This window comes from Heptranchias perlo, chromosome 12, assembly GCF_035084215.1.
Source record: "Heptranchias perlo isolate sHepPer1 chromosome 12, sHepPer1.hap1, whole genome shotgun sequence".
In the NCBI taxonomy this organism is placed as follows: domain Eukaryota; kingdom Metazoa; phylum Chordata; class Chondrichthyes; order Hexanchiformes; family Hexanchidae; genus Heptranchias; species Heptranchias perlo.
The window spans coordinates 60867236-61155593 of NC_090336.1; the positions used below are offsets into that span (position 1 = coordinate 60867236).

Here is a 288358-nt window from a genome sequence, read left to right on the forward strand (position 1 = left end):
AGAGGAGGAGTAAGAGGGGTGAAGGTATGGGGGGAGAGGAGGGGAGGGGGGAGGTGTGGGGGGAGAGGAGGGGAGGGGGGAGGTGTGGGGGGAGAGGAGGGGAGGGGGGAGGTGTGGGGGGAGAGGAGGGGACGGGGGTGGTGCGGGGGGGGAGGGGGGGATGGTGCGGGGGGGGAGGGGGGGATGGTGCGGGGGGGGAGGGGGGGATGGTGCGGGGGGGGAGGGGGGGATGGTGCGGGGGGGGAGGGGGGGAGGGGGAAGGTGCGGGGGGAGAGGGGGGGAGGGGGAAGGTGCGGGGGGAGAGGGGGGGAGGGGGGAGAGGGGGGGAGGGGGAAGGTGCGGGGGGAGAGGGGGGGAGGGGGAAGGTGCGGGGGGAGAGGGGGGGAGGGGGAAGGTGCGGGGGGAGAGGAGGGGAGGGGGAAGGTGCGGGGGGAGAGGAGGGGGAAGGTGTGGGAGGGGGGAGGGGGAAGGGGGGAGGGGGAAGGTGTGGGGGGAGAGGAGGGGGAAGGGGGGAGGGGGAAGGTGTGGGGGGAGAGGAGGGGGAAGGTGTGGGAGGGGGGAGGGGGAAGGGGGGAGGGGGAAGGTGTGGGGAGAGAGAGGGGAGGGGGAAGGGGGAAGGGGGAAGGGGGAAGGTGTGGGGAGAGAGAGGGGAGGGGGAAGGGGGAAGGTGTGGGGGGGAGAGGGGAGGGGGGGGGGAGGGGGGAGGGGGGAGGGGGAAGGTGTGGGGGAGAGAGGGGAGGGGGGAGGGGGAAGGTGTGGGGGAGAGAGGGGAGGGGGGAGGGGGAAGGTGTGGGGGAGAGAGGGGAGGGGGGAGGGGGAAGGTGTGGGGGAGAGAGGGGAGGAGGGAGGGGGAAGGTGTGGGGGAGAGAGGGGAGGGGGAAGGTGGGGGGGAGAGAGGGGAGGGGGGAGGGGGAAGGTGTGGGGGAGAGAGGGGAGGGGGAGGGGTGAGGGGGAAGGTTGGGGAGGGGGAAGGTTGGGGAGGGGGAAGGTTGGGGAGGGGGGAGGGGGAAGGTGGGGAGTGGGGAGGGGGAAGGTGGGGAGTGGGGAGGGGGAAGGTTGGGGAGGGGGAAGGTTGGGGAGGGGGAAGGTGGGGAGGGGGAAGGTGGGGAGTGGGGAGGGGGAGGGGGAAGGTGGGGAGTGGGGAGGGGGAGAGGGGAGGGGAGGGGGTGAGGGGAGGGGAGGGGGTGAGGGGGAAGGTGTGGGAGGGGAGGGGGGGAGGGGGAAGGTGTGGGGGGAGAGAGGGGAGGGGGAAGGTGTGGGGGGAGAGAGGGGAGGGGGAAGGTGTGGGGGGAGAGAGGGGAGGGGGAAGGTGTGGGGGGAGAGAGGGGAGGGGGAAGGTGTGGGATTGGGGGGAGGGGGAAGGTGTGGGGAGAGAGAGGAGGGGAGGGGGAAGGTGTGGGATTGGGGGGAGGGGGAAGGTGTGGGGGGAGAGAGGAGGGGAGGGGGAAGGTGTGGGCGAGAGTGGAGGGGGAAGGTGTGGGGGGAGAGGGGTGGTGGAGGGGGAAGGTGTGGGGGGGAGAGGAGGGGAGGGGAAGGTGTGGGGGGAGAGAGGAGGGGAACGGTGTGGGGGGAGAGAGGAGGGGAGGGGAGGGGGAAGGTGTGGGGGGAGAGAGGAGGGGAGGGGGATGGGGAAGGTGTGGGGGAGAGAGGAGGGGGGAAGAAGAGAAGAGGGGGTGGGAGATAGAGGGAGGAGATGAGGAGAAAAGGAAGATGCAGGAAAGGAGATGAGTTGGGGAGAGGGAAGAGGAAGAAAATAGGGAGAAGAGGTGGGATGTGGTAGAGGAGGAAACAGTGTTGGGAATGAGGGAGCAATGACTGAGAAACTTTCCGGGTGGTCCATTCTCTCTCCTCAGCAGTGGTGGAGAATCCAGTATGTTTTATCAGACCTGAATCTTCCTCTGAGGGACAGGTTGCCAGGCAGAGGGCCCAGTTTTCTGCTCTGTTTGTAGAGTTGCTAACCCTCTTGGTTTGTCTGGGATCCTCCTGGAATCAAAGACGAATCTCCCTGGCACTGCTGCGAGCAACTAGGGAGAAAATGCAGAAGTAGGTTTGCACCTTCGTGGGTTAAAGCCCTTTGTCCAGTGACTTGCACCTGTATCATTAATTACTCGATCCAGTTTAACAGATTGGGGAGGACCAGGGGACGTGAGTTTAAATTATGCTGGAGTAGGAATAGACTGGTGTTGGGCATTTCTTCTTTTCTCAGAGAGTAGTGAGTCTCTGGAATACATTGCCGGCTGGTGTGGTGGGTGCTGACTCTCTGCCTTCAAGAGGGAGCTGGACTGGTTCCTGACTGGGGCAGAGATTGCATCATATAGAATGTAAGTGTCTTTATAGATAACACTCGGTCCGTGCAATCTCCTGGACTGCTTTCAATCAGCAGAGGAGGTTGGAGAGGAATTTTCCAGAGTATTTTTTCCCTTATTGGCCCTGGGTTTATCTCTGTTTTTTTTTGCCTCTCCTCGGAGATTACATGCCTGGGGGGGAGGGAGGGAGGAAGTATCTAGTTGTGATGCTTCAGGTATGGGGCAGGCTTGATGGACCAGCTGCTCTTTTCCTGCCCATCAATTTTGTATGTTCGTATATTGATTTCCCGTTGTCCAGCAATTGGTTGACAAAAATGTTTTCAAAAACTAACCAACAAGACAGAAAAAACCAAACTCTCCCCGCACTTTTTCCTCAAAGACAATAACGTTTTTGCTGGTGGATTATGATTGGTTACAACGGCTTGGCAATGGCAGCAAGTTTGTATTTTAATTGGCTCTTTTTTTCCCTTCCTGTGAAAGGTGGATTTCCACAGTCAGACATAAGAGTGGGCGGGTCCCAGACTGCCTGCAGCTACTTACTGACTGTACCGTATCACTGAATATTGAGAAGTTAGATCGATGAGAAGCTAGAGCTTGAAGGTTGATTTATTATTGTATTTAAGGATTGTTTAAAGAGGACTCTGGACATAAGAGTAACTTTCAAAAGGGAATTGGGTAAATGCTTGAAGGGGAAAAATTTGCAGGGCTATGGGGAAAGGGCAGGGGAGTGGGACTAATTGGATAGCTCTTTCAAAGAGCCGGCACAGGCATGATGGGCTGAATGGCCTCCTTCTGTGCTGTATGATTCTATGCTACAATATGTGTGGCTAGAACATAAACTGCTAACTCAATATTTGCTATAGAGGTTCAGGTGAAGGGTGCTGGTGCTTCAGGGCTGTTCTGCGAGCACAGCACTTCTCTGTCCAGTTTGTAGTTTCTCTCCTCCACAGCTCAAGACAAGGCGCTATCAGGGGTCAGGCCGAAGCGTCCTAACCCTTTATTGGTATGCATGTGTTCTGAAAGATTTGTGAACCAGGACAACAGCCTCAGAACCCTGGAGAAGGAACGATGTCCAATCAAGCTGCTCGATGAGCAGAGCGATATGGGCAGTAACAACAGGCTACTCTGCACAATAACATTTGCAAACGTCACGTGATCAAGTGTAGCGTGATCAACATAACATGATCAAAGTGTCGTGATCAAACATCGCATGATCAATGTCACATGATCAAACGTCATGTGATCAAACGTCATGTGATCAAACGTCACGTGATCAACATCACATAATCCAGTGTCATGATCAAACGTCGCATGATCGAATGTCGTGTGATCAGCAACACATGATCAAATGTCACATGATCAAACCTCCAGGAATATGTCCAACCAGAGTTTGCAACCTTATCTGTTGTGAGGGTTGGAGGGGAAGGAAGGAACTGTTTTTACACTTAGTTTGGGGAGAGTTGAGGTCGCATTTGTCTGTTCATTGCTGTGCGAGGGCCTGTTTTCCATTTCAGTTGGGGGGGAGGAACTCTTCTCCAGCTTGGGTGGGGGTGGGGTGAGAAGCAAGCAGGCCATTTTCCAGATCACATCTATAGACACAACCACAGTAACTCAGAACACAGCAGTAGCAACATCTCTCATGAATGCTCACGTTTTGCTATTGATGCTTTGTGCTCAAAGTACAAGGAGCAGTCACTTGGAGAACTTTTGGACAATCATCAGGGAGGCTTTCAAAGGCTTGAGAGAGAACCATTTTGTTCTACACAGACAATTCATTGGCCCTTGAGAGGAGGTGGCTTCCAGCATCAGCATGCACAGAGAAGCACAGAAATAGCCAACTGACATTAATGTCCATCAGTCTTCGGTACCATCAGGTAACCCTGTACAAGTAGCTGCAGGTAATACCACCACATCAGCTGTGGCTCAGTGGTAGCACTCTTGCCTCTGAGTCAGAGGATGTGGGTTTAAGCCCCACTCTAGAAACTTCAGCACATAATCCAGACACTGTCGGAGGTGCTGTCTTTTGGATGAGACATCAAACTGAGCTCCCGTCTGCCCTCTCAGGTCAATATAAAAGATCCCAAGCCCTATTTCGAAGAGCAGTGATGTTCTCCTTGGTGCCCTGGCAAATATTTACCACTCAACCAACATTACTAAAAGTAGATTGTCTGGTTGTTATCACATTGCTGTTTGCGGGACCTTGCTGTGCCCAAATTAGCTGCTGCATTTCCTATATTGCAACAGTGACTTCACTTCAAAAGTACTTCATTGGCTGTAAAGCGCTTTGGGACGCCCTGAGGTCATGAAAAGTGCTATATAAATGCATCTTCTGTCTTTACAAAGGATAGTCATGGCTTTAGAATCATAGAATCTTACAGCAAAGAATGAGGCCTGTCGTACCTGTGCTGGACCTTTAAAAGACATCCAATTAGTCCCACACCCCAGCTTTTTCCCCATGACCCTGTAAATTAGTCCACTTCATGTACATGTCCAATTGCCTTTTGAAAGTTCCTATGGAATCTGTTTCCACCACCCTTTCAGGTAGAGCGTTCCAGATCTTAACAACCCTCTGTGTGAAAAAAATTCTCCTCATTTCCCCTCTAGTTCTTTTGCCAATTATTTTAAATCTATGACCTCTGGTTACCGACCCACTTACCAGAGGAAACAGTTTCTCCCTACTTGCTCGATCAAAACCCCTCATAATTTTGAACACCTCTATTAAATATCCCCTTAACCTTCTCAGCTCCAAGGAGAACAATCCCAGCTCCTCCAATCTCTCCACATAAACTGAAGGTGAAGGTTCTTCGTGGATAGTAACAGATATTAGCAGCAGACACTGTACCACCAGCAGTTCACTAGTTGGCTGGGCAGTCACCCTCAGCTAGGGGACCATTGAAACATAGGGCACACACAATACTTACACAGAAATTTAAAGGCAAGAGAAAACACACTGAGAACATACAACACATGCCCTCACCACTGAATAAAATTATTTCACTTATAGGGGGTAATTTAGACTTTGGGTGATAGTATAAAACAGGCGATAGCAATGCAGCCGCCCGTTGATCGGGAGAGATGTATAACGGGCGGCTGAATCGATATCGTCCGTTTTACACTATCACCCAACGTCAGAATTAGCCCCATATTGTGCAGCCCACACTGATTACTGTGCAGCCCCTAATAGCTGCAAGACTCACCAAGCCCTGGGAAGAGGCGGCCTGACTCTGCGAAGAAAGACTTGCATTTATACAATGCCTTTCACGACTTCAGGACGTCCCAAAGCGCTTTACAGCCAATTGAGCACTTTATCTTCTTTTCTTTTTGAAGTGTGGTCACTGTTGTAATGTAGGAAACCTGGCAGCCAATTTGCGCACAGCAAGATCCCACAAAAGCAGTGTGATAATGACCAGATAATCTATTTTTTAGCGATGTTGGTTGAGGGATAAATATTGGTCAGGACACTGGGGAGAACTCCCCTGTTCTTCTTCAAAATAGTGCCATGGGATCTTTTACATCCACCAGAGAGAGCAGACAAGGGTCACTCAGAGGTATGGGAATGTGCTGAGATATTATCAGCCATGGTTGCAGCATATCTCTTGGGAACTAACCTGACTCAGGGCCAGGTCTGAAGTTCAGAATTCTCCATCCATTGTCCCAACTCCACAGTTCTACAAAGGTTTTTCTTGACTGGCTTTGACAAGGGATTAATTTTTTCCTGACATATGTTAGGAAGGGAGCAAGAGTGACACAGACGATGAGTCAGTCCCCACTTTATACCAGTCTTGCTCACCTGTTGAATTTAATACCCTGAGAAAATATGGGTTATGTGTATTGAAAAGACTTTAGTATAAAATAATATGTTACACGTCATAATACATTATACTGAAAACGCTTCACATAATGAATTAATTTTGAAATGCAGTGATTGTCGTTATGTAGGGTGCTGCATGCCCTTTTTACAACGGTCAGTGCTGAAATGTATACTTACCAGTTACTATCAGTCTCTTTCCTTCTCTGCATCTTTCCGTCGTTTGATCCATTTGATCCTGCTAATCTCTCCCCAGTTTGTATTCCCCCATCTTCATTTTTTGCTAGCTTGTTTCTCTTCCTAGCCATTCACTCACTTCTCCTCCCTCTCTCTCTATCTCTTTCCCAAGTTAGCGCTCTCATTATTTCCATTCACTCTGTATCTTGGACTGTCTCCTCGCGCTGTTCTCCCTCGAACATGTGGAGATGCCTGACGTGAATAGGATTCTACACAAATCAGAACTGACAGCCAAACCCTTCCACTGAGCCTTGATGGGCTGTGTCACCAACATATTAAACAATAAACTATCCAAGTCTCTGAAAAGGCCATACAGACATGCCCTTGAATTATGAAAAATGCATCAAATTTTACTCTTGAATGTGTAAATGAATGTGGGCACATTGGACAAAGGGAATACCCAAAGTGACTTGACAGGACAATAAAAAAGAAAGAACTTGCATTTATATTGCATCTTTTACAGCCTCATTATGTCCCAAAGGGCTCTACATCCAATTAATTACTTTTTGAAGTGGAGTCACTGTTGTAATGTTGGAAACGTGGCAGCCAATTTGCGCACAGCAAGATCCCACAAACAGCAATGTGATAATGACCAGATAATCTGTTTTTTAGAGATGTTGGTTGAAGGATAAACATTGGCCAGGGTTTTGGGGAGTACTTCCCAGCTCTTCTCCAAAATAGTTTATAGGATCTTTTATGTCCACTTGAGAGGGAAGACAGGGTCTTAGTTTAAAGTCTCATCTAAAAGACAGCACTTACAACTAGAGTGTCAGCCTAGATTAAGGGCTCAGGTCTCAAGAATTTAAACCCACAAGCTACCAACTGAGCCATGGCTGATAACTGAAAAATAAGCTACTCTTAATGTGACCAGCATAGTTAACCTGTTATGCTCATGGTCACATAATTCTGTGGCACTCAACAAGTTTTACTTTCTATAGTGTCCCATGTTTAACCCATGTCTTGTGTTCTCTCTATTTAAAATTACACTCTGGGAAGAATGGAGCCCTCAGAATCATAGAGATTTCATCAAAAAAGGAGACCACTTGGTCCGTAGTATCATAGTAGGTACAAATGTAAGGAATCTTACAACACCAGGTTATAGTCCAATAGTTTTTTTTGAAAATCACAAGCTTTCGGAGGCTTTCTCCTTCGTCAGGTGAGTGTCGGATTCCTTGAAAATTACCGCATTTATAGTCAGAGAACAATACCTGGTGATTACAGATAATCTTTCTAACTGCCCGTTATCAAGGCAATCAAAGGAATTGAATAGTGTTCAGACAGAAAAACATTAGATACCAGCCTACTGAATATACAAACGGCCAGAACCAAAGACAGGGAGGGAGAGAGAGAGAGAAACATCCAAAAGGAAGAGAAAGAGAGAGAATGACCAGTTGTATTAAAAACAGATAACTTTTTTTTCGCTGGTGGGGTTATGTGTAGCGCGACATAAACCCAAGATCCCGGTTGAGGCCGTCGTCGTGGGTGCGGACGGAACTTAGCTATCAATTTCTGCTCGACGATTTTGCGTTGTCGTGTGTCTCGAAGGCCGCCTTGGAGAACGCTTACCCGGAGATCGGTGGCTGAATGTCCCTGACTGCTGAAGTGTCAAGTGACTTGTTGAGTGCCACAGAATTATGTGACCATGAGCATAACAGGTTAACTATGCTGGTCACATTAAGAGTAGCTTATTTTTCAGTTATCAGCCATGGCTCAGTTGGCAGCTTGTGGGTTCAAATTCTTGAGACCTGAGCCCTTAATCTAGGCTGACACTCTAGTTGTAAGTGCTGTCTTTTAGATGAGACTTTAAACTAACCCTCCTGTCTGGCGATTGTTGCGCGGTGTCCGTTCATCCGTTGTCGCAGTGTCTGCATGGTCTCACCAATGTACCATGCTCCGGGGCATCCTTTCCTGCAACGTATGAGGTAGACAATGTTGGCCGAGTCACAGGAGTATGAACCATGTACCTGGTGGGTGGTGTCCTCTCGTGTGATGGTGGTATCTGTGTCGATGATCTGGCATGTCTTGCAGAGGTTGCCGTTGCAGGGTTGTGTGGTGTCGTGGACGCTGTTCTCCTGAAAACTGGGTAATTTGCTGCGAACGATGGTCTGTTTGAGGTTGGGTGGCTGTTTAAAGGCGAGTAGTGGAGGCGTGGGGATGGCCTTAGCGAGGTGTTCGTCGTCATCGATGACATGTTGAAGGCTGCGGAGAACATGGTGTAGTTTCTCCGCTCCGGGGAAGTACTGGACGACGAAGGGTACTCTGTTGGTTGCGTCCCGTGTTTGTCTTCTGAGGAGGTCTATGCGATTTTTCGATGTTGCCCGTTGGAACTGTCGATCGACGAGTCGAGCGTCATATCCCGTTCTTACGAGGGCGTCTTTCAGCGTCTGTAGGTGCCCATCGCGTTCCTCCTCGTCTGAGCAGATCCTGTGTATTCACAGGGCCTGTCCATAGGGGATGGCCTCTTTGACGTGGTTAGGGTGGAAGCTGGAAAAGTGGAGCATCGTGAGGTTGTCCGTGGGCTTGCGGTAGAGTGAGGTGCTGAGGTGCCCGTCTTTAATGGAGATTCGTGTGTCCAAGAAAGAAACCTATTCTGAGGAGTAGTCCATGGTGAGTTTGATGGTGGGATGGAACTTGTTGATGTTATCGTGTAGTCTCTTCAGTGATTCTTCGCCGTGGGTCCATAGGAAGAAAATGTCGTCGATGTATCTGGTGTATAGTGTTGGCTGGAGGTCCTGTGCAGTGAAGAAGTCGTGCTCGAACTTGTGCATGAAAATGTTGGCGTATTTGGTCCCCATGGCTGTTCCGTGTGTTTGGGTAAAGAACTGGTTGTCGAAGGTGAAGACATTGTGATCCAGGATGAAGCGGATGAGTTGTAGGATGGCGTCTGGAGATTGGCTGTTGTTGGTGTTGAGTACTGAGGCTGTTGCAGCGATGCCGTCATCGTGGGGGATACTGGTGTAGAGTGCCGAGACGTCCATCGTGGTGAGAAGTGTTCCTGGTTCAACTGGTCCGTGGGTGCTGAGTTTTTGTAGGAAGTCTGTAGAGTCGCGACAGAAGCTGGGGGTTCCCTGTACGATGGGTTTCAGGATGCCCTCGACGTATCCAGAGAGGTTCTCACACAGGGTTCCATTGCCTGATACGATAGGACGTCCGGGTGTGTTGGCTTTGTGTATCTTTGGGAGGCAGTAGAAGTCTCCCACGCGGGGAGTACGTGGGATGAGAGTGCGTAGGATGCTTTGAAGGTCTAGGTCGAAGGTCTTGATCAGTTTGTTGAGCTGGTGGGTGTGTTCTTTGGTCGGATCTGCGGGTAACCATCTGTAGTGTTCCTGGTTGTCCAGTTGTCGGTGTGCTTCTTTGCAATAGTCCGTTCTGTTCTGTATGACGATGGCTCCTCCTTTGTCCGCTGGTTTGATGACGATGTTGCGGTTGGTCTTGAGAACGTCGATGGCGTTGCGTTGTGCTCGGGTGACATTCTGGACTGTCTTGTGAGTGCGGCTGATGAATCTGGCATTGACGCATCTCCTGACAGCTTGAGCATACATGTCAAGCTCAGGGCAGCGACCCTCCGGAAGATTCCAGTTTGACTCTTTCTTCTTCGCTTGCTGTACCGCGGATCCCTCTGTCTGCTGTTCTGTACAGCATAGGAGGAGGCCATTCTGCCCACCGTGCCTGTGCCGGCTCTTTGAAAGAGCTATCCAAATGGTCCCATTCCCCTGCTCTTTCCCCAAAACCTGTAAATTTTTTCCCTTGAAGTATTTATCCAATTCCTTTTTGAAAGTTACTATTGAATCTGCTTCCACCACCCTTTCAGGCAGTGCATTCCATATCATTAAAATGATCCGTGTAAAAAAATGTTTCTTCATGTCGCCTCTGGTTCTTTTGCCAAGCACCTTAAATCTGTGTCCTCTGATTACCGACCCTTCTGCCACTGGCAACGGTTTCTCCTTATTTACTCTATCAAAACCCTTCATGATTTTGAACACCTCTATCAAATCTCTCCTTAACCTTCTCTGTTCTGAGGAGAGCAACCCCAACTTCTCCAATCTCTCCACATAACTGAAGTCCCTCATCCCTGGCATCATTCTTGTAAATCTCTTCTGCATCCTCTCTAAGGCCTTGACATCCTTCCTAAAGCGTGTTACCCAGAATTGAACGCAATACTCCAGCTGAGGCCTAACCAGTGTTTTATAAAGGTTGGACTCTATGCCTCTATTAATAAAGCCTAGGATCCCATATGCTTTTTTAACAGCCTTTTTAACTTGTCCTGCCACCTTCAAAGATTTGTATACATACACCCCTAAATCTCTCTGTTCCTGCACCCCCCTTTAAATTGTACCATTTAGTTTATATTGCCTCTCCTCATTCTTCCTACCAAAATGTATCACTTCACACTTCTCTGCGTTAAATTTCATTTGCGATGTGTCTGCCCATTTCACCAGTTTGTTTATGTCCTCCTGAAGTCTGTTCCTATCCTCCACATTATTTACTACATTTCTGAGTTTCGTGTCATCTGCAAACTTTGAAATTATACCCTCTATACCCAAGTCCAGGTCATTAATATATATCAAAAAGAGCAGTGGTCCTAATGCTGACCCCTGGGGAACACCACTGTATATTTTCCTCTAGTCTGAAAAACAACTGTTCACCACTACTCTCTGCTTTCTGTCCCCTAGCCAATTTTGTATCCACACTGCCACTGTCCCTTTAATCCCATGGCTTTAATTTTGCTAACAAATCTATATTGTGGTACTTTATCAAATGCCTTTTGAAGATCCATATGCACAACATTAGCCACACTACCCTCATCAACCATCTCCGTTACTTCATCAAAGAACTCCAGCAAGTTAGTCAAACACAATCATCCTTCAACAAATCCATGCTGACTTTCATTTATTAGCCCATACTTTTCCAAGTGCCAATTTATTTTGTTCTGGATTATTGTCTCTAAAAGTTTCCCCACCACTGACGTTAGGCTGACTGGCCTTTAATTGACGGGTTTATCCCTCTCCCCTTTTTTTGAACAGGGGTGTAACATTTTCAATCCTCCAGTTCTCCGGGACCATCCCCATATCTAAGGAGGATTGGAAGATTGTGGCCAGAGCCTCTGCAATTTCCACCCTTACTTCCCTCAGTAACCTAGGATGCATCCCATCTGGACCGGGTGACTTTTCTACTTTGAGTTCTGCCAATCTTTTAAGTACCTCCTCTTTATCTATTTTTATCCTATCCAATATCACTACTACCTCCTCCTTTACTGCTACAATGGCAGCATCCTCTTCTCCAGTGAAGACAGATGCGAAGTGTTCATTTAGTACCTCAGCCATGCCCTCTGCCTCCATAAGATCTCCTTTTCTGTCCTTAATCGGTCCCATGCTACCCTTACTATATATATGTTTATAAAAGACTTTTGGGTTCCCTTTTATGTTAGCTGCTAATCTATTCTCATACTCTCTTTTTGCCCCTTTTTTCGATCTCCTCTGTACTTTCTATATTTAGCCTGGTTCTCTACTGTATTATGAACCTTACATTCATCATAAGCCACCTTTTTCTGTTTCATTTTAATCTCTATATTTTTAGTCATCCAGGGAGCTCTCGCTTTGTAAGCCCTTCCTTTCCCCCTCATAGGGATGTGTCTACTCTGTACCCAAACCAACCCCTCCTTGAAGGCCTCCCATTAATGATGTTGGTTGAAAGATTAATATTGGCCAGGACACTGGGGAGAACTCCCCAGCTCTTCTTCAAAATAGTGCCATAGGATCTTTTACATCCACTTGAGAGGGCAGATAGGTACTTTGTATCTGTCATTTCCAAAGAAGAAGATGCTGTTCAACTACTGTTCAGTTACTGTTTTGCCGACCAATTTTTGTTTCCAATCCACCTGCACAAGATCCCTTTTTAACTCACTAAAATTTTCCCTCCTCCAGTTAAGCATTTTCACATTTGATTGCTCCTTGTCCTTTTCCATAACTATTCTAAACCTAATGATATTATGATCACTGTTCTCCAAATGCTCCCCCACTGAAATATGCTCCACTGGCCCCATTTCATTCCCTAGAACTAGGTCCAACATTGTTTCCTTCCTGGTTGGGCTGGAAACACACTGATCAAGAAAGTTCTCTTGAACACATTTCAGGAATTCTTTCCCCTCTTTGCCCATTACAATGTTACTATCCCAGTCTATATTGGGATAATTGAAGTCCCCCATGATCACTACTCTATAGTTCTTGCATCTTTCTATAATTTGCTTGCAGATGTCAGGTTGATAATACAAGTGAGAACCAGGCTGAATATAGAAAGTACAAAGGAGAAGTGAAAAAGGAAATAAGAGCAGCAAAGAGAGAGTATGAGAATAGACTGGTGGCTAACATAAAAGGGAATCCAAAAGTCTTCTATAGGCATATAAATAGTAAACAGGTAGTAAGAGGAGGGGTGGGACTGATTAGGAACCATAAAGGAGATCTATGCATGGGGGCAGAGTGCATGGCTGAGGTACTAAATGAGTACTTTGCATCTGTTATAACCAAAGAAGAAGGTGCTGCCAAAGTCACAGTAAAAGGGGAAGTAGTTGAGATATGGGATGGACTAAAAATTGATAAAGAGGATGTACTAGAAAGGCTGGCTCTACTTAAAGTAGATAAGTCACCTCGTCCAGATGGGATGCATCCTAGGTTGCTGAGGGAAGTAAGGGTGGAAATTGCAGAGGTGCTGGCCATAATCTTCCAATCCTCCTTCAATATGGGGGTGGTGCCAGAGGACTGGAGAATTGCAAATGTTACACCCTTGTTCAAAAAAGTGTGTAAGGAAAAACCCAGCAACTACAGGCCAAACAGTTTAAACTCGGTAGTAGGAGAGCTTTTAGAAACGATAATCCGGGACAAAATTAACAGTCACTTGGACAAGTGTGGATTAATAAAGGAAAGCCAGCACAGATTTGTTAAAGGAAAATCATGTTTAACTAACTTGATTGAATTTTTTGATGAGGTAACAAAGAGGGTCGAAGAGGGCAATGCGGCTGATATGGTGTATACGGACTTTCAAAAGGCGTTTGATAAAATGCCACATAATAAGCTTGTCAGCAAAATTAAAGCCCACGGAATAAAAGGGGCACTGGCGGCATGGATACAAAATTGGCGAAGTGACAGGAAATAGAGAGTAGTGGTGAATGGTTGTTTTTCGGACTGGAGAAAGGTGTACAGTGGTGTTTCCCAGGGGTTGGTACTGGGACCATTGTTTTTTTTTTATATATATTAATGACTTGGATTTCGCTGTACAGGGCACAATTTCAAAATTTGCAGATGACACAAAACTTGGAAGTGTAGTAAACAGTGGGGAGGATAGTAATAGACTTCAAGAGGACATAGACAGGCTGGTAGAATGGGTGGACACATGGCAGATGAAACTTAACGCAGAGAAGTGCGAAGTGATACATTTTGGCATGAAGAAGGAGGAGACACAATATAAACTAAATGTTACAATTCTAAAGAGGGTGCAGGAACAGAGAGATCTGGGGGTAAATGTGCACAAATCTTTGAAGGTGGCAGGACAGGTTGAGAAAGCATCTAAAAAAGCATACAGGATCCTGGGCTTTATAAATAGAGGCACAGAGTACAAAAGCAAGGAAGTTATGTTGAACCTTTATGAAACAGTGGTTCGGCCACAACTGGAGTATTGTGTCCATTTCTGGGCACCGCACTTTAGGAAGGATGTGAAGGCCTTGGAGAGGGTGCAGAAAAGATTTACTAGAATGGTTCCAAGGATGATGGCCTTCAGTTACATGAATAGACTGGAGAAAATGGGATTGTTCTCCTTAGAGCAGAGAAGGTTAAGAGGAGATTTGATGGAAGTGTTCAAAATCATGAAGGATTTAGATAAAGTAAATAAAGAGAATCTCTTCCCATTGGCGGAAGGGTTGATAACCAGAGGACACAGATTTAAGGTGATTGGCAAAAGAACCAAAGGCGCTGCCTGAAAGGGTGGTGGATGCAGATTCAATCGTGGCTTTCAAAAAGGAATTGGATAAATACTTGAAGGGAAAGAGTTTGTAGGACTACGGGGAAAGAGTGGGAGAATGGGACTAACTGGATTGCTCGACAGGACAGACATTCTGCACTGTATCCGTTCTATGATTCTATGAAATATTCTCCTCTATCTCCTTCCCACTATTTGCTGTCATTTAGTATACACCCAGTAGCATAATAGCCCCTCTATTGTTCCTTAATTGTAACTTTAATCCCATTTCCCCGCTCTTTCCTCATGCAGTTTTATCATATTTCATCTTCAAGTGTTTATCTAATTTCCTCCCGAATGCTGTGATTGACTCGGCTTCAATAGCCACTTGTGGCAATATATTCCACATTCTAATAACCCACGGTGTGAAGAACATTCCTTCCATCCTCCACCTTTGTGCTCTTCGGTCCTAGATGAGTAGGATTGTGCACACGATCCGTTATTCTGAGCACAAACAATTGGTGATGGACTCCATTGCACAAGTTGAAAACAGACTCTTCTCACAGGACCATTGTTGACTAACATGCGAAGATGCCTGATGTGACTGTGATATGGACACAATGTTAATTAGGGGTGCTAACTATGGGTGACCATATGAGTTCCATTAAGACAGAGATAAATGAAAGATCCAATGGATTTATCAGTGGACCTTGTATTTTCTGCATGTATTTCCTTTTTTCTTTCTCTTTCACTCTTGCATTTGATGCAGGTCAATCAGGAAATCGATCATTCCCTTTCTCCGTCAGATCAGGATTCCCACTCATGGATACTCATGGCTGGAATCTACACGTGGACCATGACCTGAAAGATCAAAAACATATCATACAGCACTCATGAAATGCCTCCCCCGTGTAGTAGAGGCTCTTTCTATACCCCACCCATAAGAAGCTAGGGTTGGAAAATAGCAATTCAATGAATCCATCTCCCTCCATCATCCAGTTCCTATTTGAGGAGTCAATTTGACTATCACTTTGTCTTTTTACTGTTCCAGGTATGTATCCTGCTACTTATTGCTGAATTAGGAATTAAAGCCATTCCCCTTGGAATGCTTCAAATGATTCAGTGTTTACTGCGCTAGGTGGCCGTCTTTTCCATGTGTCAGCTGTGGCTTACTGATAGCACTCTTGCCTCTGAGTCAGAAGGTTGTGGGTTCAAGTTCCTCCTCCAGAGACTTGAACATAAAATGTAGGCTGACACTTCAGTGCAGTACTGAGGGAGTGCAGCACTATCAGCTCTGCCATCTTTCAGATGAGATGTTAAACTGAGGCCTCAGGTGGATGTTAAAGGTCCCATGACACTATTTTGAAGAAGAGTAAGGGAATTCTGATCAATGTTTATCCCACAACCAACATCACTAATGAACAGATTATCTGGTCATTATCACTTTGCTGTTAGTGGGACCTTGCTGTGTGCATAGTGGCTGCTGTGTTTCCTATATTACAATTGTGACTTTACTTCAAAGCTGTAAAGTGCTTTGAGACATCCTGAGGTCGAGGAAGGTGTACTATAAATGCAAGTTCTTTCTTCCCATCAGTCAACAGCATCTAAGTGTGAAGAAATGTTTCCTTAAGATTCATGCATAACCTTTCTCTCACGATGATTGAAGTGATGCCTTCGGACTCTCCTATCTTTCGTACAAAAGGTAGGTACAGCATAAAATGATCAGGGCCAGAGTGATTTCCTGGACTATTTTCAATCGCCATGAGGAGGCAGGGGTCAGAGGAAAATTTCCCAGATTTTATTTTCCCCAAATTGGCCTGGAGTTTTTAACTGGTTTTTCGCCTCTCCCAGGAGATCACATGGTTTTGGGTGGGGTATGGAGTGTCTATATTGTGATGCACAAGGTATGACAATTGTGTGGACAGGCTGAATGGACCAGAGGGTCTTTTACTGTCCGTCATTGTTCCTATGTTCATATGTCTTCCTCCCCTGGTTTTCCACAAAATAATCCTCTACATTTACATGATCAATTTCTTTCACGATTATTTCAAACCATGGATAATGATTCTCGTCTCCACCTGCTACTTTAATCTATTTTTAATATTAAATTAAAGTTCCTGAGCTTCTCTACATAGCTCAATGTTTTAAAACTCAGGATCATATTTTGTTGCCCTTTTCTGAATCCATTCCACTGCTTTTTTCTTACATAGAATTTTATAGCACAAAAACAGGCCATTCAGCCCAATTGGTCTATGCCGGTCTTTATGCGACACACGAGCGTCTTCTCACCCTACGTCATCTAACCCTATCAACATATCCTTCTATTCCTTTCTCCAGACCGGGATCGGGCTCTCGCAGGGAACACCGGCCTGGACACCGAAGTCCCTGGAAACCCCTTGATTTTCTATCCATTCAGATTAACGGATGGACAACCAATCCAAAAAGTTTTCCAACCAGCTGATCAAGGTGTATAAAATTATGAAAGAATTCGATAAGGTAGATACGGAGAAACTATTTCCTCTGGTGGGGGAACCAAGAACAAGGGGCATTAGCGTAAAATTAGAGCTAAGCCGTTCCAAAGCAAAATCAGGAAATACTTTTTCACACAAAGGGTAGTAGAAATCTGGACCTCTCTTCTCCAAAAGATTGTGGATGCTGGGGGTCAACTGAAGCTTTCAAGTCTGAGATTGATAGTTTTTTGTTAGGTAAAGGTATCAAGGAATATGGAGCAAAGGCGGGCAAAGGGCGTTGAGGTGCAGATCAGCCATGATCTAATTGAATGGTGGAACAGGCTGGAGGGGCTGAATGGCCTGCTCCTGTTCCTATATTCCTATAAAAATGCACTATGTCATTCTGGGGTATGTTTCCATGGTCACTGGCAGTCTGTGCTAGCTTGCTGAAGTCACCATTCTTCATTTATGACCCTAGAAGGTGAGTGTTGGGAGGTTCCACCAATGTCCACGTCTGCACATTTTCTGGCATTGGATTGAAAACAGGAGGGGGGAGGGACCTGGGTTGAATTTTCCCCATAGTGCTGAGGCCGATTTCTCCATTCCAACTGATGCCCTTGTTAGCTAACCAACTAACCTTGATAGTTAACAGCGAAATTAGCTGGGTCTAGGGATCAAACGTGGGACCTTTCTGGGCTGTTTGACTCAGTGTCACACTGGGTGGGGTCTTTAAACCATTGGGAGAAGAACAAAATTGTTTCTCTTCCCATCACATCAACGAACTACAGGCACTAATCACATTCCCCATTGACACCAATACTTCAGGTTGTCATGTGGCACAATCCTAAATTTAGAATCATAGAATCATACAGCACAGAAGGAGGCCATTCAGCCCATCATCTCTATGCTGGCTCTTTGAAAGAGCTATCCAATTAGTCCAACTCCCCTGCTCTTTCCTCATAGGCCTGCATTTTTTTTCCTTTTTGAAGTATACATCATTAATACATATCAAAAAGAGCAGCGGTTCCAATACCAACCCCTGGGGGATACACGTATGCCTCCCTCGAGTCTGAAAAACAACCGTTCACCACTACTCTCTGCTTTCTATCTCTTGGCCAATTTCGTATGCACGCTGCCACTGCCCCTTTAATCCCATGGGCTTCAATTATGCTTACAAGTCTATTATGCGGCACTTTACCGAATGTCTTTTGAAGGTCCACATACACAACATCAACCGCACTACCCTCGTCAATCCTCACCGTTATTCCTCCCCGGAATTACTTTCAACTTCCGTGTTCAATCGGAATATAATGTTCAGGTTTTCTATCACAAAATTCACATATTTGACCTCCCGAGTATTGAATGCACTCCTTGGGTACGCACTAAAATTCTCACAGCTTTCAGGTCCACTGTTCAGTTTGTCTGAAGAAAGTACACTGAGCTCTCCGGGCATTAAATAGTGGCACATGGAAACTGGATCATGGAGTGTATTCCCTGGCTGCTAAATTACAGGAATAGTTTCATTTGCACCGAGGCCCTCGGAATGACTGGAAGAAATATGCAGAGAAGCCATGTGGTATTTCCTGCATACATTTTCCGAAGGTTATAACCTCAGTTTTGCCGGCCGGGTCACACTAGAGTGGGCGATCTTAAAAAGCAGTACAATCGACTGCAAAGTTTCCCATACATGTCATCCTACACCACAAGGTCACCGTGTTTCTTCCCCGGGGGTGGGGGGGGGGGTGGCAGGAGGAGAGCTTCAAATGTATTTATTCATCGTAGCATTCCCCTAAATAGTATTGCTACTGTAGATGATGCTCCTTTGCAGAAATAGCAGTTACTATGGTGAGTAACATTCCAGTTCGTTTTCCACGGTAAGCCACCTCTGCGACTCTCCTGGCTCCTGTTTACTATCTATCTTTGTTGTGTGTGCGTGGCAACGACCTTAGGGAACTGTTGAGAATTCCTGGCAACACTGGTAAAGGTTGATCTCAGCCGTCTGCCCATTAGCAATTTTGCCGAGCTGTAGAATTTGCCAGTGGATTACATTAACAGAGTTCGTTACGATCATTTTAGATTTCCTTAACAGATCCTTTCTGGTTTTCACCCTTTTCTCTATTTTTCCCATTACTCCGTGGGCATCGAAAGGTTGCTTGTAAAATGAATGAAACCGCCACTCTGGCCAAGACTGAGAAATGTGACCCATTATCTGGCATCACTTGTTCAGGCATCCCATAATGCGATGCTAGAATATCTTCCATTTGTCATGGTCAGACTGGGTGTCCCTGAATACTAGACTATCATCCATCTGTCATGCACCCTCTCGGAGCCTTGCAGGAGTTTTAATATAGTCCTCTGGAAATGCTATGGAATTGAAGAGTTACCAAATGGAAGTCGATTGGAATGGAAGTGCCTGAAGGACATGATGAAAGTTGGAAGTCAAGCAAATTCTGTTTTTTTTTGAGAGAAATGGAAGAATCCAGAATTGGCATCCTACCTTGAACAAAATAAATGTTGCTTCCCTCAGCTAAGCTAGAGTTTGCCTGAAGGCATCATGTTCTTTTCCCAACACGCCCTCTTGTGTCCAGCTCGGTCAGATCCACACAAATGTGGACTTATTCATTTGAATTTGGAACTAAAATAAGAACATAAGAACATAAGAAATAGGAGCAGGAGTAGGCCATTCGGCCCCTCGAGCCTGCTCCCCATTCAATCAGATCGTGGCTGATCTTCGACCTCAACTCCACTTTCCCGCCCGATCCCCATATCCCTTGATTCCCCCAGAGTCCAAAAATCTATCGATCTCAATTATCCCCTGATGCTTTTCTTAAACCTTCCCCTTGTCTCTCCCACCTGGTGTGTTCTCCCTGTGACTGATCCCACCATTCTACACTGTTTACACTGATAGGAACATTGGAACAGGAGTAGACCATTCAGCCCCTCGGGCCTGTTCCACCATTCAATTAGATCATGGCTGATCTGTATCTTAACTCCATTTATCCGCCTTGGATCCATTTCCCTTGATAACCTTACCTAACAAAAACCTATCAATCTCAGTTTTTAAATTTTCAATTGACTCCCAGCCTCAACAGCTTTTTGGGGGAGAGAGTTCCAAATTTCCACTCCCCTTTGTGTGAAGAAGTGCTTCCTGACATCTTCCCTGAATGACCTAGCTCTAATTTTAAGGTTATGCCTACTTGTCCTGGACTCCCCCACCAAAGGAAATAATTTCTCTCTATCTACCCTATCAAATCTTTTAATCATCTTAAGCAAAATCTCAATTCGATCACCCCTTAATCTTCTTTACTCGAGGGAATACAAGTCAAGTCTATAAGAATGTAAGAACATAAGAAACAGGAGCAGGAGTAAGCCGTACGGCCCCTCAAGCCTGCTCTATCAGTCGATAAGATCATGGCTGATCTTCTACCTCAACTCCACTTTCCCTCCCGATCCCCATATCCCTTGATTCCCTTAGTGTCCAAATATCAATCAATCTCATTCTTGAATATACTTAACAAGTGAACATCCACAGCCCCCCGGGGTAGACAATTCCAAAGATTCACAACCCTCTGAGTGAAGAAATTTCTCCTCATCTCGGTCTTAAATGGCTGACCCCTTATCTTGAGACTATGACCTCTAGTTCTAGACTCTCCAGCCAGGGGAAGCAGCCTCTCAGCATCTACGCTGTAAAGCCCTCTAAGAATTGTAAAAGTTTCAATGAGATCACTTCTCATTCTTCTAAACTCCAGAGAGTGTAGGCCCATTCTACTCAATTTCTTCTCATAGGACAACTCTCTCATCCCAGGAATCAATCTAGTGAAACCTTCGTTGCACCGCCTCTAAGGCAAGTATATCCTTCCTTAGGTAAGGCAAAACTGTACACAATACTCCAGGTGTGGTCTCACCAGGGCCCTAAATAATTGCAGCAAGACCTCCTTACTCTTATACTCCAACCCCCTTGCAATAAAGGCGAACATACCATTTGCCTTTCTAATTGCTTGCTGTACCTGTATGTTAACTTTCTACGATTCATGTACAAGGACACCCAAATCCCTCTGACTACCAATATTTCTTAGTCTCTCACCTTTTAAAAAATATTCTGTTTTTCTATTCTTCCTACCAAAGTGAATAACCTCATATTTCCCCCCATTATACACCATCTGCCACCTTCTCGCCCACTCACTTAACCTGTCTATATCCCTTTGCAGCCTCTTTGCGTCCTCCTCACAGCTTACTTTCCCACCTAGCTTTGTATCTCTATGAAACTTGTCTCCATAAGTTAACCATTTTAGCCCCGGTATCATTCTGGTGAATCTGCACTGCACCCCCTCCAAGTCCAATAAATTCTTCCTGAGGGGTGGTGCCCACTCACTCAGCACTCTCACTCACAGTACACCTAACTGACTTACAGGCCTGGAAATTATCGTCAGAATGTAGCCTACCGTTGGCAGTAAGGGAGCATGAGGAGTCTGTCATTTCACCAATTTTTGTCCATTTCTCACAGCGTATAAAGTTACTGCATGTCAGCTGTGGCTCAGTGGTAGCTCTCTGAGTCAGATGGTCGTGGGTTTGAGTCCCACTCCAGAGACTTAAGCATAAAATCTAGGCTGACACTCCAGTGCAGTATTGAGGGAGTGCTGCACTTTCAGAGGTGCCATCTTCTGGATGAGGCTTTGAACCGAGGCCCTGTCAGGTGGGTGTAAACAATCCCACTGCACTATTTCAAAGAAGAACAGGGGAGTTCTCCCCGGTGTCCTGCCCAAAATTTATCCCTCAACCAACATCACTAAAACAGATTATCTAGTGATTTATTTCATTACTATTTGTGGGAGCTTGCTGTGCACAAGTTGGCTGTCGCGTTTCCTACATTACAACAGTGACTGCACTTCAAAAGTACTTAATTGGCTGTAAAGCGGTTTGGGATGTCCTGAAGTTGAGAAAGGCAACTCTTTCTTTGTTTATCCTCTATCTTTCAGCACAAATGAAGCTCTTTGTTGCCACTTGTTAACTGGAGATTGTCCCTATTATAATGTATTGCACATGCAGTGCATTGGCAGCCCTTAAATATACCCAGTGTTACTGCAGAGGCTGCAGTCTGGTTATCTGTCAGGTGATTACCACCTGAGAGGACAGACAGGGCCTCGGGTCAAAGTCTCATCCAAAAGATGGCACATCTGAAAGTGCAGCACTCCCTCAGTACTGCACTGGAGTGTCAGCCTAGATTTTATGCTTAAGTCTCTGGAGTGGGACTCAAACCCACGACCATCTGACTCAGACAAGAGTGCTACCACTGAGCCACAGCTGACATGTTTAGTGAGCTGCTGTCGTCTACTTGAGCTGAACCTTAACTTGAACTGAACCACAACCTTTAACATTCCTACATTACAACAGTGACTACACTTTAAAAGTACTTCATTGGCTGTGAAGCGATTTGGGACATCCTGAAGTCATGAAAGGCCGCTATATAAATGCAAGTTCTTTCTTTCTTGAATGTTTTGTAACATTATAGGGATGGCATTCCATGCTCCCATGGAAGACCCCCAATAGTACGAAAGAGCTGTTAGACGGCACCAAAGTGTATTGTCTGTCTCTGCCACCGCGCTGCCTATCGGGTGTAATGTGTCAGGCACAGTTACTAATTTAGAACATGGAGAACATAAGAACATAAGAAAAAGGAGCAGGAGTAGGACATACGGCCCCTCGACCCTGCTCCACCACTCAATAAGATCATCTTCCACCTCAAAAGAAACTTCTTAACACAGAGTTGTGAGGCTATGAATTTCACTTTCAGGGTTAGTGGCTGAGGCAGAAACTATACTAACATTCAAAACTAATTTGGCTGGGTGGATGAAGGAAAAGGGGACAAAGGGATATGGGAACAGGGAGGGTAAATGTGATTAGCACTATTAACTCGCGTGGAGGGTAAAATCCAACACAGACCGGTTGGGCCGAATGGCCTGGTTCTGTGCTGTAACTTCTCTGTATTTGTATATATAAAGTTCATGCTACCACCAGGATTATTATTGAGCATACATGAGTGGCACCTTGAAGCAGCACCTGAAATGTCTTTACAGATCAAAGGGCTGAAACACGTTTGAAGTCTGGAGGACTGGTTCACCAAGCACTAATGCCACAGCTACACCATTTCTTAAAGCTGCAAACTACACTTAAGGTAATTAAAAGAACCAGAGGTGAGGTGAGGAGATTTTTTTTTTACCCAGTGAGTTGTTATGATCTGGAATGCATTGCCTGAAAGGGCAGTGGATACACCCACCGCCCATTATACACCCACCACCCATTATACACCCACCACCCATTATACACCCATTGCCCATTATACACCCATTGCCCATTATACACCCATCACCCATTATACACCCATCACCCATTATACACCCATCGCCCATTATACACCCACCGCCCATTATACACCCACCACCCATTATACACCCACCACCCATTATACACCCACCACCCATTATACACCCACCGCCCATTAAACACCCATCACCCATTATACACCCATCGCCCAATATACACCCACCGCCCATTATGCACCCATCACCCATTAAACACCCATCACCCATTAAACACCCATCACCCATTAAACACCCATCGCCCATTATACACCCACCGCCCATTATACACCCGCCACCCATTATACACCCATCACCCATTATACACCCATCGCCCATTATACACCCATCGCCCATTATACACCCACCGCCCATTATACACCCACCGCCCATTATACACCCACCGCCCATTATACACCCATTGCCCATTATACACCCATTGCCCATTATACACCCACCGCCTATTATACACCCACCGCCTATTATACACCCACCGCCCATTATACACCCACCACCCATTATACACCCACTACCCATTATACACCCACTGCCCATTATACACCCATTGCCCATTATACACCCATTGCCCATTATACACCCACCGCCTATTATACACCCACCGCCTATTATACACCCACCGCCCATTATACACCCACCACCCATTATACACCCATTGCCCATTATACACCCACCACCCATTATACACCCATTGCCCATTATACACCCACCGCCCATTATACACCCATCACCCATTATACACCCATTATACACCCACCGTCCATTATACACCCATTATACACCCACTGCCCATTATACACCCACCGCCCATTATACACCCACTGCCCATTATACACCCATTGCCCATTATACACCCAGCGCCCATTATACACCCACCACCCATTATACACCCATTGCCCATTATACACCTACCACCCATTATACACTCACTGCCCATTATACACCCATCACCCATTATACACCCGCCACCCATTATGCACCCACTGCTCATTATACACCCAGCGCCCATTATACACCCACCGCCCATTATACACCCAGCGCCCATTATACACCCATCACACACCCGCCACCCATTATACACCCGCCGCCCATTATACACCCGCCACCCATTATACACCCGTCTCCCATTATACACCCATCGCCCATTATACACCCATCACCCATTATACACTCACCGCCCATTATACACCCACTGCCCAATTATCCTTTCTATCAAAGTCAATGCTAAGGAAATTCAGGCGGGCGTATAATGGGTGGCCGATCCGATATTGCTCGTTTTACACCATCACCCAAAGTTCAAATGATCCCTTTTGTGTTTGTGTTTGGTTTCAGATATGTGACACCTCACTTTCTAAGTGATTCCCTTGCACAAGGCTAAGTGTTTGTGCCAGGGTTCTACTGGCAGCCTGCTGGGATTCTGATGGCCTTAGACCTCTCAGGGCTGTACCTTGTGAGTCAACAACATCCAGTACAGTGGCAGCTGGCCAGTCCTGTCTGTTTTTGTGTCACTTTCTCCTGTGCCTTTGCGGGTTCGTCATCAGTTCTGTTCGATTGTGTCCCTCCTCTCCCTGACCTCTTGCAGTAGGGCTTCCAGCAGCTGGACATTGAGTCTAATTCGCATCGCTCCTTTTGTGCTGGTCTTTCTTGGTATCATTCTAACCATTAATTGCCTCTAATTTACAGTTGATAGTTGGCTATAAGATGAGTGCCTTTCATTGGCTGGCATATTTTATGGGAGTTGTAGGCCAAAATTTTAGCTCACTGAAAACGGCAAAATTGTCTGTTACGTTGCAATCTTTGTAACTCTCAGAACCAAAACTTACCCCCAGTAAACAACGACAACAACATGTATTTATATAGCACCTTTAACGTAGTAAAATGTTCCAAGGCGCTTCACAGGAGCGTAATCAGACAAGATTTGACACCTAGCCACGTAAAGAGATATTAGGACAGGTGACCTGAAGCTTGGTCAAAAAGGTAGGTTTTAAGGAGCATCTTAAAGGAGAAGGAGGAGAGAGGCAGGTTTAGGGAGGAAATTCCGGAGCTTAGGGCCTAGGCAGATGAAGGCATGGCCGCCAATGGTGGAGTGATGGAAATCGGGGATGCGCAAGAGGCTAGAACTGGAGAAGCGCAGAATAATGAACCCCTCAGAGCAAAATTAACCCCCTATTTTGCTCAAAGAGCAGTTTCCAGCAATAAGCTCATAACTAAATAATAGTATAGGGTCACTTTGAAAGAGTACATTAATGTTCTGAAAGCTGACAGAAATTTATGCCTAAATGACAATCAGATTCTAAAATCAGTAAATACATAAGGTTGCACTGAAACCTGATTTTCTTACGACGCCTTCAGAAGGTACTTATTAATCATACTTGTTGCCCTGAGGAAATTATTGACCACCTTAAACCAAAACCTCTCAGTGTAATGCCTCATATGAAGTTGTTTTTTTTTCAAATTGGAAGCCTCGAGGATATAAGTTGTAACAGTTCAACAGATGGAGGCCTTGTAGCAAAAGTCAATTTATTCATTTAACATTCTTCCATCAGCAGAAACTGCTGTAGATCCAACACCTCAAGTTCGAAATGTTGGTTCATCTACTTTGATCTGTGGCTTTCATTAAACCATTGTTTAAAAAGGGAGCAAAGGATAGACCGAGTAATTACAGGCCAGTCAGCCTAAACTCGGTGGTGGGCAAATGATTGGAATCAATTCTGAGGGACAGGATAAACTGTCAATTAGAAAGGCACGGACTAATCAAAAACAGTCAGCACGGATTTGTTAAGGGGAGGTCGTGTCTGACTAACTTGACTAATTTTTCAAGGAGGTGACAAGGAGGATCGATGAGGGTAGTGCAATTGATGTAGTCTACATGGATTTTAGCAAGGCTTTTGACAAGGTCCCACATGGCAGACTGGTCAAAAGAGTAAAGGCCCATGGGATTCAAGGGAATGTGGCAAATTGGATCCAAAATTAGCTCAGTGGCAGGAAGTAAAGGGTAATGGTCGATGGGTGTGTTTTTTATTCGTTCACGGGATGTGGGCGTCGCTGGCAAGGCCAGCATTTATTGCCCATCCCCAATTGCCCTCGAGAAGGTGGTGGTGAGCCGCCTTCTGGAACCGCTGCAGTCCGTGTGGTGAAGGTTCTCCCACAGTGCTGTTAGGAAGGGAGTTCCAGGATTTTGACCCAGCGACAATGAAGGAACGGCGATATATTTCCAAGTCGGGATGGTGTGTGACTTGGAGGGGAACGTGCAGGTGGTGTTGTTTCCATGTGCCTGCTGCTCTTGTCCTTCTAGGTGGTAGAGGTCGCGGGTTTGGGAGGTGCTGTCGAAGAAGCCTTGGCGAGTTGCTGCAGTGCATCCTGTGGATGGTACACACTGCAGCCACAGTGCGCCGGTGGTGAAGGGAGTGAATGTTTAGGGTGGTGGATGCGGTGCCAATCAAGCGGGCTGCTTTATCTTGGATGGTGTTGAGCTTCTTGAGTGTTGTTGGAGCTGCCCTCATCCAAGCAAGTGGAGAGTATTCCATCACACTCCTGACTTGTGCCTTGGAGATGGTGGAAAGGCTTTGGGGAGTCAGGAGGTGAGTCACTCGCCGCAGAATACCCAGCCTCTGACCTGCTCTCGTAGCCACAGTATTTATATGGCTGGTCCAGTTAAGTTTCTGGTCAATGGTGACCCCCAGGATGTTGATGGTGGGGGATTCGGCGATGGTAATGCCGTTGAATGTCAAGGGGAGGTGGTTAGACTCTCTCTTGTTGGAGATGGTCATTGCCTGGCACTTATCTGGCGCGAATGTTACTTGCCACTTATGAGCCCAAGCCTGGATGTTGTCCAGGTCTTGCTGCATGCGGGCTCGGACTGCTTCATTATTTTGCAACTGGAAGGCTGTTTCCAGTGGGGTGCTGCAGGGCTTGGTCTAGGTCCTTTGCTTTTTGTGGTATACATTAACGATTTGGACTTAAACGTAGGGGACATGATTAAGAAATTTGCGGATGACACAGAGATAGGCCGTGTGGTTGATAGTGAGGAGGAAAGCTGTAGACTGCAGGAAGATAGCAATGGACTGGTCAGATGGGCCGAAAAGTGGCAAATGGAGTTCAATCTGGAGAAGTGTGAGGTAATGCATTTGGGGAGAGCAAACAAGGCAAACATGACAACACACAATAAATGGGAGGATACTGAGAGGTGTAGATGAAGTGAGGGACCTTGGAGTGCATGTCTACAGATCCCTGAAGGTAGCAGGACAGGTAAATAAGGTGGTTAAGGAGGCATATGGAATGCTTTCCTTTATTAGCCGAGGCATAGAATATAAAAGCAGGGATGTTATGCTGGAACTGTGTAAAACACTAGTTAGGCCACAGCTTGAGTACTGTGCACAGTTCTGGTCACCACATTACAGGAAGGATGTAATTGTACTAGAGAGGATGCAGAGGAGATTTACGAGGATGTTGCCTGGACTGGAGAATTTTAGCTATGATGACAGATTGGATAGGCTGGGATTGTTTTCCTTGGAACAGAGGAGGCTGAGGGGTGATTTGATTGAGGTGTACAAAATTATGAGGGGCCTAGATAGGGTGGATAGAAAGGACCTACTTCCCTTAGCGGAGGGGTCAATACCAGGGGGCATAGATTTAAAGTGATTGGTAGAAGTGGAAATGAGGAAAAAATTTTTCACCCAGAGGGTAGTGGGGGTCTGGAACTCACTGCCTGAGAAGGTGGTAGATGCAGAAACCCTCAACTCATTTAAAAAATACCTGGATGTGCACCGGTAGAGCCGTGACCTGCAGGGCTACGGACCAAATACAGGAAAGTGGGATTAGGCTGAGCGGCTCGTTTCTGAGCCGGCACGGATACAATGGGCCGAATGGCCTCCATCTGTGCCGTAAATTTTCTATGATTCTGTGATTCTATTAAACAAAAAAACACAAACAGGTTCTTTCTTCTCTTCAAAACGCAAGAGTGCTACAAGCTTCATGAAGCTGAGCTGAATTGAACAATGAGCAGGGATTTCCCTTCATGTGAGAATTTGGTTATACAGTGTATCTATTTTGGGATTCTCAGATCTCTAAAATGTAAATTGTGGCTCGGAATTTCCTGGATCACAGTCACGCAGAAATTACACCAAAATTTACGCCAGTTTCTGCACCGACATTGCCGACTGGAACTTACACCCAAATTTCCTGCGGACATCATTTGCCTACGCCGGAACACAAAATGATCACAAATTCAGTGGTATTATCTTGCATTCTAATTTCTATAATCTAAATGGCTGGATAGAGGCTTAAATTTATGAAATAAAAACAGAAAATGCTAGAAACACACAGCCGGTCAGGTAGAAATTAGAATATAGAAATTAGATTTCCAGCATCCGTGGTATTTTGCTTTTGATTTAAATTTATGGTTGTTTTAATCATGTCCTAATAAAGTTGATCAAAACTATATGCTTATATGTTAACATTTTTACTTTATTGCATATTTCTTTCAATAATCAAACTTGCCAATAAATTAAACTTTGTTCTAATCTGGTAGTCTAAGTGCAACTAATTAAGGAAACCCAAATATAATCACCTTTATAATTGTATTGCTGAGTTGGCCCAGAATTTATTTATTTTGATATATACTTGCAAAATCTTTCCTATCCAATGCACCAACCTCTACCTCAATCGCATGATAATGAAGTCAGCAATTCTAAGAACTCTGCAGTTGTATTTTAGTTATTTACAAAACATAAGTGATAGAATGAAACTACCTGGCCTTAGAAATATCACATGTGCACTAACACAGCTCCATGGGGAATGCTCTGGATCTCGCAATTTATGTATTTAGGTTGAATGTTCATTTAATTACGTCGCTGGTGCACTGGAGGGGAGCTTGAAAAAGCATTTGCATCTCTAGGACAGACGCTGCAGTGTCTAGTTGACAGTTAAAATTATTTCTATGAAAAATGGTATTTTAGAACAAGTGTCAGTAATTATAAACGTGTTTCTTTCCAGGTAAAAATAAAAGAGAAATGCAATTACTCATCTAGTTACATCGATATCAGGTGACTTTGGGTCTCGCTGTGCCTAAATTTTGGGGCCTAAATCTACGCCAACACATCACTGGCATAATAACTGCTCCCGCAAACCAGCACGTCCATCCTCGCAGCACATCGTTGTCACGCACCAATCGGAAAACAAATAGACTCTTTGTTACCCGATTGGTTGACTCTTGACTGTCAGCCAAATAGCTTATTTTTGCCATCATTCTTTTTTTTTAATATATGCCCCTAAGATTCTTCTCCCTGGTTCCTTGCAGCAGTTTCCGGGAGATTAACCTTTAATTCAAGGATTGCTCTGTTTGGAACTCTAGGGCATCTTCCCCAGAACACAGCATGCACCATGTCTAACTGGAGGTGGCAACCAGGCTCATTGCTGTCTATAGAACTTGCATGACATAGGAACAGATCCAGGAGAAGATCCCCCACTTTAAGGAACCTGGCATGATAAGACTAACCAACAGTACCAGGTAGATGAGGCAAGAGTCCATGCCATAAAGTGCTGCCTGTCGATCTGCTTCACTTTTATTACTGGCCAAGGCCGAGTCCTCATACAACCTTATAGCTCCTTCATTGCATATTGTGCATAGCCATTCTGTACATAGTCAAAAGTGCAATGTACAATTGAAAGCCTCTGCCACATTCACATCTTCCAGGGGCTTCACGGTGCAAACCGTTGTAACACAAACAAGGTCACCCACTGACACCCAGGAAGGACTTCAGGTTTGGCACATGCAAGCCATCAGTGATGCCCCCGTACTTTGGGAAATGCACTGGCATGAGGTAGCTGTATCATTCTAATCAGTGGGAAAGGAGATGAAGGAGCGGCTGTGCTGACCGATACAGCAGTCGCCTGTTTGATACATTGCCCTCAATTATAATATCTATAAGCTCATTCCTGGCTAGCGTACAACATTACCTGACATTGTATGCTAGCCAGGAATGACCTTACAATTGAGGGCAATGGTAACCTTCCCAGTCACTGGCAGTGTTGTTCCTATGATACGTTGATGGCTGGTGTCCTTGCTGCAAATGGCAATGCACTGCCCTGCTGACCTGAAGCAAGCTGAGATACTTGTACTCGATCATTCACAGGTAGGAGTGCCATGGTTTGCAGATTTGGTGTGGGGCCTACTGACCTCTCTATATTCCTTGTGCCACCTCAACTCTGTTTGAAACGTTTTTTAAAAACAAATTTATCTGAAGGAGTAAAGAAAATAACCCCAAAAATATATTTTTTTTAATAAATATCACTAAACATTTCAGAAATGTGAAAAGATATGCCTTAAAAAATACACTAAACATTAGAAAAATAAACGTACAAAGACAGTTTGAGAGCTTCATTGGAGCATTCTTTGCTCCCATTCCAAATGGGAAAACAAGGAAAAAGATCAAACCGAGGCCCCGTCTGCCCTCTAAGGTGGATGTAAATCCCACGGCACTATTCGAAGAAGAGCAGGGGAGATCTGACTAACATTTATCCCTCAACCAACATCACTAAAACAGATTATCTGGTTATTTATCTGAATTTCTATATAGATAAGTGTGAGGCTTTCATTTTGGTGGGAAGAATAAGGGAGCCACATACTGCTTGGATAATAAGAGTCTAAATGGGGTAGAGGAGCAGGGGGACCTGGGGATACAGGTACACAAATCACTAAAAGTAGCGACGCATGTGAATAAGGTCATAAAAAAAGCAAACCAAGCACTGGGGCTCATTTCTAGAGGGATAGAATTGAAAAGCAGAGAAATTATGTTAAACTTGTATAGAACCTTGGTTAGACTACACTTGGAGTACTGTGAACAGTACTGACTAACTTGATTGAATTTTTTGAGGAGCTAACAAGGAGGGTCGATAAGGGTAGTGCGTTTGATGTAGTCTATATGGATTTTAGCAAGGCTTTTGACAAGATCCTACATGGCAGACTGGTCAGAAAAGCAAAAGCCAATGGGATCCTAAGCAAAGTGGCACGTTGGATCCAAAATTGGCTCAGTGGCAGGAAGCAAAGGGTAATGGTTGACGGGTATTTTTGTGACTGGAACGCTGTTTCCAGTGGGGTTCCGCAGGGCTCAGTACTTGGTCCCTTGCTTTTTGTGGTATATATCAATCATTTAGACTTAAATGTAGGGGGCATGATTGAGAAGTTTGCAGGTGATACAAAAATTGTCCGTGTGGTTGATAGTGAGGAAGAAAGCTGTAGACTGCAGGAAGATATCAATGGACTGGTCAGGTGGGCAGAAAAGTGGCAAATGGAATTCAATCCGGAGAAGTGTGAGGTAATTCATTTGGTTAGGGCAAACAAGGCAAGGGAGTACATAATAAATGGGAGGATACTGAGAGGTGCAGAGGAACAGTGGAGTGCATGTACTCAAATCCCTAGAGGTAGCAAGACAGGTAGATAAGGTGGTTAAGAAGGCATTCGGGATACTTTCCCTTATTAGCCATAGGCATAGAATATAAGAGCAGGGAATTTATGTATAAAACACCAGTTAGGCCACAGCTAGAGTACTGCGTACAGTTCTGGTCTCCACATTACAGGAAAGATGCAATTGCACCAGAGAGGGTACTGAGGAGATTTATGAGGACGTTGCCAGGACTGAAGAATTTTAGCTATGAGAAAAGATTGGATAGGCTGGGGTTGGTTTCTTTGGAACAGAGGAGGCTGAGGGGAGATTTAATTGAGGTGTATAATATTATGAGGGGCCTAGATAGAGTGGATAGGAAGGACCTATTTCCCTTAGCAGAGAGGTCAATAACCGGGGTGGGGTATAGATTTAAAGTGATTGGTAGAAGGATTAGAGGGGAGTTGAGGAAATTTTTTTACCCAGAGGTTGGTGGGGGTCTGAAACTGACTGCCTGAAAGGGTGGTAGAGGCAGAAACCCTCATCACATTTAAAGGGTACTTGGGATGTGCACTTGAGGTGCCGTAATGTATAAGGCTACGGACCAAGAGCTGGAAAGTGGGATTAGACTGGATAGCTCTTTTCTGGCTGGCACAGACACGATGGGTTGAATGGTCTCCTTCTGTGCTGTAAATTTCTATGATTCTGTGATTATTATGAAAAATTGGCTGTGTGGTTGATAGTGAGGAAGAATGCTGTAGACTGCAGGAAGATATCAATGGAATGTAATTACACTATGAAGGTGCAAAAAAGATTAACAAGGATGATACCAGAACTGAGAGGATATCCTTATCAGGAAACATTGAGCAGGCTGGGGCTCTTTTCTCTAGAAAAGGGAAGACTGAGGGGTTACCTTATAGAGGTCTTTAAGATTATGAAAGGGTTTGATAGGGTAGACGTAGAGAAGATGTTTCCATTGTGGGGAGACAGCACTAGGGGCCATAAATATAAGATAATCACCAATAAATCCAATAGGCAATTCAGGAGAAAGTTCTTTATCCAGAGAGTGGTCAGAATGTGGAACTCGCTATCTATCACAAGGAGTAGTTGAGGCGACTAGCTAAGATGCACTTAAGGGGAAGCTCGATAAACACATGAGGGAGAAAGGAATAGAAGGATATACTGATAGGGTGAGATGAAGTAGGGAGGGAGGATGCTCGTGTGGAGCATAAACACCAACATGGACCAGTTGGGCCAAATGGCCTATTTCTGTGCTGTACATTCTATGTAATTCTATGTAATCATTGCTGTTTATGGGACCTTGCTGTGTGCCAATTGGCTGCTGTGTTTCCTACATTACAACAGTGACTACATTTCATTGGTTGTAATGTGATTTGGGACATCTGAGGACTTTCTTTTTTCTTTCTCTCTTTGTTTGTTTCTTTCTTTCTTTCATATTTTTGCATCAAATCTAGAGCATGAAGTGGGCACATGCATTTCAGCTCACTAAGTAAAACAGACCACTAAATTGCAGGTCTACTGTCCAGTTCAATGTTCCCTTTGGTGTGGTATCCTAATGTATCGTGCATTACCCTATGTATCTGCTCTCTCCGTGCAAATAACCACTGAATCTACTCTCACATTCCTTATTGCCATTACTGCCCCAGTAAGTGTCTATCTCCCCTTTAAACATTTCAATTGATTCTACATCTGTGTCCCTTGGGGAGTGTGCTTCACATTCTCACAAGCCTATATGTGAAGATATTTTTCCTGGATTTGCTTTTAACTGTTTTTGCCCAAATTATAAAATGATGTCCCTACAAAAGTAAACAGTCATTCCCTATATAACCTGTCAATTTCCTTCATCATTTTAAACATCTCAGTTAGAACGTTCCTTAAAATGCTGACGGTTTTTATTGGGTGAATAGGGAAGGTTATTTTCTCTTTGGGAAGTCAGTGACGAGGACTCAGTGATTTAAAACTAGCACCAGAAAAGTGAGGAGAGAGGTTAGGAAGCATTTCTTTATGCAGAGGATTGGTGCATGAAATGCTTTGCCACAGGGAATAGTTGCAGCAGTGACAATTGCACCTCTTAAGGGAAAATTGGATAAATATTTGAAGCAGAGGAAGATGCAGGACTATGAGGAGAGAGCAGGAAAGTAGTTTTGAATTACTCTAGCAAAGAGCTGGCACAGAGATGATGAGCCATATGGCCTCCTTCAGTGCTGTAAACTTCTATGGGCCTAGCACCAGTGAATTTAACCCAAGTGTCTCCATCCCAGGTAATCATCCTGGTGAATTGCTGCCGGGTTTCTCACAAGGTCAGTGCATTCCCAATTCAGCTGTCTTTTTTCTCATGCGCTGAGTGGAAACCATCTGGGCCTGGAGACTTGCCGAGATGCAAGTCATTATCTTATCCATTAGAATCTGTAAATATCTTCCCTTGACTAATCTCTAACTTTCTTTGGGATTCATTTTCACTGTCTCAACTGAAGTGAAATGTTCATTTCGCATTTCTGCCCTGTCCTTATCATTTTTTTCTTAATATACACAAAAATCTTTGCTATCGCCCTTGATACCATCTGCAAGAGTTTTTTTTAACTCCAGCTCTTTTCCACTCTTATTATTGTCTTGGTTTCCGTCTATAATCCTCCCAGTCCTCACCCTTGCCCCATATATAAGTTTCTCCTTTTGTTTGATACTTATCCTATCAATCGTTATAGATCTTGGCACTTTTGCCCCAGAAGTATCCCATTGCCTTTCAGGGGTGTATAGTTGTTTTGTAATCTAATTACCTCCTTCAATAGAGTCCTCTACTGGTCTGTCGATTTACCAACTAAGAATAAATCCCAATCTATTCCAGCCAATTCCTTGCTCATACATCAAAGTAATATGTTCTGGTTGCATTGGTGATATTGCTATTGATACGAGGAAGCTTGCAAGCCAAAAATTTCAAATTAAGTTGAAGTTATACTGCCACCCTCGCATTGATTCACTGTGGGTTTGGAACATAGGAACAGGAGTAGGCTATTCAGCCCCCTCAAGCCTGCTCCACCATTCAATTAGATTGTGGCTGATCTGCGCCTCAATTCCATGTACCCTCCCTAGATCCATTGGCTGTGCATTGTTGCAAAACGCAGCAGTATAATTCAGGTGTCAAGTCCAAAGCCACTTTTATATTATGCTAATATCACCAGCTCCTGATCATTGGTCTCACATAGCCAACAGCAATACCAAAAGATTGACTGTGGCTAGCGACTGGCAAGACACCATTTTTGTAATGCGGATTCTTAGCAGCTGGCATTAGTGAATCTACAGAGTTTATCTTTGGTATTGCCATTGCCATTGTGAGACCAATAGCATTGGGAGCTGGTGCCATTAGCATGGCACTAATACAAAATAAAACTTATGCAAGCACATTGAAGCTAAGCAAGTGCCTCACATCACTTTTGAGTTCCCACCAGCTACAGTATGACTCCTTCTCAGCATGAAGCCGCGGTTCAAAAGTGTTACCTCCAGACTCGATTATTCCAATGCTCTCCTGGCGGCCTCCCACCTTCCACCGTCCGTAAACTTGAGCTCATCTAAAACTCTGCTGCCCGTATCCTAACTCTCACCAAGTCCCCTTCATCCATCACCCCTGTGCTCACTGACCTACATTGGCTCTCAGTCCGAGAACACCTCAATTTTAAAATTCTCATCCTTGTTTTCAAATCCCTCCATGGCCTCGCCCCTCCCTATCTCTGTAATTTCCTCCAGCCCTACAACTCTCCGAGATCTCTGCGCTCCTCCAATTCTGGAATCTTGTGCATCCCCGATTTTCACTGCACCACCATTACCGGCCGTGCCTTCAGCTGCCAAGGCCTTAAGCTCTGGAATTCCCTCCCTAAACCTCTCCGCCTCTCTCTCCTCCTTTAAAATACTCCTAAAAACCTATCTCTTTGACCAAGCTTTTGGTCATCTGTCCTAATATCTCCTTATGTGGCTTGGTGTCAATTTTGTTTGATAATCACTCCTGTGAAGCGCCTTGGGACTTTACTACGTTAAAGGCGCTGTATAATGCAAGTTGTTGTTTTTGCAGGTGGTCTGTGGGAAATTCTGTGCAGTTTGAACGGAATTTTTAAAAATAAAAACAGAATGCTGGAAATATTCAGCAAGTGAGGCAGCATCTGTGGAGAAAGAAACAGAGTTAACGTTTCAGCTCGATGACCTTTTGTCAGTTCTGGCGAAGGGTCATCAACCTGGAAACATTAACCCTGTTTCTTTCTCCACAGGTGCTGCCTGACTTGCTGAATATTTCCAACATTCTCTGTTTTTATTTCAGATTTCCAGCATCCGCAGTATTTTTTGCTTTTGATTTAGTGTTTTTTTAATATGTGGACAAAGCGGAGGTTCCCACCCATTTCTCTTCTAACGTTAATATATGAGGTGCCCAGGAGCAGATCTTGCTGCGTGCATTGAAGCCTGATCGTGCACAGCTTTGTCGCTGCGACGATATGCCAGTTAGACTCAGGCCAATGCACAATAATAACAAGGTTTTGCAGACTGCACTTCATAGCCAGCAGATACCAATCTCAGGTCATTAGCTGCAAGGTCACTGCAGCCTGAGGCAGAGGTGTCCACCCTGTGGCCCCTAGACCCTGGCCTCAAACCCAGGTTACTCAATCCAATTGCACTTATATTTCTTATTTGCTGCTTTGTCCCGTTTGAATTTGCGGGCCTAGAGTTTTGGAAAGAGCTGTTCTTGGCGCTGTGGCCTCACTGGTGGATAAATCCTCGATTAGAACACCAAGGACTGTTAGTATCAGCAGGCTATTGAGATACATACAGATTAATGGGAACGTGGATTTAAACTTAATGTGACCCCGGGACTCTGTGGTACACAGCCCATGAAGACAAAAACTTGGACACCCCGGTCTAAGATACACCATGGCTCAGTGGGTAGCACTCTTGCCTCTGAGTCAGAAGGTTGTGGGTTTAAGCCCCACTCCATAATCTAGGCTGGCATTCCAGGACAGTACTGAGGGAGTGCTGCACTGTTGGTGGTGCCGTCTTGCAGATGAAACGTTAAACCGAGGCCCCGTCTGCCCTCTCGGGTGAATGTAAAAGATCCCATGGCACTTTTTCGAAGAAGAGCAGGGGAGGTGTTCTGGACAATATTTATCCCTCAACCAACCCCTAAAACAAATTATCTGGTCATTTATCTCATTGCTGTTTGTGGGAACTTGCTGTATGGAAATTGGCTGTTCCATTTCCTACAACAGTGTCTCCACCTCATAATGCACTTCATTGGCTGTAAAGCGCTTTGGGACACGCTGAGGTCGTGAAAGGGGCTATATAAATGCACATTCTTTCTTTCTTTAAAGTGTTGCAGAGCCAGAGCAAGTCACTGAAATATTACGTTTCATCATATTGTGGAACGTAATTTCCCAGAACACTGGTAAAACTCCTGAAATCCCACATAATAAAAACAGAATTTAACTTATTCAATCACCGCACAACAGTGACCCTGCACCCATCAGCCGCATTTTGCATTGCTGTGTTTCGTTCAGATTCAGGGGCGAGGGGAGGGGGCAAGTGTCCATGTGGCATTTACAATATTAAGATCTGACCCTCGTCCTGGTGGGTCCAGTTTTTCTTGGGTCTACGATTCTACAGCTGGGATAAGGGAGCCAGATATAACAGTGCAAACCTGCAACAGTCATTGACCTGAACCGTTAACCCTACGTTCCTCGCTCTACAGATGCTGCCTGACCCATTTCCAGCATTTTCTGTTGTTATTAACAGTGCAAATGCTGGGAGCCAACTCATGTACTCTGATCTCTCATACTCTGAACTCAACAAGTGGCGGTATGATGGCAGCTTTAAGTATTGATGGAAGATTCAGATAAACAGAGACAATTTTAAAACAAATACTGTGGATTCAATTCCAACACCCAGGGTGCAAGCTTCTCTGCTGCCTGAGTTACTCAGTCCATGGTCTTTTTGCAACAAATGATGAACTTGACCTGAGTGCAGAAAATATTTTTTCTTTTTCAATGTGCTAACTCTAATCCCCTCTCTCCCTTAGTGCCATTTTTCACATAAACTTCTTGACATTTTGGGAAACACTATACATAACAATTAGGTGACGATGACCCCTCCCCCCACCCCCTCAACTCCACCCCTCAATACCTCCCCTCAACCCCACTCCTCACCCCTTCCCTCCCCCTCTCCCCCACCCCACCCCACCCCTCAACACCTCCCCTCAACCCCACTCCTCACCCCTTCCCTCCCCAACCCACCACTCAACATCTCCCCTCAACCCTGCCCTCTCCACCGCAAACCTCAACACCTCCCCTCAATCCCACTCCTCACCCGTTCCCTCCCCAACCCACCACTCAACATCTCCCCTCAACCCTGCCCTCTCCACCGCAAACCTCAACACCTCCCCTCAATCCCACTCCTCACCCCTTCCCTCCCCAACCCACCACTCAACACCTCCCCTCAACCCCACTCCTCACCCCTCAACACCTCCCCTCAACCCCACCGCACCCCTCAACACCTCCCCTCAACCCCACCGCACCCCTCAACACCTCCCCTCAACCCCACTCCTCACCCCTTCCCTCCCAGCCCTCTCCCCCTCCCCACTCCCCCTCCCCACCACTCTCTTAAAACCCCTTCCCCCACCCCCTCCGCCTTGCTTATTTGGCATCAGCTGATTTGCAGACTTTACTTCAGCTCAGTTTCCAATCCGCCCGTCTTTCTAAGGGTTAACGGCTGACCGGTCGGATCACACGCAGACCCCGACAGATGCCGCAGACACTCGGGGCCAAGCCCAACTGTAAATTAACAGCCATTTATCAGAGCAGAGTTACCTATTCAGAAATTAATTGTGAACTAGTTTGTTTCACTCTCTCTTTTGCCGCCACTCTCAGTAGTCTGTTCTCTCTCTCTTGGCTTATTTCCAACTGCTCTAAATCCCTGTTTATTTGATCTATAGAAAGGGGGAAGCCTTGCAAAGGAGTAAAATTAAATTGAGACCCCACACACAAAAAAAAAGTTGATAAGAAGGAACACATAAATATATTAAAAGTTTCATTTTAAAAAAATACTTCTGAAGTTGTTTTTAAAGAAGGAAGTTATTGCATGAAATGTGATCTTTATATATGTAGAGAGAGAGAAATCTGCGCTGAGTATATTGTGTATCACTCCCTTTCCCTGGTGTGCTGTTCTCTGTTTGTCCTTTGCATTCCTCTCTCTCTCTTTCTCTGTGCCTGTCAATGACCTAGTCCTTTTCCCACCTTCCTCTCCTTCCCCTTTGGGTCTCCCTCTGCCCCCCTCTCTCTCTCTCTCTCCTCTTTTTGTTGCACTGCTCCCCCCCTCCTCTCTCTCTCTCCCTCCTGCGGGAGCGTTGACCCGAGCGAAGGTCGAAAGCGAGGCTACGCTGCGATCAGCTCCCGGGTGCCGGCGGGTCGGAGGTTCGTGCCCCGGGGAGGGAAGAGAGCGAAAAAACAGAGACCTCACCTTAAATAAGGCGTCCTTCCCTCCCCCCCTCCTCTCCCCCACCCCAACCACCCCCTCCCCAATTGCTCTCCAGGCAGACATCCCGGGCAATCTCTCTCTCTCTTCCTCCCCCCCACCACCCCATCTCCCTTCCCCTCTCCCCTCCATACCCTCCCTCCCTCTCCCCTTTATTCTCCCCACTGATGGATCGACTCCTATGAAGAGCCCGAAAAGGACAGTCCTGGATTCCTGAGCCAACCACAAAAACAAAAAAAACAAGCCGAGGTAATAAAAAAAAAGCAGAAACAGAACCTTTTGCCTTAGGAAAATAGAGAGGGAAGGAGAGAGAGAGGGAGGGAAGTAGAGGGGGGAGTGGGAGGGAAGTGGAGGGGGGAGAGGGAGGAAGGAAGGAGAGAGGGAGGAAGGAGAGAGGGAGGGAGAGAGAGAAAGGAGGGAGGAAGAGAGGGGAATAAAACCAGCCACAAAAGCCCGGGTCGGCGCTGCTGGGTTAGAGGTGCCTTGTCACTACAGCACGGGAGCGAAACAGGATGGCTTGAAATTAACCTATTTTCGAAGGTTGTGTTGCAAAAACCAAATGTATCGGATTTAATAGTTCTGAGAAATTGCAAGCTCTCGGGTTTCTTGACAGTGTCAGATAGCAACTCTTTTTATTTAACCAGTGTGGGGGGTAATGATTTTAGCTTTTGCCTGGTTATTTTTCTACACACACACACACACAACAAAAGTCTTTCTCTCTGCTTCATGGTTACGATCTTTAAGCAACCTCGACGAAGGCCAGGCTGTGTGGCTCTTGTTTTTTTTCCTCCCCTCTCTCCCGTAACGCACCGCACAAAAGGCAAGATCAGGATCTAATGCAAAGTGCAATCCACTGACCTCGTCTCTTCCCCCCCCCCTCCTCCTCGTCTTATTCCTCCCCCCTCTGCTTGTTTTTATTTAATTTCAGTAAAATTGCAAACGAGTTCGCTGTTGATGCAGGTAATTCGGGCGCAAAAAAAGGCTCATTTTGAACTATTGATCTTTCATGCATATGTATATATATTTTTAAAACAACTATTTTGCAACAATTTCGAATGCTCCGGGTGCACGGAAATTTGTAAACATTCGAGGCCTAGATTTGACAAATATTCAGGGAAAGGGAGGGATTTTTTTTCGTTTTATAAAATTGACCAAAAATCGAGAGTGGTCGATTACAGGAAACCTGCGTGTTATTATTTTTCATTTTGCAATTATCAATAAAATGTACACACAGATGGGAAAAAAACAGTGCAGCCTCTTTTAATGCAGTTTAAGTAATGACCTTAGAGGCACGTTGGGTGATTAACTGATCTTGCATCTGTAATGTTTTGAATTATATATATTTTTAAAAATAGAGGGGGAAAAATCTGAATGAGTGACGGCGGGGGGATTAGCTGAAGAAATGAATGACGTTGGGTAGAGGGGATGTTGTGCAGTAGTCAAAGGGGAGCGATCTCTCATGCCCATTGCTACCGAGTGGATAGCAAGTCAGGGGGATAGTCCGAACCAGAGGCTCTGACTGCCGGGCAAAGGGAGTAGGACAGATCGGCTCCCCCAGCACCTCGCCTCTTGGGAGTTCACAGCTGCAACCAAGTGAGGTCTATCACACAGGTCCTTACACAGACAGGTTGCATATGATGGATGTTGTACAATAATATTTACGTTGACAGATTTATTTATTTAGCTGGGCTATTTTTTTTAAAAAGGTAGACTGGGGGATGAGCTAGTTTCACCACGAGGAATGGTGTCTTTAATCCCAAGTTCTTGAACTTGAGCCTGTTTTCTGATGCGAGTCATATAGATTTTGATACAAGCAATACGGGGTCGTGCTGCTCTCAATTGCATTTAAGTGTCTCGGCGTTAGACTCTGGTAGGATTTATGGCTGGAGAATTTGTATTTGAGGGGGAAATGTGTATGATTTACAGCGAGCATTTTTATTTTCCAACATTTTGAGTTATTTTGGGAAGGAAAAAAATCATATTTATCTGAGGCTGGGGGCGGAATCATTCCATATAATTTTGGATTATTGGAAAGTATAAATCTGTTGACTCTATTTGCTTCTGCCAATCGGCAGAGACGGACGATTTTTTTTTCACTGAACTCCTCAGACTTGAGTTTGATTTAATTCCTCTGTAATTCACCCTATTTTCTCAAATAGTGTATTTTTTTCTCCCTCTCTAGGACTACGCTATTTTATTTGCTCTCTTATTTATGATTTAATTTGGCTACTAGTTTCCCGGTTGGAAGGCTGGAACACACAAAAAAACTCTCACAATGTGCTGTTTAGCATTTACCGAAGGAAAGTTGTAAATGGATTTTATCCAGCAAGGAATGATGGCTCATGGAATTCCTTCGCAAGGGAAAATTACCATCACTGTGGATGAGTACAGCTCCAACCCGACTCAAGCCTTCACTCATTACAACATTAACCAGAGTCGCTTCCAGCCACCCCACGTGCATATGTGAGTACATTTACTTTATCTAGTTGTGCAATCTACTATTAACTCCTTTTTGCTTTCTTTTTTGGTCTGCATTTGCATTAAAAGTAACACACACATATATATATATATAGAGCCTTGGGAAATAAGAGTCAAGTTTATTATTGTCTCTTTTTTAAAAAAAAACTTTCAAATCCCCCAGGTGTAGGTTGGACAAAAGTTTGGATTCCTGCAATTACTTCTTGAAGTGATTTAACAAGAATACATGGGGAAAGGGCTCAGCCTCCAGACATTTCTTGTGATTCATAACAATATATAAATTTGGCTTGGAATTGACAAGTAAATTGTTACAGTGGGCAGTAACCTATTTGTCAATTTTATGATAAAAAGTGGAGGGAATAGGGGAATACCTAGAGCTTAAGTATATCTTAAACCATCTCCTAATTTTGACTGACTGGAATAAAACAATAAAACAGAAGGTGGTTTCCATTACGGCATTATGTAGATACTTTATTATTTTTAATGAGGTGGCATTCCCTTTTTTGCTGGCCCATGGTATGTAAGCGATAGTTTTAAACTGTCACAAAATTTCAGACAGCACATAATATGTTCTGAGACCGTTCCTGCCCTTCTGTGCAATGTCTATTAAACTTCGATCTGAAAGTTTTCACAGACTTGCAACCAAAGGTGGTGTCTGATTTCTTCATATTTATTTGACTGCAGCTATTAAAATGCCTCAACGTCTCAGACAGTGGAGCTGGGGTAAGTGAACTGTATTATGTGCTAGCTCGTACCTGCCAACAGCAGGAGACACTGACTTTCTAATGCACTTTGCTGCTAGCAAGCTCTCTGAATGAGAAACAGACTGTTTCAAGGATTTATTTTCTTTCTGCGCTTTTGAGAATCAGTCAAAAGAACTTAAAAATACACTGCGTGTGTCTCTTACATAATTTACAGATCCATTTGAAATCAAAAATGAACGCACTTATTTCACAGCTATTATCTATCAATATCTAGCATCACCTCATTGAAAAGTAGTCGCTGCTGTCTAATTCTAGAATGGGTGTACTAAACTGCATTTTTGAGCTAAAAGTAATATGTTTAAAAATCTGAAATAAAAAAGGAAAAGTATATTTTAAACTTACAAAATAATTTTGACTTTGATTTTTAAATGGAGACTGCACATGTGGTTAGAGCTAAAATATGTGATATCACAATGGAGAGCAAATCTCAAATACAGGATACACAATAGAAACAGTGTGCAAACACAGGATGCACAATAGATACAATATTTCAAGTACATGATACACAACAGGGAACAGTTTTTTAAATACAGGATACACAATGGGAGAATTTTTTGAAGGAAGGCTACACAATGGGGAACAGTTTTTAAATACATGATGCACAAAGGAAACAGTGTTCATATATAGGATACGCAGTGGACACAGTCTTTAAATGCTGGACACACTGTCGGGGGTGGGGGGTGGAATTGTGACCTACACTGTTGTCCCAGACATAACAACCTGTGGCGGCTGTAATTATTTTTAACGAAAAAATGGAAGAATCTCTGTGTTTCTGCATAATTGATCGACTAACGAACTCACGGGAACGTGTGTGCCTTTGAGATGTACAATTTCTGAGAAAGTGATTTTGTTAACGTTACAGTAATTATAGGGGAGAGGGAAGAAAGCATTCTGGAATTTTTTTTTGCTGAGAGAATTTTCACCCCCGTCACAAGTAGGCAGCGAAGGTTTTGCTCACAAATGGAGTATACTTGAGAATTCTGAATGGGCAGCTGCTGTATAACGTATATTGTGTACAAATAAATCCTGGTGGAGTAAAACTCATTTCACAGTCTCTTCTCAATGTCATGAGGCAGTAATACACTCTTCTCAGTGTCCTCCTGGAATCATTGATGTGAAAAACACCGAGCACTGACGGTCGGTCACAAGAGGCGATGTCTACTGTAAAACAGACCCCCCACTGAATTCTTTTAAAAACCTTGAACGTCACGCTATACATTTTAACAAAAAATAGACATCGTTCTGGAGTGATTTCAGGACTGTCGTGTAATCTTAAGAATTCACACAACAGTTATAAGCTGCTTGAACTTTGCTCCCACAGTTTATGCAGTCATCTTAACCTCAGTTAAATGTCAACACGGTAACTAGCTCCAAGCAACTTGTTATCCATTGTAATGAGCGCCATTACCATTGTACTTCATACATTCAGCATTTCTATTTTTATCATCTATTTAAGTATAATTTTAAAGCATATTTGATTTTAAAAAGAATTTTCCGTTGAATATTGGAAACTATTATGAGTGCGGAGTGTGCCTTAACACTCCCTATAGTCTTGTAAGTGTATCATCAACCTATCAGCAAACCTCTCAATCCGCACATACACATTTGCACATGCTGGGGGAGGTTTAAAATTCTTATCCTTGTTTTCAAATCCCTCCGTGGCCTCGCCCCCTCCCTATTTCTGTAACCTCCTCCAGCCCTACAACCCTCCGAGATCTCTGTGCTCCTCCAATTCTGGCCTCTTGCGCATTCCTGATTTTCATCGCCCCACCATTGGCGGCTGTGCCTTCAGCTGCCTAGGCCATAAGCTCTGGAATTCTCTCCCTAAACCTCTTTGCCTCTCTGCCTTTCCTCCTTTAAGACGCCCCTTAAAACCTACCTCTTTGATCAAGCCTGTCCTAATATCTCCTTATGTTGCTCGGTGTCAAATTTTGTTTAATATTCATTCCTGTGAAGGGCCTAGGGACATTTTAATACATTAAAGGCGCTATATAAATGCAAGTTGTTGTTGTTGATGGGCTCAGCCATGAGCCCTCCCATAGTTGAATATCTGTACGCTCACTTGTCTAACCTATGAATGAAGAAGCGCTGTATGGGCATTCGGGGGCTGGGGGAGGCAACTGTAGCCTGTCAAGGAGTCCATGCTTTGAGGGGATGAGAAACTGGTAGCAAAGGAAGATTAAGGGACAAAAAAAAATCTAGCAAATGGAAATCACCTAGGCTGCATTTTTTTTTTGGCAGTAACTGGGCAGAGGAATTGAGCTAGCTCATCCCCAAATAAACGTAACACTTTATAGTTCGGGCACAGAGCTAGTCTAAATGCTTAGCTTCATGGCTCGAAGGTAATATCTGGAAGAAAACCCTTTTGAAATTAGTCCTCTTTATTGGTGTGAAACAAGGAGCTTAAAGCAGGGATTGGTTCAAAGACTGGCAATGGCAGCAAAAAGTTACACTCTCTTTAAAGTGATACTTTAAAAAAAACAATTATTTCTGAATTAGGCATTGCCAAGTTTGAACCATTTATTAAAAAATGTACACGTCTCAGTTTCAAGTTTTAATTTCCTCTCCCTGCGCAATGATCAATGTATCTGCCTCAAATTCTTTTGTGCACTATTTTAAATGTTTTAACAATGGCATGGAAATAGTGTGCAGTGGATATTTTAACCAGTCTGTGTTAACCAATGCACTGCCTGAAAAAATGACACTCCAAGCAGATGGTGTAACTGAAGGGAGGTTCCGGTTTGGTATCCTTTGATTTTCCACTACTTAATCTCCCCCCACATGAGTGATATATAAACTAGAGGGCATATTTCCCCCATCGGACACTTGTAGTGAGGAAATCACAAGCAGAGGGCCTGCAATTTTCCCTTGAGAATAGAAGATTAAGGGGTGATCTAATTGAGGTGTTTAAGATGAGTAAAGGAATTGATAGGGTAGATAGAGAGAAACTATTTCCTCCGGTGGGGGAGTCCAGAACAAGGAGGCACAACCTTAAAATTAGAGCTAGACCATTCAGGGGCGATGTCAGGAAGCACTTCTTCACACAAAGGGGAGTGGAAATCTGGAACACTCTCTCCCAAAAAGCTGTTGAGGCTGGGGGTCAACTGAAAATTTAAAAACAGAGATTGATGGATTTTTGTTAGGCAAGGGTATTAAGGGTTACGGAACCAAGGCGGGTAGATGGAGTTACAGATCAGCCATGATCTAATTGAATGGAGGAACAGGCTTGAGGGGCTGATTGGCCTCCTCCTGTTCCTAAGTTCTTATGACTGCTACTCCTAGGACCATCTGATTGGGGAATCAACCTTAATGTATTCTGGCTCCAGTTTACGTCTCTGAAGCTTGCATTGGTGGAAAACACATACTTTTGCTTGAGACATCAATGATATTTGCATTGCTGGGAGGGAGGGGAAGAGCGCTGAGTTGGAATGTCACAACACTCACTGTTGATAGTGAACTACAAACCCAAAACATAAAGTGAAACAGATGGTCATTCTGACCGTGACTTCACTGGTGGGACATGGCCAACTCAGGGCACATTTATACTGCAGGGCTGATTTTTTGCCACTGTAACGCTGTCAGCATCAGTGCGGGGCAGTTTGGGATTGGCACCGATTGTGAAACTATAAGCCGGGTGTTCAGGCGAGACCTTCTTCCTTCAGGGAGTCTCACTCCACTTCGTTCTGTTGTCAGGTCAGGCTCTGACTCTGGATTCAGGCTGCACCTGCACTATAACCGGTGCAAAGTGAGACCCTTACTAAGTGCACCCTTACTTTCGTCGGCACCAGTCACGAAGCACACAGCTTTACAACTTGTGTGCTCCTACCATCTATATATTGCAACTAAAAAGCTAGCCTTAAAATCGTTTTTGAAGCACTTTCAATTATTCTGGGATTTGCAGGGCAATGGGGAAAGAGTAGGGGAATTTGGACAAATTGGATAGCCGGCTCAGACACGAAGGGCCGAATGGCCTCCTTCTGTGCTGTATGATTCTATGAATACTTTGTTCGGAAATGTCTTCAAGTGGCTTGATCAGAAACTGTTGTTCGGCAGCATTTAAATTTAGCATGGTTTAGGATAAAAGAAAGAACTTGTATTTATAAATCACCTTTCACGACCTCAAGATGTCCCAAAGCGCTTTACAGCTAACAAAGTACTTTTGAAGTGAAGTCACTGTTGTAATGTAGGAAATGTAATGTAATAAGTATTTCAATTTGCAGATTGGGAAGATGCTTAAATACCATGTGGATTTCGAAGGGTTCTGTTTATTCCTATCTATCTCTGTTTGTTCAGTGTTGTGGTGTTAGTCATGTTTAAGGCTTGTTGCTTTTGTGTCTTTCACAGGGGGTGCTGTGCTTCACTGTTTTGTTGCGCACACAAACACATTAACAGCAATAAAGCCCATCGCAGCACACTAAGAGTAGGGAAGTAGTTACACTCGCGGTCCATCTATTATTGTGTCCAGTAAATAGAATCATAACGTAGATGCTGTGGCTGAATTGGCCATCAACCAGGGTTCGCGCGGTGCTGCGGTACTGCTAGCAATTCTGTACAAGCAGCATCTTGAGAATGTCATTAGCAAATGCTAGTGTGAGATGTCAAGCCTTTCATTGCTCGCTGCAGACATCTATTTTGTCTTCTTGCAATTACTGTACATCCTTAACGAGCTACGGGTGTAACATGGACTAAACAGCAGTTGATTAGTAGGAACTGTGGAAGGCAGGACGAAATTCAACAAAACTCCATGCCAATTCAGCCACATGGACCTTTTAAAACCTGAGTAACAAGGTGCTTCTCTCTGCTGCTTTTCATTACACTCGTGTTTCTTTCATTCACGTGATTAGTTGACATTCATTCTTACATTGCTACAAAAACAAAGGAGTTCCTAGTCTTTGAGGAGCATATAGAAAAGAAAGACTTGCATTTATATAGCGCCTTTCTCGACCTCAGGACATTCCAAAGCGCTTTTCAGCAAATGAAGTCCTTATTAAAGTGTAATCACTGTTGTAAGGTAAGGGATTGCTGCAGCCAAATTGCGCACAGCAAGGTCCCACAATAACAGTGTGACAATGACCAGATCATTTGTTTTAGAGCTGTTGGTTGAGGGATAAATATTGACCAGGACACCAGAGGGAATTCCCCTGCTCTTCTTCAAAATATTTGATATTTTTGTCTTAAAATATTCCATCTCGCAGTTGTGAGTTAGTCCTTTTTTTCTGCGGGTAGGAGCAGTAGGCTAGGGGAGGGAGTGAGGTTGAAGATAAGAATACTAAATTTCGCTTCAGTAAAAGGTTTGGCTTTTAGAAATGCTGAGGTAGGTGCCTCGGGACGTCTAACTTTCTTGCGTCATGCCTGTTCCTGTAGCCACATAAATAAGAGCCTCACACAGAGGGGGGAAACCACTGTAAAAGATACAAAGAGACATGATGTGGGCATGATCTCATGTACCCCATGGTGAACCTCAGCGTTCTTAGTATTTGCTCTCCTGACTAACATGAAAAGTCCACAGTGCCAATCTTGCACCACATCAAGTGTCATAACCTAACTTATTTGCTTTGCAAAGGAAATGGTGTGACATTTTCGTTTAGATTAAGTAGATTGCAGGGAGGAATTTTAAAATTCCCATCCTTGTTTTCAAATCACTTCATGGCCTTGTCCTTGCCTATCTCTGTAATCTCCTTCAGCCCGACAACCCTCTGGGATCTCTGCGCTCCTCCATTTTTGGCCTCTTGCACATCCCCAATTTTCATCGCTCCACCTTCAGCTGCCTAGGCCCTAAACTCTGGAATTCCCTCCCTAAACCTCTCCACCTCTCTCTCCTTCTTTAAGATGCTCCTTAAAACCTACCTCTGACCAAACTTTTGGTCACCTGCCTTAATATCTCCTTATGTGGCTCGATTTCAAATTTTGTTTGATAACGCTCCTGTGAAGTACCTTGGGATGTTTTACTATGTTAATGTCACTATATAAATGCAAGTTGTTGTTGCTGGTATCAGTCCTAACTTTGCCTATTACTAGTTTAAACCTGTGATGCCTTGTTTTACTCTTGCAATGTAATTTAAAGTAACTTTCAGGATTTCTGTTTCCCATACTGTCTTGTACACTTGCGTAACATCACGGTTGAGAGCCCCATTTTCTCCAGTTCATCTCGTGGGCCTGTTAGGGTCGGGGTCCTCAGTTTGTGAACCCATGCAATAAAGAAATAAAAGTGGAACGTGAGCACATTATCAGATCAGGAAACCGTGTGACTCACAACCAAGTTTGATGAGAAGACTTAAATAAACTCTTCTGATAAATTGAATCTTTCAATTCATTTTGAAGTTATTATTGGGGCAGATTTATTCTTGGGTGTAAAGGATAGAATTACATCGAATGTACAGCACAGAAACAGGCCATTCAGCCCGACATGTCCATGCCGGTGTTTATGTTCCACACGAGACTCCTCCCTCTGTACTTCATCTAACCCTATCAGCATATCCTTCTATTCCTTTCTCTCTCATGTGTTTATCTAGCTTCCCCTTAAATGTATCTATGATATTCGCCTCAACTACTCCTTGTGGTAGCGAGTTCCACATTCTAACCACTCTCTGGGTAAAGAAGTTTCTTCTGAATTCCCTATTGAATTTATTAGTGACTATTTTATATTTATGGCCCCTAGTTTTCGTCTCCCCCACAAGTGGAAACATCTTCTCTGCGTCCAGGATCACCCAGGCTCAGTGCATAGAGGAAAATCAGACAGGCTCTATCACGGGCATGTGAAGCTCCTTGCCTGATTTTCCTCCCATATGCTGTGCCCGGGCAATCTTTCATGCCCAGGTGCAGTGTGAGGACTTGGAATGCCCAGTATACGTACATTTAAAAATTGGAGCCAATTGAAAACTATCGCAGTGATTCAATCCGGCAGACTGGCTGCCATACTTGGTGGGGGTGCGCGGGGGTTCTATATATAAAGGTGTGGGTACTTGGTGTAGAAATCACCATCTTCTCACATCCAGAGATAAATTGCCAGACACAGGGTGTCACTGTATTGCATAGATAGGCCTAGAACTGACTGCTGCCCCATTAGTGAATGGACGTTTAATGAGGCATTCTTCTGTGTCCGCTATTTTAATTGAGGTGCTCATTTTTTTTTTAAAGGAGTTAATATCTCTGTTTAAATAGCACAGGTATGGGAGCCGGGTGATTCAGTGGGATAGACGCCACTGACCTTTCACCTCTGGAACCCTGGGTTCAAACCTAGTTGTGCCCAATAGGAGGAAAGTCGTCACTGTCTGGGTGTGGTAGTGTAGTAGTTACGTTCCTGGGAATGTGAGTTCATAGTCCACCATGGCAGTTTAAGAATTTGAATTTGTTTTTAAAAAATTCTGGAAGTATAAATGTTGATGTCAGTAAAAGTGACCATGAAGCTGTCGGATTGTTGTAAAAACCCATCTGATTCACTAATGTCCTTTAGGGAAGGAAATCTGCCGTCCTTACCCGGTCTGGGCCTATATGTGACTCTAGCCCCACACCAATGTGGTTTCTTAACTGCCACTCAGTAGGGCAACTAGGGGAGGGCAATAAATGCCAGCCTTGCCATGTCCTGGGAATGAATAAGATTAGCTGGCCATTTATCTCGTGGTGAGCTTGCTGTTTGCAAATATGACTGCCACGTTTCCCTACATAATAACAGTGACTGCACTTGAAAAGGAATTCATTTGGGAGGACATGAAAGGCTGTATATAAATACACGTTCTTCCTTTCCCCTAGCTCAGGGCCTACAACTGGGGGAGTACAATTTCTTCTACTCCTTCCCCCAGCTGAAATCAGCCAACCCCGCATGTACCTGTGATTGATGCTTGGGGCTTTTGGGCAGCACGGTTTATACCCTACTGGGCGCTGTCTTTGGACACTAGCTATTGGGAGGACACTGTGATAATTAACTTGTGCCTGTGTGGCCCAGTTTCTGTGCTGTGTGTTTTTTCAGCTCCTGTCACCGTTTTTGATTTTAAATAGATAGCAGACCTTTTGTCAAATGCAGCAAGCCTGTGTGTCACCACTATGCTTTGTTTCAGTATTTATTGTAAAAAGGTTTTCACCGTGGACTGATTTCGTAAAACCCTAAGATAGTACGGTATAGTTGTCAGAGAAACAGTGCTGAGCTTCGTACTGACTCACTGCAATAAAATCTTTACATGTGCTTTCATTTTTTTTTTGACCTGACAGAAATAAATACGAACAATGATGAACAGGAAAAGACCCTCTGGTCCATCCAGCTTGTCTTACACAACTGTCATACCTTGTGTATCACAATATATACACTCCCCACCCCACCCGAAACCATGTGATCCCCGGGGAGAGGCGAAAAACGAGATTTAAAAACCCCCAGGCCAATTTGGGAAAAAAAAATCTGAGAAATTCCTCTCCGACCCTTTAGGTGATCAAAACTATTGCAGGAGATCACTCTGACCCTGATAATTCTATGCCGTACTTACCCTTGTGTGAGAGGCGATCTCTGCCCCGGCCAGTAACAGGTCAGGAATTCAGCGACTCGGCGTCCACCGCATGAGTCGGCACCTGTTCCAGAGGTCCACTATTCTCTGGGAAAAGAACCACCTCCTGACATCTAACCTAGTGAGGAATTGTTTCCTGAATTTCCTGCATCCTGGTCCATGCTTGTCAGAAATGCATTTGTTTAAATGTTTTCTGATAGCTCTTTATACAAAGAAAATGGTGCACCTTGTGGACACCAGATGTCACACCCCAGACGTCAACACTTGGTTACAGTTGCAAAAACCAATCTTTAAGAGATAAAGAAAGCCAGTCACTCACCTGACCTGTCTCTGACCTGCAGCTTCAAACTTACGAGTGGTTTCTAATCAGCAGAGTTCCCTGACAAAACAACAATTACATTGACATAACGCTGTGTTTACTTAACAACAGATGGATTTTTGTCACCTTAAAGTAAACAGGTACTATTTAGCAGCAGAATAACACATTGTGCATTACATGGTGCAATGCTCCATCCAACTCACCAAGTGTATGATTTATATATGAAATGTATCAAGTCTTGAGAATAGTGAGCACTGCAGGTGTTGCACTTCCTGTCACACTTTTTTTGATAATGTCCCTATTGCTATAAAGCAGTGTATCCTCTGACTCACTGTGAGCAATGCCATGGGAGGTCTGATAGTTTAAAAAGTATATATATATATATATTTTGGCACCGAGGATAAAGTTTCATATTTTCCACATCTGCCATTTCTGCAGTTCATTTTGTGGTGTTGCACTGATTTTTTTTTTAAAAAGAAAGGGAATTCTTTTTCACAGGTGACACAAGCTGTGGAGATGTTAAAAAAAATGTGCACCTTTTTTTCCTGCCATCTGGTGTTCTAATGTGGGCAGCACATCTAAATGTGAATGGTAAAACGGGGCACTGATGGAAGATGTGAACCCAGAGAGCAAGACTTGCAAAGAAACACCTACACTCACATATAGCCCTTCATCACATCTCTCAACAGGGTCTCAAAGCACTTCACATCCAATGAATTGTTTTAGAGTGACTCTCATTGTGTCGGCAAACCCAGCAGCCATTTTGTACCACCACCGTCCAGCAAACAGCAATGAGGTGAATGACCAGTTTATTGGTTGGGGGGGAGAAGAATATTGACCAGAACCAGGAGAACTCCTTCCTCTTCCAGTTGATCTTTAACACCTACCTGACACTGGAAAAAAGAAAGAACTTGCCTTTATATAGCGCCTTTCATGACCTCAGGACATCCCAAAGCACTTTACAGCAAAGTGTAGCCACTGCTGTAATATAGGGAAACAGAGCAGCTAATTTGCACACAGCGAGGTCCCACAAACAGCAGTGTGATAATGACCAGATAATCTGTTCTTTTAATGATGTTGCTTGAGGGATAAATATGGGCCAACACACCAGAGAGAACTTCCTTGCTCTTCTTTGAAATAGTCCCATGGGATCTTTTACATCCACCTGAGAGGGCAGACAGGGACTTGGTTTAATGTCTCATCAGAAAGACAGCACCTGCGACAGTGCAGCACTCCCTCACTACTGCGCTGGGAGTGTCAGCCTTGATTTATGTGCACAACTCTCTGGAGTTGGGCTTGAACCCACAGCCTTTTAACTCAGATGAGAGAGTGTTACCAACAATATATACACTCCCCACCCCACCCAAAACCATGTGATCCCCTGGGAGAGGCGAAAAACTAGATTTAAAAACCCCCAGGCCAATTTGGAAAAAAAAAAATCTGAGAAATTCCTCTCCGACCCTTTAGGTGATCAAAACTATTCCAGGAGATCACTCTGACCCTGATAATTCTATGCCGTACTTACCCTTGTGTGAGAGGCGATCTCTGCCCCGGCCAGTAACAGGTCAGGAATTCAGCGACTCGGCGTCCACCGCATGAGTCGGCACCTGTTCCAGAGGTCCACTATTCTCTGGGAAAAGAACCACCTCCTGACATCTAACCTAGTGAGGAATTGTTTCCTGAATTTCCTGCATCCTGGTCCATGCTTGTCAGAAATGCATTTGTTTAAATGTTTTCTGATAGCTCTTTATACAAAGAAAATGGTGCACCTTGTGGACACCAGATGTCACACCCCAGACGTCAACACTTGGTTACAGTTGCAAAAACCAATCTTTAAGAGATAAAGAAAGCCAGTCACTCACCTGACCTGTCTCTGACCTGCAGCTTCAAACTTACGAGTGGTTTCTAATCAGCAGAGTTCCCTGACAAAACAACAATTACGTTGACATAACACTGTGTTTACTTAACAACGGATGGATTTTTGTCACCTTGAAGCTAAACAGGCACTATTTAGCAGCAGAATAACACATTGTGCATTACATGGTGCAATGCTCACAATGTGTCCACGGCTGACACAAAATTGGTAGATGAGCAACCCACCTTAATGGGACTGAGCAAAAACAAAGTGGAGAGGCAAGGAGCACAATGGGCAGAGGTCATGAACCAGGACTTCTGACCCCTGTCACACAAAGGAGTTGAACGTGAACTTTGCCCTCCGTTTTGATTTGTTGATTTTTAAAAGTTGATTTAACAGGATTGGACGTGAGGGTCTTGGAAATACAGTGGACTTCTGTTCATGTGACACCTGCCAATCTGAATGGGTTTATGGACTCCCCTCCCAATTCGAGGGAACTCTTAGCGATTGATCCCAATCAGCGTCCAGCCGCTTTAAGTTGCTAACGTCCCGTTGAAACTGAACGGCAGTGGGAAACTGCGGGGCACTAATTGGAATCGAGCTCCTTGATTGCTGACTTCCGACTCAACTCACCAGCCTGCTGCTGCTGCACACAGTGACGTTTTGTGCTCCGTTAAAGTACAAGTATCTGACAGGATATGGTTCTGCTCCACAACGGACACATGACATCTCCCCCCCCCCACCAATAAAAAGACGTCTGTGGTGATTGCGGGAGAGAAAAAAAAACACCACCAGAAAATCAAATCAGTTTGTTCACCTCCCGTTTCTGCAGCGGGCCAAAGAGAGATTCCCTTGTGTTCTGCTGATTGCTGTGTATATAAAATCCAGTGGTTTTTTTTGGGTAGGAGGGGCGGTGGTTGTAATGAATTAAAACTTATTTCTCTGTCCTTGGAGAATTGAGCTTGGTTCCTCGTAAATGCACAACAGATTTCCCACAATATTGAATTTGGTTGCCGAGGGTACACACTTAAAGGAAACACCTCTGAAGTACACATACTTATTCATTTAAAAAGGTGCAATAATTTGGCCCCTTTACAAAGAAAGCAAAGGGCTGGATATTTTATGCCAGCTGTTCTGGAACAGTTGCTGATTAATGAAGTGCTAGAGCCTTGTTGGCGATTTTAAAAAATGTTCTCATTAATTGATTAGATCGTGAAATAATTTTGGCGCTTTTTAAAATTTTGCCTGATCTGCTACCGCCCAACATGGAATTGTCTCTTTGATCTCGGAGGCCTGTGAGATGCATCTTAAAATGACCTGCTCAGTAACCCTGTCCTGTGACTGCTGTTACCCATACATTGGGGTTCAGCACGGAAGGCAGCCATTCGGCCCATCGTTCCTGTGCCGGCTCTTTGAAAGAGCTATCCAATTAGTCCCATACCCCTTCTCTTTCCCCATAGTCCTGTAATTTTTTCCCTTTCAAGTATTTATCCAATTCCCTTTTGAATGTTATAATTGAATCTGCTTCCACCGCCCTTGCAGGCAGTGCATTTCAGATCATAACAACTTGCTGCATAAAAAAAAACGTTTTCCTCATCTCCCTTCTGGTTCTTTTGCCAATTACCTTAAGTTTGTGTCCTCTGGTTACAGACTCTTCTGTCCCTGGAAGCAGTTTCTCCTTATTTACTCTATCAAAACCTTTCATGATTTTGAACACCTCTATCAAATCTCCCCTTAACTTTCTCTGTTCTATGGAAAACAGCCGCAGCTTTTCTGGTCTCTGTACATAACGTAATGTGTGTGAGGCCCTCCTGTAAACTCCTCCATTATTCCTCAGAATTTGCTAAGCCCTGCAATTTTGAATCATCAGCAAGCGTTGATATTATTCTTCTTATCTCTTCCTCCATGCCGGCCGATTTTATTTTAAATTGGTAAAAGTAGCAAGTGGAATCCCGTGGGCTGTTGGCCTACAGATTGCTTTTGATCATTTTATTGCCTGAATCTTGTAAAAAAAATACAAAAGTGTGCTTAAGAAAGTTCGTGGAGAAATTTCATGGAGTACCAAAGGAAACCCAACCTATCAAGAGAGATAAGTTTGACTACCATTGAAGATTAGGTATTAGATGGGGAGGATCTAGCTTGGAAGTTCCAATTGCTCAGTCTGTAGAGACACGAATAACATTGTATTTTATTGCTTTTAGAGTACAGGGCCCTGAGTACATGCCAGCGGATTCAGGGCACATCTGGGGTAAACGGAGAGTTTCAGATTCACATATTGGGCCAAGGGCTCACTTACGCCGGGTCTCCCAGTCCACCAAGGCCTCGAATTTAAAAGTCTCATCCTTGTGTTCAAATCCTTCCATGGCCTCGCCCCTCTCTATCTCTGTAACCTCCTCCAGCCCTACAACCCTCTGCGAACTCTGCGTCCCTCTAATTCTGGCCTCTTGTGCATCCCCGATTTTCACTGCCCCTCCATTGGCGGCTGTGCCTTCAGCTGCCTAGGCCTTAAGCTCTGGAATTCCCTCCCTAACCCTCTCATCCTTTAAGATGCTCCTTAAAACTATCTCTTTGACGAAGCTTGTCCTAATGTCTCCTTCTTTGGCTGGGTGTCAATTTTTTGTCCAATTACATTACTGTGAAGCGCATCTGGTTGTTTAACAAAGGCGCTATTTAAAAGCAAGTTGTTATCTCTGCCCTGGGATTTTCTTGTGTTGTTGCATCCACCTCCTCGTCACCGGTGATCGCCAGTGGAGGCGGGACTGGGGTCATCCGCTAGTATTCCCACTTGTCCCACTTGTCCCACCTCCGATGCCCTCAGTGTGCTGCACAATTCTAAACTCCCGCTGCTGTTTCCAGCCAGACCTGCCGGCTTCGCGCACAAGCAGCTGGCCAGCATAGTGGAAGGCGTCTTTCGGATGAGACGTTAAACCGAGGCCTGAACATAAAAGATCCCATTAGAAGAAGAGCGGGGGAGTTCTACGCCCGGTGTCCTGGTTAATATTTATCCCTTAACCAACAGCACTTAAAAAATGATGATCTGGTCATTGCTGTTTGTGGGATCTTGCTGTGCGCAAATTGGCTGCTGCGTTTCCTACATTACAACAGTGACTGCACTTCAGAAATACTTCATTGGCTTTGATATGTCCTGAGGTCGTGAAAGGCGCTCCAGAAATGCAAGTTTGTTCTTTTCTTTCTGTTAGTATTTTGCTGAACCCTACCCCCTCCCCACCAAAGATGCACCAATCCTGACGTGAACGCCCGTCAAATAAGATGCAAATTGCCTGACCCCAGGCACCCTGACCCAATCAGGCTCGTGGGCCACTGCTGCTTGGGGAGTCGCCACAGCTGTGCGGAAGGAGTGGGTCCTGTGTCTAGATCCTGTGGTGTAATCTCAGTAGCAGTTCGTTTATTGGCATGTTTCTCTCGCTAAATCTGTTGGAGAATTGGGTGGAACAACAGAATATTCCTTCACATTCTCCAGACTAATCCTGCGAGCATGGGTGAAATTTGGAGCTTTATCTGTCATATAACCTCTTCCACAAGATTTCCAGTTGATTTCCTACACTCCCCAAAAAAAGGCTCTTTTAATTGCTCGCTTGCATTGTGCAGCCTCCCAGTGCAGTTCCGTAACCGGCCACCAGGAGGTTCCTGAGGTGGTTTATCCGCTAATTCCCCCCCACCTTGCTGTTTCCCTCCACACGGAGGAAAGACTTGACCTCTGCTTTGTCACCTTGACCCTCGAAACCAGGCTGAGACCAGGGTCTCACTGTGGGCGAAAACCCAGGTGCCACCTTGCGACCCTGCCATCCAATGACATAATGTGTTGGCTCACCATCATCTCCCAAGCTCCCCTCCAAGCCACACACCATCCCGACTTGGACATGTATCGGTCGTTCCTTCGTTGTCGTTGGACCAAAATCCTGGAGCTCCCGACCTAACAGCACTGTGGGAGCACCTTCACCACATGGGCTGCAAGAAGGATGCCCACCACTGTCTTCTCAAGGGGCAACTAGAGACAGGCAATAAATGCCGGCCTTGCCAACGAAGCCCACATCCCGAGAATGAACTTAAGAAAAAAACCCATCAGACTTCTTTGCGTTATAGAGTAGATCTTGACACAGTTTGCTGGAAAAAGACTAAAGGATGAGGGGGGGAGGATAGGGGGGGGTGGGGGGAGAGGTGGGAGTGGAAAAAACCCCAGTCTAATTTTGTTATATTACAATTGTTTTGGGTGCTGAACCGATCCTTCAACATCCAGACAGATTTGCTCTCGGACTGTATGCATTATCGGTCGTGGTACAGAATAAACTCACGGCTGTGAATAAGGCTGATGTGCTGCTTGGGAGCCTCTCGCTGCGAGGAAGCTTTGCTCTTGAGTTCATCTTAAATTTATGAAAAGCTGTGGGTGGAATCCCAGGAGTTGCTGACCTGTGCTTTTGATCATTTTGTATAATCACAAACCCATGTTAAATAACTTTTTTGTTGTAGAAATGCCATTTTGAATCTCAATAACAATTTAAGAACATTTTTGAGCAGGTTTTGTCTTTTTGACTGATCAAAAAGTTTCCTTTGTTGGTCTATGGAACGATGGATGAACATCAGGGAGGTGCACAGTTAACGAAAACTTGCACAGCCCTGATGGGCTTTCAAACCATTTCGAACTAGCTCAGCTAGGTGTCAGCCGTGGCTCAGTGGGCAGCACTCTCGCCTCTGAGTCAGAAGGTCATGGGTTCAGAGACTTGAGCACGTAATCCAGGCCGACAATCCAGTGCCAGTACTGAGGGAGTGCTGCACTGTCGGAGGTGCCGTCTTTTGGATGAGAGGTTAAACCGAGGTCCCGTCTGTCCCCTCAGGTGGACATAAAAGATCCCACAGCACTATTCTGAGAAGAGCAGGGGAGTTCTCCCTGGTGTCCTGGCCAATATTTATCCCTCAACCAAAATCACTAAAACAGATTATCTGGTCATCATCACATTGCTATTTGTGGGATCTTGCTGTGCGTTATTTGGCTGCTGCGTTTCCTACATTACAACAGTGACTACACTTCAAAAAGTACTTCATTGGCTGCAAAGCGCTTTTAATCATCCTGAGGATGTGAAAGATGCTATATAAATGCAAGTCTTTCTTTCTTTTCATCAGCTTTATATTGTTGCATTATTTCCGTGTAAGCCCAGGCAGTGAATGTAGGTGGGCTATTTACCATAGGGTGCATCACGGCCGAGCTTGGTGCTGTTCTCATTCCAATGTCCACATGGGGCACTTGCACCAGAAGTTGCTGGATAGTGATCAGGAGTGGCCGATTTCCCCACGCCAACCCTCCTACCTCAGGGGTGCCAAGGTCAATTGTAGAATCTCTACAGAGTAGATAGAGAGAAACTGTTCTCACTGGCGGAAGGGCGAAGAACCAGAGGACATAGATTTAAGGTGATTGGCAAAAGAACCAAAGGCGACAAGAGGAAAAACTTTTTTACACAGCGAATGGTTAGGATCTGGAATGCACTGCCTGAGGGGGTGGTGGAGGCAGATTCAATCATGGCCTTCAAAAGGGAATTGGGTAAGTACTTGAAGGGAAAAAATTTGAAGGGCTACGGGGATAGAGCGGGGGAGTGGGACTAGCTGGATTGCTCTTGCAGAGAGCCGGCACGGACTCGATGGGCTGAATGGCCTCCTTCTGTGCGGTAATCATTCTAGGATTCAGTACAGACTGGAGATCAAATAGGAGGCTTTCCTGGCTCAATTACTGAAGAGAAGCTCATTGGGCCAGCAGGCGAGGGGGTTTATTTTATCATAGTATTGTAGTAGGTACAGCACAGGAGGACACCCATCGTGCCTGTGCTGGCTGTTTGAAAGAGCTATCCAATTAGTCCCACTCCCCTGTTCTTTCCCCATAACCCTGTAAATTTTTTCCCTTCAAGCATTTATCCAATTCCTTGTTGAAAGTTACTGTTAACCACCACCCTTTCAGGCAGCACATTCCAGATCATTACAACTCGCTGCATAAAATAAAGTTTCCTCATGTCGCCTCTGGCTCTTTTACCGATCACCTTAAATCTGTGTCCTCTGGTTACCGACCCTTCTGCCACTGGAAACAGTTTCTCTTATTTACTCTATCAAAACCGTTCATGATTTTGAACACCTCTATCAAATCTCCACTTAAACTTCTCTGTTCTAAGGAGAACAACCCCAGCTTCTCCAATCTCTCCACATAACTGAAGTCCCTCACCTGTGTCGAGTTTGGGAGGTGAGTAAAGAAACTTGCATTTATACAGTGCCTTTCATGTCCTCTGGATGTCTCAAAGTGCTTCACAGCCAATTAAGTACTTTTTGAAGTGTAGTCACTGTTGCACTGGACACAATACTTGAAGTGAGGTCTGATTAGACCACTGTACAGTTTGAGCAGCACTCCCCCCCACTTGCACTCCTTTGTTTTACAAGGTGCCCTTATTCTACCTGAGGATGCTTCACCTGTGTCTTATTGAGAATTTGTATGTACATTTTCTCAGCTCATGAGATAGTGAAGGGCGTAGAGAAATCAGCCACTCCAGACCGCTATTCAGCAAATCTGGACTTCCCTCCCTAAATCACTCCAACTCTCTCTCCTACCAAGACACAAGGGAGACATTCTGGCTCTTGGGGGAGGGGCACGGTGGGGGGTGGGATTAGTTCAGAGAAGAGCCACGAGACTGTTCCCTAAATTCAGAGGTCCCAGCCAAGAGGGAAAACTGGTTCACACTAGCAAAAGGCAAATTTATTACCAGTACGTTCTTCCTCACACAAAGAGTGACCAACACATCTGGCTATGGTAGAGGCAAAAACCCTAGAGTCATTTAAGAAACAATTGGGCGTTATAATGGGGGAAGTATAGGATGAATTAAGATGGGTCAAATGGCCTTCAGCATCTAGATCTTTCTTGTGATGTATTCTTGTTTTTTTAAAAAAAAACAAAGGAAATTGAAGAACTATATTCCTTTACCTCATAGCATTCTCTGAACAGATTCGAGTCGTAACCTAATTTTCTGTCCTTATTATACTCCTGCGGTGTTTAATGGGTTAATAAATCATGTGTTTAAAAAATAAGCAGACACACAAGTGCTTTCTTCAGTTGAGAAACCTTTTCCTGGTGGAAAAAAATGAAATTGATTTCTCCTTGTCTGAAAAATGTTAAATTAATTGTCGAACAGCATTGGACTCAGTTTCTGAAGTGACTTTAATTAGAGCGTAATTTTTAATGAGGTATTGTAAATCATTTGTAATTGCAATTTAATTTATTAAAAAAAATGGATATGGTTTCTAACGCTGCCTATATTTCCCACTCCCTGAGTGACCCATGTGCGTGTGTGTGTGCAAGTTATCAGTGGAGCACTTTTGCAATTTAAAGGTTAATTAATGCTAACTGGTCTGCATTTCTATCTGGTCCGGTCACTAATGAGGAAGCAGCAGCTATATTAATGTCTTGTTAATGCCGTGATTTTTGTCTCTTTTATCTCATTGTGCTTGCACTCAGGGTTGACCCTGTCCCATATGACACTCCGAAACCGGCAGGCCACACACGATTTGTCTGCGTCTCTGATACACACTCCCGAACAGATGGCATTCAGATGCCGTATGGGGACATACTGCTTCACACGGGCGATTTCACAGAGCTGGGACTCCCCACGGAGGTTAAGAAGTTCAACGATTGGTTAGGTAAGAGTCCATTTTTTTTTTGATCGCTCTGTGTGACCCTAATTAACCTCTTGTTGTACGAATGCCATTCACAATTTTGATAATTAAATCAAAGTACCCCGGTGACTGCAGGTTGCTACAATAGGGTCGCGGAATTCTAATTAACAATATTTTCCACCTTTCCCCCTACCCCCTCCTCCTTTCCTCCCCAATCAAAGTATCCTTTATATAAAATTATCTTATCATAATCACTAAGCTTGAGAGGCTGAGAGAGAAAATGGACACAATGGAGATCTTTTTGTGCGTCTGAAGTGGTTCACGCTGGAGGACGGTTCTTAAAATTTATTATGTACCTCCGCCCCGTTCCCAGTAGTTAATAACTAACAGATAACGGGAGGAAAGGAATGCGCCCTTTGTTGTATTGTTCAGATTAGATGTTGTGGGATTCAAATGGAGAAATGCGCTCTCTTGTCACATATACTTTCCAGTTTTTTTTTGAAGTAGTCTCTCTTCCCATGGGGTAAACAAACAGTTTTCCTTGAGTTGCCTACTTGCCATGGTCTGTCTCGCAGATTGGGTGAAGCAGAGTTTCAGGACCACTGCTCCTCCGTCTCTCAGACCTGGATTAAAAGCCTCGCCCAGGTAGAGAGGAATGACAGTCTCCCTTTGTCCGAAGGCCTCTTTTGGGATCCAAGTTTCAAGAGCAGTGAGATGGAATCTGCAAATTCTGCACTAATTGGAAAGATGGCCGTGGGGCGCACATGGCACCCATCACTTACTCGTGTCTCTGTGACCTCCTCCAGCCCTACAACCCTCTGAGAACTTCGCAATCCTCTAGCTCTGGTCCCTTGAGCATGCCCGATTTCCTTCGCTCCACCATTGGCGATCGTGCCTTCAGCTGCCTAGTCCCTAAGCTCTGTAATTCCCTCCCTAAACCTCTCAGCCTCTTTACCTGTCTCTCCTCCTTTAAGACGATCCTTAAAACCTACCTCTTTTGACCAAGCTTTTGGTCACCTGTCGAAATAGCTCCTTATGTGGCTTGGCGTCAAATTTTGATTGATAACGCTCCCTTGAAGCGCCTTGGGACGTTTTACTACATCAAAGGTGCTATATAAATGCAAGTTGTTGTTGTTGTCGTAAGGGTTCATCCACACTACAACTGCAGTGTCGGTGAAAAGAGGTTTTGCTCAGCACTGACACTGCAGTTATAGTGCATGTGCGGCCACAATCTGGAGTCGGGGATTGTGCTGACCTGACGCTGGAATGAAGGGGAGTGACACTCGTTGCAAGAGGGACTCTCATTCCACTTCTCCTCAGAGTGATTTCTAGTCTTCGCACCCCAAATTGCACCCGCCAGTTTTGTGTCGATGGGAAGGGGTTTCGGAGAGGCACACCTCACATACCTAAGCCTACAGAACTTAGATGTCGGTTGGTAAGTCTGAAGTGACCACAAAGTATTCTAATTAGCTAATGTTCAGCGGACCAGTGGAGAGCACGGGCAAACTCCCCATCTGCTTATCTCCTAGGACCACACTATCCTTTAGGGCATTTTTTTGATTCTTGGGATGTGGGCATCGCTGGCAAGGCTGCCATTTATTGCTCACCTCCAATTGCCCCTGAGAAGGTGGTGGTGGGCCTTCTTCTTGAGCCACTGCAGTCCGTGTGGTGAAGGTCTTGTTATTCTTTGTACGGCTTGCTAGGCCACTTCAGAGGAAAGTTAAGAGTTAACTGTATTGGTGTGGGACTGGAGTCACATATAGGCCAGACCGGGTAAGAGCGGCACGTTACCTTCGTTGAAGGACATTAGTGAACCGGTTGGGTTTTTAGTATAAAACTTACTGAGAAAGTGATGGGATGATGTCAGGCAGCAGTTCTTCACACAAAGTGTAATCGAAATCTGGAACTCTCTCCCCCAAAAAGCTGTTGAGGCTGGGGGTCAATTGAAAATTTCAGTACTAAGATTGATAGATTTTTGTTAGGCAAGGTTATTAAGGCCAACAGAACCAAGGCGGGTAGATGGAGTTAAACTACAGATCAGCCGTGATCTAATTGAATGGCGGAACACGCTCGAGGGGCTGAATGGCCTACATGTTCCTATGAAATGACTGTTGGCTATCTTATTATTGTAGAAACATAACACACGAGAAGTAAATTCCACCCTCTGTTATTTTAACAGGGGCATTAAGCTGTATATTTTAAAGGGGTTGATGTCTCTGTTGTTGAAATGGAGGTGAGAGGAATTTGGTATGAGTGTGTTGAGCATTCATACTCAGTGGGCATAGGTACTTAAGTACATCAGGACACATTTTCTCTTTTGCACTTGGGTGCAGGGCGATAGGCAAATCATGCGAGGGGGGAGCGCGCCCCCGTGACACAGCCCACCCATTTTTCCTATGTACTCTCCGCCTATGAGGTTTGTTATACAGTGTCAGTTGTGGCTCAGTTGATATCATTCTCGCCACTGAGTCAGCAGGTTGTGGGTTCAAGCCCCACTCCAGCAACTTGAGTACAAAATCTACTCTTGCACTCTAGTGCTTCACTGTTGGAGGTGCTGCCTTTCAGATGAGCTATTAAATTGAGGCCCTATCTGCCCTCTTAGGTGGATGTAAAAGATCCCATGGTACTATTTTGAAGAAGAACAGTGGAGTTTGTCTTGGCCAGTATTTGTCCCTCAACCAACATCACTAAGATAGATAATCTTGTCATTATCACATTGCTGTTTGTGGGACCTTGCTGTGTGCAAATTGGTTGCTGTGTTTCTTACATTACAACAGTGACACTTCAAAAAGTACTTAATTGGCTGTAAAAGTGCCTTGGGAGGTCCTGAGGATACTATATAATCTGTTCCATTTTCTAACACTGTGGCAATGTTGGTAGCTTCCCAGTCCGAGATTGCACCAATCAAATCTAGAGCATTATTAAACACGTGATCTATTGTCTAACAGGCTGCACCCATTCCCCCCCATCCCTAACCCCAGTGAAATGATCCTGGTCCAACAGGTGGATTGTCAGTCTGGGTGACTGCTTTGTAATTGTTCTTTTATTTGCTCATGAACGAAAGCCTTCATCACTTGCTCAGTGCCTTTGGGCTGCAAGCCTTTGATACTGTCAGTAAAACAATGGGAATGCACCATCAGTGGTGGGTTATGCTGTGTAATGTGGTGTTTGCTATTAATCCCACTACTTTGTAAGTGAGGACCTGTATTTATTCTCCTCAAAGAACAATGGCAATCCACCATCCCTGCTATAAGAACATAAGAAATAGGAGCAGGGGTTGGCCATGTTGTCATGTTGCCAGTAGCCCATTATAGGTTGTGTGAAATTTATGTAGATGGTTAGACAAGATACAATAGAAGATCTTCAAAGAAAAGGTGTGGCTGGTTTCTTCAGTTTATATATAAATCCTCTTTTCACTCAGTTATCTATCAGTAGCATTTTGATCAATGGATTGTACTGTAGGCTTCTTATGATTTTCAATTCTTTATCAACAGCATTGTGAGAAGGGCAATGGAGTTCTCCTTCCATTTGTTGTTTCAACATCATTTAAAAGAAAGACTTGCATTTATATAGCACCTTTCACAACCTCAGGACATCCCAAAGTGCTTTACAGCCAATGGAGTACTTTTTGAAGTTGTAATGTAGGAAACTGTTGTAATGACTGTTGTAATAGAATCATAGAATCATAGAAGTTTACAACATGGAAACAGGCCCTTCGGCCCAATGTAATATAGGAAACGCGGCAGCCATTTTGAGCACAGCAAGGCCCCACAAACAGTAATGTGATAATGGCCAGATAATCTGTTTTAATGATGTTGGTTGAGGGATAAATATTGACCAAGACCCCGGGGGGGGAACTCCCCTGCTCTTCTTCAAAATAGTGCCACAGGATCTTTTACATCCACCAGAGAGGGCAGCTGGGGCCTTAGTTTAACATCTCATTTGAAGGACGGCACCTCCGACAGTGCAGTACTCCTTCAGTACAGCACTGGAGTGTCAGCCTGGATTATGTGTTCACATCTCTGGAGTGGGACTGGGACCTATAACTTTTATGACTCAGAAGCAAGAGTACTACCAACTGAGCCACGGCTGACACAAAGACAGGATTGCTGTAGTTTCCCAGAGACATTTAACAATGTGCGATAAGCTTTTTTTCTGTGAATAATACATATGCCATGATATGGTGTGATTTTTAGAATTTTAGAAGCTACAATTAAAAAAAATTAAATTATTTGTTTGAAGTCTGTCTTGGATAGAAAATGGAATTACCTATTGACATATTCAAAAGTAACGTTTGATTACACTCAAATGTACTCTGAACAATCTACCTTGAGTGTGGGAAATGTAATTTATTTACAATAATTGTACTTTGCCTCCTTGCTGCTCAGAACACAGTAAGCTGATTTTAACCTTCCATTTGTTTTTGATTAGTGAAAAAATGCCACATAAATTGATCTGTGATACACACAGGGGATATTCCAGAGTTTCAGAAACTGAGGGATGGCTTTTCTTATTAAATTGTGGCGGATTATGCCAACACTTGCTGTAGTTTCAGGCTATCCCAACACCTCGCAAAAAGAAGTTAAGTCTATAACTTGTTTATTAAGGGAAAGTATTGAGGTTTTTTAATAGTGTTTGGCCTTTAAGTGGCTGAGAGTGTAATATACTGTTTGTCTCCATACTATTAACCCCTTCACATTTGGGAATGGTAGAAGGTGAGGTTCCTTTCTATCTGTTCCAGGCACTAAGAAAAGTCCTCACGATTGTGAAAAGGACTTCCCTCACAAATAAGCTTGGCGTTTGAAGTTGCATTTCATCTGATGGTTACTACGATCTGGAATGCACTGCCTGAAAGGGCGGTGGAAGCAGACTCAACAGCAACTTTCAAAAAGCAATTGGATAAATACTTAAAAAGGAAAAATTTGCAGGGCTTTGGGGAAAGAGGGACTAATTGGATAGCTCTTTCAAAGAGTCAGCATGATGGGCCGAATGACCTCCTTCTGTGCTAAATGATTCTAGTTTAAGCATGGCAGTGCATTCTTGCACATTACTCAGCCAAGCTGGGTTCAGTGATAGACTTGGTCAGACCAATGTGGGCCAAGGATGGCTTTATAGATCCCCAGATGTTAGTGAGGACGACTTTGCATGGTTTGTCTTTGTTGTGTCCAGTGCCTAGTGGTCTGTCTGGTTTTATTCTTATTGTGACTTTTTTTAAGCAAGATTTTACAACTGAGTGGCTTGCTAGGCCATTTAAGAATCAACCACATTGCTGTGGGTCTGGAGTCACATATAGGCCAGACCAGGTAAGGACAGCAGGTTTCTTTCCCTAAAGGAACCAGATGGGTTTTTACAACAATCCAGTAGTTTTATGGCCACCATTACTGACACTAGTATTTTAATTCCAGATTATATTTAATTAATTGAATTTAAATTCCCCAGCTACCATGGCAGGATTTGAACTCATGACTCTAGGTCTCTGGATTACTAGTCCACTATGCTACCGTACCCGTGATAGAGTAAGTAGGGAGAAGCTGTTTCCTCTGGCATGTGGGTCGGTAACCAGAGGTCATAGATTTAGAATAATTGGCAAAAGAACTAGAGGGGAAATCAGGAGAATTTTTTTCTCACAGAGGGTTGTTAAGATCTGGAATTTTCTACCTGAAAGAGTGGCGGAAGCAGATTCCATAGGAACTTTCAAAAGACAATTGGACGTGTACTTAAAGAGGACTAATTTGCAGGGTTATGGGGAAAAAACTGGGGTGTGGGACTAAATTGGACAGCTCTTTCAAAGAGCCAGCACAGGCATGATGGGCCGAGTGGCTTCCTTTTGTGCTGTAAGATTCCATGATTCTATGAATGAGCTTCATTCCTTTTGGAACTGGGTTTGTTCTGATTCCAACTAGGACTGTGGGGTTTGTGGGTACTATAACTGTCTTACTCAGCAAAAGGAGAGAGAGAGAGAGACCTATTACCTGTTATTAGGGTGTGGTAGTGTAGCGGTTATGCTAACGGGCTAGCAACTGAGAGGTTGTTGGTTTAAATCCCAAATCTCAAATTCAATAAATCTGGTAATTTGTGCATTAGCACCAGAAAAAAATTACCATTAAAGTTGCCGGATTGTGGTTAAAAACCCAGCTGGTTCTCTGTTGTCCTTCAGCATAAGGGAACCTACCATCCTTACCGGTCTGGCCTAGATGTGACTCCAGTTCCATGCTACGTAATTGGCTCTTTATGTCCTCTGAAGTATCTTAGCAAGCCACTCAGTTGTCCCACCACCTTCTCGGGTCGGTGAGTTGGCAGTCGGCATTATGGATGGGGTAACTCTGTCTTTTCAATAAGACTTGTTAACAATTGAACCATCAGCTGTGTTATTATCTGCAAGAACTGAGATTTTTTTTTCTAAAATGAGAGGCAACATTAAGTAATAATTTCAAGGCAAACGATTGCCTGGTTACATAAGTCTGTGGTGGGCTCATTTTGTAATTGTGTGGAGTTCTTCAACATAATGCATGACCTCCTAACTGAGGCTCACACCCACTTTAGCAATCGCACGACTATCAGACCCAAGCTCGACTTCAGTTGGAAAGAAATGGAAAGAAATGGACCTATGTATGCAGGGTCAGTGCCCACCTAACCTTTAGACAGTGATCAGTTGTATGATGAATACCTATGAGTCATCTTTGTGCAGATAGACAGGCAAGAAAACCTCTTTAGTAAGCAAGCCCATCCTTGGATTTCCTTTGTTCTTATTATTTGTTCTCGGGATGTGGGTCTCGCTGGCAAGGTTACATTTATTGCCCATCCCTAGTTTACCTGAGAAGGTTGTGGGACGACTGAGTGGCTTGCTGAGCTACTTCAGAGGGCATAAAGAGTCAATCACGTAGCGTGGAACTGGAGTCACGTGTAGGTCAGTCCGGGTAAGGGCAGTAGGTTCCCGTCCCTGAAGGGCATTGGAGAACCAGTTGGGCATTTACCATTGCTAGACAAAGGTAGGATAGATCCCTGTGCGCCCTAATGCAGATCATCTGCCCTCACCCACTGCTTCTCTTGGTCCTAAAGCATTTAAAGGGGAAGCTAGGTAAACGCGTGAGGGAGAAAGAAATAGAAGGAGGTGCTGATAGGGTAAGATGAAGAGTGGCGGGAGGAGGCTCGTGTGGAGCATAAACACCGACATGGACCTGCTGGGCCGAATGGCCTGTCCCTGTGCTGTACATTCTTTGTAATTCTATATAAGTTGCCTTGGAATGTGCAGAACTATGCTGCCCATGTATTGTCCTGTAGGGGCACTATTGAGAATATTATCAGTGTGAAACTTAGTGTACGATTGTCTCTTTTTTGTTGATTAAAAAAAATTGTAAAGCTTTAAATTTTAAAAAGAAACTTTTCTATCTGTTTGTCTTACAGTGTTTAACTTCTTGTAATAAAAGAAGTAGGTAATAGGGGCTGAATGCACTGAAGCGCACTGGGCATCCACATCCCAGAAAATTGGGTGCTGAGGCCTGAGGCCTACAGCCGGGTTGAGGTGTTTGGCAAACCCCTGGTGTGGGTGGCAATTGCCAAGAGGGCTCGAAGCCAGCGCGCAAGACGTAGGCTCATTGGCAGGGCAGCCCTGACTTTAATGTAAATCATGATGTGGAGATGCCGGTGATGGACTGGGGTGGACAAATGTAAGGAGTCTTACATCACCAGGTTATAGTCCAACAGCTTTATTTGAAATCACAAGCTTTCGGAGCTTTCCTCCTTCCACTCACCTGACGAAGGAGGAAAGCTCCGAAAGCTTGTGATTTCAAATAAAGCTGTTGGACTATAACCTGGTAATGTAAATCAGGCAGCCATATCATAATGTGGATGGAGCAGCTGCGTCCCAGCCACTTGGCGTCCATTTGGAACAGGTGCTGAAGCAAAGTCCGCCATTTAAAAAGCAATTTCCCCCCACCCCCCCGCTTTCTCAATGCCTGGTGCCCCTCACCCCCCACCCCCACATCGGGGAAGTGCCTGGCAGCAACAGGTAGCAGCCCTTTACTGGCTGCTGGGGCCTGGCACATCTTTTGGGAGACACGCTGGGAGCGTCAAGAGAATGATACGTATGTGCACCCATGAGATAAGCGCATTTGTGTACCATATGGTCCCAGAATGTGTATTAAAAGAAAAAACAATGCCTATAATTTTTTTTAAAAGTGAACTGTTTCATCTTTCTCTACGGGAACCAATTTAACTCGTATTTTACACAAATGCAGAGGCCTGCAGCTGGGATAGGCTCAGACACTTGTTATTAATTGAATTTGTCGGAACAAATATTATGATTAGACGCCTTTAAATTACAACAGCATGTTTTACTGAGTCAGGCACTTCACAATTGACAGCAAGTGTTGGGGTTGATGACGAGCCTCTTCTGGCTGGGCAGTACTGCATGCTCAAGTCCTGGAGAATCTTCAACCTAAAAACTGCACGTCCCTACGATTTAACCAAGGAAAATCAACAATCTCGGTGCACAATGCTGCCATGGATTTGGGGGAGATCATTTTCCCCCAGAGCCTTGCTGCCATTGAGCGCCGGTCGAGGGTTGGGGATTATCTCTGTAACCTCCTCCAGCCCCACAACCTTCCCAGGTCTCTGAGTTCCTCCAATTCTGGCCACTTGCGCATCCCCGATTTCCTTTGCCCCTACATTGGCGGCCGTGCCTTCAGCTGTCTGGGCCCCAAGCTGTGGAATTCCCTCCCTAAACCTCTCCGCCTCACACCCTCTCTCTCCTCCTTTGGACCCTCCTTAAAACCTACCTCTTTGACCAAGCTTTTAGTCACCTGTCCTAATATCTCTTTATGTGGCTTGGTGTCAAATATTGTCTGATTACACCACTGTGAAAGCAACTTGGGACGTTTCACTGCATGAAAGGTGCTCTTTAAATGCAAGTTGTTGACTATGGCGTTATACCTGTAAGGTTAAGAGGAGATTTAATAGAGGTGTCCAAAATCGTGAAGGGTTTTGATAGAGTAAATAAGTAGAAACTGTTTCCAGTGGCAAGAGGGTTGGTCACCAGAGGTCACAGATTTAAGGCGATTGGCAAAAGAACCAGAGGTGACATGAGGAAACATTTCTTTATGCAGCGAGTTGTTATGATCTGGAATGCACTGCCTGAAAGGGTGGTGGAAGCAGATTCAATAGTAACTTTCAAAAGGGAATTGGATAAATATCTGAAGGGAAAAATTAGCAGGGCTATGGGGAAAGAGCCGGGGGTGGGGGTGCGAGTGGGACTAATTGGATAGCTGTTTCAAAGGGTTGGCACAGGCACGATGGGCCAAGTGCTGTAAGATTCTATGATCTCTGATCTGCACTTGTGTCTGGTGAGGTGCCTCACAGAAATGACTCTGCAGTATCTAGTTTCGGCTGCCATGACTACCGTGCGCGTTCTGCCCTTAAGTTTGGCCGATCACCGGCAGTGCATTCGTCAGTAATTCCGGTAAGCAGCTTTGCTCGTGCCAAAAGCAGCGAGAGAAAAGCACGAGCTTTACGAACTTTGACACGGTGACAGGGTTGAATTGCTGTTGTAAGCGACCTGCGTTGAACAGATATCAGCAAGATGAGAGTCGAACGCGTTTGTGTGACCTTCCCCTCTCTGCCATTTTCACAGAGGTGTTAACCCATTTCAAGCAAACAGGTTCACCGTTCCATTAAGAAGAAAGAAAGATTTGCATTTATATAGTGTCTTTCACAACCTCAGGACACCCTAAACGCTTCACAGCCAACAAAGTATTTTTGAAGTGTAGTCACTGTTGTGATGCAGGGAAACGCAGCAGCCAATTTGCGTTCAGCAAGATCCCACAAACAGCAATGAAATAAATGACCAGATCATCTGTTTTAGTTGCTGGTTGAGGGATAAATAAAGGATAGCTCTCCTGCTCTTTCCCCATAGCCCTGCAAATTGTTCCCTTTTAAGTATATATCCAATTCCCTTTTGATAGTTGCTTTTGAAAGTTACTAATATGCTTCCTCCACCCTTTCAGTAGAGGTGGGAATGCTATCACTGTGTCAAGCTGACGTAAGTGTCTATTATTCCCTATGTAATTGCTCCTGGGTATCTTATTCTGTGTATAATCATTCCCGGATATGTGATATTTTTAATTTAATCATTCTGAGGTATTAGTTATTCTGCTTATAATCACTCCCAAGTGTCCATTATTTTCCATTTAACAACTTCCAGGTATCCATTGTTCTCTATGGAATTATTCTTGTGTACCCATTCAACTCTATATAATTCTCATCTTTCGGATGAGATGTTAAACCGAGGCCCCGTCTGCCCTCTCAGGTGGACGTAAAAGATCCCACGGCATTATTTCGTAGAAGAGCAGGGGAGTGCTCCCTGGTGTCCTGGGCCAATATTTATCCCTCAACCAACATCACTAAAACAGATTGTCTGGTCACTTGTTTCATTGCTGTTTGTGGGATCTTGCTGTGCACAAATTGGCTGCTGCGTTTCCTACATTACAACAGTGACTACACTTCAAAAGTACTTCATTGGCTGTAAAGCGCTTTGGAACTCCCTGAGGACGTGAAAGGCGCTATATAAATGCAAGTTCTTTCTTTTTACTCCCAGGTGTTAGTTAGTCTAGACCGTGTTGCAGCTTTTATGTTCAGTATACGAACATGCCCCAGGATTAGTCCAGAGGCACATTTTCAAATGTTCCAATTTTGGCTCCATTCCATGTACTTTAATCCTACATTGGTTCAGCTGAAATTGTCCTCACACAAACGTTTTTAAAAAATTGATACGGGTTATAAATAATTCTATATTTGTCACTCATTGAACAACAGTGTGATTGCAACAAACCATATTTGGTTAATATGAAATTCCTGTGTAGCAATACAGTTCTGCCTTTTTTATATTGCATTAGTGAGCCTGCCAATATGCTGTTTCCAGATTTAAGAATTCCCTTGACCAATTATTCAGAAAGTATCTCGGTTCAGCTTTCTAACTTCCATTTTCTCTAGCTAGTGATTCATTTATACGGACTTTTTTAATAATTGAGAGCGAGATATTGAGAGACGTGCAGCTGTCAGAGTGCTGGCCAGTGAACCCAGAGAAGTGAAAGACACAAAAAAAACTATGGCTACTTACAGCAGAGGCAGACGTGATGGTTGAAAGTATTGTATCTGATGGTGGATGTGTTTAGACTTTTTTAAACTGGGATAATCGCACAAGGGCGGAGTAGGACAGAGAGAGTGTGCAGTCATGGGACGACTAGCCACGTGTTCACGATGTTCCAAAGTTCTCGATGTACACTGAATTACTTTTGAAGTGTAATCACTAGGGGCGATTCAGCAATCCTGCCCTCGTTCACTGCACATGTAAATATTTCCTGTGGTTGGGGGAGTCCAGAACAAGGGGGCATAACCTTAAAATTAGAGCTAGGCCGACAAGGGGTGATGTCAGGAAGCACTTCTTCAGTCAAGGGTAATGGAAATCTGGAACTCTGTCCCCCAAAATCCTGTTGAGGCTGGGGGTCAATTGAAAATGTCAAAACTGAGCTTGATAGATTTTTGTTAGGCAAGGGTATTAAGGGTTACGGAACCAAAGCGAGTAAATGGAGTTAAGATACAGATCAGCCATGGTCTAATTGAATGGTGGAACAGGGTCGAGGGGCTGAATGGCCTCCTCCTGTTCCTACCTGGGGAAGTTACAGACTGTGGTGCTCACAGTAAGTGTATCTGGGGATATTACAGACAAAGGCGAATTTGCCTCTGTGCAATGGAGATAATGCGAACAATGATGGCCAGGAAAAACCCTCTGGTCCATCCAGCCTGTCCCACACAATTGTGATACCACAATATATACACCCCTCACCCTACCCAAAACCATGTGATGATCTCTGGGGAGAGGTGAAAAAACAGATTTTAAAAGCCGGGCCAATTTGGGGGAGGGGGGGGCGGTGGGAAATCTGAGAAATTCCTCTCCGACCTCCCCGTGGCAATCAAAAGTAGTCCAAACTTTACAGCCAATGTGCCAATAACGCATTCTAATCTCACTTGTGGTCGCTACCACAGGACTGGTCTCCTGTGGTCCTGAATGAACCCTTGTATTATCCCTGAGTCCCCCTCTGAAGTCTGAGTGCTCTTGTCTGTAAAGGATGATGGTATCAGTAGCAATGTTTTCATTGGCAGGGGTTCAAACTTGATATTGTTTCAGTCTGCGGGTTGCATAATTTCAGTAGAAGAGTTGCCCTTTGCTACCTTGCAAGTAATTAATCCATTTCTTGGTAGCTGCGTTTTGTGAGCAAGCCAAGGCTTTAGATGAAAGGCAGTGGTAGATAAAAAAAAGATAACCACTTTTTAAAATGACAGCATAATGCTTGCCCTTACTGAGACAAGGCCCACACAGTTTCTCGGGTGCTTTGCTCTTCCAATCCAGTTTTCTCAATGTGCGCCCTTGCAGCGGAGCCTCGCCCAGCGGGAGCACAAATCAGAACATTGCTGACACTTCCCCAGCCTTCATTGGGGGGAGGGGATGTTGCGGGGAGAGCGCTGTGATTTCCCGATGTGCACTGCCAGTGGGTGCGGCTCCCTGCCGGAAGAGCAAGTTCAGAACATTGGCCCCTTTTAAGACTGCAACGGTTACTGTAACCTTTATTAACACAACATTCTGGAGGGGGAGGGTGAACAGCCAGTAGTCGTGGTCCATATTGGTACCAACGACATAGGTAAAAAAAGGGATGAGGTCCTGCAAGGTGAATTTAAGGAGTTAGGAGATAAATTAAAAAGCAAGACTTCAAAGGTAGTGATCTCAGGATTACTACCAGTGCCACGTGCTAGTGAGTATAGGAACAGGAGAATAGATAGGATGAATGCGTGGCTGCAGGGATGGTGTAGGAGGGAGGGATTTAGATTCCTGGGACATTGGGACCGGTTCTGGGGAAGGCGGGACCTGTACAAGCAGGACGGGTTACACCCGAGCAGGACCGGGACCAATGTCCTCGCGGGGGTGTTTGCTAGTGCTGTTGGGGAAGGTTTAAACTAGAATGGCAGGGGGATGGGAACCTGAGCGGGGAGTCAGAAGGGAATAAAGTTGAGAGCAGCAAGAGAGGGGAAGACCTAGGGGAAATCTACAATACAAATAGTACAAACAGTTGTTCAAGAACAAGTGAAAGGGAAAAGCGTAGAGCAGCAGAAAGAAAGTGTACTTTAGGCACGACAGATAAAATGAAAACTAGAAGGCGCAAGGCGATTAACCCAGCATCAAAGCTGTGGCAGGGGGTTGGGAACCTGAGCAGGTAGACAGAGGAAAGCGTGTCAGGAAGGGACAGAAGGTATGGAGTAAAAGGTAAAGTGTTAAAAAAGGAAAAAGCAGGAACTAAGTGTCACAAAACATATTTGAAAGTTCTTTATCTGAATGCACGTAGCATTCGTAACAAAATGGACGAGTTAACGGCACAAATAACGACGTATGGGTATGATCTTGTGGCCATTACAGAAACATGGCTGCAGGGTGACAACGACTGGGAATTAAATATGCCAGGGTATTTAACAATCAGGAAGGACAGGCAGGAAGGAAGGGGAGGTGGGGTGGCTATGTTAATAAAGGAAGGAATCACTGTAATACAGAGAAATGATATTGGGACAAAGGATCAGGATAATGAAACAGTTTGGGTAGAGATAAGGAATAATAATGGGAAAAAAACCACTAGTGGGTGTAGTATATAGGCCTCCTAATAGTTGCAACTCTGCTGGAAGAAGTATTAATCAGGAAATAGTCGGGGCATGTCATCAGGGAACAGCTATAATTATGGGGGATTTTAACTATCATATTAACTGGACAAATCAAATTGGGCAGGGCAGCCTTGAGGAAGAGTTTATTGAGTGTATTAGGGATGGATTTCTTGAGCAATATGTAACTGATCCTACAAGGGGGCAAGCAACCTTGGACCTGGTCCTGTGTAATGAGCCAGGATTAATTAATAATGTCCGAGTTAAGGATCCCCTTGGAATGAGTGACCATAACATGGTTACATTCCATATCCAATTAGAGGGTGAGAAGGTTGGTTCTCAAACAAGCGTACTGAGCTTGAATAAAGGAGACTATGATGGTATGAGAGCAGAATTGATTAAAGTGGACTGGGAAAATAGATTAAAGGGTAAGATGGTACATGAGCAGTAGTGTTCATTTAAGGAGTTATTTTACAACTTTCAAAAAATATATTCCACTGAGGAAAAAAGGGTGTAAAAGAAATGACAGCCATCTGTGGCTAAGTAAAGAAATTAAGGATAGTATCCAACTAAAAACAAGGACATATAAGGTAGCCAAACTTAGTGGGAGGATAGAAGATTGGGAAGTCTTCAAAAGACACCAAAAAGTAACTAAAGGATTGATTAAGAAAGGGAAGATAGATTATGAAAATAAATCAGCAAAAAATATAAAAACAGATAGCAAGAGTTTCTACAGTTATATAAAAAGAAAAAGGGTGGCTAAGGCAAACGTAGGTCCCTTAGAGGATGAGACCGGGAAATTAATGGTGGGAAACATGGAGATGGCAAAAGTGCTGAACAAATATTTTGTTTCAGTCTTTACGGTAGAGGACACTAAGAATATCCCAACACTGGACAAACAGGGGGCTCTGGGGGGGAGGAGCTAAATACGATTAAAATCACTAAGGAATTGGTACTCAGTAAATTAATGGGACTCAAGGTGGACAAATCCCCTGGACCTGATGGCTTACATCCTAGGGTCTTGAGGGAAGTGGCAGTAGGGATTGTGGATGCTTTGGTAATAATTTTCCAAAATTCTCTGGACTCGGCAAAGGTCCCGGCAGATTGGAAAACTGCTAATGTAACACCGTTATTTAAAAAGGGTAGTCGGCAGAAGGCTGGAAATTATAGACCAGTTAGCCTAACATCTGTGGTGGGTAAAATTTTGGAGTCTATTATTAAGGAGACAGTAGCGGAACATATGGATAAGCATAATTTAATAGGACAAAGTCAGCATGGCTTTACGAAGAGGAAGTCATGTCTGACAAATTTGCTTGAGTTCTTTGAGGACATAACGTACAGGGTGGATAAAAGGGAACCAGTGGACGTCGTGTATTTAGACTTCCAGAAGGCATTCGACAAGGTGCTGCATAAAAGATTATTGCTCAAGATAAAGAATCACTGGATTGGGGGTAATATTCTGGCATGGGTGGAGGATTGGTTATCTAACAGGAAGCAGAGAGTTGGGATAAATGGTTCATTCTCGGATTGGCAACCAGTAGCCAGTGGTGTTCTGCAGGGGTCGGTGCTGGGTCCCCAACTCTTTACAATCTATATTAACGATTTGGAGGAGGGGACCGAGTGTAACATATCAAAGTTTGCAGACGATACAAAGATGGGAGGGAAAGTAGAGAGTGAGGAGGACATAAAAAACCTACAAGGGGATATAGACAGGCTGGGTGAGTGGGCGGAGATTTGGCAGATGCAATACAATATTGGAAATTGTGAGGTTTTGCACTTTGGCAGGAAAAATCAGAGAGCAAGTTCTTATCTTAATGGCGAGAAACTGGAAAGTACTGCAGTACAAAGGGATCTGGGGGTCCTAGTGCAAGAAAATCAAAAAGTTAGTATGCAGGTGCAGCAGGTGATCAAGAAGGCCAACAGAATGTTGGCTTTTATTGCTAGGGGGATAGAATATAAAAACAGGGAGGTATTGCTGCAGTTATATAAGGTATTGGTGAGACCGCACCTGGAATACTGCATACAGTTTTGGTGTCCATACTTAAGAAAAGACATACTTGCTCTCGAGGCAGTACAAAGAAGGTTCACTCGGTTAATCCCGGGGATGAGGGGGCGGACATATGAGGAGAGGTTGAGTAGATTGGGACTCTACTCATTGGAGTTCAGAAGAATGAGAGGCGATCTTAATGAAACATATGAGGTTGTGAAGGGGCTTGATCGGGTGGATGCGGTCAGGATGTTCCCAAGGATGGGTGAAACTAGAACTAGGGGTCATAATCTTAGAATAAGGGGCTGCTCTTTCAAAACTGAGATGAGGAGAAACTTCTTCACTCAGAGGGTAGTAGGTCTGTGGAATTTGCTGCCCCAGGAAGCTGTGGAAGCTACATCATTAAATAAATTTAAAACAGAAATAGGCAGTTTCCTAGAAGTAAAGGGAATTAGGGGTTACGGGGAGCGGGCAGGAAATTGGACATGAATTTAGATTTGAGGTTAGGATCAGATCAGCCATGAACTTATTGAATGGCTCGAGGGGCCGATTGGCCTACTCCTGCTCCTATTTCTTATGTTCTTATGTTCTGAGCAACAGTGATATAATCAGCAACAATTAATCGCAAAAAGCTAGGATGAATTGCACCAAGAGGGATGGCAGAGCTTTTGCAATGGAGCAACAGAATTTGTTGATCAACTTCTCCACCGATGGGTGAAGAGAATACGGACTGGAAGACCTCAAATTCAACTCTGGCTTTGTCCCGACTGAGCAGGTGCAGCGATTGGACTCCGTACCACTGTTGGAGGTGGGGGTGGGGCGGGAGTGTAAATCGGGATTCCCATTCCTGATCATTACCTAGTGATCTATGATGGAAAATCTACTATGGAAAGAAAGACTTGCATTTATATAGCGCCTTTCACGACCTCAGGATGTCCCAAATGCTTTACAGCTAATGAAATACTTTTTGAAGTGTAGTCACTGTTGTAATGCAGGGATAAATGGCAGCTAGTTTGCACACAGCAAGGTCCCACAAACAGCAATGTGATAATGACCAGATAATCTGTTTTCCAGTGATGTTGATTGAGGGATAAATATTGGCCAAGACACCGGGGGAGATCTCCCCTGGTCTTCTTCGTTTAGTGCCGCGGGATCTTTGATGGCCACCTGAGAGGGCAGACGGGGCCTCATTCCAACATGTCATCCAAAAGACAGCACCTCGAACAGTACAGCATTCCTCGAGTAGTGTATTGGAGTATCAGCATGGATTTTGTGCACAATGTGTCTGGAGTGGGACTTAAATCCACAACTTTCTACCTCCAAGGTGAGAGTGCTACCCACTGAGCCACAGCTGACACCTGAACAGAATGGGGCTTGGCTGTGGTGCTCAGGGTTGAGTACAGGCCAACAGTCATTGTCTAGGCTCGCACATGACTAGTGGCCAGTTGGGAGATGTATCTGAGTGAGAGCCAGTACCTTCTGGATTGGAGAAATTCTGGGGAGAAACCTGTAGTGAATCATGTTTTCCTTTTAATATTACAGAGTGGGATGTTCATAGTGGTCCTGCTGTTCTCTGCCCAGGCCCTAAGTTCTAGAATTCTCCCCCTATCTCTCTCCACCTCTCTACCTTTCTCTCCTCCTTTAAGATGCTCCTTAAAACCTACCTCTTTGACCAATTAGGTCACCTGCCGTAATATCTCCTATGTGGCTCAGTGTGAAATTTTGTTTGATAATGCTCACGTGAAGCGCCTTGGGACATTTTACTACGTTAAAGGCGCTATATAAATGCAAGTTGTTGTGGTGACACATTTTATTTCAAAAAGAAAGCCTGTTTTCCTGAAAAAAAATGGGATTATCAACACAGTCGGAGTGGGCATTCACTCCCACGTTTCAGGATTACATATGAATTTCACCTCTGGTTTTATTTTATCCATGTCCTTTCAAAGCATAAAGCTACATTGTACAAAAACAGTTACTCTCAAACAAATTAAACAAGCAGAGAAGGAAGAAGATTCAGTAACTCAGAGGTCCCAAAAGTAAGTACAAATGAAGGAGGCCATTCAGCCCATCCTGTTCACCCTTCTCGAGAAACCTATGATCCTCCCCTCCTCCATTAATAGGTGTGTCAAATCGAAATTGTTCACTAATTCCTCAGGTTTTTTGTGTTCTTTTGCTTTGTGATTTTGTCGTCAAATAATGCTACCCTTGTACAAGAAATTTTTAATCAAGCAGAGTTTTGAATCGGTGAATCCTGGCTTTGTGTTTTCCTTTTAATCCCCCTCAGGGCACATCTGAGACTATACACTGCCCAACTCTTGGATGCCACTCTAGTTAACTGGGCCTTCATCTAAATGTTGTTTGTGGGACTTTACTGTGTTTAAAATGGCTGCTGCATACACCTGGGAAACAATGACTGCAGTTCACAGAATAATTAATTGTATGTGAAGAGCTATGGGATGTTTGAACGAACTTATGAGGTGCTATATAGATGCAAGTTCAGCCCTCTTTCTGGTTGGGTGCTTGTGTTTTATCAAACTCTGTTCAGAATAAGAAGACATTGGCACAATTTAAAACAACGGGAGGCCCAAAAATTCCTAGAAAAAGGCTTCAATGAAAGCAACAAGTTAGAGAACGTTAGGAGAACTTTGGTCTCAGTGGCTGATATTTAATTGGTGTTTGCCACATTGCTTTATGCAGTAGGTGTATAGTTTGTGTACACAATATGTGTATCAATGTCAGTGCCGAAACACTGCGATTGAGTGTGCTGCCTTTCTGTGCCTCAACACGTTTTGATGTGTTTCTTAAGTTGTTTATCCTAAGTTGCCCATATCCCAACTCGTACCAAGTCCCGTTCACCCATCACCCTGTGCTCACTGACCTTCATTGGCTCCTGGTCCGGCAACACCTAAATTTTAAAAGTCTTATCCTTGTTTTCAAATCCCTCCATGGCCTCACCCCTCCCGATCTCTGTAACCTCCTCCAGCCCTATAGCCCTCCGAGATGTCTGCACATCCCTGATTTTAATCGCTCCACCATTGGCGGTCGTGTGTTCAGCTGCCAAGGCCCGAAGCTCTGGAATTCCCTCCCTAAACCTCTCCGCCTCTCTCCCTCTCTCTCCTCCTTTAAGACGCTCCTTAAAACCTACCTCTTTGACCAAGCTTTTGGTCACCTGTCCTAATAGCTCCTTATGCAGTTCGGAGTCAATTTTTGTCTGATAATGCTCCTGTGAAGCGCCTTGGGACATTTTACTACATTAACAGCGCTATATAAATGCAAGTTGTTGTTCTTTATTGTACCTATCGTCTATCCTATTCAGTGTTGGCCAAGGATTGATATTAATGCACTTGGAATCACAATACATGCAAATAAAGTCTTGACTTTAAGATACTCGCTCAAAATTGTACTAAATTGATGTCCTGTGTATTTTTTTTGGTGGTGAGCAAGGTCAAAATCAGATATATATTTCATAAAGTATCAACATCATGACTGTTTGTGGGATCTTGCGGTGCACAAATTGGCTTTTGTATTTGCCTATGTAACAACAGTTCAAAAGTCATTAATTGACCATGTCGCGCTTTGGGATGTCCTTTGGCTCAGCATCTATTTTGCTCACACCTCACCTAGGAAGGCTTTTCTTACAAAAAAGGCACTGTATAAAAACAAAGCTGTTGTCATTGTCCTGACGACCCGATAAAGTATTATATAAATAAAAGATTCCTTCCTTCCTTCCTTATCCTGGGACACTATTGGCCACGAGTTTCTATTGGCCGTATTGACTACACAGTTTCCAAGTGGATTTGAGGAGTAGGCTTTCAGGAAGATACGTGACGTAACATTTTTCCACCACCCATTTCTAATTTGGTTCCAAGTGGAAAGTGGGGCAGAGGGCTAACTGCCACCTTTAAGTCTTGGCCTTGACCTCGTCCCATTTAAGAAGTGCTGGTTTTTCTTTTCCCATCTATTTTCTCCCCTCCTCAGCTAAAGGTGTTGACTCTTTGTAGTGGTATGGTGCCCAGGTGCCCCTCAGTACCTAATCCAAGTACCTCTGAGTCAGAAGGTCACGGGTTCAAGTCCGACCCCAGAGACTTGAGCACAAAATCTAGGCTGACGCTCCCAGTGTGGCACCGTCGGAGGTACCGTCTTTCGGATGAGACTTTAAGACCGAGGCCCTGTCTGCCCTCTCAGGTGGACATTAAAGATTCCATTCCACTATTTCGAAGAAGAGCAAGGGAGTTCTCCCTGGTGTCCTGGCCAATATTTATGCCTCAACCAATATCTAAAACAGATGATCTGGACATTTATTTTATTGCTGTTTACGGGACCTTGCAGTGCACAAATTGGTTGCCTCATTTCCTACATTACAGCAGTGACTACACTTCAGAAGTACTTCATTGGCTGTAAAGCACATTGGGATGTCCCGAGAGCAAATTGGCTGCTACATTATAACAGCTCAATAATGCTATAAACTAATAAATAAAAGTGTTCAAAGAACATGAGAAAGAAATCGTGCAATTCTTTTTAATGTCCCTGTGATTTTTCTCCTGGGTTGCAGGAACTCGGTCTTTAATTGGGTGCGGTAGTGTAGTTGTTATGTTACTGGACTAGTAATCGAGAGGTCTAGTCTAAGAAACCAGAAGTGTGAGTTTAAATCCCACCATGGCCGTTTGAGAATTTGAATTCAGTTTAAAAAAAAATTCTGGAAATGAATCTAACCATCAACTGAATTTACGGGAAATGGGTTTAGTAACATAAAAACCAAGAGCTGGCTCACAAAAACCAAATTAAAATGAGGCTGATATTAAGTCACCATGTTCACTGCAATGAATACAATGGACATGGGAGGAAAAATGGATTTATATTTTTAGTTTCTGTTCGCTTAAAGCAACTTTGTGCAATTTGAAGAATCTCGCTAATTCAAGTTACTTCCAGAGATTCAAATCGCCACAGCAGTGATCTCTCTACTTTGGATAATTTTACTAAACCAGTAAATTACCCTCAGTCAGTTGATCATTTTTTTAATATGCAAGATGGTGACAGTTAAAGAAAGATAGAAAGACTTGCATTTATATAGCGCCTTTCATGATCTCAGGATGTCCCAAACCACTTTACAGACAATGAAGTACTTTTTGAAGTGTAGTCACTGTTGTAATGCAGGAAACGCAGCAGCCAAGTTGCACATAGTAAGGTCCCACAAACAGCAATGTGATAATGACCAGACAATCTGTTGTAGTGATTTTTGTTTGGGATCGTTTACGTCCACCTGAGAGGGCAGACTCGGTTTAAAGTCTCATCCAAAAGACGACACCTCCAATTGCGAGCTCTACACAAGGATTTTTAGGAACTAGATGGATGGATGCTGTGCTTTCCCTACTGTCCCTCCAAAAACCAAAGTGTTAGGATATTTTACATGTTCTTTAAACAGGGGACTCCAGTTACTTTTAAAGAGTGATTTTTATTACCAGCCTTCTGCCTTAAAAGAATTATAGGGCAGAAATTGCAACCTTGGCATGACTGTACTTGCACTGGGAGTCTGGCAGATTCAGAGATTGAGGCACTTTGTGTGGTTCTGGTTCTGAGGATCAGTTATTGCACAAATGTTTAATACCTTTGTGCACTATTTTAATGCAAGCGTTAACCCATTTCCTTAAGTTAGTATAAAAACCATTTCAAGTGTAACTTCCACCCTTATAAATAACGATAATGTTCGCCTGTTTTCTTGTTTCGATTTTAAAAAATGTTTTTGTTGAAACAGTGAGCACTGATGACATCACTGAGGCAATACAAGGCAAGTTGAGTTGACATCCCTGGAAGTAAAAGAAAGAACTTGCATTTATATAGCACCTTTCACAACCTCAGGACATCCCAAAGTGCTTCCTAGCCAATGAAGTACTTTTGAAGTGTAGTCGCTGTTATAATGTAGCAGCCAATTTGCGCACAGCAAGGTCCCATAAACCAGATAATCTGTTAGTAGAGGAATAAACATTAGCGAGGACACCAGGGAGAATGCTTCTGCTCTTCTTTGCAGTAGTGCCATAGGATCTTTTATATCCGCCTGAAAAGGCAGATAGGGCCTCACTTTAACATCTCACCCAAAAGACAGCACCTCTGACACTGCAGTACTCCCTCAGGAGTGTCAGCCTAGATTTTAGGCTGAAGTCTCTGGAGTGGGACTTAAACCCACAACCTTCTGACTCAGAGGTAAGAGTGCTACCCACTGAGCCATACTGACAGTTGACAGTGAATCTGGTTACTTGAGTGATGGTGACCATTTCAGCCGTTTGTTAATTCCGCACCCTCACGCTGCCAGTCTCAGTAACCAATCCCGCCATTTGTTTCAATGACATTATCAGCACTCGCTATTTAAACAAAAATATTTTTTAAAAACTAGAAACAACACAAAAGGCTAGCTAAAGTTCATCAGAATGCCTGGCAACTGTTCGATCTTTCAGCAGCGTTCCTGGTAATGAAGCAGCCTATTTAATATACATTTAAATTCAGTTCTACAAAAATCTGGGGAATGGGGCACAGTACTGTTCGTTGAATCATTAAATGAGATAAGTGGTGCCTGATGTAACCTTTGTTGTTATTGCGACGATTGTTCCAGCTGCGTGTACATTTTTAAAAACATTTCTGCTCTTGCCCTTTACATATTCCTTGAACGTGTTCAACAAGGGAAGTAGGTTGTAATTAAGTGCTTCATTTGCAATTACAGGAAGCCTTCCGTATGAATATAAAATAGTCATCGCTGGAAACCATGAACTGACGTTTGATAAGGACTTTATTGCTGAGCTAGTGAAGCAGGACTACTACCGCTTCCCATCTGTCTCCAAGTTGAAGCCAGAGGACTTTGACAACGTCCAATCACTCCTGACCAATTGTATTTACGTGCAAGACTCGGAGGTGACTGTGAAAGGATTTCAAATATATGGTACACCGTGGTAAGTTTTAACTTGATTTTCAGCTGGTTAGAATGGGTCTCATTAACGACCGGAAAAATTTTATTCTACATTTTCCTTCAGTACCTGTGTATCCCACATGTATGTGTTCCTGCAAGGAACTGGAGGAACCTTGGTAAGTTTAGTGCTGCACTGTTTTCAAGTTTGTTTCATCGATGCCCTATTGATCTATCAGGCACTCCAGCTGGACCATCAAGTCAGTTATTTCTGGGGATGAGAGCTGTCAGAACTTTGGCTGTCAATGCGATTCTGACATTTACCACACCCCTGAAGAGACAAACCAATCAATCGATGTTTGGATTGTATTGTGGCTTTGGAACATTCAAATTTTGACCAAATCCAAAACCAAACTTCGAGGTGCTTGAGTCGTTGAGTTTATCACAACCAAAGTTTCGATTAAAAACACTGCCAGTAATTTATACAGTAAAGAAAGAAAGAACTTGCATTTATATAGTGCCTTTCACAACCTCAGGATGTCCCAAAGCGCTTCACAGCCAATAAAGTACTTTTTGAAGTGTAGTCACTGTTGTAATGTAGGGAAATGCAGCAGCCAAATTGTGCACAGCAAGGTCCCATAAACAGAAATGTGATAATGACCAGATAATTTTTTTTAATGATGTTAGTTGAGGGATAAATATTGAACTCCCCTGCTTTTCTTTGAAATAGCATTGTGGGATCAGCATGTTCACCTGAGAGGGCAGATGGGGCCCCAGGTTAAAGTCTCATCCGAAAGACGACACCTTCTGACAGTTCAGCACTCCCTCAGTACTGCACTGGGAGTGTCAGCTTAGGTTATGGGCTCAAGTCTCTGGAGTGGAGCTCAAACCCATGAACTTCTGACTCGGAGGCGAGAGGGAGAGATACCCACTGAGCCACGGCTGATGCCTAAGTGAAAATGTAGGGCGTATTGATGACATGCACTGTCAAGTGCCTACCTACCTACCAGAGTTTTAAATGGTTGAGTCCTAGGGTAGTCCCCCTAATTGAGCATGCTCACTGTGGTTGGGAATGTATTGTGGCAGTTCTTGGCTGCACTTGCATGTGCTATTGTGGAATGTCTCATCTTTCACAATAGAGAGGTGAGGAGGAGGATGGTCATAGTATCATAGTAGGTACAGCACCGGAGGAGGCCATTCGGCCCATCATGCCTGTTCCGGCTCTTTGATAAACTAACCTGGCCAGCCCAGTGTATGTGCACCACCTGAGTCATCAAGCAGAGCAGACAGTGGTGTTGGTGTAGACCTCTGCAGCCCAGACTACTTCACCATCACAGCTGACGGGGACTATTGGACAGTAAGAGGTTCCTTTGCTGGAGATGAGGCAAAACAGCAGATAAAATGACATCAAATAAATTAACCTTTCTCCCAAGAATTGTAGACCTTCTAAGCACCCGTAGCCTAGAGATTCTTGTTTCCAATATTAATTTACAAATACTTAACACATTCATATGGCATTCCTTCTGTTTGCGATTTTAAACCCATTTACTCTTATCGCCTTTGCTAAAATAGGAGAGGATCACGACATGAAACCAGTTAAGTGTTTGCCCACTAATATCACAAGCAATAATTAACGTTACTTCAAACGTGCCTATAAACAAACTGGAGTAACGGAATCTGTAATCGAGAAATAATGAAGTTCCTTAGAAACCAGGACTTTAGACTATTAAATTTATTGAAAAGGATACAGCTACGTTATGTAGTTGGAGTGGAACGCTGGCTTGTAAAAGAACACAGGATGCTGCTGGGTTCTCCTGCTGTTTCTCAGTCTAATGGGGTAATATCAAAGGGTTGTCTTGCACTGTTGTAAACCTCACTGGGACTTTGGTAAATTGCGGTGGAGTCTGGATACTTGGAGTGAGATAGGTGACAAAAAAAAAACTTGCCTACAGCAGGGAGGGATATCACAGCGCAGGCTGTGACCTCCTTCGAAGAGCCTGCCGTAATCTGCTCAAAGGAGGTCTTCTGCAGTCAGTAGTTGCAAGGCGGGAGGCGTCAAAAAGGCAACGGGTTACTGCGCACTAAGCGATCAGCTTAAACATGGGTAGAAGTCAAGAACGAGGTGAGATGAAAAGAAACTGCAAAGGCTGGAGACCTAAAATAAAATCAGAAATGCACAGCAGGTCTCTCGGCATCTGTGAAAAGGAAAGCGTGATTAATGTTTCAGATGTGGACCCCACAACAGACTAGACTTGGTAAGTATTAACCTGGAAATGACTGTTGTCGGGATTGGTGGCCTAATGATTAATGGTGCGGCATTTCTCAATCCGATATTCATCCATAAACTTGAACTCACCCAAACCTCTGCTGCCCATATCCTAACTCTCACCATGTCCTGTTCACCCATCGCCCTCTGTGCACGCTGACCTACATTGGCTCCCGGTCCACCAACGCCTCAATTTTAAAATTCTTATCCTCGTCTACAAATCCCTCCATGGCTTCGCCCACTCCCTATCTCTGTGACCTCCTCCAGCCCTACAACCCTCCGGGAACTCTGCGTTCTGTCAATTCTGGCCTCTTGTGCATCCGCCATTTCCTTCGCTCCACCATTGGCGGCCCTGCCTACAGCCACCTGGGCCTTAAACTCTTGGATTCCCTCCCCAAACCTCTCCACCTCCCTCAGGTTTTAGGCATCATCTTAAAAACAATCACTTTGACAAATGTTTGGTCACCTGTCCAAATGCCTCCTTCTTTGGCTCGGTGTGAATCTTTATCTGATCTTCGCTACTGTGAAACGCCTTGGGACGTTTTACTACATTAAAGGCGCTATGTAAATGAAAGTTCATCGTCAATGGTCATACCTATTATGACGGATTGGGAGACCCCGTCATTTTGTTGTTATTTGCTCACTGGAATCTCCCGTTCAGTGACAGTATGAAGTTTCCAGAGCTGCCATCTAATTTGATTATAGTTGGAAATTGCATAAACTGAGCATTGTGCAAGCTCCCATTTTATTACAAAACAAATACTTCAAGCATACTGGAATAATGGAAATTTTAATCAGAAAGTAATGAAATTCCCTAGAAACCAGGGCTCTACCCAATCAATTTTATTGAATAGGGTACAGCAAAATATCCCCATCATATTGGAGGCATCTCATGCCCATGGGTTTTCATTAGTAGCCTTCTTGTGAAGGCTTTAGGGTAACAAGCCAATGCAGAGAAGCAAAATGTCCCATTCCTGTATTTGTTCTACATTAATCCACATCCAGTCTGAAACCCATTGATGTTTTTATTACATCAAACTATTGTTTTGATTGCTCATTAAAGTGAAGAATGGAGCACTTTCCACTTTAAAGAAGAAAAGAAAGCACTTGCATTTATATAGCATCTTTAGTGATGTTGATTGAGGGATAAATGTTGGCCAGGGCATGGGGAGAACTCCCCTGCTCTGTTTCGAATAGTGCCACATGATGTTAAACCTCGGTTTAATGTGTCATCCGAAAGACGGCACCTCCGACACTGCAGCATTCCCTTAGTACTGCGCTACAGACGAGCGTGCTACCACTGAGCTAGGGCTGACACCTAGAGGAGGGTCTTTAAGGAGGAGAGTGAGGTGAAGAGGAAGAGAGATTTAGAGAGGTAATTCCAGAGATTGGGGCCTAGATGGCTAAAGGCACGGTCACCATTGGTGGGATGTAGCGGGGGGGGGCATGGAGTGTGGGCAGGTGTACAGGAGACAGCGCACTACATGGTTAACTTTTAATGCCCTCAGCAATAAGCGTTGGGCAATAAATGCGACATTGCCAGCTTCACCCCACATCCCAAGAACAAATAGCAGAAAAATTAGCCCCAAAATACTGCCTTAAAAAACACCAGTCTCTTGTAATAAAAATAGAATTTGGCTTAGTCACTGCAAATCAGCGGCCCTGTCAAAGATGGCCTGTCCCTGCACAATACGACATTCTCTCTTGTTTTCTTGAGCTGCATTTTAAAGCAAGATGCAAATGGAGGCAGAGGAACCAGGTTTCTCAGGCATTGTAATACATTGCGAGAGAGAAGACAGTTTAGCCTTTTTGTTCTTGAGATTTTCTTTTAAAACGAGGCACTTTTAACTGGGCAGGTCTTGAATAATTCACGGAGCATCCTTCTCTTTTGAAAAAAGAGCTCGCGAGACTGGAATTTATTTTATTGTTTTTGTCCCTTCACCAATGGAAGCGGAGATGGTTCGGATTGATACGTTTCAGGCCTGTCCCGGGAACGCCTTCGAGCTTCTTGCACACACGCGTGAGGTCACTGCGGCAAAAGGTGACTGGCGGTGATGGGATCTTCCTTCTTTAAGGTGCCTCAGTTTGGAGAACATCCAAGACGGCGGCTAAAATGTCAGTTGGCTGCCAAATTAGGTTTCGTCCTGTGAACCGTTTCAAAGATAGAAAGAAAGACATGGATTTATTTAGTGCCTTTCATGATCCCAGGACGTCCCAAAGCACTTTACAGCCAATGACGTACTTTTGAAGTGTAGTCGCTGTTGTAATGTAGGAAACGGGGCAGCCAATTTGCGCACAACGAGATCCCACAAACAGCAATGAAATGAAGCGTTTGCAACCATCTTCAGCCAGAAGTGCCGAGTGGATGATCCATCTCAGCCTCCTTCCGATATCCCCACCGTCACGGAAGCCAGTCTTCAGCCAATTCGATTCACTCCACGTGATATCAAGAAACGGCTGAGTGCACTGGATACAGCAAAGGCTATGGGCCCCGACAACATCCCAGCTGTAGTGCTGAAGACTTGTGCTCCAGAACTCGCTGCGCCTCTAGCCAAGCTGTTCCAGTACAGCTACAACACTGGCATCTACCTGACAATGTGGAAAATTGCCCAGGTATGTCCTGTCCACAAAAAGCAGGACAAATCCAATCCAGCCAATTACCGCCCCCTCAGTCTACTCTCAATCATCAGCAAAGTGATGGAAGGTGTCGTCGACAGTGCTATCAAGCGGCACTTACTCACCAATAACCTGCTCACCGATGCTCAGTTTGGGTTCCGCCAGGACCACTCGGCTCCAGACCTCATTACAGCCTTGGTCCAAACATGGACAAAAGAGCTGAATTCCAGAGGTGAGGTGAGAGTGACTGCCCTTGACATCAAGGCAGCATTTGACCGAGTGTGGCACCAAGGGGCCCGAGTAAAATTGAAGTCAATGGGAATCAGGGGGAAAACTCTCCGTTGGCTGGAGTCATACCTAGCACAAAGGATGATGGTAGTGGTTGTTGGAGGCCAATCATCTCAGCCCCAGGACATTGCTGCAGGAGTTCCTCAGGGCAGTGTCCTAGGCCCAATCATCTTCAGCTGCTTCGTCAATGACCTTCCCTCCATCATAAGGTCAGAAATGGGGATGTTCGCTGATGATTGCACAGTGTTCAAATTCGCAACCCCTCAGATAATGAAGCAGTCCGAGTCCGCATGCAGCAAGACCTGGACAACATCCAGGCTTGGGCTGATAAGTGGCAAGTGACATTCGTGCCAGACAAGTGCCAGACAATGACCATCTCCAACAAAAGAGAGTCTAACCACCTCCCCATGACATTCAAAGGCATTACCATCGCCAAATCCCCCACCATCTACATCCTAGGGGTCACCATTGACCAGAAACTTAACTGGACCAGCCATATAAATACTGTGGCTACAAGAGCAGGTCAGAGGCTGGGTATTCTGCGGCGAGTGACTCACCTCCTGACTCCCCAAAGCCTTTCCACCATCTACAAGGCACAAGTCAGGAGTGTGATGGAATACTCTCCACTTGCCTGGATGAGTGCAGCTCCAACAACACTCATGAAGCTCGACACCATCCAGGACAAAACAGCCCGCTTGATTGGCACCCCATCCACCACCCTAAACATTCACTCCCTTCACCACCGGCGCACTGTGGCTGCAGTGTGTACCATCCACAGGATGCACTGCAGCAACTCGCCAAGGCTTCTTCGACAGCACCTCTCAAACCCGCGACCTCTACCACCTAGAAGGACAAGGGCAGCAGGCACCACCTGCACGTTCCCCTCCAAGTCATACACCAACCCGACTTGGAAATATATCGCCGTTCCTTCATCGTCGCTGGGTCAAAATCCTGGAACTCCCTTCCTAACAGCACTGTGGGAGAACCTTCACCACACGGACTGCAGCGGTTCAAGAAGGCGGCTCAGCACCACTTTCTCAAGGGCAATTAGGGATGGGTAATAAATGCCGGCCTCGCCAGCGCCGCCCACGTCCCATGAACGAATAATTAAAAAAAATAATCAGTTTTAGGTGTCGGTTGAGGGATAAATATTGGCCAGGACACCAGAAAGTGCTCCCTTGCGTCCACCTGAGGCCTCGGTTTAACGCCTCATGCGAAAGATGGCACCTCCAACAGTTCAGCATTCTCTCAGTCCTGTACTGGAGTGTCAGCCTAGACTACGTGCTCAAGTTTCTGTAGTGGGACTTGAACCCACAACCTTCTGACTCAGAGGCGAGATGATTGCCTAGTGAGCCATGGCAGAATGAAGTTTGTGAAATGACCAATGCTTGTACAGGTTTTTCCTCTTTAAGCTCAGGTGGAGAAATGATGTGTGAACTCTTGGGAGAAATTTACAGCTCAGAAGGAGGCCATTCGGCCCATCATGCTTGTGCCGGCTCTTCGAAAGAGCTGTCCACTTAATGCCATTCTCCTGTCCCTTCCTCCATTACCCTTTTAAATCCAATAACAATAGAAATGGTTTCCTAAGACCAGTTCCTCCAATTCTGACCTCTTGTGCATCCCTGATTCCCATCGCTCCACCATTGGCAGCCGTGCCTTCTGCTGACTAGGCCTTAAGCTCTGGAATTCCCTCCCTAAACCGCTCTGTCTCTCTATCTCTCTCTCCTTCTTTAAGACACTCCTTAAAACCTACCTCTTTGACCAAGCTTTTGGTCACCTGTCCTAATGTCTCCTCATGCGGCTTGGTGTTAAATTTTGTTTGGTAACTGCTCCTGTGAAGTGCCTTGGTTGTTGTTGACTGTTGCCAATATGAGCAGGCAGTTGCTTATGACACTTATGCTTATATGATACTTCCCTTATCCGCCATTTTAATGCAGGTTAATGCTTGCGTTAAATACTCGAATCGTCGCTTCGCTAAAATGGCCAGCAAGGTCAGCCCTGGGCTGCAGACGAGACAGAAGTAATGTCGCTTCATTAAGTCAACAAAGTTGATTTTTTGCCGGTTACTGTAAAATTAAGGGATCTTAAAAATAAATATAGAAATCTTGCAATAATGAAACAAGTGGCACGGAGATATTTGATGTCGCACACGGTAAACTTGTGCTTCCTGCGAGCCTGGATCCCTGAACACCTTTCGCATTCATCTCGAGCCTGAAAATGTATTCTGGCAGTGTCTGCTCTATCTGGTGACCTCAATATGTCAGGACTTGGTTTATTCACTGAGACGGGCAATTACTATTAGGTTTAGTGTGGCTGTCAGACTGTGCAATTATGTAATTCAATACCTGCGCTGCATTACAGTAATATCTAGTCACATAGAAGGAGAGCTCGGGCCGAGACCCGCAAGGCTCATGTTTATTTACATTATTAACATCAGAGGCCCCCCCTTTTTTTTTGATCCTGATTGAAACTCTTTTGGCTTCTGCACTAGAAACAAAATCTAAATCAATTTGAGCATAATCCCTGAAACTAGGTAGTGTTTTTCTTTTTGCAGACCTGTAGGACTTAACCATAGCACTGGGCATCCTTTTAATAAAGGATTATTGCGATTCGTTCATATATTTTACACAAAGCTATGCAACAAAAAAGAGGCTTTGATCCCACATGGGTTCATCGTGATTAGACAAAGGCTCACACCCACTCTCTCACTCTGGTTTCTCCTGTTAGTAACAGTGGTGGTAATTAAGAAAGGTCTCGGGCGGGCTGTACCTTTTCCTTTGCTTTTCTCTTCTCCGTTCTAATTGCTTGAAGCCAGCTCGGAGGAAAAGACTTGCATTTATACAGCATCTCTCAGAACTGAGCGGTTATACCTATCAGGAAAGGCTGAACAGGCTGGGGCTCTCTTCTCTAGAAAAGAGAAGGCTGAGGGGTGACCTGATAGAGGTCTTTAAGATTATGAAAGGGTTTGATAGGGTAGATGTGGAGAAGATGTTTCCACTTATGGGGGAGTCCAAAACTAATGGCCATAAATATAAGATAGTCACTAATAAAGCCAATAGGGAATTCAGGAGAAACTTATTTGCCCAGAGCTGTGAGGAGGACATAAAGAGTCTGAAAAGGAATATAAACAGGTTAAGTGAGTGGGCAAGAAGGTGGCAGATGGAGTATAATGTAGGGAAATGTGAGGTTATTCACTTTGGTAGGAAGAATAGAAAAACAGGATATTTTTTAAATGGTGAGAAACTATTAAATGTTGGTGTTCAGAGAGACTTGGGTGTCCTCATACAAGAAACACAGAAAGTTAGCATGCAGGTACAGCAAGCAATTAGGAAAGCAAATGAAATGTTGGCCTTTATTGCAAGGGGGTTGGAGTACAAAAGTAAGGAAGTCTTGCTACAATTATACAGGGCTTTGGTGAGGTCACACCTGGAGTACTGCGTACAGTTTTGGTCTCCTTATCTAAGGAAGGATATACTTGCCTTAGAGGCGGTGCAGCGAAGGTTCATTAGATTAATTCCTGGGATGAGAGGGTTGTCCTATGTGGTGAGATTGAGTAGAATGGGCCTATACTCTCTGGAGTTTGGAAGAATGAGAGGTGATCTCATTGAAACATATAAGATTATGAGGGGGCTTGACAGGGTAGATGCTGAAAGGTTGTTTCCCGTGACTGGAGAGTTTGGAACTAGGGGGCATAGCTCCTCTTTAAATAGACAGGGCCTCTGTTTAATGTCTTATCTAAAGATGGGCACCTCCAACAATGTGTCACTCCCCTCAGTGCTGCACTGGAGTGTCAACCTGGACTGTGTGCTCAAGTCCTGAAGTGCACCATAAGTGTATACACGCACGTGTGCCCGTGTTTTTGTGTGTGCATACACTTGTATATATGAGTGTGTGTTTGTGTGTGTGCACGCGCATACGAACAGGAAAAGACCATTTAGCCCCGCGAGCCTGTTCTGCCATTCAGTGAGATCATGGCTGATCTGTGACCTAACTCCATATACCCGCCTTAGCCCCATATCACTTAATACTTTTGGTATTAGCATGTGCTTGTAATCATGAGTATGAGTGTGTGTGTATAGGCGTGTGTGTGTGTGTGTGTGTGTGTGTGTGGTGTATGCTTGTATTTATGGATGTGTGTGTTACACACCCGAGGTTTTTGCTCCTGATTCTCAGACAGCAAATGCCACATAGAATCTTCATATCGTGCTATTTATTTGATCAATTAACTCTCCTCCTGCTCAGATTTTGCTTTTCTTCTCTGTGATGTGCTCTGGAATGTTTTTCTATATTAAGGGCACCAAACAATTGGGTACGGTAGTGTAGTGATTATGTCACTGAGCTAGTTATCTAGTAGAACTTGAATTCAAATCCCACCTTGGCTGTTTGAGAATTTGAATTCAGTTTTGAAAAAGCTGTTATCAGTAAAAGTGATCATGGAAGCTATTGGATTGTTGTAAGAACCCTAACCGGTTCACTAATGTGACTCCAGTCCCACACCAATATGGTTGATTTTTAATTGAAGTGGCTGAGCAAATCACTCAGTTGTATCAAATCGCTAGAAAGAATAGTGGTTCACGAAGAAGGCCCATCGTCTCAGGCTGTGGCCACTTCCAGGCTGCAGTCACCTCTGATTGCTTTATAAACGAATGGTGAATATTTCAGACTTTGGGATGAGAATGAAGGTCCGGGTATTTTCAGCTATGGTGAGGGACAAAGAGACGATTTAAAAAAACCTGAAACTCAAACTCATTGTCTGATCAGTTCTTCAGCTCATTCCATCTTAACCACACTGGAGCCACCAGTCGAAAGGACAATTTTCAGTCTAGTTTATCCACGTTATGTAGCAGTGCGCAAATCTGTTTTTGATCTGTTATGTTCGACTTAAGCATGTGGGCTCTTGCTCACATTAATGCCAGGCCCATTAGAGCGCTGATTTGCAATGAAACAAGAAAGGACTTGCAATTATATAGCACCTTTCACATCCTCAGGATGTCCCAAAGCGCTTCACAGCCAATGAAGTACTTTTGAAGTGTAGTCACTGTTGTAACGTAGGCAATACGTTTACTTCTGGTATAATTTAAATCCGCAAAAAACAGGTGTGTCTGAACTTTGTGGATTGCTGGTGCCATTATTGTAAAGAGTGGTATTCAGTGGTAGGGTTACCAACCCTCCAGGATTGTCCTGGAGTCTCCAGGAATTAAAAATTAATCTCCAGGACACTGTTGTGAGCAACACCCAGGAGAAAAATAATTGAGGCAGTAAAAGCAATAGTGTCCTTTCTATCTTCTTTGAACATTTTTATTTCTTAGTTATAAAAATATCAGACATGGGGGTGGGGGAGGAAAGAAGGCTGTTTGACTGACAGTCAAGAATCATCCAATCGGGTAACGAAGAGTCTATTTGCTTTCCTGATTGGCCTGGGAAGGCGGGGCACCGCATGGACGGGCATGTTGGGCGACCAATGGCAAGGGTGTGGGGGCAGGGAGGTTGGAGGCAGGAGGTCATGTGATGACACCTCCAGGGATCCATCCACCCAGAGTTGGTGACCCTAATGGCCATGCAGAGGTTGGTGTGAAGATCCCTGAAGGGTCGGTTGTTTTAATCATTCAACATTTTATACACGCTGGTGTAGAGTGTGAAGCTCTATGCCTGTTTGCATGGCAACCTGACTGACTCTGACTCTGACTCTTTAACGAACATACAATTTAAAGATTGCTAAGTGTAACCATTGGCAGCACTCAAAGGGCCACACATTGCTTTGGTGCCTAATTGATGCTTTGGAGTGTTGAACAATGAATTCTAAAATGGATTTCAGGCCAAGGAATAAATCAACAGAAGACTGGAAGTTAATTGGATCTTTGTGGGTATTGCTTTATAATATATTGATTATCCCTCTCCCTGGCCACTCTCTGAGGATGAACCTGACTGTTCGCAAACTTGGCGTCCTATTTGACCCTGAGCTGAGCTTCCGACCCCATATCCGCTCCATCATCAAGACCACCTCCGTAACATCGCCCTGCCTCAGCTCATCTGCTACTGAAACCCTCATTCATACCTTTGTTACCTCCAGACTCGACTATTCCAATGCTCTCCTGGCCGGCCTCCCACCTTGCACCCTCTGTAAATTTGAGCTCATCCAAAACTCTACTGCCCATATACTAACTTGCACCAAGTCCCTTTCACCCATCACCCCTGTGCTCGCTGACCTATATTGGCTCCCTGTTGGGCAACGCCTGGATTTTAAAATTATCATCCTTGTTTTCAAATCCCTCCACGGCCTCGCCCCTCCTTAACTCTGTAACCTCCTACAGCCCTCCGAGATCTCTGCATTCCTCCTGTTCTTGCCTCTTGTGCGTCCCCGATTTACATCGCTCCACCATTGGCCGTCGTCATGCGGTGGGGAGAGGGGCGGGGGAGCAAATCACCATGTTCCATCTCTCAACCTGCTGGGAGTGTGAAAGGGGGGGGCGGGGTGAAGAATTTAGGTAGAGAATTCTAGAGCTTGGGGCCTAGGTGGCTGAAGGCACAAGTGAGGGGAGGATGTACAAAAGCCCAGAGTCAGAGGAATGGAGAGTTTGGGCGAGAGGGTCGTAGGGCTGTTGGAGGATCGAGAGAGAGGGAGGGGCAAGGCCGTGAAGAAATTTGAACACAAGATTGACAATTTTAAGTTTGAGGCTTTTTCTACAAGTCTGTAAAAAGGAAGAGAGCAGCGAAAGTAAATGTGGGCCCTTAGAGGTTGAGACAGGAGAAATTATAATGGGGAATAAGGAAATAGCAGAGACGTTAAACAAATATTTTGTATCTGTCTTCACAGTAGAAGACACAAAAAGCATACCAAAATAATGGGGAACCAAGGGTCTAACGAGAGTGAGGAACTTAAAATAATTAACATTAGTAAAGAAAAAGTACTAGAGAAATTAATGGGACTAAAAGCCGACAAATCCCCTGGACCCGATGGGCTACATCCTAGGGTTATAAAAGCGGTGGCTGCAGAGATAGTGGATGCATTGGTTGTGATCTTCCAAAATTCCCTAGATTCTAGAACGGTCTCAGCGGATTGGAAGGTAGCAAATGTAACACCGCTATTCAAGAAAGGAGGGAGAGAGAAAAACAGGGAACTACAGGCCAGATAGCCTGACATCAGTCGTCAGGAAAATGCTGGAATCCGTTATCAAGGAAGTGGTAACAGGGCAGGTAGAAAATCATAATATGTTTAGGCAGAGTCAACATAGTTTTATGAAAGAGAAATCGTGTTTGACAAATTTATTAGAGTTTTTTGAGGATGTAACTAGCAGGGTAGATAAAGGGGAACCAGTGGATGTAGTATATTTGGATTTTCAAAAGGCATTCGATAAGGTGCCACATAAAAGGTTGTTATACAAGATAAGGGCTCATGGGATTTGGGGTAATATAATAGCACGGATAGAGGATTGATTAATGGACAGAAAACAGAGAGTAGGAATAAACGGTTCATTTTCAGGTTGGCAGGCTGTAACGAGTGGGGTGCCACAAGGATCAGTGCTGGGGCCTCAGCTGTTTACAATCTACAATAAGCAATTAGATGAAGGGACCGAGTGTAATGTATCCAAATTTGCAGATGATACAAAGCTACATGGGAAAGTAAGCTGTGAGGAGGACACAAAGAGTCTCAAAGGGATATAGATAGGTTAAGTGAGTGGGCAAGAAGGTGGCAGATGGAGTATAATGTAGGGAAATGTGAAGTTATTCACTTTGATAGGAAGAATAGAGAAACAGAATATTTTTTAAATGTTGAGAAACTATTAAATGTTGGTGTTCAGAGAGATTTGGGTGTCCTTGTCCACGAAACACAGAAATTTAACAGCAGGTACAGCAAGCAATTAGGAAGGCAAATGGCATGTTGGCCTTTATTGCAAGGGGATTGGAGTACAAGAGTAAGGAAGTCTTGCTGCAATTATACAGGGCTTTGGTGAGACCTCACCTGGAATACTGTGTACAGTTTTGGTCTCCTTATCTAAGGAAGGATATACTTGACTTACAGGCAGTGCAATGAGTAGATTAATTCCTGGGATGAGAGGGTTGTCCTATGAAGAGAGATTGAGTAGAATGGGCCTATACTCTCTGGAGTTTAGAAGAATGAGAAGTGATCTGATTGAAACGTATTAAATTCTTAGAGGGCTTGATGGGGTAGATTGGGAGAGGCTGTTTCCCCTGGCTGGAGAATCTAGCACAAGGGGTCATAGTCTCAGAATAAGGGGTGGGCCATTTAGGACCGAGATGAGGAAGAATTTCTTCACTCACAGGGTTGTGAATCTTTGGAATTCTTTACCTCAGAGGGCTGTGGATGCTCAGTCGTTGAGTATATTCAAGACTGAGATCGATAGATTTATGGACTCTAAGGGAATCAAGGGATATGGGGATCGGGCGGGAAAGTGGAGTTGAGGTCGAAGATCAGCCAAGACCTTAAGGAATGGCGGAACAGGCTCGATGGTCCATATTGCCTACTCCTGCTCCTATTTCTTATGTTCTTAGGCTTTTGGGGAACAGGAATAGGTCAGCGAGGACAGGGTGAAAGAAGGAAAGAAAGACTTGCATTTATACAGCACCTTTCACAACCTCAGGACGTCCCAAAGCGTTTTACAGCCAACAAAGTACTTTTTGAAGTGTATAGCAGGCAACCAAAACCCCTCAGCAACATTAGTAGGAAACGCGGCAGCCAATTTGCGCACAGCAAGGTCCCTCAAACAGCGATGAGATAATAACCAGATAATCTATTTTACTGATGCCGGTTGAGGGATAAATATTTGGCTAGGACACGGGTAGAACTTCCCTGCTCTTCTTTGAAATAGTGCCATGGGATCTTTTATGTCCACCTGAGAGGGCAGGGTGATGGGGGAGTGGGGTCTTGGTGCAGGATAGGATACGGGCAGCAGAGTTTCGGAAGAGCTGAAGCTACATTGGGAGTCCAAAAGCATATTATGTTGTTCCTTTACTTCGAGCTGCAAATTGGCAGGAGAAAGCCCAACACCAGCCTTCCTATATGTGCAAGAAGATCTTATCAGAAAAAGGAGCATTGGCGTTTTATGAAATGCCATGCCTGAACCTTCATTTTATAAATTCATAGAATGGTCTACCTTATCGTTTTTTTTCTCCAGTTCTCTTTTTTTACACTTCATTCTGAGAATATTGTACGATGTGAAACTTTAATTTACTGTTCGTCACCTGGAGGTGAGGAGGGTCAGGTTCAGTTTGGCAGGTCAAACACCTGACATTAATTATAACAAATATACAAATACGTCAACAGGTGTTAATATGTGTCAAGCTCAAAATGCTTGCTACTTCAATGAATAGCAGGCAACCAAAACCCCTCAGCAACATTAGTCAAACAGCAGGTCCTCATCCTTTTCTTCTTCAAGTAGGTTGGCTGCTGCATCCACATGGCGTATCCTAAAACCTTCCTGTTCTTTTTCCCTCAGCACTTTAGTGGATGTTATTTTTTTTTACAGCAGTCTGAAGCAGAGGGTTTCAAACTGGTCTCCCTTCGACACTAGGGAATGGGTGAGGGGAACCTCAGGAGGGACATCAGATTGATAGATGTTTCTGTGTGTGTTGACGACTCACTAACCCTTTATCCCTGTTACTGTATCCTCAGTGATGAGAGCACTGTTTCCCTTTGGCTGAGATTGCATAGAGTTATCCAATTAGTCCCTCTCCCCCTGCTCTTTCCCCAGTTTATACTTTAAGAAAGGACTTGTATTCAGATAACACCTTGTCATATCATCAGTGCTTTATGTTCAATTAATTACTTTTGAATCTGTTGTTATCTGGGTAAGTTTGGCAGCCAATTTGCACTTGGGAAGATCTCAGTTAGACTGGTGGCATTGATTGTGGGCTATGTTGGCCAGGACACTGGAAGGACTCCCTGCTCTTCTGTATTCAGGCAGATTGGGCGGAGGTTTAACGTCCTGTCTGAAAGGCAGCACCTGAAATAAGCCCTCAGCCCTCAGCGTTTAAGTGATAGCCTGGATTATGTGCTCGAGTCCACAACCTTCTTAACTCTTGAACTGAGAGTGCTTCCCACGGAGTCACATCTGATACTAAGCTTAATGAATCTATTTTATATAAAAGTTTTGAGTGCTTTCTACACACTCCAGGCATAACTCTTTGCATACATAGAATTACATGGGATGCACAGCACAGAAACAGGCCGTTCAGCCCAACTGGTCTATGCTGATGTTTAGGCTCCACACGAGCCTCCTCCTTCCCTACTTTATCTAACGTTGTCTGTCAGAAGTCCAGAATGGAAGGAGTGTATGTTGATATTTGCTGGGTGTCAGTATATTTGTAGAGGGGCTCCTCCTGCGAGGGTGTGATTATTTTCAGGGGTGGGGGGTGAGTGGGGGTCCCTAGGAATACGTCAGTCGTTGCAGGAGGCCTCTGAGAGTTTGTGTTAATGATTGCAAGGGAATTCCTGGTAATGTGTTAATATGTGCGGGGTGGGGAGCGGAGGGAGTGAAATCCGTGATTCTTGCTGTGGTACGGGTTCCACGTGTGACAGCTGCCCTCCCAATACCTCACCCAACTAGCCATTTTTTTACTGTCGCAAGTTTGGACACTGAGTGACGACTAGCTGTTGATTGCGGAAGGCGTCACGGCTTAGCCCATTCTTATTCTCGCCTTATTCCTATGCATTCACTGGATAGTAATTCAGAGTGGGACCCCTGTCTGATTTCCTCTCCCTCCCCCCTTCCCCCCCCTCCCCCTCCACTTATGCCACTGGTGCTGAGGCCAACTCTAGCAGCAACCTGAGATTGGATAAATCAGTGCAGAATGCGGCTCAAATCTAGGACCTTCCTGGTCTCAGTGGCCTTATTGAGCTCTGGGCTGAGCCATTCCTAGATTTTTAATGCTTCACTCCATACTGAAGATGTTCAAATTGCTTTAGACACTCAACAGTTCCACAGTTTGGACCTTAGACTCAATCACATCCTTTGGTTGTCCAGCTGCCCACCGCCCCAATCAGATGTGTAGCCGTGCGCGAGAAGTAAATCTCCATCATGTGAGTAGAGCTTTGAGAAGTTTGAAGATGGTACAAAAAAAGATTTACAAGGATGATACCAGAACTGAGAGGTTATAACTATCAGGACAGACTGAACAAGCTGGGCTCTTTTCTCTATAAAAGAGAAGGCTGAGAGGTGACCTAATAGAGGTCTTTAAAATCATGAAAGGGTTTGATAGGGTAGACACAGAGAAAATGTTTCCACTTGTGAGGGAGACCAAAACTGGGGTCATAAATATAAAATAGTCACTAAAAAAACGAATAAGGAATTCAGGAGAAACTTCTTTACCCAGAGAGTGATTAGAATGTGGAACTTGCTACACAAGGAGTAGTTGAGGCGAATATCATAGATGCATTTAAGGGGAAGCAAGATAAACACATGAGGGAGAAAGGAATAGAAGGATATGCTGATAGGGTGAGATGAAGTAGGGTGGGAGGAGGCTTGTGTGGAGCATAAACACCGGCACAGAGCAATTGGGCCGAATGGCCTGTTTTTGTGCTATAAATTCTATGTAATTCTACCGAGCCTATTGGCCAGAGGTACAAGGGATGCTGACAGCATGTTCTGGCAGTGTCTCCAGTTTTAAACTGCTTTTGGCATTGATCCAAGTCTGTGTCGGTGTTTTGTGTAGTTGAGCCATCTAGTTTAATCCCACTGTCCTGATTGTTCCCCATATCCTTGAATATTCCTCTTTTTTTTCAAGCAACTATCTAATAATTCCTTTTTGAAATAATTTCTGGACTCTGCTTAAACAACAGTTTGTGGCAGAGAATTCCAACCTCTGTGTAAAGACACTTTCTCTTGCCTCTCCTTTAATCCTTCTTGTGATTATGTTAAATTTGTGTCCTCTCGTTAGCATCTCGCTGACTAGTGGAAGCAACCTCTCACCATTCACTTCATCATAACCCTTTGTAATCTTGAAAACCTTGGTCAGCTCATCCCTTAACCTTCTCCACTCTGGTGAAAAAATGCCCCAACCTTTCGGGTCTCTCCATATAATTATAAGCCCTCATCTCTAGGAGCATTTCCGTGAACCTATGCTGCATCTTTTGCATTAATTTTATGTCCTTCATATTATATATCCTTTATATCTCATGTCCTTAGGTTTTGGCTCAGTGGGTAGCACTTGCCTCTGAGTCAGAAGGTCATGAGGTTCAAGTTCCATGCCAGGGACTTGAGCATAAAATCTAGGCTGACCCTCCCAGTGCAGTACTGAGGGAGTGCTGCACTGTTGGAGGTACTGTCTTTCGGATGAGACATTAAACCGAGGCCCTATCTGCCCTCTCAGTTGGATGTAAAAGATCCTGCGGTATTATTCGAAGGAGAGCACGGGAGTTCTCCCTGGTATCCTAGCCGATATTTATCCCTCAACCAACATCACTAAAACAGATTATCTGGTCATTATCACTGTGCTGTTTGTGGGACCTTGCTGTGCGCAAATTGGCTGCCTCGTTTCCCACATTACAACAACGACTACACTTCAAAAAGTACTTCATCGACTGTAAAGCGCTTTGGGACGTCGTGAAAGACAAGTCTTTCTTTCTTTCCTAAAATGGGCACAATACGTCAACTGTGGCCTAACTAAGGTTTCAAACAAGTTCTACATTACCTCTTGCTTTAGTATTCTATACCTCTAGATACAAAACCAAGGATTCTGTTAGCCATTTTTATGGCCTCATCTACTTGCGCTGCTACCTTGTTACGACCCGTGTCCCTACACATCAAGGTTCCCCCTGCTCCTGTACTCTATTTAAAATCTTCCCATTTAAAGTCCATTTCCTATAGCTAGCGCTGCATCCACTTTGTTCCATTGAATGGGTTAATGTACAGTTCTGTTCCCCAGCAGCACTACTGAACTCCAGTTTATAACCGGAGAGGTCTGTGAGTGCTGCTATAAAATAATACAGGACACTACCCTGCAACTAAATGATGCCACGAATGTATGTTCTGAATTTACTTTACAAGTGTTTACAGCGGGTTTATAGTTTTTTTCCCAGACTGTACCTGACTATTGAGAAGCTGTTAAGTTCCTTGTTTTGACCTGCGACGTGACCTAGTGGGTCAGGGAGAACCATAAAGTGCCGGCACTAATTTTACTGCCTTGCGTTTGACACAGTCCAGACTTTAGAGGGTTGCAGTCTGAGGCTGAAGCCTATTTGGAATGTGCTAAGTTTAGAGATTTGTGAAAAGTGTGTTGCGAAAACTTCTTCAAAAATACAGGGAAGCATTTGGCTGTGTTCTATTCCAGGGGTCCCACACTGACTTTACTTGGCAAAACTCCACCAGTGATTTGGCAAATGCCATCGTTCTGGTTTTTGTGTTTTTTTTGCACTGGTCAAGGTGAATGTGTCAGTGCCAAGAGGAATGGATCGCTTCTCAATTCAGGCCCCAAACGTCAGCGTCTCGTACTCCCAGGTTACGATGCAGAATGAAACCTCCCCCTTCTCTGCCCCAATAACATCCCCCAGCCCCAAGTTCAGCTGAGCGCCCTCTACTCGTGGCTCAGTGGTAGCACTCTTGCTTCTGAGGCAGATGGTTGTGAGTTCTAAGTCCCACTCCAGAGACCTGAGAATAATATCTAGGCTGACACTCCAGTGCAGTACTGAGGGAGTGCTGCACTGTTGGAGATGCCGACTTTTGGATGAGACATTAAACCGAGGCCCTGTCTGTCCTCTCAGGTGGACGTAAAAGATCCCACGGCACTATTTCAAAGAAGAGCAGGGGAGTTACCCTTGGTGTCCTGGCCAATATTCATCCCACCAACAACATCATTAAAAAACACTATCTGGTCATTTATCACATTGCTGTTTGTGGGACCTTGCTGTGTGCAAATCAGCTGCCGTGTTTCCTACATTACAACACTGACTATGCTTCAAAAGTACTTCATTGGCTGTAAAGCGCTTTGGGACGTCCTGAGGTCGTAAAAGGCGCTATATAAATGCAAGTCTTTCTTTTTACTTGACCAGTGTGACATCTTTTCCATTTCCAACATCACCCATCCCTTGGCGTATGGTCTCTTTGACAATCTAATTCAATTAGTGCCAAATTAAAGGATAGTTTTTGTGCAACAGCACAGGGCCATGCCCACTGGGAACTGGATTGAGACTTCCTAAACTCATTTTACCAAGAACTATAAAAGTTTTCACAGAAGCCAGTCTTCCTGTAAACTGCTTGCACCGTGTGGGCCCCGTCATTAGAATCATAGACTCTTACAGCATAGAAGGAGGCCATTCGGCCCATTGTGCCTGTGTCGGCACTTTGAAAGAGCTATCCAATTAGTCCCATTCCCCTGCTCTTTCCCCATAGCCCTGCAATTTTTTCCTTTTCAAGTATTTATCCAATTCCCTTTTGATGGGTACTATTGAATCTGCTTTCACCACTCTTTCAGGCATTGCATTCCAGATCTTAACAACTTGCTGCATTAAAAAAAACTCATCTGCCTTCTGGTTCTTATGCCAACTAAATTAAATCTGTGTCCTCGGGTTACCGACCCTTCCGCCAGTCGAAACAGTTTTTCCCTATTTACTCTATCGAAATCCCTCATAATTTCGAACATCTCCATCAAATCTCCCCTTAACCTTCTCTGCTTTAGTGAGAACAACCCCAGCTTCTCCAGTCTCTCCACATAACTGAAGCCCCTCATCCCTGGTACTATTCTAGTAAATCTCCTCTGCACCCTCTCATTCCATCTGCACACCAACCAGATGTGTTGCAACACCTTGACCAATGGGCCTCTAACCCTGAGGAGATCAGGGGCAGGCGGATAGACCTTTGGGCTGGCAGTCTCGTTGATCCAGCTATGCAAGATCCATACTCGGGTGCCAGCAACTAATTAATAAACCAATTAATTAGTTAAATGAATTCATTAGATCTGTTTTAAAAGAAGGTTAAGCAATGCAGATAGCTTCCTTAAAAACATATAATTTAAAAAGGCATTTGAAAGAAAGAACTTGTATTTATATATTTATAACTTTCACAACCTCAGGACGTCCCAAAGTGCTTTACAACCAATGAAATACTTTTGAAGTGTAGTCACTGTTGTAATGTAGGAAATGCTGCAGCCGATTTGCGCACAGCAAGATCCCACAAACAGCAATGTGATAATGACCAGATAATCTGTTTTAGTGATGTTGGTTGAGGGATAAATATTGGCCAGGACACCGGGGGAGAACTCCCCTGCTCTTCTTCGAAATAGTGCCATAGGATATTTTATGTCCACCTGAGAGGGCAGACGGAACCTCGGTGTAACGTCTCATCCGAAAGATGGCACATCCGACAGTGCACCCCCTCGATAGTCAACGTTATGTAATCTTGCATATTCTCACGACTAACATGGAAAAGATAGTGATCAAAGACACAATGGTCTTGATATTTGCGGGAGGGGAGTCGTGTTTGCGGGGGTGGGGGAAATCCCGGGAGGCTGGAGGTCCTGACGAATTTAACGACAGGACCTCGTTACCTCGTTATCATTTTTTTATTCCATTTCCCGCCCATCAGCTGCCCACATTGACAGATAGGGGACAAATGCCGGCAGTCGGTAAAGATCGCGGGACATGGGGGGGGGGGGTCCGTAACGATCACGGGGTATGGGGGGGCCGGCAAAGGTTGTGGGGTATAGGGGTGTCGGCAAAGATCACGGGGCATAAGGGAGGGTCTGTTTAAGGCTTGAGATCGTGGGTTGGAGGGGGGCATCGACCGATCGCGGCAAGTGTTTTGTTTGGGGGACGAGGGAAGCACTCCTGCTCACAAGCAGTGCTACAGAAAGCACTTATCCGCTGGATCCCGCTGTTCCTGTCTCCGTTTAGCTGCCGGGTTTCCCGAGCCCTGGGAAACGCGGCCGGCCAGCAGTTAAATTTAAATCAGGCTCCCGAATGCACTGTGGGGGTTGATGGGGGTTAGCATTCCCCCCAATGTGTATATTTGGCATTTTGTGACTTTTTGACTCCTGGAAGATTAGAGCTTGTTCAGAATGAAAGAAGGAGAGAATATTGGAACCCAGACAGTAATCACAGGGTCTTTAGCAGAGCTTTAATGAAAATCGCACTAGACGCTGGGAAACACCGGAGATGAAGGCCCACATCCCTTTTCATCAGTCTCCTTGTCGAAGTCAGCCTTCTATTGTGTATTTATTTAACCATCAATCACAATGAGGAATTCTTGCTTTGCCCCAGAGTCTCTCACACTGTGTCTGCAGGACATTGTAATCCTATTTTTAGCAGTTCCTTCCTGAAAGGGCAGACGGTTAAAAAAAGTTCAAGAGCCAAGCAGGGGCCGAAATACCTTGACCTCTGACCCAATCTCCCCCTGTTACAAGTACACAATCTGTTCCCAACTCCAGGGGACTCAGAACAATTGTTCCTCCCCCCAACTTTGCGGAATAAACTGGAACTCCGTCCAGTTAGCACAACAAACGGGGTTGGGTGGAGTGTGGGGGGGTGGTGGGTGGGAAGGGGAGCACATTTTGGACAGGAGGGAGTGCTGACTTTCCAGCCGGTGCTTGGAAGTATGGCTGCATGCAGCAAGAGGTGGTTTTAGTGCAGCTGCCTCAGTACTGAGAGAGGAGCTTTTCTAGACTGCATCCCTGAATTTAGTGGCCACTTTTTTTGGTGAGTTTGTGTCTCAAAAATGAGCACACCGGGTGTTTTTGGAGGTTGGTTCCGGGGCAGATCCTGTAATGGCTGCTCTGTAGTTTCCATGGTGATCTGGGGCCTTCCATTTTGCCTGGTCGGCAATGAGTCATAGAGTTATACAGCATGGATAGAGGCCCTTCGGCCCATCGTGTCTGCGCCGGCCATCAGCCCTGTCCACTCTAATCCCATATTCCAGCATTTGGTCCGTAGCCATGTATGCTATGGCATTTCAAGTGCTCATCCAAATGCTTCTTGAATGTTGTGAGGGTTCCTGCCTCCACAACCCTTTCAGGCAGTGAGTTCCAGACTCCAACCACCCTCTGGGTGAAAAAGTTCTTTCTCAAATCCCCTCTAAACCTCCCGCCTTTTACCTTGAATCTATGTCCCCTTGTTATAGAACCCTCAACGAAGGGAAAAAGCTCCTTAGTATCCATCCTATCTGTGCCCCTCATAATTTTGTACACCTCAATCATGTCCCCACTCAGCCTCCTCTGCTCCAAGGAAAACAAACCCAATCTTCCCAGTCTCTCTTCATAGCTGAAGCGCTCCCGCCCTGGTAACATCCTGGTGAATCTCCTCTGCACCCTCTCCAAAGCGATCACATCCTTCCTGTAGTGTGGCGACCAGAACTGCACACAGTACTCCAGCTGTGGCCTAACCAGTGTTTTATACAGCTCCATCATAACCTCCTTGCTCTTATATTCCATGCCTCGGCTAATAAAGGCAAGTATCCCATATGCCTTCTTTACCACCTTATCTACCTGTTCCGCCGCCTTCAGGGATCTGTGAACTTGCACACCAAGATCCCTCTGACCCTCTGTCTTGCCTAGGGTCCTCCCATTCATTGTGTATTCCCTTGCCTTGTTAGTCCCTCCAAAGTACATCACCTCGCACTTTTCCGGGTTAAATTCCATTTGCCACTGTTCCGCCCATCTGACCAACCCATCTATATCGTCCTGCAGACTGAGGCTATCCTCCTCGCTATTTACCACCCTACCAATTTTTGTATCATCAGCGAACTTACTGATCATACCTTTTACATTCATATCCAAGTCGTTAATGTAGACCACAAACAGCAAGGGACCCAGCACCGATCCCTGTGGTACCCCACTGGCCACAGGCTTCCAGTCACAAAAACAACCTTCGACCATCACCCTCTGCCTTCTGCCACTAAGCCAGTTTTGTATCCAAAGTGCCAAGGCACCCTGGATTCCATGGGCTCGTACCTTCTTGACCAGTCTCCTGTGGGGGACTTTATCGAAGGCCTTACTGAAATCCATGTATACCACATCCACTGCGTTACCCTCATCCACACGCCTCGTCACCCCCTCAAAAAATTCAATCAAATTAGTCAGACATGATCTTCCCTTGACAAAGCCATGTTGACTATCCCTGATTAATCCTTGCTTCTCCAAGTGGAGACTAATTTTGTCCTTCAGAATTTTTTCCAATAATTTTCCTACCACTGATGTTAGGCTCACTGGCCTGTAGTTCCCCGGTTTTTCCCTACTCCCCTTCTTGAATAATGGTACTACATTAGCGGTTCTCCAGTCCTCTGGCACATCCCCTGTGGCCAGAGGGGTTCTGAATATATGTGTCAGAGCCCCCGCAATCTCCTCCTTTGCCTCACACAGTAGCCTGGGATACATTTCGTCCGGGCCTGGGGATTTATCCATTTTTTGGCCTGCTAAAACCGCCAATACTTCCTCCCGCTCGATGTTAATATTTTCGAGTATATCACAGTCCCCCTGCCGTATTTCTATGTCTGCATCGTCCTTCTCCATTGTGAAAACAGATGCAAAAAATTCATTTAGAACCCCTCCTACATCTGCCGGCTCCACACACAGATTGCCATTTTTGTCCCTAATGGGCCCTATTTTTTCCCGAGTCATCCTCTTACCCTTAATATACTTATAAAACATCTTAGGATTTTCCTTTATTTTGCTCGCCAGTGTTATTTCATGGCCCCTCCTTGATCTCCTAATTTCTTTTTTAAGTATCCCCCTGCACTTTTTGTACTCCTCTAGGGCTTCCTCCGTCTTTAGCCTTTTGTATCTGCCAAAAGCCCTCCTTTTTTTCCTAATCCATTCTCGTATATCCCCTGACATCCAAGGTTCCCTGGAGTTCTTGGAACCACCCTTGACCTTTACGGGAACATGTTGCCATTGTATGGTCTCAATCTCCCTTCTGAAAGACTCCCATTGCTCCGATGCGGATTTTCCTACAAGCAGCTGATCCCAGTCCATTTTGGCCAGATCCTGCCTTATCCTATTAAAATCGGCCTTCCCCCAATTTAGAACCTTTATTTCCGGCCCCTCCCTGTCCTTTTCCATGACCACCTTAAATCTCACCGAATTATGGTCACTGTCACCAAAGTGCTCACCTACTGGCACTTCTTCCACTTGGCCGGCCACATTCCCTAGAATTAGGTCCAGTACCGCCCCCTCTCTTGTAGGACTTTCTACATGCTGGCTCAAAAAGCTCTCCTGGATGCACGTTAAGAATTTTGTACCCTCTAAGCCTTTTACACTCTGAGTATCCCAGTTAATATTGGGGAAGTTGAAATCCCCCACTATTATTACCCTATTATTTGCACAATTTTCTGAGATTTGCCTACATATCTGTTCCTCTATCTCCCCCTGACTGTTTGGGGGCCTATAGTACACTCCCATCAAAGTGCTTGCCCCCTTTTTGTTTTTAAGCTCCACCCATATGGCCTCATTAGAGGAACCTGCTAATATATCATCCCTCCTTATGGCAGTAATTGATTCTTTAATTAATATTGCGACCCCCCCTCCTCTTATACCTCCCCCTCTGTCTCGCCTGAAGATTCTGTACCCCGGAATATTGAGCTGCCAGTCCTGCCCCTCCCTCAACCATGTCTCTGTGACAGCAACAATATCATACTCCCATGTGTTTATCAACACCTTCAGTTCATCCACCTTATTCGCAAGACTCCTTGCATTAAAATAGATGCCATCCAGCCTTGCCCTCACATATTTGCCCTGTCTTCCAAGCTGACTTGTTTTTTTCTCTATATTTGGCTGCACATCACCCCCTATTGTAGCTCCAATCTGTATCCCATCCCCCTGCCAAGTTAGTTTAAACCCCCCCCCAACAGTGCTATCAAACCTCCCCGCAAGGATATTTGTCCCGCTCTGGTTCAGGTGCAACCCGTCCGACTTGTACAAGTCCCACCTTCCCCAGAAGCAGGCCCAGTGATCCAGGAAACTGAAACCCTCCCTCCTGCACCAACTCTTTAGCCACGCATTCATCTGTTCTATCCTCCTATTTCTATACTCACTAGCCCGTGGCACTGGGAGTAATCCAGAGATTACAACCTTTGAGGTCCTGCTCTTTAATCTGCTACCTAGCTCCCTAAATTCTTGATGCAGGACCTCATCTCCCTTCCTACCTATGTCGTTGGTCCCAATGTGGACCACGACCTCTGCCTGCTCCCCCTCCCCCTTGAGAATGCCCTGTAGCCGCTCAGTGACATCCATGACCCTGGCACCAGGGAGGCAACAAACCATCCTGGAGTCACGTTTACGGCCACAGAAACGCCTGTCTGTTCCCCTTACGATAGAATCCCCTACCACTATAGCTCTTCCACTCTTTTTCCTCCCAGCCTGTGCAGCAGAGCTACCCCTGGTGCCAGGAAGTTGGCTGCTGCTGCCTTCCCCTGATAAGTCATCCCCCTCAACAATATCCAAAGCGGTATATTTGTTTGAGAGGGGGACGGCCACAGGGGACCCCTGCACTGCCTGCCTGCTCTTCTTACTCTGCCTGGTGGTCACCCAATTACTTCCTGCCTGTACAACCTTTACCTGCGGTGTGACCACCTCACTAAACGTGCTATCCACGACGTTCTCAGCATCACGAATGCTCCTTAATGAATCCATCCGCAGCTCCAGTGCCGCAATGCGGTTTGTCAGTAGCTGCAGCTGGATACATTTCCCGCACACATGGTCGTCAGGGACACCGGAAGGGTCCCTGATTTCCCACATAGAGCAGGAAGAGCATAACACGGGGCTGGGCTGTCCTGACATGACTTACCCTTTAACTAATTAATTCAAATTAAATGAATCCCACCAATTTCACTTCAATTAAAAAGGTATACTCAAGGGCCCTTGCTGAACAGCAGTCCCCCACTACACAACAGAGACCAGAGAATCCACAGAATCATTATCACGTGTTAAATTGAGGACGATTGGTGTTGGAAGCCCCAAATCCAACGACTTGTGCTCCCACCGCACCAAGAATAATTGACAATGTGTTTTTAAAAGACGTACCCGTTGCCAATGTCGGCTGAGATTGGCAGAAGTGGAAGCTGTGGTCTGAACAAACTTTCAAGCGAGATTGTTAAGAGTTACAAAAGGGCTTTTAAACCATTGTCTTCTTTTGCCTTGCACCTGGATTGAACTAGATTTGCCTCTCACAGCCTGAGGTTCATAAGAACATAAGAAATAGGAGCAGGAGTAGGCCATACGGCCCCTTGAGCCTGCTGCACCATTCAATAAGATCATGGCTGATCTTCTACCTCAACCCTGCTTTCCCGCCCTATCCCCATATCCCTTGATTCTCTCCGTGTCCAAATATCCATCGACCTCAATAAGAACATAAGAAATTCTGAGCACCAGATATGGACTTTCCAATGGGAATTCCCTTGTTTGCCATTTTAATTGTAGGAGCAGCACAGGATGGAGGAAAGGAAAATGAGGCTGAGGAGAATGAGGCATTCCTCACCCACCCCTTTCCCAAAAAAGAATTTACAGGGCACGCTGATGTTCTGCAGATCTCAGTGAGGAGCCTCTGTGTTAGATGAGTGCACTTCAGCACAGAGGCACTAGGGGAGTTGTGATCCTTGAGATTTTGGGGGTAGTTGGCAGTGGTGGTACCAGTGAGGGGCAGGGGGAGATGTCTGGCCTTTCTTTTGTTTGGGATGGTCATTACATCAAGTTACATCGAAACTATAGCACAGAAACAGGCCATTCGGCCTAACAGGTCCATGCCAGCGTTTATGCTCCACATGAGCCTCCTCCCACCCCTCTTCATCTAACCCGATCAACATAACCTTCTATTCCTTTCTCCCTCATGTTTATCTCGCTTCCCCTTAAAGGCATCCATGCTGTTTGCTTCAACTACTCCTTGTGGTAGCGCTTTCCACATTCTGACCACTCTTTGGGTAAAGAAGTTCCTCCTGAATTCCCGATTGGATTTATTAGCAACTATTTTATATTTAGGACCTTTAGTTTTGGCCTCCCCCGCATGTGGAAATATCTTCTCTACGTCTACCCTATCATTATCTTAAAGATCTCTATCAGGTCACCCCTCAGCCTTCACTTTTCCAGAGAAAAGAGCCCTAGCCTGTTCAGCCTTTCCTGATAAGGATATCATCATAGTTCTGATATCCTTGTGAAACTGTCACATGATCCGCTGATGTCGTCAACTAAGACAAAGCTTCCCTGATGTTGGCACAAATGAGGGCTGTAGACTCCAGACTGTGGAGTCACAGCTGTCAGCTGCTGCACATCCAAGAAAGAACATGCATTTATATAGTGCCTTTCACATCCTCCGGCACTTCACGACCAATGAATTACTTTTGAAGTGTACTCATTGTTCGGTAGGCCAACACAGCAGTCAGTTTGTGCACAGCAAGCTCCCACAAACAGCAATGCCCAGATTACCTGCTTTTTAGTGGTGTTGGTTCAGGGATAAATTTTGGCCAGGACACCTGGGAGAACTCTTCTTCGAAATAGTGCCTTGGGATCTTTTACGTCCACCTAAGAGGGCAGACGCGGCCTTGGTTTAATGTCCCTCTGAAAGACGGCACCTCCAACAGTGCAGCACTCCCTCAGTACCAACATCCCCAAAAAAAAACAGATTATCTCATTGCTGTTTGTGGCACCTTGCTGTGCGCAAATTGGCTGCGACATTGCTTACATTACAATAGTGACTACACGTCAAAAAAAGTGCATCATCGGCTATAAAGCACTTTGGGGCATTCTCAGGTCGTGAAATGCACTCTGTAAATATGTCTTTTCACTACTGCACTGGGAGTGTCAGCATAGATCATGTGCTGAAGTCTCTGGAGTGGGACTTGAACCCACAACTGTCTGATTCAGAGTTAAGAGCACTACCTGCTGAGCCATGGCTGACACCCTAGAGGAGTGAGACTCTGGAGTGGGACTTGAACCCACAACCTTCTGACTCAGGCAGAGGGAATTATTCATTATTCATCTTTGGTTTTGTCGTGAAGAGGAATATTAGTAGTTCGCACTTTAGATTAAAAAAACAAATGTAGATAGTTTCCATGTGGGTTTGGGTTTCGGCAAACCAGTGAGGGGTAATTTTCTGAGCTCATGCTGCCGATGGGGAGCCCCGACTGCCGACAGTGGAAACTTGGACGTTTGCTGCCCGTGACTTTCTGACAGGGTCAGTTTTACCCTGGGAGTCTATCTACAGGTTAAAAAAAAATCCTGTGGAAATGGATCGCAGAGCGATCAGTAGCAGGGGGTGGACTTTGTGGAAATGGATCGCAGAGCGATCAGTAGCAGGGGGTGGACTTTGTGGAAATGGATCGCAGAGCGATCAGTAGCAGGGGGTGGACTTTGTGGAAATGGATCGCAGAGCGATCAGTAGCAGGGGGTGGACTTTGTGGAAATGGATCGCAGAGCGATCAGTAGCAGGGGGTGGACTTTGTGGAAATGGATCGCAGAGCGATCAGTAGCAGGGGGTGGACTTTGTGGAAATGCAGTTCCTGTGTGAGTGTTCCAGTTTAGTGATGTGAGACCGGGGGTGGGAGGGAGAGCCGAACAGGCCTGAACATTCAGTGTATTTGCGATGTAAATGCTCAGGGAGGTACAGCTCTTTCTGACGGGTAATGGTATTGAAACATCAGTCTCTTTAAAACACTTTGTCATGAAAATTGATTTACTGTCGGGGAGAGATATTTGACTTGCTCTGTGCTCCACAGTGGTTCAGTTTTATGAAAGCAATGTGACGGGCAATATGAGGAGAGACTCGAGATACTGGAGCTATTTGCACCACCAGAACCGAGAAGGCTAAGAGCAGATTTAATGGAGTTTTTTTTAAATTATGAAGCATTCTGATAGAGGAAAAAGGGAGTCGATGATGAGGGATTATCCGTTTAAAATTATCACTGAGGAGAAAGGATCGGATAAATTTGTTTACACAGAGGGTTGTTGGGAGTATGGAATGGTTTGCCACAGGAATGGTCGTGGCAGAGACCATATTTTAAGGGAAAAGTGGATAAATATTTGAAGCAGAGGAAGGTACAGGAGTATGGGGAGAGGATTCAAAGCTATGTAGAGAGCGTGAGGCAGTAGGATTGTTTTTTGAATTGCTCCAGCAAAGAGCCGGCACTGATTCGACAGCCCGAGTGGCCTCCTCCTGTGCTGGAAACTTCTGTAATTCTATGAAGTGAGCAGCCTTCAACAAGCAAAAAGAGCAGCGCGCTAATCTCAGAGCTGAGGTAATAGGACTCTGTGGATTCCAGGCTGCCAGTCAGGGCAGGTACGCGTCTGTGCTGGGCCTGACATAGATTCCAATCTGTACTGAGCACATTGAGATTGTTGTATTAACCCTAACACTCCTCCACCTCCGACCACTGGCAAACCCTGGGTCCAGACTGCAATTGGTGGACATCATCTGATCAGTGGAGTTACGAGAAAACGGTTTTAGTGTGAAGCAGCTTCATGCATCTGAAGTGGGCAAATTTACTGGGTCCCACTTTCAGGGAGGAGGTGGTTGTTGGATTTGTATCTTCGCACCCCTCCATTGGAGAATAGTGTGACATAGTGGAAGGATTCGCGGGCTGACTTAACAATCTTGACGGGCCCCACGAGTGTCTGCCGGGAGATTAACCAGTTAAAATCGTGCAGCTTTACCAATACTTCCCACCACTCATGCAGCTCGGCCTGTCCCACCTGTTAGTGATTGGTTATCTGGAGCTGAGTGGGTGGAGGCCCAGTCCCCAGTGACAGGTCCCCCCTCCCCTCGCCTCCCGCTCCCCTCACCTCCTCCCCCCCATCTCCCCCCCTCATCTCCTCCTCCCCCCTCACCTCTCCTCCCCCCGCCCTCACCTCCCCCCAGCAGTTGGTGATATCAGCACTACAGAATCATCCTTTCACGTCGGAAGCCAAGTGCTCGGGACAAAGATGGACCAGGAGTAAAAGTTCTCAATTGGGGAAAGACCAATTTTACTGAGCTGAGAAGTGATTCAGCAAAAATGGACTGGAAACAGCTACTTGAAGGTAAATCATTGTCAGAGCAGTGAGAGGCATTCAAGGGGTTCAGAGTAAACATGTTCCCACAAAGAAAAAGGGTGGGACTGCCAAATCTAGAGCTCTTTGGATGACAAGGAGCATACAGGGTAAGATAAGGCAAAAAAGGGAAGCTTATGTCAGACACTGGGAGCTCAATAATGCAGAAAGCCTAGAGGAGTGTAGAAAGTGCAGGGGTGAAATTAAAAGGGAAACTCGGAAAGCAAAGAGAGGGCATGAAAAAATACTGGCAAGTAAAATCAAGGAAAACCCCAAAATGTTTTATAAATACATTAAGAGCAAGAGGATAACTAAGGAAAGTGTAGGGCCTATTAGAGACCAAAAAGGTAACCTATATGTGGAGGCGGAAGATGTGGGTATGGTTCTTAATGAATACTTTGCATCTGTCTTCACAAAAGAGGGAGACGATGCAGACATTGTAATTAAGGATGGGGAGTGTGAAATATTGAATGGGATAAACTTAGTGAGAGAGGAAATATTAGGGAATTAACATCTTTGAAAGTAGATAAATCGCCAGGTCCAGATGAAATGTATCCCAGGCTGTTAAGAGAAGCAAGGGAGGAAATAGTGGAGGCTCTGACCATCATTTTTCAATCCTCCCTTGCTACAGGCATGGTGCCGGAGGATTGGAGGACTGCTAACATTGTACCGTTGCTAAAAAGGGGGAAAGAGATAGACCGAGTAATTATAGAAACAAGGAAAATGGGAGCAGGAGTAGGCCATTCGGCCCTTCGAGCCTGCTCCACCATTCAGTATGATCATGGCTAATCCTCCATCTCAATACCATATTCCCGTTCTCTCCCCATACCCCTTGATACCTTTTGTGTCTGGAAATCTATCTAGCTCCTTCTTAAATATATTCAATGACTTGGCCTCCACAGCCTTCTGTGGTAGAGAATTCCACAGGTTCACCACCCTCTGAGTGAAGAAATTTCTCCACATCTCAGTCCTAAATGTCCTACCCCGTATCCTGAGACTGTGACCCCTCGTTCTGGACCCCCCCCAGCCAGGGGAAACATCCTCCCTGCATCCAGTCTGTCTAGCCCTGTCAGATTTTTATACGTTTCAATGAGATCCCCTCTCATTCTTCTAAACTCGAGTGCATACAGGCCAAGTCAACCCAATCTCTCCTCATACGACAGTCCTGCCATCCCAGGAATCAGTCTGGTGAACCTTTGCTGCACTCCCTCTATGGCAAGTATATCTTTTCTTAGGTAAGGAGACCAAAACTGCACACAATACTCCAGGTGTGGTCTCACCAAGGCCCTGTATAACTGCAGTAAGACATCCTTGCTCCTGTACTCAAATCCTCTTGCAATGAAGGCCAGCATACCATTTGCCTTCCTAACTACTTGTTGCACCTGCATGTTTGCTTTCAGTGACTGGTGTACAAAGACACCCAGGTCCCTTTGTACATCAACATTCCCCAATCTATCACTATTTAAATAATACTCTGCCTTTCTGTTTTCCTTCCGAAGTGGATAATTTCACATTTATCCACGTTATACTGCATCTTCCACGTTATACTGCATCTTAGTCTAACCTCGGTGGTGGGCAAATTATTGGAATTGATTCTGTGGGGCAACATAAATCGTCATTTAGAAAGGCACAGGCTAATCAAGGACAGTCAGCATGGATTTGTGATGGGAAGCTCGTGTCTGACTAACTTGATTGAATTTTTTGAGCAGGTAACAAGGAGGGTCGATGAGGGTAATGCGTTTGATGTAGTGTACAGGGATTTTAGCATGGCTTTTGACAAGGTCCCACATGGCAGACTGGTCAAAAAAGTAAAAGCCCATGGGATCCAAGGGAAAAAGGTTAGTTGGAACCAAAATTGGCTCAGTGGCAGGAAGCAAAGGGTAACGGTTGACGGGTGTTTTTGCGACTGGAAGGCTGTTTCCAGTGGGGTCCCGCAAGGCTCAGTACTACGTCCCTTGCTTTTTATGGTATAAATGATTTGGACTCGAATGTGGGGGCTTGATCAAGAAGTTTGCGGATGATACAAAAATTGGCCGTGGGGTTGATAGTGAGGAGGAAAGCTGTAGACTGCAGGAAGATATCAATGGACTGGTCAGGTGGGCAGAAAAGTGGCAAAATGGAATTCAATCCAGAAAAGTGTGAGGTAATGCCTTTTGGGAGAGCAAACACAGCAAGGGAGTACACAATAAACGGGAGGATACTGAGAGGTGTAGAGGAAAAATGGGTCCTTGGAGTGCATGTCTACAAATCCCTGAAGGTAGCAGGACAGGTAGATAAGGTGGTTAAGAATGCATACGGGATACTTTCCTTTATTAGCCGTGGCACAGAATGTAAGAGCAGGGAGGTTATGCTAGAACTGTATAAAACATTGGTTAGGCCACAGCTTGAGTACTGCTTACAGATCTGGTCATCTGGTTACAGGAAAGATGTGATTGCACTAGAGAGGGTACAGAGGAGATTTACGAGGATGTTGCCAGGACTGGTGAATTTTAGCTATGAGAAAAGATTGGATAGGCTGGAGTTGTTTTCTTTGAAACAAAGGAAGCTGAGGGGAGATTTAATTGAGGTATATAAAATTATGACAGGACTAGATAGAGTGGATAGGGAGAACATAAGAGATAGGAGCAGGAGGAGGCCATTTGGCCCTTCGAGCCTGCTCCGCCAATCAGTGAGATCATGGCTGATCTGATTTTTACCTCAACTCCACTTTCCCACCCTTTCCCCATATCCTTTGACTCCCTTGCTGATCAGAAATTTGTCTAACTCAGCTTTGAATATACTCAGTGACTCAGCCTCCACAGCTTTTTGGGGCAAAGAATTCCAAAGTTTCTCAACCCTCTGAGAGAAGAAATTTCTCCTCATCTCCGTCTTAAATGGGCGACCCCTTATTCCGAGATTATGCCCCCCTAGTTCAGATTCCCCTATGAAGGGAAACATCCTCTCAGCATCTACCCTGTCAAGCCCCCTCAGAATCTTTAAAATTCCAGTAGATCTCCTCTCATTCTTCTGAACTCCAGTGAGTATAGGCCCAACCTGCTCAATCTTTCCTCATAAGACAACCCTTCCATACCCGGAATCAACCGAGTGAACCTTCTCTGAACCACCTCCAATGCAAGTATATCCTTCCTTAAATAAGGGGACCAAAACTGTATGCAGTATTCTAGGTGTGGTCTCACCAGCACCTTGTACAGTTGTAGCAAGACTTCCCTGCTTTTATACTCCATCCCCCTTGAAATAAAGGCCAATATTCCATTTGCCTTCCCTATTACCTGCTGCACCTGTATGCTAACTTTTTGTGTTTCATGTACGAGGACACCCAAATCCCTCTGTACCACAGCATTCTGTAGTCTTTCTCCATTTATATAATATTTTGCTTTTTTATTCTTCCTACCAAAGTGGATGACTTCACATTTTCCCACATTGTAATCCATCTGCCAAATTGTTGTCCACTCGCTTAACCTGTCTATATCCCTTTGCAGACACTTTGGGCTCTATTTTCGCACCCGTGATCGGGTGCGTTCGTGGCGGGGGGGCTGCGAAAATCCGGGATTCCCAGGCCAGGTCCGGAGCCTGGCTCCAACCCACCCCATTTCCACGTTCCCCAGTGACGCGCTCACATGCGTGCGCAGCCCCCGCATGTGGGACTCACGCTGGCAATTAAAGCCGGGGTGGGGGGGGGGTGCCACATAAAGTACTTGAACAGGTACTTCAGGTTGTTTACAGACCTGATTAACCTGATATTTTAGGAGGGATCGGATTTTGCAATTAACTGGGACTGTTTCCCGTACTGGGGGAAATACTCCCAGTTGAAATGGACGTGTTGCAGCTATCAGCCTGTGGCAGCTGCAAAGGTCCATTTGACAGGTGGGGCGGGGGGGAGACCCTCACTCATTGCAGGAGGCCACTCTGTCACTTTGGACAAAGTTTGGCCTCCACCACCCTCCTCCTGACAATCAATGCATAAACTTGCACACTTACCCTGCTGTCCAGACACATGTACCTACCTTGCGGACCCCCTCAAACTTCCGGATGGGGGCCGCCGGAGCTGCAGTCATGACCTCCTCGGAGGGCAAACAGCATCACCAGCCTCGCCGGCCACGCCGTCCACCTCTGACATGTGGAGCTCCACAACACAGTGCTGTGACACATCCACCTGCACAGCAGAAGGGAGGGCAACTGCAGAGAGAGATGTGTTGCAGAGGGCACTATCCTCGCAATAAGCTCAGCTTCCTGGACCTCTCTGAGCAGCAGTGCACACGGAGGCTCAGGGTCACTCGACATGTAGTCATGGACATCTGCAGCCTCCTTCATGCCGAGCTGCTCCCGGCTGGCCCGAGCACCATCTTCTTACCTGTCGCTTCAAAGTCACCACTGCCCTCAACAACTTCTCCTCCGCATCCTTCCAGGGTGCCACCGGAGACATCGCCAACGTCTCTCAGTCGTCTGCACAAAAGAGCCCTGCAAATACACCTACACCCACTCTGCAGTGACACAATGGGTGGCATTAGGTGTGCGTGTTCATGGTGAACCCCATGAAAGGGACCTATTCCACAAGCCAGTCAAGAATGGGCAAGACATGGCAGTAGTGGTGATAATAATAATATTTATTGTGCATGTGAAACAAAACAAAAGAAATGAAAAACATGACAAATCGTCAGACACCCTTGTGCATCCCCTTTGTGCTCATAAAACCTTCGCCTTGCGTTTCCGGAAACCCCTACGTGGTGCTACCCCTGTGGCTACAGCAGAGGTAGTGGCAGGTTGCTCTTGTCCATGCCCTGACCGATGAGATGCTTTGGACCGACGCCCTCTGGGTTTGGGTGCCCGTGAGGACCCCTCCAAAGACTGCTCCACCTGCCCCTATGCAGGGGCAGACTCGGCCACCTGGAGAGGGGGCAGCATTGCGGGTACTGGTTGAGAGGGGGGCAATGGGTGAGACATGGGAGTGCTTTGAGTGGCGTCCCCACTTCCATGTCCCCTTTCACCATCATCCCTCTCCTGGGCCAGGCCCACATCACTCCTTCCACCCTGCTGGACGGCAGTTTGGAGGACTTGTGTGAGGCCTTGGAAGGCCACCTGTAATGTATCTGTCAGCCTGTTCAAGGCGGCAGAATGTTGCTCACCCTGAATCCGAACGGCCGTTGTCAGGGCCTGAATGAACTCATTGTTGAGCCGTGCTTGACGCTCGATGGAGGCTAGCCTTCCATCCATTGCAGACATTCCCACACCTACCCGCGACACTATCTTAGAGATGCCTTCACGTCCCTGCGACACTATCTCGGAGATACCTTCCTGTACCTGTGCCACCATTCCATTCATGCAGGAGTTGGACTCCTCCATCCTCTGCGCGATTGTGGAGAGTGCACGTGGCACATGTTCCAGCACCTCGGCAATGTGCTGCTGCCCCTCGATGACTCTCCTTTTCATGGCTGGCCCCCAGGATTCAGCATCTGGGTCCAGCTGAGCAGAGCCTGGAGAAGAATGCTCCAACCGACGCGGACTCTCTACGGCTGCCCCTGCCACCAGGGTCTGCTCGTGCTCACGTGCGTGGTGACTCACCATGTGCAAGCCCAACTAAGTGAGGACGGGGACCCACCGAGGTGTATGTATCTGCGCTGGTGAATGCATAGCTCAGATGTGACGATGCCTCCTCAGAGGCCGGCAGGTCCTCTGAGGAATTGCCCTCCACAGTCACGGTGGTCGCAGATGGCCCTGCAAGAGAACAGAAAACAATATTAGGCATGTGGACAGATGTTGAGGTGCTGCAGATGCCAAGTGATGCTAAGATCATTCGCTATCATGAGTGCTGAGTGTTAGCTTTCTGTCACCGGATGCATGTGCAATCCCAGCCTCGGCATCCGCCACGGACAGGCACTCCGGCGTGCGGCTGATGTCCAATGCCTGCTGCTCCGCGTCCGTTAGGACCACCTGGTGTGGCGGGCCCCGTCCGGTCCGTGCCCTCTCCCGGGCATTCTGCCATCTCTCCTATCAAGGCAAACAACACAGAGGCGTGATTGAGTGATGGTTGCATGGTGAGCCGCTGCGTGCATTGGTGTGGGTGGGGTTGAGCTTGAGGGAGATGCATGGGAGGGTGCATATGCAACATAGCCATGATATTGTATGAGGATTGGGTTGCATGGTAGTGTTCGAATGGGAACTGGGGTGGTGAGTACGTGCAGGCAAGATGAGGATGATGGTTGAGTGGATGTGAGGAGTGATGCGAGAGCGTTGTGGTGGCAGTGCAGAAGGGGTTGTGTGGGGTGGAGGTGATGTGGAAGACGGAGTGCGGGAGAATGCATAAGTATACTCACTTTGCCTAACCTGGTTAGATCATTAAATCTCATCCGGCACTGGACCCAGGTTCGTGCCACGCAGCTGGTGACCTCCTCGGCCACCTCCAGCCAGGCCTTCTTCGTGTTGGAGGGGAGGGCACTTCCTCCCATCAGACAGGAAAAATATTTCCCTCCTCCTCCTCACCCCATCCAGCAGCAGCTGGAGTGAGGAGTCTGAAAATCTTGGGGCAGCCTTTCCTCTGGCCTGCTCCATGGCTTAGCATTGGTTGTTTGCTGCAGGAGGAGCATTGGTGGACTGCCCCTTTAAATAGGGCTCCTCCAGCTGACAGACCTTACTGCGCATGCGCAGTCCACCTGCCACGCAGCTCAGCAGCGGGAAACCCGGAAGCACAGATAAGTGGCTCCAATTATCCTGTAATTGCGTGTGGAGCACACTGATTTCACCGGGCGCGTTACCCATGCGCCCAGTCGACCCCCCCGCGAGAACCCGCCGCCCTGCTAATATCGAGCCCTTTTGTGTCCTCCTCACAACTTACTTTTCCACCTATCTTTGTATCATCAACAAATTTGGCCACAGTACACTCACTTCCTTCATCCAAGTCATTGATATAGATTGTAAATAGTTGAGGCCCAAGCACTGAGCCCTGCGGCACCCCACTAGTTACAGATTGCCATCCTGAAATGACCCTTTTATCCCGACTCTCTGATTTCTGTTGGTCAGCCAATCCTCTATCCATACTAATATATTACCCCCAACACCATGAGCTCTTACCTTGTGCAGTAACCTTTTATGTGGCACCTTATCGAATGCCTTTTGGAAATCCAAATACAGGACATATTTCCCTTAGCAGAGGGGTCAGTGACCAGGGGGCATTGATTTATTCTCAAACTGCTCTCGTTCCTAAATTGCTGCTTGCTCACTGATGCCTGTATCATTTTGTGCGCCACATAATTAAAGTGGTCCCTTTCGAGAAATTAATGCTTTTGTTGGGAAGCTGTTTACCTTGATGGATGCTTATCACAGTTCCCTTGGTTCCCTCCCAGTCGGGGAACACTTTAGCAGTCAAGGACATTCAGCCACCGATCTTCGGGTAAGCGTTCTCCAAGGCAGCCTTCGAGACACAGGACAACGCAAAATCGTCGAGCAGAAGTTGATAGCCAAGTTCCGCACCCATGAGGACGGCCTCAACCGGGATCTTGGGTTCATGTCACGCTACACGTAACCCCACCAGCAAAAAGGGGGAAAAAATGTATATGTTTTTTAAAATTCTCTCTCTCTCTCTCTCTGCCATTTTGAGTTTCTTTCTGCCTGCCTGTGTAATAGACACAATGTATATCGAGTGTACTGGGACGTGCTGTTCTCCGTGACTGGCCTGTTTGAATAACAACGACACCTTTTTGGTGTGATGCTGTCCCAACATAGTATAAGATATGCGATTTGAGAACCTTTTCATTCATTCATCTGACGAAGGAGATAATCTCCGAAAGCTTGTGATTTTAAAATAAATTTGTTGGACTATAACCTGGTGTTGTAAGATTCCTTACATTTGTCCACCCCAGTCCATCACCGGCATCTCCACATCATTGATTTATAGCAATTGGTAGAAGGTTTAGAGGGGAGCTGAGGAAAAATGCTTACACCCAGAGGGTGGTGGGGGTCTGGAACTCTCTGCCTGAAAGGGTGGTAGAGGCAGAAACCCTCAACTCATTTAAAAAGTACCTGGATGTGCACCTGAAGTGCCGTAACCTACAGGACTACGGACCAAGTGCTGGAAAGTGGGATTTAGCTGGATTGCTCTTTTTCGGCCGGCAAGGACACGATGGGCCGAATGGCCTCCTTCTGTGCCGTAACTTTCTATGATTCTATGACACAGAGAGGCAGGTACCTGTTGTCCACTGTGGCGATAATTCTCAAACTGCTCCCGTTCCTAAATTGCTGCTTGCTCACTGATGCCTGTATCATTTTGTGCGCCACATAATTAAAGTGGTCCCTTTCGAGAAATTAATGCTTTTGTTGGGAAGCTGTTTACCTTGATGGATGCTTATCACAGTTCCCTTGACAACAAGTACATTGAGTCTACAGCACAGAAACAGGCCATTCGGCCCAACTGCTCTGTGCCGGTGTTTATGCTTCTCACGAGCCTCCCCCCTCCCTATTTCATCTAACCCTATCAGCATATCCTTCTATTCCTTTCTCCCTCGTGTGCTTATCTAGCTTCCTCTTAAATGCATCTATGTTATTCGCCTCAACTACTCATTGTGGTAGCGAGTTCCACTTTCTCACCACTCTTTGGGTGAAGAAGTTTCTCTTGAATTCCCTATTGGATTTATTAGTGACTCTTTTATATCGATGACCTCTCGTTCTGGACTCCCCACAAGTAGGAAAGGAAGAAAGACCTGCATTTATCTAGCGTCTTTCACGACCTCAGGATGTCCTAAAGCGCTTTACAGCCAATGAAGTTCTTTTTGAAGCATAGTCACTGTTGTAATGTAGGAAAATGCAGCAGACAATTTTGTGCACAGTAAGGTCCCACAAACAGCAATGTGATAATGACCAGATAATCTGTTTTAGTGATGTTGGTTGAGGGATAAATATTGACCCCAGGACACCGTGGAGAACTCCCCCACTCTTCTTCAAAATAGTGCCGTGGATCTTTTAGGTCTCCCTGAGAGGGCAGACGGGGCCTCAGTTTAACATCTGATCTGAAAGACACACCTCCGACAGTGCTGCACTCCCTCAGCATTGCATTGGAGTGTCGGCCTAGATTTTAACACTCGAGTCTCTGGAGTGAGGGCCTGAACCCATGGACCTTCTGACTCAAAGGTGAGAGTGCCATCTGCTGAGCCACGGCTGACACTGTGCTATGGCGCTGTCCGAATAACCGATGGCCTGAATCGCTGGGTTGTGAGCGTGGCCGATCTGGGCCCTTTGTCGCTATTACTCATTCCAGTAACGTTTTACTTTGGCACGAATGCTTATTTCATTCTCAAGAGCTTTTCTTTTTACTGAGCAGCCAGGAGCATCAAATGCGTCTTGTGGTCGCAATTTGCCTAATGACCAAGCCGATTTTAGTTGCAAACTGTCATGCGGCAGGATGTATGTCTTGCCATTGTTCGCTAATAACTTAAGTGCCATAGGAATAAGAAGTGTAACGGCTGCAGTAACCCACTCAAAAAAAAAATGCCTTGGTTTGCACTTTAAATGTGCTGCCTTTATACAGCTGTGCGTCCTATCCTTCAGCCTGGCTGCAGCTTATCACTGATACATACACTTCACCTGCCTTTTCAATGGAGGAATGAATGTGCATTTATATATTTTTTTCTTCCAGAAATGTCCCCAAAAGTGCTACACATTACAATGAATGAATTGCTTCTGGAAGTGTAGCGTGGTATCTGCCGTTGTACATGCGTAGCGGTAGGCATTTTGCGCATGGCAAGATCCCACTAACAGCAATTTCGCCGACGGCAGAATCGCCAGATGTTGTTGTCACATGTCGGCAAATGCGGCAGCCATTTTGGACACCAACATTTGAGATGAATGACTAGTTGACCTGTTTTTGGTGCACGCTGGTTGAGGGAGGAATGTTGGCCCAGGACATCGGGAGAACTCCCCACTCTTTATCCAGTTATGGAGCGGGGTCTTTAAGGTCCACCTGAACTGGTAAATGGGGTCTCCACTTAATGTCTTACCTGACGGTGGCGAAAGTTGGTCGCCCTCATCCTTTGTGATTAATCAACTCACCGTCCTACCTAACTAAGGTAATAATTTTTTTTTTATTCGTTCACGGGATGTGGGCGTCGCTGGCAAGGCCGGCATTTATTGCCCATCCCTAATTGCCCTCGAGAAGGTGGTGGTGAGCCGCCTTCTTGAACCGCTGCAGTCCGTGTGGTGACGGTTCTCCCACAGTGCTGTTAGGAAGGGAGTTCCAGGATTTTGACCCAGCGACAATGAAGGAACGGCGATATATTTCCAAGTCGGGATGGTGTGTGACTTGGAGGGGAACGTGCAGGTGGTGTTGTTCCCATGCGCCTGCTGCCCTTGTCCTTCTAGGTGGTAGAGGTCGTGGGTTTGGGAGGTGCTGTCGAAGAAGCCTTGGCGAGAATGACTCACTTAAGACATTCTGGCTGGTCAGAGCCCAGTCTATTGTAAAACTAACGGCAGTTTCCCACATTGGGAAAGCCTCTGATCTTGGCCAGCATGCAGGAGTAAGGCAAAGGACAAAGGTTCTCAAAACTCTTCTATGTGAGAGCACCCCCACCCCCCCATCCCTGCCCCATTTAAGAACCAGCGGTCAATGGAACAAAATGCACTAAAGCACAGGAATAAAGAGATTGTTGGGTTGTGAGTCACCATGAATCGTCTCTGTGTAGGACAGGGGGAAGGTGCAAGAAAGAAAATGGAAGGGGTGGGTGGGAAGATGTTTGAAGAATGATATTTTAAGAACAAACTTAATTGACATTTTTCACTTGGTTACAACACTGATCCCCCCTGCATCTTGTGTAATTAAGTTTGGAGGAGAAGTCCTGAATTTCAGAATGTGAGTAAGGAGTACTCATTCAGTAATACTGCAGAGCTGTTTGATAATGCAAATGAGTTTAATCTTCTGTTTTATCATTCTGTTCTGCTTTAAACCCTCGAGGGAATAGCCAGCGCTGCCCTGTTACCCAATGGATCAGTCTTATTTAATACTTGTAATATGATCTTCTGTATTCAATCTAACTATCAACCTTCGAAAGGAATTGTAATTTGCATTATTTTTACTCAAATATTCTTCTTTTATACCACTAACCATGAGGGAAACATGAAAGAAACTGTAATGTCGGATATTAACCTTTAAATCTGTGTCTAGATTGGAAGGAAATAACTTGATTAAAAAAGGCCATCACACCCCAAAGCAAACCAAGCACCGGGGTTCATTTCTAGAGGGATAGAATTGAAAAGCAGAGAAGTTATGTTAAACTTGTATGGAACCTTGGTTAGACCACACTGTGAACAGTTCTGGTCTCCATATTATAAAAAGGATATAGAGGCACTGGAGAAGGTGCAAAAAAGATTTACAAGGATGATACCAGAACTGAGAGGTTACACCTATCAGGAAAAATTGAACAGGCTGGGGCTCTTTTCTCTATAAAAGAGAAGAGTGAGGGGTGACCCGATAGGTCTTAAAGATTATAAAAGGGTTTGACAGGGTAGACCTGGAGAAGATGTTTTCACTTGCATCGGAGACCAGAACTAGGGGCCATAAATATAAGATAGTCACTAATAAATCCAATAGGGAATTCAGGAGAAACATCTTTACCCAGAGAGTGGTTAGAATGTGGAACTCGTTACCACAAGGAATAGTTGAGGCAACTAGCATAGATACCTTTAAGGGGAAACTAGATAAACACACGCAGGAGAAAGGAATAGAAGAATATGCTGATAGGGTTAGATGAAGTAGGGAGGGAGGAGGCTTATGTGGAGCATAAACACCGGCATAGACCTGTTAGGCCGATTGGCCTGTTTCTGTGCTGTACATTCTAGATAATTCTATGTAACCTGCTTCATGCCCTTTCACTCGTGTAATAGAGGTCAGGTAAATATAGATTTTTATACTAGAAATGTATTTATTAGTGATTCTTGGTTTGCTGAGAAACAGCCTTAGGCGTCTGCTCATTCAATACTGCGGCTGGCAGTATTGGCCTGGCCTCGATGAAACCACTTCTGTGGCTGAATAAAAGTTCTTTTAACCATGTCCAACTGACTTCTGTGCCTAAATGTGAGCAAGGGGGAGAGAGAGACACAGACAGGGAGAGACAGGTGGCTGCATGCTAAGAAAGAAAGGAAGTAAAATTACTGCAGAGACACAATGCAGAATATTCATACGGAAAGGGATAGTTTTGCAGTGAAAAAGGGAAGGGCTTTCTCTTTGCTGTGAGACATGGGATACCCAGGAGTTTGTTGCTATTCGTAGGGTGGGAGGGGTTCCTGGTAGCTTGGCAATATGTGCGGAGCATCACTCCCCCAAACAGAAAAGTTTGACAGCCACTGCCTTACATCTAGCAGCCCTGCCCCTAAAGTCTTTGACTGAGGGAGCAAGAAGGAACCCAGTACTGAATGCTGTACTCAGCGTGTTCTTCAGATGGTTGCAAGGTGAGTAGGGAATGTGCATGAATTGCCGATTAATTTTCTCACCCTCTTGAATAATTGCTTTCTCAAAACCTACCTATTTGACAAGCTTTTGGTCACCTAATAAGCCCTAATATCTCCTTTTAATCAATTGCTTCCTCCAATTCTGACCTCTTGCGCATCCGCCGATTCCCATCGCTCCACCATTGGCGGCGTGCCTTCAGCTGCCTAGGCCCTAAGCTCTGGAATTCCCTCCCTAAACCTCTCCCCCCTCTCTACCTCTCTCCTCCTTTAAGACACTCCTTAAAACCTACCTCTTTGACCAAGCATTTGGTCACCTATCCTAATATCCCTTTTCATGGCTCGGTGTCGAATATATATCTGATAACGTTCCTGTGAAGCGTCTTGGGACGATTTTACTACATTAAAGGCGCTAAGTAAACGCAAGGTGTTGTCGTCGTTGTTGAAGTGTCTAACCTCAGCCTGAGAATTGGAGCTCCCTGTGTAGCAAGTTATGAGCCTCACATCCGCACCACTGTGCGACACAGCCAGTTAACTGCTTGTACCACTAACGTCATTTTCTAAATTGAATTACGCCCATTTGAAACCCCAGCCACATTACTATCTGATGGAGGGAGACAGTTTATGGCATAATTGCTTCCTTCAGTAATGCGGTCAGATCTTGGCTAGCAGTCAAGTGATTTGTGTTTCCTTTCTCCAGCACAGTAATGCTGTGCTGGTGAGTGAAGTGGTTAGCTTGTTGTGGCTAATAGTCCCAGTCAGTATTGGGCCCACTCCTGTGTGTTCCACAGCGACATTTTGTCTCTGTCTTAAATCTGAGGGACCTATGCAAGATCTCTGGGGGTTTTTTAAATTTACGTTTTCTTTCATCATGATTCTGGTAGGTTTTAGTAAATCTCGACATCCTTTTTGAATATATGCAAAATTTTACAACATGTGTATATAATATTTTACATATATATTAACAAGAACTTCGCATTTATATAGCGCCTTTCACGACCTCAGGACGTCCCAAAGTGCTTTACAGCCAATGGAGTACTTTTTTTTTGACATGTAGTCACCGTTGTAATGTAGGAAACACAGCAGCCAATTTGCACACAGCAAGGTCCCACAAACAGCAATGTGATAATGACCAGATAATCTGTTTTTTAGTGATGTTGGTTGAGGGATAAATATTGGGCAGGACACCGGGGAGAACTCCCCTCCACTTCTTTGAAATAGTGCCATGGGATATTTTACGTCCGCCTGAGAGGGCAGACAGGGCCTCGGTTTAACATCTCATCCGAAAGACGGCACCTCCGACAGTGCAGCACCCCCTCAGTACTGCATTGGAGTGTCAGGCCTCTGGAGTGGGATTTGAACCACAACCTCTGACTCCGAGGCAAGAGTAGGAATTTATGATAGAATAAGTTGACAGAAAATATGGGCAGTCAACAGCAACTTGCATTTATATAGCACCTTTAACATAGTAAAACGCCCCAAGGTGCTTCACTGGAGCGATTATCAAACAAAATTTGACACTGAGCCATATAAGGAGATATTAGGACAGGTGACCAAAAGCTTGGTCAAAGAGGTAGGATTTAAGGAGCGTCTTAAAGGAGGAGAGAGGCAGAGAGGTTTAGGGAGAGAATTCCAGAACTCAGGGCCTAGGCAGCTGAAGGCGTGGCTGCCAATGGTGGAGCAATAGAAATCAGGGATGCGCAAGAGGCAAGAGTTGGAGGAGCGCAGAGATCTCAGAGGATTGTCTTCAGTGGCTTGGTGTCAAATATTGTTTGATAATCACTCCTTTGAAGCACCTTGGAACATTTTATTATGTTAAAGGCGCTATATAAATGCAAGTTGTTGTTGTTGGTTGCAGAGTTCGAGGAGGTTACAGAGATAGGGAGGGGCAAGGCCATGGAGGGATTTGAAAACGTAGATGAGAATTTTAAAATCGAGGCGTTCCTGGACCAGGAACCAATGTAGGTCAGCGAGCACAGGGGTGATTGGTGAATGGGACTTGGTGCGAATTAGGATACGGGCAGTCGAGTTTAGGTTGAGCTCAAGTTTACGGAGGGTGCAAGGTGGGAAGCCGGTCAGGAGAGCATTGGAATAGTCGAGTCTGGAAGTAACAAAGGCATGAACGAGGGTTTCAGCAGCAGATGAGCTGAGGCAGGGGTGGAGACGGGCGATGTTATGGGGGTGGAAGTAGGCCGGTCTTGGTGAGGGAGCGGATATGTGGTCAGAAGCTCAGCTCAGGGTCAAATAGGACACCAAGGTTGTGAACGGTCTGTTTTAGCCTCAGACAGTGGCCAGGAAGAGGCATGGAGTCGGTGGCTAGGGAGCGGAGTTTGTGATGGGGACCGAAGAAAATGGCTTCGGTCCTCCCAATATTTAATTGGATGCAAGATATTAAATATATAGTTAATTTTATGGGTTTTTTTTCAGCTTGTGGGTCCTTTTGTGTGCTGCTGACAGTTGCCTGTGTGGGAAATGTTATTTTGTTCAACTGAAAGGTTAATTATTGTGACAAAATTGCTACAAGTTATTAGAGAAATAATTCGCAGTCAATTAGCTAGGAATTCCATGGCTAGCTCCTTAATGGCTTAGCCCGTGCGCAGCTGGGGCCTACAGAGCAAGAAGGTCTCGGGTTCAATCCCAGTGTGCGCTGAGTTAGCTGCTGTCACCCTGATTGGCGGTTGGGGAATTACCATTGGCCTTTTGTGCCTCCGGGGGATAAGGTTAGCAAAAATCTCCCAGCGGGGTTCCCTTTCCTCATCGCGAATCAACGAACCCGGATAGCAATATACGGATGTGAGGTGAAGACAGGGTTGATTTGCCCACGATGCCTCCTGCAGTTGAATAGCCACCTCTCGCTGTCATGTGAGAGTAATGGCCGCTCGGGTGAGTCACCGCTACTCACGGAACCGTACCCCCAGTGACCAACACCTTTAAGAGCGAAGGGCGGCAAGGAATAAATAAGAGATCCACGCTGGTATTTTGTTTCGAACAGTAATTATTATTAAGGGCAGGGTTACATATTACATAGAATTTACATCACAGAAACAGGCCATTCGGCCCAGCACAGTTGGGATTACTAACAACAGGTGAGAGAGTCAAAGGTCAGAGATCGAGACTGGCCCAGCATCTTCCATTTTAAGGGCCGATTTTCAGCATATTTTGCCACAAGTGGAGGCCTCGGGCCTACTGCAGCAAATATATCATAATATCAAAAAATACGAGCTTCAGGGCAAAACAAGGCCACGATAATTGAAGGCCCCACATAAGCGAAAGGGCTTGGCAGCACATTTGAATCGAATAGACAGGACCTCCTACCTGTTCCTCGCATTTAATGAGCCCTCTGAATGTGCGACTCCAGTGTTCTTTGTACAGAGAGAGCTGCCATCTGAACCAGTGACAGGTCATTGTCATGTTGCTTGTGAACTGGGATCTCTGCAGTTGGAGGGGAAATAACAGATTTGACAGGTAAGATTACGTGACGTTGGTAAATAAGGCTCAACTGTTCGACTTCCTGCTTTACAGACAAACTGAAGCCCCCGCATTTACCTGGAGTGTGAAACCTAGGTCAGAAACGATTGGCTACTTTCCATTATTTGCCTCTTTGCCTTCTGGGCTCTAATTTAATGATATTTTGTGATATCCGAGCTATCTCCTGTCTCAGATTTTTTTACATGTCTTTCAATCCATCGTGTTTATTAAGCCTTCCTTTCCCAGCTATGATGCTGTGTAAGAATAGGGTGACATTTGGAGGAGAGGGTTCACTTGTATTGTGGTGAGGATGGCCAGAAAAAGTTTAATTCTCACTTGACTTGTACACAACATGGTAACGTTTAAGGTAATTGGCAAAGGAACCAAAAGGGAAATGAGGAGAATTTTTTTACGCAGCGAGTTGTTATGATCCGGAATGCACTGCCTGAAAGGGCGGTGGAAGCAGATTCAATAGTAACTTTCAAAAAGGAATTGGATAAATATTTGAAGGGTAAAAATTTGCAGGGCGATGGGGAAGGGGCAGGGGGACTAGTTGGATAGCTCTTTCAAAGAGCCGGTGAAGGAACGATGGGCTGAATGGCCTCTTTCTGTGCTGTATGATTCTATGATGAATGGTTTTACACTAACTGACTAATTAGGGAGCAAATGAGACTCGCAGTAAACAATAATATTATACAATCAATATAATATAATCCAACCATACAACACAGAAGGTGGCCATTCGGCCCATCGTGCCTGTGCCAGCTCTTTGAGAGAGCTATCCAATTAGTCCCATTCCCCCGCTCTTTCCCCGTAGCCCTGCAAATTTTTCCCCTTCAAGTATTTATCCAATTCCCTTTTGAAAGTTACTATTGAATCTGTTTCCACCGCCCTTTCAGGCACCGCATTCCGGATCATAACAACTCGCTGCGTAAAAAAATTCTCCTCATTTCCCTTTTGGTTCCTTTGCCAATTACTTTTTTTTGCATAGAATTTACAGCACGCAAACAGGCCATTCAGCCCAACAGGTCTATGTTGGTGTTTATGCTCCACACAAGCCTCCTCCCACCGTACTTCATCTAACCCTATTAACATGTCCTTCTAATCCTTTCTCCCTCATCTAATTATCTCATTTCCCCTTAAATGCGTCAATGCTATTTGCCACCATTACCGCTTGTGGTAGCAAGTTCCACATTCTCCAAACTCTCTGAGTAAAGAGGTTTCTCCTGAATTCCTTATTGGATTTATTAGTGACTATCTTATATTTATGGCCATTAGTTTTGGACTCCCCCACAAGTGGAAACATCTTCTCTATGTCTACCCTATCAAACCCTTTCATAATCTTAAAGACCTCTATCAGGTCACCCCTCAGCCTGTTCAGCCTTTCCTGATAGGTATAACCGCTCAGTTCTGAGAGATGCTGTATAAATGCAAGTCTTTTCCTCCGAGCTGGCTTCAAGCAATTAGAACGGAGAAGAGAAAAGCAAAGGAAAAGGTACAGCCCGCCCGAGACCTTTCTTAATTACCACCACTGTTACTAACAGTGACTATCTTATATTTATGGCCCCTAATTTGCAGGGCTATGGGGATAGGGTAGGGGAGTGGGACTAGCTGGATTGTTCTTGCATAGAGCCGGCGCAGACTCGATGGGCCGAATGGCCTCCTTCCGTGCTGTAACCTTTCTATGATTCTAATTCTGGTCTCCCCCACAAGTGGAAACATCTCCTCTACGTCTACCTTATTGAACCCCTTCATAATTTTAAAGACCTCTATCAGGACACCCCTCAGTCTTCTCTTTTCGAGAGAAAAGAGCCCCAGCCTGTTCAGTCCTTCCTGATAGATATAACCTCTCAGTTCTGGTATTGTCCTTGTGAAAAAGACTGCATGTCAGCAGTCAACAGTATAACATGTGTATGAAATTAATCCCCAGCAAGAGAATCTGAAGGACTTTAATGACCAGCATCCACTGACAGGTTAAGGTTGTCCCAAACACATTTAACACACTAAAGGCCTAAGTGTTCTTGAAGCAATTTGCCAGAATTGGAACTCAGTGCCAAGCACTCACCTTAAATCTGTGTCCTCTGGTTACCGACCCTTCTGCCACTGGAAAGAGTTTCTCCCTAACTACTCTATCAAAACCCTTCATGATTTTGAACACCTCTAAACTAGAGGGTACAACTCTAAAAGGGGTACAGGAACAGAGAGGTCTGAGGGTATATGTGCACAAATCATTGAAGGTGCAGGCAAGTTGAGAAAGCGGTTAAAAAAGCATATGGGATCCTGGGCTTTATAGAGAGTACAAGAGTATGGAAGTCATGATGAACCTTTATAAAACACTGGTTCGGCCACAACTGGAGTTTTGTGCCCAGTTCTGGGCACCGCACTTTAGGAAAGATGTGAAGGCCTCAGAGAGGGTGCAGAAGAGATTTACTAGAATGATTCCAGGGATGAGGGGCTTTAGTTACATGGATAGACTGGAGAAGCTGGGGTTTTTCTCTTTGGAACAGAAACGGTTGCGAGGAGATTTGATAGAGGTATTCAAAATCATGAAGGGTCTAGACAGAGTAGATAGAGAGAAACTGTTCCCATTGGCAGAAGGGTCAAGAACTAGAGGACATAGATTTAAGGTGATTGGCAAAAGAACCAAAGGTGACATGAGGAAAAACTTTTTTACACAACGAGTGGTTAGGATCTGGAATGAACAGCCTGAGGGGGTGGTGGAGGCAGATTCAATCATGGCCTTCAAAAGGAAACTGGATAAGTACTTGAAAGGAAAAAATTTGCAGGGTTACGGAGATAGAGCGGGGGAGTGGGACTAGCTGGATTGCTCTTGCATAGAGCCGGTGCGGTCTCGATGGGCCGAATGGCCTCCTTCCATGCTGTAACCTTTCTATGATTCTATCAAATCTGCGCTAAGGAGAACAACCCCAGCTTCTCCGGTCTCTCCACATACCTGAAGTCCCTCATTCTGGAGACATTCTAGTAAATTTCATCTGTACCCTCTCCAAGGCCTTGACATCCTTCAGACTGCCCTATGAGTGGCCTAACAAGCCTCTTCGTTGTGTCCAACTGCTACAAACAGGTACCGCAGCAGCTTAAGAAGAAGCTGTTCAGGGCACCTAGGGATGGGCAATAAATGCCGGCCTTGCCAGTGACGCTCACGTCCCGAGAATGAATAATAAAACCCCTGAGTCCTGCCACCTCTCCCCCCACTTTTAAAATCATCCTCGAAACCCAGCTCTTTGGAACATTTGTTACATAAGGTGTAAGCTGTTGACGGAGTTTGAACTCCTGGTAACAGTCGGGGTGTAACCTGAAGATGAGATCACAACAAACGTGGTAGATCAAAGATAATTACACTGAGTGCTAGCCTTCAGCTGCCTAGGTCCTAAGCTCCCTAAACCTCTCCGCCTCTCTTCCTCTCCTCCTTTAAGATGCCCCTTAAAACCTATTTCACCTGCCTTAAATGTCTCCTTATGTGGCTCGATGTCAAATTATGTTTGATAAACGCTCCTGTGAAGCACCTTGGGACGTTTTACTACGTTAAAGGCACTATATAAATGCACGTTGTTGTTGTTGTTGTTGTTAAATGAATAAAGCCCCTGGTTAGAGACTGATCAATCAGTCAGTGGCTGAAGAAGTCACTCTGGCCATGAAATTAGGTCTGAGGTTAGGCCTGTTGTGTTTGTTGGGAGGAAGGTGGGAGAGTGGGGGGGAGGAAGGGGGGGGGGGGAAAGGTTGGAGAGTTGGGGGGATGGTGGGAGAGTTGGGGGGGGAGAGTTGGGGGGGAGGAAGGTGGGGGGGAGGAAGGTGGGAGAGTGGGGGGGAAGGTGGGAGAGTGGGAGGTTGGGGGGGGGAAGGTGGGAGAGGAGATAAAAATCACTTTCATTTCTGGAGACAAAGCTTCACAATTCTTTCGTAGAAAGGGGGTCCTTTATTTGGCCGTTCGATGTGTGAAGGCCCAGTTACTGCGAGTGCACAGAGTTAAATGAATATCGCCCAGTGTTGTAACCAGACAGAAATGATACGGTGAATGTTATCTCTTTTTTTGTGTGAATTCGGTCATTTCTGTCTTGCGACTCTTTAAAAGCCTCTGGCAATAATCCACAAAGGGTTTTTCTTTTAAATTCGTCGAAGAATTGATTTGACAAGGGCCTTAAAAACAAAACCCCTTCTCATTATATGTCCCGACAGCTCGCATGGATCAGGTTCAGAAAGGCAAGCAGTTATTTTGGTTTGCACGGTAACTAAATCCGAATATTCCCGGACAAATAGGCACCAGCGAGTCCCAGAGAATGGTGAGTGGAATGTGTACATGGACCCATTCCATTCATTTCCGTGCGATGGAGAAGTGGGTAATGGTGCTTTCATCCGCTTGCCGACCTTTATCTGACAGAATCGGATGTCAGCAAACCCTTTCCTGCCTGCCAGCCCAGGCTTTCAAAAAGCCCTCTGTGTGTATGTGTTTTTTAAAAATTTCTTCCCTTAGAAGTCCTAGAGAATTTGCTCCCGTGATGCTCTCTGGTGTCTGGTGCTCCTGCAGACGATCCCAGTGAAGTGGGTTTGGTTTGGTGGCTTCACTTACTCTTTCCTTCAGTGTTTATACAGTCGCTGTTCCTAACCGTGGGCATGAATGCGAACTTGAGTGACATTGCTGTGTAAGTTCTTAATGGCGAGTTAATCTGTCAGCCTGCTGCCATTGTGCTAAAGGCTAACAAGGCTGAAAGCACTAAAACCGGCCTCTCTAAGTCTCGACTCTTGTCTTTCATACTCTTAAACAAAGCACCTGGAATTGCAGGAGTTGTTTTCTTTTGATGTACCGGAGACAAATTAACCTTTTTATTTAATTCCACCCCTCCCCCCCCCCCCCGTCACTTTCTTAAATGTATTGTGTGCATTCTCCCTGTTTTTCCCAATTCTCTGACACTTCGAGAAAGAATGGGCATTTCCTCGGGACCTCCAATAGCGTTTCACAGCCAATGAGTTATTTTGAAGCATAGTCGCTGTAGTTTTATAAGATGTAGAGGCACTGGAAAAGGTGGAAAAATGATTTACAAGGCAACCTATCGGGACAGATTGAACAGGCTGTAAATGGAGTAGAGGGACAAAGGGATCTGGGGGTACAGATTCACAAATCATTAAAAATAGCAACGTGGGTTAACATGGCCATAAAAAATGCAAAGCACTGGGGTTCATTTCTGGAGGGGTAGAGTTGAAAAGCAGAGAAGTTATGTTAAACTTGTATGGGACCTTGGTTAGACCACACTTTGGAGTATTGTGAACAGTTCTGGTCTTCATATTATAGAAAGGATGTAAAGGCACTGGAGAAGGTTCAAAAAAGATTTACTAGGATGATACCAGTACTGAGAGGTTATACCTATCAGGAAAGATTGAACAGAGTGGGGCTCTTCACTGTAGAAAAGACAAGGTTAAGGGCTGACCTGGTAATGGCCTTTAAAATTATGGAGGGGTTTGATAGAGTAGGCGTAGAGAAGATGTTTCCATTTGTCGGGAGTCCAAAACTAGGGGCCATAAATATAAGAAAGTCACTAATAAATCCAATAGGGAATTCAGCAGGAACTTCTTTACCCAGAGAGTGGTTAGAATGTGGAACTCACTACCACAAGGAGTAGTTGAGGCGAATAGCATAGACGCATTGAAGGGAATATAGGAAGAGGTGAAGGCCATTCAGCCCCTCAAGCCTGTTTCGCCATTCTAATAGATCATGGCAGATCTGAAGGGGAAGCTAGATAAGCACATGAGGGAGAAAGGAATAGGGTGAGATGAAGTCGGGAGGGAGGAGACTCGTGTGGAGCATAAACACCGGCATGGACCTGTTGGGCTGAATGGCTTGTTTCTGTGCTGTACGTCCTATGTAATTCACTTGCTCCGCCTTGAAGAATGTGCTGGTCGTACGGCCGAGGTCTCGGAGCAGAGAGTAACTGCGGGATACATGACCTGCGGCTACGCAGTGTTTGAATCAGCGACAGAAAGGCCAGCTCCCACATTACGTAGAGCGGGGAGATAATTACATTTTCTAAGTTGCTCCCTTTAATCCCCCCTCAGCACATCGCATTCACTGAAAAGCTCTACCTAGTGAAAGCCGATGAACCGGTAAAGCTAAGTCCTAACGTTTTGTTTCTGCTATTTGGTTGAACTGTTAAACGCTGCTACAGGGCACAAAGCAAGGTAAAGATGTCTGCACTCTACTCCTGGGGACACTGGCCTGGATTCAGGGCCGCACAGGCACAGTTCAGTAAATACTTTAGAGGTGTCTGCTTGCTTGCTTGGGGGATTTATTTCAGGCAGTCTCGCCTCTCCGAACAGACTGGGCCTAATTTGTGCCAATTGTACATTGGCACACTGTGGAGAACGATGCACCTGCTTCAGTTTTCCTTTGCACTGAAGTAAGCCTAGAAACATATAATACAGCACAGGAGGAGGCCGTTCGGCCCATTGTGCCCGTGCCGGCTCTTTGAAAGAGCTTTCCAATTAGTCCCATTCCCATGCTCTTTCCCCATAGCCCTGCAAATTTTTCTCCTTCAAGTATTTATCCAATTCCCTTTTGAGCGTTATCATTGAATGTGCTTTCACTGCCCTTTCAAGCAGCGCATTCCAGATTATTACAACTCGCTGCGTAAAGAATTCTCCTCATCTCCCCCTCTGGTTCTTTTGCCATTTACCTTAAATCATAGAAGTTACAACATGGAAACAGGCCCTTCGGCCCAACATGTCCATGTCGCCCAGTTTATACCACTAAGCTAGTCCCAATTGCCTGCACTTGGCCCATATCCCTCTATACCCATCTTACCCATGTAACTGTCCAAATGCTTTTTAAAAGACAAAATTGTACCCACCTCTACTACTGCCTCTGGCAGCTCGTTCCAGACACTCACCACCCTTTGAGTGAAAAAATTGCCCCTCTGGACCCTTTTGTATCTCTCCCCTCTCACCTTAAATCTATGTCCCCTCGTTAGAGACTCCCCTACCTTTGGGAAAAGATTTTGACTATCTACCTTATCTATGCCCCTCATTATTTTATAGACTTCTATAAGATCACCCCTTAACCTCCTACTCTCCAGGGAAAAAAGCCCCAGTCTATCTAACCTCTCCCTATATGTCAAACCATCAAGTCCCGGTAGCATCCTAGTGAATCTTTTCTGCACTCTTTCTAGTTTAATAATATCCTTTCTATTTACACTCTTTTGAACACCTCTGTTAAATCTCCCTTTAATCTTCTCTGCTCTAAGGAGAACAAACCCACATTCTTCAGTCTCTCCACATAACTGAAGTCTTTCATCTGGGTACCATTCTAGTAAATCTCTTCTGCAGCCTCTCAAAATTCCATTGGCTGTTTTACTGGACAAGTGCATAACCTTGATGTGTGGTGTCAGCCGTGACTCAGTGGGTATCACTCTCATCTCTGAGTCAGTAGGTTGTGGGTTCAAGTCCCACTCCAGAGGCTTGAGCACTTAATCCAGACTGACACTCCCGGTGCAGTACCGAGGGATTGCTGCACTCTCAGAGGTGCTGACTTTCGGATGAGACATTAAACTGAGGCCCCGTCTGCCCTCTCAGGTAGACAGAAAAGATTTTATGGCGACTAATTGAAGAAGAGCAGGGGAGTTCTCCCCAGTGTCCTGGGCCAATATTTATCCCTCAACCAACACCTAAAAACAGGTTATCTGGTCATTACCACATTGCTCTTTGTGGGACCTTGCTGTGTACAAATTGGCTGCCTCGTTTCTTACATTACAACAGTGACCACACTTTAGAAGTACATCATTGGCTGTAAAGTATTTTTGGACGTCCTGAGGCCGTGAAAGGCGCTATATAAATGTAAGTTCTTTGGGTTTTTTTGCTCCTCGCCTAAACTTTAGACTGTAAACCAAATGAACTGTTATTTGTGGGAACTTTTAAACGGCCGCAGTCTCTCAAGTTAAATATTACATCCACTTAAAACAACAAAGCCTAAAAATTATTGGATGTACACAGCTAACCGAATGCTTAACACATCCATATGACATTCCTCTGTCTGCTATTTTAGTGGAAGTGTTAATCGATAAAAGTAGCAGACAGAAATACCGTAGGACATGTTCAGTACTCAGAGAATGGGATGGTGTCCAAGTTGCGCAACTTACTGTAAAGTAAGTTGACACCAAAATGATGCAGTGGTCAATGACGCTAACCAATGTGCGATAATCCAAAGGGATCTGGACAGGCTAATTCAATGGGCGGAGAGGTGGCAGATACAGTTCAACATGGATAAGTGCAAAATTATGAGATTAGGTAGGAGAAGCGAGAATGTGGATTACATATAAAATGGCGACATGGTTGAGGTAGCAGATCAGGAAAGGGAGCTGGGGGTTTTGATGGGCCAGTCGTTCAAATCATTGCTTTAAATGTGTGCAGGCAGTGAAGGGCACATAACATGTTGGGATGTATGGCGAGGGGGTGTGACTAAGGAGGTGATGTTGATGTTGGAACTGGCCTTGGTGAGAGCCCATCTAGAGTATTGTGTTCAATTTTGGTCTGTATTGCAGGAAAGAATTATTGGAGGGAATCCAGAGGAGATGATGAGGCTGATTCCTGAACTTAGAGGGCTGGGTTATGGAGATAAGATTGTGTACCCTGGAATTTACTCTCTGGAGAAGAGGAAGATGATTGGGCCCTTGATGGAGAGATTTATGATTTCACGGATATGAAGAATTTAAATCAGGAAAGTTCTTCAGTTGCGCATTGGATTCAAGGACTAGGGGATGGTTTAAAGGTGAGGATGTCAAGGGAAAATAAGAAATGTAGACAATGCTTTTTAATAAGTGGGTGATAGAATTGCAGAACAGATTACCAGCAAGGGTGGAACAGAAAACCATGGCAGGTTCTATAAAAGGACTGGATGAATTCTATTAGGAAAGGGGATACAAGGCTGTGCAGTAAGGAAACTGATGGGATGTTTGGAAGCATAGGGCAGATGAACCAATGGTCTTCTACTGTTTAGAGTGGAGGACATCTTACTGGGTCAATATTTATCCCTCAACCAACATCGCTAAAACAGATTATCTGGTCATTATCCCATTGCTGTTTGTGGGATCTTGCTGTGCACAATTTGGTTGCCGAATTTCCTACACGACAACAGTGACTACACTTCAAAAGTACTCCATTGGCTGTAAAGCGCTTTGGGACGTCCTGAGGTCATGAAAGGCGCTATATAAATGCAAGTCTTTTTCTTTCATTTTCCTCTGAGCCTTTCAGCAGTAAAGGGACTTAAGCACAACATTTCGGTCAAAACTCCAGGGCGGTAGTGAGGGAGGGAGTGCTGCACTGCCAGAGGTACCGTCTTTTGGATGAGACGTTAAACCGAGGCCCCGTCTTCCTTCTCAGGTGGAAGTAAAAGATCCCACGGCACCATTTCAAAGAAGGGCAGGGCATTATCACAATGCTGTTTGTGGGACTTGCTGTGTGCAAATTGGCTGCTGAATTTCCTACATTACAACAGTGACGAAAAAGTACATCATTGTTTGTAAACATTCTGGGAAGTCCTGAGGTCATGAAAGACGCTATATAAATTGCAAGTCTTTCTTTCTTCTGCTATTTTAATCTGTTTGTTTGAAATACCCGCATTAAAAATAGCAGAGATATATTGAGATTTAGGCCACTGAGAAGCACCAACTTCTAGCCTTCTGTCTCTTGTCCTGCACAGGCCAGTCCCTTATCGTCTCTCCATCCCCTCCCAAGCCCAGTCAAAGGTTCGCCATGATGATCTAACCCTCCCCGACTCAATGGCCCAAACTGCCCCGCACTAAATGGTTCATATCTTCAGCTGCTTCAAGGCCTCAAGAGTCGTACAAAAACCCTCATTCTTCTGGAGACTTGTGAAAGGATCCTTTGTGCTGCACGGATAGAGCTTCAGTTTGAAAACGAGAGAAAAAAAACAAATAGTTTTTTTTCTGATGATATAATTTTTAACTCTGATTTCTCAGATTTGTGGCATCAAACAGAATACTCGATGTTTTGAATTTTTCATCCAGTGAGTGAACGGACCATTGCCCCTTGTGGACAGGAGTTAATATTCATCAGTAAATGTCGGGCACTCTTCATTCGCCCAGTCTTGTTCCTTTTTTCCCTTTCCCTGAACGCAGAGGTGAACCGGATAAGACTCTGCCACAAGTGCAGTATTCGTTTGTAAAGGGGGTCTATAAGCGCCTTGGGTCATTTTACTACGTTAAAGGCGCTATATAAATGCAAGTTGTTGTTGTTAATGTAGAAAAGCGCTTCACGGAGGCATAATCAAAAAATGGACGCATGAACCAAAGGAGATTTTAGGAGGGGTGGCCAAAAGCTTGGTCAAAGAGGTGGGTTTTAAGGCGGGTCTTATAGGTGGAGAGGGAGGTGAAGAGGCCGGGAGGGCTAGGGAGGGAATTCCAGAGCATAGGTCTAGACGGCTGAAGGTACAGCCAACAATGATGAGGCAGAGAGAGGAAGGGATGCAGAAGAGACCAGATTTGGAGGAACTGAGAGTTCTGGCAGGGGTGTTGTAGGGCTGGAGGAGTTACAAAGATAGGGAGAGGCGAGGCCTTAAAGGGATTTAAATCTTGTCCATTTCATACATTACTTTCTCCTGTTACCCCATAACCTGTACCATGTACAGCTCCATATCTGCAGGTGAGCAGTCACCCAGTCCCTCACTTCAGGTAAGGAGCCACTTCTGAACTTCACCACTGTGCGACATACCAGGGATGACACTGCTGGAATGACTCTCCAATGTCCCAGTCCTGAGAGGAGGTGACTGATATCCCTTGCAACTTGCATTTATATCTCACCTTTCACGAGTTCAGGATATCCCAAGGCGCTTCACAGGCAATGAATTATTTATGTAATGTTGGTCAAGACACTGGGGGAGAACTCCCCTGCTCCTCTTCGAATAGTGCTGCGGGATTTTTTACATCTGCCTGAGAGGGCAGACGGGGCCTCGGTTTAACATCTCATCCGAAAGACGGCACCTGCAACAGTGCAGCGCTCCCTCAGTACTGCACTGGGAGTGTCAGCTTAGATTAATGCCAGGTTGGGGGAGGGGGAGCAGAGAATTTGACCGCTGCACAGTAACATCGTAAGTGTTTGATATGATCTGTGTTTTATCCCAGAATGTTGGACAACTCGGGTTTGATGAGCATAAGAATGATTTCTGTATAATATCTGTTTGATTCTATGAGTTAGGTATAAGAGGTATTGAATACACCCAACTGTAGTTTGAATATGGAGGGAGGAGCTGAAATTAAGTCTTTATTATTTATTTTCCATTTCTGCAGAGGCTGGGATAGATTTGGTGACATCATCATCCTTAAGCGAGTAAGGGTCTGATGGTGATAATTTCCTTTCCTAAAGATGGTCTGGGAAATTTTGTGCTAGAGCAAAGGGAAATCTTCTTGCATTGTCGATTAGTTGCATCACATTAATAACATTTTTTCTGTGACACCGTAGTCATTCTGTAGACTATGATACGTGTGTGTGCCTCCCTCCTCCCATTCATCATTGTGTGTGAAACCTGCACAAATTGGCTGCCATGTTTTTCCTACGTTACAACAGCGACTACCCTTCAAAAGTATTTAATTGGCTGTGAGACGCTTTGGCACATCCTGAGGTCATGCAAGGCGCTATATAAATGCAAGTTCGTTCTTTCTTGTAGTGTAAATGTAGACCTAGGAAACGGAGCGCATGTTCGAAATGGGGAAAAGGCCAGTGGGCCCAAGGAGCCTGCCTTTTTATTTTCATCGATCAGTCCCCACCAGAGCAACTCTCAGCCCACCCACTTTCCACAACTTCCACACAGGGATCGACGGGCTCAGCTGAACGGCTGATGAAATAACTGGTCTGTTTTTTCTCCCTTCTGCGTCCGAGCTTGTCATGAGGAAGACCAAGCTGAAGGAAGGAGACTGGGAGACTGCAAATCCCTCCAGGGCACCCTCACAGCAGCTCTCAATTGTAAACAATTTTACAACACCAAGTTATAGTCCAGCAATTTTATTTTAAATTCACAAGCTTTCGGAGATTTTCTCCTTCCTCAGGCAAATGTTTCAAGATCTCTTGAGAGCAGCTCTCAAGACAGCAGCAAGGCTGCAAGGGGGTGTGAGGTTGGGGGGGGTTCACGGAAGGTGTCTGAAACCTCGGGTTCAAGATACACGCTGGTACCGCGTAGTTCACAGGTTGTCGTTTAGTAAAGGCCTCACTTTAAATGGTTTGAGTTCCATTATTGCGAAAAAATCGTGATTAGAATTGTTTGTAGAACAAGCCAGCATTATTTTAACGTAACTTTGCCCTGTCTCCCTCTTTTGGGGAGCTCCGTTTCTTGGTGAACAAAAGCAGCTTGTTTTTACTTGTCTCCTTCATAGAAGTGTTTATACTGCACATTTAAGTAGACTTACAGCCGGTCTCCTTTCCTCTCGAGCCTCCCTTGTGTTGTGAGGCTGGTAGTCTTTTTAGTTGGGGACTGGGACTGGCAGCTGCCGGTGACTCTTGTGTTTGAACGACTCTGGCTGGTAATAGTGTCTGGAGACAGCAGCTCCACATCTTTTTCTGGTTTAAGCTCCTTCCAGACTCGATTTTGTTACGAGACACTGGTTGTTAATATGCCAGGTTTTTTTTTTGGGTCAGGTTCCAGCCAGCCCACAGTATATAATTATGACATAATTACAAGTCGAAACACTGCCAAAGTCTTTCTGAGAGCAATGAAATATTTCAGAAGGAAAATGAGCAAGACCAAAGCCTTTGCATTGGTAATGAGTGACGGGAGGTGTTTGGGCCTACTAAATTTAAAGGGGGCCGACCTTCCTCCATGTGTGTAAGGTTAAAGAAAGGGGCCCTATAAAAGCACAGGCCCAGGATCCTGCCACTTAACGCCAGATCAGGCCATCCAGCAGTCACGTGACCCCTGACTCCAGCGGATTTTCCATGGCCGGAGAGATTTCCTATTTAACTCAGTATTGGCAGGCACCCACATCGTGGGCACCTGACCTGCCAATGGCGGTGAAGCTGGCAATGCCGACACAGTTCTGAGTGAGGGGGAGGGAGAATCATGGTTATCTTCACCCCAGATGGAAGTTTAAAAACTGCTCCAAGTGGCTCCTTTTTTGTAAGTGGGTTGCAGTTAATTTTTTATTTATTATGGATTGCGCTTTTGTTTTGGGGGAGTGGGTGGCGGGGGGGGGAGGGGGGAGGTCCAGGTTATAACCCCTGCCTGGACCCCCCCCCCCCCATCCACCCACCCCTCCCCCAAGGACTGCCACGGCAGGCCGTTAATGCCAAGGGCCAGGGAACGCGGGAACTGCTCCTTCTGATGTCACTGCGGGAGGCGGGGCCTTTTCCCCTTCTAAGGGGCTGTGGAATCCCCAACGAAAGGCGCTTAACATGTGCGTCTGAAACTCCTACTGTAAAAATAGGGTCTTTGTCAATTATAGTTTTGTTTTCAAAGCTACCCTGCTGGGCAATTCAGGGGAAACTTCTTTACTTCTTTGATTGAATTTTTTGAGGGGGTGACTAGGCGTGTGGATGAGGGTAACGCAGTGGATGTGGTATACATGGATTTCAGTAAGGCCTTCGATAAAGTCCCCCACAGGAGACTGGTCAAGAAGGTACGAGCCCATGGAATCCAGGGTGCCTTGGCACTTTCGATACAAAACTGGCTTAGTGGCAGAAGGCAGAGGGTGATGGTCGAAGGTTGTTTTTGTGACTGGAAGCCTGTGGCCAGTGGGGTACCACAGGGATCGGTGCTGGGTCCCTTGCTGTTTGTGGTCGACATTAACGACTTGGATATGAATGTAAAAGGTATGATCAGTAAGTTCGCTGATGATACAAAAATTGGTAGGGTGGTAAATAGCGAGGAGGATAGCCTCAGTCTGCAGGACGATATAGATGGGTTGGTCAGATGGGCGGAACAGTGGCAAATGGAATTTAACCCGGAAAAGTGCGAGGTGATGCACTTTGGAGGGACTAACAAGGCAAGGGAATACACAATGAATGGGAGGACCCTAGGCAAGACAGAGGGTCAGAGGGATCTTGGTGTGCAAGTTCACAGATCCCTGAAGGCGGCGGAACAGGTAGATAAGGTGGTAAAGAAGGCATATGGGATACTTGCCTTTATTAGCCGAGGCATAGAATATAAGAGCAAGGAGGTTATGATGGAGCTGTATAAAACACTGGTTAGGCCACAGCTGGAGTACTGTGTGCAGTTCTGGTCGCCACACTACAGGAAGGATGTGATCGCTTTGGAGAGGGTGCAGAGGAGATTTACCAGGATGTTACCAGGGCTGGAGCGCTTCAGCTATGATGAGAGACTGGGAAGATTGGGTTTGTTTTCCTTGGAGCAGAGGAGGCTGAGTGGGGACATGATTGAGGTGTACAAAATTATGAGGGGCACAGATAGGATGGATACTAAGGAGCTTTTTCCCTTCGTTGAGGGTTCTATAACAAGGGGGCATAGATTCAAGGTAAAAGGCGGGAGGTTTAGAGGGGATTTGAGAAAGAACTTTTTCACCCAGAGGGTGGTTGGAGTCTGGAACTCACTGCCTGAAAGGGTTGTGGAGGCAGGAACCCTCACAACATTCAAGAAGCATTTGGATGAGCACTTGAAATGCCATAGCATACAAGGCTACGGACCAAATGCTGGAATATGGGATTAGATTAGACAGGGCTTGATGGCCGGCGCGGACACGATGGGCCGAAGGGCCTCTATCCGTGCTGTATAACTCTATGACTCTAGGAGATACTTCTTTACGCAAAGAGTGGTGAGAATGTGGAACACATGACCACAAGGAGTGGTTGAGGTGAATAGCATAGATGCCTTTATAGGGAACCTAGATAAATACATGAAGGAGAAAGGAATAGAAGGATATGCTGATAGCATTAGATGAAGAGGGGTGGGAGGAGGCTCGTGTGGAGCATAAACACCAGTTGGGTCTGACCATAGTCCAGTTGGACCAAATGGCCTGTTTCTGTGCTGTAAATTCTATATGATTTTGGGGAAGGTAGATATGTTTTGTTGGGCAGGGCATAAGATATCCAACATTACTGCAAGTACTAGGTAGATGCAAAAACTGTGAAATCTATTGAAATCTTACATCACGAAAGAGCGGGGGAGTGGGAACTAATTGGATGGCTCTTTCAAAAGAGACGGCACAGGCACGATGGGTCAAATGGCCTCCTTCTGTGCTGCAAGGTTCCACTTTGTCTGATCTCCTTGTGCTCATGGGCCTCTGGGTCTGGGGCACATTTGTCTTGTTCAGCTGCAAAGATGGAGCTGTGCTTGACCTGGAGCCTGGCCCCTTTAAGTTGGCTACTGGGGTAGTCCCTGTGGGGTAGTGATTTACATAGGCCCTGAGGTCGGCTGGTGGCTAATTATTGTTGTCGGGAGTTTCTCTGGCCTGGCAGATGCCTTGGCTCCCTTTTGTCGTCTCAACATCAGGAAAACATCAGGAAACAGCTGGATTTCTTTCTCTTGTTTACTGTATTTTTTCTAATTAAGGTTGTCCAGTTGTTGGTGTTTTATTCTTCATTTTATGCAGAGCTGGCTACAAAACAGAAAACAGAGAGTAGGGGTTAAAGGTTGTTACCCAGACTGGCAAAAGGTGGGAAGTGGTGTTCCACAAGGATCGGTGCTGGGACCACTGTTGTTCACCATTTACATAAACAATTTGGACTCGGGAATCGGAAGGACAATTTCAAAATTTGCGGACGACACCAAATTGGGAGGTGTAGGTAATGCTGAGGAGGATTGTGACAAAATATAGGAAGATACTAAGAAACTTGGAGAATGGGCATGTAATTGGCAAATGAATTTCAATATAGATACGTGTGAGGTAGTAGATTTTGGTAGGAAGAATAAGCAGGCCACATACTCCTTAGAAAATAAAAGTCTAAATGGGGTGGAGGAGCAGAGGAATCTGGGGGTACAGATACACAAATCACTAAAAATAGTGACGCAGGTTAATCAGGCCATTTTTTTTAAAAAAAGCAAACCAAGCACTGGGGTTCATTTCTAAAGGGATAGAATTGAAAAGCAGAAAAGTTATGTTAAACTTGTATTGAACCTTGGTTAGACCACATGTGGAGTACTGTGAACAGTTCTGGTCTCCATATTATAAAAAGGATGTAGAGGCACTGGAGAAGGTGCAAAAAAGATTTACTAGGATGATACCAGAACTGAGAGGTTATACCTATCAGAAAAGATTGAACAGGCTGAGGCTCTTTTCTCTAGAAAAGAGAAGACTGAAGGGTGACCTGATAGAGGCCTTTAAGATTATGGAAGGGTTTGATAGGGTGGACATAGAGAAGATGTTTCCACTTGCAGGGGTGACCCGAACTAGGGGCCATAAATATAAGATAGTCACTAATAAATCCAATAAGGAATTCAGGAAAAATATCTTTACCCAGAGAGTAGTTAGAATGTGGAACTCACTACCACAAGGAGTGGTTGAGGCAACTAGCATGGATACATTTAAGGGGAAGCCAGATAAATATATGAAGAAGAAAGGAATAGAAGGGTTAGATGAAATAGGGAGGGAGGAGGCTCGTGTGGAGCATAAACACCGGCACAGACCAGTTGGGCCGAATGGCCTGTTTCTGTGCTGCACATTCTAGGTGATTCTATGTATGCAAAGTGTGTCGAAAGCACTCAAAACTTTTGTATTAAAAAGATTCATTAAGCTAAGTATCAGATGTGGCTCAGTGGGAAGCACTCTTGGCTCAGAGTTAGAAGGTTGTGGGTTGAAGTCCCACTCCAAGGTGGTCAGTTTTCAGATGGCCGAGAGGGTGCATTTGTGGGGGGGGGGGCTACTAAAATTGAGGATTTCCTGAGCCCTGCTCCAACCTGTCCACTTCTGGGTTCCCCAATGACATGTGTGCGCAGCCCCTGCGTGTGGGGCTCCCATTGGCAAACAAAGCTGGCGGGATCCCACTTAAGATCTGTGGCTAAGTAAAGAAATTAAGGATAGTATCTGACTAAAAACAAGGACATATAAGGTAGCCAAACTTAGTGGGAGGATAGAAGATTGGGAAGTCTTCAAAAGACAGCAAAAAGTAACGAAAGGATTGATTAAGAAAGGGAAGTTAGATTATGAAAATAAATTAGCAAAAAATATAAAAACAGATAGCAAGAGTTTCGACAGTTATATAAAAAGAAAAAGGGTGGCTAAGGCAAACGTAGGTCCCTTAGAGGATGAGACCGGGAAATTAATGGTGGGAAACATGGAGATGGCAAAATGCTGAAAAAATATTTTGTTTCAGTCTTTACGGTAGAGGACACTAAGAATATCCCAACACTGGACAAACAGGGGGCTTTTGGGGGGAGGAGCTAAATACGATTAAAATCACTAAGGAATTGGTACTCAGTAAATTAATGGGACTCAAGGTGGATAAATCCCCTGGACCTGATGGCTTACATCCTAGGGTCTTGAGGGAAGTGGCAGTAGGGATTGTGGATGCTTTGGTAATAATTTTCCAAAATTCTCTGGACTCGGCAAAGGTCCCGGCAGATTGGAAAACTGCTAATGTAACACCCTTCTTTAAAAAGGGTAGTAGGCAGAAGGCTGGAAATTATAGACCAGTTAGCCGAACGTCTGTGGTGGGTAAAATTTTGGAGTCTATTATTAAGGAGACAGTAGCGGAACATTTGGATAAACATAATTTAATAGGATAAAGTCAGCATGGCTTTACGAAGGGGAAGTCATGTCTGACAAATTTGCTTGAGTTCTTTGAGGACATAACGTACAGGGTGGATAAAGGGGAACCAGTGGACGTAGTGTATTTAGACTTCCAGAAGGCATTCGACAAGGTGCCACATAAAATATTATTGCTCAAGATAAAGAATCACTGGATTGGGGGTAATATTCTGGCATGGGTAGAGGATTGGTTATCTAACAGGAAGCAGAGAGTTGGGATAAATGGTTCATTCTCGGACTGGCAACCAGTAGCCAGTGGTGTTCCGCAGGGGTCGGTGCTGGGTCCCCAACTCTTTACAATCTACATTAATGATTTGGAGGAGGGGACTGAGTGTAACATATCAAAGTTTGCAGATGATACAAAGATGGGAGGGAAAGTAGAGAGTGAGGAGGACATAAAAAACCTACAAGGGGATATAGACAGGCTGGGTGAGTGGGCGGAGATTTGGCAGATGCAATACGATATTGGAAAATGTGAGGTTATGCACTTTGGCAGGAAAAATCAGAGAGCAAGTTATTGAGACCGGGAAATTAATGGTAGGAAACATGGAGATGGCAAAAATGCTGAACAAATATTTTGTTTCAGTCTTTACGGTAGAGGACACTGAGAATATCCCAACACTGGACAAACAGGGGGCAAGAAACTGGAAAGTACTGCAGCACAAAGGGATCTGGGGGTCCTAGTGCAAGAAAATCAAAAAGTTAGTATGCAGGTGCAGCAAGTGATCAAGAAGGCCAACGGAATGTTGGCTTTTATTGCTCGGGGGATAGAATATAAAAACAGGGAGGTATTGCTGCAGTTATATAAGGTATTGGTGAGACCGCACCTGGAATACTGCATACAGTTTTGGTGTCCATACTTAAGAAAAGACATACTTGCTCTCGAGGCAGTACAAAGAAGGTTCACTCGGTTAATCCCGGGAGTGAGGGGGCGGACATATGAGGAGAGATTGAGTAGATTGGGACTCTACTCATTGGAGTTTAGAAGATTGAGAGGCAATCTTATTGAAACATATAAGATTGTGAAGGGGCTTGATCGGGTGGATGCGGTAAGGATGTTCCCAAGGATGGGTGAAACTAGAACTAGGGGGCATAATCTTAGAATAAGGGGCTGCTCTTTCAAAACTGAGATGAGGAGAAACTTCTTCACTCAGAGGGTGGTAGGTCTGTGGAATTTGCTGCCCCAGGAAGCTGTGGAAGCTACATCATTGAATAAATTTAAAACAGAAATAGACAGTTTCCTAGAAGTAAAGGGAATTAGGGGTTACGGGGAGCGGGCAGGAAATTGGACATGAATTTTGATTTGAGGTTAGGATCAGATCAGCAATGATCTTATTGAATGGCGGAGCAGGCTCGAGGGGCCGATTGGCCTACTCCTGCTCCTATTTCTTATGTTCTTATGTAAGATCATTATCTGGGTACTTGGAGGTTGTTTACAGACCTCATTAGTTGGAGATTTTAGGAGGATTCGGATTTTGGACTACCCGGAGCATGTTTCCCATGCTGGGGGAAACACTCTCTGTTTAAATAGACGTGTGGCAGCTGCAAAGGTCCATTTAACAGGTGCAGGGTAAACCCTCATTCATTGCAGCAGGGCACTCTGTCACCTCAGACAAAGTTTTGCCTGCCACACCGTTGTCTCCACACTCCAAATTATTAAATCATACCCTAAACTCTGCTGTCCAAACACATTTATCTACTTTGTGGACCCCCTCACACTCACACCGTCAGGATGGGGGGGGGGGGGGGGGGTCCATTGCTGCATTCATCACTCCATTGGAGGACGAGCAACATCACCAGCCTCGCCAGGCATGCCGTCCACCTCCGCCATGTGGAGCTACACAACACAATGCTGCGCAACAGGCACCTGCACAAAGTAGTCGTTCAACTACACATACACCCACTGTAGGGTGACCCAATGGGTGGCATCAAGGGTGTTCATGGAGAACCTCATGAAAGGGCCTTATTGCACAAGCCAGTCAAGAATGGCCATGACGTGGCAGTAGTGGTGACAATATAATATGTAATGTGAGTTGATCAGAAATCAAATATAAGTAAAAACCATGACAAACCCTCAAACACCCTTGTGCATCCCCTTCATGTTCACGACACGTTTGCCTTACGCTTCCTACTGCACATATGTGATGCATGCCCTGTGGCTGCAGCACAGGTAGTGGCAGATTGAGTGAGGCTGACCGTGAAAGAGATGCACGAGAGGGTGAGTATGAGATAGAGCCATGAGATTGTATGAGGATTGGGTTGAGTGGTAGTGGCGGGATGAGTACTGGCGAGGTGAGTAAGTGCAGGTAAGATGAGGATGAGCTTTGAGTGGGTGTGAGGAGTGATGTGATAGAGTAGTGTTGGCAGTGCAGAAGGAGATGTGGGGTGGGGGCGGTGAGATGTGGCAGACGGAGTGTAGGGGAATTAGTAAGTGTACTCACTTCGGCTGACCTGGTTAAGTCATTGAAGTGCCTCCTGTACTGTATGCAGGTGCGGATATGTTGGTGGTGCTGGTGACCTCCTCTGCCACCTCGTGCCAGGCCTTTGTGGTGGCAGAGGCAGGCCACTTCTTCCCGTCCGCCAGGGAGAAGATCTCTGTTCTCCCCCTCCTTTTCACCCCATCCAGTAGGACCTGGAGTGAGGCATCATTAAACCTGGGAGCAGCCTTCCCCCTGGGCTGCTCCATGCTGTAATTTTGGCTCCTTTCTGCAGCATCAGTCAGTGGAGGACTGCCCCTTTAAATAGGGCTCCTCCAGCTGACAGCCAATGATGCAGGTGCGCAGTCCGCCCGCTGCACAGCTTTCCAGCGTGAAGCCCGGAAGCAAAGGTGAGTGGCTTCAATTTACTTACGATCGCGTGGGGAACCCACCAATTTTACTGGGCGGGTTACCCACGTGCCCAGTCGAACCCCCGCTGGCAACCCGCCTCCCTCCTAATATCGGGCCCCAGGGCTCAAGCACATAATCCAGGCTGACTGCTGAGGGCTGAGGGCTTGTTGCAGGTGCTGCCTTTCAGACAGGACATTAAACCAATACCCAATCTGCCTGAATACAGAAGAGCAGGGAGTCCTTCCAGTGTCCTGGAAAACATAGCCCAAAATCAATGTCACCAGTCTAACTGAGATCTTCCCGAGTGCAAATTGGCTGCCAAACTTACCCAGATAACAACAGATTCAATAGTAATTCATTGAACATAAAGCACTGATGATATGACAAGGTGTTATCTGAATACAAGTCCTTTCTTAAAGTATAAACTGGGGAAAGAGCAGGGGAGAGGGACTAATTGGATAACTCTTTCAAAGAGCCGGAATGGGCCAAATGGCCTCCTTCTGTACTTTATCGTTCTATGGATTGCCTTCAGTTTTCTTTCTGCAATTTTTTTTTTATTCGTTCATGGGATGTGGGCATCACTGGCAAGGCCAGCATTTATTTCCCATCCCTAATTGCCCCTTGAGAAGGTGGTGGTGAGCTGCCTTCTTGAACCGCTGCAGTCCGTGTGGTGAAGGTTCTCCCACAGTGCTGTTAGGAAGGGAGTTCCAGGATTTTGACCCAGCGACGATGAAGGAACGGCGATATATTTCCAGGTTGAGATGGTGTGTGACTTGGAGGGGAACGTGCAGGTGGTGTTGTTCCCATGTGCCTGCTGCCCTTGTCCTTCTAGGTGGTAGAGGTCGCAGGTTTGGGAGGTGCTGTCGAAGAAGCCTTGGCGAGTTGCTGCAGTGCATCCTATAGATGATACACACTGCAGCCACGGTGCACTGGTGGTGAAGGGAGTGAATGTTTAGGGTGGTGGATGGGGTGCTAATCAAGCGGGCTGCTTTGTCCTGGATGGTGTCGAGTTTCTTGTGTGTTGTTGGAGCTGCACTCATCCAGGCAAGTGGAGAATATTCCATCACACTCCTGACTTGTGCCTTGTAGATGATGGAAATGCTTTGGGGAGTCAGGAGGTGAGTCACTCGCCACAGAATACCCAGCCTCTGACCTGCTCTTGTAGCCAAAATATCAGTTCTGAAATATAAGTTTTAGGACATCAATTAACCTGCTCCCTCTTATCCCACCAGTATTTATTTTGGATAACAGTAATTCCTCTCATTAGAATAGAGCGGCAGAGTTGCTAATTGAATATTGACTTTGCTAATGGAATGTTGCACTCGTACCACAGTTACTTGCAGTTCCTGTGCCTTCATGAAGCGGAGACTGGGGATTAAAGAACAAGCTGAACATACGGCCTTGAATATTGTTTCATGGTTAGCAGGATTGTTAAGTGAGCTTATTGATCATCTGAGGGGATTTTCTTTTGAGTCTGTGCTTCTGCTTATGCCCAAGAGCCTTGTACTTCATCCCCCCCGAGCTTTGTTTAACAGCATCCCAATAGAAAATGCAGCACCAGATCGATACGCTGCTGCATAATTCCTTTGCACTGTTGTATCTTAAGCAGAAACAAGCCCTCGGACCGATGACCTACATTCTTGAGTGACTATGGCAGGAGATCGGGAAGCCCTTTGGGTCTTTTATTTCATCCTTAACCCTCAGAGGGCTGGGGGAATTCCACGCATGAGCAAAAGACCCTGGTTTTGATGTGCATCTCTTAGGGATGACATTGGGTTCAGTACAGTCAGTGGGGAATTTCTTAAGAGACCCTCTCTCACCTTACACGTGAAAATCCTACAGGTAAATTGGAGTTTTCCAAGGTTATCTGCTTCTCTTTTCCTTTCTTGTGTGTGGATTCATATAATTTTAGGAAGGATGTCAAGGCCTTGGAGAGGGTGCAGTGGAGATTTACTAGAATGGTACCAGGGACGAGGGACTTCAGTTCCGTGGAGAGACAAGATAAGCTGGGGTGGTTCTCCTTAGAGCAGAGAAGGTTAAGGGGAGATTTAATAGAGGTGTTCAAAATAATGAGGGGGTATGATAGAGTAAATAAGGTGAAATTCTTTCCACTGGCAGGAGGGTCAGTAACCAAAGCACACATATTTAAGATAATTGGCAAATGAGCCAGAGGGGAGATGAGGAGAATTTTTTTTATGCAGCGAGTTGTTATGATCTGGAATTCACTGTCTGAAAGGGCGGTGGAAACAGATTCAATAGTAATTTTCAAAAAGGAATTGGATAAATACTTGAAGGGGAGAAAATTCCTGGGCTATGGGGAAATGGCAGGGGAGTGGGACTAATTGGATAGTTCTTTCATAGAGCCAGCACAGGCATAATGGGCCGAATGGCCTCCTCCTGTGTTGTAAGATTCTATGATCCTAGAAGCACACGGGTAGACTATGGTGTTCAGGGTCTGGGTGTTAGACCTGATGCGGGCAGCGCAGAGAGGACCACAGGATGGGGGACGGGGAGGATCGTATCTCCTGAAGTACGATTGTAAAAACTGTCAAATTGTTGTAAAAACCCAACTGGTTCACTAATGTCCTTTTAGGGAAGGAAACCGGCAATGCTTGCCCAGTCTGGGCCTATATAAGACTCCAGTCTCACACCAAAGTGATTGACTCTGAACTTACATAAGAACAGGAGCAGGATTAGGCGATACGGCCCCTCGAGCCTCCTCCACCATTCAATCAAATCATGGCTGATCTTTGACCTCAACTCCACTTTCCCGCCCGATTCCCTTGATTCCCCTAGAGTCCAAAAATCTATCGATCTCAGCCTTGAATATACTCAATGGCTGAGCATCCACAGCCCTCTGGGATAGGGAATTCCAAAGATTCACAACCCTCTGCGTGAAGAAATTCCTGCTCATCTCAATCTTGAATGGCCGACCCCTTATCCTGCGACTATGCCCCCTAGTTCTAGACTCTCTAGCCAGGGGAAACAATCTCTCAGCATCTACCCTGCCAAGCCCCCTAATAATCTTATATGTTTCAATGAGATCCCCTCTCGTTTTTCTAAATTCCAGAGAGAATAGGCCCTCTGAAGGAACTTCCTTCTGAAGTGGGCCAGCAAGCCACTCAGTTGTATCAAACCGCTAACAGTGGTTCAAGAAGAAGGCCCACCATTTTCAAGACATGCATTCGTCATTTTTAGATTTCTAATTAAAAATTTCTGCATCCACAGTTATAATTCAGACTGCCTATGTAAGCTTGTCGCCCTGTAATTACAGCCTCCAGCCAGTGGTGGCGCTGCTGCACCTTGACTAAAGAGAGTGTAATTTCAGCGTGACAAGTTTACATAGGCAGATCCCATTGTACATGCGGACATAGGAATTTATAATGGAAAAAGTTGAGACGAAGTTTTTTTATATACACATATGATGCACCAATCTCACAGGAAAGTAAAAGGATAATTGGTTGGGCAGGCTTCTGCAATATATTGCTACATAAAATGGACGGGTCGGGGGGAAATTTGCTGTGTTTGCTACGTGTATAAAACTCGGAAAGACAATCATTATAAAGAGGTTAACGATTTTACACCGAGGGAATCTGCACCCCTCCCCATTGTTGGGTGTCACAGGGCTGCGGGCATTAGCGGAATTATTGAGTTAGCATCTTTAGAAGAAGAGAGGAAAAAAAAGGGGGGGCAGGAAACCAAGGAGGGAGAACATGAGAGGGAAGCAATTTCCATATGAATTGGGGATCTGCACCTACTGGCCAGGGCTCCAATTCGTATGGAGATTGCTTCCCTCTCATGTTCTCCCTCCTTGGTTTTCTGCCCCCCTTTTTTCTCCTCTCTTCTAAAGATGCTAACTCAATAATTCCGCTAATGCCCGCAGCCCTGTGACACCCAACAATGGGGAGGGGTGCAGATTCCTATGTCCACATGTACAATGGAATCTGCTGACCTCAGCAGTAGAACTGGGTAGTAGGTCCTTAAGAGCTGGAACGAAGTAGAATATATATTCTCGGGTAGGAGATGTATTCATTTTATGTAAGTGATGTTAATAGAAAGAAAAGAAGGAACTTGCATTTATATGGCGCCTTTCACAGCCTCAGGATGTCGCAAAGTGCTTTACAGCCAATGAAGTACTTTTTGAAGTTTAGTCACTGTTGTAATGTAGGAAATGCAGCAGCCAATTTGCGCACAGCAAGGTCCCAAAAACAGCAATGTGATAATGACCAGATCACAGAGATATTGGTTGGCGGATAAATATTGGCCAGGATACTGGTGAGAATTCCCCCACTCTTTTTTGAAATAGTGTCATGGGATCTTTTACATCCACCTGAGAGCAGGTTTATCGTCTCATCTCAAAGACGGCATCTGCAACAGTGCAGCACTCCCTCAGTACTGCATTGGAAGTGTGGGCCTAGATTTTGTGCTCAAGTCTCTGGAGAGCTTGCATTTATACAGCGCCTTATCACATCCTCAGGACACCCCAAATGTTCCCTAGCCATTGAATCGCTTTCAAAGTGTAGTCGCTGTTGGCAAACACAATTGTGTCAATTTACACAGTGCGATCCCACAAATAGCAATGAGATGAATGACCAGCGAATCTGTTTTGGGTGGTATTAGTTGAGGGCGGAATATTGGTCAGGACACCAGGAGTACGAGCTGATCCCTCTTCAACAGTGCCATGAGATCTTTTTTACTGCCACTGGAACTGGTAGTCGGGGCCTTGGATTAATGTTGCAATTGAAGGATGGCACCTTTGACGATGCAGCACTCCCTCAGCACTGTATTGAAGTGATCAGGCGGCCGAGGAGAAGGGCTTGAACCCACAACCCTGCTGACTCGAGAGGTGATAGCTGAGCCAAGCATGTCACTTGGCTAATAAGTCAGTATCGTGCAGAAAGGATGGATGTGGTGCAGTGTTCCAGACGCTCCATTGGAAACAGATGTTGAGCTTGAAACCAGTGTGTGGTACCCAATCAGAAAGGAATCGTCATAACTCACTGTTTCCTGCAAGGCACCCTCCATATCTCCATTACCGGTTGTTAAAGTATAGACTGCCTGAAGGCTGTGAGGCAGCAATTCACTGAGAGTTGACGTGTGAGACAGAGCAGTGGTAGAAAGGGTCGGTGTCGCCTTGACAGCCCCCTTCAACAGACAGGTCTGGTTCTGCTGTTTCAAGACCTGCTGTTCTGAGCATTGGTTCAGTGGTCAGCACTCTCGCCTCTGAGACAGAAGGTCGTGGGTTCATTAGTCCCACTCAAGGGACTTGAGCACAAAATCTAGTTTGACACTCCAGTGCAGTACTGAGAGAGTGCTGCACTGTTAGAGGTGCCTTCTTTTGAATGAGATGTGAAACTGAGGCCTAGTCTGTCCTCTCAGGTGGATATAAAGGATCCCACGGCACTATTTTAAAGAGGAGGAGCGGAGTTCTCACCGGTGTCCTGGGCCAATGTTTGTCCCCCAACCAACATTACTAAAAAACAGATTATCTAGTCATTGTCACTTTGCTGTTTGTGGGACCTTGCTGTGCACAAACTGGCTGCTGCGTTTCCTACATTACAACAGTGACTACTCTTCAAAAGTACTTTGTTGGTTGTAAAGCACTTTGGGACGTCCTGAGGTTGTGAAAGGCACTATATATATGCAAGTTCGTTCTTTCTTTTTCATGAAACCTCTGCTGTTGACCCTGAGGTCAGAGAGAAGTGCCCTATTTTAAATATTCCTGGCAGATGCCCCGTGCCACCACAAGTGTATTTCGAGCACCCACCATAGCTGTGACACGGGGCATGGGGAAGGTGGTAATGCGTTGTTGAGCGGCCACGATCTATGTTGGTATGAAGGAAAATCTCTGGGAATCTTGTCTCCCTGTGCAAGAGGGGCCAGGTCACCTACTACAACAACAAAACTTGCATTTATATAGCGCCTTTAACGTAGTAAAACGTCCCAAGGCGCTTGACAGCAATGTAATCAGACAAAATTGACACCGAGCCAAAGTAGGAGACATTAGGACAGGTGACCAAACGCATGGTCAAAGAGGTAGGTTTTAAGGAATGTCTTAAAGGAGGAGAGAGAGGTAGAGAGGCGGAGAAGTTTATGGAGGGAATTCCAGAGCTTAGGGCCTGGGCAGCTGAAGGCACGGCCGCCATTGCTGGAGCGAAGGAAGTGGGGGATGCGCAAGAGGCCAGATTTGGAGGAGTGCAGAGATCTTGGAGGGTTGCAGGGCTGGAGGAGGTACAAACCTCACTTCACCCGGCAGATGTCAGAGATGAAGAGATCCGTTTGTATTGCAATTGACTTGGTTCTGGAATGAGGTAAAATTTGAGACCACGGGCAACACTGGTGGTTAGGACACTGGTTCATGCCAGCGATTCTACACTTGGGTGAGTTCTGAGGTGCAGCGCCATCTCATTGCCTGGGAGCTGGTTGCTCTTTTGACTGATGCCTGGCATTTTTATTGTACAGAACAAAACAAACCTGATAAAAGTGGCTCTCTTAAAGTGACTTTACATGGTTACTGAAAGGCCTCTTTTTTTTTCCCTTCTCGTCCAAAACTAGGGGTCATAAATATAAAATAATCACTAATAAATCTAATAGAGAATTGAGGAGAAACTTATTTACCCAGAGAGTGGTAAGAATGTGGAACTTGCTGCCACAAGGAATAGTTGAGGTAAATAGCATAGATATATGTAAGGGGAAACTAGATAAACACATGAGGGAGAAAGGAATAGAAGGATATCCTGATAGGGTGAGATGAAGCAGGGAGGGAGGAAGCTCGTGTGGAGCATTAACGCTGGCATTGACCAGTTGGGCCGAATTGCCTGTGTCTGTGCTGATGTTTTGATGTAACTCGATGTAAAACTTCCCTCTCCTCCTCTCTCCCAAAAACTTTGAACTCCACGCTGAAGAACAATTCCATTGTTTCTCACGTGGATTTTTGTTAGGTAAGGAATATGGAGCAAAGATGGGTTAAATGGTGTTGAGATACAGGTTAGCCATGAACTAATAGAATGTTGGAACAGGCACTTGGAGCTCAATGGCCTACTCCTGTTCTTATGTTGCACACCAGCTGGCTATTATTTCTGTATAAGCCTTGATCACCAGTGTCAGCAGGTTATAAGGGTGGGGAGCATCACAGCTGAGTCTGATTCTAGACCCACCCAGAGTCCGCACGTGTACATTATTAAGCATAGATCACCAGGATGGAGATAAAGAGCGGGCTCTCCTGGTCAACTCTCCCCACAACCAACATAGCTCAGGCTAACTATGTAACCCTGTGACTGCCCTGGCCAAGATTAGCTGACTCGGTACAGATCAGGAGTGAAACTCGGATCTTTCCTGACACTGCTGTCATAAGAATACAATATCTGAGGCATTCTGAGCTATCCCAAGCTCTTTCCAACACGCTGCAGGGCCTAAAAAAGGTTAAATTATGAGGACAGGTTGCATAGACTAGGCTTGTATTCCCTCGAGTATAGAAGATTAAGGGGTGATCTAATTGAGGTGTTTAAGATGATTAAAGGAGATGATAGGGTAGATAGAGAGAAATTCCTCTGGTGGGGGAGTCCAGAACAAGGGGGGCATAACCTTAAAATTAGGGTTAGGGGTGATGTCAGGAAGCATTTCTTCACACGAAGGGGAGTGGAAATCTGGAACTCTCTAAAAAGCTGTTGAGGCTGGGGGGTCAATAGAAAATTTCAAAACTGAGATGGATAGATTTTTGTTGGGTAGGGAATTAAGGGGTATTAAGGGAAATGGAGTTGAGGTACAGATTAACCATGATCTAATTGAATGGCAGAACAGACTCAAGGGGCTGAATGGCCTACTGCTGTTCCTACATTCCGATGCAATAGACTAAGCTATGTTAAGACTAAGCAACCAAGAGTTGAATTAAATCAAAGTTAAAACCCCTCGAGTCAGGGGCTCCTTCACCTGCTGTGGATATTGTTGGCATTAATTCATTGTCCAAAACGTTGAGTGGGACAGGGGTCCTGGTAACTGTTTCGTCAGATCTAATATTCTGTGAGCATTTCCACTCAATGTAATGAATTGCTTTTTTCATATAGTGCAGCTGCAGACCTATTTGCAGCTCCGAGTCTCCCTGCGTTGAAGAGGCCCATTCTATCAGCCTTCTCCCATTCAGACCCAGTACCGAAAGACACTCAAGCAATTCAGAAAAGCCTCTCACTGCTTGGCTGCCCCTGGCCGCAAGGAAACACTGCTCCATTTACTCCGAGGGACGCCAGACGGCAGCTAATCCTCTCGTAACCAGTCCCTCGTCTGGCCTTCCTGCATTTGGCGCCTAAATTGTAAAACGCTGGAATATAAAAGCACTGGCCAGATGCTTCACTAAGTGCCTGTCGGCCTCCGAAGGAATTAAGTAATACTAGTCAGTCCCTCGGAAAAACTAAGGCCCTCAAATTTCCCTGTGAGGTGTTAAGAGTATGAAGACTTAGCTCATTCGACTGAAATCCCTCTCTCTGCTATCCTAGCAGAGGCACTGACCTGTTTTAAAATCAATAGGTTACCGCAGGACCATCCAAGCTCATTGTTTTGTGGGACACTTATAGTATGTAATGCAAAGCTGCAAAGGCCACCTGTAGGAGCCTTATAAATTTCCCGAGTGTCTTTGTTCGTCTGCGTTCAGTGAGTGCAAGAGAATCAGGTGGGGAAGAATGCAAAAGTAATAAAGAAGTTGTATTTATATATCACCTTTCACGACTCCGTGACGTCCCTAAGCGCTTTACAGACAATGAAGGTTTTTTTTGAAGTGTAGTCACTGTTGTAATGTAGGAAACACAGCAGCCAATTTGAGCACAGCAAGGTCCCACAAACAGCAATGTGATAATGACCAGATTATTTATTGGTTGAGGGATAAGAACATAAGAAATAGGAGCAGGAGTAGGCCATTGAGCCTGCTCCGCCATTCAACAAGATCATGGCTGATCTTCTACCTCAACGCCATTTTCCTGCACCATCCCCATATCCCTTGATGCCTTTAATATCTAGAAATCTATCGATCTCTGTTTTGAATGATAATATTGACCAGGACACCGGGGAGAACTCCCCCGCTCTAGTTCAAAATAGTCCCATAGGATCTTCTGCATCCACCGAAGAGGGCAGGAGGGAACCTCCTTTATAACATCTCATCCAAAAGACTGCACCTCTGACAGTGCAACACTGGGAGTGTCAGTCTGGATTTTGTGCTCAAGTCTCTGGAGTGGGACTTGAACCCACAACCTTCTGACTCAGAGGCGAGAGTGCTACCACTGTAAAGGAGCCAGTCCAGTTTTCTGTCCAATCACTTAAATAGATATGAAATCGGTTGGGGTCTTGCATGGGCATCCGATCCTCCCCACCCAATTTAGTTGTATTGGCTGTACCCAGACAAGCCAATACCATCCAGCAAAGAACCAGGAAAATGTGCTCCATTGGGTTTAAATCTGTCTTGATTCCAACTAATTTACATATTTATCAGACTGCTGACTAGGTAACCAAAAGGTTTCAGCCGTGGCTCAGTGGGTAGCACTCTTGCCTCTAAATCAAGAAGGTTGTGGGTTTACGTCCCACTCCAGAGACTTCAGCTCATAATCTAGGCCGACACTCCCAGTGCAGTACTGAGGGAGTGTTGTACCTTCGGATGATGCCTTGTTTTGGGTGGGATGTTAAACCGAGGCCCTATCTGCCCTCCTAGATGGATGTGAAAGCTGTTTGTGGGAGCTTGCTGTGTGCAAATTGGCTGCCGCGTTTCCTGAATTACAACACTGACTATGCTTCAAAAGTACTTCATTGGCTGTAAAGCACTTTGGGACGTCCTGAGGTTGTGAAAGGTGCTATATAAATGCAAATTCTTTCTTTCTAACCGATCTTGGCCTTCTGATTTGCAACACAAAAGGTGTATCAGTGCAATCCCATCTCCATGTACTTTACCCAACACCTGAGAAAAGTTCACAGATGTTACTTACAGATTGAAATAAGCAAACGAGGTGTATCGATTACTTTTGTCTAGGTATAGGTAGCCTCATCTAACATTTGTTTAAGCACTCAGAAATTGAAAAACTCCCATTGTTTGGTTTACAGAAGAATTAGCTATTGATTCCAAGCTTTATACAGTGGATGTCCCAAAGTACTAGAATTAGGTAACATTTTGCAACTAAATAATGGTTACTTTATACCGTGCACCTCATCTGCCAATACTGGTGTGTAAGTTGTATTCTCAGGTAGACAGGTCATTGAAACCTGGACGAACTTTCCATTCCTCTGACTCTGGCCGCCTGTACATCTCCCCCTCCTTTCGCCTTAGTATTGGTGGCCATGCCTTTAGCTGCCTAGTCCCTGTGCTCTGGAATTCCCGTCCTCCACCTCCCTCACCTCCTTTAAAACCTATCTCTTTGACCAAGATTTTGGCCACGCCTCCTAATATCTCCACCTTTGGCTTGGTGTGCATTTATTTCTGACTGTACCTCTCTTGAGACGTCATTCAGATGAGACGTTAAACCAAGGCCCCATCTGCTTTCTCAAAAGGATGTAAAAGATCCCATGCATCGAGGAAGAGCAGGGGAGTTCTCCCCGTGTCCTGGCCAATATTTATCCCTCAAACAACAGATGATCTGGTCATTATCACATTGCTGTTTGTGGGAGCTTGCTGAGCGCAAATTGGCTGCTGTGTTTCCTACATTACAACAGTGACTACACTTCAAAAGTGAATCATTGGCTGTAAAGCCCTTTGGGACGTCCTGAGGTCGTGAAAGGTGCTATAGAAATGCCAATCTTTCTTTATCTTTTATAGTGCTGATAAGCATTGTCCTTCTTTCAGACGAGGTTTGGTGTTGTCCAATCAGTATGTGGACCAAGCTTCATTGTGGGTTAGTGCACTGGTTGGAGATATTCATTGCACTTACGAAAGAAATCAGATTGGGAACTTTTTATTTGTAGAATAACAATTTGAATTTATATATTGAATGCAGAAAATGTCTAAAGCACTTTTCACAAGAGGGATAAGAAAAATGTAAAGTTACTGAGTGAAGTGATTTCCCCCCTCCTCTCCCCATCCTGCTCCTAGCAGAATGCTGAGTTAGAAGCCTTCAGTTTAATGCATATTCACCAAAATGAATCATGATCATTTTTAACTACCAACATTAAGCACAAGTGACAGTACAGCAGCAAAAGGGTTAATGGGGATCTGGGAGGTTGACGTGACCCCTCTTCAAATAATTGCACGATGAGATAAGAGGTCAGTAAAAGGTATCGATCAGTTTTAATTGAAACTGCTATGTAAAGATCTCGGCTACACAGCACTTCGCAAAGCACCGTGTCACCCACCTGAACTTTGCAATTACAGGAATCGTAAATCGTCCCAAAGAGGAGCAGCGTTTGCTAAAGCCTTTCTACAGCTCAGGCTACTCATAGGCAGAGTCACTATTGACAAAATGGAAGTGGATAGAAATCGAGGAAGGATTTAAAGAAAGAAAGACTTACATTTATATAGCGCCTTTCACAACCTCAGGACATCCTAAAGCGCTTTACAGCCAATGAAGTACTTTTTGAAATGTAGTCACTGTTATAATGTGGGAAACGTGGCAGCCAATTTGTGCACAGTAAGATCCCACAAACAGCAATGTGATAATGACTAGATAATCTGTCTTTTTTAATGATGTTGATTCAGAGATAAACATTGGCCCAGGACACCGGGGAGAATTCCCGTGCTGTTCTTCGATCAGTGCCGTGGGATCTTTTGAGTCCGCATGAGTGGGCAGATGGGGCCTCGGTTTAACGTCTCATTCAAACGATGGGAAAGGTGCAGCACGGATTCACTGAGATGTTTCCAGGGTCGAGGAGTTACAGTTATGGAAAGAGAGACTTGAGAAGTTAGGGCTCTTTTTCACCAGAGTTGAGAAGGTTAAGGGCTGAGCTGATGGAGGTATTCAAGATTATAACGGGTTACAGTGACACAAATAGTGAGAGATTGCTTCAATTGGTTGGCAAGACAGCAACAAGAGGGCACATATTTCAGATCATCTCAAAAAGAATTAAAGGGGAGGTTAGAAAGAATACCTTTATACAGACGATTAGAATTCTCGGCCGTAAACCTTTGTTGAAACAGTCTCCCTATCTCTGTAACCTTCACCAGCCCTACAACCCTCCGAGATCTCTGCATTCCACCAATTCTGGCCTCTTGAGACGCCATGATTCCCTCCCTAAACCTCTCTGCCCTATCTCTCTCTCCTCCTTTAAGACGCTCCTTAAAACCTACCTCTTTGACCAAGCATTTGGTCACCTGTCTCAATATCTCCTTATATGGCTCGATATAAATCTTTTGTCTAATAATCGCCCCTGTGAAACGCTTTGGGGCGATTTTACTACGTTAACGGCGCTGTATATAAATGCAAGTTGTTGCTGTTGACTTGAGGTGACCAGGAAGGGTTGCGTTTTTTTTCTTCTCTCTGTCGGACTTGACCGGCTCCTGTGTGAGACCAGCAGCTGCCTTTGCAAGAGCTCCTTATTCATCGGTATTCTGCCAGTTCCACGACATGTCAAGCCAGGCATCTGGGCCTGGGACCAGCTTCTGACGCCCAAACCACTTCATCAAAAGAAGAGAAACGTGCGGCCGCTTGGCTCCCATTAACCACCCTTCCCGTGGCCGTTAATAACCGATGAAGTCAGGGGCCTCCCATCGATACCAGATTGTGTCAGGACAGCCAGCTCTCCTGGGTGAAATAAAAGTCCCATTAACATGCTCCTCCTCATTGGCTCTGACAGCTTGATCCATTATGCCTCCTCTTTGGGTTGACCTCTGCTCTGCCACGACAAGGTGGTGAATACAAAATGAATAGTTTTGCTCCTGTAATTGGTTATCCCCGGTCATCAGATGTTATCAAGTCAGATGGGTGGCTGCTCTGGACCAAAAATAGGAAGTTCTGCGGGTTTTTTCTTTCATTGTCTGTGGTAAAGAAGTGAATAAATATGTTAATACTCAACGTAATGAACATGGAGAGCAATCTCTTTCTGTTAAGCCAGTGACCTGTTTGCCGTTGTTTTGGTCCCAGTAGGGTATTGGGATGGGGGGAGGTGGGATGGGGAAGAGGTAGAAAATACATGGTGACTTGAAGCATTTTGTATTTTAAAGTTGAAGTTTTGCGAGCCTGCGGTCAGTAATCAGAATATTGGGGAATGTTACCATTGCCTCGATAACTGTATTGCTCCCTTCACGGGTGTCGGATTAAGTCTTCTTCTGTATAATGCTGGCAAAAGCCAGCTGGAAACCTTTGCTGTTTTAATATTCTGAAGCAGGTACAGACGACTCCCGGTCACCATGTTATTTGAATAAACAATCCGCCATCTTGATATATGTATTTTTTTAAATCTCGTCGCACTACTGCAGCTCACCCGAGACTTCCTTCAGCTGCTTTTTATTTCCCCCCTTATTTAAAACAAAAGAAATGCTGTCCAGGGCACAATGTAGAAGCTTTTTGTTTCTGATTGCCTTTCGCGTTGCGAGATGATGTTTAATCATCTTTTATGGTGCTCGGTATCGACGGCAAAGAGCCTCAATGGTTTGAAAAATGTACAGTCCTGATTATACTCTGCAGTCAGGCCATGCTGAGATACTCAGTCCAGATGATGTGGTAGAACTGACTCGTTGACGCTGTCGCACATACTGGACTCGTAATCCAGAGGCCTGGACTCATAATCCAGCAAACATGACTTCAAATCCCCCCCCATGGAAGTTTGAGAATTTGAATTCACTCTTTTTTAAAAAAAATCTGGCGATAAAAAACTGGTCTCAGTAAAAGTGACCATGAAACTGTCGGATTGTCGTAAAAACCCAACTATGTTCACTAATGTCCCTTTAGGGAAGGAAACCTGCCGTCCTTACCTGGTCTGGGCCTATATGTGACTCCAGTCCCACACCGATGTGGTTGACATTCTGCCAATGTAGGTCAGCGAGTACAGGGGTGATGGGTGAATGGAGCAACTTAGGATACGGGCATCGGAGTTTTGGATGAGCTCAAGTTTACGGAGGGTGCAAGCTGGGAAGCCGCACGTCTTGCTTGTGCATCAGCAGGTCGTGGGTTCGAGCCCCGTGGCAGGACTCGGCACGGGTAATCTGGGCTCAGGCTCCAGTGTAGTACCAAGGGAGTGCAGCACTGTCGGAGAGTCAGAACCGAGGAAGTGCTGCGCTGTCAGAGAGTCAGTACTGAGGGAGTGCTGCACTGTCGGAGAGTCAGAACCGAGGAAGTGCTGCGCTGTCAGAGAGTCAGTACTGAGGGAGTGCTGCACTGTCGGAGAGTCAGAACCGAGGAAGTGCTGCGCTGTCAGAGAGTCAGTACTGAGGGAGTGCTGCACTGTCGGAGAGTCAGAACCGAGGAAGTGCTGCGCTGTCGGAGAGTCAGAACCGAGGAAGTGCTGCGCTGTCGGAGAGTCAGAACCGAGGAAGTGCTGTGCTATCAGAGAGTCAGTACTGAGGGAGTGCTGCACTGTCGGAGAGTCAGAACCGAGGAAGTGCTGTGCTATCAGAGAGTCAGTATTGAGGGAGCGCTGCACTGTTGGAGGGCCAGAACCGAGGAAGTGCTGCGCTGTCAGAGAGTCAGTACTGAGGGAGTGCTGCACTGTCGGAGAGTCAGAACCGAGGAAGTGCTGCGCTGTCAGAGAGTCAGTACTGAGGGAGTGCTGCACTGTCGGAGAGTCAGAACTGAGGAAGTGCTGTGCTATCAGAGAGTCAGTATTGAGGGAGCGCTGCACTGTTGGAGGGCCAGAACCGAGGAAGTGCTGCGCTGTCAGAGAGTCAGTACTGAGGGAGTGCTGCACTGTCGGAGAGTCAGAACCGAGGAAATGCTGTGCTATCAGAGAGTCAGTATTGAGGGAGTGCTGCACTGTCGGAGAGTCAGAACTGAGGAAGTGCTGTGCTATCAGAGAGTCAGTACTGAGGGAGTGCTGCACTGTCGGAGAGTCAGAACCGAGGAAATGCTGTGCTATCAGAGAGTCAGTATTGAGGGAGCGCTGCACTGTTGGAGGGCCAGTACTGAGGGAATGCTGCACTGTTGGAGAGCCAGTATTGAGGGAGTGCTGCACTATCGCAGGGCCAGTACTGAAGGAACGCTGTAGTGTCGGAGGGGCAGTACTGAGGGAGTACTGCACTGTTGGAGGGTCAGTACTGAGGGAACGTTGCACTGTCAGAGGGACAATACTGAGGGAATGCTGCATTGTTGAAGGGGCAATACTGAGGGAGTACTGCACTGTTGGAGGGTCAGTACTAAGGGAACGTTGCACTGTCGGAGGGGCAGTACTGAGGGAGTACTGCACTGTTGGAGGGTCAGTACTGAGGGAACGTTGCACTGAGGGGCAGTTCTGAGGGAATGCTGCACTGTTGGAGGGTCAGTACTGAGGGAATGCTGCACTGTCGGAGGGGCAGTACTGAGGGAATGCTGCACTGTCAGAGGGACAATACTGAGGGAACGCTGCATTGTCGGAGGGGCAGTACTAAGGGAGTGCTGCACTTTTGGAGGTGCCTTCTTTCGGATGAGACGTTAAACTGAGGCCCCTTCAGCTCGTTGCCATAAAAGATCCCTTAAAATTATTTGGACGAAAAGTAGGGGAGATCTCTTTGTGTTCTGGTAAACACTTCACCCTCACCCAAGAACAGGTTAACTGGGCATGCATTCATTTGCCGCTTGCGGGACCTTGCTGTGCGAAAATTGGCCGTCAGGTTTGCCTACTTAACAATAGTGACTGGGCTTCAGTGTAATTCATTGGCTGTGAAGCCCTTTGGGATGTGCTGGGGACCTGATGCAGTGCTGTTTAAGTACAAGTTCCTCCTATTGCTTAACCGCCCTCCCCCACCCCGTCTGTAATAATTGGGATCCCAGCCTCCCTGCTGATTGTGCTATCCACCAAGCAAGAACAGTCAGTCACGCTGCCTACATTGCCCTGTGGAAACCATAAGCTCCTGCACAGAGCAGTATCACACTGCCGTAAGGAACTCTGGCAACGGCTTGTGTTTGGCCTGTCGGTCTGTCAATGCTCCAGGCTAGACAGAGACGGTATGGAGACGTGCAGGTAAATTGGAGATGGAGAAATGAGGGAATGGACAGCTTACTGTGGTTAATAAGTAAGTTATAAATTTTCAAGGAAAAAACTCAGCTTGTTATATACACACAGTTCCCTCCAAATAGACAAATGAATGTATTTTGACAGCATGGTAATACAGAGAGGTACATACAATGGGATTTTTTCACTGAATATAGTTTGAATACAAACGTACCAAAGTTGAATGAAGAAACTAAACGTATGTCACTGGAATATAATAGACTGATGTACTTTAGATCGCCAACATTCTGCCTGGAATTCCCTCCCTAAACCTCTCCGCCTCGCCACCTCTCTCTCCTCCCTTAAGACGCTCCTTAAAACGACCTCTTTGACCAAGCTTTTGGTCACCTGTCCTAGTATCTCCCTATGTGGCTCGGTGTCAATTTTTGTCTCATTTACACTCCTGTGAGGCGCCTTGGGGCGTTTTACTATGTTCAAGGTGCTGTATAAATGCAAGTTGTTGTTGTCGGGAAGGTCAGTGCTGATGGTGGACAGCAGTGGGACTTTTAATGTGAGATTGGGGTGAGTGAGGGTGGCCATTGGAACTCATCGCAATACTTCGACAAATTTTTTTTAGAAAACAATCTGCTACATTAAGTCCAAGGCCTGAAATTAGGCAGGGTAAATATTATAGTATGAACCCTTCATGTGTTCATATGAAATTTGTGATTTCATTATTTTAAAGCAACACGGAAAGCAATTCCATACGAGCCCATTAAACATTTCCACCCTAATATTTGCACGGCCTTATTTCAAGCCATAAATATCCCTGGTTTAATAATAAAATGAAATTTTGTTGCCACTCCAGTACTGAGGGAGCGCTGCACTGTCGGAGGTGCCGTCTTTCGGGTGAGATGGTTAAACCGAGGCCCCGTCTGCCCTCTCAGGTGGAGGTGAAAGATTCGAAGAAGAGCGGGGCAGTTATCCCTGGTGTCCTGGGCTAATATTTATACCTCAACATCACATACGAAGCAGGTTATCTGGTCATTTATCTCATTTCTGTTTGTGGGATCTTGCTGTGCGCAAATTGGAGTTACTTATCTGAAGTGTGTGAGTGACAAGGCATTGCCTGAATTCATTTTCCGTAGCACTGTGTGAAAGAAGCCAAACTTAACTGTTGAATTAAATTAAATGGAATGTTCCAGAACTGCGCTGCGCGGCCATTTTCCAGTAGGTGGGGGTGGGGAGGTGGGCTGTTTAATGGGGAATTGTTTGTGCTGTACTCACTTCTTCCTAGTACTTTGGCAGCTCAGCTTGTTGGAAAGGACAGAAAGGGGACCGCTTTTTCCTTTGCGATATTCTTCAAATACTTCCAACAATACAGACACTGTCTCGGGCCTGTAAATTTAATAAATGCCAGCGACCCTGAGAAATGTTTGTTAATCCCTTCATGCAGGTCTGAGCAAATGAGCCCTCGACAGTATAAACTTCTATGCGCGTTTTACAGTTGTTAGTTTTTAGCATGATTCATGGCGTGCCATATCTTTCCAATATTCTGTGGACGTGAAACAGATGGCCACGCAATAACATGTTCTCCGCCCAGTAACGAGCCAAGGCCAAACTCGAGCAGAGCTTCTGAATGTGAGGTAAGGACCCCAATAGCTGAATTCGCTGCCCAGTGTCGTGCTGACCCAGGGAAGTTCCTAGGTTCAGTCCCTGGGTCTGCGTTGTTAGCTCTGTAATTGCCCCAGACACCCTGCGTTGGAGAGGGAGGGGTAAATCACGATCCAATGACCCCTTCTGAAAATACATGCGTCTGGGGGGGATGGGAAAGATTTAATAGTCATCTGTGACCAGGGTTCTGCCAGTTAAATCAGTGACTGGTTAGGTTAAATCTGTTTGATCTGGGCTGTGTGGGTACAGCACATTGGTCTTTAATGCAGTATTTGGTTGATGTTAAACTTTGCTGCAATTTAAGGTTCACTGTGATGGATAAAGGGAACACTTCACACATGAGCTATTTTGTGTGTTAAGAAAGAAAAAGACTTGCATTTATATAGTGCCATTTGCATCCTCAGAACATCCCAAAGTGCTTCGCAGCCAATGAAGCACTTCTGAAGTTCAGTCATTGTTGTAATGTAGGAAACACGGCAGCCAATTTGCGCACAGCAAGGTCCCACCAGCAGCAATGAGATAATTGATCAAATAATCTGTTTTAGTGATGTTTGTTGGGGGATAAATATTGGCCAGGACACCAGGGAAAACTTCCCTGCTCTTCTTTGAATAGCCTCATGGGACCTTTTACGCCCTCCCGAGAGAGCAGACGGAGCCTCGGCATCATCCAAAAGACAGCACCTCCGACAGTGCAGCGCTCCCTCAGTACTGGCACTGGGAGCGTCAGTCCTAGATTTTTGTGCTCAAGTCTTTGGAGTGGGACTTGAACCCATGACCTTCATGACTCAGAGGCAAGAGTCACTACCCACTGAGCCACGGCTGTCAGTTGAAATGGTCCCAGATGCACCCCCGGCACTGACCTGCTCACCTGGCAACGCCTAACAGCTGAAAAAAGATGGGGGTTTTGAAGTCAAATGCTGCTGCAGGCCTGAGTGACCAGCTGGGGATGCCAAGAACAGGGCATTGTGGCTGTTGTCCAAAAAAAGCAACCACAAGGCCTCCAACAGCAATGTGGTTGATTCTTAATCGCCCTCTGAAATGGCCTAGCAAGCCACTCAGTTGTACAATCTCGCTTAAAAAAAAGTCATAATAAGAATAAAACCGAATGGACCACCTGGCAACGAACCACTAGGCACCGGACACAACAAAAGCAAACCAAGCCCAGTCAAGCCTGCAAAGTCCTCCTCGCCGACACCTGGGGACTTGTGCCAAAATTGGGAGAGCTGTCCCACAGACTAGTCAAGCAACAGCCTGACACAGCCATGCTCACAGAACCAGAATGAAATCTCATGGCATCAGATCAAACATGGGCAAGGAAACCTCCTGCTGATTACCACCTACCGCCCTCCCTCAGCGGATGAATCAGTCCTCCTTCCATGTTGAGCACCACTTGGAGGAAGCACTGAGGGTAGCAAGGGCACAGAATGTACTCTGGGTGGGGGACTTCAATGTCCATCACCAAGAGTGGCTCGGTAGCACCACTACTGACCGAGCTGGCGGAGTCCTGAAGGACATAGCTGCCAGACTGGGCCTGCGGCAGGTGGTGAGAGAACCAACACGAGGGAAAAACCTACTTGACCTCGTCCTCACCAATCTACCTGTCGCAAATGCATCTGTCCATGACAGTATTGGTAGGAGTGACCACCACACAGTCCTCGTGGAGACGAAGTCCCGTCTTTGCACTGAGAACACCATCCAACATGTTGTGTGGCGCTATCACAGTGCTAAATGGGATAGATTCAGAACAGATCCAGCAGCTCAAAACTGGGCATCCATGAGATGCTGTGGGCCATCAGCAGCAGCAGAATTATATTCTAGCACAATCTGTAACCTTATGGCCCAGCATATTCCTCACTCTACCATTACCAACAAGCCAGGGGATCAACCCTGGTTCAATGAGGAGTGCAGAAGAGCATGCCAGGAGCAGCACCAGGTGTACCTAAAAATGAGGTTCCAACCTGGTGAAGCTACAACACAGGACTACATGCATGCTAAACAGCGGAAGCAACATGCTATAGACAGAGCTAAGCGATTCCACAACCAACGGATCAGATCAAAGCTCTGCAGTCCTGCCACATCCAGTCATGAATGGTGGTGGACAATTAAACAACTAACAGGAGGAGGAGGCTCTGTAAACATCCCCATCCTCAATGATGGCAGAGTCCAGCACGTGAGTGCAAAAGACAAGGCTGAATCGTTTGCAGCCAGAAGTGCCGAGTGGATAATCCATCTCGGCCTCCTCCCGATATCCCCACCATCACAGAAGCCAGTCGTCAGCCAATTCGATTATGGGCCCCGACAACATCCTGGCTGTAGTGCTGAAGACTTGTGCTCCAGAACTAACAGCGCCTCTAGCCAAACTGTTCCAGTACAGCTACAACACTGGCATCTACCCGACAATGTGGAAAATTGCCCAGGTATGTCCTGTTCACAAAAAGCAGGACAAATCCAATCTGGCCAATTACCGCCCCATCAGTCTGCTCTCAATCATCAGCAAAGTGATGGATGGTGTCGTCGACAGTGCTATCAAGCGGCACTTACTCACCAATAACCTGCTCACCGATGCTCAGTTTGGGTTCTGCCAGGACCATTCGGCTCCAGACGTCATTACAGCCTTGGTCCAAACATGGACAAAAGAGCTGAATTCCAGAGGTGAGGTGAGAATGACTGCCCTTGACATCAAGGCAGCATTTGACCGAGTGTGGCACCAAGGAGCCCTAGTAAAATTGAAGTCAATGGGAATCAGGAGGAAAACTCTCCATTGGCTGGAGTCATATCTAGCACAAAGGAAAATGGTCATGGTTGTTGGAGGCCAATCATCTCAGCCCCAGGACATTGCTGCAGGAGTTCCTCAGGGCAGTGTGCTAGGCCCAACCATCTTCAGCTGCTTCGTCAATGACCTTCCCTCTATCATGAAATGGGGATGTTCGCTGATGATTGCACAGTGTTCAGTTCCATTCGCAACCCCTCAGATAATGAAGCAGTCCGTGCCCACATGCAGCAAGACCTGGACAACATCCAGGTTTGGGCTGATAAGTGGCAAGTAACATTTGCGCCAGACAAGTGCCAGGCAATGACCATCTCCAACAAGAGAGAGCCTAACCACCTCCCCTTGACATTCAACGGCATTACCATCGCCGAATCCCCCACCATCAACATCCTGGGGGTCACCATTGACCAGAAACTTAACTGGACCAACCATATAAATACTGTGGCTATAAGAGCAGGTCAGAGGCTGGGTATTCTGCGGCGAGTGACTCACCTCCTGACTCCCCAAAGCCTTTCCACCATCTGCAAAGCACAAGTCAGGAGTGTAATGGAATGTTCTCCAGTTGCCTGGATGAGTGCAGCTCCAACAACACTCAAGAAGCTTGACACCATCCAGGACAAAGCAGCCTGCTTAATTGGCACCCCATCGACCACCCTAAACATTCACTCCCTTCACCACCGGCGCACTGTGGCTGCAGTGTGTACCATCCACAGGATGCACTGCAGCAACTTGCCAAGGCTTCTTTGATAGCACCTCCCAAACCCGCGATCTCTACCACCTAGAAGGACAAGGGTGGCAGGCACATGGGAACAACACCACCTGCACGTTCCCCTCCAAGTCACACACCATCCCGACTTGGAAATATATCGCCGTTCCTTCATCGTCGCTGGATCAAAATCCTGGAACTCCCTACCGAACAGCACTGTGAGAGAACCTTCACGGACTGCAGCGGTTCAAGAAGGCGGCTCACCACCACCTTCTCAAGGGCAATTAGGGATGGGCAATAAATGCTGGCTTCGCCAGTGACGCCCACATCCCATGAATGAATTAAAAAAACAGCAATCCCTGATCCAGTGTCCCTGTTAAGAAGTAAAGGGACCTTATTTTCGGCCCTTTTTGTTTGCTGCCAGGTGTTCTCCGATCCTTTGAATGGGCGACGCCCCTCTGCGCTGGGTTGAACATGCTGTATCATTCATAGAAGCATTGAATCACACAGAAGGAGGCCATTCAGCCCATCATGCCTGTGCCGGCTCTTTTGAAAGAACTATCCAATTAGCCCCACTCCCCCCTGCTCTTTCCCCATAGCCCTGCAAATTTTTTCCTTTTCGAGTATTTATCCAATTCCCTTTTGAAAGTTACTATTGAATCTGCTTCCACCACCCTTTCGGGCAATGCATTCCAGATCATAACAACTCGTTGCATTAAAAAAATGTCTCCTCATCTCACCTCTGGTTCTTTTGCCAATTATCTTAAATTATTTTTTCTAAGAGGTCGTTGTTTGTAAAATTATCTTTGAAATGAGTGGTATACGTTAATTAGCAGCATGAGTACGATAGTGCAGTGGTTATGTTGTTGGACTAATAATCCAGAGAACATGAGTTCAAATCCCACCGTGGCAGTTCGAGAATTTGAAGGCAGTTTTAAAAAAAAGTAATAATCTGGAAATAAAAAGCTGCTGTCAGGAAAAGTGACCATGAAGCTGTCAGATTGTCATTAATGTCACTTAGGGAAGGAAATAGGGCCTATATGTGACCCCAGTACCCCACCATCATGGCTGACTTAACTGCACTTTGCACCCAGAAAGCCATTCAGTTGTATCAAAACGCCACCAGCATTTCAAGAAGAAGGCCCACCACCGCCTTCTCGGGGCAGCTAGGGACTAAGCAACAAATGCTGGCCTTTCCAGCAATGCCCACATCTTGGGAACAAAATTTTAAAGAACAGTCGAATCATTAATGATTCATTCCCACAAGTGCGAATCCACCAATTAAGAGCGTTTTAGAGGCACCGATTCCTCAGCCTGAGGGAGTGGAGGGAATGATTAGATCGCTCCCCTGCACACCCACCTTAGTGGAGTGGCCTGATTCACTGACCACACAGCCTGAACCTCACACGGGAGCATTCTGCAGGGAATGAGGAGCACACAGCTCCTTGAGGCTGCTGCTCAGGATTAAAGTGGTCACATGGAGATGGAGGGGGTTGGATGGGGAGTACCATAATTGCAATCCCACTGTATTGAATGTCTGTCCGTCTGTTAGAGAGGATAGGTGTGTTCTTACTTGAAATTACTCCTCAAATCAATAGGGTTCATAAACATGAACGTCTGATGTCGCAGATTTATTAAATATGTAGTAATTAAACATTCATTTATAAAGCAGTACTTATGACAAAAACCTTGCGGGTTCAGTCAGAGAACTCAAACCCGTTACAGTTCTGAGTTCAGTATCTTAGGCCTTTACGAATCCTAAGTATAAGTTCCAACACCCACTTTTTATATCTTTTTCTTACCCCTTCTAAGTGACAAGCCGCATGTTTCTGCGTTACATAATACAACTCCAGAATTTTAATGAGCTTGTCCCTTATCAGTAACTTCAGTTTTAACGAGTTATTTTTCACAACTCCCCAACTTTGTTATCTTATCAATGGCTTTACTCTTGTTACTGTTCTACCAAGTGAAACTTCTAATTATAAATCTGTACCATTCCATCTCCTGCTTCTAAAAAGGATGATGTATTCACATTTTCCTTCTGGAGAACTTGTTAATCAACTAATTAAAGTTCTCTGAAATATATGCATCAGTGTGCACTGGAATGTCTTTTAATTAGGTACTAAACTGACCATTGCTTTAAGGTTATTCTTAATTCAACAGTTCAGTGGTCACTGCATCTAAATTGACTTATACTTCCTTACTTAGCAGGCAAAAGCTAAAGGTTACTATTACTAAAATATAAAGAGAAATCAATAGCAGTATAACACTAGCAGACTTCAGTGCAGTCTGATTAACCCTTTCCTTACATGTCCACTGAGTTCTTTGCTAGGGCAGGTCCTAATTCAAGTCTCACAGATTCTTGAGCCACTTACTAGGGAGGAGTAGCTGAGCTGATTTCCTGTTGCCTTCCTTACGGTTTTTATCTTTGGAGTACCTTCTCCTAGACAGGCTGCAACTGAGGCTAAAGAGACCCTTTACAATGGGAGAGTGGGGGCGGCCATCGGACGCAAGTGTCCCCGGCTGGACGTCAATCCAGGATTCAGAGCCAGTGCTCTGTTCTCCGGGACTGTCCGGAGTGGGGTCCGAACCCAACCCTTCCGACTCAGAGGCGGGAATGCTACCACTGAGCCAGTGGTCACTCCGAACTCAAGTAGCCCGCTGGATGTCAACCTCAGTATTTAGAGACCATATTCTAGCCTCCATTCATCGTGCCTGTCTGGAATGGGGTTCGAACCCTTCATCTTCCAACTCTGAGGTGGGAATGCTTCCTCTAAACCCAAGTCTCGCTCCATATTTAATACATTTAAGAAATTTTCAAAATGGTAGCTGTGCCTCGATTGCATTCAAGCCAATTACTCAGATTCTTGCTTCGGAGAACATCTCAAGCATGACTGGACGAAAATCCAAATACTCAGCTGCCTGGTAGGTCCTCATTTTGGATCTGCACAGTAGGCCTGTATGTTAGTTCAAAAGATGACACTAATATAAATGAGTTATGATTGATTCAGCATAACAGCAAGACATCACCAGACAAGATACGGAGTGCACATTTAACTAGGAATTGCAGCAGTACTTTGATTTAATATGTGTGAATATTCAATTACTTGCTGCAGTCATTAATATGCTATTCAATTACGCAAATTATTAATTGGGACAACGTTGGTCTTTGTCAGTTCTGTCTAATATAATTATAGATGCAAAGAGTGAAGATATAGTTAAAATGATTACAGTAAGGTTACTGAAGCATTGTGGAGGTGGGCCTCCTTTCTCGCTGTTTAGTTCTTCTTTATAATTAGTCAATCTCCTGTTGCACCATGTTGTCTTCAAGTGAAGGGAGGTTAGAGGGAGATAATTAGATCAGGGTCTGCAGGTGTAACTCAGTCAGCATTTCAACGTCACATGTTCTGTCCTTATTTTTATATTGCCATTATAAATTCCTATGTCCACATTTATAATGGGAGCTACCTATGTAAACTTATCATGATGTAATTACACTCTCCTGCCAGTGGTGGCACTGCAGCAAATAGCGAGACCCTCACAGGAACCTCCTTGCAAATATTGGTGCACTCCAAGGAACCCCTAAGAATAATGGCACCTTCCCAGGAACCTCCTGAAAATATTGACACAAAGCTGCAATTGGGCAAATCCTGCAAATACTGACATTCCCTTTGGTGCACCCCGACAATTATTTTCACACTCTCAGGAACTGCTTGTACAAACTCTGAAAGGTAATGTCAGCCACACAAAGGAAACCAATGAGCTCATTGCAGAAAATGTGTTTTATTATTTCAGAGCAACTGGAATAATTTACTAGTAAAAGAAAGAAAGATTTGCATTTATATAGCGCCTTTCATGACCTCAGGATGTCCCAAAGCACTTCACAGCCAATGAAGTACTTTTGAAGTGTGGTCACTGTTGTAATGTAGGAAACACAGCAGTCAATTTGCGCACAGCAAGCTCCCACAAACAGCATAGTGATAATGAGCAGATAATCTGTTTTAGTGATGTTGGTTGAGGGATAAATATTGACCCTGCTCTTCCTTGAAATAGTGCCACGGGATCTTTTACATCCACCTGAGTGGGCAGACGGGGCCTCAGTTTAACGTCCCATCTGTAAGGCGACACTTCCGATAGTGCAGCACTCCCTCAGTACTGCACTGGGAGTGTCAGCCTAGATTTTGTGCTCAAGTCTCTGGAGTGGGCTCGTGAACCCATGAACTTCTGACTCAGAAGCAAGAGTGCTACCCACTGAGCCAATGCTGACACGTATTACTACTATTACATATTAGTACGCCAACTATTCTACGAAAATAGTGAATTCTGATGTCTTTGAACAATCCCTAGGATTCAGGGACCTACACTATTGGCGACTGCTCATTTGAACATTTGCTTTTTATTCATAGTGTACACTTAACATGACTCCACACTAGTAATGAGCATTTTTCGAGATCACTGCTTTAAATAACGTCTTCTCGCGCCAGAGTCATTTCTGCGTTACTCACTGGCAGCGTGAAATTTTACAGCTCGAGTTTTCCAGCCACATTCAGCGAATCACTGTCGCAGTAAATTAAATTAAATTTTAAAAGTCTACAACTAGGGGGCACAGTCTCACAATATGGGGTCGGAGGAATTTCTTCACACAGAGAGTTTTGAATCTTTGGAATTCTCTACCCCAGAGGGCTGTGATTGCTCAGTTATTGAATATATTCAAGACTGAGATCGATAGATTTTTGGACTCTAGGGGAATCGAGGGATGTGGGGATCGGGCGGGAAAGTGGAGTTGAGGTTGAAGATTAGCCATGATCTTATTGAATGGTGGAGCAGGCTCGAGGGGCCATATGGCCTACTCCTGCTCCTATTTCTTATGTTCTTAAATGGTGAACTGTTAGCTTGAAAATTCATTTACATCAAGGTAAGTGGGGGAGTGGGGGAGGGGGCGGTGGGGTGATGGTGTAGAAAGGTTTCCAAGCTTTCGGTGAAATAAACGTTTAGCATTCCCGTTGTTTTCCCGGCATGACGGTTAGAAGCTAAAAGTGAGGAGAATGGATTTGTTCCATTTCCCAAATAGGATTCCCAGGTTGCAAAGAATCTGGTTCAGCATAAGGTGGGGGCCAGGGAGGGGGATAGAGTTGGTGGCAGGGTTGAAAACGATGGCTGTTCGGCCTTCCCAATATTTAGCTGGAGGAAAATACGGCTTATCCAGGACTGGATGTTGGACAAGCAGTCTGTCCACACAGAGGCAGTGGAGGGGTCAAAAGAGATGATGGAGAGGTAGAACTGGATGTCATCAGCGTACATGTAGAAGCTAGCCCAATGTCTCAGGATGATGCTGTTAAGAAGCATAGTTTTTCTTTCGATTTTCAGACAGAGTTATTTTTTTCCACAAGAACTTTTGCCCCATAGTGTAAATGCATGCTCTCAGTTCAGAGAATGTTTTTATGTGGTGTACAATGATGAAAATCTACAGATGGCTTGTACAGCGAATGTAACCTGTTTGAGGGTAACTAGATCTGACTTCCATCCTTCTCATTGTACACAATGCCAGCATTTTAATCTGGTCTTTCAAAAACCGAACCAATATTAAACATGCCGCACCTGATCCTTTTTGGGAAGTTGTTTTTACAAACTAACGAAATCTCAAAATGTCCTTGAGACCTTGCACATTCATTGAACCATCCCTTGACATTATTACTACAATTGTGATGCTTTAGAATCATAGAATCTTACAGCACAGAAGGAGGTCATTTAGCCTGATGTGTCTGTGCCTTGGACAGCTCTTTGAAAGAGTTGTCCAATTTAGTCCCACACCCCAGCTTCATCCCCAAGACCCTGCAAATTAGCCCTCTTCAAGTACATGTCCAATTGCCTTTTGAAAGTTCCGATGGAATTTGCTTCCACTACCTTTCAGGAAGTGCGTTCCAGATCTTAAAATCCTCTGGTTACCGACCCACTTGCCTGAGGAAACAGTTTCTCCCTACTTGCTCTATCAAAAGCCCTCATAATTTTGAATTCCTCTATTAGTTCTCCCCTTAACCTTCTCCGTTCTATGGAGAACAATCCCAGCTTCTCCAGTCTTTCCACATAACTGAAGTCCCTCATCCTTGGTATCATCCTGGTAAATCTCTTCTGCACCCTCTCCAAGGCCTTGACATCCTTCCTAAAGTGTGGTGCCCAGAATTGAACACAATACTCCAGCTAAGGCCTTACCAGTGATTTGTAAAGGTTTAGCATGACTTCCTTGTTTTTGTATTCAATGCCCCTATTAACAAAGCCAAGTATCCCATACGCTTTCTTAACTGCCTTATCAACTTGCCCTGCCACCTTCAAAGATTTGTGAATATGCACCAGCAGGTCATTCTGCTCTTGCACCCCCCTCAAAATAGTACCATATTTTCATAGCACTTTCCATAGTGGTGCTACGTTGTCGAGCCTGTAACTTGGAACAGTTGATCTGGCACTGTGGGCCTTTCAGAGCAGCATTAAGTCCGGAGAAGTGTGAGGTAATGCATTTGGAGAGGACAAACAAGACAAGGGAATGTATAATAAATGGAAGGATACTGAGAGTTGTAGAGGAAGTGAGGGACCTTGGAGTGCATGTCCACAGATCCCTGAAGGTAGCAAGACAGGTAGATAAAGTGGATAAGAAGGCATACGGGATACTTTCCTTTATTAGCTGAGGCATAGAATATAAGAGTAGAGATGTTATGCTAGAACTGTATAAAACACTAGTTAGGAGTAATGCGTATAGTTCTGGTCACCACATTACAGGAAAGATGTGATTGTACTAGAGAGGGTACAGAGGAGATTTACGAGGATGTTGCCAGGACTGAAGAATTTTAGCTATGAGGAAAGATTGGATAGGCTGGAGTTGTTTTTCGAGCAGAGGAGGCTGAGGGGAGATTTTACTGAGGTGTGTAAAATTATGAGGGGCCTAGATCGAGTAGATAGAAAGGACCTATTTCCTTTAGCAGAGAGGATAATAACCAGGAGGCATAGATTTAAAGTGATTGGTAAAAGGAATGGAGGGGCGTTGAGGAGAATTTTTTTCACCCAGAGAAACCCTCATCGCATTCAAAGGGTACCTGGAAGTGCACTTGAAGTGTTGTAACCTACAGGACTACGGACCAAGAGCTGGAAAGTGGGATTAGGCTGGATAGCTCGTTTTTGGCTGGCACAGACACAATGGGCTGAATGGCCTCCTTCTGTGCCGTAAATTTCTATGATTCTATGAACTGTTTGGGCTGTTACTGTTTCCTGAGTCTTCAGTTACTGGCAACTCAAAGAACAGTGAACTGCATTTCAGCCACCCTGTGGCATTCTCCTCTTCATCCCCCATTTCCTTCATTAACTGGGGCTCGTGCCCCACCCTTCCCTGCATCACCCCAACAGCTTTGTGTCCCATCTCACAACAGGGGCTGGCTGCATCCTTTTCATCCCACCAGCCTAACAGTGACCAGTATTAAAAAGATCACCCCAGATTGGAATCACCAAAGGTTGCAACTTCTCATCAGCAGAGTCCCGCGTACAGATTGCTTGAGAGGGACAGACGGGGAGGCTCAGTTTAACGTCTCATCCGAAAGACGGCACCTCCGGCGGGTGAGAGCGTGGTGTGGAGAAAGGGGAGTCCTGAATGATCAGAGGCTGAACAGGTAGGGGTTGCCAACTCTCCAGGATTGCCCTGGAGTCCCCAGGAATTAAAGATTAATCTCCAGGACACTGCCGCGAGGGACCCAGGGACAAAAATCATAGGGGCGTTAAAAAAATTATTATTCATATACATTTATTAGTTATAAAAAATATTGGCAAAGGATAAAAAAGGCGGTTGGAGGCGGAAGGTCACGTGATGAAACCTCCAGGAATATGTCCAAACAGAGTTGGCAACCCCACCAACGGGGCTATTGTACTGTTTATGAAAGTTGGGAGTGGGGGGAGAGAGACGAGGGGAAGTTGCTGGAGCCAAGTCTTTGATACATTTGTGATAATCTTGTGTAATTTTTGAAGTGTGCTAACTTTTATTTTTTAGAGTTATATATTGGAATGAGGAAATGTCATGATGACTGGCTCTTGAACATTGTTTTTGCTGCAGTGTGATTATGTGGAGCTTGTTTTGACAGAATGAGATTGGGAAGATAAGTGCAATTGTACACTGCATCTCACGTAAAGGAAACACCTCACAGCATTTAACAACCAGCAACCCAAGGAAGAAATGTGGGGAAGAGTGATAAAAGGAACAGTCCAAGAGAGGTTTTTTTTTTTAGCAAGCTTTTGAAGACAAGGAGGAAGTCACCCAGAGGGTAGGAGAAAATTAGAAAGGAGAACAACACAAAGACTTAAACAGTTAACCAGTGGAAAAGGAGAACATTTATCAACAACAGAGATAGTGGGTAAGATGAAACGGAAAAAAGGAGTGTATGACAGATGTCAGGTTGATAACACAAGTGCGAACCAGGCAGAATACAGAAAGTTCACAAGGGAAGTGAAAAAGGAAATAAGAGGGGCAAAGAGAGAGTATGAGAATAGACTGGCAGCCAGCATAAAAGGGAATCCAAAAGTCATCTACTGGCATGTAAACAGTAAACGGGTAGTGAGAGGAGGGGTGGGGCCGATTAGGGACCATAAAGGAGATCGACTCATGGAGGCAGAGGGCATGGCCGAGGTACTTAATTATTATTTTTTTATTTGTTCACGGGATGTGGGCGTCGCTGGCAAGACCAGCATTTATTGCCCATCCCTAATTGCCCTTGAGAAGGGGGTGGTGAGCCGCCTTCTTGAACCGCTGCAGTCCGTGTGGTGAAGGTTGTCCCACAGTGCTGTTAGGAAGGGAGTTCCAGGATTTTGACCCAGCGACAATGAAGGAACGGCGATATATTTCCAAGTCGGGATGGTGTGTGACTTGGAGGGGAACGTGGAGGTGGTGTTGTTCCCATGTGCCTGCTGCTCTTGTCCTTCTAGATGGTAGAGGTCGCGGGTTTGGGAGGTGCTGTCGAAGAAGCATTGGCGAGTTGCTGCAGTGCATCCTGTGGATGGTACACACTGCAGCCACAGTGCGCCAGTGGTGAAGGGAGTGAATGTTTAGGGTGGTGGATGGGGTGCCAATCAAGCGGGCTGCTTTATCTTGGATGGTGTCGAGCTTCTTGAGTGTTGTTGGAGCTGCACTCATCCAAGCAAGTGGAGAGTATTCCATCATACTCCTGACTTGTGCCTTGTAGATGGTGGAAAGGCTTTGGGGAGTCAGGAAGTGAGTCACTCGCCGCAGAATACCCAGCCTCTGACCTGCTCTCATAGCCACAGTATTTATATGGCTGGTCCAGTTAAGTTTCTGGTCAAGGTGACCCCCAGGATGTTGATGGTGGGGGATTCGGCGATGGTAATGCCGTTGAATGTCAATGGGAGGTGGTTAGACTCTCTCTTGTTGGAGATGGTCATTGCCTGGCACTTATCTGGCGCGAATGTTACTTGCCACTTATGAGCCCAAGCCTGGATGTTGTCCAGGTCTTGCTGCATGCGGGCTCGGACTGCTTCATTATTTGAGGGGTTGCGAATGGAACTGAACACTGTGCAGTCATCAGCGAACATCCCCATTTCTGACCTTATGATGGAGGGAAGGTCATTGATGAAGCAGCTGAAGATGGTTGGGCCAAGGACACTGCCCTGAGGAACTCCTGCAGCAATGTCCTGGGGCTGAGATGATTGGCCTCCAACAACCACTACCAGGTTTGACTCCAGCCACTGGAGAGTTTTCCCCCTGATTCCCATTGACTTCAATTTTACTCGGGCTCCTTGGTGCCACACTCGGTCAAATGCTATCTTGATGTCAAGGGCAGTCACTCTCACCTCACCTCTGGAATTCAGCTCTTTTGTCCATGTTTGGACCAAGGCTGTAATGAGGTCTGGAGCCGAGTGGTCCTGGCGGAACCCAAACTGAGCATCGGTGAGCAGGTTATTGGTGAGTAAGTGCCGCTTGATAGCACTGTCGACGACACCTTCCATCACTTTGCTGATGATTGAGAGTAGACTGATGGGATGGTAATTGGCCGGATTGGATTTGTCCTGCTTTTTGTGGACAGGACATACCTGGGCAATTTTCCACATTGTCGGGTAGATGCCAGTGTTGTAGCTGTACTGGAACAGCTTGGCTGAGGCACAGCTAGTTCTGGAGCACAAGTCTTCAGCACTACAGCCGGGATGTTGTCGGGGCCCATAGCCTTTGCTGTATCCAGTGCACTCAGCCATTTCTTGATATCATGTGGAGTGAATCGAATTGGCTGAAGAATGGCTTCTGTAATGGTGGGGATATCGGGAGGAGGCCGAGATGGATCATCCACTCGGCACTTCTGGCTGAAGATGGTTGCAAACGCTTCAGCCTTGTCTTTTGCACTCATGTGCTAGACTCCGCTGTCATTGAGGATGGGGATGTTTGCAGAGCCTCCTCCTCCCGTTAGTTGTTTAATTGTCCACCACCATTCACGACTGGATGTGGCAGGACTGCAGACCTTTGATCTGATCCGTTGGTTGTGGAATCGCTTAGCTCTGTCTATAGCATGTTGCTTCTGCTGTTTAGCATGCATGTAGTCCTGAGTTGTAGCTTCACCAGGTTGGCACCTCATTTTTCGGTACGCCTGGTGCTGCTCCTGGCATGCTCTTCTACACTCCTCATTGAACCAGGATTGATCACCTGGCTTGTTGGTAATGGTAGAGTGAGGAATATGCCGGGCCATGAGGTTACAGATTGTGCTGAAATACAATTCCGCTGCTGCTGATGGCCAACAGTGCCTCATGGATGCCCAGTTTTGAGCTGCTAGATCTGTTCTGAATCTATCCCATTTAGCACGGTGGTAGTGCCACACAACACAATACTTTGCATCTGTCTTTACCAAGGAAGTAGATGTTGCCAGAGTCTCAGTAAAGGAAAATATAGTTGAGATACTCGATGGGATAAAAATTGATAAAGAAAAGGTACTTGAAAGGCTAGCTGCATTTAAAGTAGATAAGTCACGTGGTCTGGATGGGATGCATCCTGGGTTGCTGAGGGAAGTAAGGGTGGAAATTGCGTGGGACTGCTATAGTCTTCGAAACATCCGTAGATACGGGGGTGGTCCCAGAGGACTGGAGAATTGCAAATATTACACCCTTATTCAAAAAAGGGTGTAAGGATAAACCCAGCAACTATAGGCCAGTCAGTTTAATCTCAGTGGTGGGGGAACTTTTCGAAACGATAATCCGGGACAGAATTAACAGTCACTTGGACAAGGGTGGATTGATTAGGGAAAGCCAGCACGGACTTGTTAATGGCAAATTGTGTTTAACTAACCTGATAGAGTTTTTTGATGAGGTAGCAGAGAGGGTAGATGAGGGCAATGCAATTGATGTGGTGTATATGGACTTTCAAAAGTGCCGCATGGTAGGCTTATCATCAAGCTTGCGACCCCTGGAATAAAAGGGGCAGAAGCAACATGGGTACAGAATTAGCTAAGTGACAGGAAACAGAGTAGTGTTGAATGGTTGTTTTTCGGACTGGAGGGAGGTGTACAGTGGTGTTCCCCAGGGGTTGGTGCTGGGACCACTGCTTTTCTTGATATATATTAATGACTTAGACTTGGGTGTACAGGGCACAATTTCAAAATTTGCAGATGACCATTTTCATCACCCCAAAGAAGTCGTGAAAGGCGCTATATAAATGCAAGCTTATTCCTTTTTTTTTCTTTTTACCTTGACGAGACTACTAATTTGCCCATTGTAAGGAAACAGATTCAACTGCATAAATTTCTAGAGCCAACCTATAGATGCTGACGTAAAGACCAAGGTAAAAATGTCTTTAGTTGGAAAATCTTAGTATAATCGGGGCTAAAGAAAATGAGGCTGAGTATTTGTATGTAAACCTTTTGTTTTGAGATGGTATCAATTATCGTATAAGAAAATCATCTTGAATGGATTCGAGAACATGTTGTGAGGGCTCTGTTGTCAGATTTACTGATTTCTACTTCGTGTCAAGTATATGCATTGAATTCCCAAAAGCGAGTAGACAGTTAGAAATCAAAATGCTGTACATTCTGCCATTACTGTAAATACAAACATAAGAAATAGAATACCATATCTAACATTGTAACCTTTACACCCACTTCTGTATTCTTTAGCCAATCAAACCTGACGGCTGAAGTGTGTCAATTAAGTGTTTTGAAGACTTGGGATAGAATGTTGACATTGGGAGGTCAAATGGATTCTGTTGTAAAGGTACAATCAGAGTGCCTGGAATCGCAGCCTTTTCCGTACTAAGACAGTTTACTATTAGCCCTCTCCCTCAATGAATGCATCGAGTTAACACAGAATAGCGGGGCATAAAAGTTTGCTTTTGTTATTTTCCCTGATGCTGGGCAGGTTGCAAAAATCCCGAGTTCTTCTGCAGAAGCCAATAAGAATGACCCAATTGCTGTCGGAGTTTAAAACCCCATTAAATAGGAATAGGGAGAAGGGTTTAACTCAGGACAGCAGTAGATTTTTGAAAAACCATAGCTATAGCAGGATTAAAAGGTGTGCAAATTGGACACACTGCTCAAAGATTTACAGGTGCCATCTCTGTCTTCAACAACAATAACTTGCATTTATATAGCACCTTTAACGTAGTAAAACGTCCCAAGGTACTTCTTTCGCAGGAGCGATAATTTGACACCAAGCCATGTAAGGAGATATTAGGACAGGTGATCAAAGAGGTAGGTTTTAAGGAGCGTCTTAAAGGAGGAGAGAGAGGTTGAGAGGTGGAGAGGTTTAGGGAGGGAATTCTAGAGCATAAGGCTGAGGCAGCTGAAGGCACGGCCGCCAATGTTGGAGCGATTAAAATCGGGGATGCGCAAGAGGCCAGAATTGGAGGAGCGCAGAGATCTCGGAGGGTTGGAGGGCTGGAGGAGGTTACAGAGATAGGGAGGGGAGAGGCCACGGAGGATTTTGAAAACAAGGATGAGAATTTTAAAATCAAGGCGTTGCCGGACCAGGAGCCGATGAAGGTCAGCGAGCACAGAGTAACGTGTGTGTGTGTGTGTGTGTGTGTGTGTGAGAGAGAGGGGGGGCTCGGTAGTGTAATATAAATATAACTCCTGGACACCTACGGCTGAACTAATTACAGTGACTGTGTATTGGGAATGGGGAAATCTTGGCTTGATTGAATGCAGCCCCTGGAAACCATTACCCTTGTGTTCAGCCCTCTGATTCAGAATAAAATGTAACCGTAGCTGATTATTCATAACTTTTAAACGCACTCAAGGTATAAAAGCAGAAAACTAGAAATAAGCAGGTAGTCTGTCCGCATCCAAAGATTAAAGATAGGTTAGTATAGTACTTTTAATTCTTGCCTGACTTTGTATACTGGTCCAAGGATCAGCCAGATCTCCATTTGGGAGTTATTGGCCTGTTGTGCGATTTTCCTTCTTTAATGGTCTCAATTTTATGAGTGTTATGGATTTCATTAAATAAATGAGATCATGGGTACAGTAGCATAGTGGTTATGTTACTGGACTAATAATCCCGAGGCCTGGACGAATAATCTGGAGACATGAGTTCAAATCCCGCCACGGCAGCTGGGGAATTTAAATTCAGTTAATTAAAAATTTTAAAAATCTGGAATGAAAAGCTAATATCAGTAACGGTGACCGTGAAACTACTGGATTGTCATAAAAACCCATCTGGTTCACTAATGCCCTTTAGGGAAGGAAACCTGCCGTCCTGACCCGGTCTGGCCTATATGTGACTCCAGACCCACAGCAATATGGTTGATTCTTCACTGCCCTCATTTAATGGCCTAGCAAGCCACTCAGTTGTACAATCCCGCTAAAAAAAGATATAATAACCGGACGGACATCTGGCATCGGACACGACAAAGGCAAACCAAGTCCAGTGCCAAAATTGGGAGAGCTGTCCCACAGACTAGTCAAGCAACAGTCTGACATAGCCATACCCACAGAATCATACCTTATAGCCAATGTTCCAGACTCCTCCATCATCATCCCTGGGTATGTCCTGTCCCACCAGCAGGACAGATCCACCAGAGATGGCGGCACACCGGTATACAGTCAGGAAGGAGTGGCCCTGGGAATCGCCAACATTGACTCCGGACCCCATGAAGTCTCATGGTATCAGGGCAAACATGGGCAAGGAAACATCCCTCCCTCAGCGGATGAATCAGTCCTCCTCCATGTTGAGTACCACTTGGAGGAAGCACTGAGGGTAGCAAGGGCACAGAATGTACTCTGGGTTGGAGACTTCAATGTCCATCACCAAGAGTGGCTCGGTAGCACCTCTACTGACTGAGCTGGCCGAGACCTGAAGGACATAGCTACCAGACTAAGCCTGCGGCAGGTGGTAAGAGAACCAACTCGAGGGAAAAACCTACTTGACCTCGTCCTCACTAATCTACCTGTCGCAGATGCATCTGTCCCTCACGGTATTGGTAGGAGTGACAACCGCACAGTCCTCGTGGAGATAAAGTCCTGTCTTCACACTGAGGACACTGTCCATCGTGTTGTGTGGCACTATCACCGTGCTAAATGGGAAAGATTCATAACAGATCTAGCAGCTCAAAACTGGGCAGCCATGAGGCACTGTGGGCCATCAGCAGCAGCAGAATTGTATTCCAGCACAATCTGTAACCTCATGGCCCGATATATCCCTCACTCTACCATTACCATCAAGCCAGGGGATCAACCCTGGTTCAATGAGGAGTGTAGAAGGGCATGCCAGGAGCAGCACCAGGCTTACCTAAAAATGAGGTGCCAACCTGGTGAAGCTACAACTCAGGACTACATGCATGCTAAACAGCGGAAGCAACATGCTATAGACAGAGCTAAGCGATTCCACAACCAACGGATCAGATCAAAGGTCTGCAGTCCTGCCACATCCAGTCGTGAATGGTGGTGGACAATTAAACCACTAACGGGAGGAGGAGGCTCTGGAAACATCCCCATCCTCAAAGATGGCAGAGTCCAGCACGTGAGTGCAAAAGACAAGGCTGAAGCGTTTGCAACCATCTTCAGCCAGAAGTGCCGAGTGGATGATCCGTCTCGGCCTCCTCCCGATATCCCCACCATCACAAAAGCCAGTCTTCAGCCAATTCGATTCACTCCACGTGATATCAAGAAAAGCTGAGTGCACTGGATACAGCAAAGGCTATGGGCCCCGACAACATCCCGGCTGTAGTGCTGAAGACTTGTGCTCCAGAATTAACTGCGCCTCTAGCCAAGCTGTTCCAGTACAGCTACAACACTGGCATCTACACGACAAAGTGAAAAATTGCCCAGGTATGTCCTGTCCACAAAAAGCAGGACAAATCCAATCTGGCCAATTACCGCCCCATCAGTCTACTGTCAATCATCAGCAAAGTGATGGAAGGTGTCGTCGACAGTGCTATCAAACGGCACTTACTCACCAATAACCTGCTCACCGATGCTCAGTTTGGGTTCTGCCAGGACCACTCGGCTCCAGACCTCATTACAGCCTTGGTCCAAACATGGACAAAAAGAGCTGAATTCCAGAGATGAGATGAGAGTGGCTGCCCTTGACATCAAGACAGCATTTGACCGAGTGTGGCATCAAGGAGCCCGAGTAAAATTGAAGTCAATGGGAATCAGGGAGAAAACTCTCCAGTGGCTGGAGTCATACCTAGCACAAAGGAAGATGGTAATGGTTGTTGGAGGCCAATCATCTCAGCCCCAGGACATTGCTGCAGGAGTTCCTCAGGGCAGTGTCCTTGGCCCAACCATCTTCAGCTGCTTCATCAATGACCTTCCCTCCATCATAAGATCAGAAATGGGGATGTTCGCTGATGATTACACAGAGTTCAGTTCCATTCGCAACCCCTCAGATAATGAAGCAATCCATGCCCGCATGCAGCAAGACCTGGACAACATTCAGGTTTGGGCTGATAAGTGGCAAGTAACATTCGTGCCAGGCAATGACCATCTCCAACAAGAGAGTCTAACCACCTCCCCTTGACATTCAATGGCATTGCCATCGCCAAATCCCCCACCATCAACATCCTTGGGGTCACCATTGACCAGAAACTAAACTGGACCAGCCACATAAATACTGTGGCTACAAGAGCAGGTCAGAGGCTGGGTATTCTGCTGTGAGTGACTCACCACCTGACTCCCCAAAGCCTTTCCACCATCTACAAGGCACAAGTCAGGAGTGTGATGGAATACTCTCCACTTGCCTGGATGAGTGCAGCTCCAACAACACTCAAGAAGCTCGACGCCATCCAGGACAAAGCAGCCCACTTGATTGGCACCCCATGTATCACCTTAAACATTCACTCCCTTCACCACCATCCACAGGATGCACTGCAGCAACTCGCCAAGGCTTCTCCGACAGCACCTCCCAAACCTGCGACCTCTACCATCTAGCAGGACAAGAGCAGCAGGTACATGGGAACAACACCACCTGCACGTTCCCCTCCAAGTCACACACCATCCCAACTTGGAAATATATCGCCGTTCCTTCATTGTCGCTGGGTCAAAATCCTGGAACTCCCTTCCTAACAGCACTGTGGGAGAACCTTCACCACACGGACTGCAGCGGTTCAAGAAGGCGGCTCACCACCACCTTCTCGAGGGCAATTCGGGATGGACAATAAATGCCGGCCTCGCCAGCGACGCCCACATCCCATGAACGAATTAAAAAAAGTGTATTTTGTTAACAGCCGGGGTTTGTTCTGATGTTAATTGTGAAATATCTAATTCCGCTGCACATTCCTCTGTCGGTATTTTTATTTCCCCTGCACACCAGCATCCCTCCTCTTGTCTGTCACCTCCCATCACTGTTCATACCTCGTACGCGTTGGAGGACTGCTCACCTGTCCGGCCTCCCATCTTCCACACTCTGTAAACTTGAGCTCATCCAGAGCTTTGCTGCCCTTATCATAAGTCGCAACAAATCCCGTTCGCCCATCACCCCTGTGCTCGCTGACCTACATTGGCTCCCTGTTCGGCAACACTTCAATTTTAAAATTCTCATCCTTGTTTTCAAATCCCTCCTCATCTCCTCCAGCCCTACAACCATCCGAGGTCTCTGCGCTCCTCCAATTCTTGCCTCTTGAATCGCTCCACCATTAGCGGCAATGCCTTCAGCTGCCTCGGCCCCAAGCGATGGAATTCCCTCCCTAAACTTGTTCGCCTCTCTACCTCTCAATTCTCCTTTAAGAAGCTCTTAAAACCTACCTCTTTGATCACCTGTCCTAATATCTCTTTGTGTGGCTCGGTGTCAAATTTTGTTTGGATGTCGCTCCTGTGAAGCACCTTGGGATGTTTTACGACTCTAAAGGCACTATATAAATGCAAATTTTTGTTGTTGTGTCAAACCTATTCACCAGCTGCTAGCCGAAGCCAGACATCACACCCAGTATTCCAGCAGCATGTAAGGTGCGACTTTCAGTGTATGAGCGTGTTTGAAAACGTCCCACAGAATGACTATTTCTGTTTTTCTCCATCATGTGGGATGGGTCTGTTGATGACACCACTTTTTTTTGAGAAAAATAAAGGGAAGGTTATATTATTATTAAATATTATTTTCAGAGAAGTTGCTTAGGATGTGGAATTGTCTGCAATAATCCATGGTTGGAGTAGAGTCCATAATTTCTTTTAAAATGGAATTAGGTGTTTGCTTGAACAATAATAAAGCGTATGGGGAGTGAGCAGGATAGTGGGTTTACACGAGTTAGCCCATGTGGGAGAGAAAGACCAGTCTAACCTCGATGGGCCGAATGGCCTGATTCATGCTGTAGCATTCTGTGGTTCTCCGAAATCAGACACAGACTTTATCAACATGACTGATCCAAGACATTTCCAGGTATCAGTATTTTTTTAAAAACTTAGTCACGTCCTACAAATGTTGTAGTTTCGACAAAAGGTCTTTTAAAAACACCGGACTTGTGAGAAAGATCATGCCAGTCTTGTGTAAAAAAAAGTAATTGGCCTGTAGTTTAAGGTTGCATTTTACTCTGGGCATTGCTAATTAAGAATTAGTAATGCAAGGGGAGCTTTTCAAAGTCAACATTTGCAGCAATTTTATGAAGGAACGTGAAATAAATTTGGGAAAGAAACAATGCTTTACTTGAGTGGGTCGAAAGAGCACTTTTCTGGGCCACTCAGACCTATCTGAACTCCTTCTAGTGTAAGGAATCTTACAACACCAGGTTATAGTCCAACAATTTTATTTTAAAATCACAAGCTTCCGAAAGCTTGTGATTTTAAAATAAAATTGTTGGACTATAACCTGGTGTTGTAACATTCCTTACATTTGTCCACCCCAGTCCATCACCGGCATCGCCACATCATGAACTCCTTCTAGGGGAGTTGTAATGAGCTTGGAGTTCAGTTGTGTGAATCAACATCATGATCCACTCTCTTATGGACTGTAAGAAGCCAGAGTTTAGAAGAACATGAGGTGATCTCACTGAAACATATAAAATTCTTAGAGGGCTCGACAGGTTAGATGCTGAGAGGCTGTTTCCCCTGGCTGGAGAGTCTAGAACTAGAGGTCGTGGTCTCAGGATAAGGGGTCAGCCATTTAGGACTGAGATGAGGTAAAATTTCTTCACTTAGAGAGTTGTGAATTTTTGGAATTCTCTACCCCAGAGGGCTGTGGATGCTCAGTCGTTGAATATATTCAAGACTGAGATTGATAGATTTTTGGACTCTTAAGGGAATCAAGGGATATGGGGATCGGGCAGGAAAGTGGAGTTGAGATCGAAGATCAGCCATGATCTTACTGAATGGTGGAGCAGGCCCGAGGGGCCATATGGCCTACTCCTGCTCCTATTTCTTATGTTCTTATGTAGGCGTTCTGCTAACACTTCATTTCTCAGCATCTTTTGCAAACAGCTCAGAGGGTTACACCTCCATCTTCACCTTCACCATGTGACTTGCCTCATGGGACTAGGTCACTCCCGTGTACATGTGGGACGGCTGGTCATGCAGAAATCTCACGGTGTTGACTTTGTTTGCTCTTTCTTGCAGGACACCGTGGTTTAATGGCTGGGGCTTCAACCTGTCCAGAGGCCAGTCTCTGCTGGACAAATGGAATCTAATTCCAGAGGGTATTGATGTTCTCATGACTCATGGACCTCCATTGGGTAAGCGATTATGGCAGTTTTGCTAAATCCATATGTGGCTCAGTTGGTAGCACTCTCACCTCCGAGTCAGAAGGTCGTAGGTTCACAGTCCCACTATAGAGACGAGCACAAAATCTAGACTGACGCTCCCAGTGCTGTACTGAGGGAGTGCTGGAGTGTCAGAGATACTGTCTTTTGGATGAGACGTTAAACCGAGGCCCCGTCTGCCCTTTCAGGGGGACATAAAAGATCCCATGACACGATTTGAAGAAGAGCAGGGGAGTTCTCCCCGGTGTCCTGGCCAATATTTATCCCTCAACCAACATCACTAAAACAGATTATCCGGTCACTATCACGTTGCTGTTTGCAGCCAATTAATAATTACTTTTGAAATGTAGTCATTGTTGTAATGTAGAAAATGCGGCAGCCAATTTGCGAACAGCATGATCCCACAAACAGCAATGTGATAATGACCAGATAACCTGTTTTAGTGATGTTGGTTGAGGGATAAATATTGGCCAGGACACCGGGAAGAACTCCCCTGCTCTTCTTCAAATAGTGTCATGGGATCTTTTACATCCACCTGAGAGGGCAGACAGGGCCTCGGTTTAATATCTCATCCAAACGATGGCACCTCTGACAATGCAGCACTCCCTCAGTTCTGCACTGGGAGTGTCAGCCTAGATCATGTGCTCAAGTCTCTGGAGTGGGGTTTGAACCAACAAATTTCTGACTTAGAGGCAAGAGTTGCTACCCACTGAACCACGGCTGACATCTGTGAAATACAAAGATGGGACTCCTCTTTCCATAATTAGGAACAAAATAACATCTGGAGATATCCCACAACTGAAGCTGCACGTTCGTGCGATTCCCTGATTAAACAATCATTCTTATATTTTTCATTAAAATAGCGATTTCAGGTTTTAAGGTTTTCAAAGTTCTTTTCATTCTTGTAGGTGAGATTAAAATTCCCGAACCACCTCCGTACAATATGTGTATGTTTGTGTCTGTCACATTTGCAAATCCTGTCACACTGAGAAAGGGAATACAAAAAGAGAAAGAAAGCTAGTCATTTCTAACATACAGAAAAAACTTCCCAACAGAAAATACCATTCTGACCTCTGACCTCTGATTAGGAGCGTTAGCATTTCTCCCTCGGAGAAATGGCAGAAATAGAAGATGCAGGGTTTGAACCCACTGCAGACGGTCCCGGCGAGTGGAGACCGGGGCTGCAGACAGTCCCGGCGAGTGGAGACCGGGGGCTCCAGACGGTCCCGGCGAGTGGAGACCGGGGCTGCAGACAGTCCCGGCGAGTGGAGACCGGGGGCTCCAGACGGTCCCGGAGAGTGGAGACCGGGGCTCCAGACGGTCCCGGGGAGTGGAGACCAGAGCTCCAGACGGTCCCGGAGAGTGGAGATCGGAGCTCCAGACGGTCCCGGAGAGTGGAGACCGGAGCTCCAGACGGTCCCGGGGAGTGGAGACCAGAGCTCCAGACGGTCCCGGAGAGTGGAGACCGGAGCTCCAGACGGTCCCGGGGAGTGGAGACCAGAGCTCCAGACGGTCCCGGAGAGTGGAGACCGGAGCTCCAGACGGTCCCGGAGAGTGGAAACCGGAGCTCCAGACGGTCCCGGAGAGTGGAGACCGGAGCTCCAGACTGTCCCGGAGAGTGGAGACCGGGGGCTCCAGACGGTCCCGGAGAGTGGAGACCGGAGCTCCAGACGGTCCCGGAGAGTGGAGACCGGGGCTCCAGACGGTCCCGGAGAGTGGAGACCGGGGCTCCAGACGGTCCCGGAGAGTGGAGACCGGGGCTCCAGACAGTCCCGGCGAGTGGAGACCGGGGGCTCCAGACAGTCCCGGAGAGTGGAGACCGGGGCTCCAGACAGTCCCGGAGAGTGGAGACCGGGGCTCCAGACAGTCCCGGCGAGTGGAGACCGGGGCTCCAGACAGTCCTGGAGAGTGGAGACCGGGGCTCCAGACAGTCCCGGCGAGTGGAGACCGGAGCTCCAGACGGTCCCGGCGAGTGGAGACCGGAGCTCCAGACGGTCCCGGAGAGTGGAGACCGGGGGCTCCAGACGGTCCCGGCGAGTGGAGACCGGAGCTCCAGACGGCCCCGGCGAGTGGAGACCGGAGCTCCAGACGGTCCCGGAGAGTGGAGACCGGGGGCTCCAGACGATCCCGGCGAGTGGAGACCGGAGCTCCAGACGGTCCCGGAGAGTGGAGACCGGAGCTCCGGCTCTGAATTCTGGGTTGGCATCCAGCGGGATTCTCATGTCTGGTGGGCGGATGTGGGTGGCCTCTCCCCCAGTGTATGGGTTTCGCGAGCCCATAAAACCCTCTTGCCTTGTAGGACTAACTCCCCTCTCGAATACCCCTATGGTATAAAGATGGTCACGGCCATGGAAGGAGTGTTTACGTCAGACTGTCAATCAGGCGGTGAATCCTTCCACTACTTCACACTTCTCTAAGGGAAGAGTGTGACAATATGACAACAGTATTTTTCTAGGAGCAATTACACTTTGTGGCCTTAGAAGGACAAGTTACAGAAGAATAACGCACTGTGTATAACAATCCTGTCCTTTTAAAAAAAAATACCGTACTCTCCAAAATACCATGATGCCGGCTCGGGAGATCCGCCATTGTCTGCCTGTAACTTGTCAAAGAGGCGTTAATTTAGCCAGAGGATTTCCAGTGTTTTGCATGTTCAATAGCAGAAAATGTATAGTCAGCATAGTACAGATCAATTATTACATCTAAACTACAGCACAGAAATAGGCCATTCGGCCCAACTTGTCTATGCCAGCGTTTATGCTCCACACGAGCCATTAAAAAGGAATCCTCTTCCATGAAATAGATGGTGTATTTTCATTTTAATTTATGTTTTCAGGTTTTCGAGACTGGGTTCCCAAAGAGTTGCAGAGAGTTGGCTGTGTCGAACTCTTAAACACAGTGCAGAGGCGAGTACGGCCAAAACTACACGTCTTTGGAGGAATTCATGAGGGTGGGTGACTCTTTTTAATCCCAAAATGCACTTTTATATATATTTGTTCTTAGGGTATGGACAACACTGGCAAGACCACGTTTATTGCCCATCCCAACAGAGACTTGAGCATAAAATCTAGGCCTGACACTCCCAGTGCAGTACTGAGGGAGCGTTGCACTGTCGGAGGTACGGTCTTTCGGATGAGACGTTAAACCAAGGCCCGTCTGCCTTCTCAGGTGGACTTGAAAGATCCCATCACATAATTTCATAGAAGAGCAGGGGAGTTTTCCCCGGTGTCCTGAGCCAATATTTATCCCTCAACCAATACCTAAAACTGGTCATTCTCTCATTGCTGTTTGTGGGATCTTGCTGTGCGTAAATTGACTGCCGTGTTTCCTACATTACAACAGTGAGTACACTTCAAGAAGTACTCCATTGGCTGTAAAGCACTTTGGGAAGTCCTGAGGTCATGAAAGGTGCCATATAAATGCAAGTCTTTTTTTCTAATTGTCTGGAGAAGGTGGTTAGTGAGCATTTTTCCTTCAGTCGTTCTTTTTACATGGCTTGCTAGGCCACTTCAGAGGACATTAATAGTCAACCATTTAGCAGTAGGACTGGAATCGGTAGCTGGGGGTAGCAGGGTAGCAGGTTCCCTTTCCTTGAAGGGCACTAGTGAACCTGTTGGGTTTTTATGACAAGCTGGCAATTTTCGTGGTCATTTTTCTGATGTCAGCCCACAAATTACCAGATTGCCATGGTGTCGTTTGAACTCTCGATCTCTGGCTTACTGGTCCATCACTATGACGACTACGCTACTGTACCCAAACAACAGGGCTGTTGGACTTTGTTTGATGTTTTAACTCTGGCCCAGTACTGTAGGTAAGAACTTGGTGAGAAATTTATATAGCGTCTTTCAAAACCTCAAGACATCCCAAAGCGTATAAGAGCCAATGAAGTACTTTTTTGAAATGTAGTCATTGTTGTAATGTTGGAAACGCAGCAACCAATTTGTGCACAGCAAGATCCCACAAACAGCAATGTGATGATGACCAGATAATCTGTTTCAGTGATGTTGGTTGAAGAATAAATATTGGCCAGGACACCGGGGAGAACTCCCCTGCTCGTCTTCAAAATAGTGGCCGTGGGATCTTTTACGTCCACCTGAGAGGGCAGCGGGGCCTCAGTTTCACGTCTCATCCGAAAGACGGCACCTCCCATGGTGTAATTGGAGGCAGTACACCACTGTTTAAAAACTATGTGCTTTTTGTTTCTTGGCCAAAACCTGGAATTTAATTAGAAAATGTTATTCTTATTGACAACTCAGGTGAAAGGTCAAGGCAAGGATGAGGTAAATCTGGGGACACCGAGCTAACGCTTTAAAAGCCTGTAAATTTGGGGAGAGCGGGAGGCCTGAGGGAGGTAAGGCGGTGGGTTTTAATCATGATGGGGGGGGCGGGGGGGGAGGAGGGGGCATTGGGTGGGCTGCGGGAGGTGTAATTGCGCCACTCGCCCTATGACCTCGGCGTGAGGCCCGGGTAGTTTTGAGGGCCCATGGCCTTGTTTTGGGACTGATGGGTGAGCCGCCAACACCGGGTAACCAGTGTCCACGAGCAACTGGCTAATCAGGGTGGGCAGGAAATCGAGCAGCTCCTCCGCTGAGCCCAGCCGAGCACTCCTCCCTGCCACACAAAACAAATCCGATCCAAACCAGAAACCTACTTGCTTTATTTGTAGCGGCCCGCAGATCCTTCTCGTTGCCTGGAGGACAGCGGCAGGTGTCCCTGGAAGTTCTGTCTGATTTTCTGACCAATACATACAGTCCACCCCCTCAATTCCAACACTTAACTCCAACCTCCTCGCTTCACTCCGAAACATCTCAGAATATTGCACCTACGGTGAATTGCTTTGAAGTGCAGGGACTGTTGTTACGTAAGCAGACGTAGCAGCCATTTTGCACACCGCAAAATCTCACAGACACCAAAGAGATGAACGGAAAGTTAAGGGTCGCGATTTCGGTGAGAGATGTTATCGCACAAACATCTAATGTATTGCTATCAAATTCCCCTCCCTGCCTTTTTTACTGAGGCATCCATTTGCTTGCTTTAATTCAATGCTGGTGCAATAAATTTTGGCATGATGACGTCAGCGACCGCAGTTTGTACATTATAGTCTATTTTTAACTAAATTTCTACCTTTTGCAATTAATTTAAATGAACTTGGCTACATATAGTGACATCACAAGCTGTGGCCAGAATGGAGATGATTGGGTAATCCTCCCATCAATCACGCCTGGAGCCCGCACTGCTAGAAGTGACTAGAATTAATTTTACGCACAGCAGAGTCTCCCGATTACAGCAGGCTTATTTCTCCAGCAAAATGCAGTGAGTGGAGGATAGTTATGGACTGTTTGCTGTAGTTTCGGTCACGAGTTCAGAGACTCTGTAAATTAAAACCCCAAGTCCCGTCCCCCATCTCCACTCGTTGATTGACATAGTGGTGTCAGTATTCACTTTGTTAATTGTTTTGTCTTTGTGTGAATTGCGGAGATTATTGATCAGGCCCTTCTGTCGGTACCACGGTGGATCAGAGGTTCAGAACCATAGAAGCTCGCAGCAATTGCTGGCACAGGCGTGACGGGCTGAACTGTAGGCTGCGACAGTAATGGCGACACCTCGTGCTCGATCCTTACCCTGCTGCGCTGTGGGGCGAAGCGACAGAGGCCTTCGCACACGCACAGAGCGGCGGAAAAATAAATCAGGGTCGGAGTTTAAGGGTCTGAAATCCGCCTCGAGGGTGAGGGGGCAGTGCGAAGTGGGCTCTCGACTTGACATCGCCCATTACTTGCGCTCCCGCCCAGGACGGATTTCTTACCCCTCAAGTCTCAAACAGGCCGGCCACTCGTTTGCTGAGTTCCCCAACTGATGTCTCAGAGCGAGGAAGTAAAGAGCATTGGCAGTAATCTGACGGAGCGGAGGAAAATCCGGAAGGTTCTACGATGGGCGGGTGATCCATTCCGCCAGATTACCGCCAGGGTGGAGAAGGTCAAAATTACCCTCAAAAGGGATTCATAAAAAATTATTATCGGATAAATTTTGTGAGGGCAGGAGACAATGGGTGGCATATTTGGGAAGTGGAGTGGGATTAATTTAACAGCTCGTTCAAAAGAGCTAGTACAGGTATGATGGGCTGAATGGCCACCTTCTGTGCTGTGCCATACTATGAGACACCACCCTCCAATAACAAAGCTTTTGCCAGTCGAATAGAGCTCATGAGGCATTGTCAGTGCTTGCCCCTGTGAAGGGCCGACAGGTCACGTGCTTCGAGTGACTATCGGAACCAATTCTATGCTCCCACGGGGAACACGCAGTGGGATACCAGGGCTTTACACACTCCGGAATTCCCATCACGGGGTCCCTGCATGCGTCGCTGCCCACCAGGAGTGGGGAACAAGCCCTAGAAAGCGGACCAGCAGAGTCCAGGTGGAGATATCGGCCTGCTGTTAAAACAATAGTCTTTCCCGGTCCTGCAAAAAGCATTGCCCAGAACCAAGGGCACGTTCACACTGCACCTTCAGAGCCATTGCAAAGGGCTTTCTCATTCATTCTGGCACTAAACCTGCAGTGTAAATTCGGATCATTGCCTGACCTGGAGTATGTAATCTCTTCGGTTTGACACTGTGTGGAGTGTATCAATCCAGTGCAGTGTCAAATCTGCTTTACAATGTGCTCAGGGGATCGGCTGTAGCTTTCCCCTCACCCCCGGGCACTTTTTAAACCTTCTGGACGTTAGATTCTCCCCTCTGCACCAGGGGGCATGATCTAGATAGGTTGCAGCCCAGGGAGTTAGCACCCTGGTCCACCCGAACCTGAGCCTGTGATGAGGTACCTGGATCGGGCACCTGCTGCCTCTCTGACTCCCCAGCTTGCCCCACCTCCTGGGATCTTCCCAGCCCCTCATTGCCGCCAGATGTGCTAGCAGGGTCGTAGAGTCGCCAACCCACCAGGATTGCCCTGGAGTTTCCAGGAATTAAAGATTAATCTCCGAGGGCACTGCTGTGAGCAAACACCCGGGAGAAAACTCATGGGGAGGGGGCGTTAAACAGAAATTGAGAAGCAGAGGGGGTCGAGATGAAACGACAGGTCCAGCTGCCTTCATCCCATTTGGACCCATCCACCAAAGGTTAGGCCTGCCCAAATTTCCATTTCTAGATACGCCACTGCTCCACACACTCTCAACATTGAAATTTGGGGGGAGGAACTGTGTAAAACTATCTCATGGACAGGGCAAATAGAGTTCCAGCCAGCCAGCTGTATTGCCTGACTCAACAACAACAACTTGCATTTATATAGAACCTTTAATGTTGTAAAATATCCCAAGACACTTCACAGGTGCGTAATCAAACAAAATTTGACACCGAGTCACATAAGGAGATATTGGAACAGGTGACCGAAAGCTTGGTCAAAGAGGTAGGTTTTAAGGAGCGTCTTAAAGGAGGAGAGAGAGGCGGAGAGGCTTAGGGAGGGAATTTCAGAAATTAGGGCCTAGGCAGCTGAAGGCATTGGTGGAGCGATGAAAATCGGGGTGGGGGGTGGGGGTGGTTGCACACGGGGCAAGAATTGGAGGAGTGCAGAGATCTCTGAAGGTTGCAGGGGTCGAGGAGGTTACAGAGATAGGGAGGGGTGAGGCCATGGACTCAGGCCGGTAGCTGCAGTATGAAGCAGCCCGAATAATGTAACATCTTCGTTGACGTACCACCGTCAGGGGCCTAGAAAAGAGATTTAAAATAACTGCAACAATAACTTGCAGTTATATAGCGCCTTTAACATCCCAAGGCACTTCGCAGGAGCGTAACAGACGAAAACTAACACCAAGCCAAAGAAGGAGACATTAAGATGGCTGACCAAAAGCTTGGTCAAAGAGGTAGGTTTTAAGGAGAGTCTTAAAGGAGGAGAGAGAGATAGAGAGACGGAGAGGTTTAGGGAGGGAATTACAGAGCTTAGGGCCTAGGCAGCTGAAGGCATGGCCGCCAGTGGTGGGGTGAAGGAGGTGGGGGATGCGCAAGAGACCAGAGTTGGAGGAACGCAGAGTTAATAATTAAACTAAGTTAATATTTAAAATGGAATTCAAAGCTTTGCTTGGAGTGCCAAGTCTGCCACCGTGAGCTGAAGCACTGGGTGATTTTTGTTTAAATTTACTTACAGACATAATGTGGTCGACACTGTCAAAGGGTAACTGTTCAATCATCAATTGATATTTGCTTTCAAATCGCTATAATGGTGACTCGAGTGCTTGTGAACCTTTCTTGTGAAGGAATCCTTTTAAATTTCATGCAGAGCTGAGAAGGAATCACTGTGTTTTTGAAACAAACCAGTGTAGGCAGCTAATCGTTTGATGTCATCTTTGTGGCAAGATTCATTTGCGGTTCCAATATCTCTCTCTCTCACACACACACAGGCGCACACGCACACACACACACACACAGGCGCACACATGCACGCACCCAGGCACACACACACACACACACAGGCACACACACACACACAGGCGCACACACACACACAGGCACACACACACACAGGCACACACACACACAGGCGCACACACACACACAGGCACACACACACACACACGCACACACACAGGCGCACGCACACACACAGGCGCACACACACACACAGGCACACACACACACACAGGCACACACACACACACAGGCGCACACACACACACAGGCACACACACACACAGGCACACACACACACGCACACACACAGGCGCACACACACACAGGCACACACACACACACAGGCACACACACACACAGGCACACACACACACGCACACACACAGGCGCACACACACACAGGCACACACACAGGCGCGCGCACACACAGGCGCACACACACACAGGTGCACACACAGGCACACACACGTACGCACACAGGCACACACACACAGGCGCGCGCACACACACACACAGATGCACACACACAGGCAACACAGGCGCACACACACAGGCGCACACACACACAGATGCACACACACACAGGCACACACACACACACAGGCGCACACACACACAGGCGCGCACACACACACACAGATGCACACACACAGGCACACACACACACACACAGGCACACACACACACACACAGGCACACACACAGGCGCGCGCACACACACAGGCGCACACACACACAGGCGCACACACACACACAGGTGCACACACAGGCACACACACGTACGCACACAGGTACACACACACAGGCGCGCGCACACACACACACAGATGCACACACACACAGGCACACACACACACAGGCGCACACACACACAGGCGCGCACACATACACACAGATGCACACACACAGGCACACACACACACACAGGTGCACACACACACAGGCGCACACACACAGGCGCGCGCACACACAGGCACAGACACAGGCGCGCACACACACACACAGGTGCACACACACACACACACAGGCGCACACACGTACGCACACAGGCACACACACACAGAGGCACGCACGCACACACAGACACACACACACACACACACACATGTATAGGCACACACACATAGGCAGCAATTTCACTTACAGAGATTGCTCCTTAAAATGTCAAATACTTTCATGAAGGGATGTACAGAAGGATCTGATTGCCAGGCTGATGCAGCAAGCAGCTCCCTGGGATCAGACTGCCTTAGCATCCACCTGACGTGCAGGCTCCTCCTGAGACATCACTTGTGGAACCATCTGACATTTAAGGAGCAACGATGTCATTCAGAGCAAAAACCAAACTGGAAACCTCCCATTTCTCAAATGTTACAAAGCTACAGCTGCTGCTGGCGGCCAGAGTGGTAATCTGAGACTGTCCTAATTGAATAGAATCGACCGATCAGTTTAAGTCGTCAATTGATCATTTTGGATCTAGAATCATAGAAATTTACGGCACAGAAGGAGGCTATTCGGCCCATCTCATGTCTGTGCCGGCCGAGAAAGAGCTATCCAGCCTAATCCCACTTTCCAGCTCTTGGTCCGTAGCCTTGTAGGTTACGGCACCTCAAGTGCACATTCAGGTACTTTATAAATGAGTTGAGGGTTTCTGCCTCTACCACCCTTTCAGGCAGTGAGTTCCAGACCCCCACCACCCTCTGGGTGAAAAAATTTCTCCTCAACTCTCCCCTCTAATCCTTCTACCAATCACTTTAAATCTATGCCCCCTGGTTATTGACCTCTAAGGCTGCTCTTGCTCCAGTATTGAACACAATTGCTTGTGTCACTCGACCCCTGCTCTTCAGAGGATTGGCTGACCTCATCGTGCTTGGAACATTATCAGTGGGATCTATGTTGCGTTTTGTTGTATTAATCCCTGATTCCATCCTCCCTCCCCTCCGCCCCCCCCCCCCCGCCGACTGCCCACACAAGCTGAACCCAACAGTGCGCACCTGTGGTGTCCCATTTGACTGAACTGAGCTTCAAACTCCATAGTTCGTCAGGATCTCCTCTCTGCATCTCTGCCCCAAGCTTACCCCTTCACCACTGAAGGTTCTCCTCACAATCTTCCAAGGTCAACTGGTACATAAAGGCGAACTCATCCAAAATTGCAAGACCTGCATCTTCATCCTACGCTAAGTCTCGCTCATCCATCCCAAGGTTAGGTGAAGAGATTGTCAGTCCGTGTCAGCCTGGCTCAGTTAGAATCACTCATTCCTCCCGAGTCAGCAGGTTGTAGGTTTCAAGCCTAAACTTCGGAGTGTGAGCGCACATTTAGATTGAAACTTCAGTGCAGTGCTGAGAAAGTGCTACATTGTCTGGGGCCCTAACGGCCAGTTCAGGCAGACAGTCTCAGTATCTGTAGGGGGTCCCCAGAAGACAAATCTGCAGGGGGTCTCCCTAGGAGTGTCTCATTGTCTGCAGGGAGTCCCCAGGAGTGGCTCATCGTCTGCAGGGGGTCCCCAGGAGTGGCTAATAGTCTGCAGGGGGTCCCCAGGAGCGTCTCATTCTCTGCAGGATGTCCCCGGGAGTGTCTCAGTACGTACAGGAGGTCCCCAGGAGTGTCTCAGCATTTGCCGGGGGCCTTCGGGAGTGTGTCATTATCTGCAGAGGGGTGCCACATATCCATAAGTTTGCAAATTCCAATTCGGGCCTCTTGCGCATCCCCGATTTTAATCGCTGCACCATTGACGGCCATGCTTTCAGCTGCCTAGGACCTAAGCTCTGGAATTCCCTCCCTAAACCTCTCCGTCTCACTCTCCTCCTTTAAGACGCTCCTTAAAACCTACCTCTTTGACCAAGCTTTTGTTTACCTGTTCTAATATCTCCTTATGTGGCTCGGTGTCAAATTTTGTTTGCTAATTGCTCAAGTGAAGCGCCTTGGGATGTTTCAGTACATTAAAGATGCTATATAAATGCAGTTTGTTGTAGTAAAACACTGGCATGTCACGCTTGCATGTAATTCCTTTTGTCTGCCATTTTTAATGGACATGATGTGGAGATGCCGGTGATGGACTGGGGTGGACAAATGTAAGGAATCTTACAACACCAGGTTATAGTTCAACAGTTTTATTTGAAAATCACAAGCTTTCGGAGCTTACCTCCTTTGTCAGGTGAGTACGTCTCACTCACCTGACGAAGGAGGTAAGCTCCAAAAGCTTGTGATTTTCAAATAAAACTGTTGGACTATAACCTGGTGTTGTAAGATTCCTTACATTTTTAATGGAGGCACAGACTTATTTTAAATGGGGTTGTACCGTTCGTTAAAACTGTGAGCAGCGAGATGTTGCCTTCAGGCAGCCACGCAGGCAGTATCACAGACCAACAGTTTCCAGGCCGAAGTCTGTTGACTCAGTCTCGCTGTATTCATCACAAAGCCGCTGTCCCCAATGAATCGGTGAACAAGTAGAATCAGCTGCCGTGCTGCATATTGGGGCGATTTCACACACAGGAGCTTTCACCTGCTGCGCTGTAATTAATGGCTCGTACGGGTCGGATACAATGATCGCAGTGCCCTAAACCCTCAGCTACGCAGTGCTGTCGCTTTTTAAATCATACCATTGAGCAACTCAGTTACGCGTGATTTATAAACAAAAGTGCCCTTTAGTGTCTGATTTCAGTATCCTGCACAGTACACATTTTCTGCTCCTTTTGCTCTCCTCTTTCCCCCCTCCCCTCCCCCTCTTCCTGAATGCTGTAACCCGATTTCAAAATTCTCATCTTTGTTTTCAGCTCTCTATGGCCTCGCCCCACTTTACTGAGGCAAATGGCAGAGGTGGATTTAAGGGGAAGCTAGATAAGTACATGAGGGAGAAAGGAATAGAAGGATATGTGATAGGGTGAGATGACGAGGAGTGGGAGGAGGCTTGTGTGGGGCATAAAGACTGGCATAGTCCAGCTGGGCCCAATGGCCTGTTTCTGTGCTGTACATTCTATGTAATTTTATGTACCTTCATGATGTAAAGCCTTAAATCTCTCCGTACGCCCTCCTCAACCCCTGTTCCCTCCACTGATGGTCACTTATTCCACTTCTGCACTCCTACTTTCTGGAACTCCCTGTTAAGTGTATCCATGGGATTTATATCAATTAGTGTTAATTGTATCCAGGGTTATCAATTGGGGACTCTCTTGTATCCACATATATGAGAGCTTATCTAGGGTGTGCACAGTGGGTAATGTGGATCTCTGTGAATAAAGGCTTGGAAGCAACTGAAGACCAGGCTCTAGTATTCTATCCTTCACCACCAGTCTATCCAATTTATTACACTCCCTACCCAGTCCCCTCCTCCTTGTCTTTTCCCTCCTTACTTTCAAAAACTCTCCGTTTCCTTCAGTTCCCCATCGTGACCTCTCCATTCCCCCTTTTCCCCTTCCCCTCTTCCTTATCCCCAATTCTCTGACCTATCATCCCTGTGCCCATGGCGCCATGAGGGCTGTGCAAGAGCCTGTTATTACCCCTTCTCCTTGACAGCCAGTTTGCCTGAGTCAGTCAGCTTCGTTTGGTTAGTAGCAATCCCTCCTCTGAGTCAGAAGGTTGTGGGTTTGAGTCCCACAATGGACTTGAGCACATAATCAAGGCCGACACTTCAGTGCAGTACTGAGGGAGTGCTACATTGTAGGAAGTGCCATCTTTTTGGATGAGACATTAAACTGAGGCCCCATCGGGTAGATGTAAAAGACCCCACAGCACTATTTGCAGGGGAGTATTCATGATGTTCTGACCAACAATCCTCCCTCAACCAGCACCCCCAAAATCAGGCATTCATTCTTTGTTGTTTGTGGGATCCCGCTGTGCACCAATTGGCTGCTATGTTTGCCTGCAAAGCAACAGAGATCACACCCCAAAGGTATTGGTGGGACTAGCTGGACTGCTCTTGCATAGAGCTGGCGTGGACTCAATGGGCCAAATGGCCTCCTTCCATGCTGTAACCTTTCTATGATTCTATGATTGGTTGTGCAGCATTTTGTATACCTTAAGGAGATGATAAGACTCTAGATAAATGCAAGTTCTTTCTTTAACGTGACACTCAGGTAGTAATGACAGACAACGGTTGAAGTCATTCATTAATCACTACACTTGCATAACAGATTGTTTAAGTAGGAACAAAGGCAATGCAGCGTTAATCTTGCAGTTCAGGTGTGGATTTACTACCCACAGGCTATAACAAGGATTTAGCATACAGACATGAAGTTACAACAATTATATAAAATTTTAATTTCAGCCTGCCTTTAGGTAATTGGACACTTGGGAACCTGCTAAAGACGCGGCCCCCTTCTTTCCTTGAAGAATATTGATTAAAGTCAAATGATCAAAACTAATCAGCGGGGCTCAATGGTCCTCTCCATATTGAGTTATAGTCACCCATTGCAAACATTGCTTTGCTCAATCAATCTTAACCATTTCAAAGAATGAACTTACATTTATATATCACCTTTCACATCCGCAGCATATCCCAAATAAATTTTATTTGAAGCGGAGTCTCTGTTATTATGTAGGCAAATGCAGCGGCCATTTTGCACACAGCACTATCCCACGAGCAACAAATGAAATGAACGAGCAGATAATTTGTATTTTGGTGGTGAGGTTTGAGGGAGGAATTTTGGCCAGGACACCGGAAAAACTTGCTGTTCTTTGAATCGTGCCATGGGATCTTTTTGCATCCACCTGAAATGGCAAACAGGGCCTCGGTTTAATGTCTCATCCAAAAAAACAGCACCTCTGACAGTGTAGGACTCCCTCAGTCTTGCACTAAAGTGTCAGCCTACATCATGTGCTCAAATCTCCGGAGTGGGGCTATGAACCCACAACCATCTGACATCAGAGGCAGGAGTGCTACCCTCTGGGCCATTTAAGAGCAATTTGCCAATTTATTTTTTTAAAGGAATTTAAAGGAGCGGGAAGGCCTGCGGGAGCACTTACTGTTCAAAGGACTGTCCCAATTGCCCCAACAACAACAACTTGAATTTATATGGCGCCTCTAACCTAGTACAGCATCCCAAGGCACTTTACAGGAGCGTAAGCAGACAAAAATTGACACCGAGCCAAAGAGGGAGATATTAGGACAGGTGACCAAACAATTGATCAAAGAGGTAGGTTTTAAGGAACGTCTTAAAGGAGGAGAGAGAGGTGGAGAGGTTTAGGGAGGGAATTCCAGAGTTTAGGGCCTAGGCAGCTGAAGGCACGGCCGCCAATGGTGGAGCGATGAAAATCGGGGATGCCTAAGAGGCAACTTAAGAACATAAGAAATAGGAGCAGGAGTAGGCCACACTGCCCCTCGATCCTGCTCCGCCATTCAATCAGATCCTGGATGATCTTCAATCTCAACTCCACTTTCCCGCCCAATCCCCATCTCCCATGATTCCCCTAGAGTCCAAAAATCTATCCATCTCAGCCTTGAATATATTCAACGACTGAGCAACCACAGTCCTCAGGGGTAGAGAATTCCAAAGATTCACAACCTTCTGAGTGACAAAATTCCTCCTCATCTCAGTCTTGAATGGCTGACCCCTTATCCTGCAACTATTTCCAGTTCTAGATTCTCTAGCCAGGGGAAACAATCTCTCAGCATCTACCCTGTCAAGCCCCCTCATAATCTTATACATTTCAATGAGATCACCTCTCATTCTAATAAACTCCAGAGAGTATAGGCCCATTCTACTCAAGAATTGGAGGAGCGCAGAGCCCTGGGAGGGTTGATGCAGCGAGTACAGCTGTTCGGTGTTGTGGGTAGTCCGTGTATCCCGTTGTGAAGCTAACGCTTGGTGAACTTTTCTCCACAGGTTACGGTATTATGACAGATGGTTACACGACATACATAAACGCCTCCACTTGTACAGTCAGCTTCCAGCCAGTAAATCCGCCCATTATCTTTGACCTTCCCAACCCTCAAGCCTCCTGAGGAGCCACCTCGCACCAACTGGAGGTTCTGTAAACTGCCATTTTTTTTTCTAACAGAAAAGCGTGACTTAAAAAAAAAATTCTATTAAATGTTTTCTCTTGTATGACCTGGTTTTTTTTTTGTAAAAATGCTGGTACAAATCGTAGAGGTTGTGCTGTTGATACGGATTGGTTCACATGAGATTAATGAAGCTTTGTGACTTTGTAAGAGCTGAACTATGATATTCTGTTTGCATCTGCTGGTTAAACTGTTTAAAAAAAAACACGCAGTCATGAAAGTGTCAGCTTATGATTTCGAATTGAATTAAGATTTATGGGTGTTAGGAACGGAGGATTTCTGAAGGCCCACCATAAACAAACGGGCCCTGAAGTGATAGTGGGTGATTCTAACCAAGTGAATTCCTTCTGAAATCCTCCCTTTTCTACTCTTTTAGCAAGAGTTGCCAACCAGTTTAAAATGAGTGGTTCGAGACCTCTGCTAAAATGGCAGAGGAAGGAAATTTAGACGGACCAACTCTCGCGAAGGGTTCCTGCGTTAGAATCGCCCGCCATCTCTCGGCCTTCAAATCTTCTGTTTTTCTAGTACCCTGTGTTTAAATTCTAAGATAAGAAAACCCATAATTTAATGGCTTTAATGAATGTAATGGTGTCCATTTATTGTATGTGTTTAGCACACAGGTGTTTGTTTCAGTGTTTAGCTGTCTTTAACGGTCCTGGCTAAATGTTTGGCCAGATGTCTTGATTATTCTCAAACCATGTTTACCAGTGGACTAGATCACCATATAATTTACTAAAGTAAAGGCACTGGGCAGCCTAGTGAGGCCAAGTATTGGGGGCCTAATCGTTAGGCTGCTGGATTCACCACTTGGTGAGTTCTTGATCCCGGATGAGGCTTCTGTTGAGATTCTGAGCTGAGGCAAGACAATTCCAGTGGGAAGGGAGTTGGAGAGATCAGAGGGAGAGTCATGTTCCATTGCTTCTGGAAGCCAGGCTGAAATGCTTGTAGTTGGGAACAGTACATAGATCAAGGAGTGGTGAAGGGAGGGAAAGTTCCTAGAGAGAGTAAAATTACCTTTGAGAATGTGGAAAATCTATTATTTTAACATGCAAGCCTACGAAAGGAATGAGCATATATCAGGAGATCACGGGCACGGTTCCCCATGGATGGGCTGCATGTCCAGAAAAACGGCCCTCGACTCTGAGCTGACTCAAGAGTTTGGTGAAGTAGGGTGCTTTTTTTAAAATCTGGTGAACTATTTTCCTGTAAACGCCTCGAATGTCGCCATCCAACGCAGGGATATGCTCCTCTACCATTGTTCTTGAGTGTTATGCTGTTCCCAGGAGTTCAGATGTTAAAGATCCCATGGCACTGTTTAAAGGAGAGCCAGGAGGTACTTCTGGTGTCTTGGCCACCATTGTCCCTCAATCCACAACACTCGAGACAGCAATCAGCTGTACCTAAGGTAACATATCCTGAACCGAGGATCAGAAGCCATCGGAACAGGCATTCAAACAGACTTAATGGGTGTGCTCCAATGATGGAAAGAGTTTTGCTTGAGAGATCTGAAGCTCTGAGAAGTCACCTAAGTTGGCCAACTTGTCCTTGCAGAGGATTCCTAAACTGTGGCCACCTTTCCCCTTGATTCCCAGAGGTCCTCAGAAGATCTAGTCGAAGATGAGCCACTGTTATCTATGACTTTTAATTCCTATGTTCAGATCTACCCATCTTGCTCCCTATTAGACATGTCGGATTTGTGGGCAGAGAACGTTCTATGATAGTGACCTTCAGGAAATCTTCCCATCATCAATGATCTACAAATGCCAAGCAGAAGGTTTGGAAAGGGATAGATCGTTCCTTTTTTTGGTTATATTCAACATTGCCCTCCATATTTTAGGAGGTCAGTTGGACTGGAAGCTGATGTTGAGCTTCCGATTTCTGAGGCAAATGTGGAAACAGCGACATTTTGCATGGATCCATAATTCCAGCAGGACTTAACCATGTACTGCACAAACTCGCAAACCTACTCAGTTTAATCCATGGATTCTTGTGAGCCAATCTACAGATATTGGAAATCGCCATGTGAGCTGGACTGGTAGTAGTAAGGAGAGTTAATGATCTCTCGGTAGACCAATATTATTGATTAGGAATGACATCACCCATCATTGATTGCTCCTCGAAGTGATTGCTGAGTTCTGTATTTCATGTTCCTTCGAGTTTAATCAAACTCTTGTATCGTTCAGAAGTTGGTGCAGATTCTATTATATGGATATAAGGAGGGCCTTGTTTGTACATAGGTGCATCGAAGGGGCGTATGACCACTGAGGCAATCACTTGTCTTGTATGGAGCTCAATTTCTGGAAAAAAGCCAGTACAAAACAGAGATGACCTTACATTACCAGCTGCCAAGGAGACATCTAACTGAGGGTACCAATTGGGCACCAGAGCCATAGCCACTACTTGGGCAAACTTGAATCATGTTACTGTGAAGCACGTTTGCAAAGCTGAGATTCAGTGTACACATGTGGCTGCCAATGATGATGTGTCAGTGTTACATAGAAACATAGAATGATTACTTTGAGCTCCACTGAAACTAGAGCACAGAAATAGGCCATTTAGCCCATGTCTATGACGGTGTTTAGGCACCACACGAGCATCCTCCCTCCCAACTTCATCTCACCCTATCAACCAGCAGGACAGACTGACCAGAGGTGGTGGTACAGTGATATACAGTCAGGAGGGAGTGGCCCTGGGAGTCCTCAACATTGACTCTGGACCCCATGAAATCTCATGGCATCAGGTCAAACATGGGCAAGGAAACCTCCTGCTGATTACCACCTACCGCCCTCCCTCAGCTGATGAATGAGTCCTCCTCCATGTTGAGCACCACTTGGAGGAAGCACTGAGGGTAGCAAGGGCACAGAATGTACTCTGGGTGCGGGACTTCAATGTCCATCACCAAGAGTGGCTCAGTAGCACCACTACTGACCAAGCTGGCTGAGTCCTGAAGGACATAGCTGCCAGTCTGGGCCTGCGGCAGGTGGTGAGCGAACCAACACGAGGGAAAAACTTACTTGACCTCGTCCTCACCAATCTACCTGTGGCAAATCCATCTGTCCATGACAGTATTGGTAGGAGTGACCACCGCACAGTCCTCGTGGAGATGAAGTCCCGTCTTCGCAATGAGGATACCATCCAACGTGTTGTGTGGCACTATCACCGTGCTAAATGGGATAGATTCAGAACAGATCTAGCAGCTCAAAACTGGGCATCCATGAGACGCTGTGGGCCATCAGCAGCAGCAGAATTGTATTCCAGCACAATCTGTAACCTCATGGCCCGGCATATTCCTCACTCTACCATTACCAACAAGTCAGGGGATCAACCCTGGTTCAATGAGGAGTGTAGAAGAGCATGCCAAGAGCAGCAGCAGGCGTACCTAAAAATGAGGTGCCAACCTCGAGAAGCTACAACTCAGGACTATATGCATGCTAAACAGCGGAAACAACATGCTATGTACAGAGCAAAGCAATTCCACAACAAACGGATCAGATCAAAGCTCTGTAGTCCTGCCACATCCAGTCGTGAATGGTGGTGGACAATTAAACAACTAACAGGAGGAGGAGGCTCTGCAAACATCCCCATCCTCAATGATGGTGGAGTCCAGCACGTGAGTGCAAAAGACAAGGCTGAAGCGTTTGCAACCATCTTCAGCCAGAAGTGCCGAGTGGATGATCCATCTTGGCCTCCTCCCGATATCCCCACCATTACAGAAGCCAGCCTTCAGCCAATTCGATTCACTCCACGTGATATCAAGAAACGGCTGAGTGCACTGGATACAGCAAAGTCTATGGGCCCCGACAACATCCCAGCTGTAGTGCTGAAGACTTGTGCTCCAGAACTAGCTGCGCCTCTAGCCAAGCTGTTCCATTACAGCTACAACACTGGCATCTACCCGACAATGTGGAAAATTGACCAGGTATGTCCTGTCCACAAAAGCAGGACAAATCCAATCCGGCCAATTACCGCCCCATCAGTCTACTGTCAATCATCAGCAAAGTGATGGAAGGTGTCATCGGCAGTGCTATCAAGCGGCACTTACTCTCCAATAACCTGCTCACCGATGCTCAGTTTGGGTTCTGCCAGGACCACTCGGCTCCAGACCTCATTACAGCCTTGGTCCAAACATGGAAAAAAGAGCCGAATTCCACAGGTGAGGTGAGAGTGACTGCCCTTGACATCAAGGCAGCATTTGACTGAGTGTGGCACCAAGGAGCCCTAGTAAAATTGAAGTCAATGGGAATCAGGGGGCAAACTCTCCAGTGGCTGGAGTCATACCTAACACAAAGGAAGATGATAGTGGTTGTTGGAGGCCAATCATCTCAGCCCCAGACATTGCTGCAGGAGTTCCTCAGGGCAGTGTCCTAGGCCCAACCATCTTCAGCTGCTTCATCAATGACCTTCCCTCCATCATAAGGTCAGAAATGGGGATGTTCGCTGATGATTGCACAGTGTTCAGTTCCATCCGCAACCCCTCAAATAATGAAGCAGTCCGAGCCCGCATGCAGCAAGAGCTGGACAACATCCAGGCTTGGGCTCATAAGTGGCAAGTAACATTCGCACCAGACAAGTGCCAGGCAATGACCATCTTCAACAAGAGAGAGTCCAACCACCTCCCCTTGACATTCAACGGCATTACCATCGCCGAATCCCCCACCATCAACATCCTGGGGGTCACCATTGACCAGAAACTTAACTGGACCAGCCATATAAATACTGTGGCTACAAGAGCAGGTCGGAGGCTGGGTATTCTGCGGCGAGTGACTCACCTCCTGACTCCCCAAAGCATTTCCACCATCTAGAAGGCACAAGTCAGGAGTGTGATGGAATACTCTCCACTTGCCTGGATGAGTGCAGCTCCAACAACACTCAAGAAGCTCGACACCATCCAGGACAAAGCAGCCCGCTTGATTGGCACCCCATCCACCACCCTAAACATTCACTCCCTTCACCACCGGCGCACAGTGGCTGCAGTGTGTACCATCCACAGGATGCACTGCAGCAACTCGCCAAGGCTTCTTCGACAGCACCTCCCATACCCGCGACCTCTACCACCTAGAAGAACAAGAGCAGCAGGTACATGGGAACAACACCACCTGCATGTTCCCCTCCAAGTCATACACCATCCCGACTTGGAAATGTATCACCGTTCCTTCATCGTCACTGGGTCAAAATCCTGGAACTCCCTTCCTAACAGCACTGTGGGAGAACCTTCACCACAGGGACTGCAGCGGTTCAGGAAGGAGGCTCACCACCACCTTCTCAAGGGCAATTAGGGATGGGCAATAAATGCCGGCCTTGCCAGCGACGCCCACATCCCATGAATGAATTAAAAAAACCATATCGTTCTATTCCTTTCTCCCTCATGTACTTATTTAGCTTCCTCTTAAATGCATCGATGATATTCGTCTCAAATACTGCTTGTGGTATTGCATTCCACATTCTAATCACTCATAGGGTAAAAAAGTTTCTCCTGAATTTATTGGTGACTATTTTATATTTAGGACCTCTAGTTTTGGACTCCCCCACAAGTGGAAACATTTTTTCTACGTCTACCCTATCAAACCCTCTCATTATCTTAAAGACCTCTATCAGGTCACCCCTCAGCCTTCTCTTTTCTGGAGAAAAGAGCCCCTGCCTATGCAGCCTTATCTGATAAGAATTTCCTCTCAGTTCTGGTATCATCCTTGTCAATCTTTTTTGCATCCTCTCCAATGCCTCTATATCCTTTCTATAATATGGAGACCAGAACTGTGCACAATACTCCAAGTGTGGTCTCACCAAGATTCTATACAAGTTTAACATAACTTCTTTGCTTTTCAATTCTATCCCTCTAGAAATGAACCCTATTGCTTGATTTGCCTTTTTTATGGCCTTATTAACCTGTGTCGCTACTTTTAATGATTTGTGTATCTGTACCCCTAGATCCCTTTACTCCTTTATCCTGTTTAGACTCTTATTATCCAAACAGTATGTGGCCTCCTCATTCTTCCACCTCACAGTTATCTGTATTGAAATTTACATGACACAGCACAGGAGGAGATCATTCGGCCCATCGTGCCTATGCTAGCTCTTTGAAAGAGCTATCCAATTAGTCCCACTCCCCGCTGTTTGTCCATAGCCCTGCACATTTTTCCACTTCAAGTATTTATCCAAGTATTTATCCAAGTATTTGAAAGTTATTATTGAATCTGCTTCCACCACCTTTTCAGGCAAAGTATTCAGATCAGAACAACTCGCTGCGTACATTTTTTTTTCCTCATGTCGCTTCTGGTTCTTTTGCCAATTACCTTAAATCTGTGTCCTCTGGTTTACGATCCTCCTGCCAGTGGAAACAGTTTTTCCTTATTTACTCTATCAAAACCGTTCATGATTTTGAACACCTCTTTTACATCTCCCCTCAACCTTCTCTGCTCCAAGGAGAACAATCCCAGCTTCTCTAGACTCTCCATGTAACTGAAGTCCCTCATCCCTGGTACCATTCTGGTAAATCTCCTCTGCACCCTCTTCATGGCCTTGACATCCTTCCTAAAGTGTGGTGCCCAGATTGGCCACAGTACTCCAGCTGGGGCCTAACCAGTGTTTTAGAAAGGTCACATGGACATTTATAACCCAAGTCTTCAAGCCCTGCTTCCTTTTACCTGGAGAACAGCAACTTGCAGTTCTATAGCGGTTTCAACGTAGGAACCATCCCAAAGGTCTCTTCGCAAGTGAAGAAACGAAGGCCGAGCAGTAGTAGGGGAATTAGAGAAGATTCGAAGATTGAGGAGACTTTAAAAGGTGGAGAGAGGAGTAGCAAGGGGGGAGGTGGTTAGGGAGAGAGATCTTAGGGCTAGCGCTTATCCTACATTCTGACCTGCTGATCAGTCCCACTTCATTCAGAGAACATTACCATCTGCTATCTGCCTGGCTTTACACCTTTCAAAGGTCAAACTCAGATTCCATCCTGTGATATAAGTAGGAAAATGTTGGAGGAAGAGCAGTCATGTACCTACGTTTGGTAGCTCCACACATTGCACTCCCGCTCTCCCCCTCTGGCATCCCAGGAACCAAGGACGTGGAAATCCCCTCTAGTTAAGACATTATGTGAAGCTTCTTTTTAACTATGGAAGTTTTGTTAACCTCTCGTATTTCTCAGTTACGTTCCTCTGACTTGCACCCTTTGGGCAAAATAAAGAGTTACCTCAGACAATCCCAGTGCAGGGCAGGTTAGGTCCCATCAATGTAGCAATAGTCTTGCATAAATAGTGCCCTTGTACATCCTCCCATTATAAAGTGTGGGTCAAATCCATTCAATTGAAAGATAACCAATAACTTATTTAAAACCAGGAAGATTCTACTGAGAGTAGGATTGTTTACTGGCTCCATTCTCAAAATGGTGTGTCTCCCATTCCAGCAAAGAACAGGCATTTCCCCATGCCCATACCACATAGCACATACTGACAGTTATGCTGTGTCATTTTTAAGGTAGGAAGATTGGGTTCACTTCAGATCAACAGAACATAACTCAGTCTTCCATTAGGGGCCACGGGTCCTAGGCGTCCCTTAAGCAAATCAAGGCTTTCGACATTTTCAATGACACTTTCATTTTAATAGATTCTTCGGATATGGGTGTCGCTGGCAAGGTTGACATTTATTGCCCACCTACTAGATACAACGGAGAGGCTTGCTATGCCCACTCCAGAGGGTAGTTAAGGGTCAACCACATTGATGTAGGACTGGAGTCACATATCATAGTATCATAGAAGGATACAGCACAGAAGGAGGCCACTCGGCCCATCGTGCCTGTGCCGGCTCTTTGAAAGAGCTATTCAATTTGTCCCATTCCCCTGCTCTTTCCCCATAGCCTTGTAAATGTTTTCCCTTCAAGTATTTATCTAATTCCCTTTTGAAAGTTACTATTGAATCTGCTTCCACCACCCTATCAGGCAGTGCATTCCAGATCATTACAATTCGCTGCGTAAAAAAATGTTTCCTCATGTCGCCTCTGGCTCTTTTGCTGATCATCTTAAATCTGTGTTCTCTGGCTACCGACCCTTCTGCCGCTGGAAACAGCTTTTCTTATTTACTCCGTTCATGATTTTGAACACCTCTGTCAAATCTCCCCTTAACCCTATCTGTTCTAAGGAGAACAACCCCAGCTTCTCCAGTCTCTCCACATAACTGAAGTCCCTCATCCCTGACACCATTCTAGTAAATCTCCTCTGTACCCTCTCCAAGGCCTTGACATCCTTCCTAAAGTGAGGTGCCCAGAATTGAACACAATACTCCAGCTGATGCCCTACCAGACCGGGTAAGGATGGCAAGTTTCCTTCCCTGAAGGACATCAGTGAATACAGTTGGGTTTTTAACGACAATCTGACAGCTTTCATGGCCACTTTTACTGACCCAGGTTTCTGTAGCCCCTCTGAAGAGAGTAGTTACTCCAATAAATTACGTCTCCGAAACAAATGAGACGAAAGGAGCTGCAGCTCGAAGGGTTTCTTCTCCCACGTTTTGCCCGGACAGCACTCTTTAAAGGAATCTGGCTTTTCCCAGCCTGATGGTACCAAAAACAAAACCCACAAACCTTCACCGGTTTGCTAAATCCTACAATAAATGCACACCTCCATTTTCATTGTCACTTATTTATTCTTGTAACTGCTGGTCTTTTTTTATTATTGTTTTTGCACTGTGTATAAAAGCAAGCTCGCTAGCACAAAAAAAAAGATAACTGCCCAATATGTTGTTTAAAGTTGAGCATTATAAATGCTGAAGGGCTTTTTGTTTCCTGATTTTCCTCTCTCTGTTGAACGGAAATTAGCTGATAGAGTTCTTTTGTTTCCATAAAATTATTGTGATATATATTTAGCAGCCTTTATATCTAAATAAAACTGCAAGATTTTTAATTAGAGGTTTCTGGTCATCATTCTCCGAGTGTTTAGTTTACCGCTCGACGTGTCTGGCCAGCTGATACTCACTCGCTTGTTCAGTGGTTTGTTGTTTACATTTTCTTTACAGGTGCATGTTATTTTTGTGATCAACTATCTCCTTGGCCCCAAAATCTAAACCCCCCCTCCCCGCTCACATGGTGGAAATCAGGTCGGGGGGGAGAACACAGTTAAAATGCCCCAATCTGACCGCCTGCAATTTTACAGCAATGTTACCCCGGCCGGGTTCTCTTTAAATATGCAGATCAGGCTCTGATGATGGTCATCGGGCCCTGAAGTGCCAAGGTCTGGGCAGGGGGTGAGGGGGAGCTGTGGGGGATTTCCCATCAGGCCAATCCTGCTGGGAGCTGGATTGAGGACCAGAAGAGGCACAGGAAGGTGAGTTTTACATATTTGTTTAGGTTTCCTTGTGGGCAAGGAGGGGCAGGAGTGCTCCTCCAGGCCCCACAAGGAAACCTTGGACCTCCCTTACCCCAGACTTCCCTTCCCTCCCCCCCCACCCACTCCCCCAATCGCGCCTCCTGCTGCCATAATCCCTGTTCCCGCCCCTCGGCCAGGCAGTGATTCCTGTCGGGTTCGGCTGTGAGTCGGAGCCTGGATATTAAAATGATGCCTGGGAATTAAATTCTCTCCGGGCCTCGAGGTGCAAACTTATTGCTCGCCCTCGCACAGAACAGTCCTGCCCTGAGTTAAAATCGAGGCCCTAGGTCTTGTGCACTTTCTGACATGCGTCTGTTTGGAGCTTCATTTTATACCTTGTGGTTTTTCTTGTTCCGGCCTTTTTGTGAATGACGCAAACCTTTTATTTGGGACTCTCCGCCTCTTGGGAACTGAGGCTGGGTATTCTGCGGTGAGTGACTCACCTCCTGACTCACCAAAGCCTCTCCATCACCTTCAAGGTACAAGTCACGAGTGTGATGGAATACTCTCCACTTGCCTGGATGGGAGCAGCTCCAACAACACACAAGAAGCTCGACACCATCCAGGACAAAGCAGCCCGCTTGATTGGCACCCCATCCACCACTTTAAACCACCACTCCCTTCACCACCGGCGCACAGTGGCTGCAGTGTGTACCATCCACAGGATGCACTGCAGCAACTCGCCAAGGCTTCTTCGACAGCACCTCCCAAACCCGCGACCTCTACCACCTAGAAGGACAAGGGCAGCAGGCACATGGGAACAGCACCACCTGCACGTTCCCCTCCAAGTCACACACCATCCCCGACTCGGAAATATATCACCGTTCCTTCATCGTCGCTGGGTCAAAATCCTGGAACTCCCTACCTAACAGCACTGTGGGAGAACCTTCACCACACGGACTGCAGTGGTTAAAGAAGAAGGCAGCTCACCATCACCCTGTGCCAGAACGGAGAGGTCCGAGGAGCCCCAGATATTGGGCCTCGGACCTCATTAAGATCAGCCCTGTGTGGCAGGAGGAGCTCTCCGCCAAGGGGGGAACTGAAGCAAGATTGGGCCACAGGGCTCTCAGGTGAGTGAAGACCAGAGTTGAAGGGGGGGGGGGAAGTGTGAGAGATTGGGCCTGGGTGGGGGGAAGGGGCAGTGAAGGATTGGGCCTGGGGGGAGGAGGCAGTGAGCGATTGGGCCAGGGGGTGGGGGAGTGTGAGAGATTGGGTCTGGGGAGGATCGTTGCCTGGGAGGGGGTGAGAAATTGGGCGGGGGGGGCATAGGGTTGGTGTCTGGGGGTGAGAGAGTGTGACAGCATCACACAGGATGTATAATATATATAAAATTCATCAATCCTGTACTTCTGATAGGAACCTACACTCGATGAATGTGTGTGTGTTGGAGATACAGCTCCAACACTGTAGTGCTGATTCTCACTGCGAGGAGTGTGAGGTCAGTGATTTTATCATTTACAAATAGATAAATGAGAAACATTCAATTCAATTTTCATCTATAGGGCTGACCATCATGTGCCAGCCTCGTACTGCATGTTAGCTGCAGGTATCCTTGCAGCAGGTGGCACAAGTCTACATCTTCCTCTCTGTTGATCCAGAACTTGAAGGACCAGGTTCTTAACAGGCAGCTGTGACAAGGCCTGTAGAAATGGTTTGTTGGCACCTTGGCAGCAAGTGCTGACTCTCGATCGTCCTGGCATGCCGTCTTTCATACAGTTGCATGTAAATCATGACACACTGCGATTCTGGGAGGGAGTGGGGGGGAGCTACCATCCAATGTAACCATCCCATCTTCCACCCTCCGTAAAGTTCAGCTCATCCAAAACTCTGCTGCCCGTATCCTAACTCACAACAAATCCCGTTCACCCATCACCCCTGTGCTCACTGACCTACATTGGCTCCCGGTTCAACTAAGCTTCGATTTTAATATTCTCATCCTTGTGTTCAAATCCCTCCATGGCCTTGCCTCTCCCCCTCTCTACAACCATCTCCAGCCCTACAACCCTCCAAGATCTCTGCGCTTCTCCAAATCTGGCCTCTTGTGCATCCTCCAATCCCTTTGCTCCTCCATTGGCGGTGTGCCTTCGGCTGTCTAAGCCCTAATCTCTGGAATTCACCTCCCTAAACTTCAGCCCCTCTCCACCTCCTTTAAGACACTCCTTAAAACCTACCTCTGTCACCTGTCCTAATATCTCTCTGTAAGTCTCGGTGTCAAATTTTGCTTGATAACCCTCCTGTGTTAAAGGCACAATATAAATGCAAGTTGCTGCTGTTATTGCAAACTGCTCAACCCTCCGTTAACATAGAGGACGGAGGAGATTGATAGGAAGGCAGTAAAGGGCTGATCTTCCAAGTACAGCGGCTGGTGGCAACCTTCACCGTCCATATTGGGAAATCGCAGTCACGCTGCTCACAATTTTACATCCATGGATGAGTTCTTCACCTACTGGGAGAAGGAGCCCCCAGAGAGCTCGGGCGTCATTTCCAGATCACTTGTCTCTCTCACTTGTCACTTCCTGTTTTCAGTCATTCAATTACTTCAGTTGGACTAACAGCTGCTATTTTACAGAACTGGAAGCAGGTGTGAAAGAAATGAGTTGTCAAACAAAATTTACTTCAGAGTGGAGATTATATCAGGAACGCCAGTGAGGGATCAGAGCTTTTTGGAAGATAAACACCAGCAAATTATGTTGATTGTTAGTCTTTAACATCAACTGCAGGTCCCCAATGTGTATTCTATTTGTCTGGTTACGTTAAACCGAGGCCCCGTCTGCCCTTTCAGGTGGACGTAAAAGATCGTTCGTTACTTTCTGAAGAAGGGCAGGCCATTATTTATCCCTCAAGCAACATCACTAAAAAAACAGATTATCTGGTCATTTAACTCATGGCTATCTGTGGGATCTTGCTGTGTGCAAATTGGCTGCCACATCTCTCTACATTACAACAGAGTGCGCTTCAAAAGTATTTCATTGGCTGTGAAGCACTTTGGGACGTTCTTAGATAATATATAAATGCAAGTTCTTTCTTTCATATATAAGATGTATACAATAAACGTGATTGACATTAGTGCTATATCATAAAATACCAGCGGATCTTCCATGGCATTGCTCGCGAAAGGTCGGCTGATAGAATTTTTCATAATGACAGGAGCATTGTACCAACTAATATAAAATGTCTTATTATTTTTGTACTGATAGCAAAAGACATTGTTCAGTCTCAATTCAGTTTGTATAATCTCAGGTTTGGTTTTGATTTTTATTCGAGTGTTCATATCGTGTTTTTTTAAGGATCTACATTGTTGCCTTTTCCCCGCACCTCAGTGGGCAGGTAGACAACCAGCACTCAGGCCTCCGCCACTGGAGCTACCAAGTTGAAAAAAGAAAGAACTTGCATTTATATAGCACCTTTCACAACCTCAGGACGTCCTAAAGTGCTTTACAGCCAATGAAGTACTGTGGAAGTGTAGTCACTATTGTAATGTAGGAAACACAGCAGCCAATTTGAACACAGCAAGATCCCACAAACAGCAATGTGATAATGACCAGATAATCTGTTTTAGTGATGTTGGTTGAGGGATAAATATTGGCCAGGACACCAGGGAAAACTCCCCTGCTCTTCTTTGAAATAGTGCCACAGGATCTTTTGCATCCACCTGAGTAGTGCAGCTGGGGCCTTTGTTTAAGGTCTCATCCAAAGAGCAGCACCTCCAACAGTGCAGCATTCCCTCAGTACTGCACTGGAGTGTCAGTCTTGATTTTGTGCTTAAGTCTCGTGGTGTGGGCTTTGAACCTACAACCTTCTGGCTTGGAGGGGAGAGTGCTACCCACTCAGCCATGGCTGACACTTGGCCCACAACAGAACATGCAATGATCACAGTGATGACTTCCTTCCTGCTGGGGTTTGGCATCCACTCAGTTCTTCCCTGTAGCAACACAGCTGAGATAGGGAACTCAACACAGCGTGCAATCAAGCTGGTATCGCACTACGTGTGTAGCAGCATTGTATTGAAGAACAGGAGTCATCCTATTATAATGGCCAAAATTTTAATGATTAAGTTGGCTCATGATTAAGGATTGCTGGCTCAGTTGATAAACACAGTCGGACCGGTAATGTAACGGTGGATGACGTTGTGCCTGAGTGCATAGAACACCGCCAACCAATCGCTTCGGGCTCGGAGCTGCTCAGCACATCCAAATTTTCTCCATATTACAAAAAGGATATAGAGGCATGTGAGAAGGTGCAAAAGAATATTTACAAGGATGATACCACAACTGTGAAGGTATAACTATCAGGAAAGACTTCGTAGACTGGGGCTCTTTTCTCTAGAAAAGAGAAGGCTGAGGGATGACCTGATAGAGGTCTTCAAAATTATGAAGGAGTTTGATAGGGTTGTTGTAGAGAAGATGTTTCCACTTGTCGGGGAATCCAAACAACGTGATAATGATCTGGAATAGGAACCCTGCCTCATTCTCAGCTCCCGAGCCCAAGGTGGTGAAGAGAAGTACTTGTAGAGAAGATATTTCTTAGTGGTCATAAATATAAGATAGTCACTAATAAATCCAATTGGGAATTCAGGAGAAACTTCTTTCCTCAGAGAGTGATTAGAATGTGGAACTTGTTACCACATGGAGTGGTTGAGGCGAATAGCTTAGATGCAATTAAGGGGAAGCTAGATAAGTACATGAGGGAGAAAGGAATAGAAGGATATGCTAGATGAAGTAAGGTGGGAGGAGGCTCATGTGCAGCATAAACACCGGTATAGACCAGTTGGGCCGACGGCCTGTTTCTGTGCAGTAAAATTCTATGTAATTCTATGTGAATGCTGCACAAACTGTGTGCGAGCCACATTAAGATGCCAAATCTCATTAAAATGAGGGAGCTTCCTTATAATGCAATTGGAGCACCTCATCAGCATTCCATTCACACAGTGTCAGTTTCCAACAGGTGCTGAAAGGAATGACCATGTACATGATTTTGAATTTTGAGCTAGGTTGGTCCTCTCTCTGTTATAGGGTGACCCTTTCTTCCCCTCCCACATCAACAGTTTCTTCGGCCCTCATCAGTCAGTTCCTGAAGGGGACACAAGTCTCTGTGAAAGTTAAAATGAAGTAGTGATGCTTGACGGCACCCAACAGTCCAACCCAACAACTGCACCAAGTTCATCATGGACTATGCACTGGGAATGCCACCAAAATATCACATAATCGTACGAGGTCAGTTCACCTTGGTGCAGATGCACAGAGCACCCAGGGTAGCGGTGGTCCCATCGATCCCATTCCCGGGCCATAGAGACCAGAAGGTCCAAGGTTGACTTGGCATTCGTCGCAGTGTAGGCTGACCTCAGCTGGTGGCACTGGGACTCTCATCACTACCTTGGGCTAGGGAGCTGAGAATGAGGCAGGGTTCCTGTTTCCCATCATTACCATGCTGACAAGTGCATATAGGTGGGCATCTCTTTGAAGACAGCGGGGGGATGGGGTCGGGGTTGGCTGTGATGCCCCCTACATTGGATAGCCTGGCAATGGAGAAAGGTTGCCCAGACCAGAGAACGTGGAACTGAGATCCAAGAAGGCTTCAACATCTTCGGAAGAAGCAGAAAAAACTAGCCAAGAAAAAATTGTGTGGCCCACCACTAAACTAATGACTTGCAATATATTCACTCAATTATTAATAGAATATCTGATTACAAGAAAAGATTAACAAGTCAAGAAAATCAGTAAGCACAGCATCAGGTGTGACCTTTGAGTGATGACCCAGCCATGGTGTTAGAGATGGTACGGTCACCTAGGTTCCCTCCTTCTAAGTAAACTAAAGGTAATTAATCCAATGGGAGGGCAGTGATGATCAGAAGATTATTTAACACAAAATTTGACTTCTGTTGAGAAAAAATAGCGCTAAAATATCACTCCAGAGATTGGAGGAGTATCTATTTTTCAATAATGCCTAAGGCGAAACGTATTATTGTGCGCTAAAGGTCTTATAATCTGACAGAAATTATTCCAAGTCCGAAGTCTAGCATTTTTATTATTTAACTTTGTCTTGTGAAGTTTCCAACTGTGAAGTGCCTCAGGACGCCCAATTACCTTAAAGGTGCTGTATAAATGTTAGTTGTTGATGTGAAGGTGCATTAACTACTTGTTACAGCACCATAGGAGCAAATAAAATAACAGCACAGAAAGAGGCCAAATGACTCCTAAGTAGAACAGTCCCAAACTAACCCTGCTGCCCCATGCTCTCCCTGCAGCCATGTCTCTTACTCTGCATCAAATGATGGTCTACTGTTCCCTTAAAAGATGCAATGGTCTCTGTCTCAACTGCATCCTACAGGCCATGACTAACCTCAACACTCCCTTTGAGATGGGTGGTAATCAATGAAGATAACTAAAAATGGCAGGGCCCGACAGTCCACTATCTATAAAGAAAGAAAGAACATGCATTTCTATAGCGCCTTTCACAACCTCAGGACATCCTAAAGCGTTTCACAACTGATGAAGTACTTTTGAGGTGCAGTCATTGTTGGAATGTAGGAAATGCAACAGCCAATTTGCGCTCAGTAAGGTCTCACAAACCGCAATGAGATAATGACCAGATAATCTGTTTTTTCAGTGATGTTGATTGAAAGATAAATATTGGCCAGGACATCAGGGAGAACTCCCCAGCTCTTCTTCGAAATAGTGGCCATGGGATCCTTTACATCCATGAGAGGGCAGACGGGGCCTCGATTTAACGTCGCATACGAAAGACGGCACCTCCGACAGTGCAGCACTCCCTCAGTACTGCACTAGGAGTGTCGGCAAGGACCTATAAGGAAAGAGGCCTGAAACATTTGTTAAAATTCTTTCAGCAGATCTACTAACAAAATTGTATGGGCATCCAGCAATAATATGTGCCAACTTTCAGATAAGTGAATTGTCATAGTATCGTAGTATCATAGTAGGTACAGCACAGGAGGAGGCCATTCGGCCCATCATGCCTGTACCAGCTCTTTGAAAGAACTATTGAATTAGACCCACTTCTCTGCTCTTTCACCATAGCCCTTTACATTTTGTCCCTTCAAGAATTTATCTAATTCCTTTTTGGAAGTTAATATTGAATCTGCTTCCACCGCCCTTTCAGGCAGTGCATTCCAGATCATAACAACTCGCTGTGCAAAACAATGTTTCCTCATGTCGCCTCTGGTTCTTTTACCAATCACCTTAAATCTGTGTCCTCTGGTTACCGACCATTCTGCCAGTGGAAACGGTTTCTCCTTATTTACTCTATCAAAACCGTTCGACTTTGAACACCTCTATCAAGTCTCCCCTTAACCGTCTCTGCTCTAAGGAGAACAATCCCAGCTTCTCCAGTCTCTCCACATAACTGAAGTCCCTCATCCCTGGTCCACGGTGTTAGAGATGGTACGGTCACCTAGGTTCCCTTCTTGTAAATAAACTCAAGGTAATTAATCCAATGGGAGGGCAGAGATGATCAGAAGATTATATTACACAAAACTTGACTTCTGTTGAGAAAAAATAGTGCTAAAATATCACTCCAGAGATTGGAGGAGTATCTATTTTTCAATAATGCCTAAGGCGAAACGTATTATTGTGCGCTAAAGGTCTTATAATCTGACAGAAATTATTCCAAGTCCGAAGTCTAGCATTTTTATTATTTAACTTTGTCTTGTGAAGTTTCCAACTGTGAAGTGCCTCAGGACGCCCAATTACCTTAAAGGTGCTGTATAAATGTTAGTTGTTGATGTGAAGGTGCATTAACCACTTGTTACAGCACCATAGGAGCAAATAAAATAACAGCACAGAAAGAGGCCAAATGACTCCTAAGTAGAACAGTCCCAAACTAACCCTGCTACCCTGTGCTCTCCCTGCAGCCATGTCTCTTACTCTGCATCAAATGATGGTCTACTGTTCCCTTAAAAGATGCAATGGTCTCTGTCTCAACTGCATCCTACAGGCCATGACTAACCTCAACACTCCCTTTGAGATGGGTGGAAATCAATGAAGATAACTAAAAATGCAGGGCCCGACAGTCCACTATCTATAAAGAAAGAAAGAACATGCATTTCTATAGCGCCTTTCACAACCTCAGGACATCCTAAAGCGTTTCACAACCGATGAGGTACTTTTGAGGTGCAGTCATTGTTGGAATGTAGGAAATGCAGCAGCCAATTTGCGTTCAGCAAGGTCTCACAAACCGCAATGAGATAATGACCAGATAATCTGTTTTTTCAGTGATGTTGATTGAAAGATAAATATTGGCCAGGACATCGGGGAGAACTCCCCGGCTCTTCTTCGAAATAGTGGCCATGGGATCTTTTAGTTCCACGTGAGAGGGCAGACGGGGCCTCGGTTTCTCGTCTCAACCGAAAGACGGCACCTCCGACAATGCAGCACTCCCTCAGCAATGAACTAGGCGTGTCGGCAAGGATCTGTAAGGAAAGAGGCATGAAACATTTTTTAAAATTCCTTCAACGGATCTACTAAAGGAATTGCATGGCGTCCAGCATCAATATGTGCCAACTTTCAGGTATGTGAATTGTCATAGTATCGTAGTATCATAGTACATTACAGCACAGGAGGAGGCCATTCAGCCCATCATGCCTGTGCCGGCTCCTTGAAAGAATTATCCAATTAGTCCCATTCCCCTGCTCTTTCCTCATACCCGTATAATTTTTATTCCCTTCAAGTATTTATCTAATTCCCTTTTGAAAGTTATTATTGAATCTGCTTCCACCACCCCTTCAGGCAGCGCATTCCAGATCATAACAACTCTCTGCGTAAATAAAATGTTTCCTCATTTCGCCTCTGGCTCTTCTGCCAATCACTATAAATCTGTGTCCTCTGATTACCGACCCTTCTGCCACTGGAAACGGTTTCTCCTTATTGACTCTCTCAAGACTGTTCATGATGTTGAACACCTCTATCAAATATCCCCTTAACCTTCTCTGTTCTAAGGAGAACAACCCCAGCTTTTCCAGTCTCTCCACATAACTGAAGCCCTTCATCCCTGGTACCATTCTAGTAAATCTCTTCTGCACCCTCTCTAAGGCCTTGACATCCTTCCTAAAGTGTGGTGCCCAGAATTGAACACAATACTCCAGCTGAGGCCTAACCAGTGTTTTATAAAGGTTTAGCATAACTTCCTTGCTTTTGTATTCTATGCCTCTATTAATAATGCCCAGGATCCCATGTGTTTTTTTAACAGCCTTCTCAACCTATCCTGCCACCTTCAAAAATTTGTGTACATACACCCCCAGGTCCCACTGTCAATGGAAATCTAATGGTCTGTCATCTTTTCACACTCATGAAGAATCTGATGATAATAAGGGTGTGTAGAAGGGAAGAGAGGCCATTGTTGGGGATGCTGTGGGTGCGATAGGTTGGAATGGAACCATAATACGCCAGCTACTCTCTCCTCAGAGCAAGAAGGCACCAGTCAACCGTGAATCATCAACCATGCCCACTTGAAGTAGGCACAGATGCGTGAAATTAAATGTTGATACTGAGAGGATGAGGAAGCACAGGATGCAGTAGTGATCATTGGTGAAGAGCCAGTTGACACAAGCTGAAGGCCTACCATGTTGAGTGAATGGTACGGAGGTACAGTTCTCAGTGTGTCTGCTTTTAAATGGCCATTATCAGAACAGTATGACTGCATCTGAATAGGATATTCATGAGTTCAGCATGCTTTTCTTCAGTCTCCTTGAAGTTGGACTCAGAAAAAGACCGATAGAAGGCTGCATACATTAAGTTACCCTCCGAGAACTCTGCGTTCCTCCAATTCTGGCCTCTTGCACATCCCCCACTCACTTCGCTCCACCATTGGCGGCCACACCTTCAGCTGCCTAGGCCCTAAGCTCTGGAACTCCCTCCCTAAACCTGTCCGCCTCTCCACTTCTCTCTGCTCCTTTAAGACACTCATCAAAACCTACCTTTTTAACCAATCTTTGACCAACCGAATTGGACGCGGTGTAAAACAGGCTGCCAATTCGCTACGAGCCTGTATCACGCTACAGATGAAGACCAATTTCACCATCCCCAGGGTCCTGAAATGCCTCCTGTGGAAGCACTATCACCAAAAGGACTGCAGCTGTTCATGGAGAAAGTCCTTCACCACCTTCTCAGGGCAGGTAAAGATGGGCAATAATTCACTGGTGAGAGTATTGTATCCAATTCTGGGCCCCACACTTTAGGAAGGATGACAAGGCCTTAGAGAGGGTGCAGAGGAGATTTACTAGAATGGTGCCAGGATGAGGGACGTCAGTTATATGGAGAGACTAGAGAAGCTGGGATTGTTCTCTTTGGAGCAGAGAAGATGCTCTTACAGGAAATTTAATAGAGGTTTTCAAATTTATGAGGGATTTTGATAGAGCGGATAGGGAGAAACCGTTTCCACTGCAGGATGGTCGGTAACCAGAGGATGCAGATTTAAGACAATTGGAAAGAAAGCTGGGGGGAGATGAGGAGAATTTTTTTGCGCAGCGAGTTGTTACGATCTGGAATGCACTGCCTGAAAGGGAGGTGGAAGAAGATTCATCAGTAACTTTCAAAAGGGAATTGGATATATACTTAAAAGGAAAAACATTTGGGGAAAGAGCAGGGGAGTGGGACTAATTGGATAGCACATTAGGGTTGGGCCTAGGACACTCAGGGCAGTGTCCTAGGCCCAACCATCTTCAGCTGCTTCATCAATGACCTTCCCTCCATCATAAGATCAGAAATGGGGATGTTCGCTGATGACTGCACAGTGTTCAGTTCCATTCGCAACCCCTCAGATAATGAAGCAGTCCGAGCCTGCATGCAGCAAGACCTGGACAACATCCAGGCTTGAGCTCATAAGTGGCAAGTAACATTCGCGCCAGATAAGTGCCAGGCAATGACCATCTCCAACAAGAGAGAGTCTAACCACCTCCCCTTGACATTCAACGGCATTACCATCGCCGAATCCCCCACCATCAACATCCTGGGGGTCACCATTGACCAGAAACTTAACTGGACCAGCCATATAAATACTGTGGCTACGAGAGCAGGTCAGAGGCTGGGTATTCTGCGGCGAGTGACTCACCTCCTGACTCCCCAAAGCCTTTCCACCATCTACAAGGCACAAGTCAGGAGTGTGATGGAATACTCTCCACTTGCCTGGATGAGTGCAGCTCCAACAACACTCAAGAAGCTCGACACCATCCAAGATAAAGCAGCCCACTTGATTGGCACCCCATCGACCACCCTAAACATTCACTCCCTTCACCACCGGCGCACTGTGGCTGCAGTGTGCACCATCCACAGGATGCACTGCAGCAACTCGCCAAGGCTTCTTCGACAGCACCTCCCAAACCCGCGACCTCTACCACCTAGAAGGACAAGAGCAGCAGGCGCATGGGAACAACATCACCTGCACGTTCCCCTCCAAGTCACACACCATCCCGACTTGGAAATATATCGCCGTTCCTTCATTGTCGCTGGGTCAAAATCCTGGAACTCCCTTCCTAACAGCACTGTGGGAGAACCGTCACCACACGGACTGCAGCGGTTCAAGAAGGCGGCTCACCACCACCTTCTCGAGGGCAATTAGGGATGGGCAATAAATGCCGGCCTTGCCAGCGGCGCCCACATCCCATGAACGAATAAAAAAAAACAGGCATGATGGGCCGAATAGCCTCCTTCTGTGTTATATGATTCTAACACTAATGTTAGTAAATTTAAGTATATTGGCAGGTCCCATTTTGATAAGGACATTCAGACATTCAACAGCAACGCTGAGAAATGCATCAGGACTCACACAGCATCCCGAGCTGGTACCGTCTGCTGACATGCCTGTTCTGCAAAAGGAGAACTCTCCCAGCCCAAGCACCAACCTGATTTCCATCCTTTCAACACATTGCCAGTTGAGAGGTGGCCCATTGATATTACGTAAAGAGCCAGAAAGGAATGCCAGATCGGATGGAATGCGAAACCAGTGTGCTTTCACCTTTTTGCCACCACGGTAAATGTTTTCAGTGAAGTTTAATAAATAAATGACAGTTTGAAGTTCGCCCATTGCTCCTGTGCTCGCTGACCTATCCTGGGCTCACTGATCCTGGTCCAGCAACGCCTAGATATTAAAATTCTCATCCTTGTGTTCAAATCCCTCAGTGGCCAGGCCCCTATCTCTGTAAACTCCTCCAGCCCTACAACCCGCCGAGATCTCTGCGCTCCTCCAATTCTGGCCTCTTGCACATCCACTGAACCTCTCCGACTCTCTACCTCTTTCTCCTCCTTAAAGACGCTCCTTAAAACTTACCTCTTTGACCGAAGCTGTTGGTCACCTGCCCCAATATCTCCTTATGTGGCTCGGTGTCAAATTTTGTTTGATAATCGCTCCTCTGAAGCACCTTGGGACGTTTTTACTACATTAATGCCACTTTATAAAAGCAAGTTGTTGTTGTTGAAGCATACCTGTGAATGGGGTCCCAAGATGGTGCCAGATGCACAAGTGTAAACACAAGATCTACAAGATGGGCCTTTTCGGCCTTGGCTCAGTGGGTAGCACTCTCACCTCTGAGTCAGAAGGTCGTGGCTCCAACTCCCACTCCAGAGAGTTGAGTGCATAATCCAGGCTGACACACCAATGAAGTACTAAGGGAGTGCCGCACTGTTGGAAATGCTGTCTTTCGGATGAGACATTAAACCGAGGTCCTGTCTGCCCTCTCAGGTGGGCGTAAAAGATTTCATGGCACTATTTCGAAGAAGAGCAGGGGAGTTCTCTCCAGTGTCCAGGCCAATATTTATCCCTCAACCAACATCACTAAAAACAGATTATCTCATCACTGTTTGTGGGACCTTGCTGTGCGCAAATTGGCTGTCACATTTCCTACATTACAACAGTGACTACATTTCAAAAATGTTTCATTGGTTGTAAAACACTTTGGGATGTCCTGAGGTTGTGAAAGGTGCTATATAAATACAAGTCTTTTTTTCTCTTAAAATCTACCTCTTTGACCAAGCTTTGGGTCATCTAATATCTCTTTATGTAGTTCAGTGTCAATTCTTGTCTGATAACACTCCTATGAAGCACCTTGGGACGTTTTTACTACGTTAAAGGCGCTATATAAATGCAAGTTGTTGTTGTTGCTGTGAAGCACTTTGGAACGTCCTGAGGTCGTGAAAGGCCCTTTTTAATGCAAGTTCTTTCTTTCGTTCTAGTACAGGAAAGGATGCAGGATTTGGAGGAACTGACCTGTAACAGGAGGTTGTTGAGTTGAGAGCCGGCTTGTGTAGCCTGTGCTGTAAGATGCAGGTAGAATCTGCTCAAGAATCAGGACCGGGCTTGTAACAGCTGTACCTGGGGGGCTGACATCTGCAATCCATACAACCCAGCAGATGTGGCTGGAGATATCGGCAGGTGCCTTTTATGCTCCGTGAAACTTTGCTATAACTGATCTTAATCTGTAGTGAGGTGGTTGCTTTTCCTGCAGGAAACATTCTTGTCTATTAAAGTGAGCGGGCTGTAACTGGAACAGCCCCTCCTCTCCTCCCCACTTTCAAGCTTGGTGCGATGTGAAAAACAAACATACCACACAAATGAATGTTTGGTTATAGAAGTTATAAAGGGTTATTGAAGGAAGCAAAGGTGAGTCTCTAACTGTGCCAACGTTTCTGGAAATTGCCAATTAGCGACTAAAACAGACATTTTACTCTCTTTATGATCGACATTAACATTGGTCCCGATTTTAACTCCCTCCACCTGGCGGAATCTAGGCTGGGATGTGGGGGGGGGGTCAGTTAAAATGGAGCGAGGGAAGGGGATCTTATCCACTCCTTTCCCCTAATTGCAGCTTAAATTGCAGGCGGTAAGGACATCCGCCCCAAACCAACAGGGTCCTCTTTAAATATGCAAATTGGGCTTCGATGATGTCATCTGGAGGCCAAAGCTGGGGGTGGTGGGGGGGGAGCGGAGCAGTAATTGATTCCCCGCCAGGCCAAACCTGCCCGGAGCTGGATCACGGGCCAGACGAGGCCCAGGCTTCATTTAGATTTCCTTGTAGGCCAGAAAGGACAGTGCTCCCCTTCTGCACTCCACAAGGAAATCTTGGGCCTCCCTGGCCATGGGGTTACCCATTCCCTCTCTCCTCCCCCACTCACGATCACCCCCAGCATTCCCGCCCCCCCCCCCCCACCGCCCCCTTTATCACTTCCCTGACTGCCAGGGACTGATCCCGTGGGTGCCAGGCAGCGGCCTCCTGCCGCTCCAATTCCCGCCTCTGCCCACCGGTCTGGCGATGATTCCCTCCAGGTTTGGGTGGGAGTCGGGGCCTGCATCTGCCAGAAAAGCAGCCCCACAGATTACCTGGTCATTCATTCACTTCTTGTTGCGGGATCTTGCTATGTGCAAATTGGTTGCTGTGTTTGTCTACGCAACAACGGTGACTGCACTTCAAATGTAGCTCTTTGGGATGTCCTGAGAACATGAGAGGCGCTATATAAATGTAAGTTTGTTCTGTCTTCTGCTAATGCATCAGATTTTACCATGAGCTTTTTGTTGGGTTTACGCTGTTAAAATCTCTCCAGTCCTTGACATGTGAACTTGTCGCTCGCCCAGGCCCCACCCCTCGCACAGAACGATCCCGCCCGTGAAAAAATCAGGGTCAATAGGTGAGTCAAGTAGACCTGAAGGAGCTTTACTGAAGAATAAAGCATCAAGTGATACTGGGTTGTGATTCATTCATTTATACAGCAGAAAATTAACAAAAAGCTCACAGTAAAATCTGATGCCTTAGCAGAAGACAGAACAAACTTGCATTGATATAGCGCCTTTCACATTGTCATGATGCTGTCCCAAAGCGCTTCACAACCAAAGTGCTATCAATTTGGTAGCAACCAATTTGCACACAGCAAGGTCCCACAAACAGCAAGTGAATGAACAACCAGATAATCTGTGGGGCTGCTTTCCTGGGCTTAAGGGGAAGCTAGATAAATACATGAGGGAGCAAGGAATAGAAGGGTATGTTGATAGGGTGAGATGAAGTAGGGAGGGAGGAGGCTCGTGTGGAGCATAAACACCGAATGGCCTATTTCAGTGCTGTAAATTCTATGTTATATTAGTTCATATTTACTCACTTAACCGAAAAAACTTGATGTAAGTATGAAGTAGAAAGCTCGCTTTATACTCAGGATGATTCACAAACAGGGTAAAATATATCCAGTTGATGGGACGTCGGATTTACCGCCCAGCTGGTCTGCTATAGCTGATCTGGGACTGTCCAATAGTGCCTGACAAAAGTTGTTCCATTCCCCAGCAATGACATTTTCTGTACAAATGATCACTTATCTGTTTTTGGCGATAGGATCTTAGGAATTGATGGATGAAGAAAAGACCAAGGTCCATCTAGTTCACCTTCTACCATCCTGGTAGTCGCATGATACAATGATAATGGGAGTTGTTGACTAATTACAGCAATCAATCTCCATCAATTAGTCTCCAACAGACCCAGACATGGGGCGAGAAAGTGGTGGAGAGCTGTGGGTACCAGAGGTCCAAAGTCACCTGTTCCTCCCGAGCCTGTTACACTGACCACGTCATGTCACAAATTACTCATATACTGTCTCCCAAAATATTATTTCCTGAAAGAAATCTATCTAATTTGCATTCGAATGAATCAACACTATCTGCTTCCACCGTCTCCCAGGGGAGCCTGTTCCATTGATTGACCACTCGCTCACTGAAATAATGGGCAGGATTTTAACTGGGAAAAACGGGTGGGTTGGGGTGGAGGGGAGCATTGAAAATTGCAACAATTTCAGACCCGCTCCCAACCCGCACATTTCCGATTTTCACCAGGGCGGGACGAGGGGCGGCGACCAATGCACTCACAGGAGGCGGATTGGTCACTAAAACCTTTCAAGGAGGCTGCGGACCTCCAATTTGGAAGGTTTCGCGATTTCAACCCCTGGGGGCCGGAATTCCCGGGCCTTCTCCTTCACGCCGCATGAGAGGAAGCGAGAAGGCCCGAAACTGCAGGTAAGTGCCTTTCTGGCAGAGCTTGTGGGCCTGGAGGAGCAGGAGTGCATCCCGCAGACCCAACGAGCTTACGTGCAGAATCCCCCTCCCCCCACAACGATCACGGATACCCCACCCAACGATCGCGGACTCCCCCACAATGATCACGGACTCCCACTCAACGATCACGGACTCCCCACCCAACGATCGCGGACTCCCCCACAACGATCACGGACTCCCCACCCAACGATCACGGACTCCCCACAACGATCACGGACTCCTCACCCAACGATCACGGAGTCCCCCACAACGATCACGGACTCCTCACCCAACGATCACGGACTCCCCACCCAACGATCACGGACTCCCCCACAACGATCATGGACACCTCACCCAACGATCACGGACTCCCCCACAACGATCACGGACTCCCCCACAACGATCGCGGACTCCCCCACAACGATCACGGACTCCCCCACAACGATCGCGGACTCCCCCACAACGATCACAGACTCCCCACCCAACGATCATGGACACCCCACCCAACGATCACGGACTCCCCCACAACGATCACGGACTCCCCCACAACGATCACGGACTCCCCCACAACGATCGCGGACTCCCCCACAACGATCACAGACTCCCCACCCAACGATCATGGACACCTCACCCAACGATCACGGACTCCCCCACAACGATCACGGACTCCCCCACAACGATCGCGGACTCCCCCACAACGATCACAGACTCCCCACCCAACGATCACGGACTCCCCCACAACGATCACAGACTCCCCACCCAACGATCATGGACACCCCACCCAACGATCACGGACACCTCACCCAACGATCAAGGACTCCCCCACAACGATCACGGACACCTCACCCAACGATCACGGACTCCTCACCCAACGATCACGGACTCCCCACCCAACGATCACGGACTCCCCCACAACGATCATGGACACCTCACCCAACGATCACGGACTCCCCACCCAACGATCACGGACTCCCCACCCAACGATCACGGACTCCCCCACAACGATCATGGACACCTCACCCAACGATCACGGACTCCCCCACAACGATCGCAGACTCCCCCACAACGATCGCGGACTCCCCCACAACGATCACAGACTCCCCACCCAACGATCACGGACACCTCACCCAACGATCACGGACTCCCCCACAACGATCACGGACACCCCACAACGATCACGGACTCCCCACCCAACGATCACGGACTCCCCACCCAACGATCACGGACACCCCCCCAACGATCACGGACTCCCCCACAACGATCACGGACTCCCCCACCCAACGATCACGGACACCCCCCCAACGATCACAGACACCTCACCCAATGATCACAGACACCCCCACAACGATCACGGACTCCCCCACAATGATCACGGACTCCCCACCCAACGATCACGGACACCCCACCCAACGATCACGGACACCTCACCCAACGATCACGGACACCTCACCCAACGATCACGGACACCCCACCCAACGATCACAGACACCCCCCCAACGATCACGGACACCCCCACAATGATCACGGACACCCCACCCAACGATCACGGACACCCCACCCAACGATCACGGACACCCCCCCCAACGATCACGGACACCCCACCCAACGATCACGGACACCCCCCCCAACGATCACAGACACCCCCCCAACGATCACGGACACCCCACCCAACGATCACGGACACCCCCCACCCAACGATCACGGACACCCCACCCAACGATCACGGACACCCCCCACCCAACGATCACGGACACCCCCCCAACGATCACGGACACCCCCCACCCAACGATCACGGTCACCCCACCCAACGATCACGGACACCCCCCCAACGATCACGGACACCCCCCACCCAACGATCACGGTCACCCCACCCAACGATCACGGACACCTCACCCAACGATCACAGACACCCCACCCAACGATCACGGACACCTCACCCAACGATCACGGACACCTCACCCAACGATCACGGACACCCCACCCAACGATCACGGACACCCCACCCAACGATCACGGGCACCTCACCCAACGATCACGGTCACCCCACCCAACAATCACAGACACCCCACCCAACGATCACGGACACCCCACCCAACGATCACGGACACCTCACCCAACGATCACGGACACCCCACCCAACGATCACAGACACCTCACCCAACGATCACGGACACCTCACCCAACGATCACAGACACCCCACCCAACGATCACGGTCACCCCACCCAACGATCACGGACACCCCACCCAACGATCACGGACACCCCACCCAACGATCACAGACACCCCACCCAACGATCACGGACACCTCACCCAACGATCAAAGACACCCCACCCAACGATCACGGACACCCCCCACCCAACGATCATGGTCACCCCACCCAACGATCACGGACACCCCCCACCCAACGATCACGGACACCTCACCCAATGATCACGGACACCCCACCCAACGATCACGGTCACCCCACCCAACGATCACAGACACCTCACCCAACGATCACGGACACCCCACCCAACGATCACGGTCACCCCACCCAACGATCACGGTCACCCCACCCAACGATCACAGACACCTCACCCAACGATCACGGACACCTCACCCAACGATCACGGACACCTCACCCAACGATCACGGACACCTCACCCAACGATCACGGACACCCCACCCAACGATCACGGACACCCCACCCAACGATCACGGTCACCCCACCCAACGATCACGGTCACCCCACCCAACGATCACGGACACCCCCCACCCAACGATCACGGACACCCCACAACGATCACAGACACCCCACCCAACGATCACGGACACCTCACCCAACGATCACAGACACCCCCCACCCAACGATCACGGACACCCCACCCAACGATCACAGACACCCCACCCAACGATCACGGACACCCCACCCAACGATCACGGACACCTCACCCAACGATCACGGACACCCCACCCAACGATCACGGACACCCCACCCAACGATCACGGACACCCCACCCAACGATCACGGACACCCCACCCAACGATCACGGACACCCCACCCAACGATCACGGACACCCCACCCAACGCTCACGGACACCCCACCCAACGATCACGGTCACCCCACCCAACGATCACGGACACCCCACCCAACGATCACGGACACCCCACCCAACGATCACGGACACCCCACCCAACGATCACGGACACCCCACCCAACGATCACGGACACCTCACCCAACGATCACAGACACCCCCCACCCAACGATCACAGACACCCCACCCAACGATCACGGACGCCCCACCCAACGATCACGGACACCTCACCCAACGATCACGGACTCCCCCACAACGATCACAGACACTCCACCCAACGATCACGGACTCCCCCCCCCAACGATCACGGACACCCCCACAACGATCACGGACTCCCCCACAACGATCACGGACACCCCCCCAACGATCACGGACTCCCCCACAATGATCACGGACACCCCCCCAACGATCACGGACACCTCACCCAATGATCACAGACACCCCCCCCCAACGATCACGGACACCCCCCCCAACGATCACGGACTCCCCCACCCAACGATCACGGACACCCCACCCAATGATCACGGACTCCCCCCCACAACGATCACGGACACCCCACCCAACGATCACGGACACCCCCCACAACGATCACGGACACCCCACCCAACGATCACGGACACCCCACCCAACGGTCGCGGACACCCCCCCAACGATCACGGACTCCCCCCCAACGATTGCGGACACCCCCCCAACGATCACGGACTCCCCCCCAACGATTGCGGACACCCCCCCAACGATCACGGACTCCCCCCCAACGATTGCGGACACCCCACCAACGATCACGGACACCCCACCCAACGATCGTGGACACCCCACCCAACGATCATGGACACCTCACCCAACGATCACGGACACCTCACCCAACGATCATTGACACCTCACCCAATGATCGTGGACACCCCCCCAACGATCATGGACACCTCACCCAACGATCACGGACACCTCACCCAACGATCATGGACACCTCACCCAACGATCGTGGACACCCCCCCAACGATCATGGACACCTCACCCAACGATCGTGGACACCCCCCCAACGATCATGGACACCTCACCCAACGATCACAGACACCTCACCCAACGATCACGGACACCTCACCCAACGATCATGGACACCTCACCCAACGATCGTGGACACCCCCCCAACGATCATGGACACCTCACCCAACGATCGTGGACACCCCCCCAACGATCATGGACACCTCACCCAACGATCACAGACACCTCACCCAACGATCATGGACACCTCACCCAACGATCATGGACACCTCACCCAACGATCACGGACACCCCACCCAACGATCATGGACACCCACCCAACGATCATGGACACCTCACCCAACGATCACAGACACCTCACCCAACGATCATGGACACCTCACCCAACGATCACGGACACCTCACCCAACGATCACAGACACCCCACCCAACGATCATGGACACCTCACCCAACGATCGTGGACACCCCCCCAACGATCATGGACACCTCACCCAACGATCACAGACACCCCACCCAACGATCATGGACACCTCACCCAACGATCACGGACACCTCACCCAACGATCATGGACACCTCACCCAACGATCACAGACACCCCACCCAACGATCATGGACACCTCACCCAACGATCACGGACACCTCACCCAACGATCACGGACACCCCCCACCCAACGATCACGGACACCCCCCACCCAACGATCACAGACACCCCACCCAACGATCATGGACACCTCACCCAACGATCGTGGACACCCCACCCAACGATCACGGACACCCCCCACCCAACGATCACGGACACCCCCCACCCAACGATCATGGACACCTCACCCAACGATCATGGACACCTCACCCAACGATCGTGGACACCCCCCCAACGATCATGGACACCTCACCCAACGATCACGGACACCCCCCCAACGATCATGGACACCTCACCCAACGATCGTGGACACCCCCCCAACGATCATGGACACCTCACCCAACGATCACAGACACCCCACCCAACGATCATGGACACCTCACCCAACGATCGTGGACACCCCACCCAACGATCATGGACACCTCACCCAACGATCGTAGACACCCCCCGCAACGATCACAGACACTCCACCCAACGATCCCGGACTCCCCCCCAACGATCGCCACGCCCCCCCCCCCCCCCCCGACGATCACGAGCACCACCCCCAGGCGATCGTGGACCCCCGCAATGACCCCCGATCCCAACCTCTCTCTCCCCCACCGGTGACTGACCCCTCGGTGACTGACCTGATCGCCTCCCCATGACCCCCGACCCCCCCATGACCCACGATCCTCCCTCATGACTGACCCCCCCGGTGACTGGCCTCTGATTACCCCCTCCCACGACCCCTGATGTCCCCCCCCCAGGACTCCCGATCCCCCCCCCCGCCCATGACTGACCACCCCCCCCCCCCCACCCACGATGACTGAACCTGTATTTCCGGGTTTCCCAACCTTGATTTGACCCCCCTGCCCCTTTCCCAGCTCCGGGTCAAATTCCTGGCCAACGTTCCCGTGGATTAATTTTGAATTTACTCACCTTCAAGAGCTGGCTGTGTCCTCTGGTTCTACTGTTCTGGTCAAGGTGAAGCAGCGGGGGGATAGAGAGGAAGTCCCAGTGAGCAGGGCTGAGACGGTCGGTGGTTCAGCCTCTGATGGTTGAGCTCGAGGAAATGGGAGACCAGAGTCAAACTACCGTGGGAGGGGGGTAGCGGATATCAGGTTGGACATGTGCAGGTTGCCAAGGTGAGGCATGGAGGGGTTTGTAAACAAGATAGATACTAACAGATCTTAGTGTTTTGCTTTAGGATTTAGGAACAGGATAGAATCATAGAATCATAGAAGTTTACAACATGGAAACAGGCCCTTCGGCCCAACATGTCCATGTCGCCCAGTTTATACCACTAAGCTAGTCCCAATTGCCTGCACTTGGCCCATATCCCTCTATACCCATCTTACCCATGTAACTGTCCAAATGCTTTTTAAAAGACAAAATTGTACCCGCCTCTACTACTGCCTCTGGCAGCTCGTTCCAGACACTCACCACCCTTTGAGTGAAAAAATTGCCCCTCTGGACCCTTTTGTATCTCCCCCCTCTCACCTTAAATCTATGCCCCCTCGTTATAGACTCCCCTACCTTTGGGAAAAGATTTTGACTATCTACCTTATCTATGCCCCTCATTATTTTATAGACTTCTATAAGATCACCCCTTAACCTCCTACTCTCCAGGGAAAAAAGTCTCAGTCTATCCAACCTCTCCCTATAAGTCAAACCATCAAGTCCTGGTAACATCCTAGTAAATCTTTTCTGCACTCTTTCTAGTTTAATAATATCCTTTCTATAATAGGGTGACCAGAACTGTAAACAGTATTCCAAGTGTGGCCTTAATAATGTCTTGTACAACTTGAGCAAGACATCCCAACTCCTGTATTCAGTGTTCTGACCAATGAAACCAAGCATGCTGAATGCCTTCTTCACCACCCTATCCACCTGTGACTCCACTTTAAAGGAGCTATGAACCTGTACTCCTAGATCTCTTTGTTCTATAACTCTCCCCAACGCCCTACCATTAACGGAGTAGGTCCTGGCCCGATTCAATCTACCAAAATGCATCACCTCACATTTATCTAAATTAAACTCCATCTGCCATTCATCGGCCCACTGGCCCAATTTATCAAGATCCCATTGCAATCCTAGATAACCTTCTTCACTGTCCACAATGCCACCAATCTTGGTGTCATCTGCAAACTTACTAACCATGCCTCCTAAATTCTCATCCAAATCATTAATATAAATAACAAATAACAGCGGACCCAGCACCGATCCCTGAGGCAAACCGCTGGTCACAGGCCTCCAGTTTGAAAAACAACCCTCCACAACCACCCTCTGTCTCCTGTCGTCAATCCAATTTTGTATCCAATTGGTTACCTCACCTTGGATCCCATGAGATTTAACCTTACGTAACAACCTACCATGCGGTACCTTGTCAAAGGCTTTGCTAAAGTCCATGTAGACCACGTCTACTACACAGCCCTCATCTATCTTCTTGGTTACCCCTTCAAAAAACTGAATCAAATTCGTGAGACATGATTTTCCCCTCACAAAACCATGCTGACTGTTCCGAATCAGTCCCTGCCTCTCCAAATGCCTGTAGATCCTGTCTCTCAGAATACCCCCTAACAACTTACCCACTACAGATGTCAGGCTCACCGGTCTGTAGTTTCCAGGCTTTTCCCTGCCGCCCTTCTTAAACAAAGGCACAACATTTGCTACCCTCCAATCTTCAGGCACCTCGCCTGTAGCTGTCGATGATTCAAATATCTCTGCTAGGGGACCCGCAATTTCCTCCCTAACCTCCCATAACGTCCTGGGATACATTTCATCAGGTCCCGGAGATTTATCTACCTTGATGCGCGTTAAGACTTCCAGCACCTCCCTCTCTGTAATATGTACACTCCTCAAGACATCACTATTTATTTCCCCAAGTTCCCTAACATCCATGCCTTTTTCAACCGTAAATACCGATGTGAAATATTCATTTAGGATCTCACCCATCTCTTGTGGTTCCGCACATAGATGACCTTGTTGATCCTTAAGAGGCCCTACTCTCTCCCAAGTTACTCTTTTGCCCTTTATGTACTTGTAGAAGCTCTTTGGATTCTCCTTTGCCTTATCTGCCAAAGCAATCTCATGTCCCCTTTTTGCCCTCCTGATTTCTCTCTTAACTCTACTCCGGCAATCTCTATACTCTTCAAGGGATCCACTTGATCCCAGCTGCTTATGCATGTCATATGCCTCCTTCTTCTTTCTGACTAGGGCCTCAATCTCCCGAGTCATCCAAGGTTCCCTACTTCTACCAGCCTTGCCCTTCACTTTATAAGGAATGTGCTTACCCTGAACCCTGGTTAACACACTTTTGAAAGCCTCCCACTTACCAGACGTCCCTTTGCCTGCCAACAGACTCTCCCAATCAACTTCTGAAAGTTCCTGTCTAATACCATCAAAATTGTCCTTTCCCCAATTTAGAATTTTAACTTTTGGGCCAGACCTATCATTCTCCATAGCTATCTTAAAACTAATGGAATTATGATCACTGGTCCCAAAGTGATCCCTCACTAACACTTCTGTCACCTGCCCTTCCTTATTTCCCAAGAGGAGGTCAAGTTTTGCCCCCTCTCGAATCTGAATGAGAAATTCCTCCTGAATACACTCAACAAATTTCTCTCCATCCAAGCCCCTAATGCTATGGCTGTCCCAGTCAATGTTGGGAAAGTTAAAGTCCCCTACTATTACCACCCTATTTTTCTTGCAGCTGTCTGTAATCTCCTTACATATTTGCTCCTCAATTTCCCGTTGACTATTTGGGGGTCTGTAGTACAATCCTATCAAAGTGATCTCTCCCTTCTTATTTTTCAGTTCTACCCATATAGACTCAGTGGGCGAACCCTCGGATATATCCCCTCTCACTACTGCCGTGATGTTCTCCCTAATCAAGAACGCAACTCCCCCTCCTCTCTTACCTCCTGCTCTATCTTTCCTATAGCATCTGTACCCTGGAACATTGAGCTGCCAGTCCTGCCCCTCCCTTAGCCATGTTTCAGTAATAGCTATAACATCCCAGTCCCATGTACCCATCCATGCCCTGAGTTCATCTGCCTTGCCCATCAGACTTCTTGCACTGAAATAAATGCAGTTTAATCTAGACTTCCCTTGGTCTTTGCCCTGCTTTCTCAGACCATCTGTCCGGTCATGTTTTGTACACTCTCCCTTACTGCCTTTTGTTTCTGTCACCACTTTACTTCCCACTGACTTCCTGCATCCGTTTCCAGCCCCCTGCCACATTAGTTTAAACCCTCCCCAACAGCACTAGCAAACACTCCCCCTAGGACATTGGTTCCAGTCCTGCCCAGATGCAGACCGTCCAATTTGTACTGGTCCCACCTCCCCCAGAACTGGTTCCAATGGCCCAGGAATTTGAATCCCTCCCTCTTGCACCATCTCTCAAGCCACGTATTCATCCTAGCTATCCTGTCATTCCTACTCTGACGAGCCCGTGCTCCTCCCCACCAGTTCTTCTGCTACCCACTGTTCAGTGGAGGTGACTGAGCCGACTTCTCCCAGAATGCCCCTCTGTCTCCTCTGCTGGACATTCAGCCCCTCGAGCCTGTTCCGCCATTCAATTATATCATGGCTGATCTGTATCTTAACTCCATCTGTTCCGTAACCCTTAATACCCTTGCCTTGATTTACATAGAATTTCATAGAATATACAGCACAGAAACAGGCCATTCGACCCAACTGGTCCATGCCAGTGTTTATGCTCCACATGAGCCTCCTACCCCCCTACTTTATCTCACCCTATCAGCATATCCTTCTATTCCTTTCTCCCTCATGTGTTTATCTAGCTTCCCCTTAAATGTATCTATGCTATTTGCCTCAACCACTCCTTGTGGTAGCGAGTTCCACATTCTTACCACTCTCTGGGTACATTCTCCACCGATAAGGCAACAGCACTAAACACGACCCTTTCCAAACCACCAGGCTCCCAAAATTGAAAGTGAAAAAGAGCAGCAAATGAGAAATACAAGAGCAAATAAGCCAGGACTCAAGGGTCACATGTGGCCAACAGGCCTCAGTTTGGACAGCTCTGTTTTACAGTAACACTGACATAATGATTACATCAGCGCTCTTTTTTGGTGACTTCCATTCTTAAAGATGCACAACAGTTACAATTTCTGCCATGAGATGTTAACAGCATGGTGTATATTCAGGAACAACTTACACAAACCAGTGAATCACCTCAATTAATCAACATAGACAAAACACTTTCAAGTCTTGACACATTCTCGGTCGGGACAGGTCCATTAGGTAATGGCTTTATTATGCAACACGTAATCTGCTTTGACAGACTTTTAGTAAATCCTGTGCTCAAAACAGATTCCTCAGATTAAGGAAGGAAAAAAAAACTTTCCAAATGGTCTTTCTAGGTCAGGTTCCCAAAGCAACAACAACATCGTTAAAATCAAGACTGAAGATGGCTGCCTGAGGGGACAAGACACAACAAGCCAAGGACGTGCAGACTCTGCCCCAAATGTCTTTTAAAGGGATATAGGCGCCTCTTACTTTTCCTGATTGAATGACATATGCAGTATGTGAAGTGTACTGTCATTTGAGAATCATCTGCGATTCCAAATAATGGTTGAATCTACCAGTTTGCAACTTTGAAACCTTGGCACAGCATCTAATAGTTTTTTAAAATATATATATATATATATATATATATAAATAATTTGCAGTCTCTTCTATAACCATTATCATACTTACACCACTCATGCATCTTTCAAGCACTTTTAATTTAATTCATTTTAATAGATTTTTTTATATATTTATTCTCATAGGAACAGGAGGAGGCCAATCAGCCCCTCAAGCCTGTTCCGCCATTCAATTTGATCACGGCTGATCTGTATCTTAACTCCATTTACCCGTCTTGGTTCCGTAACCTTTAATACCCTTGCCTAACAAAAATCTATCAATCTCAGTTTTAACATTTTCAATTGACCCCCAGCCTCAACAGCTTTTTGGGGGGAGAGTTCCAGATTTCCACTCCCCTTTGTGTGAAGAAGTGCTTCCTGACATCACCCCTGAGCAGCCTGGCTTCTCGGGATGTGGGTATCACTGGCAAGGCCGGCATTTATTGCCCATCCCTAGTTGCCCCTTGAGAAGGTGGTGGTGGGCCTTCTTCTTGAACCGTTGCAGTCCGTGTGGTGATAGTGCTCCCACAGTGTTGTTAGGTCGGGAGTTCCAGGATTTTGACCCAGCGACAGTGAAGTAACAGCCGATATATGTCCAAGTCGGGATGATGTGTGACTTGGAGGGGAACTTGGGAGGTGATGGTGTTCACATGCACCTGTTGCCCTTGTCTTTCTAGAAGGTGGAAGTCATGGGTTTGGGAGATACTCCCGAAGAAAATCATGCAGGCTACAAATCTGGTTTGACTGAGTAGGCTCGAGGGGCTGAGTGATCTCCTTCTCTTCCTATGTTACTTAATCCTTGTGGAAATTTGAGATTAGGAATGAAATATAAGTGACCTTCAAAAATTTAGCACCCCGGTGCAGAAATTCGCTGATTCGAGACAGAGTAGATAGATAGAAATTCTTCCCATTGGCGGAAGGGTCGAGAACCGGAGGACACAGATTTGAGGTGATTGGCAAAAGAACCAAAGACGACATGAGGAAAAACTTTTTTACGCAGCGAGTGGTTATGATCTAGAATGCACTGCCTGAAAGGGTGGTGGAAGCAGATCCAATCATGGCTTTCAAAGGATAATTGGATAAGTACTTGAAGGGAAAACATCTGCAGGGCTACAGGGAAAGGGTGGGGGAGTGGGACTAACTCGATTGCTCTTGCCAGCACGGGCTCAACAGGCCGAATGGCCTCCATCTGTAACCATTCTATAATTCTATAACTTCCATGCCTGAAGTACTTATCAGTGAATTTCTGCACCGAGATGCTAAATTTTTGAAGGTCACTCATATTTCACTACTGATCTCAAATTTCCACAAAGATTAAGTAACATTGGAACAGGAGTAGGCCATTCAGCCCCTCGAGCCTGTTCCACCAATCAATTAGATCATGTATCTTAACACCTACCCGTCTTGGTTCCATAACCCTTAATACCTTTGCCTAACACAAATCTATCAATCTCAGTTTTGAAATTTTCAATTGACCCCCAGCCTCAACAGCTATTTGGGGGAGAGAGTTCCAGATTTCCACTATCCTTTGTGTGAAGAAGTGCTTCCTGACATCACTCCTGAACGGTCTAGCTCTAATTTTAAGGCTATGCCCCCTTGTTCTGGACTCCCCCCACCAGAGGAAATAGTTTCTCTCTATTTACCCTATCAAATCCTTTAATCATCTTAAATACCTCAATCAGATCACCCCTTAATCTTCTATCCTCAAGGGAATACAAGCCTAGTCTGTGCAACCTGTCCTCATAATTTAACCCTTTTAGCCCCGGTATCATTCTGGTGAACCTGCGCTGCACCCCCTCGAAGGCCAATATATCCTACCTGAGGTGCAGGGTCCAGAACTGAACGCAGTACTGCAGATGGGGTCTAACCAGAGCTCTGTACAGCTGTAACATAAATAGAACTTAAGTCTTTGCTGTAAATAGTTCACAGCATAGGACGCTGGCAGTAGACTTGTGATATATCATTGAAACAATTGGTCGGAGAAGTCAACCAAACTTATAGTGACACCATGCTCCTTACACTGCTGGGCAATATAAGCCACGTTGGACTTCATCAGATCAGCTCTGGAGGCTGTTGCATGGAGAGGTAGTCTTCAATTGAGCATTGCCCTCACTCATTTCCATTGAACTGAGCTAATATCTTCAAGTTTCCTGTTGAAGTAGCAACTAGGTGGCATTTTTATAAACTTCTGGCCGCCGTGCTAGAACGTTCTACAAGTGCTTGCGAATTAATTAATGACACCGGCAGTGTTAACACGGCCACACTAAAACTGCACACCTGAAAGGTTAAGGAGGTCATGGCACAAATGCTCCTCTCAGCCCTGTCAGTAGGCCATATGTATGGAATATTGTTCCCGATAATATTTAAATGAAGCTGTGGTACAAGAGGCCACTGTAGAAATCATAGCTGGGGGCCGAGTATTACCAGTCTGCATGGAACGAGTCAGACATCATTTGACTTTGATCTTTGCTTTCAGAAGAAAGTGTCTGTTTGTGTCACTGTCCAAATACTTTTTACAAGCCCTGACTCTCTGCTTTCTATTAAATAATGTCAAAGGACATTATTCACACACCAAAAAAACAAAAATCCAAAAGGGCAACTCGAGAAGGATTTGGAAAGCTATCGTCCAATTTTTTATTTTATTCGTTCTCGAGCTGTGGGCATCGCATTTATTGCCCATCCCTGGTTTACCTTATCAAAGTGGTGGTGGGGTTGCTAGGCCATTTTGTAGGGGGTGGTGGTGTGTGTCAGCTTCACCTCTGACTTCTGAGCGGTCCGAATCGCTCCCACTCCCTGGGATCTAGACCTTGGACTTATTTGGGGGTTGTGACAAAATGCAGCAGACAACCGGTTTTGGTGCAAGAAACTTTGACCTTTATTCAAGAGAGGAAATACAGCACAACAATCTTAACACTCTAATAAAATGGGGAACACTTCAGTACACACGAGGTAAATTACAGTAGAAAGATACCTCACCCCTCCCAATCTCACTGTACTAGCTAAGTTGGACTCTAAAGGGCCAGAGATAATGCTCACCAAACAAATCTTTGACAGTAATTCACCCAGAGGTAAGTCAGAAATAGATTGTAGAGTGGAAACTTTGCAGATCTTCGGTTTTCTCCTGAGTTGGTTTTCTTTGGTCGCGGTGGCCCAATATTACCCGGTTGGTTGGTGGCAATATTCGGTTGGTTGTTTCGTAAGGCCCTTGTTGCCGTGAGGTGTCTGATGGTCACTGGGACTGTTGCTCTGCTTTCTTCTTGTGTGTCGGCCTGCTTCTAGAGCTGCTTTCCTGTTGCCCCCTCACCTTGTTGAACTGTTGCCTCCCGAGCTGTTGTTTGCTGGAAGCTGCTCTCCCTTCCAGAGACAGGCAGAACAAGACAAGCAGAACACAACAGCCAGCAAGAGCCAGAGAGAGAGAGAGAGAGAGAGAAGTTTCAAGTTTCCACTTCTATATCCCCCTCTTACAATGGTCTTTCTCACCTTTTTTAAAGAAAGGCACTTCATATCTGTTTAAACAGTCCTTACAAAGTCCTTAAGAATCTTTGATGGCTTTTGAAGGTCCCTCATCATGTTGCAATTGCTTCTCCCGATGGGTCATTGTTAATTCCGATTTGCTGATCACCTGGTATCCAGGCTTCCTTTTGTATCCAACGTCCTAGGTGTTGATCGGTTTTGCTTTTAAAACAAAGACATGGCCCCACCATGTCTGGAGCAGTTGCCTCCTTCAATGGCCGACTGCCTTTTGAATTAGTGCTGAGTGTCGACCACCTGCTGTCGGTTTTGCATTAAAACAGAGACATGTCTGAAGCATTAATTCTCCCACATTCCATGTGTGTGTTGTGGATTCATCTGGTGACCTCTCACCTATCCTTCCATCTTAGGATTTCAGTCAATGGCCAAAGTTTTTCCATACTCAGGGAAAAGGTGAATTTCTTTAGGGTTTTTCTCCAAGTTTTGGGGGATCTGTGAATTTTGAAAATCTTACAATTTCAGAGGGCAGTTAAGAGTCAACCACTTTGGTGTGGGACTGGAGTCACATATAGGCCCAGACTGGGTAAGGACGGCAGGTTTCCTTCCCTAAAACAGCATTAGTGAACACAGTTGGGTTTTTAATGACAATCTGAAAGCTTCAATGGTCACTTTTACAGACAGCAGCTTTTTAATTTCCAGACTTTTTTTAACAGAATTCAAATTCTCAACCTGCTATGGTGGGATTTGAACTCATAGTTCTCTAGATTACTCATCCAGTAACATAACCACTGTGCTACCATACCCATTTTTAGTGTGGGTGTAGATATCCATAGATTGTTGCCAGTATGAGCAACACGAAGACAATGGCACCTCCAACAATGCAGCACTCCCTCAGTACAGCACTAGAAGTGTCAGCCTAGATTTTATGCTCAAGTCTCTGGACTTGAACCCACAACCTTCATGACTCAGAGGCAAGAGTGCTAACCACTGAGCTGCTCCTTGCAAGCACTAACCACGGGTATTGTACAATCACGTCATCCCAGCCTGTGATTTTGCATCTATTGACTTTAATGGATGTAAATTTAATGGACGTAAAATGGCGGCTGACAGTAAAAATTTTTGCGATTTCGCTCTCTCCTCCTTTAAGATGCACCTTAAAACCTACATCTTTGACCAAGCTTTTCGTCACCTGTCCTAATATCTCCTTATGTGGTTCGGTGTCAAATTTTGTTTTGACAATCACTCCTGTGAAGTGCCTTGGGATGTTATACTACGTTAAAAGTGCTATATAAATGCAAGTTGTTGTTGTTGATACGGGCTCCCAGAACGGGCCAGAAGTGGTGTGGTCAAATTTTTACTCCAATGTTTGAACTGAAGTAAAACCATGAAACAATAACAATAACTTGCATTTATGTGGCATCTCTAACACAGAAAAAGATCCCAAGGCTCCCCCCATCTGTGCAACGTGGCTGCAGTGTGTACTGTCTACAGGGTGCATATCTTTATCGAGATTGGATTTCTTTTTCAATCAGAGGACACAGATCTAAGGTAATTGGCAAAAGAACCAGAGGTTGGGGGGGTGGGCCGGGGTGAGGAGAAGTTTTTATCATGAAGCGAGTTGTTATGATCTGGAATTCACGGCCTGAAAGGGCGGTGGGAGCAGATTCAATAGTAACTTTCAAAAGGGAATTGGATAAATACTTGGCGGGAAAATATTTGCAGGCTATGGGTAAAGGGCAGGAGAGTGAGTTCAATTGGATAGCTGGATAGCTCTCTCAAAGAGCTGGCACAAGCACGATGGGCCGAATGGCCTCCCTCTGTGATTCTATGATTCACTTGTTTCATTACCATTGAAAATTTGTTTAGAAAATCTCTCTTCTGAACAATTTTTGAGGTTTAAAGAAAGTCTTTTTTATATATAACTTGCAAACTGCATAAATGATGAACTTTTGAGTGTTTATGAGATCATTTTTATTTATATATTGAAATATATTTTTATTAAAAGAAATAATTTGCATTTATGTAGTGCCTTTCACAGCCTCAGGATGTCTCAAAGCACTTTACAGCCAACAAAGTACTTTTTGAAGTGTAGTCACTGTTGTAATGTAAGAAACACAGCAGCCAAATTGGACACAATGAAGTCCCGCAAACAGCAATGTGATAATCACCAGATAACCTGTTTTAGTGATAAATATTGGCCAGGACACCAGGGAGAACTCCCCTGCTCATCTTTAAATAGTACCATAAGATCAACCTGAAAGGGCAGACAAAGCCCCAGTTTAACAGCTCCCCCAAAATACAGCACTCCCTCAGAACTGCACTGGGAGTGTCAACCTAAATTTTGTACTGAAGTCTCTGGAGCGGGATTTGAACCCTCAACCTTCGAACTCAGTAGCAAGAATGCTATCGAATGAGCCACAGCTAACCGTATAAGTTGGTGACTGCACTAATAGTACATTTTCAACTTCTGCTCTCCTGGTGTACATATTATGGGAAAATGCACACCCCAAGCCCAGGACTTTCTATTAACTTTATTAAAAAGAAAAATTACCTCGAAATAATTTAAGGCAGGAATGTAGGATGCAGAGGAGATTTACTGGAATTATAGCAGGGATGAGGGACTTCAGTTATGTGGAGAGACTGGAGAAACGGGGATTGTTCTCCTTAGAGCAGAGAAGGTTAAGGGGAGATTTAATAGAAATGTCCAAAATTATGACGGGTATTGTCAGAGTAAATAAGCAGAAACTGTTTCCACTGGCAGGAGGATCGATAACCAGAGGACACAGATTTAAGATAATTAGCAAAAGAACCAGAGGGGAGATGAGAAGAATTTTTTTTTACACTGCGAGTTATGATCTGGAATTCACTGCCTAACAGGAAGCAGATTTAATAATAACTTTCAAAAGGGAATTGGATAAATACTGAAGGGGAAAAATTTGGAGGGCTATGGGGAAAAGGGCAGGGGAGTGGGACTAATTGGACAACTCTTTCAAAGAGATGGCACAGACACGATGGGCCAAATGGCCTCCTCCTGTGCTTGTAAGACTGTATGAATGTAAAGACAGGATACAGCTAACATTGGAGAAAGCAGTGTGGGCAAGCAGAAGTCCCTGAGGGCATAAAATAGGTTGCAGATGATGAAGGGAGCAGACTGATGGGTGAGAATGCAGTGGAGGTTTGGGGCCTGAATGTTTGAAAGGGGCCAAGGGCGATTTGGCTGCCATTTCTCTCCTCTCCCCTCCCCTCACTCTTCCCCCATAACGTTGCTGGACCCTGCTCCCCAAAAAATTCTCAGCACTTACCAACCCCCAGTATCAACAGACTCTGTCTGCCCCTATGGTCCAAAACCCCCCTCCCATGTCCTGCTGAAGCCAAAGAGTCCCATTCCCTCTTACCAGACTTTTTCCGCACTTCCAGGTCCTGGGAATGCCTCAGTACATTTCTACCTAATCAGTGCAGATTGGAAAATATGCAGTGGTGTAGAGAATTCCATGTTGTATGCTGCATCTGGGGTGCAAGATATGCATGCAGTATCTATCAGAAATTCAAGATATATATGCAATATCTTTCAGGGGTGCAGGATAAGTATACTACATCATTAAGGGTGCAGGATCTGTATGATTCCTGTAAAAGAAAGAACTTTCAATTATACAGTGTTTTTCATGACCTCAGGATGTCCCAAAGCGCTTTACAGCCAATGAGCTACTTTTTGAAGTGCGTTCACTGTTGTAATGTAGGAAACGTGGCAGCCAATTTATGCACAGCAAGGTCCCACGGACAGCAATGTGATTATTCGGTAGCTTCCCCTTTAAGGAACTGCATGAGTCTGTAGTCCTGGATGGCCGTGTGTCAATCACAGTAGATTAGCAGTCCAGCAGCAAATGGTCTTGTCACACAAACGGTTTCTGTGGAGTGAGTCGTGGGACACAGACAGAGACCCCCCTCTGCAGAGGAAAATGATGCCTTGGGAATTAGTATGGTTTGATCTAAAGGCCTGAAATATTATTCAAATATTAGTAGTCAAAGACCAAATGGAAATGACCTTTACATGTCCCAGTATTCCATTTTCATGGCCAGTGCTGTCCTATATATTCTTTCATGATGTATCGTAAACCTTCTGCGAAAATAATTGTGGCTCTACTGAAGTGCCAAGTAGCTGATTTTTTAAAAGGCCATATGGCAAGCAAGAAAATAGATCATAAATACACCGTGAAGGAAATAAGGTCCTTGCTGTTTGTACATCAGCCAGTTTAACTGGTGTAAAATGGCAGCAGTATATCAAAGCAGCAGCGATCTTTTTCCATAAACATTTCAAGCCGTATGATGGACATAAAAGGTCATGTTGATCCTGGCCTTGTTTGATTCCAAGGCAGATGCTGCTGGATAAACATCCAGGACCTTTGTGTCCCTGAGTGTTTACAATGGGATTTTCTCGCGCAGAAAACATGTTGCTGTTGACAAACATCGCCTTCAAACTTGCAGGGCTGACACAAAAAAGGAAATCACTGAAAAAGTTCTCGCTCTTTTTTTCCGGCTCCAAGAAGCTTGAGAGAAAAGCAAGGACATCACCAAGGGTAAATGAAAACAGTAGAAAGGCAACAACCAGGAATTTCCTGGGGGTGGTGGGGTATGGCAGGGGGCAGTTGTCCCGATCGGCCACAGTAACCGGCAGGAGATCAGAGGAGACCCTGGTTACGGGCTTAAACGATCTTCTGGCAAAGTTACAGCAGCCGACCAGGACAGCCTTAGCGGAACAGGCTGAATGGCCTGCTCCTGTTCCTATATTCCTATGTAGCCCCCGAGGAAATTCAGCCCCCAATCTGTACAGTTTGATGGGGGTCTGTGTTGCAGCTGCAACAACACTCAAGAACTCAACACCATCCAGGACAGAGCAGTCTGTTTGATCGGTCCCCTGTCACTGGACTCAATATCCACTCCCCTTCCACCACCGGCGTACTGTGGCTGCAGTGTATCCTATCTACAGCAAGTCGCCAAGGCTTTCTTCAACAACACCTCCCAGCCCCACCGCCTCTATTACCGAGAAGGACACGAATAGCAATGACATGGGAACACCATCACCTCCAAGTTCATCATGACTTGCACATTTATCACTGTTCCTTCATCGTCGCTGGGTCAAAATCCTGGAATTCCACACCTAACGCCAATATGGGAGCACCTTCACCACACGAACTGCAGCGGTTCAAGGAGAAGGCCCACCACCAGCCTCTCAGGACAACTAGGAATAGGCAATAAATGCCGGGTTTGACAGCAATGCCCACATCCCAAGAACACATTTTTAAAAATATCGTCAATAACAACACACCAAGGAATATTAGGATACCGAATGATTTACCACAAAGAGCTAAATCAATCACAACATTTAAGAGTGAATTACATAAACACTTGAGAAGAGAAACTGTTAAAGGATAGAGGGGAAGAGCAGGGAAACCCAGAACAGAGAAGATAGCTTCAATGGGGAAGGGGCTAATGCATTCCACTGGTACTGGCACCAGTTGATGGCCTCCTTCCGTACATGAGATTTCTCTGATTCTTTGACTGCAAGCACTTTGTAGCCAGGATAATCGGTGCCGTTGAGGAAATAACAAGCTTTGTTACCGACGGCTTTTGAGTGCAAGCTGTAGGTAGGGCCAGCAAAGAGGATATCGCACAACTAGAACTAATAGTGGGGCAGAAGCTTTTTGCATCAAGCCCACAGAGTAGTGAAGGGACATCGTCAACATACCCATAAATATCGCGGGTAAGTGGAGTTGGGATTTCGGCTCATTTAAAGATCAATGCCTTGATTTGATGTCCTGAGGCCTGAGGATTTAGTCTTGTACTTTGATTAATCAGACTCATTTGGCTGTCTGGGGGAGGTGGCCACGCTGTTGCAGCTGTTCCTTCGTGATCTGGTTGGCGACTGGATGTTGTTTAGTCTGTCTCTTCCCTCTCCCCCCCCTTTCTCTTGCCCTCATGGAAACTTTACCTCATCTGCACATGTGAGAGATCGACCAGAGCTGGCACTTAATCAAAGGCATTAAAACATTTCTGCTATGCCTTTGTGAGACGTTTCGTTGAGCAGGCCTGTAACCCAGAGCTGAGAGCAAACATACTTTTCTCACACAGGTTTTGGTCTGACCCACCACCTCCCTAACCCCAAACTTTGCACGTTGTGTCAAAATTCCTTCACGTTTTGCTTTTGTTTCAAGGCTTCCATTTGCTGCAGATGAAAGAGACGGAATTTTCAATTCAAGCATGTCTTACATAGCCTTTGACCCATCAAAGCCCTGCCTGTTTCATTGGACCATCTGGGCCTGATCCAAAACTCCAATAGGGATTACACTTCCTTCTATGCACAGTAGGAGTTGGCACCGACTGGACCAACTGCTTCCTCGCAATTAATTGCACGGCATAAAGCTCTTTCTTCCAACGTATATCTGTACTGACCAGAAAATACATTAGTCTGCCTCTGAGCCATGATATGGGTAGGGTGGTGCAATGGTTATGTTACTGGACTCATGACCCAGAGGCCTGGACTAATAATCCAGTAGAACGTGAGGTCAAATCCCACTGCAGCAGTTTGAGAATTTCAATTCAGTTAAAAAAAATCTGGTGTCAGTAAAAGTGACCATGAAGCTGTCGGATTGTTGTAAAAACCCAACTGGTTCACTAATCCCCTTTAGGGAAGGAAACCTGCCATCCTTACCTGGTCTGGGCCTATATGTGATTCCTGTCCCACACCAACGTGGTTGACTCTTAACTGAAGATGGTTTAGCAAGCCGCTCAGTTGTATCAAATCACTACAAAGAATAGTGGTTCAAGAAGGCCCATCTTCTCAGGCTGTGGCCACTTCCAGGCTGCAGTCACTTCTGATTGCTGTATAAAGGAATGGTGAATATTTCAGACTTGGGGGGGGGGGGGGGGTAACATGCTGAGAACGAAGGTCCTGGTATTTTTTGCTGTGATGAGGGACATAGAGACGATTTTTTTAAAAACTGAAACTCGCTCTTTCTCTGATTAGTTCTCCAGCTTATTCCATCTTAACTCATACTATACAGGGCTATGGGGAAAGAGCATGGGAATCGGACTAATTGGATAGCTCTTTCAAAGAGCTGGCACAGGCACAATGGGCCGAATGGCCTCCTCCTGTGCTATACCGACTATGAACCACATTCGAGCCACTGTTATTAGGTGTTGGTTGAGGGATAAACATTGGCCAGGACACCAGGGAGAACTCCCCTGCTCTTCTTCAAATAAAGCCATAGGATCTTTTACCTCCACCTGAGAGAGACAGACATTGGTTTAATGGCTCATCCGAAAGACAGCACCTCTGACAGCGCAGCACTCCAGTGTCAGCCTGGATTTTGTGCTCAAGTCTCTGAAGTGGGACTTGAAACCACAATCTTCTAACTCCATGGCAAGAATGCTGCCAACTGAGTCACAGCTGACACATAATGGAGTGGTATCGTATGTGTTAGACTCTATGGGGGAAAAAAATTGGATAAGGCCTATTATCAGGCGTAGGTAGCGTGATCTGCTATTAACCCGTGCCCGATGGCCCCTACGCAGGCAGCGCGTGAATTTCGTGCTGTCTGCTAATTACCATGATAGCTCAGTGCAGCCTCTCAGCCGTGCGGGTAACGCTGGCTGCACGGAGAATGAGGAAGCCCAAAATGGGGCGTGCTCAGCGTACATCCTCGGCAGCGGTGCACGTTTCAAATGGGACGTGCACAGTCCACTCGGAGGAGAGAAAGACGGCTGCAAGGGTGGCAGGACCAGTGCAAGAGTGGGCCCCACTGATGCACTGGAGGGCCCGGTGGAGGGGGTGGACGAAAGGAGGGCCAACATGTATCCGCAGGGTGGCAGAAGACCCTCCAGACTCCCGCTCCACAGGCATTGCATTAGGAGGCTGTGGCCCAGGAAGTGAATAGCACCACGCATGTGGATACAGTACCGAAAGAGGCTCAATGATTTGACACGAGTGGTCAAGGTGAGTGAATACAAGTGTCAAACGGTACATCCAACAAACTGCACCATTGCTCCACGCATAATACTCCCCGTCACCCACCCACCAACAAACACTGCCCATCCATACACAATGCTGCACTCAGCATGCTGCATCTCACCCGCACATAGTACCACACTTGCAGGCCACACAACCACCACTCATAGGTCACACACACTGGCAGCTTTTCAACTATGACCAGGCACATCACCCAGACACCTTGCAGGATACTCACTGACACATTGTCCTCTGTCTTGCAGGAGAAGGTGGCGCATAATAGCCGGCAGCAAGAGAGACCTGAGGGAGGACAGACACGTCTACACGTCCACACCCCCTAGGAGGAGACAGTGCTTTGGATCATTGGGCGGACTGTTGCTGCAGCCTTGACGACATGCCACACTGGAGGTCCCGATGAAGGAGGTCTCTGCATACCTAATGCTCATTTCCCACATCTCTCTCCTCCCATAATCTTTTCTGACTCTCGTGCTGCAGATGCTGTCGGCATGCAAGTCTCACTTGCTCTTCTCCCTGCTCCACAACTTAACCTGTTTCCCTTTGTCATTGCAGATACCCAAGAACATGTGGCGGCATCGTCCGAGGAGGAGGTGGAGGAGGAGGAGGAGGGGGATACTGAAGCCACACTGGCTTCCACCAGCTCAGAGACTGACACTGCGTGTCCTTTAGAGGTTAGGTTAGAGGAGGGATCTGCACGTGGTGAGACACCGAGCACAAGTGCGCAGGAGCCCGGGCGGGGGGAACGGATACCACAGGTGCCAGGTCGTCGGAGGGCGACGTCGTTCACTAGTTCTGCTGCAGAGGAGTCAGATGAGGACTTCGATGAGCCAGGTTACAGAAGACGGCTGATAGGCGTACAGTACCAAATGCTTGGGGCACTGGAAAGCCTGCCAGAAAGTCTGCGCACAATGAGAAGGGGCATGGAGGAGTCCAGCTCCAACTTGGCACAGGGCTTTGCGCAGAGCGTGGAGCCCATCCTTTCCAACATGGAACGGGTAGTCACCTCCATCAGCACACCTGTGGAACCCACCATGATGCAGCGTCTGATGGCTGACATAGCGGCTTCCATTGCATTTGCCATCCAAGGCCTGCAAGCTATGGTTGTTGCTCAGACTGCTGCAATGCAAGCTCAGACTGTTGCAACGCAAGCTCAGACTGTTGCAACGCAAGCTCAGACTGCTGCAACGCAAGCTCAGACTGTTGCAACGCAAGCTCAGACTGTTGCAACGCAAGCTCAAACTGTCGCAACGCAAGCTCAGACTGCTGCAACGCAAGCTCAAACTGTCGCAACGCAAGCTCAGACTGCTGCAACGCAAGCTCAAACTGTCGCAACGCAAGCTCAGACTGCTGCAACGCAAGCTCAGACTGCTGCAACGGAAGCTCAGACTGTTGCAATGGAAGCTCATACCACTGCTATCATGGCTCTGGGGACCACTGTGGAGCGGGGCTCTCAGGGCATCACAGCAATCCAGCAATCCATTCTCTAGCTGATCACCAGAATTGCTGAGGCACCGCCCCGGGAGAGTGGCAGTGGCACCATGACAGTCGGACCCGCTGCCCTCTGTCAGGACGACAGCATTCCTGTTCCCACCCCTACCACTCTGCCAGTGCCTCTGTTGTTGCCTATCAGCCATCCAGGCCAGACTGCTGCAGCCTATGCTGAGATGGTGCAGTCTGAAGCCGGGCCCTCCTGGCCCAGAGCTGCTCGAGGTCGTCCTCCAAGGCCATCTGCCGCTCCTCCATTGAAGGCCAGCAGCCTCCCACCACCCATGTTACTGGGGGTGCTCTTCGTAGGAGCACTAGGATAGGTAAAGGTACACGAACAACAGGTACTAAGGCAATGCACAAGGGTGAATAGTTCTGTTCTGTTTCCATAATTTTACCTGTTGATTGATTGATAAAAGTGACTTTGGATTTGTATTTGGTGGTGGTTTTTATTCGTGCAATGAGCTGAGGGGGAAACCAATGTGTAATCAGATGGAAGGCGATTTGATAGTCATGTGGGAGTGGACAGATGGGGAATGTAGGACTGTTGGTGAGTTGGAGGATGTAGTTGACATTATTGATAACGGGCACGGTTCAGGCGAGCACGCAAAGTCCTTGCAGACAAGGCGTATGTTCCCTGTTGCACCCTTGCGCCTTCCTCCACTTCCTCCTCCGGCTCCTCCCCCTCCTCCTCCTCAGCCTCTTCCTCCTCCTCCTCCTCAGCCTCTGGCTCAGGGTCTTCTCTGATTATTGGTGGCAAGGGCTGGTCCCTCATGATGGCAAGGTTGTGCAACATGCAGCATACCACAAAGAATCTTCCCACCCTCTCAGTGGAGTACTCCAGGGCTCCTCCAGAACGATCCAGGCAGTGAAGCGTTGTTTCAGGAGGCCTATGGTGTGCTCCACGACATTGCGCGTGGCAGCATGGCTCTCATTGTAGGCCTGCTGTGAACGTGTCCTTGGGTTCCTGACTGGAGTCATGAGCCACGGCGTGAGGGGATAGCCCTTGTCGCCCAGTAGCCAGCCTTTGACTTGCCGAGGCAAATGAAAGATAGCTGGCACATTGGACTGCTGCATGACGAAGGCGTCGTGACTGCTCCCACGGTAGCAGGCATCGACCTCCATGATTCGATGCGTGTGGTCGCACACCAGCTGCACATTGAGGGAGTGAAAGCCCTTTCAGTTGATGAAGACAGCCGAGTTTATATGCGGGGCATGCAGGGCAACGTGCGTGCAGTCAATGGCACTCTGCACCATGGGGAAGCCAGCAATGTGAGCGGACCCCCATACTCGCTCGTTCTGCTTGTCTCTGTGAAGAGGGAAGGTGATGAACCTGTTCCTCATCTGGTACAGTGTGTCTGTGACCTCCCTTATGCAGCAGTGCACTGCATGCTGCGAGATGTTGCACATGTCGCCAGCAGAGGCCTGAAATGATCCTGAGCCATAGAAATTCAGTGCCACGGTGACCGTCACAGCCACAGACAATGCTGTCCTCGCCCTGTTCTAAGGTTGCAGTTGTGGCCGCACCAATTGACAGATCTCCGTCACTGCCTTCTTTGTGAACCTCAGCTGTCGAATGTTCCTCGCTCATGTTGAGGTAAGAGAATTGGTCCCAGAAAGCCCTCATTGGATATGGCCTCCTGCTCAGTGCCCTGCGTCTCCTCATCCTCTGTCTCCTCTCTGCATGCTCCCAGTCGTGCTCAATGCCCAGCGGGAGCACTTGCCAGGAATGTTGTTCAACCATGGTTGTAACTTTCTGATCTGTAAGGCAGTACCTGCCAAAGCACTCTCAAATGTACCATAGCAACTCTCAGTAAGTATAGGAAGCTTCAAAAAAACACTTCCTATTCCACCAACAGCTGAAGCAATAATCCAGCAGCTAACCTGCAACACCTGCATGGTCCCTTTAAATAGCACTGGTGGGTGGTCCTCCAGGCACTCTGAGACATGTTCAGGTGTGCGTGGTTAAGGCTGTGTGTTCAGTTGAGTATTAAGGTCCAAAATGGTGTCTATCACTTTAAATCAGCATTGCACACTGTACGCATTTTCTCCCTACTTCACATACCGCCAGCATTCAGTATTTGCGCATGCGCTAACTCCTATATCAAGATGGTGCCCAACGCACGTCACACAGGAAACGTGCCTGCGCAGCCAAGACGCCATCTTGGCACTTCGGGAGGCCGCGTAGCGCCAAAACAATGGGCGCTACGCGGCCCAATTTCTTGCTCTATGCATCGCTGTGAAAATGCTAACCAATTCCCTTCATAATATTGTAAAATGGCCAGGCTGTGCAGAAATTGCTACTTTTTTAAAAGTTCGTTCCATATTTCAATGCATTTTGAATACAATTATCCAGTTCGAATGTAGAAGTCATAAAAATGTATGAAACGTGGGCTCGTCTTACTCCTTTTCTTTTGTGGAAACTGCTGCATTTGGAGCTAAAATACATGAAAGCACCGTGGGCGTGCTGAAATTGGTGGCTGTAAAGGTAAATTGGAAATTGTTTTTGCATGTGGTAATTTAACCTGGCAATCTTCTGTTTCTTCATCGCAGGCCCGTGGTTTTGTGCACTAAGGTCTGTTGATTGATTTAGACTCCATAGACCTTTGTTAGTTATAGGCCCAGAGCACAAACATGGGAAGCAAACCAAGGTAACGTCAGCCTTGGCTCAGTTGCTAGCACTCTCACCTCTGAGTCAGAAGGTCTAAGTCTCTGAAAAGGATGAAAATGAAGGTGACTTTGAAAAGTGGAGAGTCGAAAATTCATGGGGAGAGGAAAGTGGGAACAAAGGTTACCTGGATTTATCAGATGATTGGTTCATCCAATCATCCAATAAAACCATCTTTCGGTTGAGACGTTAAACCGAGGCTCCGTCTGCCCTCTCAGGTGGGTGTGAAAGATCCCATGGCACTATTTTGAAGAAGAGCAGGTGAGTATACTGGCCAATATTTATCCCTCAACCAGCATCATGAAAAGCAGATGATCTGGTCATTACCTCATTGCTGTTTGTGGGATCTTACTGTGCGTCCTGGGCCAAAAACTAACAAAGGTCCAGGAAGTCTAAATCAAGCAAATTGGCTGCCGTGTTTCCTACATTACAACAGTGTCTACACTTCAAAAGTACTTCATTGGCTGTAAAGTGCATTGGGACGTCTTTCTTTTGTCCATTTAATGAACAGGTTGAATGGATCCCTCAACTCAGGCTGCGGGCACAGGAAGAATACTTCTCCTTCCCTATGGGATATGAAGGCCACTTGGCACTCACTGCCTCTCAATGGCTCAGCTTCAGTAATCAGAATGGCAAGGGGCCCTTTGAAGAGTCAATCAGGCTAAGCGCAGGTTACATCTTCTGTGGGACATTGCGTCTGTTAAAATGGCGCGGACGCGGCATGAAGAAGATGTGTATCACGCTGACACGATTTTAATCCCCTGCAAGCCCCATTCTTGTCAGGCACCAGGGGTTAAAATGAGGGTCTACACTCTGTCTTCACCATTCTTTAAGTGTGTGTTTACACTGCAACCATATCGTCGGTGTGACCTCTTAGCACCAACACTGAAGCTGTAGTGTAAATCCGGAGTTGTCAACCAACCTGACTCCAGGAGTGGAGTGGGACCCTCTGGATGGACTGCTCTCACGCTGCATCCATTTAATACCACAAGGAATCTGCAGAATGCATCGGGCGAGTGGTTAATCTATGGGACTGGCTCCCTAGGGATACAGAGGAAGCAGTTAGTATTGATTCATTTAAATGCAAATTAGATAGATTTCTTTCAGAAAATAATATTTTGGGAGACAGTATATGAGTAATTTGAGACATGACATGTGGTCAGTGTAACAGGCTCAGGAGGAACAGGTGACTTTGGACCTCTGGTTCCCACAGCTCTCCACCACTGGGGGTTTTCCTCGTGTCATGTCTGGATCTGTTGGAGACTAATTGATGGAGATTGATTGCTGTAATTAGTCAACAACTCCATTATCATTGTATCATGTGACTACCAGGATGGTAGAAGGCGAGCTCGATATACAGTGGTGTTACCCAGGAGTCGGTATTAGGGCCACTGCTCTTTTTGATATATATTAATGACCTAGACTTGGGTATCAAGGGTATAATTTCAAAGTTTGCTGATGACACGAAACTCGGAAATGTAGTAAACAATGTGAAGGATAGTAACAGACTTCAGGAGGACATAGACAGACTGGTGAAATGGGCAGACACATGGTAGATGCAATTTAATACAAGAGAAGTGTGAAGTGATGCATTTTGGTAGGAAGAATGAGGAGAGGCAATATAAACTAAATGGTACAATTTTAAAGGGGGTGCAGGAACAGAGAGACTTGGGGGTGTATGTATACAAATCTTTGAAGGTGGCAGGACAGGTTGAGAAGGCTGTTAAAAAAGAATATGGGCTTTAATAATAGAGGCATAGGGTTCGATATTAGGAGGGCGGCGGGTTCGCGGGGGGGGGGCTATTGGGCGCGTGGGTAACGCACCCGGTGAAATCAGTCTGCCCCGCGCGCGATCGCAGCCTAATTGGATCCACTTACCTGGTCTTCCGGGTTCCCCACTGCTGATCTGCGCGTCGGGCGGGCTGCGCATGCGCAATAAGCTCTGTCAGCTGGAGGAGCTCTTTTTAAAGGGTCAGTCCTCCACTGACAGATGCTACAACAAATAGGAAAAATTACAGCATGGGGCAGCCCAGGGGGAAGGCTGCTCCCAGTTTAATGATGCCTCACTCCAGGTATCATTGGATGGGGTGAGGAGGAGGAGGAGGACAGAGATCTTCCCCCCGGCGGGTGGGAGGAAGCGGCCTGCCTCTGCCACCAGGAAGGCCTGGCTCAAGGTGGCAGAGGGGGTCACCTGCACCACCAACATATCGCCCACCTGCATACAGAGCAGGAGGCGCTGCAATGACCTAAGTAGGTCAGCCAAAGTGAGTACACTTACTCATTCCCCTACACTCTGTCTGCCACATCACCGCCCCCACCCCACATCTCCTTCTGCACTGCCAACACTACTCTGTCACATCACCCCTCACACCCACTCAAAGCTCATCCTCATCTTACCTGCACTTACTCACCTGGCCAGTACTCATCCCACCACTACCACTCAACCCAATCCTCATACAATCTCATGGCTCTATCCCATACTCACCCTCTCATGCATCTCTTTCACGGTCAGCCTCACTCAACCTGCCACTACCTGTGCTGCAGCCACAGGGCATGCATCACATATGTGCAGTAGGAAGCGTAAGGCAAACGTATCGTGAGCATGAAGGGGATGCACAAGGGTGTTTGAGGGTTTGTCATGGTTTTTACCTATATTTAATTTCTGACCAACTCACATCACATATTATATTGGCACCACTACTGTCACGTCTTTGCAAATCTTGTCTGGTTTGTGCAATAATGCCCTTTCCTGAGGATCAATATGAAGACCCACACCTGATGCCACCCACTGTGTCACTGCAGAGTGGGTGTACGTGTATTTGCAGGGCTCTTTTGTGCAGACGACTGAGAGACGTCGGCGATGTCCCCGGTGGCACCCTGGAAGGATGCGGAGGAGAAGTTGTTGAGGGCAGTGGTGACTTTGACAGCGACAGGTAAGAAGATGGTGCTCGGGCCAGCTGGGAGCAGCTCGGCATGAAGGAGGCTGCAGATGTCCACGACTACATGTCGAGTGACCCTGAGCCTCCGTGTGCACTGCTGCTCAGAGAGGTCCAGAAAGCTGAGCCTCGGTCTGTGGACCCTGTGGCGAGGGTAGTGCCTTCTGCGACGCATCTCTCTCTGCGGTTGCCCTCCCTCCTGCTGTTCAGGTGGATGTGTCACAGCACTGTGTTGTGGAGCTCCACGTGTCAGAGTGGACGGCGTGGCCGGCGAGGCTGGTGATGCTGTTCGTCCTCCGAGGAGATCATGACTGCAGCTACGGCGGCCCCCATCCGGAAGATGTACATCTGAGGGGGTCCGCAAGGTAGGTACATGTCTCTGGACCCTGGGGTAAGTGTGCAAGTTGGTGAATTTGATTGTTAGGAGGAGGGTGGTGGAGGCCAAACTTTGTCTAAAGTGACAGAGTGGCCTTCTGCAATGAGTGAGGGTCTCCCCCACCACCTGTCAAATGGACCTTTGCAGCTGCCACAGGCTGATAGCTGCAACACGTCCATTTCAACTGGGAGTGTTTCCCCCAGTACGGGAAAGAGTCCCAGTTGTTTCTAAAATCCCACCCCTCCTGATATATTCCCTTAATCAGGTCTGTTAACGACCTGAAATACCAGAATAAATACTGTCAAGTGGCACCCCGCTGGCTTTAATTGCCGACGGGAGTCCCACATGCGGGGGCTGCGCGCGCACGTCAGCGCGTCTGTGGGGAACCCAGAAGTGGGCGGGTTGGAGCCGAGCTCCCGACCTGCTCCGGGATTCCCCGATTTTCGGAGCCCCCCCCGCCAGGAACGCACCCGATAGCGGGTGCTAATATCGGGACCATAGAGTACAAATGTTATGGACGTTATGCGAAACCTTTAGAATGCACTGGTTAGGTCTCAGCTGGATTATTGTGTTCAATTCTGGGCACCACACTTTAGGAAGGATGACAAGGCCTTAGAGAGGGTGCAAAATAGATTTACTAGAATGGTGCAGGGATGAGGGACTTCAGTTATGTGGAGAGACTGGAGAAGCTGGGGTTGTTCTCCTTAGAACAGAGAAGGTTAAGGGGAGATTTGATAGAGGTGTTCAAAATCATGAAGGGTTTTATTAGAGTAAATAAGGAGAAACTGTTTCCAGTGGCAGAAGGGTCGGTAACCAGAGGACACAGATTTAAGGTGATCGGCAAAAGAGCCAGAGGTGACACGAGGAAACATTTTTTTTACTCAGCGAGTTGTAATGACCTGGAATGCACTGTCTGAAAGGGCACTGGAAGCAGATTCAATAGTAACTTTCAAAAGAGAATTGGATAAATACTTGAAGGGAAAAAATTTACAGGGCTATAGGGAAAGAGTAGGGGAATGGGACTAATTGAATAGCTCTTTCAAAGAGCCGGCACAGGCACGACGGGCCGAATGGCCTTCTCCTGTGCTGTACCTACTGTGATACTATGAGATAGACATTTGGTCTTTTTTTTTCTCGCGATTCCTGTGTTCCTGTGGAATGTAAATCCAGTGCTGTATCAAACTAGGTGGGAAAATAAAGTGCCCAGGAATTCCTTGGACCTCCTGGGCTATTTTTTGAATGTATCTGAAATCAATGTGAACATTTAGTCAGTGAGGACTCTGCTGCCTGTACTGTGTAAACATCTGAAATGTAACTGTTCCTAGAGATTGCCCTGGAGTCTCCAGGAATTAAAGATTAATCTTCAGGACACTGCTGGGATCAAACTCAGGGAGAAAAATTATTGGTGCATTTAAAAAATGGTGTTTCTTTTTTTAATTTCCTTTTGACACTTTTATTTACTTGTTATGAGAATATTGGAGATAGGGGGAAAAAAATGCTGTTTGACCGGGCGGGGCGGTTGGAGGTGGGAGGTTATGTGATGAAACCTCCAGCGATGCGTCAAACCAGAGTTGGCAACCCTACCCTGCACACATATGTAAGCACACAAGTATAGACATCTTCCTGAAGGAGCAGGCTAGAAGTTTCATTCAGGGAGTGCAAACAGGTTACCCTAAGGGAGCTTTTTTTTTTGTGTGACTGTTTTTATTCAGCTCCATTCTCTTGACTCAGTGCACCGATCATTCATAACCTGCTTCCGGCAGAAGAATACAAACATTATAAAGTACAAGTAAATGCAAGCACGTATTTCAGATGCACTGGCCAGTGTTCCTCACGGATGATATGTGTTTGCTTAACTCCTGGCGCTTGGAAACAGACTAAGGGCAGCGTCGAGTGATGGATGTTCCTGAGTCAGGTGCAAGCTGCCACTAGATGTGAATTGCTGATATCATTTTGTTCAAAGTCCAAGGACATTTTTTGAAATATAAAAGATCAAATGGGTTCATTCCCATGATTGAATTAGTAGTAGGGTTCTTTGATATGAAAGAAATAGTTAATTTGTGTGTCTAGGGTGTATGAGTCAAATATTCTTATCTGTCAGGATATGCATCATGGTTATGAATCAACTATCATCTATCTATCTCCTTAACCTATCTCCTCTATCTATCTATCTATCTATCTATCTCCTTTATCTATTTACCTATTTATCTATCTGTCTCCTTTATCTATCTATCTATCTATCTATCTATATCCTTTATCTATCTATCTATCTATCTATCTATCTATCTCCTTTATCTATCTATCTATCTATCTCCTCTATCTATCTATCTATCTATCTATCTATCTATCTCCTTTATCTATCCATCTATTTTATCTTTCTATACCTTGCTTCTCGGGCATCCACAGAAGTGCCAAGGTAAGTGGGCTCTCCTTTGGGGGTAGAAATTCGGGCGCGCCCATTTTTGCTGTAGGGGAGGGGAGGGCTGAGGGTATGTTCCCTGCGGGGTGGAGTGGCGGTCCACGTTCTTTGAATGTGGGGTTGGGAGGAGCGCTCCTGCTCCTCCTGGCTCCACATTCAGGAGAGTAAATGTGAAAAACTTACCTTTTTGATAGCAGCTGGTCCCAAGGTCTGATTTCACTGGGTGCAGCCAACGCTGACTTACTCAGAGCAAAGCAACCTTGCAGTGGGGGGCCTCAAACAAGTATTAGGCTCTTTATTTGCATATGGAATGGGCCTAACACCTGTTTCAGGCATAGGCCCCAGACACCTCTTTTTTCCCCTTTACCAATAGAGGGTGGCTGGTGTTCATCCTGGTATAAATGTCTCTGGAATGGGGCTTGACCCCACAACCTTCTGACTCAGAGGTGAGAGTGCTACCCACTGAACCATGGCTGGCACCAGACAGTGACAGCGCATCACATTACGAGGCGTGCACCAACTATACAAACTAAGCTTGATGCATAGTTTCCTGCATGAATTTGGTACACACATACTGATGGCAACTGTTTGTACTGAGTGCACTGCACCTAAGTGTCATCGAGGTTTAGTCTCAGATTTCAGGAAATGTGCAATTTCAGCAACCACCACCTTAGTGATTTATGATGTCAACCCTGAGACTTTTTTCTTAAATTCCCTCCTGCTTTAAAACATAATTAATCACAACACTTAACTGGGCTGCAAATAAATTGAAAGATGTACTTGTTTGACTGCATGCCCAATGGCTACCATTACAATTATAGGTTGTGAAACACAGCTGAATACCTTCAGCTGGATGAGCTAGTCTTGCATCAAAATACCCGAGATTGGGAGTCACATTCTTAGAAAGGTAGAATCGTAATGAATGAATTAAACCTCATATCCCAAACGGCCGCCTCACACCAGTATTTTTCATTCAATCTGGGATGGATTGTCAAATAATTTGTGAATCAGCTCATCGGCTGCTGAAACCCTCATCCATGCCATTGTTACCTTTAGACTCGATTATTCCAATGCTCTGCTGTCCAGCCTCCCACCTTGCACCCTCTGTAAACTTGAGCTCATCCAAAACTCTGCAGCCCGTTTCCTAACTTGCAACCAAGTCCCGTTCATCCATCACCCCTGTGCTCGCTGACCTACATTGGCTCCCGGTCCAGCAACACAATGAATGTTGTTGCAATGTCCTTCAATAGCAGGACTGTACTGGGACATGACATTGCTGGCTAGAGTTGGAAGAGATACAGCAACAAACACCATAAGGAGGCAGGCAATTTTATATTCTTCCTCTGGACTAATATTCTCTGACTTTTGCGATGACAATGCCACCGCCAATGCTGGGTCAATTTCACAAGGCAAACCAGATGCCGAAGAAAGCTCATACACATTCATTGCAACCTTCATATCTTGATTTTAAAATTTGCATCCTTGTTTTCAAATCCTTCCATGGCCTCGTCCCTCCCTATCTCCGTAATTTCCTCCAGCCCTACAGCCCTCCAAGATCTCTGCACTCCTCCAATTCTAGCCTCTTGTGCATCCCCGATTTTCATCGTTCCACCATTGGCAGCCGTGCCTTCAGCTGTCTAGACCCTAAGCTCTGGAATTCCCTCCCTAAAACCTCCCCTCCTCTCTACTTGTCTCTCCTCCTTTAAGACACTCCTTAAAACCTACCTCTTTGACCAAGCTTTTGGTCACCTGTCCTAATATTTTTTTTATTCATTCATGGGATGTGGGCATCATTGGCAAGGCCAACATTTATTGTCCATCCCTAATTGCCCTTGGGAAGGAGGTGGTGAGCCGCCTTCTTGAACCACTGCAGTCCGTGTGGTGAAGGTTCTCCCACAGTGCTGTTAGGTAGGGAGTTCCAGGATTTTGACCCATTGACGATGAAGGAACGGCGATATATTTCCAAGTCAGGATGGTGTGTGACTTGGAGGGGAACGTGCAGGTGGTGTTCCCAGGCACCTGCTGCCTTTGTCTTCCTAGGTGGTAGAGGTTGCGGGTATGGGAGGTGCTGTCGAAGAAGCCTTGGCGAGTTGCTGCAGTGCATCCTGTGGATGGTACACACTGCAGCCAACAGTGCGCCGAAGGTGGAGTGAGTGAATGTTTAAGGTGATAGATGGGGTGCCAATCAAGCGGGCTGCTTTGTCCTGGATGGTGGCGAGCTTCTTGAGTGTTGTTGGAGCTGCACTCATCCAGGCAAGTGGAGAGTATTCCATCACACTCCTGACTTATGCCTTGTAGATGGTGGAAAGGCTTTGGAGAATCAGGAGGTGAGTCACTCGCGCAGAATACCCAGCTCTGACCTGCTCTTGTAGCCACAGTATTTATGTGGCTGGTCCAGTTAAGTTTCTGGTCAATGGTGACCCCCAGGAATGTTGATGGTGGGGGATTCGGTGATGGTAATGCTGTTGAAGATTAGGGGAGGTGGTTAGACTCTTGTTGGAGATGGTCATTGCCTGGCACTTGTTACTTGTTACTTGCCACTCCTTATGTGGCTTGGTGTCAAATTTTGTTTGATAATCAGTCCTGTGAAACGCCTTGGGACGTTTACCTACATTAAAGGCGTTATATAAATGCAAGTTGTTGTTGAAATGCTATGGATCCAGTCCTGTAAGGAGAGTGGAATTCCAATTGGTGCTTCCAGTGTTAAATAACACAGATTGCAATGTTAGATTGATGTGCTGGCAATTTGCTTCATTCCCAATGGAGGTCAGGGGGAGATTTCACTGCATTTTTTCTTCTGCGACATTTCCGTTTTGGTTATTCGCATTCCTCACTTTTTAAGTAAGCCAGATAGAGTTGAAAATCGTGTCTGATCTCTTGAAAGGATTGGTGTTGATTGGCCAAGCCCCTTTCTTATCGGGCGTTTTGCATTATGGCCGGTTGATCTTGCTACCCACCTGTTTTGCGCTCCCCGTCGATATTAAATCTCACCCCCCGATATATTCTATTAGGTGAAGTTACTGCATTTCTTCTTTTCAAGAATTTTTCATGAAAAGCAAATAGATTTCCCATGGTGTTGCTCACATGTAGTCTGCAGTCAGCTGTAGTTTTCTATCACTGTGTGTTATGTCTTTATTTTTTATTATTCATTCTCGGGATGTGGGATTCACTGGCAAGGCCAGCATTTGTTGCTCATCCCTAGTTGCCCCTTGAGAAGGTGGTGGTGGGCCTTCTTCTTGAACCGCTGCAGTCCGTGTGGTGACGGTTCTCCCACAGTGCTGTTAGGTCGGGAGTTCCAGGATTTTGACCCAGCGACGATGAAGGAATGGTGATATATTTCCAAGTCAGGATGATGTGTGACTTGGAGGGGAACGTGCTGGTGGTGTTGTTCCCATGCGCCTGCTGCCCTTATCCTTCTAGACGGTGGAGGTGGTGGGTTGTGATGTTCAGCTATTAACTTGGCCTGTCCCTTTAAAACCACTACTCTAAATGGGCAAGTCCAGGTAATTGTAGCCAGTTGAAAACTAGAGGCCCATCAATTGTAACTACTTGTAAATTTTAGGCTGCAGGTCAATGGCTGGTCTTCCTCATTTTTTAAGATGTTTTTGTATCTCGAACAGAGTATTCAACTTTGAAGCGTGACATCTCGTGTGTTACATCTGGTATGGTAAGTCTGGAGTGTGAAGATAGTGTAAAAACACAGGGATCGATACCCTGACAAGAATAGTCATCAAGAGCACCAGATGAATCCTTAACCCTTGACCTTAACACCTCGTCAAGGAACCGTCTGGGGTCTACCACCCAGTTTATGCCCAGGAGGTAACGATGCCTAAATTTGACTCATTAAGCTGTTTGACATCAATCAGTTTAGAACATATTAGCATTTACACTACCAACCTCCCATCAGGATCCGCACAAGCCACCGGGTGAATTAATTAACCCCTTATGATCAATTATTAAAGTGGACAGATAAGTCATGAACCAGAAATTGTTTATTAACCTCAGAATCATAATTAGTAGCATTTAAACTTACACATTGAGCATGCAAATAATTAGTAGATAGGATTAACAGAGGTTACAAAGACTGTTCAGTAGTGACAGAGTAATTCAGCAGTAAAGTGCTTGCTGATTATAAACTTACAGTTGAGATCAGTGTCTGAGATTGATATAAATTGGTGAGATTAATTTAGGATTAGACTTGAATAGCTGACAAGGTAACAGTATTAGGTAGCCAGTCTATTCAATAGACTATATGCTTGTAGTTGGAAATGGTTCCAGAACTTATATGACCTCGTCCTTATGAGCTGGCGTGGATGAGCTGGTCACCTTGCCTTCCTCTGGGAGGATGGTGTTAGCCTTCCGAGACGTCAGTGTGATAAACGGCCATCTGTAGAGGTGCTATCCATTCCAATCCTGGATCCTCTGCTCCTGGGTAAATTTACCTTCTGTGCTGGTGTCTGGACTGGCTTAAATCACACCTCTCTTGACTTCAGGGAAATTTGTATATATAAGTGACACAAATCTATCTGCCTATATCTGGCAGGTATAGCTGCACAATGTTAACTTCTGTAACCTTTCTCTCTCTCTCTCTGTTGATAAATTCACATTCCAATTTTACAGAGGCCCTTCTAAATATACTAGGCAAAATGTTCCACGACAAAGACTGCTTTTTTTTTCTATTTTCGTTTAAAAACCTCTTACTTTTTGGTGGCTGTCTCCCAGTGACCACTTAAGATTCCTGAGGCGAGCAGTCCTGGTGCAGTATCGAGGTTCAGCAGGGAGGGGGCCCAAAACGGGCATTAGGCTGCTCATTTGCATATGTCAGGGGGCCTAACGCCTGTTTTAGGCGGCCACCAGGAACACCTGAAAAATCACCTGATCCAATATCGGATCGAAGATCTTTAAGACATCTTTTGGGCACGAGACGTTAGTCCTTGTAATTGGCTCATTTTGCGTCCGTAAAGCAGGCAAAATGTGGTCCAATTTATATCCCAGTGAGTCAATACCGATGAGTCTGGTTAGAGGGCAGGGGATAATGGGGCCAAGGCATGCAGATGTAATATTTTCAATATATATATATTAAAAATCTTATATCTGTGCACACCTCCTGTCAACTTTTCCCTTTATAAATCCCTGTCTATCTTTATAATGAAAACTGCCAATGTAAACTAGAAGCACCTCCAGTGGCGGAAGGGTGTAATTACAGTGTGACGTTTACATAGGGAGTTTCCATTATAAATTTTTTGCATAGGAATTTTTAATTGAAAAGTTGATAGGAAGTGTGCACCGATTTAAAATTTTTAATATATTATCAAAACAGATAGATATAGATGTAGGTTGATGTTAAACCATAGAAGTTTACAACAAAGAAAGAGGTCATTCTGCCCTGGTCTTTGCCAGAACAATCCAAATCTAATCGAAACTGCCCTGTTCTTACCCCAAAGCCTGTATCAGAACACAGATAAAAGAAAAAAGAACTTATATTTATATAAAGCCTATCACAACCTCAAGATGTCCCAAAGTACTTCACAGTCAATGAAGCACTTTTTAAATGTAGTCACTGTTGTAATGTAGGAAACACGCAGCCAATTTGCGCACAGCAATTAAATAAATCACCAGATAGCCAGTTATAGGTGTTAATTGTGGGAAAATGTTGGCCAGGACACCAGAGTTCCGCTGCTCAAATTGTACTAAATACATTATTTTTTTTTAAAACTAACAATTAACGAGGAACAATATTTCTTTTGCATTGCTCAAAATATGCACATTCTCTACCCTACAAGTATTATTTTTGTGAATTTAGAGCAGAATTGCAAAAAAGGGCAAGAATGTGGAATGTCTCTGCATTCACAGAATTATCTACATTTTTTAAAAAGCAGCCTACAATAATATTTCGCGCTGTTGGGGCCTTGAAATGTTTATATTTATGTAACAATTACAGAGCCATCAAAATCTGCAATCAAGTACATGGATCCTTACTGGCTAAAACTCCCATCTTTTCAAAAAAAAACCACAGCAAATTTATTGCTCTCGCTAACTCAGTGTGGTACTCGTAGCCCCTTTGTGTTCAGATCCACCTCAGTGCAGTAATCATGTAGACAGCAGCTGTTCCTTCATCTCCCATCAGTAACGACTAAAGGCCAATTCAAGGTCGCGGTAGGGTCATGAATCTAACAAGAGTCCCTGATGAAATGATATCCCTACGCATGACAGTGTCACTAGACTGTAACAGTGAATTTAAGGAGTGAAAGACTTGCAAGCCGGTACACTGGTGTGGGGGAGCGGAAGATAAGCAGCATGAAATCAGCACAATCCCAACAGCGTTACTGATCATAGTATCTGTGGGTTTTTAAAAAAAAAATAAACTGCATTTCTCAAGCATGGCAGAAAAAAATAATAATTATAACTGTGACCTGTGTTAAGTGATTATTCTTGTAATTAGCCCCATTAACGGCGAGGTGATTGTGATCAAACCTTTGCCATTATAAACATATCTGAGCCTTTTTTGCCTTCCAGAAGTTTGATGACAGAAATTGGATTCCTCTGTGCGGGAAGGTTGAACTGACTCAATTGCAATTAACAAGATATCCTTGTTTCAGTTGAAACTGGCTATTGCCCAATTAACTTTGAAGAGCCAAACTTTCTGATGACTTGGCACGCACTTACAGGGCAACTGTAGCCTTGGTGCGAATTGTTAACTCCTTAGCAAGGAACTGTCTGGGGATGTGCCACCCGGTCCATGTCTAGGAGTGAATGATGCCTATATCTGGCATCAACCCTTAGGTCAACAAGTTTGGATTATTCTAGAATTTACACTACCAACCTCCAATCAGGATGCACACAAGCTACTGAGTGAATAAATTAACCCCTTCTTGCCTAATCAACAAAGAAAGAGCCAGACAAGTCAGGAACTAACAATCATTTATTAACCTTAGATACATAGCTAGCAGCACGTAAATGTAAACCTGAGTATGAAAATAATTAGTAGATAGGGATAACTGACAAAGTGAATAACAGAGGTTACAAAGACAGTTCAGTCTGTTACCGTAATTCAACATTAACTGCTTGCTGATTATAACTTTACAGTTGATATCATTAACTGAGGTTGATGTGAATTGGCGAGATTAATTTATGATTAGACTCCTTAGATAGTTAACAGCATTAGATTGCCAGTCCATTGAATAGATTAGAGTCTATATGCTTGTAATTAGTATTGTTTCCAGAACTTGTATGACCTGGTCCTTCTGTGCTGGCACAGATAAACTGGTCGCCTCACCTTCCTCCAGGAGGATGGTGTTAGCGTTCTGAGACGTCAGAGTGATAAATTGCCATCTGTAGAGCTGCTATCCATTCCTCCTGGATCTGATCCTCTGCTCCTGAGTAAATTCACCTTCTGCATTGGTAGATGTATCTGGACTAGCTGGCTTAAATCTCACCTCCCTTGATGATAGGGAAAATTATACATTTAAGTGAGACACTGTACCCTGGCTGGTATAGCCATATAAATTAGCTATTTTGGAGATGCACATTCTGTCTTGTACAGAGACACACTCCTAGATACACTAGACAAGGAACTCCTACTATCAAACTACAACAAAGACTGCTTCTGTTGTTGTTGTTCGAGCCTTGCACATTTAAGTAGGTTTACTTTTGCAAATGCACTGTTATGAACCGTAGTTATTACATGGAAGGGCTAAGGGGAAAGAGCAGGGGGAGTGGGACTAATTGGATAGCTCTTTCAAAGAGCCAGCACAGGCACAATGGGTCGAATGGTCTCCTTCTGTGCTGTTAGATTCTATGATTAAATAGGAAGATCTGAGGAGATGCAGTTAATTCAGAAAATTGAAAATTGGATTTCGGTCATGTGGAAACCTAAGGTGGAATACTGCTTTCGCTGAAGAAGAAAAAATGTTTTGTCTTTCTGTTCCTAATTCTGGACCAGAACCACACTGTCTAATGGAATAAAACACATGCACACAAAAAGAAACTAAACATAAATGATGAGAAGAATGATAAATTCAAACCAAATGAATTAGTTCAGTGAATAAAAGTCCAATCCAAACTTCATCCCATAGATTCATACAATCATACAACACAGAAGGAGGCCATTTGGCCCATTGTGCCTGTGCTGGCTCTTTGAAAGAGCTATCCAATTAGTCCCACTCACCTGCTCTTCCCCTGTACCCCTGCAAATTTCTCATTTACTAGATTATATCCAATTCCTTTTTGAAAGTTACTATTGAATCTGCTTCCACTGCACTTTCAGGCAGTAAATTCCAGATCATAACAACTCACTGCGTAAAAAAATTCTCCCCCCTGGAATTTTTGCCAATTATCTTAAATCTGTGTCCTCTGGTCACTGACCCTCCTGCCAGTTTCTCCCTATCTACTCTATCAAAACTGCTCAGAATTTTGAATACCTTTATTAAATCTTCCCTAAACCTTCTCTGCTCTAAGGAGAACAATCCCAATTTCTCTACTCTCTTCAAATAAATCCCTCATCCCTGGTACCATTCTGGTAAATCTCCTCTGCACCCTCTCCAAGGCCTTGACATCCTTCCTAAAATGTGGTGCCCAGAATTGGACACAATACTCTGGTTGAGGCCTAACCAGTGATTTATAAAGGTTCAGCATAACTTCCTTGCATTTGTACTCTATGCCTCTATTAATAAAGCCCAGGATCCCATATGCTTTTTAAACCGCTTTCTCAATCTGTCCTGCCACCTTCAAAGATTTGTGCACATATATCCCCAGGTCTCTCTGTTCCTTCACCCCCTTTAAAATTGTACCATTTAAGTCTGAGGAGCTTTCCTTGTTTGGAGGATTCAAATATCTGTGAGGAAAACCTTGCATAACATGGATTGAAAAATTACCATTTGTTGTTTCAGCAAAATAGGGTTAAAGATACAAGGCCCGTCAGAGTTTCAGAAAGCATTTAGTTACTAGATGTGCACTGGGGAGCTAGGGAATAGATCTGTTTATAGATTAAATGGGTAGATTTTAACCTTCCCCTAGGATTGCCAACCGTTCTCCAGGAATTAAAGGTTAAACTCCAGGACATTGCTGTGAGCAACACCCGGGAGAAAAATTATAGGGGTGTTAAAAAAAAATTGTGCGTTTTCTTCATTTTCTTTGAACACTTTTGTTTCTTACTTATTGGAGATGGGGGGAATAAAAGCTGTTTGACTTTAGGCGGCTGGAATCATAGAATGATACAGCATAGAAGGAGACCATTCGGCCCATCGCACCTGTGCCAGATTAATTGATACCATTATTAATCTAGGTTGCTTCAGTTTTAGCTTTGTTATGTCAATTCAGTTCTCTTGCACTGCTAGGCTCAGGAGCTCATCCAAGTTATTCTTCGATGACAATATTAAATGATTAAAGAAAAAGAATCCTGCTGGAAACATTGAAAAGGGTGTTGAAATTGACCCCAATTTTTAAACCTACTGACTTTTAAAACAGGCCCTGATGATGAAGTTCCTCACATACAGTGGACAATTGCATGCTTGCTGCTATAAACAATGCAAAATTAACTTTATGTAATTTTGAATCAATTGCAGATTGCAAGGACTGCAGATTTAGGACTATGAAATCAGTAGTGTCTCTAAATAGAATTTTTGCTACAAATGTACTTGGGGGTCTTCGTCTATTCCAATTACACCCCGACCTACGCTTGGAGGTGGGAGGCTGTGTGATGACATACAAGCAGAGTTGGCAACCCTACCTCCCCCCTCCCCCCTCCCCCCCGCCTGGCGGGAACAGTGTGAGTCGAGAGGTAAAGATGGCAGTGGGGGGGGGGGTCACACTCTGTTCACGATGGGTTCCTGCTCGCTCGCCATGGCATCAACTTACCTAGGAACAGGCCCGTCCCTGGCCTGCTTTACATTGAAAGGTCGCGGTCCGATGACGTCACCGGCGCCACGACAACATTTGAACTTTCGCGTTCGGGAGGTTGATGCTGGGCCCACCCTGACTCCTAGACCGTGCCGGGGGTTCATGGCCAGAAGAGGCCACGGTAAGTTGGAAAAAGATGCCTTGTGGGCCAGGAAGAGCAGGAGAGGCTCCTCCTGGCACCACAAGGATACCTTGGGCCTCCCCTGCCCCTCCTTGTCTGCGATTGTTCCCGATTCCCCCCATCCCCCTCTTCCTTCCTCGCTTACCTTGCTCTGGGGACCGTTTCTGTGGATCCTGCTCCCCCTCCCCTCACACCCGATTCTCCACTTCCGCCTGCAGGCCCCCACATCATTCCTGCCTGCTTTGGGCAGGAGTCAGCATCGGGAAATGCTAATGAGGCACGGGAGTTCAAAGCTCCTGGGGGGGGTAGGGGCTGGACGGATCGGTGTCCACTTTGGCTCCCGTGCACCCCACCCCCCACCCTCCCGACTGTAGCTGTGATCTCAGCCCCAGGGTGGCAGTAGGGGCAGCACAATTGGCCTCAGTGTCCCTAGGGGAGGGGATAAAATATAAACCAGGGTTCTTGCTCCCAATTATTATCTGACAACCCCTGCTGGAAGGATGTTGACATTGACTGACAACAACAACAACTTGCATTTATATAGCACCTTTAACGTAGTAAAATGTCCCAAGATGCTTCACAGGAGCGATTATTAACCAAATTTTGACATGGAGCCACATAAGAAGATATTAGGACAGCTGAGCAAAAGCTTGGTCAAAAAGGTAGGTTTACAGGAGCGTCTTAAAGGAAGAGAGAGAGGTAGAGAGGCGGAGAGGTTTAGGGAGAGAATTCCAGAGCTTAGGGCCCAGGCAGCTGAAGGCATGGACGCTAATGGTGGGGCGAAAGAAATCGGGGATGTGCAAGAGGTTAGGAAAGGAGGAGAGATCTCAGAAGGTTGTAGGGTTAGAGGAGGTTACAGAGATAGGGAGGGGGCGAGGCCATGGAGGGATCTGAAAACAAGGATGAGAATTTTAGGATCTTGGTGGTGCTCCCCATTGGTAAAATAGCCTGTTGCTACTTGCTGTCCAGGCTCACACATGAGGAATGTACATGAGGTAAGGAAAGATGCCTGGTGCCCATTGAACTGGACCTCAGTGTTTGTTAGCAGCACCTTCGAGTGAGAAGGGAAAAAATGGGGCCTCAATTTAATGGTGCAGTCTAAAGATTCCACTGAACATTACCCTCACTGCATACAAAGTGAAGCTTGGTGACTATCAAATAATTATGGATATTGTTCATGTTATCGCCTTTGCATTGTAAAGAAAACATTTTTTTTCTAAAGAGTGGTGGATGCTTTCTCCTGAACCTTACTAATTCAGTGAAGACCTATTTTCCATGTATTGTAGACACTTGCTAAAGAATATATTACGTTCTGCTCCTCTTAAATAGGTAACCCATTTTCATGCAGTTACCTCCATTCATTTCAGATGAAAATCTGCCTTTTAGTACGCGAAACTGCTTTTGTCTTGTGTTAAATGATAATCGTTATCTGCTTGAAAATTATTATTATGTGACTCGTCGCCTGTCTGCAGTTATTGCCTTCTTTACAGTTTCCAGTGCTTATACTCTAATCCTATTCCCTGAATTTTTGCACACTGAATCCTGGATTCTGGCTTTAGCAGATCTTAGTGGTGAATCTGTTGATTTACATCCAATGAGCCGTTGCGCATTTACCATTACTGCTACGCTGGTACTACTGGTACTGGTCATTTAAAGCACCTAAGTTGCAATCATGCCAGAAATGAACCACTTGACCTTTCAAGATGAACCTACCTGTGTAGGTTTGGAGCGGTAAATGGAGTAAAATGGGTCCTTAGAGGTGACTGCCTCAAATCTGCTAGAAAACTGCACCTCCACAAAAAGCTGCCTGTCCCCTTTAAGGCCTGCTGAGGACCCGTCCCACCACATGGAAGAGTAGGAATAGACTGGGAGTTAGGCGGTTCTTCTTGTCCCGGAGAGCAGTGAGCCTCTGGAATGCATTACCGGCTAGTGTGGTGGGTGCTGACTCTCTGCTCACCTTCAAGTGGGAGCTGGACCGGTTCCTGACTGGGGCAGAGATCACATCATATTAGAAGGTAAGTGTCTTTATAGATAAAACTTGCTCCATGTGGTATTGAGATAGAGGATCAGCCATGATCATATTGAATGGCGGAGCAGGCTCAACGGGCCGAATGGCCGACTCCCGCTCCTATTTTCTAAGTTTCTATGTCTCCTGGATTAGTTTCGATCGCCAGGGGGGATGGGGGAGAGAGGAATTTTCCAGAGTATTTTTTCCCTTACTGGCCCTGGGTTTTTTCTGGGGTTTTTTTGCTTCTCCCAGGAGATTAAATGGCGGCAGGGGTGGGGGAGTGGGTGGGTGTGAGGAAGGGAGGTTGGGGTTGGGAAGAACTGTTTAGCCATGATGCTCGGGCCATCATGGTGTGTGGGGCAGGTTTGATGGACCAGCTGGTCTTTTCCTGCCTGTCAGTTTTGTATGTTCTTTGGTCAAGGGCCTGGCAAATCTGTTGGAGACACAAACTGAGAAGGAGTTCCAGCAAAATTATCTGCTGCTCAACAGCCATACACCGGAGTGACCGCCCCCATGGGGGGGTTTACACTCTCATCCTTTCGATCACTGTGTCCCCCACGCTCCCCATCAACAGATTATTGAGTTGTTCTCGACAGATGAAAATCACAGAAGGTGGGGGGGAACGGTGCGAGACATAAATACCGCAATCAAAATTTTTTGCAAATATTTTGTAAAATTGTGCACATTTACCTTCTTTCGCTTGCTGAATGATTACGTACCTCATGATAATTCACAAGCTGTGTTACTGATAGGAAGGCCAGGCAGTGAGATGCTGCATGATGCACAGTCTATTAAAACTCTTAAAAAGCTCTCAGAGCATTACTGTAATATTTGTAGCTGCCACCATCACATTTTTAATAGTTTCTTTAAAGTGCTTGCTTGTTGCACAAAGGCGGCCTATTAATCTCTCGGTAGAGTCTTTGGCTGCAGATGCACAAGGAGTATTTGTGCAGTGAGCGTTTTTGTTGGAACAAGCGTACCTTGATTAAATTGTCATTGTAAGGCAGGCCCACAACCCCCACCATTTGGTTGCTGGATTTCATCCCTTTTTGGGCAAGTTTACTTTGAGACCATGTCGCCTTTACTCTGCTGCTGTGTTGGATCCAGAGCAGAAAGCTGTTTTCTCTTGGACCACATTCCATTTCTCCTGGGCCACGTTCCATTTACATAGAAACATAGAAACGTAGAAAGTAGGAGCAAGAGTAGGCCATTCGGCCCTTTGGGCCTGCTCCGCCATTCAAAATGATCATGGCTGATCGTCTAACTCAATACCCTGTTCCCGCTTTTTCCCCATATCCCTTGATCCCTTTAGCATTAAGAAATATATCTATCTCCTTCTTGAATACATCTAATGACTTGGCCTCCACTGCCTTCTGTGGTAGAGAATTCCACAGGTTCACCATCCTCTGAGTGAAGAAATTTCTCCTCATCTCGGTTCTAAATGGCATACCCCATATCCTGAGACTGTGACCCCTGGTTCTGGATTCCCCAGCCATCGGGAACATCCTCCCTGCATCTAGTCTGTCTAGTCCTGTTAGAATTTTATATGTTTCAATGAGATCACCTCTCATTCTTCTAAACTCTAGTGAATATAGGCCTAGTCGACCCAATATCCCCTCGTACATCAGTCCTGCCATCCCAGAAATCAGTCTGGTAAACCTTCGTTGCACTCCCTCCATGGCAAGGATATCCTTCCTCAGATAAGGAGACCAAAGCTGCACACAATACTCCAGATGTGGTCTCACCAAGGCCCTGTATAACTGCAGTAAGACATCCCTGCTGCTGTATTCAAATCCTCTTGCAATGAAGGCCAACATACCATTCGCCTTCCTAACTGCTTGCTGCACCTGAAGACAAATCAAACAAGGACACCCAGGTCTCGTTGCACCTCCTCTTTTCCCAATCTATCACCATTCAGATAATAATCTGCCTTTCTGTTTTTACAACCAAAGTGGATAACCTCACATTTATCCACATTATACTGCATCCGCCATGTTCTTGCTCACTCACCCAACTTGTCTAACTCACATTGGAGCCTCTTTGCATCCTCCTCACAGCTCACATTCCACCCCAGCTTTGTGTCGTCTGCAAACTTGGAAATGTTGCATTTAGTTCCCTCATCCAAATCATTGATATATATTGTGAATAGCTGGGGCCCAAGCACTGATCCCTGCGGTACCCCACTAGTAACTGCCTGCCACCTGGTAAAAGACCCGTTTATTCCTACTCTCTGTTTCCTGTCTGTCAACCAATTCTCAATCCATGCCAGTATATTCCCCCAATCCCATGTGCTTTAATTTTCCACACTAACCTCTTGTGTGGGACCTTATCAAAAGCCTTCTGAAAATCCAAATACACCACATCCACTGGTTCTCCCCTTTCTATTCTACTAGTTACAGCCTCAAAAAACTCCAGTAGATTTGTTAAGCATGATTTCCCTTTCATAAACCCATGACTTTATCCAATCCCGTTAATGCCCTCCAAGTGTTCTGTTATCATATCCTTTATAATAGACTCTAGCATTTTCCCCACTACTGATGTTAGGCTAACTGGTCTGTAATTCCCTGTTTTTCTCTCCCTCATTTTTTAAATAATGGGGTTACATTTGCCACCCTCCAATCTGTAGGAACTGTTCCAGAGTCTATAGAATTTTGGAAGATGATCACCAATGCATCCACTATTTCCAGGGCCACTTCCTTTAGTACTCAGGGATGTAGATTATCAGGCCCTGGGGATTTGTCAGCCTTTAGCCCCATTAATTTCCCTGGCACTATTTTCTTATTAATACTGGTTTCCTTCAGTTCCTCCCTCTCACTTGGTTCCCTAACATTTCTGGCAGGTTATTTGTGTCCTCCTTTGTGAAGACAGAACCAAAGTATGTGTTTAATTGTTCTGCCATTTCTTTGTTCCTCATTATAATTTCCCCCATTTCTGACTGTAAGGGATCTATATTTGTCTTCACTAATCTTTTTCTCTTGGCATATTTATGGAAGCTTTTACAGTCAGTTTTTATGTTCCCTGCTAGTTTACTCTCATACTCTATTTTTCCCCTCTTAATCAATCTCTTTGTCCTCCTTTGCTGAATTTCTCCTAGGCCACGTTGCATTTCTTCCTGGGCCACATTCCATTTCTCCACTGGCTTCATAGAATCATAGAATGAAACAGCACAGAAGGAGGCCATTCAGCCCATTGTGCCTGTGCCGGCTCTTTGAAAGAGCTATCAATTAGTCCCACTCTTCCTGCTCTTTCCCCATAACCCTGCAAATTGTTCCCCTTCGAGTATTTATCCAATTCTCTTTCAAAAGTTACGAGTGAATCTGCTTCCACCACCCTTCCAGGCAGTGCACTCCAGATCATAACAACTCGCATCATTGTGACCTTTAGCTTTGCTACCACTTTCTATTGAGACTGCATTCTCTGTGGGGCGCCTCTATTCCATAACCTGGCCTATTTCTGAAGTCTCAGTTATCACTGTGCACTGAGCAAGCTCTTATCCGTTTGTTCTAGTCCCCCCCGTCCTTCTATTACACAGTAGTGTAGTGGTTATGTTACTGGATTAATAATCCAAAGAACACAAGTTCAAATCCCAGCATGACAGTTTGTGAATTTGAATTCAGCTTTAAAAAATATCAGCGCAAAAGCTGGTATTGATAAAAAAGTTACCATGAAGCTGTCAGATTGTTGTAAAAACCCAGCTGTCCTTTAGAGAAGGATACAACAATGACAACTTGCATTTATATAGTGCCTTTAACATAGTAAAACGTCCCAAGGCGCTTCACAGGAGCGATCAAACAAAATTTGAAACCAAGCCACATAAGGAGATATTAGGACAGGTGACCAAAAGCTTGGTCAAAGAGGAAGATTTTAAGTCAGAGGAAGATTTTAAGTCAGAGGTGGAGAGACAGAGAGGTTTAGGGAGGGAATTCCAGAGCTTAGGGCCTAGGCAGCTGAAGGCACAGCCACCAATAGTGATTAAAATCGGGGTTGCACAAGAGGCAACAATTGGAGGAGGGCAGAGATCTCGGAGGGTTGTAGGGCTGGAGGAGGTTACAGATATAGGGAGGGGCGAAGCCATGGGGGGATTTAAAAACAAGGATAAGAATTTTAAAATCGAGGCGTTGCAGGACCGGGAGCCAATGTAAGTCAGCGAGCACAGGGGTGATGGGTGAACGGGACTTGGTGCAAGTTAGGATGCGGGCAGCAGAGTTTTGGGTGAGCTGCTGTCTTTACTTGGTCCGGCCTATATATGACTCCAGTCTCACAACGTGGTTGACTCTGAACTGCCCTCTGTAGTGACTCAGCAAGCCACTGTGTTGTATGAAACTGCTACAACATTATAGGAGCAGCTTCACCATACGGACTGCAGTGGTTTAAGAAGGCGGCTCACCATCACCTTCTCTGGGCAATCAGGGATGAGCAATAAATGTCGGCCTTGCCAATGATGCCAACATCCTGGGAATTAATAATAAAAAATTTAAGAGCCTGCATTTTTTAATGAAATATTTGTTCTTTGCAAAATTAGTGAAGTTAACAATTAAAGTGGAGTCCTTATTACTGCTAGTCATTATTAAGTTCATGCATGAACTGGGATCCAAGGGAAAGTATCTAGTTGGATCCAAAATTGGATTAATGGCAGGAAGCAAAGGGTAATGGTTGACGGGTGTTTTTGCAACTGGATGGCTGTTTCCAGTGGGGTCCCGCAAGGCTCAGTACCAGGTCCCTTGCTTTTTGTGGTATATATTAATGATTTGGACTTGAATGTGGGGGGCTTGATCAAGAAGTTTGCAGATGATACAAAACTTGTCCGTGTGGCTGATAGTGAGGAGGAAAGCTGTCGACTGCAGGAAGATATCAATGGACTGGTCAGGTGGGCAGAAAAGTATCAAATGGAATTCAATCCAGAGAAGTGTGAGGTAATGCATTTGGGGAGGGCAAACAAGGCAAGGGAGAACACAATAAACGGAAGGATACTCCCGAGAGAGGTGTAGAGGAATAAAGGGACCTTGGACTGCATGTCCACAGATCCCTGAAGGTGGCAGGGCAGGTAGATAAGGTGGTTAAGAAGGCATACGGGATACTTTCCTTTATTAGCCAAGGCATAAAATATAAGAGCAGGGAGGTTTTGCTAGAACTGTATAAAACATTGGTTAGGCCATAGTTTGAGTACTGTGTACAGTTCTGGTCACCACATTACAGGAAGGATGTGATTGCATTAGAGAGGGTAAAGAGGAGATTTACGAGGATGTTGCCAGGGCAGGAGAATTTTAACTATGAGAAAAGATTGGATAGGCAGGGGTTGTTTTCTTTGGAACAAAGGAGGCTGAGGGGAGATTTAATTGACGTGTCTAAAATTATGACAGGACTCCATACAGTGGATAGGGAGGACCTATTTCCCTTAGCAGTGACCAGGGGGCATAGATTTAAAGTGATTGGTAGAAGGATTAGACGGGAGCTGAGGAGAAATTTTTTCACCCAAAGGGTGGTGGGGGTCTGGAACTCACTGCCTGAAAGATGGTAGAAGCAAAAACCCTCAACTCATTTAAAAAGTACTTGGATGTGCCGTAACCTACAGGGCTACGGACCAAGTGCTGGAAAATGGGATTAAGCTGGACAGCTCTTTTTCGGCCGGCACGGACACGATGGGCCAAATGGCCTCCTTCTGTGCCGTAACTTTCTATAGTTCTATGATTCTAAGTGTGAAGTTTGCCTTTTCTGACCAAGCAAAGACCATGAAACTTGACTACAATTCCTGTGAAAAAAGAATATGACAATTTATTCTTAAAACAAAACACAATTTTAAATGAGTTATGGTGTACACCGTGAGCCCCAACTGTGCACACAGGATACATGTGTACAGCTTAATAGAAAATCAATTCAATTGGTGGAATTCACAACACTATCAAGACTGTCGGATGAGAGGCTAAACCAAGGCCTGTCTGCCCTCTCAAGCGGTCGTAAAAGATCCCATGGATCAACAAAGAGTAGGGGAGTTCTTCCTGGCCAATATTTATCCCTCAATCAACATCACTAAGACAGATTATCTGGTCATTATCACATTGCTGTTTGTGGGACCTTGCTGTGTGCAAATTGGCTGCCGTATTTCCCTACGTTACAACAGTGACTACACTTCAAAAGTACTTCATTGGCTATAAACGCTTTGGGATGTCCTGGGGTCATGAAAGGTGCTATATAAATGCAAGTTCTTTCTTTTGGGGGCTCAGACCATCATGCACGGCCTCCAATTCTGCTGGATTTGGCCCTGTGCTCGATTCAATGTTTTTGCTAGCGCTACTCATTGCACAACCTGCAGCCAAACAGCAGCTCTCATGAACTTCTACTGTGGAGTCTTCAAGATTCAATCTAGTCCACCCCTTTTCCCTCTACACCTCCACTCCCATTGTTGGTCCCAATATTGCTCCTTTCAAGACTTGCAAATTTGGCCATTTCTTTTTAAGGGCAAATTTAAATTCAAGCCTTTACGGGGGAACAAAGTTTTACTAATAGTATACATATGGACAAACAGATGACTAAACTGCTGGCAGGTGGCTGCTCATCTATAATCAGTTTGACTGCTGGGTTGTTACAGCCAGATATGAAATTCCATGTATGCTGTGCTCCAGGTGCACAATTCCATGCATACCTGCCCCTTCAGGTATGGAGTTCAATGTATAGCTGTCCTCCAGGTGTCAAATTCTGCATATGTATGCATTCCAGGTGTGAAATTCCACACACACATGTGCTCCAGGCATGAAATCCCATGCATGTGTGTGTTTCACACATGAAACTTTCAGGTCTGAAATTCCAATTATACCTGTGCCACACGTATGAAATTCTGTACATACTTGTCTGTGTTCCATATTGAGTTGACGTGCAATTCTAGCCTGACTGACTAAAACTGTGAGTAACTCATTGGAATTAAAAACATTTTTTTAAACTTTTGGAATTCTGACAAATACAGGGTTTTGTATGACGATGAAAGCTAACTCAAATTCTTCACCAAAATAGATCCACACAATTACAGGGTTTCCTGTAAAAGACAAGCGTACTTAATCCCTATTTCTTTTCACTATTCATACTATTGATTTCATTCAGGAATAGAGAGTTGCATACACAAACTTGCAGATGGCATTAAGTTAGGAGGCACAGTAAGTTATGTAGATGGGAGCTGGAAGTTATAAAGGGACATAAACAGACTAAGTGAGTGGGCAAAACTGTGGCAGATGGAGTTCACTGTGTGGAAGTGTGAGGTCGTCCACTTTGGATCCAAGGAACACAAATCGGAATATTTTCTTAATAAGGAGAGACTAGGAGCTGTGGAGGAGCAAAGAGATGTGGGCATCCAGGTACAAAAGTCACTAAAATCTACTGCACAGGTACAAAAAGCAATCAAAAAGGTTAATGGAATGTTGGCCTTTTTCTTAAGGGGGTTGGAATACAGAAGTGAGGAAGTTATGCTTCAGTTGTACAGATCTTTGGTCAGACAACATCTGGAGTACTGGGTTCAGTTCTGGGCACCAAACCTCAGGAAGGATATATTGGCTTTGGAGGGGGTACAGCTCAGATTCACCAGAATGATACCAGGGCTTAAAGGGTTAAATTATAAGGACAGGTTGTATAAACTTGGCTTTTGTTCCCTTGAGTTCAGAAGATTGAGGGGTGATCTAATCGGGGTGTTTAAGATGATAAAAAGATTCAATGAGGTAGATGCATAGAAACTATTCCCTCTGGTGGAGAAATCTAGAACAAGGAGACGTAATCTTAAAATCAGAGCTAGGCCATTCAAGGGTGAAATCAGGAAGCACATTTTCACATCAAGGTTAATGGAAATCATAACTCTCTCCCCAAAAGGCTGTGGATGCTGGGGGTCAATTGAAATGATCAAAACTGAGATTGCTAGATTTTTATTAGGTAAGGGTATCAAGGGATATAAAGAAAAGGCTGGTAAATGGAGTTGAGGTACAGATCAGCCATGATCTAATTGAATGGCAGAACAAATTTGAGGGGCTGAATGGCCTACTGTTGTTCCTATGTTCCTATTTACTTCCTGGGGAACCACATCATGCATTGCAACTAAGCAGCTTGGTCACATATATCAGAGCTTGATCATGTAAATAAAACCTGATATGTAAATCAAGAAAATTACAAGCAAAATACTGCGGATGCTGAAAATCTGAATTAAAAACAGAAAATGCTAGAGAAGCTCAGCAAGTGAGGGAGCATCAGTGGAGAAAGAAACAGAGTTAATGTTTCAGGTCGAAGACCTTTCATCAGAACTGGAAGATGTTAAAGAGTTAAAGTTTTTAAGCAAATAGAGCCAGGGAAAGGGGAGGGGAGGGGAGGAAAGAACAAAAGGGAAGGTCTGTGATAGGGTAGAGGGCACGAGTGATTAAATGACAAAAGGGATGATGGTGTAAGGCAAGGAGGGTGGTAATGGGACAGGTTAAAAAACAAAAGATTGATCAGGAGTAGCTGTAAATGGCAGAACCATTACCAGAATTAGCTGACTGAAAAAATGGGAGCAGTGGTTATGATCTGAAGTTATTGAAATCAATATTGAGTCCCGAAGGTTGTAAAGTACCTAATTGAAAGATGAGGTGCTGTTCTTCGAGCTTACGTTGAGCTTCATTAGAACAGTGTAAGAGGCCGAGGACAGAGAGGTCAGAGTGGGAATGGGACAGGGGATTAAAATGGCAAGCGACCAGCAGGTCAGGGTCACGCATACGGACTGAGTGGAGGTAAAGAAAATTACACGTGCCAATCAGGAAAAGCATGTAAATTACACCTGCCAATCAGGAAAAGCGTGTAAATTAGACGACCAATCAAGAAAAGCCTGTAAATTACACCCACCAATCAAGAAAAGCCTGCAAATTACACCCCCCCAATCAAGAAAAGTCTGTAAATTACACTCACCAATCAAGAATTGCAAGTAGTTATTTAATTAAAAAATATAGGGGGTGTGATGGAGCAGTGGGTTACACATTAATTTTTCATTTACAATCTAGGTTCAAATCCAGGACATTAGTACAACTCTTCCCCAACATAAAAGGGGGAAGCATTTTGAGTAGTGGTGGGACATCCATTGCCATTAATTCATTTGGAATTTCATTAAAAATGTAAATATTCAAGGACTGCCAGCCTGGTCCAAGTTAACATAGGAACAGGAGGAGGCCATTCAGCCCCTCCAGACTGTTCCGCCATTCAATCAGATCATCGCTGATCTGTGCCTCAACTCCTTTTACCCACCTTTGATCCACATTCCTTGATACCCCTCACCAACGAAAATCTGTCCCTCTCAGTCTTGACCATTTCAGTTGACTCCCAGCATCCACCGCCTTTTGGGGGAGAGAGTTTAAGGTTGAATGTTTCTGCAGAGAGAAAAAAATGGGATCGTAACCTTGCTGCCGTTCTTGTACCAATTATTCTTTAATTGCATTATACCATCTGAAATAGATTTGTAATTGGAAAAAAAACACTTTGACATTCTGTGAAACTGGCAGCGACGTGTACTACTTGCTCTTTATTCAAATGTAAATTTTCCCTATTATACCATCAAAGAAGAAAAAATCATGCAAAATTGAAATGTCAATAGCAATTTCGGGCAGGCAGGCTGCATCAGCACCGGTTCCTTATCTTCCAGTCATTGCTTTTCACATCACCGTAAATCAAGCTGCGAAATTAGCATGGAGGAGGTGCAATGTGGCAGGAATCTCGCTCCCGGATCCTCAAGGGTGCACATCAGGCTTGCGATCGCAGCGTCTTAACTCCCAAACCAGCCACCGGCTGTAATTGTTTGATGAATGGACTTTTCACTTCGCATTTGGGAACAGATTGAGGGATAAAAAGCGACGCTGACAGCGCTGTGTGATATTGTGACACATATTCCATGTGTTGTAGCGTATATCATCCAGTCGTTTTAAATAACTGGCCGCAAGTTTTAGTCGCTCAATCCTTCAGAGAGGAAGCCAAATCGATGCACAGCAAAACTGCCGAGGCCGTGCGGATCTCCATGTCCAGCAGGTTGGCTGTCGCGATGCAGAGTGGCCAACAGCACGTTTGGACAGTTTGCCAGTTTTCTCCCTTCTTGTGAAGGCGCTGTTTGATGCTGGGCTTGGGTTCTGCGAGTGCCGGAGAGGTAAAGAAAGACTTGCATTTCACAACATCCCAAAGCGCTTTACAGCCAATGAAATACTCTTTTGAAGAGTTGTCACTGTTGTAATGTAGGAAACCCTGCAGCCAATTTGTACACAGCAAGGTCCCACAAACAACACTGTGCTGATGATCAGATTTAGTGATAAATATTGGCCAGGACACCAGAGAGATCTTTCCCTACTCTTCTTTGAAATAGTGCCCTAGGATCTTTTACATCCAACCTGATAGGGAAGACAGGGCCTTGATTTAACGTCTCATCTGAAAGACAGCACCTCTGACAGTGCAGCATTGACTCAGTATTAGATTTTGTGCTCTAAGTCTCTGGAGTGGGACTTGAACCCACAACTTTCTGCCTCAGAGGCAAGTAGTGCTACCAACTGAGCCATAGGTGACACTCTCAGTAGAGATGGTTATTGATGGAGAAGAGGACAGCCCTGGAATAATATCAGAATTTAACTGCAGAAAAGGAGAAGTGGTACGGTTTGGAACTCCCTTTAAATATACTTTGGAAAAATCAAATCCTCCTTATTTGATCCTCACCAAAAATTCCATACCCTTGCCCTGACTTCATCCCTCTCTCCAGCTGCTTGCTCGGGGTAAGCCGGTCAGTGTACATCCTCAGTGTCCCATTTAACCCCGAGCTGAGCTTCATATCCCATATCCTGTCCATCACCAAGACCACTTAATTCACCCTGTGACTAGTGGGGTACCGCAGGGATCGATGCTTGGGCCCCAGCTATTCACAATCTATATCAATGATTTGGATTAGGGGATCAAATGTAATATTTCCAAGTTTGCTGATGACACAAAACTAGGTGGGAATGTGAGTTGTAAGGAGGATGCAAAGAGACTTCAAGGGGATATAGACAGGCTAAGTGAGTGGGCAAGAACATGGCAGATGGAATATAATGTGGAAAAATGTGAAGTTATCCACTTTGGTAGGAAAAACAGAAATGCATTGTATTTTTAAATGGTAAGAGATTGGGAAATGTTGATGTTCAAAGGGACCTGGGTGTCCTTGTACATGAGTCACTGAAAGCTAACATGCAGGTGCAACAAGCAATTAGGAACGCAAATGGTATGTTGGTCTTTATTACAAGAGGATATGAGTACAGGAGTAAAGATGTCTTACTGCAATTATATAGGGCCTTGGTAAGATCGCACCTAGAGTATTGTGTACAATTTTGGTTTCCTTACCTAAGAAATGATATACTTGCCATTGAGGGAGTGTAACGGAGATTCACCAGACTGATTCCTGGGATCAGAGGAGAGATTGAGTAGACTAGGTCTGTATTCTCTAGAGTTTAGAAGAAAGAGAGGTGATCTCATTGAAACATACAAAATTCTTACAGGGCTCGACAGGGTAGATGCAGGGAGGATGTTTCCCCTGGCTGGGAATCTAGAACCAGGGGTCACAGTCTCAGAATAAAGGGTAGGCCATTTAGGAATGAGATGAGGAGAAATTTCTTCGCTCAGACGGTGGTGAATCTTTGGAATTCTCTACCCCAGAGGGCTTTAGAGGCTCAGTCATTAAATACATTCAAAACAGAGATCGAAAGATTTCTAGATATTAAAGGCATCAAGGGATATGGGGATGGTGCAGGAAAATGGCATTGAGGTGGAAGATCAGCCATGATCTTGTTGAATGGTGGAGCAGGCTCGAGGGGCTGGATGGCCTACTCCTGCCCCTATTTCTTATGTTCTTATGTTCTTAACCTCGGCCACATTGCCCATGTCTGCCCCAGCCTCACCTCTGAAACCCTTATCCACGATTTTGTTACCTCAAAACGTGACTTCTCCAATGCCCTCTTGTTGGTACCCAATCTCCACCCTTCACAAACTCCAACTTAGCCAGAGCTCTGTCACCTGCATCTTGTCCCACACCAAGTCCTTGTCAACCTTCACTGCCTTTCAACAACAGAATTCAAACCCCTTGTCCTGTTTACACGTCCCCTTCATAGCCTCACCTTACCTTACCTTTGCAACTTCCTTATTTTATCTGACAGGTGCTATGCAGAATCTAACAGGAGCTGAAAGCCAACTGTCTGTATTGTAGTTTACAGGGATCAAACCATCTGCTTATCTTCTGGTGATGCCCTTGGATTATTTTCTATTGAGAGCATTCATTCCTTTATTTAAAATTTCAACTGCACTCAGATTGAAGCAACTCTCTGAAGCATAGATAAGGTATTCTTCCCAATCAAACTCCAGATAGTGGGCTGATGAATATTACATTAGTTATAGCTAACTTTCTGCCCTTACCCTTCCCTCAATGGTTTGAGCAGCTGATGAGTATTTTGTTTACATTCATATTAGCGCATTCAGTTCAATAGAGACTTGGGTGTCCTCGTACAAGAAGCACAAAAAGTTAGTATGCAGGTACAGCCAGCAATTAGGAAAGCAAATGGCATGTTAGCCTTTATTGCAAGGGGGTTGGAGTACAAGAGTAAGGAAGTCTTATTACAGTTATACAGGGCTTTAGTGAGACCGCACCTGGAGTACCGTGTACAGTTTTGGTCTCCTTATCTAAGGAAGGATATACTTGCCTTAGAGGCAGTGCAACAAAGGTTCACTAAATTAATTCCTGGGATGAGAGTGTTGTCCTATGAAGAGAGGTTGAGTAGAATGGGCCTATACTCTCTGGAGTTTAGAAGAATCAGAGGTGATCTCATTCATCAAATTCACATCCAGAATCATACGCCACAGAAGGAGGACATTCAGCCCATCATGTCTGTGCCGGTTCCAATAAATACCACTTCCCTACTCTTTCCCCATAGCCTTGCAAATTTATCCTTTTCAAGTAATGCCTTTTGAAAGTTACTATTGAATTTGCTTTCACCACCCTCTCAGGCAATGCATTCCAGATCATTACAACTTGCTGCATAAAAAAATCTCATCTCTTCCCCCCACTCGCCTTGGTTCTTTTACCAATCATCTTATGTCCGTGTCCTCTGGTAACCGATCCTCCTGCCAGTTTCTCCTTATTTACTCCGTGAAAACTCTTCAGAATTTTGAACACCTCTATCAAATATCTCCTTGCAGTTTAGTTTCTCGTCTCCTGCAACAACAGTAATTGAAAGTTTGATACGCCTGCAGGTTCAGTTATGACAAGCTGATGTCCCACTGAAAGTCCTTAATGAAAAGCAAGTTAGTATGCTCTGAGGCCTTGTTGTGAAACAATTACTCAAATTACTTGTCACAGCCTTTTTTATATTAACCATATGGTGTTCCTATTTATTCACCAGAGGGTTAACAATGCTAAGTACAAAGATTACATTACAGGAACTGAGTGAGATTCTCAATGAAAATATTTGAAAATTATTACTAAAAAGTTTTGCTTTGCTTAAAAATTAAATAAATACTCCGGGCTGCTGGAGTCTAGAAAATGGTGGATGAATGTTTAATGCTTTCATGCAGATTCTTCTGTCTGCCATCTTAGCGGAGATGTTCATCCATTTAAAATAAATATGCTAATGGCTGTGTTAAATTTATGAGTGGAGCAATGTTACATGAAAATGGTTGTCCATTAATAGCTTCAACAGTCATTTCGAGGCTTAGGTGGATGCCTCTAATCCACTGAAACATGAATCACTGGAAATAGTCAACGGAACTATCAACTGGTTAGACTTGTCTTTTTATAAATCTTTATACAGAAGTTGTATCGGCTTTGG

General features: G+C 45.9%; 1 protein-coding gene and 1 long non-coding RNA gene across 8 annotated transcripts in view; one reads left to right on the forward strand and one right to left on the reverse strand.

Annotated features, from left to right (window-relative positions):
- The first annotated feature begins 38770 nt into the window (after positions 1 to 38770).
- Positions 38771 to 214320, forward strand: mpped2a (metallophosphoesterase domain containing 2a). 2 transcript variants are annotated; one of them, XM_067994212.1, is made up of 7 exons: positions 38771 to 39273; positions 41207 to 41487; positions 60437 to 60618; positions 82989 to 83214; positions 189894 to 190009; positions 192873 to 192986; positions 194293 to 194356. In XM_067994212.1, the coding sequence occupies exons 2-7, from the start codon at positions 41336 to 41338 to the stop codon at positions 194313 to 194315; spliced, it is 813 nt and encodes a 270-aa protein (XP_067850313.1). In that variant the 5' UTR covers positions 38771 to 39273; positions 41207 to 41335; the 3' UTR covers positions 194316 to 194356. The 2 variants fall into 2 exon arrangements, with proteins under 2 accessions (XP_067850313.1, XP_067850312.1); XM_067994211.1 differs by lacking the exon at positions 194293 to 194356 and adding an exon at positions 205252 to 214320 and having other exon boundaries at positions 38772 to 39273.
- A 55128-nt stretch (positions 214321 to 269448) lies between these two features.
- LOC137328073 (uncharacterized) overlaps positions 269449 to 288358 on the reverse strand; it is a 36938-nt gene continuing 18028 nt past the window's right edge. The window contains exons 3-5 of one of the 6 annotated variants that reach the window (XR_010964609.1): positions 287616 to 287745; positions 283782 to 283903; positions 269449 to 269952 (exon numbers count right to left, since the gene is read on the reverse strand). This is a non-coding gene — a long non-coding RNA (uncharacterized lncRNA). The other 5 variants (XR_010964608.1, XR_010964607.1, XR_010964610.1 and 2 more) reach the window with 5 other exon arrangements.

Bases quoted from the DNA above. Each gene is read 5' to 3' on its own strand.
- mpped2a (XM_067994211.1), top strand. From the start codon at position 41,336: ATGGATTTTATCCAGCAAGGAATGATGGCTCATGGAATTCCTTCGCAA. The intron at 190,010-192,872 runs GTAAGCGATTAT...TTATGTTTTCAG, and splicing joins GACTCATGGACCTCCATTGG to GTTTTCGAGACTGGGTTCCC. The intron at 192,987-205,251 runs GTGGGTGACTCT...TTTTCTCCACAG, and splicing joins CTTTGGAGGAATTCATGAGG to GTTACGGTATTATGACAGAT.